Source organism: Orcinus orca, chromosome 19, assembly GCF_937001465.1.
Source record: "Orcinus orca chromosome 19, mOrcOrc1.1, whole genome shotgun sequence".
NCBI lineage: Eukaryota > Metazoa > Chordata > Mammalia > Artiodactyla > Delphinidae > Orcinus > Orcinus orca.
Genome location: NC_064577.1, coordinates 27,961,213 through 28,179,770, shown reverse-complemented (window position 1 = coordinate 28,179,770; position 218,558 = coordinate 27,961,213). Strand labels below are relative to the sequence as shown.

General features: G+C 53.9%; 7 protein-coding genes and 1 non-coding gene across 33 annotated transcripts; 4 read left to right on the top strand and 4 right to left on the bottom strand.

The window, feature by feature from the left end:
- The first annotated feature begins 5,260 nt into the window (after positions 1-5,260).
- Positions 5,261-15,689, top strand: FDXR (ferredoxin reductase). 5 transcript variants are annotated; one of them, XM_033438439.2, is made up of 13 exons: positions 5,302-5,417; positions 6,009-6,127; positions 6,600-6,671; positions 10,904-10,999; positions 11,198-11,320; positions 11,500-11,613; positions 11,950-12,051; positions 13,281-13,388; positions 13,636-13,720; positions 13,854-14,053; positions 14,136-14,307; positions 14,930-15,100; positions 15,233-15,689. In XM_033438439.2, the coding sequence occupies exons 1-13, from the start codon at positions 5,339-5,341 to the stop codon at positions 15,361-15,363; spliced, it is 1,572 nt and encodes a 523-aa protein (XP_033294330.1). In that variant the 5' UTR covers positions 5,302-5,338; the 3' UTR covers positions 15,364-15,689. The 5 variants fall into 5 exon arrangements, with proteins under 5 accessions (XP_049557665.1, XP_049557664.1, XP_004275496.1 ...); XM_049701708.1 differs by lacking the exon at positions 6,009-6,127 and having other exon boundaries at positions 5,261-5,417; positions 6,574-6,671; positions 14,930-15,113; XM_049701707.1 differs by lacking the exon at positions 6,009-6,127 and having other exon boundaries at positions 5,261-5,417; positions 6,574-6,671; positions 10,791-10,999.
- Positions 15,690-16,473: 784 nt separating this feature from the next.
- Positions 16,474-34,413, top strand: GRIN2C (glutamate ionotropic receptor NMDA type subunit 2C). 6 transcript variants are annotated; one of them, XM_049701705.1, is made up of 13 exons: positions 16,474-16,752; positions 21,995-22,408; positions 24,668-25,266; positions 25,570-25,684; positions 26,780-26,991; positions 27,148-27,313; positions 27,657-27,810; positions 29,353-29,478; positions 29,796-30,025; positions 30,410-30,570; positions 31,071-31,258; positions 32,205-32,437; positions 32,897-34,413. In XM_049701705.1, exons 1-13 carry the CDS (start codon positions 16,690-16,692, stop codon positions 33,995-33,997), a joined length of 3,762 nt encoding a protein of 1,253 aa, XP_049557662.1. In that variant the 5' UTR covers positions 16,474-16,689; the 3' UTR covers positions 33,998-34,413. The 6 variants fall into 6 exon arrangements, 5 of the variants coding, with proteins under 5 accessions (XP_049557662.1, XP_049557660.1, XP_049557661.1 ...); XM_049701703.1 differs by lacking the exon at positions 16,474-16,752 and adding an exon at positions 16,788-16,960; XM_049701704.1 differs by lacking the exon at positions 16,474-16,752 and adding an exon at positions 16,789-16,960 and having other exon boundaries at positions 27,151-27,313.
- A 3,705-nt stretch (positions 34,414-38,118) lies between these two features.
- TMEM104 (transmembrane protein 104) lies at positions 38,119-95,818 on the bottom strand. 2 transcript variants are annotated; one of them, XM_004275446.4, is made up of 10 exons: positions 95,676-95,818; positions 94,955-95,071; positions 87,520-87,641; positions 84,758-84,839; positions 84,191-84,287; positions 83,166-83,246; positions 78,925-79,024; positions 78,380-78,488; positions 55,240-55,333; positions 38,119-40,814 (listed from the first exon to the last, which is right to left on the bottom strand). In XM_004275446.4, exons 1-10 carry the CDS (start codon positions 95,769-95,771, stop codon positions 40,054-40,056), a joined length of 1,659 nt encoding a protein of 552 aa, XP_004275494.2. In that variant the 5' UTR covers positions 95,772-95,818; the 3' UTR covers positions 38,119-40,053. The 2 variants fall into 2 exon arrangements, with proteins under 2 accessions (XP_004275494.2, XP_033294320.1); XM_033438429.2 differs by having other exon boundaries at positions 78,380-78,485.
- An 83-nt stretch (positions 95,819-95,901) lies between these two features.
- NAT9 (N-acetyltransferase 9 (putative)) lies at positions 95,902-102,165 on the top strand. 8 transcript variants are annotated; one of them, XM_004275445.4, is made up of 7 exons: positions 95,902-95,958; positions 96,599-96,684; positions 97,595-97,704; positions 98,274-98,417; positions 99,025-99,084; positions 99,291-99,385; positions 99,493-102,165. In XM_004275445.4, the coding sequence occupies exons 1-7, from the start codon at positions 95,920-95,922 to the stop codon at positions 99,625-99,627; spliced, it is 669 nt and encodes a 222-aa protein (XP_004275493.2). In that variant the 5' UTR covers positions 95,902-95,919; the 3' UTR covers positions 99,628-102,165. The 8 variants fall into 8 exon arrangements, with proteins under 8 accessions (XP_004275493.2, XP_049557873.1, XP_033294323.1 ...); XM_049701916.1 differs by having other exon boundaries at positions 95,919-95,958; positions 96,599-97,068; XM_033438432.2 differs by lacking the exon at positions 95,902-95,958 and adding an exon at positions 95,963-96,011.
- NHERF1 (NHERF family PDZ scaffold protein 1) lies at positions 101,903-119,048 on the bottom strand. Its single transcript, XM_004275444.3, has 6 exons — positions 118,360-119,048; positions 107,728-107,889; positions 106,527-106,680; positions 104,253-104,293; positions 103,009-103,098; positions 101,903-102,797 (listed from the first exon to the last, which is right to left on the bottom strand). The coding sequence occupies exons 1-6, from the start codon at positions 118,819-118,821 to the stop codon at positions 102,606-102,608; spliced, it is 1,101 nt and encodes a 366-aa protein (XP_004275492.1). The 5' UTR covers positions 118,822-119,048; the 3' UTR covers positions 101,903-102,605.
- Positions 119,049-120,123: 1,075 nt separating this feature from the next.
- Positions 120,124-191,572, bottom strand: RAB37 (RAB37, member RAS oncogene family). Of its 4 annotated transcripts, none has more exons than XM_049701917.1 (9): positions 191,105-191,572; positions 135,033-135,143; positions 124,496-124,537; positions 123,920-123,986; positions 123,766-123,818; positions 122,766-122,831; positions 122,140-122,196; positions 121,990-122,066; positions 120,124-121,795 (listed from the first exon to the last, which is right to left on the bottom strand). In XM_049701917.1, exons 1-9 carry the CDS (start codon positions 191,174-191,176, stop codon positions 121,690-121,692), a joined length of 651 nt encoding a protein of 216 aa, XP_049557874.1. In that variant the 5' UTR covers positions 191,177-191,572; the 3' UTR covers positions 120,124-121,689. The 4 variants fall into 4 exon arrangements, with proteins under 4 accessions (XP_049557874.1, XP_004275489.1, XP_004275491.1 ...); XM_004275441.4 differs by lacking the exons at positions 135,033-135,143; positions 191,105-191,572 and adding exons at positions 125,528-125,638; positions 128,325-128,478; XM_004275443.4 differs by lacking the exons at positions 135,033-135,143; positions 191,105-191,572 and adding an exon at positions 128,325-128,450.
- On the top strand, positions 151,316-175,231 carry CD300LF (CD300 molecule like family member f). 6 transcript variants are annotated; one of them, XR_004486341.2, is made up of 9 exons: positions 151,316-151,471; positions 162,960-163,289; positions 164,609-164,729; positions 165,531-165,643; positions 167,226-167,248; positions 167,576-167,722; positions 168,213-168,412; positions 168,876-169,086; positions 175,028-175,231. XR_004486341.2 is itself a non-coding variant. In XM_033438427.2 (8 exons), the coding sequence occupies exons 1-7, from the start codon at positions 151,429-151,431 to the stop codon at positions 168,366-168,368; spliced, it is 873 nt and encodes a 290-aa protein (XP_033294318.2). In that variant the 5' UTR covers positions 151,316-151,428; the 3' UTR covers positions 168,369-168,412; positions 168,876-169,118. The 6 variants fall into 6 exon arrangements, 4 of the variants coding, with proteins under 4 accessions (XP_033294318.2, XP_033294317.2, XP_012390603.2 ...); XR_004486340.2 differs by lacking the exon at positions 175,028-175,231 and adding an exon at positions 169,529-169,960; XM_033438427.2 differs by lacking the exon at positions 175,028-175,231 and having other exon boundaries at positions 164,666-164,729; positions 165,534-165,643; positions 168,876-169,118.
- Positions 191,573-200,844: 9,272 nt separating the features above from the next.
- On the bottom strand, positions 200,845-200,963 carry LOC117203624 (U5 spliceosomal RNA). Its single transcript, XR_004486486.1, has one exon. It is a non-coding gene; the product is annotated as a U5 spliceosomal RNA (small nuclear RNA).
- Between the last annotated feature and the right edge of the window lie 17,595 nt (positions 200,964-218,558).

The following is a 218,558-nucleotide window of genomic DNA, read 5'->3' as shown; positions in this document are numbered from 1 at the left end:
GGCTGGATTAGGGGGTGGGAGGAAGGGCCCAGCTGGAGGCTGATGGAGGAACAGAGAGGGAGGCCCAGCCTGTGACAGGAGCCAGAGCAGTTAGTTTAAAATACGGTTTCTCACCTCAGCACCATGACGTTTTGGCCAGATAGTGCTGTCGCTGGGGGCCTGTCCTGTGCATTGTAGGTGTTTAGCAGCATTCCCAGCTTCTATCTACTAGGTTCCAGGAACCCAAGTTATGACCATCAAAAATGTCTGCAGACACTGCCAAATGTCCCCTGGGGGCAGAAATCATCTCTGGTCGAGGACACGCAAGTCTATTCTGAGCACACAATTGCCTTGTTTTTCAGTGAAGTCCTTGGACCAGGTGAAGGGTGTGGTGACCCTGAAGATGGGGAGGCTAAATGCCAGCAAATGGGATGGGCTGAGGGGTCAGAGGGCAGGTGAAGGCATTCTCTAAGCCGGGTCCTATTAGGGAACCTAGCTCTGGTGTGGCCTTAGGTGGCTCTGCTGGGCAGCTGCCACTTGCCCGTCCAGAGCCATTACCTTCTCCTCCACCCTGTGCTCCTGTCCCGAAGCCCACACCTCCTGTCCGGCGCCCTCTCCTACAGCTACAGCTCTCACTACTTCTAAAACAGTCCCTCCTTTTGCTCCTTCCGGGCCTGGGCTGGTAGTGGCTTCCAGCTATTGCTAGCCCTGGAGGGACTTCACCACACCCTGCATCCTGCTACACCTCTGCACAGAGTTCCTTCATTAAACTCTCTTCAGTCAGCCCCTCTGAGCACGCTGTCTGTTTCCTGCTGGGAGGCTGACTGATAGAGCAGAGGTTTGGATCCAAGCAGCCCTCTTGGAACGAGGCAGGCTTGGCAGGCCCCCCCCCGCCCCCCCCCCTTACTGCTTTGCTATATGTTATCGCTGCTCTTTTGAAATGCATTAGCGACTCAGACGAGGCCTTAAGGACTGGGAATGCGATTAATCAAACTGCTTATTCTCCACAAGAAAAATGCAACATCAGAAAAGGCCCCATTGCACAGTCCTGGCTAATGATTAAAACCATCCTAGCGCTTCCCTGGTGGCGTAGTGGTTAAGAATCCGCCTGCCAATGCAGGGGACACGGGTTCGAGCCCTGGTCTGGGAAGATCCCACATGCCACTGAGCAACTAAGCCCGTGCGCCACAACGACTAAGCCTGCGCTCTAGAGCCCGCGAGCCACAACTACTGAAGCCCGCGCGCCTAGAGCCCGTGCTCTGCAACAAGAGAAGCCACCGCAATGAGAAGCCTGTGCACTGCAACAAAGAGTAGCCTCAGCTCTCAGCAACTAGAGAAAACCTGTGTGCAGCAGCGAAGACCCAATGCAGCCAAAAACTAAATAAATAAATTTATTAAAAAAATAAAAATAAAACCATCCTAATACAATCAGTGACTCATTGTTATTGATCTGGGCCTGAGTGGGGAATGCGCTGCAGCTGGAGGCCCTGGTACCAGACTTGGCTGTACAAGAAGCACCCAAGAACACTCCATCACTTTGAAGCTTGATTTTCTGTTGCGCTGGGATTGTGGCTGGGTTTGCGTGGGGCTTGAGAAATGAGGGGAGATGACAGGAGTGAATGAAGCCCCTCTAGGGCTCTGCAGACACCTATGGTCTAATTAACAGAGGTGTATCGGAGGTGATAATGTTTACAATGATGATGATGATAGCTAACATCAATTCAGAACTTACAGCACATTTTCCTCTATGCTATCTAACTTTAATCTTTACAAGAAATTGGTACTATTTTCCCCTCACGTTACATATTGTGAAGATAAGCCTTAAAGAGATTAAACTTATCAATGTCATATAGCTAGCAGGTGGAGGAAGAAAGATTCAAACCTGGTGTGTCCAACTCCAGAATTCCTGCTCTTAACCACCAGACATACTACCTCTGGGTAGGGAGCCCTATAGGGCTTGCTGGGGTGTCAGATCCTGAATCTCCTTCTCTTCCTCCCGTCTTAATAAATGGATCATTAAGACAAACTCTTTACGAACATCCATTATGTGCCAGGCACTGTGCAAAGCTCTGGGGATAAAAGAGTGAATGAGATTGGGCCCCAATCTCCTGGAGCTTACCGTCTAGTGCAGGAATTGACAAACTTTTTCAGTAAAAGGCAAAATAGTAAATATTTTGGGCTTTGTGGATGATATGGTCTCTGTCACAACTACTCAACTGTGCCGTCAAAGTACAAAAACAGCCAGAGACAATATGTAAAGAAATAAGCATCACTGTGTTCTAATATAATATATATATTTTTGGCCATGCCGCGAGGCTTGCAGGATCTTAGCTCCCCAACCAAGGATCGAACCCGGGCCCCGGCAGTGGAAGCGCTGAGTCCTAACCACTGGCCCGCCAGGGAGGTCCTTAAGAGAATTTTTTTTTTATTTTATGTAGTTTTCACATGTCACAGAACATTATTCTTTACAGTTTTAGAAAAACTATTTAAGAATGTAACAGCCATGAACTTACAAAATACAAAACAAATACAAAACAAAAATACAAAAAAAATACAAAAAATACAAATACAAAAACAGGTGGTGGGCAGGATTTGGGCTGCAAACAGTAGTTTGCCTACTCCTGGTCTAGTGGGATGAGCACAAAACACAATGACTTATTAGAAATCAGAGCAGAATTTACCTCTGAGTACCAGGGAGGGGAAGTGACTAGAAGGGGCACAAGGAATTCCTGGGGGTGCTGGCCATGTTCTACTTGATCTGAGTGGTGGTTACATGGTTATATTTCGTGGTGACTCATCAAATAGTACACTTATGGTTTGTGCACTTTTCTGTTCATTGTACTTTGTAAAGAAAAAAATGTTGCCTGCCATTCCAGTTCTACAAGAATCAAGCCATTAGCTACTGCAGTCACCCACTGGCAATGATCCCAAAGGGGAATTCAGGATGGGGAAAACCAGGAAGCATTCTGTGCTTTGGATATACTGGTCCCTAGATAGTTCATTTATATATCTAAGGAAAAATTTCAGTGACCCCATATTCTTGCATCTTACATGGAAAAGCAGTAAAAGCATTAACTCGAGATGTCTGTTCTTTGTGATGAGCAATACTCTTTTTTTGCTTGACTACATGTTTTTCCCAGCAAAAAAAGTTCATATATATCCTGGCTCCTCCCCTACCTCTTTGGAGTAGTTTCTCAGAGTAATCTGAGAGGCTGTCTCCTAGGCTACAGTCTTCAGTAAGGTCCCGGAATAAAACTGAACTCACGATGTGTACATTGTGCATTTTTCTTTTAGTCGACAACTTCAATAAAAAAAATAATTCAAGAATGATAGGGACTTCCCTGGTGGTGCAGTGGTTAAGAATCCGCCTGCCAATGAAGGGGACACGGGTTCGAGCCCTGGTCTGGGAAGATCCCACATGCCGCGGAGCAACTAAGCCCGTGCGCCACAACTACTGAGTCTGAGCTCTAGAGCCCGCGAGCCACAACTTCTGAGCCCGCGAGCCACAACTACTGAAGCCCACGTGCCTAGAGCCCGTACACTGCAACAAGAGAAGCCACTGCAATGAGAAGCCCGTGCACCGCAACGAATAGTAGCCCCTGCTTGCCACAACTAGAGAAAGCCCGCGTGCAGCAATGAAGACCCAACGCAGCCAAAAATAAATAAATAATTAAAAATTTAAAAATTTATTAAAAAAAAAAGAATGATAAAGCAGTGTAATAGGTAATGATGGGCTGGAGTGCTGCAGGGACAAAAAGGGGCCCTAACCCAGCTTGGGAGAGGATGGGTCAGGAAAGGCTTCTCCAAGGATGTGCTTCACAAGAAGGCCCTTGGGGGAAGGGTGGGGGAGGCAGCATCAGAATCACTGGGTCAGATGTGACTACGGACCTGTCATTTAAAAATACATCTCGTTATGATCCAGCAATCCCACTACTGGGCATATACCCAGAGAAAACCATAATTCAAAAAGACACATGCACCCCAACGTTCACTGCAGCACTATTTACAATAGCCAGGTCTCGGAAGCAACCTAAATGCCCACTAACAGACGAATGGATAAAGAAGGTGTGATACATATATACAATGGAATATTACTCAGCCATAAAAAGGAACAAAATTGGGTCATTTGTAGAGTCGTGGATGGACCTAGACACTGTCATACAGAGTGAAGTAAGTCAGAAAGAGAAAAACAAATATCGTATATTAACGCATGTATGTGGAATCTAGAAAAATGGTATAGGTGAACCAGTTTGCGAGGCAGAAATAGAGACACAGATGTGGAGAACAAACACCAAGGGGGGAAAGTCGGGGAGGGGGGGGATAGTGGTGGTGGTGGGATGAATTGAGAGATTGGGATTGACATATATACACTGATAGGTATAAAATAGATAACTAATAAGAACCTGCCGTATAAAAAATAAATTAAAAAATACATCTTGTTTCTTGTGGATTTTTTTGCCTTAATTTTGATCTTCTGAAACACTGCATTACAAGATTATTACTTTGATTACTGAGGTTTTTGGCGCCCCCTTAAATTTTGTACTCCAGGCCATTGCCTCATTCGCCTCATCCTATTCCAGCCTGCTGGACAAGGGTGGGAGATCTGGCTCTGCCCTTGGTACAGAGGGCAAGACGCTCCTCTCTGTTCCCTCACCTTTGTAAAGGGGAGGACGATTAAGCAACAAGATCTCCAAGGTTTAAAATTCTCCCTGGCCCAACCTGGACAGCATCTTATCGGGGTCAAACCTGTGTAACGCCCGGCGCCGGTGAAAGGAATGCCCAAAGTCCTGCCTGGAGACCCTTTTTCCAGACTTCCGGACTCTGTGGTTATTACCCAATGAGCGGGGAGGCTCGCTTGAACTTGGCTTGTGATTGGCTGAGATGGAAATGAGCCGGGGTACGTTATCAAATGGGACAGGCGTCCCGTCATCAGCAAGCGACGACAGCTTCCGGGGGTGGGGTAAGTAAAGTAAGCTCCTTTCTAATTGGTTCCTTCTTTCAGGCGGGATTGAAACAGCAGTGGGGATTTGCTCTCCTCCAACTCTAGGCTCCAGATAATTGGAGGGAGGGTAAAGATTACGGAGCAATTTATTGAGTCACATACGGTCCGGAAGTCCTGGGGGGCGGGCCCTCAGCGGAAAGGGGTGGACCAGGGGGGCGGGCTTTTCATTAGGGCGGCGGGATTCTTTCGTGTGTGGGGGTGGAGCCGCCACGCTGTGCTTTCCTGGAGCGTGGGAGGCGGGATTTGGGGCGGGGCCGCAATTGTGGGCGGGGTCCCAAGAAGGACGAGGGCGGGGCCGGAGCCGGCGCGGGAGATCAGGGCGGGGTCGGGTCCGCTGTCTAGTTGCTTTTTCCAGGCATGGCTCCGCGCTGTTGGCGCTGGTGGCCCTGGACGGCATGGCCTCGGACCCGGCCGCCTCCTTCCGAAAGCACCCAGAGTAGGAGCAGGGCACCTGTAGGGCTGAATGGGAGCGCGGGGAGGCCTGCGAGCGCTAAGTATAGGAGTAAGAGCCGAGCTGGTTCAGGGCTGGAGAGGGGAGAGAGAGGGGACCAGGGGCTAGACTGGAGGGGTCCACTCATGCAGATGAGATGGGGGTGGTGTACAGGGGCAGGTGGCGGCCTGTGCGGTAATATGTGAGGCTCCTGGGGTGAGACAGGGGTCAACAAAAGTGAGAAGGGGAGACCATGATGTCCACAGAAGTGAGAAGGAGTGAATGGGGGGTGATAAGGAGGTCTGTGGGGCGAGAGGGAAGTCTGAGGCGAAACAGGGGCCTCTATGGGCAATAGAGGGCTCTATGGAGAGAGAGGTAAGAAGAGGTAAAATGGGGCCTTGTGGGGAGATCCACAGGGGCGATATGGGGTCTGTTGGAAGGATGTGGTATTCTAGCTGGGTGGGTTGGGAACCCGGTGAGAAAAATTAAGAAGTGCTGAGCAGGGAAGCTTCAGGGGTGATGGGGATTGTCGAGTAGGCCATCTTCAGCGGCATAGTAAGTTCATGGGTGAGATGAGGGCTCTGGATGGAGACACAGCCTTTGGGAATTCAGATGAAGTAAGGGACCCTGCAAACGCCAAAGCTTTGAGGAAAAAGAGAAGGAGTGCGCAGATGAGGGTGAAGCCTGGGAAACCCCGTTTTCTGTTGGACACTGAAGTTGGGGCTTGGGATGGGGAGGGAGTCTTTTTTTTTAATTTTTAAAATTTTATTTATTTTATTTTATTTATTATGGCTGTGTTGGGTCTTCGTTGCTGAGTGCAGGCTTTCTCTAAGTCGCGGCTGGTGGGGGCTACTCTTCACTGCGGTGCGCGGGCTTCTTATTGCTGGGGCTTCTCTTGTTGCGGAGCACGGGCTCTAGGAGCACAGGCTTCAGTAGCTGTGGCCCGTGGGCATCAGTAGTTGTGGCTCGCGGGCTGTAGAGCGCAGGCTCAGTAGTTGTGGCGCACAGGCTTAGTTGCTCTGCAGCATGTGGGATCTTCCCAGACCAGGGCTCGAACCCGCGTCCCCTGCATTGGCAGGCGGATTCTTAACCACTGTACCACCAGGGAAGTCCCGGGAGGGAGTCTTGAACTGACCTTCCTCCCCGGTCCCCCCTGCCCTAGGCTTCCACCAGCAGTTCTCCACACAGGAGCAGACCCCCCAGATCTGTGTGGTGGGCAGTGGCCCAGCTGGCTTTTACACCGCCCAACACCTGCTAAAGGTAAGCCGCTTCCTCCTGGTTCCTTTTCCCATGATTCACCTGCTGCTCCAATCCTAAGGGCAAGCTCCACTCCTTCGGGTTTTAAAAGCACTCCTGGGTCCCTGAAGGGGAAGGGGCTCCCAGCCCATCTAGACGGGACATTTCCTGCATGCTTTGTCACCTGGGGCTCCCCACTCTAGGTCCTCAGTTAGAAGAGAAGTGTGTTTGCCTCATGGGTGATGGTCAGGGGTCTGTGGCAGACGGTCGGCTATGCCTTCTTGGCCAAGTACTCCAGGGAGCTTATGCAGACCTGCGTGATGACTTTGTTCTGCCCCTCGTCTTCCCTTCTTTCTCCTCTGTCTCCACTCTGTCCCAAACATCCTGCATCTTGAGGCCACCCCCTCTTCTCAGGGATTTCTGTAACTTTAGGCCCCTCACTGCACTCTCCTTGCCAATAGCTCCAGCCCTCCCCATGCCATGCTGGTCTTCCAGCATGCTCTCCACCCTCCATTCCACGCCTTCCCCCCACCCCATGGCCGGGGTCTCAAGGTTTATAGTATTAGCCTTGGTGGGCAGGGCCCCAAGGTTGCTGGTCACCCTTGAAACCTCAGCAGACCTTGGCGGGAGGGAGGAGGGAGGGAGAATCATGGGTTGGCGTGAGTTGGTGGCGGTGGGGTGGGGTGGGGGAGGGGTGCGGGAGACCTAGGCTGACTGAGACATAGGACGATGACCTTGCTGTGGAGAGAGAGGAGAAAGGATGAATATATTAATTACATGCACACACACACACACACACACACACACATATGCAGATATTAATACTTAAAAAGTAGGGCGATCAACCTGCTCAGCTTGCCCAGGATGTAAGGCTTTCAGTGTTAAACTGGGAGGGTCTTGGGGAGGCCAGGATGAGTCGGTCACCCTGCCAAAAAGTGACCTGAGCACGGCTTCCAAGCAAAACAGGGGAAAGAGCTAATTACGATGAAGTGACCAGCGTGAGCCCAGTTGGGTGGGGTCAGTCAGAAAGTGCTTCCTGGAGAAGTGAGTTGAAGAAGGTCTCAGGCTCTGGAGAGGGCCTCCCGCACGGGCGCTGGCAGGAAGACCAGGGATCTCCCAGGGGCTGGGGAGGTCCTGGAGGGCTCTGTGTAAGGGGCACTGTGCGAGCGGACCCTGAAGTTTGGAGAGGGAGGCAGGTAGGCCTCCCAGGCAGGATTCTCAATGTCCCCAGTGTGAACAAAGGCTCTGGCCTGCACATACTTTCCCTGGGGGAGGTGCTGGGGGATGGGCACCGAGGCCAGTTACAAGCTGGTCCTGGCCCACTGGGAGCTCCAAGCGACTGGCTGTGCTCCCGCGGCAGGGACACGCGCAGCACATTTGGGACAGTGGCACTTAGCCGAGTCAGGCACCGTGTGTACAGCATCTCATTGCATCCCCAAGACAAGTTGCGAAGCAGGTGGCATGACTGTTGCTTCACAGATGAGAACTGAGCGAGGCTGCCCAAGGCCCCACCTCTGAGCAGGGAAGGCCTGGGTTCTGAGCGTGGGCACTCCGATGGCAGAGGCCGCTCTTAAGCTCCACGCTGGGCCATTCAGTAACCAACCACTGGACACTGACATGATCCAGGCACAGCTTGGCACTGGGAACATGGGTGCGAGCAGGACAGACGTGGTCCCCATGCTCAAGGACCTGACAGTCTACTGTGGGAGGTTGTGGAGTGGTGGGAAGAGGGTTTATGCGGTATTCTAGGGCTCTGATGTGGGGGGGGGGGGCGCGTGTACAGGAGGGGTACCTAACCCAGCCTGGAGGAGGTGACGTCCAGATTACTGTCTCAAGGACAGAAGGACAAGCCCGGTGGGGCAGGGGAATGGGTAAGAGGCCAGAGGGCCCCAGGCACAGAGAACCGTGTGACAAAGACCCAGAGGAAAGAGAATGCGGGTTTGGGGACCGTTGAGTTCAGGAAGGTGGGCGTGTGCAGTGAGGGTGGAGGGGTGAGAGCAGAGGCTGGAGGAGGTAGGCGGGCCCAGATCCTTGTGGCTGGGCTGGGAAGCCACTGACCAGCTTGGACTCATGCAGTTTCTCTTGGTGCTGTCCCCCCGCTTCCCTCCATCAGAGACCTCTGGGGGACTTGTGAAAATACACATTTCTGGGCCTAGTTCCCACCTAATCAAACTGTGTCTGGGGCCCAGGAATCAACATTTGAAAACAACCCCCTGCCTGCTGCTATAGGTGGTTGGCTTCAGTGAAGGGTTTTAGGCAACGGACTGAAAGCACCCCGTTTTTGATCTGGAGCTCTCTCTCTGCCTGCAGAGCGAGAGGCAGGGCTAGTGGCCGAAAGAGCAGTGGGGAGGATGGGGGACTGATTGGACAGGGTAGAGGGGAGTCAGGGAGGAGCCCCAGCTTCCTACCCCGGAGCAGAGAGGGAGAGGTTTGGGGGAGGGGAGGACTGACTTTCATCCCAATGGGTGTGAGGTGTCTGGGGTGAGCTGTTCAGGGGTCTCAGGCTTGGTGGGGGGTCTGGGCAGAAGAGAGAGAGTAGAATGTCATCAGTAAGTCCACGGGAATTTGAGGTCACAGGAGGGAGCGGATGACAATTCCCCAGGGAATGTGTGCGGGGGCAAGGGAAGGGGGGTGTCTCAGATTGGAAGAACCTCAGAGAATATTCTTGTTAGAGGGGGGACAGAGAAAAAGGGGCCTGGAAAAGAACAGCCAGAGGGACAGCCAGGGACCTGTGAGAGCTAGGGAGGAGGGGCATCCTGGAAGATGAGGCCAGTCCTGTGAGAGAACCAGTAAATAGGTCCAGCGCGTTGAGCCTTATGGAGGTGGCCTTGGAGAGAGCGCTGTGAGCTGGAGGGCAGGCTCCACAGCTGGAAAGAAGGGAAGATAAGATGGAAAGGCGGATAGCATCCGGTATCGACCTCCAGGCTCAGCAGTTTGAACTTTGTCCCGCGGCAGGACAGCCAGGGAAGGTTTGTGAGCAAGGTGGTGTGACGGTAATGACAGCTTTTGATTGAACACCCACAGCAGGTCACTCCCTGGGCTAAGGGTGTAGGCTTTGCTCATTTCATCCAGAAGCCCACGCCGGAAGGAATGTTCTGTGGTCCAGTAAGGAACATTCCGGCGGCACAGAGTCAGATAGCGGTGGGGCTGGGTTGGCCCCGCGGCTGTTGACTCCAGAGCTGCAGCTCTTCAAGGGCACAGCGACGTCAGCGGGGCTTGAGGGAGGCACGATGGGCGCGTGGAGGGCCGGGACTTGGGTGCAGGCAGTGGGATGTGGACAGAGGCAAGGAGCTGAGCGGGAGGCTTTGTTGGGCTGAGGGCTGCTGGAGGGCAGGAGCTCATTTGCCTCGAGTCCCACTGAATCGGGAGTGTGGAATCGCGCCACAGCCTGATCGGGCACAAGGCAGGGTAGTGTCACCCACGGGAGCCCCAACTGCTTGACCCTGAACCTGCTTGTGGCCCAGAGTCTCACCGTCCTGGCCTCCGGGATGTTTCCCAACAACCCTGAGGGGCGTGTCATCTGTCCCGGTTTACAGAGGAAGAGACTGAGACCCAGGCGGACGCTGGGACTTGCCGGGGCCATGCGGCTGTTCGGTGGCAGAGCTACACCACACTTGTCTGCCCGACCCCCAAACCTGAGCCTTCCCCACGGCCCCTCTGGGTGCCCCGGGGTGGGGGGCAGGCAATGTGGAACCGACATACGAGTGAGATTGTTTTTTCTAAGACTAGGAGTAGGGCCACTTCCATCCCCTCTGCTCCCCTCATGCCGCAGCTGTGCCTCTAAGTCTCTGTCCTGCTGGTCCGCTTTCCAACAGGATGGTCTCGGACGCTAGAGCTAAAGCAGGTGTGAGTTTCCAAGGGTGGTTCTCAGGTCATCTGTGGGCTGGGCATTTCTAGAAGTGTCCGCGGGTTCTAGGGCAGGGCTGTGTGTCACGTCTGACCCAAGTAGACGAAGAAGCTCCCCTGATACGACTCCAGTGGAGGGAAAGCTGCCATCTTCCTTGGTTGGCCAGAGTTCTCGCCATCTCAGTGGGCTGGCAGTCCTTGAAGTCTGGCCTTGGCTGCCTGGCCCTGTGCTGCCCACTCCTCTAGCCCGGCTCTCTAGGCAGATGGGGAGTCGTGGGCCTTTCTCTCTCCTTGCAGAGGGTCAAGGCCACCTTGTTAGCCCACTGAGCTGGGCTCTCCTGCTTTGTCCTGGGAAGGGCAGGACCCACAGGGGCCCCCCTCGGCCCCACAGCCATTGCCTTCTCCCCCAGCACCACTCCCGGGCCCACGTGGACATCTACGAGAAGCAGCTGGTGCCCTTCGGCCTGGTGCGCTTTGGCGTGGCGCCCGACCACCCCGAGGTGAAGGTGGGTCTCTCTGGGCTCAGAGCAGGGCTTTGGAGACTTTGGTTGAGGTGAGGAGGGAAGGGAGGCTCCCTGACTGCATGGAATGACCCCAGGCCCTCTGGGGGGATGCCATCCCGGACATTGTGGGGTGAGGGTGGCATAGCCACGGGCCCTGGAGCTGCCCCACCCTCTAACCCCTCCCACTCCGGGCCCCGGCAGAATGTCATCAACACTTTTACCCGGACGGCCCACTCTGACCGCTGTGCCTTCCACGGCAACGTGGTGGTGGGCAGGGATGTGACCGTGCAGGAGCTGCGGGACGCCTACCACGCCGTGGTGCTGGTGAGCGCAGATGGGGAGGGGGCAGGGCCGCCGCAGTGGTTGGTGGCAGCGGGTGGAAGACCTAGGGGTGAGGGCCACGGCGGAGGCTGTGGAGGAGGAGCTGGAAGGAGGCCGCTGGGAGCCCGGCGGGGGCTGCCTGGCCCCTTAGCCGCTGCTGAGGCCTCTGGGTCTTTCCTCAGAGCTACGGGGCGGAGGACCATCGGGGTCTGGAGATCCCCGGAGAGGAGCTGCCGGGCGTGCTCTCAGCCCGGGCCTTTGTGGGCTGGTACAATGGGCTTCCTGAGAACCGGAAGGTGAGTTTGGGGAGCGCTCCCCCGGCCTCTTCCTCCCCACTCCTCCACCGGGGCCAGGGGCAGCTCTTGGCTGCCGCAGCTCGGGGAAGAGGGAGCCACAGGCCTGGGAAGCGCGCAGTGAGATGAGATGTGAAACATCAGGCTGGCCGAGGGGCGAGGCCCCTGGGAAGAGGGGGCGCCGGGTCGGGGTGGAGGGACCTGAGCTGAAGTTCTGGGCGGGTGAACTTTCCGAGAGTAGGGGAGCCTGAGGGTGCGGCCGGGGACTGGGCGTGAGGCTGAGATTAGCCTGACTGGGGCCGAAGTTAGGGGACCCCTATCCAGACCTCTGTCCTCCAGCTGGCGCCGGACCTGAGCTGTGACACGGCCGTGGTTCTGGGGCAGGGGAATGTGGCTCTGGATGTGGCCCGGATCCTGCTGACGCCACCTGAGTACCTGGAGGTGAGTGGGTAGGTCAAGGGCCGGAGGGGTGGAGTGGGGGTCACACCAAGGAGAGGGTGCCCCTGCCTGCAGGGTTTGGGCCTCGTGCCTCCACGCTGAGCCCCTGTTTCCCCTTGGTGCTGGGCAGAGGCCTTCTAGAAGGCAGCCCGTGAGCTTCGTCTCATACCATTTCCCCCTTCACATTCTGCAGCTACATAGGCTTTTTTTTTTTTTTCCGCTGTACGCGGGCCTCTCACTGCTGTGGCCTCTCCCGTTGCGGAGCACAGGCTCTGGACGCGCAGGCTCAGCGGCCATGGCTCACGGGCCCAGCCACTCCGCGGCATGTGGGATCTTCCCGGACCGGGGCACGAACCCGCGTCCCCTGCATCGGCAGGAGGACTCTCAACCACTGCGCCACCAGGGAAGCCCCCATAGGCTTTTTTTTTTTACTTTTTTTTTTTTTTTTTTTTTGCAGTATGTGGGCCTCTCACTGTTGTGGCCTCTCCCATTGCGGAGCACAGGCTCCGGACGCGCAGGCTCAGCGGCCATGGCTCACGGGCCCAGCCGCTCCGCAGCATGTGGGATCTTCCCGGACCGGGGCACGAACCCGCGTCCCCTGCATCGGCAGGCGGACTCTCAACCACTGCGCCACCAGGGAAGCCCCCCCATAGGCTTTTTTTAAAAAAAGTTTTCAGTATACACACACCATTCCTCTTGCTCAGAACCCTCTCAGCTCCCCTCCTGCCCGTTAACCTGTTTGCATCTTTTAGTTCTTGGTTCAGTTCTCCCTTCCTCCAGGAAGCCTCCATGGACCTGAATAGGTCCATTTCCCTGTAATACTCTCCTCCCATAGACTCGGCTACTTCTGTTTCAAAGCATGTTGTCACCACTGCGATTTTATACTTTTTATTGAATATTCGATAAGTCTCTCTCTCCACCAGATCAGAAGCTCTGTGAAGGCCAGTACCACGTCTCTTTTGCTCAACATTGACACCCCCCCATCCATGCCCTTTGCACAGTGCCTGGCACGTGGTAAACACTCAGTAAACACTTGTTGAATGAAGAGCGTGGGCCTGGTTTGCTACTAATTGGAGCCATTCGCAGAATTGGCAGCAGTGCTCCATCCGGCCACCGGGGGGATGGGCAGCGGTGCCACTTCAGGCTGCCAACCTTCTCACTGCCCAGCCGATGGAGAGGTCCCCCTTCTGCTGTCAGTGTCCAACGACTTTAAGGTCCTCCTTTTGTGCCAGAAAACGGATATCACGGAGGCTGCCCTGGGGGCACTGAGACAGAGTCAGGTGAAGATGGTGTGGATAGTGGGCCGACGTGGACCCCTGCAAGTGGCCTTCACCATTAAGGTGCTGGGGCCTGAGGGAGAGGGGCCAGGGTCCCAAGTAGATGGTCTGCTCCTTGGGGGGTGTGGCAGGGCAGAGCTGCCTGGGGTGGAAGAGGGAGAGCCAGGCAGGGCCCCCCCTGGGGCCCAGTGCCTTGTGTGCTGGTGGGAGCTGGTGGTGTCTCCCACCTGGGCTGGGCTCTGGGGTGGGCTCAGGAGTGGACGGTGCTCTGGGCCTGACTTCTCCCCCACTCCCCGCCCACACCGCCAAGGAACTTCGGGAGATGATTCAGTTACCAGGAACTCGGCCCATTTTGGATCCTGCGGATTTCTTGGGCCTTCAGGACAGAATCAAGGGTGAGGGGCCCTGGCCTGGCCCCCCGGCTCACTAGGGAGGGGATGGTCTAGGTCAGAGAGGGCTCGGGAGAGGGCATTAGGGGAGAGGGCTGTAACCCGGACGCCGCCCTGAGATGTTCTGTGTTGCTAACAGAGGTCCCTCGCCCGAGGAAGCGGCTGACGGAACTACTGCTTCAAGCAGCCACGGAGAAGCCAGGGGTGGCGGAGGCTGCCCGCCGGGCATCGGCCTCCCGCGCCTGGGGCCTCCGCTTCTTCCGAAGCCCTCAGCAGGTGCTGCCCTCGCCAGATGGGCGGCGAGCGGCAGGCATCCGCCTGGCAGTCACCAGACTGGAGGTGAGTCTCCTGTTACCCAAAGACACCCCCATTCTCAAATCTCCCCAGCCCCAGCCTGGCGCTTCCCACCCTCTCCCCACAGGGTGTTGGTGAGGCCACCCGGGCAGTGCCCACTGGAGCCGTGGAGGACCTCCCCTGTGGGCTGGTACTGAGCAGCATTGGTTATAAGAGCCGCCCCATCGACCCCAGTGTGCCCTTTGACCCCAAACTCGGGGTCATCCCCAATATGGAGGGCCGGGTTGTGGATGTGCCAGGTGAGAGGGTGCAGTGGGGGGCAGGGAGGCTGGTGTCTCCTGGGGCCATTCACATTCATTCATTCATCTGGTGACATGCATTGAGAACCTGCTCTGAGCCAGGCCCTGTCCCAAGACCCTGGCCCTGCCCCAGCCTCCTCTTGGCCCTAGAGGAAGCTCCCAGTCTAGCTGAGATGCCCACACATATGTCTGGTTATTAAGTCATTCAGTTTAGTGAGGCCTGCTCTGGGCTAGGCCTAGTGCTGGGACTGGAGACGAAGCAGCAGCCCCTTGGCCTCAGCGAGCTTCCAGCCTGATTTAATATCCACAGACCTGTCTAGTCATTCATTAATTCGTTCAGTGTTTACTGAGAGCCTGTTGAAACAAGGTGGGCAGGACCCAGCTCCTACAGGGAGCTCCTGGTCTACAGGGACACTGAGGTGTAAGGGGGATGGCATGGTAAATACAGGTTGGGAAGCATTGAGGGCAGTGGGCCAGCAGCCAGAGTGGGCCCAGCTGATGGATGCTGGGAGGCCGTGGGGTGTATGGAGGCGTGCGTACATGTGTGTGTGCTGAGGCCCAGGCTTGCCAGGGGTGTCCGGCCAACTCCCCATTCCTTACCCCTTTGTTACCCCTCTCCAAGGCCTCTACTGCAGCGGCTGGGTGAAGCGCGGGCCCACAGGTGTCATCACCACTACCATGACTGACAGCTTCGTCACCGGCCAGATTCTGCTGCAGGACCTGAAAGCGGGGCTGCTGCCGTCTGGCCCCAGGCCTGGCTATGCAGCCATCAAGGCCCTGCTCGGCAGCCGAGGTCTGGGCCCCGTGTGAGCTCCTGGGAGGTGGGGTGGGGGTTCCCTGGGCCCTTCACTGTCTGGAAGGGGGCTGCTCTGGGCTGGGGTAGGGGAGGAGGTGAAAGCAGTGACCCGTCTTCCCTCTGCCGCAGGGGTCTGGCCTGTTTCTTTCTCGGACTGGGAGAAGCTGGACGCTGAGGAGGTGTCCCGGGGCCAGGGTGCGGGGAAGCCCAGGGAGAAGCTGCTGGATCCTCAGGAGATGCTGCGGCTGCTGGGACGCTGAGACCAGATCCCAGGCAGGCACGGAGGGGAGGAGTGCTGTGCGGGGGAGAGGGATCGGGGTCAGTCTGAGCAGGACTCTGCACCACAGCTGCATCGCCTGGCCGTCCTGGCATGGGGCCTTGGCTGCCCCTTTTCCAGGGGCCTCTGAGCATTTCCTCGTGCCAGAAAGTCGCTCTTGCCACTGTGGGCAACTCTCAGCAAGGAGATAACCTTAGTTAGGGATGGGTGCAGGTGCAGGCTGACCTTCCTCCCTCCTGCCTATCTCCTGCTGGACTTTGGAGGGTCACCAGGTCGGAAATATGCTGGAAATAAAACACCTGCAACCGAGGGACAGTGGTTGATGTGCGACTTCTTCTGGGGCCCGGGGTCACCTTCCAGCTGCAGCTCCCCTCCAGTCACCAGGTGGCGCTGCAGAGCCAGCTCCCTGTTCAGGGGCCTCCTGGGGGCTTGAGGGGTTTTGGCAGCCAGTGCTGGCACCCACCGTCTTTTTCTCAGCTTGGTCCTGCTGCGGCAGCCGACCTGCCTTCTGCCCACACGGCAGGCACCTTGCCTGCTCTGCTGGCCCTACTGCTGGGTCCCCTCCCTGGTTAGTCCCCAGTACGACCCAAACAAGAACAGAGAGAGCTGGGCAGCAGCTTGCCCCATCTGCTCCCTGTGGCCCCTCTGTCTGGTGCGGGTCCCCCACTCTGTCCTTCCCGCCTTTGTTGGTTTCCAGCCAGACTGACAAGCCTTGAAAAAATAGTACCTCGATGTCCGTAGCCTGTTCTCCATCTTTTACACCAGGCCCCAAGATGCTGGCCTCACTTTATAGACAGGGGGCTTCTCGGAATTAACCGGCCCAAGGTCACACACTCAGTGAGCTTCGGACTCGAACCCAGGGTTCCGGGCAGCCTGTTTTCTCCGAGGTTGCACTTGGTCCCGAGTGTCCTGTCGGGTCTGGGGACACAGTCGTGGAGAGGGGAGAAGGGACGCGAGGGCGGGCAACAAGAGTCCTAGAACAGCACGGGAGCGGGCGGCGGGGTGGGCCGGCCGGGGCGGGCCGGGGCGGGGCGGAGGCTGCGGGCCCCGGTGGGGCGGGCCCGCGCGGGTGGCGGCGGCGGCAAGCGCTCCGCCACAGCCGGTCGGCGAGCCCTGGAAGCCTGGGCGCGGCGCGCTGCCCAGCCCGGGACGGAGCCGGGCGCCGAGCGGGCCACTAGAGGGGCCCGGGGGGCGGGCCCGGTCCAGCGCGCCAGGCCGCGCCACGGGCACCGGCCCCGCGGCGCCCTAGCTCAGGCGCCCGCCGGGCTAGGACAGCACGCGCCAGCGCGCTGAACCGAGGCGCGGGGACATGCAGCGCGCGGGAGGCGGCCGGCGCGGGCTCTGGGCGCGGGCGCAGCGCCCCTTCCCCCCGGTGAGTGGCGGGCGCCGAGCCGGGTGCGCCAACTTCGCCGCCAACTTGGGGCTGGGCTCAGGCGCCGCGCGGGCAAGGACAGCGGAGACAGATGGCGCGGCACCGGGGAGAGTCTGGTGGACGCAGGGAACCCCAGGAAGGGGGCGCCGGGGGACCGGGACCCTCGGGGACCGGGCCTGGGGTTTGGACCCGGACGGGCGGAGAGGAGGTGAGGAAGAGGCCGAGGTGACAGGCGCGCGGCGGGCGCGAGGGAAGGGCGCGGGCGAGGCGCCCAAGACGTTCGTCTCCTGGGTCGCCGAGCCCTCCAGCTCTTTCGCCCGGCACCACGGCACCGCAGGGGAGGGTGCGGTGTGGGGACGTGGGAGTCTAGGCTGCGGGCCCCACAACTGTTGCTGCTGGAAGCCGGGCGGGGGCTGGGGAGCGGGGCTGGGGAGCGGGGCTGGGAGCTGGGGCCGTGGCTGGGTTCGGCCAGAGCGGAGGGGGCTGGAGAGGGCATGGAGCAGAGAGGACGAAAGGGGGCTGTCGTTGGCTCCAGGAGCCCGGCCCCCTGCTCCCGGTGGTCTGCTGAGCACCTACCGCGCGCATCTGCCTTCACACTCCCGCCCCTTCACCGGCTGTAAGTCCCCCAGGTCCTCCCCTCCCAGCTCTTCCTTCGGTAGAGCGCTCCCTCCTCTGACCTCAGGAAATCAGCGTGGGCTTCACCGGGTGGTGGGTTCTTCCCAAATGCTGGACCCGCGCCCGGCGGACCCAGGCTCCGAGGAGGGGAAAGGAAGGGTGGGCGAAGAGGACCTGGGAGAGCCGAGAGCCTGGGTGCGCTGGGCCCTGGCTGCCCCACCAGCGTGTTGCTCTGGTCCCCCGGGGCTTCGACCAGGATCCCCGACGGCGGGGAAGGGGAGCCACTGAGCCTCCTGCGGCAGAAGGCGGTTCGTGCCAGGCCTAGGTGGGCAGGGCCAGGTCCAAACGAAGGCAAAAGCACCCAGTGGCCAGAAAATCGCCAAGGGTGCGTCCCACGACCCATCCCAAGGTCCTGCTGGGTGAGCGAAGGGGGAATTCCCGCGGGGCCCTGAGGCTCACCCCACTTGTCCTACTGCTCACCCGTCGGGACTTGGGGCCCAGTCCCCAGCCCTCTGACAGTGGCACCGCCCCGGCTCGATCCGATCCGGGCTATGGAGAAACTGAGGAAAGGAACTTGGGCGGCGGGAGCTCGTCTGCTCAGTCTCAGAGCCCGTCTAGTTTCTGGCTGCGCCAGTCCGTTTCCAACCTGCTCCTAAACCCCGTTAGGAATTCGAAGAGGAGCGTGAAGGGGACTGGGTAGGTCGGGAACCGGACTCCTGGGTTCGCCCTAGGGCAGGGCTGGGCTGGTACCCGCCTACAGCCCCGCCTGCCAGGCGAACTCGGCGCCCCCCACCCGCGGGGCTTGGGGTGGCGACCCAGCTTGGGGCAGTGGGGATGGGGACCTGGGAGCCGGGACCCCCTCAGAGGGTAGCAGCGAGGCGGGGGGCGCGGAGTGCGTGGTGCCCAGTTTGGCCGCCAGGAGGCGTGGCGCGGGTCCCCGCGCCCGGAGTTGCCGCCGCTGCTGCCGCCGCATCGCGAGTGTCCTTGAGCCGCGGGTGACGGTGGCCCTCGCCGCTCGCGCACCCTCCTCCCGCGGGGGGAGCCCGATGCCACGTTCCCTATGAATTATTTATCGCTGGCCTAAAAATACCCAGAACTTCACAGCCCGAGTGTAAGAGATTCCCCCGGGGGTTCCGGGAGGAATCAGCTGGGGGGGGGGGCGGGTTCGTCTTGGAGGTGGGAGACCTCGGTGACCGCGCCAGTGGGGGCAAGGTGGAGGGGTGGTCTTCTCCCCTGGCGCCTGGGTTCAGGTCTTAGCTCGGCAAAATGGAGGGAGGGAAACCCGACGGCAAAGCTGAGGCCGCTCACTCGGAGGGCAGTGGATCCAGAGGAGCCGCGCAGCCGGGGTCCCTGGGCGCCCGGGAAACAGCGCGGTTGGTGGGTTGGGCCGACTCCTGGGACCGAGGCTCCCGGCTTAGAAGAGGGGGCGGCCATCAGATGTCTGGGGTGTGAGTGCGCGTGCACGGCCGTGTGCGGGAGCCTGCCTGGGATTGGGGGAGCAGGGGGAAGAGAAGAGCCCTAAGCTCGTGGAGGTGCTCAGGCCGTTCAAGGTGATGCTGAGTGTCCCCGGAAGTGTCACCATTGCCACTCTCCGCCGGGCTTTTGGGGGGTCCGGGAGTTCATCAAATATTAACAGCACGTTTGTGAAAGGTGCGACGGCAAGTGGGTGGGCAGAGGTCCTTAAGACCGCAGTCCAGTATGGGGCAGGGGCATCATGGAGTGGGCAAATTCCTGCAACAGGGGGCAAAATGATGAGGGAGACATCGCAGAGGCATAGCCAGGAGCTCCCCAACCTGGGCGGGGGAGAAGGGCAACTGGCTTACAGCCAGACCCAGACCCTCTGTCTTCTCACCCGTGTTTCCAGAGCCGCCAGGCACTAAGGCAGGTGCTCTGTGGGAGAGGGATTTAGGTGGGGCTCTGAAAATTCTGGAATTTGTCCTGTAGACAAGAGAGAGGCAGTGGGAAGAGGACATTGTAACCTGAGGGAACAGCAGAGCAAAGGCCTGGAGATGATGACAGCAGGAGCTGTCTGGCCACCAGACCGGAGGGAGTGTGGGGTGCACGGAGGGGAGGACAGTTGGGGTGCGTGGGGCTCTGTCCATGGGACCCAGGTGTCTGGACTTCATTTGTGGGCACCAGGGAGCAGCTGTGCTCTTAGAGGAGGGGTGCAGTGGCCAGAGGACTGTTTCAGGCCAGTGGGACAGGCGGGGGTGGGTGGATGGGAGGCGGAGAGGTGGGAGACCAGGAGGAGGCGAGTGGGAAATTGGACGAGGCCAGGGCTCGGGGATGACCTCCTGCCTTGCGGGGGAGGCTGGATGCCTCGTGGTGCTGGGACTCTGGAGCCTGGATCTGCCCATTGCTGTTTGAAGCTCAGAGACTGGCCTGATTGGGGCCCCTCCCTCCAGGAGCATTCGGCAATCCCTCCTCATCTCCAGTCCTGGAGGACACCTTCCCAGCACAGAGAGTTTCTAGGGGCAGTCCCCCCTCAGAGCTGAGGGAGGACCTGGGTCCTTCATCTAGAGTCACGTGGTCCAAAAGAAACAAAATGAGAGCCACATGTAGGCACATTAGAAAAAGGAAAAAGAAAAGTGCAATGAATTCTAACACTATATTGTTTAACTCAATGTAGCTAAAATATTTCTTCAACGTGTAATCCATATAAAAATATTAGTGAGAGATTTTCTTTTTGTAATACAAAGGCTTCACTCTCCAGCGTGCATATTACACTTCACAGCATACCTCAGGTTGGACAAGCCACATTTAAGTGCCCAGTAGTCATACGTGACTGGTGGCTGCCGTATTTGACGGCGCGGTTCTGGAGCTCAGAGCTGGGAGGCATAAGTGGGGGAAGCTTCGGGCTTCCCAGAGGATGGGGAACCTACAGAGGTGGGAAGAGATGAGCACAGAGAGGAATTGCAAAGGAAGAAATGAGCCCGACAGTGCTCTTTGCAGGTGCGATTTGAAATCCCTCATGTGAGGTAGTGGTGGGCACGGCACGCTTAGGTTCCCACCCTAGGATCACACGCCTCCAGGCTGATGTTCTAAGTCAGTGTACTGGGAAACCATACACAGGGGGAGATTTCAAGGGCACAAAAATGAGCACAGTGTGCCCTCCCCTGCCCCAAATCCTGTCTTCTCATTTTGAAATGAAACCAAGCCCAGCCTGGTCACCATTTGGCTCTCCCCTGTTCAGAAGTTTCACTGGGGATGTCATGGAGATGGAGAGGGTGGCAAAGCTGTGGCCGATGGCCAGCTGGGAGGGAGAGCTGTATCCGTGGGCACCACTCACCGGTGTGGCTGTTTGTCCAAAAGCAATGATGTTTGTTTCACAGGGATACACGTCAGGCCCTTGGGGTAGGTTAAAAAATCCCTCACACCAGCGATGGCCTGGGGTGGCAGGTCATGTGTGAGATACCCCGAGCCCTGAACGAATCAGTGGTGACACACTCCTGCTGTGGAAGAGCTGCTACTAATTGAGGCCACAGAGGGTAGAGTAGGGGTATCCGGTGCCCAGGAGGAGGGGGCTTTGTGCCAAGTAGGATTATGAAGAGCAGGGCCCTTGAGGATGTTAGATTCAGTTTAGGATGGAGAAGGAGTGTGTGTGTGTGTGTGTGTGTGTGTGTGTGTGTGTGTGTGTCTGTGTGTGTTACAAGAGCTGCCTTCCTTTACCTGGCTGTGGGGCTGTCACCTATAGGATAAGGATACTGATAACAGTGGGTAGCCCTCCCACTGCTGTGAAGTAGGTCCTGTGATTACTGCAGGCAAGAAATCATGGCTCAGAGAGACTAAGCAACTTCCCCAAGATCACACAGTTAGTAAGTGGCAGAACTGGGACTTGAACTCAGGTCTCTCTGACTCATATCCATGCACTTGGTACCAGGTTAGCATTTTTTTAAAAAATAAATTTATTTATTTATTTTTGGCTGAGTTGGGTCTTCGTTGCTGCACCCGGGCTTTCTCTAGTTGCGGCGAGCGGGGGCTGCTCTTTGTTGCAGTGTGCGGGCTTCTCATTGCAGTGGCTTCTCTTGTTGCGGAGCACAGGCTCTAGGCGCATAGGCTTCAGTAGTTGTGGCACGTGGGCTCAGAAGTTGTGACTCACAGGCTCTAGAGCGCAGGCTCAGTAGTTGTGGTGCACAGGCTTAGTTGCTCCGCGGCATGTGGGATCTTCCCTGACCAGGGCTTGAACCTGTGTCCCCTGCATTGGCAGGCATACTCCCAAGCACTGCGCCACCAGGGAAGTCCCACCAGATTAGCATTTGCTGTGAACCTTCCTGGGCAGAACCCAGATGGATGAGTTTCCAAAGGTCTGGCCTTTCTAGCCAAGCCTGATGTTCAACAGTAGAATGGAAGTAGTGAGCACCTATTCTGGTCACGTTCTTCCCGGGTCCTGCCCTCTGGGCTGCACTTGGATGCTCAGCTAACTTCTCTGTCTCTTTCTCTTTGTCTCTCTGTGTCTGTCTGTCTCCCCCTCTCTCTGCCTCTCTTTGTGGAGGGAGGTTTCTCTCTCTTCTCTTTCATCCTCTGGGTGTGTGTCCCTCTGACTCTGGCCTTTGCCTCCTCTCTGTCATTCATCTTTTCTCTCCGTGCCTCTGTCCCCCTCCCTGTGCCTATCGTGGTCTCTCCGCAGGACCCTCCAGTGGACATGGGTGGGGCCCTGGGGCCGGTCCTGCTACTCACCTTACTCCTCGGTGCCTGGGCAGGGCTGGGCCCGGGGCAGGGCGAGCAGGCTGTGACGGTGGCCGTGGTGTTTGGAAGCTCGGGGACACCGGAGGCCCAGGCCCGTATCCGCCTCACCCCCCAGAGCTTCCTGGACCTGCCCCTGGAGATCCAGCCACTCACCGTGGGTGTCAACAACACCAACCCCAGCAGTCTTCTCACCCAGATCTGCGGGCTCCTGGGCACTGCCCGAGTCCACGGCATCGTCTTTGAGGACAACGTGGACACCGAGGCCGTGGCCCAGATCCTCGACTTCATCTCCTTCCAGACCCACGTGCCTATCCTCAGCATGAGTGGGGGCTCCGCTGTGGTCCTCACCCCCAAGGTGCCCATTCAAAGTCATGTCCCTACATCCCATGAGCCTGGAGCCAGGCTGGGGCTGGGGGAGAGGGGCTGAGTCTGGGCGAGGGAGACACTTAGGTCCTGGGAACCTGGGCTTGGGTGGGCCCAGCAAGGGGGTGAGGGCGGAGGGAGGCCTGGGTGAGGGAGGAGAAGCCTGTGGGAATGATGCTCCTGTGTTCTAGAAGATAAGCTTTCTGAGCTGCTTTCACACTTGTGTCTGGATGAGGGATGGGCAGGTACCTAACCCACCTCTGGTTCTGGGGCAGCCCTCACCCACCTTCTCCCTGGTTTTCTGGCCTTCCGTGGTCAGGCTCCAGACCCAGAGGTGCAGGGCCAGGCTGGGTGTGGGATCTGATGTAGCTGGCCTGCAGCAGAGAACATCCAAAGGCAGGTCATGCCCTTGCTGTCCTGTGGGGAGAAAGCGCTAAACACACATTCACCAGCAATCACAGCTGGGGTCCTAGTCCTGAAGGAAAAACACAGGATGCCCCGAGGGAGTCCAGTGGGACCCCTTCTGGGTCTGGGGTTGGTCAGAGAAGGTCTCCTAAGAAATGACACCTAAGCCGGGACCTGGAGGATGAGGGGGGGTGACAAGGTGTGTGTGTGGGGTGGACTGGGGGAGAGTGTTACAGGCGGAGGGAGCAGGTGGTGTGAACACCCAGAGGTGAGAAGAAGCACAGAGTTTCTGAGGAACAGAGAGGAGCCTGGAGAGGGAGGCGAGGTCCCAACCACACGGGAGGACACTTGGGTTTTACTCTAAGTAAGTGAGGAGCTGAAGAAGATGTTGAGGGAAGACTGATCTGATTTGCCTTTCTTTTATGATTATATTTTTATTATGGGGAATTTTTTTGTTTTGTTTTGTTTTTTGCTGTACGCGGGCCTCTCACTGTTGTGGCCTCTCCCGTTGCGGAGCGCAGGCTCCGGACGCGCAGGCTCAGCAGCCATGGCTCACAGGCCCAGCTGCTCTGCGGCGTGTGGGATCTTCCCGGACCGGGGCACGAACCCGCGTCCCCTGCATCGGCAGGCGGACTCTCAACCACTGCGCCACCAGGGAAGCCCTATGGGGAATTTTGAGCATACATAAAAGTAGAAGAGTATAATGACCCCATGTATCCCCTATCCATCCCAGGCCAACCCTGCCTCAGCCTTACCCCCACCCACTTCTCCTCTTCTGTTTTATTTTGAAGCAAGGCCCAGACACAATATTTATTCCATCCATAAATACTTCAATACACATCTCTAGATGATAGGACTTTACAAAATAATAAAACCACCATACATCATCACATCTAAAAAATAATAAAAATTCCTTAACATCATAAAGAATCCAGGCAGTGTTCAAATCTTCCGCGTTGTCTCATAAATGTTTATTTTTATGTCTGTTGACTTGAATCAGGAGCCAGATTAGGTTCCCACCCGGCGATTGGTTGGGATGACTTCGGAGTCTTCCTTCTCAAGGCTCCTCCTCCATCTCTCTCTTTTTTCCTTGCAAATTTGTTTGTTGAAGGAACTGGGTTACTTGTCCTGTAGAGTTTTCTCGGAGTTGCTTTTTTAAAAGATTGGGACAGTCGCAGTGTGGTGAAATCTGGAGGGGCTGCAGTGGCAGCAGGGAACCCACAGCTAGGAGAGGCTTGCGCCAGCCCAGGCTCGATCTTGCAGTGTCCTGGGCGTTTGTGGTGGCAGAGGCAGTAGAGAGGAAGAACATTCTCATCCCCAGGGCTGCATAGAGGATGGTGCTTTCCCAGTTACCTGTGGGCCTGACATTAGCTCTCAGCACGGTGGTTCTCCACCCACACAGTACTTTAGAAAATACAGACACCCAGTGTACCATGTCTAAGATTCCCATTCAGTTGGTCTGGACTAGCGGGCTCAAGAGTCACCTAAAGAGCTTGTTGAAATACAGATTCCCGGGCGCCATCCTCAGGGATTCTGATCCAGCAGGTGAGCACTGAGCCCGAGAATCTGCATTTCCTACAAGCTCCCAGCTGACGCTGCTGCTGGTTTGCGGTCCAGCACGAATATTTAAAAAATCTCTCCAGGGCATTCTAATGGGCGGCAGGGGCTGGGAACCACGTGCGGGGCGGGCGGGCGGGAAGGAGGTTATCGCGAGACTAGGGCTCCCGGGACACTCAGCACCTTCCAACGCAAGGGTGTGTGGGGGTTGACGGAGGGAGTGGAAGTTGGGGCGGGGCGGGACTCGGCTCGCCCCACCCCCCCGCTCAGGCCCCACCCCTCCCCCTAGGAGCCGGGCTCCGCCTTCCTGCAGCTGGGCGTGTCCCTGGAGCAGCAGCTGCAGGTGCTGTTCAAGGTGCTGGAGGAGTACGACTGGAGCGCGTTCGCCGTGATCACCAGCCTGCACCCGGGCCACACGCTCTTCCTCAAGAGCGTGCGCGCCGTCGCCGACGCCAACTACGTGGGCTGGCGGCTGCTGGACGTGCTCACGCTGGAGCTGGGCCCCGGAGGGACGCGCGCCCACACCCAGCGCCTGCTGCGCCAGATCGACGCCCCGGTGCTGGTGGCCTACTGCTCGCGCGAGGAGGCCGAGGTGCTCTTTGCCGAGGCGGCCCAGGCCGGCCTGGTGGGGCCCGGGCATGTGTGGCTGGTGCCCAACCTGGCGCTGGGCAGCACCGACGCGCCCCCCGCCTCCTTCCCCGTGGGCCTCATCAGCGTCGTCACCGAGAGCTGGCGCCTCAGTCTGCGCCAGAAAGTCCGCGACGGCGTGGCCATCCTGGCCCTCGGCGCCCACGGCTACCGGCGCCAGCACGGCACCCTGCCCGCCCCGGCTGGGGAGTGCCGCGGCCACCCTGGGCCTGTCAGCCCTGCCCGGAAGGCCTTCTACAGGTGGGCACCTGCCCAGGGTATAGGATGGCCACGAGTGGCCGTGAGTTTGGGCTCACTGGTCACACCTCCCACTAGGTGTGTGCCTGCGGCCAAGTGACCTCACCTCTCTGGGCCATTGTTTCTTCATCTGAGAAAAGAGCAGGGTGTGAGGGTGTGGTGAGGATCCCGAGGGTCAACACAGGGAAACAGAACAATAATTACACAAATGCTACCTGTTGGTGGCGGTGATGAGGCAGAAGGTGGGGGAGGGCACAGCTGGTCCTGGTCAGGGCTAAGAGGACCCTGGCTTCTCCCCCCTCACAGGCACCTACTGAATGTCACCTGGGAGGGCCGGGACTTCTCCTTCAGCCCTGGTGGGTACCTGGTCCAGCCCACCATGGTGGTGATCGCCCTCAACCGGCACCGCCTCTGGGAGATGGTGAGAAGGGGGTGAGCCCAGGGGCCCTCGGTATCCTTTCATTTTATCCCCCCCTCTTGTCCCACAGATGAGCAGAGTCCCTTCTGTCCCTCATCCAGCCCCTCATCCTTCAGGTCTCAGCTGAAACATTTCCACTGAGAAGCCTTCCAGGTCTCCCGGGGGTCTGAGGCAGCCCTGCTCGGGGCTCCCACAACACCCTTCACTATAGAACTTATCAAGCACTCTTATTACACAGTCCTGCCCCTGAAGGAGTAACCCACAGCTGTATTGGCTAGACGGACACGTAAACAAATAGAATTTGGGGTGGTCAGTGCTTAAGAAACAATGTTTGCAAAGCACTATGGGAATAGAGAGGAGGGGCAGAAATTAGTTCTGCCTTCAAAGGAGGAAACTGGGGGAGGCTTCACAGAAGTTGGGATATTTGGGCTGGGCTATGGATGGTTGAGTAGGAGCCCATCGGGAAGGGATAGTAGCCTGGTATAGACTGAGGGGAAGGAGGGTTTAGAGTTTTTTTGTTTTATTTTGGTTTTGGTTTTGGTTTTTGCCATGCCATGCAGCTTGTGGGATCTTAGTTCCCTGACCAGGGATTGAACCAGGGCCCATGGCAGTGAAGGTGCCGAGTCTTAACCACTGGACTGCCAGGGAATTCCCCTGGAGCATTTTTAAGTGATGCGTTTGGAGGTGTGGGGACTGGGAAAGAAGGGTAGGGTGATGGAGATAAATTGGACCCGTGAAGGGTCTTGAGTGCTGGGCTAAGGACTTTATGTGAAGCTTGGGGGAATGAGTGCGGTGTGACAGGCTCAGGTCTGGGCTTTAGGAAGAGGCCATGAGCCAGCAGCAGTGTGGAGGCTGGACTGGAAAGTGGGGGACCAGAAGCCGGGGAGGCTGCAGGGAGCCCTCTCCTTGGCCAGCCCCTTGCCCCGACTCTCCTGTTCTCCAGGTGCTCCCGCCCCAGGCCCTGCTTCGTCCTGCCCCGAGTGACCTTAGGTGTAGTGGGAGGATTCTTGGTCCTGCAGGCCTCGCCCAGAGGCCCCACCTATAGCGTGGGCTTAGTGGGGCTGAGGGTCCCGGGCTGAGGCCGGTCATCCTCTGCAGGTGGGGCGCTGGGACCATGGTGTCCTCCACATGAAGTACCCGGTGTGGCCTCGCTACAGTGCTTCCCTGCAGCCCGTGGTGGACAGCCGGCACCTGACGGTGGCCACGCTGGAAGAGCGACCCTTTGTCATCGTGGAGAGCCCCGACCCTGGCACAGGCGGCTGCGTGCCCAACACTGTGCCCTGCCGCCGGCATGGCAACCACACCTTCAGGTCCGCGAGAACACCCGGGAGGCCCGGTGTGAGCCGTGTGCCGCCGTGCGACGGCGGGCGTTGGGTGTGCCTTATGCTTGGGTATAGGGGTGGGCGTCCACCAGCCAGGCTGGGAGGAGCCGCTGGCTCTGACCCCTGCTGGTCTCTTGGTGGCAGCAGTGGTGACACGGCCCCCTACACCAAGCTTTGCTGTAAGGGCTTCTGCATCGACATCCTCAAGAAGCTGGCCAAGGTGGTCAAGTTCTCCTACGACCTGTACCTGGTGACCAACGGCAAGCATGGCAAGAGGGTGCGCGGCGTGTGGAACGGCATGATCGGCGAGGTAGGCCCGCCCCCAGGCCACCTGAGCCCGCCCACCTGCCCGCCTGCTGCCCTGGGCCCCATCCATCCGTCAGCCACCCCCGGATGTTCCTTAGGTGTTTCCTCCTGGTCTGGGGATCAGTCAGGGTGGGACCCAGGCCCAGCTCCTAAGGGTCTCCGAACTGGCAGGGGCACTGTGCTGGCACCAATGATGACCCCTCGGGTCAGTACTGAAAGTGGAGCTCTGAGGACCCAAGTGGGAGCAACTGACTCAGCTGGTGGGTGCTGGATGCGGGGCTGGGAGAGGAGTGGGGGAGTCCTCCAGCCTGCGGGAGCCCCTCCTCTGATCCGGGCCTGACCCCCAGGTGTACTACAAGCGGGCAGACATGGCCATTGGCTCCCTCACCATCAATGAGGAGCGCTCCGAGATCGTGGACTTCTCTGTGCCCTTCGTGGAGACGGGCATCAGTGTGATGGTGGCTCGCAGCAACGGCACCGTCTCCCCCTCGGCCTTCCTGGGTGCGGCTCGGGGTGGGCAGGGATAGTGCAGTGGACGTGTGGAGCGTGGGTGGAGATGGGGAGCTTGGGGTGCACCCTCAGAGAGCAGCACTGCAGCCTTGGGTCCTTGGAGGTTAGCCGGAGGCCTGAGCTATAATAGGTGGGTAGAACGGAGAGGGAAGAGGTGACGTCCAGGTTCAGTCCTGAGCCTGGGTGCTCGGTAAGGGCGGGGGATGGGGAGAGCGGGGTAAAAGGTGGCACCATTGTGAAGGACAGGAAAACCAGCGACGCAGGCTGCCTTCAGGAGGTGCCTCGTGGGCTGCGACATTGCTTTTTGTTTCATTTTTTGGCCTCGTGGCTTGCGGGATCTTAGTTCCCTGAGCAGGGATTGAACCCGCACCCTCAGCGGTGAAAGCGCAGAGTCCCAACCACTGGACCGCCAGGGAACTCCTGGGCTGGGCCGTTGGGACAAAGGGAGAAGATTCACGGGGGGTTGGAGGAGCCAACCCAGAGCACGGGAAGCCGGGCTAGTTTCTGACTTGATTAGAAATTCAGCATTTCCTGGGCAGCTCCCTTGTGCCGGGTCCCGTGCCAGGTGCTGGGATCCGGCCATAGTCCTGGCCTGCCCAGAGCGCCCAGTCAGAAGTTCAGGTGGGACTTGCAGTGTGGGATGGTTCAAAGAGCCCTGAGGACAGCTGAGCCTCTCGACCAGGAGGAGAAGAGAGAATCCCAGGACTGCCTCTTCCTGCTGTGTGACCTTGGGCAAGTCACTGAACCTCTCTGAGCAGGTTTCCTCAGCCACAGGGAAGGCAACAAACTCCACTTCGTAGGATGGGCATTGTATCGAAGGAGCAAATGATTTGGGCAGTAATGACTTCTCACTCAGGGAGACTGAAGTGATTTTGTCAGAAACCTCAGGTCGGTCTCCCCAGCCCCTCAGGCCTCGGTTTCTGTGTCAGTAGGATGAGGGGTAAGGCTTGGCTTCAGAGCTCTGATTCCAAGCAGCTCACCCATGCTGGGCCCGGGGTGTGTGTGTGGCGGGGGTGGAGTTCCAGACCCAGGAGCGTGGGCAGCGGTGCTGGCGGCGAGGAAGGAGAGGAGGAAAGCAGAGGGAATTCCCTGAGATTGCTCCTGTGGCTTTGAGGGGCCACCCTCAGGGGCTGAGGGGTGGAAGAGGTTGCAGGCAGGGGCGGGGGGATGGGAGGGGAAAGGGAAAGAGCATGGGGTGCTGGCCCTCTTTTGTGAAAGGAAGTGGGGGGAAGAGGGAGAATGAGAGCCAGGGGAGATGTGGAATCAAAGGGAGGTTTCCTAGGGTGGGTGATGGGTGATGGGACCCTGGCCCAGGGCAGATGGAGGGGAGAGACCAAGAATGCTGGGGAGCCTGACCTCCCTGGGGGATGGCGTCTCTCCTGGGGCTCCACTGCTCTGAGAGTCAGAGACCCCTGAGCTCAGTCCACGGGGCTGATATGACCACATGGACCCACCTGTCTGCACCCAGAACGCCTGAGCTGCTGGGGGGAGACACAGCGCCGCCTCCTCTGAACCTCCCGCCTCTGTCCCCAGAGCCCTACAGCCCTGCCGTGTGGGTAATGATGTTTGTCATGTGCCTCACCGTGGTGGCCATAACCGTCTTCATGTTCGAGTACTTCAGCCCCGTCAGCTACAACCAGAACCTCACCAGCGGCAAGAGTCAGCTCCCACCTGGGCCCGGGGGCAGGGGCAGGGCTGGCACTCCCAGGAGGGGTGGGCTCAGGGCCAGAGGGGCCCTTCAGAGAATGCCCCGTGGGGGAGGTCCCTGGCCTTCCGACAATATGCAGGGGGCCAATCAGATACATGAGAGAGAGAGAGAAGCAAGGTGAGTTGATGTGCCCTGGGGTGGGGACAGCCAGGGATGGGGTCTCCACCCAGGACAGAGCAGAGACGGGAGCCGTGGAGTTGGGTGGGCTGAACCTGACCCCCTCTGTGCCGGGCAAGAGGAGCACCAGTGTCCCCCCTTTCACCCCCAGAGTCTGGGGGCCCGTCCTTCACCATCGGCAAGTCTGTGTGGCTTCTCTGGGCACTGGTCTTCAACAACTCGGTGCCCATCGAGAACCCCCGGGGCACCACCAGCAAGATCATGGTCCTGGTCTGGGCTTTCTTCGCCGTCATCTTCCTCGCCAGCTACACCGCCAACCTGGCCGCCTTCATGATTCAGGAGCAGTACATCGACACTGTGTCTGGCCTCAGTGACAAGAAGGTTCTGGAGCCCCAGAGGGTGCTGTTGGAGGGTGGGGGGGATGCCGCAGCCAGGGGCAGGCCTTGGGTGGGACACAGGACAGTTGGAATCAGTGGAATTTGAACTGGAGGCGGGAGCAGGCAGAAGCGGGGGAGCCTGGGGAGGAGGGGGCTGGGGACGGGGACAGGGAGAGACGGCTCAGGTCCACTGACTAAGTGGCCTTGAGTAAGTCTCTCTCTGTCCCGGCCTCAGTTTCCCCGTTTGTAAAACACAGGCGTGGGCTGGACAGTCTCTAAGACCATGCTGCGCTCGCTATTCAAGTCCAGACTGGGGGGATGGGGTCGGGGCCGGGTTGGCTGGAGGGTTGGAGGAGGGGTTATGAATGGCGCTGCCCTCTGCGCGCAGTTCCAGCGGCCTCAGGATCAGTACCCGCCCTTCCGCTTCGGCACCGTGCCCAACGGCAGCACGGAGCGGAACATTCGCAGCAACTACCGTGACATGCACACCCACATGGTCAAGTTCAACCAGCGCTCAGTGGAGGACGCGCTTAGCAGCCTCAAGATGGGGTGGGTCCGCAGTCCTGCACCCACCCCCTGACTGTCTCTACCCACGTGTCTCCCCGAGAGACCCAAGGTGGGACGGTGAGACTGGGTTGCCATGTAGGACCCCCGGGGAGGGGGTGAGGAGGTTTTGGGGCAGAGTGCAGCTTGAGGACGCCCACCAGAGCCCAGAGACGCAGCTGTGGTATTGACCAAGGTTCAGCCGTGCCCTCAGGTGTTGGTTGTCACCTTCTTAGGATGTTTACGGGCCTGGAGGGCAGAGAGGGTGTGTCCTCTGGGAGCAGAGTGTCCCCTGGCCTCTCTGAGGAGGAGGGTAGGTGGGGTTCCGAAGCTGTGGGAGGGGGCTTCTCTGCACCAGGACCCCAGAGAACTAGAGAAGGCTCTGCCCATCCATCCCTCCTGGGTGGTGGTCAGTGGGCCCACGTGGCCCAGACCCCTGTCAGGCCCCAGGTTTGGTGCCCTGAACCCCACTTGATCCCTGGCCTGAGGGCTCAGCCTGTCCCCAGGAAGCTGGATGCCTTCATCTATGACGCTGCTGTCCTCAACTACATGGCGGGCAAGGACGAGGGCTGCAAGCTGGTCACCATTGGCTCTGGCAAGGTCTTTGCCACCACTGGCTATGGCATCGCCATGCAGAAGGACTCCCACTGGAAGCGGGCCATAGACCTGGCGCTCCTGCAGTTCCTGGGGGACGGTGGGTGCAGCCGCTGATGGGGGCTGGGGTGGGTCCCAGGTGGGCCACAGAGCCCGTGGTCGGGACAGCTGCCCGACGGCTGGTCAACATCTCCACCACTGTCCTCTGAGTGCCCAGGGCCCGCGGGCACGGAGAGAGGTCTCTGGGGGTGAGAGGTGGGTGCAGTGGCTGGGTGGCGGGTATTAGGAGCAGCGGGATGGAGACGTGGGGAGGGGTTGGTTTGCCGGGAGGGAGCAGGAACTAGCTGGGGAGCCCTTGCAGGATGGGAAGACAGGAAGGAGCTCAGGCCACACGGTGGAGGTTGGGGGCATCTGAACTCCTTTACTTTTCCCCAAGACCCCTCCCCTCCATTGCCATCTTGAGATGACCTGGGGTAGTGCCAACAGCCTGCCTAATCCCAGAGCCAGAACCCAGGTGTGCCTTTGTACCCCGGGGGCTCACATGTGCGAGCGGTCCGGCTGGGCTGCCCCAACACCCAGAGAGAACTTTGAATTTAGAGTCCCAACCCTGTGAGATAAAGAACTGTCTGGTTTTCCATCAGTGCCGTAGAATAATGCGAGTGATAACATGAAGGTGCCTGCAGCCTCCTTGGGGGCCCAGGCCTTTTGTCTCTGTGTGCCCAGCTCCATGCCCGGCGTGTAGGTGACCAATAAGTGTTTGATGAATAAATGAATGATAAAATTTATGCAGTCGACAAGCCTTTGCTGGGCATGTGGAGTGTGGGCTTGTGGGAGGTGGGCATGTCAGAGGCTGGCATCCTCCCCCCAGCTCCCACTCTGCTCTCCTTCCTTCCTGCTCATTGACACCCCCTCCCCCCATCCTCCCCTGCCGGGCTGGATCCCCGTGTGGTCCTACAGGGGGGTGGTACCCTGGTCCCAGACCACTCCAGGCTTGGGTGAGCACTGGAAGGGTCCTTCCTGAGCCAGGTGTGCCTCGCCCCCACCAGGGGAGACCCAGAAGCTGGAGACGGTGTGGCTCTCGGGGATCTGCCAGAACGAGAAGAACGAGGTGATGAGCAGCAAGCTAGACATCGATAACATGGCCGGCGTCTTCTACATGCTGCTCGTGGCCATGGGGCTGGCCCTGCTGGTCTTCGCCTGGGAGCATCTGGTCTACCGGAAGCTGCGCCACTCGGTGCCCAACGCGTCCCGGCTGGACTTCCTGCTGGCCTTCAGCAGGGTGGGTGCCCACTCCACCCTAGACAGGCCCCAGCTTCAGGGGCAGCAACCCAGCTAAGTCAGAGCTGGCCATGGCCCCATTTACAGATGTAAAAACTGAGGTCTGGAGAGGTGGCATGGCCTGCCAGCATCACACAGCAGGTGAGAAGCAGAGCCCTTTTCCAGCAGGCAGGGCAGGACTTTGGAGCCGGGCTGACCGGGGTTCGAGTCCTCACTGCCATTTACAAGCTGTGTGACTTTAGGAGAAGGAGTTACCCTCTTGGTGCCTCGGAGAGCTCCACTGTAAGCTCTCCCAGCAGCACACAGTAGGAGCTTAACAAATGTTAGTTACTTCCTGGGACTTAGAGACACCTGGGCTGATGCTTCCCACCTGGGTGTGGGGCGTGGGGCGTGGGGCGTGGGGCAGTCCCGGAAGGGTGGGCGCCGCTCACGCCGTGTCGGTCTCCTGCCTCCCGCCCAGGGCATCTACAGCTGCTTTAGCGGGGTGCAGAGCCTGGCCAGCCCCGCGCGGCCGCCCAGCCCGGACCTCACCGCCGGCTCGGCCCAGGTCAGCGTGCTCAAGATGCTGCAGGCGGCGCGCGACATCGTGACCACGGCGGGCGTGAGCAGCTCCCTGGACCGCGCCACGCGCACCATCGAGAGCTGGGGAGGCGGCCGCCGTGCGCCCCCGCCGCCCGCCTGCCCCAGTCCGCGGCCGCCCACCCCCGGCCCGACCCCCAAGCCGAGCCCCACGGGCTGCGGGCCGCCGGGCGGGGGCCGCACCGCGCTGGGGCGTAGGGCCCCGCAGCCCCCGGGCCGCCCCCCGACGCCCGGGTCCTCCCTACCCGACGTCTCCCAGGTGTCCGGCCGGCCGGCCTGGGAGGCGCGGTGGCCGTCGCTGACCGGGCGCGGCGGGCGGCACCTCTCCGCCTCCGAGCGGCGCGCGCTCCCGGAGCGCCCTCAGTCGCCCGAGCGCTGTCACTACAGCTCCTTCCCTCGAGCCGACCGGTCAGGGTGCCCCTTCCTTCCGCTCTTCCCGGAGACCCCCGAGCCCGAGAACCTGCCGCTGCTCGGGCCGGAGCAGCTGGCCGGGCGGGAGGCTCTCCTGCGCGCGGCCTGGGCCCGAGGTTCGCGCCCGCGCCACGCTTCCCTGCCCAGCTCGGTGACCGAGGCCTTCGCCCGGCCCAGCTCGGAGCCCTCCCGGTGTGCCCGCCCGGCCTGCGGGCGCTGGACGCAGGCGCAGTCGATGCGGCTGCCGTCCTACCGGGAGGCCTGCCAGGAGCGGGTGTGGGCAGGGCCCCCCCCCTGGCCGCATGGACAGCACGCCTACCTCCACGCCCATGCCCACCTGCCGCTTTGCTGGGGGGCTGTCTGCCCTCACCTCCCACCCTGTGTCAGCCACGGCCCCTGGCTTCCTGGGGCTTGGGGGCCTCCGGGGCACAGGGGCAGGACTCTGGGGCTGAGCACAGAATACAGGGACACTGGGGGGCTGGAAGAGGTCAGTAGGGTGGCCTGTGGGATGCACGGCTTCCCCCGACCGTGCACCTGGAGGCGGATCTCCAGCTTGGAATCGGAAGTGTGACGTGTCAGCTATTCTGCTCAGCTGGACTCTCTACCTGGCACTGCCAGCGTTGGGGGGTAGGTGGGCTCGGGCTTTTCTGGCTTCTGCCATGAAATCCTGGCCATGGGAACCCAGTGACAGATGATGTCTTCCATGGTCAGCTCAGCGACCTCAGCAGCCTCAGGTCCTGGTGTGGGCTGGGCTTTTGCTATCTTCTTATGCAAATCCCTTCCCACCTGGCCTGGAGTCACAGGGAGCAGTGGGGTCTCCTTGCCCTGCTGTGAGCCAGTCCCTGGTCGTGGCTTCTGGGGGCTTGGTGTGGGAGCATGGAGGCTGGAGCTCGGTGTTGGGGCAGGGTGGTCCTGCTCCTGGCTCCAGCTGGCTGGAGTTTCTTCTCCTCAGAGTGCTGGGACATTAAACAAACCTTTTACAACCCACTGGTCCTGGCTGCCTCATTCTGCATCCCTGGAGGGGGCACACCAGAGCTGGTAGGCAACAGGAGCATCATGGGAGTATCCCAGATGGGGTGTCTGCCTAGAGCAGGTGGGCAGCTCCCTTTGTGGAGTATCCGGGAGGCAAGGCTGAGAGAGGGCTCCAGGCAGCAGAAGCCACTTGGTATTCAGTGCCAGCTCCCGCCTGCCCTGGTGCCAAATGAGACAAATGTGCTCAGCACGGGGGCTCTGGTGGTGATGGATGGAGCTCATCCTTCAATCTCCTTGAAAAGAAGGGCTCGTGCTAGGGGCTCTGGGGGTTCTGCCCCGCCAGGGGCCCCCATGGGAGCCTGACAATGTTATGGTGGAAATGCAGGGAGGTCTGTTGTGGGGAACCTGCTGGGCTCTCCTGGGCCCTGGCCAGCTGTGTTCGCCCCGCGGTGGCTGTGCAGGGCTCGGACTGCCTGCTGGCTCTGGAAGCCTGGCATGGGTGGCTTCCGGGGTCAGGCACGGCTCAGCCTTGGGAGGGAAAGACCTCCAGGTCAGAGAATCTGTCCCACATCTCAGTTCTCTGTCCTCCCTCTGGGGCTCTCAGCCCCACCTCCTTCCTCTGTCACATGTCACTGGCTGTGAACCATCTAAAAAGATGGCTCTTGCGTACCATTTTCAATGCTTTCACCTCTGGGGTTACATTTAGCCCCACAATGACTAAAGCAAGCCAGCCCTCCTTCCATCCATTCCGCAAACACGGTGAGCATAATTGGTGCCGTTAGAGCCTTTTCTAACTGTGAGCCTGTGAAGTCCAAGGCCTTGTTGTCCCCAGCAATTTGGGTGAAGCAGGGCAGAAACTTAACTCCATGTAGTAGGGAGGGGGCTGGGGAGGGCAGTGCTGGATGCCAGTACCACGTGCGGCCACGGCCCAGTGCCCTTACCCACATGGCTCCTTGCTCCCAGCAGGCTGGGTCCCCTCTCCAGTCTCCAAATATTCTACTGCTGGGGCTGGAGCCATGAAAACTGGAAGTTTTTTTGTTTGGTTTTAGGGGTGAGAGCCGCTGAAATGGTAGAGTGGCGGAAATTGCCAATACCCCTCCGTTCCTGGCTGGAGGGCCTGACAACCGCAAGAATGTGTGCCCCCCCAGCCCATTATAGTCAATTTCACATTCTCTGCCCCATGGATTTTCACGGATCCAGGTCCAGGATCGGGGGGGGGGGCTCAAAAACAGGTTGTGAGTGTGGGTCTAAGGGGGGTGCTAGAGGCCAGTGCCGCGGAAGGGAGCTTGACCTTTGTTGCAGCCACTGGAGGTGAGAGGGTTAACCGCTGGCCACCAGCCCCTGGACCTGAGCTCCCTGGGTCAGGGTCTGAGCGCAGCGCTGGGTGGAAGGCTGCAGCAGGTGACGCCTGGAGGAGTTGCGAGGGCCAGGCTGCTCTCGGCTCACTCTCCAAGATCATTAATAACCAAGAACTGGAAAGATAATTAAGAACCACATGTGGAGCTGAGCCTGCTTCTGACTGGCTCTGACGAGGGGCCAATCCTGCTCCTGGGGCCGGGCTCCTGGCCGCCTTGCTCCTTCTCTAAGAATGTATTCTGAGGAGAAGTGAGTCCCATGGGGAGTGGGGGCAGGAAGGATGCTTCCTGCCCCTCTGCGGGAGGACGGAGGAAGGGTCCTGCATTATCAAGGGGAGGACAGAAAGCCTGGCAGGGGAGGAGGGAGCCAGCTGTGTGGGAGAGTGAAGCCACAGATGTTCAGTCATCACACACAAGGGTGTGACAGTGTAGCACAGCCAGCTGAACCCAGACACCAGACACCCAAATGCTGGGTTTTTTTTTTGTGGGACACAGGGAGAGGCCTTTGGTCACATCTCAGCAGTAGAAATTCCTACTGTCTTTCCCCGTTCCCTCCTGCTGCTGCCATCGCTGTGTTTCTTCCTCTGTCTTTACTGAGTTCATGGTCCACACCACCTCTTTCCTGGGGCCCGTGTGTGGGGAGGGGGCACGATGCCCTCACTTACGATACTTGAGCTTCAGTCTTGGCTCCAAAACTCCCCCGCCTGGCCTGAGTCTGGCTCTGTGACGGGGGAAGGCTGTCCTTCAGTTTCCTGGGGGTGTTGGGGAACCAGAGACCACCCCCTCCCCGAAGCCCTAAAGAATTCAAGTCCATTTCCCGCTTCTGAACTGTGGCAGGCAGTTGCTAAGAAGAAGCCACTTGACTCATCAGGAGGCTATGAAACCGGTTAGGTGTGTGAGGACCCAAACCAGGGGTCTTCAACCAGTCTAGAGGTATGTGGTACACGTGCAGTATGGCTGGCAAGGGACAAGGGAGCTGGGCATCAGTACCTGAGAGCTTTATTGACCACTTCTGTGTCAGGTACTCAGGACTTTAGCCCCATACAGGTCAGTGATGCAGGTACTATCCTCCCCATGTTACAAAGGACAGGAGGAGAGAGCACGGGGTTTGCTGCCTTGCAAGTGGCAAGTCCGACTTCTTGGTCTACGCTCTTAACCCGCGAGTTATGCCACCAAGGTCCACGTGGAAAGTGCCCAGCACTGTGCCCGCATACACCAGGCACTAGTAGATGTCACTTTCCCCTTTCTCCAATCGACACCGTGAGCCCCAGGCCCCGGGGAGAAGGGATCGTGAAGCTCCCTCCTGCAGTTCTGGATCCTGGTTGCACAAGAGCCGGGTGTCAGCCCTGATCAGGGATCCGGTCCCTAGACAGGCACGGCCTCAGCCTTCGCTGGCTCAGTGTCACACACAACCAGGCTCTTCCCCTGGGCTGGTTCCCCATGAGGTAGGGGCAGCCCCTGCCCTACCCCCACTCTGACTTTAGCCTCTTCCCATAGCTGAGGCCGCTCCTGGCCCCCATCTGGCGGGAACAGGTGTGTGTCTGAGGGCCTGGCGAGGTGCCCGCTGCCCACCTCCCACCACTCGGCAGTGCCTCCCGGCCTGTCACCCGCCATCTGTCCCATCCATAAGCCCACAGTCATCTCTCTGGCCTCAGGTGAGGGAACAGCCAGGAGCCGCTGGCACGATGGCACGAGGCTCCAGTGCCTCGGCAGGGAACGAGACAGAGAAGGCTGCCTCCCACCTTGAACTGGCCTGCCCTCGGGGCCAGTCTGGGTCAGTGCGGGTGAATGGCGTCGGGTGGAGCCTGCTGAGTTTATGTTCTCCTCCACAGCAACACTTGTAACTGGGCCAGGTTGGGCTGGCATCCTCTTCTGGCTTCCCCACCACAGACCACAGGGCCCATCGGTAGAACGGAAACCATGACGCAACTGGCCCACCTCCGCAAGCTGATGTAAAAACTCACAGGCGAATGTGCTGCATGGGCAAGGTGAACAAGCCTCACCTGGGAACGTCTAGCTGTCAGGGTCCCCGCGCCCCCTCCCTCAGGCCATCAGCAGTAGAGAGGAAGCTGACCCCATCTGACCTCTAGCACGACAGACAGCAGGCAAACACCAAGGAGCAAAGGAACCCAGTGACGTGGTCACCTCCGGCCAATTCCTTCCAGGACTGTGGTTGCCCAGCTCGGAGGCGGAGGGGAATGCAGCCATCCGGCTCCACTGCTGTGTGCCTCCAGACTGCCCCATAAATCAAACTGGCTTTACCACGCTAGTAAATTTGTGTCCAAAATTTGGATTGGAACCTGAGGCGGCGGGATGATTTAATTTGCTTTGTCCTTAAGCAAGAGGTAATGTAATTAGAGAAGGGTAAGTACAGATGTTTTAATTTTCAGCAAACATTCCGGCAGCTTCCGGCGGGGGTCCGTGCCACGGGGGGCGGGGCCTCGTGGAGGCCCCCCCGGCCCCGCCCACCCCGCAAGGCCTCCTGGGAAGCAGCCACGATGGCAAATGCGGAAGAGGCATCCTTCTCTCACGAGGGTGGAAAAATAACAATACGCCGGATGAGCTGTGAGAACTGAAGATGTGCGGCAAAAGAGAGACAGCAGATCGCGGCCGATTATGACACGGGACTCTCACAGGCCGGGGCTGCCAGGGGGCCATAGGGGAGGGCTGGGGCTGCCTGCGGACTCCCCGTGTTCTTGCAAATCCCATGTCCCCCTGCCCTGAGACCACCGTGGGCCCCAGGAGACCTGGCGTCCTCGCTCTGTCCAAAGTTCGATGACGGTGAGATGCAGGGGGGAGGCTGCAAGGGGTTCCCTGGAGAGCGGAGCAAGGCACTGAAATCAGCGGAGGGAGGGGGAAGGGCCGAGACCCCACCCCAGAGGCTGCTCCTGGCCCAGCTGCTGTGGGCTCCAGGACAAGTGGGCTTAGGCCCAGGGCCGGGGCCACACGAGGGAGGGTCAGGAGGAGCCCCCAGGCCCTGACGCAGGAGAAGGCACATTGAAAATGCAGAGTTCTTTAGGGTCGCATGTGTCTCCGAGGAAGGCTGGCCCAGCAGGTGCATGCACGATTGTTGGGGGTGAGGGGAGCACGTGGAGCTGGTGACGTGCCCGGGAACCTGGCTCTCCTTCCATGGGAATGGTGGCCGGGGCCCCGTCTCACCCCACAGCGCCCAAGGGACATGGAGAGCGTGGACGCTGAGCGCGCACAGCTCGGCTCCAAAGGGAGCCGCCGTTAGTGCTGGAGCGGGGGCAGGGCCGGGCGCTCCCGCAGCTGCGCTTTACTCAGACGGAAATGTAGATGGTTAGGGTTTTGCTAGAGTCTGTGTATGGGTTCTAAGGGTTTTTTCTGTAAGGTAAGCGCTTCTGCTCCATGTGCTGGGGGGCAGGCCCGACCTCTCTCACAGGGTGGGAACTACGGGCTCCATGCCCGGGGTGCTCCCAGGCCACTGTGGTGACAGCTGGGGGTAGCTCCCCTCTGGTGGCCCTTGTACGCTGCTCCCCCCCGCCCCCCCCGCAGGAAGCCCGAGGCTCCCTTTCAGGGGTCGAGAGCTCTGGGCTTTAAACCCCGTGCGTGGGCTGCTGTGCCCGTGCGGAAAGGCTGCTCCCACCCGCTGCTCCGGAGTCATCATGGGCTCCGAAGCCCAGGACAGGAGCTGGCGCCCACAGCAGGGCCCTCCCAGCTCTGGTCTGGGGACCCTGGTGCCAAGTAGCACTTATGGTCCTTGTTGTCAGCTGGCCAGGCACTCCCCTAGGAGAGGCCCTCGGCACCTCCAGGCCCGGTGGGAAGGTGAGCGCTGCCAGGCCCAGTGGAGAGGAGGGGTAGGGCCTGGGGTTGCCCTAATGGAGATTTCCCAGACAGGGATGCGGGAGGGACTGGGAGAGCGGGGTAAGGGGTGGGGGGGACACGTGTCTGGCATAAATAGTGGCAGTGCCAGCACTGCGTCTCCACCCTTCCGGGGGAAGAGCCCGCCCTGGTGGTGGAGTGTGTGAAAGCAGAGGGCTCGATCCCAGTAACCAGTCCTAGAATCTAGGAGCAGCCGTGTGCCCGGTTGTGGGACTCGGCTGGCTGGGGGCAGCCCCAGCAGGAGGACCTGGAGGAGGGTGACCCCGGCAAGTGAGGCGAGGTGCAGACTGTGCGGAATCCTGGGTGGGGGAGCCCCCCAGCTGGAGGCGTGGAGGGTACCCTCCAAGAGCCCGGGCCTTGCCTGCCCCACGGACACCTGGGAGGCAACTAGCCCTTGGCTCTGCCAGCGGGGAGGGCGGGGGGCCCCACCCCTCTCGTCACCAGACTTGTCCTGCCATCAGAGCTTAGTCTCGCTGAGGACGATGTTGGCGGTGACAAAGAAGAAGCAGGAGAAAGCCCAGAGCAGCACAAAGCCCACCCAGAAGGTGCGGCGGAAAGGGGACCCGTGCTTGTTGACGGTCCCGTAGCCGAAGGCCAGCTGGGTGTCCTTGCGGCAGAGGTACACCAAGAAGGCGGGGATGACGTACTGGATGCCCGTGCCCGCGTAGGCCCCCGTGATGCCCACCAGGGACTCCAGGTCGTGTGTGCAGAAGGCCACCAGCACAGGGGGCAGCAGGGTGATGGTGGGGAACACCACGTGGTCCACCACCCAGGGGTATGTGCCCCCCTCTCGGTGGAAAAGCGTCTTCCAGTTGTTGCGCAGGGTCACGGCGATGATGGGGAAGTTGGTGCTGATGGTGAAGACGGGGAAGAGGCCCAGGAAGAAGCGCACGGCGGCCAGGCTCACGACGTCGCAGCGCGCAAAGTTGAGGGTGTACATGTCCAGGAGGCTGTCACCGCGGAAGCAGAAGATGGCGGTGAAGGAGAGGAGGCCGTAGAAAGCCAGGATCAGCACGTAGTCCAGGAAGACCAGGCGTGTGAGGTGGCGCTTGGAGGAGATGGGGGTGATGAGGGACGGCAGGGAGTGCTGGCTCATGAAGGAGTAGATGCACACGCCGAACAGGTTCCGGACGCCGGAGAAGTCGGCCAGCGGCGGGCGCCCCTCCCCACGCCCATGCGCGATGCGCACCAGGGCCAGCACGATCATGATGGCGAAAGCTGGAAACAGGACGGGAGTGAGCCAGGGAAGGAGGGGCAGCCCTACCTGGGCCAGTCTCTGGTCTGGGGGCGCCTGCCGAGGGACCCGAGACCCATGAGAGAGAACCTGCGGGTTCTGCTAGCGTCTGTGGATGGGTTCTAAGGGTTAAATTCCTGTGGCCGTGAGGGTCACACTCTGGGGCAGGTCAGCAGTGGCCGCTGCTGCTGGGGACATGCCGTGCACACCCCACACCAGCAGGTGAGGGAAGGTGTCTGGGGGTGAGGGCCGGGCATGATGGGGGCTGCGCGGGGAGATCGGCAGCAGAGTCCCCTGCTGTCTTCTCAGAGGAGCGCAGGCTCCTGGCCAGGCGCTTCCCGGCTCCCTTCCCGGCCCCAGGGGTCTGGGGGTTGGGGGGCTTCCTGCCAGCTTCCTGACTCTCCTTTGGTTTCAAGAATGTGTGTCTGAGGAGCAGGGGTGGAGGCACGGAGCACTTGGGAGGAGGTGTCCTCCTGGGCCAGGGCATCTGCCAGGGACAGCTAAGGGGCGGCAGTGAAGAGTGCGGGCAGCCCTGAGCGGAGGCGGGCACCCAGGGGCCAACACCAGGAAGGAAGGTACCTGGGCTCACTCGAGGGAAGAAATGGCACCAAAGCTCAAGGATCGTGGGAGCTGAGTCCAAGGCTGGAGGCCAAGGGCATGTGGCTCTGTTCTCCTGGGCCTGGTGGCACAGGTAGGAGGCACAGAAGTACAGGGAGTAACTCTGACCTGGCTTCGCTGCAGAAGCGGTAGGGGACCCACGATCTATCTGTTCAGAGCAAAGAGAGCTCCAGGCCAGCTGCACCTCTTACAGCGGCCCTCCTGTGGGTCTCATGCCCAGAGCCGGGCTTCCCAGCCGCTGCTCCCAGCAGACAGACATACTTCCAGATCCAGCAGCCTCTCTCTGAGTCTCTGGCTTCTTGCATCTGTTATCCAGATCTCCCAGAACTGCCACCCTTAGCCACTCGGCACACGCAGGGACCACCAGTGTCCCTGTCTCCAGTGTTGGAGTCCATAAACCGCTGCTGTCTCTGTTCAGACCAGACCTGACAGCCCCTCCAGCCCGGGCCCCCATCGCTCAGGTAAAGCCCACGATGACACCTGACATTTCTCGGGGAGTGACGCAGGCGAGCGTGAAGGAACAGTGGCTGAAGAGACTGCATGCCAGCCCACGGGAAGCTCAGGGCTCCTCCCGAGTGGGAGGCTGGGGGTCTCCCCACTGTCCCCTCGGGCCACGTCATGCCCTCCCCGCTCCCTGGAAGGAAGAGGCCTTTCTTCCAGGATTCACGGGAAGCCAGACCAATGTTTTCCCATAATGACACTCGGAAGTGGGCTCAACGGAAATGTCATCTGTTACTTTTCATCAGAGCTGCTGACACTGCTGGGGACAGGATCGGGGGAGGGGAGCCAGGGAACAGGCCTGTGAAAATTGCCAATAAAGACGATGATTTGTTTCTGATGCTCTCATCCGACTCCGGCCCTGCCGCTGCTGATTCCGAGGGCCCCACGACTGAGGGGTGTCACAAATCCCGCCAGCTGTGGTCAGTCAAGGGGCAAGTGGTGACCCAGTCCCTCCCAGAGGAGCTGCCTCTGGCTGAACCCTCTCGGGCCTGGGACAGGACACCCCGTGAGGGCCTCCCTGTTTCCTCGGGGACACTCAGGACCCCGGCAGTCTGGCTTGTCACATTTCTCAGGGTGGGTGCAGGAGGGGTGTGCGGGCCAGAGATCTGTGTGGCAGAACCGCACCCAGGAAGTGCACTGGGGCAGGGTGTGAGGGCAGCACCTAGGGGAGACGGTGGACGGGGTGGAGGCGGAGTCCCCCGTGTGCCAGGCAGTCTGTCTTGGGCCGGAAAGGGTTACGAGGCAGAGCTGAGCGGGTGGGCCGCCTGCCGATTAGCTGTTCACGAGGCTGCAGCTGACACCTCCGCCAGCAGAGCTGGGCCACCAGGGTCGGGGCAAAGGGGGCAGCTGCCGTAAGACAAGAGCTCAATCCTGTCGTGCCACTAGCGGAGCGTCCCCCGGTGACCCGGCGCTACTCCTGGCCCAGGCCGAGGCCAGCGCGGACTGGCAAAGAGGCAAGTGGGGAAATCCTGTCTGTTGCTCAGCCGCGGGACCCTGGGTCTGGTGGGCGTGGAGGAGGCAGGGAGAAGTCGGCTGTTGGGACATGAGCTCATCACTGCTGCCTGCAGCTGGGATGCTGGCTGAGCTGATGCTTCTCTACTCGTCTCCTCAGCCCTACATCTCCAAGAGGCTGTAAGAAACGCAGGCAGAAACTGGCTCGCTGACTTCAAGGCGAGCTGTCTGGCCAGCCCTGACCGGCAGCTCTGACCTTGAGGGAGGGGTCCTGGCACGAGGGCCGCCCGGCCCTACCCTCTGGACCACAGTCCTCTGCTCCCGGCCCTTCCCTCCACGCATTGCCGGGGCAGCAGAGTTCAACAGCCATCTCCTAGATTGATCGTCCCGTCCCCGGGAGGGAGCTGCTCCAAAAACTCATTAGGTCTGATGATAAATGAAGGCGAAATGAGGACGACAGGTTGTGAGCGACAAACGCGGCCAGGAAGTTCGGCGGAGAGCAGGGCTCTCAGTGCACACAGGATGCCCAGGGCTCGGGCGCGGCCACTGGCAGCTCGCGCCACCTGGTCGCGGCCGTGTGGGAGGCGGGGGTGGCCGCTTGGGAGAGGGGGACAGGGCGCGAGCGGTCCTGACGTCTGGGTGAGCAGGCCTCACAGTTCCCCGAGGGCAGGGCGGGCTGAGCTTCTCGCTGAGCCTCACGGGCTGTGCTCAGGGAGCCCACGTGACGGACAGGGTAGCAGTCCGCATCCACCCGCATCCTGCACAGGAGTCATGCTCCAAGGGGTGAGGAGGTGCAGCGAGCTGCCGGGGAGGATGCTGTGGGGGGAGAGGGGAGGGCCCGACACATGTCACACGAGGAGTGGCTGACGGCCTCGGAAGATGCAGCTGCCAGGTGACGTGGGGGATCAGGAGACCTCTTTTTTAATATCTGCGGTAAGAGCCCACGTAAGAACAGCTGCGCTTGTTTTCTGTGGCTCAAGGGGCTCACCAGGACCACTCATTCATTCGTTCATTCGTTCATTCAGCAAGGATGTACTGAGCCCACCGTGCAGACACTATTCTGGGCATCTGGGGATGGCGCTCTGAGCCAGCAGTTACGGTCCTGCAGGCAGTAAAACCCAGTCCAGGGGGCCACCGGGTGGAACTTACAGGACACAAATTACTACCACAGAAAGAACTGCCTAACAGCCACATGAGCTGCGGAGGGGCAGGGGGGCAGATGGGGAGATCCCTGTCTCGGGACGTCCAAGCCCAGGGAAGAAGACCTGGGGGTCACAGGGGAACCGGGCGCCAGAGCCAACTTGGAAGAACCTGTCTGCAGTCCCCCTCGCAGCGCAGGAGGGAAGGAGCAGCCCGATGAGGGTGGCGACAGGGGGTCGGGGCCCCGGGACTTCACCGCTTCCGCCCAGCATATCGACCCACCTGGAGCTGCTCTCCGCTCTCCCCACATGCGCTGCCTTGGGAGGGAGGGAGAGAGACAGGAGGGGAGGCAAGTCCTAATCTCGGTACAAATCCTGAGCCCTGAGGGCACTGCTTAGAGGAGACATCTTTCCCCCTCCTTTTCTGAGGAGGTCAGGTTAAAAGGAAAATCTACACCAGGAACGGCCCTCCAGCACAGGCACGTCCGGGGTGACAGTATCAGGATGGTGGCAGGTCAGTGGGGTCATGTCACTACTAGTTTTCTGTCCTGGGGGCGTCAGCAGCCTCAAGGATGGAGGTCAAGGTCATATTTTATGTCAAGATGCATTCTCACGACATTTAACGAGTCATGCATGAGTTCCCTTGCGCAGTCAGAGGAGAAGCACCGCTGTCCACGGAGGCCCCCTGCTCCTCCCCCCTTCTTTGTGAGCTGGAGTCAGATGAGGAGCCCCAGCTGGGAGCTGTCTTGCCTCACGGCTGTCTGTCTATCTGACCTCAGAGCCTCTCTCCTCTGCAGAGAGTTGGGCCGCTGAGCCGACACCCTCTGAACTCCTGCCAAAGGGTAAAGGTGGTCCAGACTTATAAGGGGATGAGAGTGAAAAGGCAGACGACCGCGAATCTGAACTGCTTCGGCCTCTCCTGTTCCTCCCTTTGCTCTCCCGGACCCCCTCCACCCTGGGGCCTCGGCTGCATAAAGAGGTGAACTGGCCCAGACCTCACAGGAGTCGGAGCTGACTCGTTCTTGGGGCCAAGTGGAGATGGGCAGGGGTCTGGGGTCTGGGTCCGGGGCTCTGGGAGTCCAACCAGTGACCCCAGTATGCCTGTCTTGGGGCTGTGGGTTAAGGCAGAGATCGGAGTGGTCAGAAGCGAGTTCCAGCCTTCGTGCACTGGAACCCAGCCCTGGGTGGGTTGCGCTGGCGCTGGAGAGGGGAGAGTTCCTTCCGGGCCTCTGCCTTGGCCTCTGGGCTGTGGTGGGGCTCTCCCAAGCACTTGGAGTGGCGGTGAGGCTATGCAGAGCTCCGCCTTCCTTACAGAATTCTGGGGTCGGTGTGGGGCTGGCATGAGCCGGGCCACCTGCCTGAGCATCACGGGAGTTGGGGAGCTCGGGCCAAGACTCTCCCTGCCTGGAGGAGGGCAGGGCAGAGCTCTCCCGGGAGCCCCCCGCCCCCGCGCCCCCCATTAGGCTGTCACGCTGACACTGTGATGATGGGACACGGGATCCCTCATGCTGGTTTTACCATTCCGCTCCTTCTCCAAGACTGATTTTGCAATTATGCATGGGCTACCTCTGGGCATGCTGAGTGCCTCTGAGGGCCCTCCTAGCAGGGGGCAGTAAAACCCTCGAGCTCTGAAAGAGAAGCACGTGCAGCTGTGCTGTCCACCAGGGCAGCCATGAGCCACGTGAGGCTCCAGAGTGCCTGAATGCGGCCGGCCCCAAGCGAGCCTTGCTGAAGTCTAAAACGCACACTGGATTTCAGAGACTCAGCGTGAAAAAGGAAGGTAACCTAGCTCATTCATCATTTTCTCATATTGGTTCCATGTTGAAAAGGTATTTTTGATATCTTAGGTTGGATAAGCATATTATTAAAATTAATTAAATGATCAGATGTGACTGCCACAAAATTGAAAAGTCCCCAGTTGGCTCGCATTATATTTTGATGGGGCAACGTGGGTTTACTGTGACCGTGTGCTCCGTGGCGGTGTGTGAGGGAAGCACCTGACCTGTTGGGAATCAGAAAGCTCTCTGCCTCCTGCCCCCAACCTCGGCCCAGGTCTCCTCACTGTAACCCTCGGTCACCTGCCCTGATCTGCACGAGACACTTGAAACCTAGGCCCGAGGTGTGATACTGGACCAGTCTTTAAAGAGCTAAAGGGAAAATAGGCTATCAGTTCCCCGGGCTGTGCCCACCAGGGCGACCTGCCCTACAGAGGGAAGGCACTGCTGGGTGGGGCTGGGCAAGTGGCCTGTGGTCCTGGGTCATCGAGTCAGAGGGACATTCTGGTGGGAGTTCGAGCTGGAACAGAGCTTCTCTGGAACACAGGAGGGCTCTGCCCGGTGGCCCGTGCCCGGCCCTGACCCCTGCTGTGTCCTCTGCAGGCACTGGAAGGAACACAGCTGTCACGGAGGAGGGGGACACATGTCCACTAAGGCCAGGTCCCTCATCCTTAATCCCTGAGGGCCCCGGAGCACACATATATGTGAAGCTGTGATTAACAGCCAACGGCGAAGCTGACGGACTCCTCCCAGTGGAGCCCCGGGGCCCGTGCCAGCAGCCCCGGGCCCTCCCCACAAGCCAGCACCGCGGCATGCCTCGCCCGGGTGGGCCTGCCTCCTGGGGAGCCGCCTGACCCCCTGAGCTCTGGACCGGCCCTGATGCTGACCCCAGACACCTTACTGTTTTCGGAGCCCTGTAGGTGGCTCTGCTCTGACACGTGTGAGGTGGAGGCCACCTGTCAAGGCGGCTGTCAGGAGGACGGCGCTCTCTTCTCCAAAAAGGGGATCAACATGCCAGGGGTGATGCTAATGAATGGCCGTGGGTGCCCATCCCGGCTCAGGCACTGGCGCTCCAGGCTGGGAGCTGGATCCGGGGGAGGATCCGGCACCAGCTTCCTTCTTCACCACCGCACTGTCCTCAGAGGCGCTGGGGCATGCATGTGTCTCTCCTTAGGCTGGGTCATCAGAGCTGGGCCAGGGCCTCCCGAGATTCAGGAGAGCTGGGAGGAACTGACAGGGTAACGTCAGCCTGAGCTGAGAACCACTGAAGACCAAGCAGTTGCTCGGCCCTAGAAGTGGGCGCAGGCGGCTGTGTAACCATTCCTTAAAGAACAGGACCGACTGTGAACAGAGAGCCATTGGGCAGGCCCACAAGACCCATAGGCCAGGGGTGTGAGTGGCAGCTCACCTCGTGAAGCTCTAACGCCTTGGAAAGAGCAGGAGAGAGGGAGAGAGGTGGCCGCTGCCCTTCTTCTAAACAAGCTTAAGTTCTCAAGTTACTCTGGGCTCAACTCCTGATTCTGCCACCGAACTGTGTGATCCTGGGGCAGTCACTCAACTTCTCAGTGCCCCTGTTCCGTCACCTTTAAAAAGGGGGATGCTCGCGGGTGCTGGGAGGATGGAATAAGCTGGTACAATAAAGAACAGGGGCAGGGCCTGGCCCACAGCAGTCGCTCAGAAACGCGTCAGTCCCTTTTATTGTCGCAAAAACCTGACTTCCCACCCGGAAAGCCCAGGCAAGCAGGAAAACTTGTCAATACCGAGTTCTCCCCTAATTCTCCTTTTGCTCCAAGGAGGGTACTGGGGTCATCCTCGTGACCCCAGCCGGTTGGACCCGCTGCCATGACCCTTCCCTGCTGAGCGTCTCTGGCCCAGGGGTCAGCTAGTCTTTGGGGCTCTGGGGGTCAGGAGGACCCCGGGCAGGCTGCTCATATCTGCTCTGTGAATCAGAGACACCTCCTCTCCCTCCACTGAAGGCCACACAGGGCTAAGCCGTCCCCTCCACCTGTCATCTGGGGGGAGTCGGCACGCGCTCTCTGTAGGGGGCTGGGCGAGACCGGAAAGGAATTCTGTTCGGGTTCTTTGGTGCTCACGTTCACCCATCCTTCCTCTGTCACCACCCTCCCACCTGAGCACAGGCTGTGGTCGGGGTGGGGCCTCCTTTCATGCTCTGAGAAGACAGGACACACTCCATCTCTGGCTGGGAGGGGCTCCCTCTGGGGAGACGGGGAAGCTCCCCGTGCAGATGCACTCGGCTCCAGAAGCATCTTGGCCCTGGGTCGCATTTCACGTCAGGCCGATGAGACATTCTGTGATTGCTGCCCTTGCAGAAAAAGTCACCTGGGTTTCCACCGAAGGGAGGGAATTTAAAGCCAATCGGACTACCTTCCCAGGCAGGGTCACCCCCGTGGTTTCTGGAGGATTCTAGCTCTGTAGCTGCTATCGTCGTCATCATCATCATCATGGAGGCAGAAGAGAAGGATGTTTACATAATCAACTTACGGGACTGAGATTCTACTCCAGAAGGACTCAGGGCAAAGCCTCCCCGCCTCCAAGTGTGTCAGGAGGCGCAGGTCGTTGATAAAGGGCAGGTATTTGAGTCTCTGAAGCAATCAAGTCTCAAGTACGAGATCAAGAGTTCTGGCCTTTTCATCCTTCAACCTTCCACACTCTCAAGGCACGGCAAGCGGCGCCTGGGGCAGCAGGCTCTCGGTTCCTCATTCTTAAGCTGTCAGAGCCACAGCTCCATTTGTCATCGCTGGGAAAGCGCACCCGATGGCCCTCTGGCTGCTGGTGGACTAATCTCCTTCCCAGAGACTGGAAATATAAAACTTCCACACTGTCACCTTTCCTGAAGCTCAGTCCTTTCTTAACCCTTTCTTCTTGCCACTGTCCCCGTCTTCTGATTCGTATGTCGAAGCCCGAATCCTCAATGTGACTGTATTTGGGGACAGGGCCTCTAGAGAGGCATTACAGGTTAGATGAAGTCGTAAGGGCGGACCCTAATCTGATGGGATATGTGAGCTTTTAAGAAGAGAAAGAGACACCAGAGTACGTGCTCTCTCTCTGCACACACGGAGGAAAAGCCATGTGAGGACATGGTGAGAAGGCGGCCGTCTACAAGCCAGGGAGGGAGGCCTCACCGGAAACCAACCCTGACAGCACCTTGATCTTGGGCTTCTAGCCCCCAGCGCTGAAAAATTACATTTCTGCTGTTTAAGCCACCCAGCCCATGGTATTTTACAGTAGCCTGAGCTAAGACAGCTGTTATGCAGTGGCTGGATGCCGAGAGAAAACAGGAAGGCGAGGAAGAGGAGAGGCAGTATCGTGACAGGGGCGTTGGGTTGCCCTGGTCTGAATGTAAACCCCGGAGCTCCAGGGTTGCCCTGGGCCACACTAGCTCTGTAGACCGATATGGCCACCTGACCTGGCTGCCTGCCTGGGGTTCACCCTGGCTCGTGTGCAGCCTGATTCCGAGCAGAGGCGAAACTGTAACCATCAGTGTCCGTCAGACACCTCGCCCTGCGTGGGCCTCACCCTCCCTTCCTTTGCCAGAGTCCAGGCAGCTGGACTGCTAACCTCCTGGCGGAACAGGAGTCCCTGCCTGATGGCCGGGCCAGCACATATGTCAGCCACACGCAGAGCAGAGCTGCTGACAACAGAGGCCACTCAGAGGGGAGGTGCGGCCGGGAGAGCCACGGCCTCTGCTTGGGGCCCAGCGGAGCTCTCAGGTCAGTCCTGCCGCTAATGAAAGGGGTCACTTGGCGACATGTGGCTGGCCCTTCAGCAGACTTTGATTAGGTGTCCGCTCGACCCTGAAAGCCTTAAGACAGAACCCTCCAGTCCCTCTTCTTTCAACTGACCTTTGAGTCTGCAGAGAGGACTTTCAGAAAACCAAGAATAAAATAAGACTAAAATGAAACGTACATAAAAAGGTTTTCCTGGATTCCCTCCACTGGCTGTGTAACGAGGGAAAGCCGGACCCTTAGTGGCCCAGGAGAGCCCTGGACAGTGGCCCAGAGAGAGGGTAGGTAGGGCAGCAGCAAAGGCTCAGGACAAAGGCTGGCTGGAAGGTCAGAGGGGGGCCCATGTGCTACCGTCCTTAGGGAGCGGGGGTCCTTCCTGGCCCCCCGAGGAGCACCAGTTGAGAGTGAGGGGACAGCAGTGAGTGACCCTGAAGGAATTCAAACGCTGAGCTGGCTTGCTGAGCCAACAGGATGTGGGGAACAGATGGCTCAGACGTAGAAGACCCCTGGCTGCTGGTGGTGACAGATCAGGGCAGTCCCACCAGGAGACACTCAGCTGAGATCAGTCATAGATCTGCGGGGGAGGAGGCCACACGGCCACAGATCATTCTGGGGACAGGTAAAGCCTGAGCCCTTATGTTCCCAGGTGATGGTCTCCTCCTGGGGACCTTCTGCCACTCGGGCTACCACCACCGGGTCCCACCCCTCCCTGCTGGCTCGGTCTGGAAGACAAATCTGGGGCACCAGCCAGGGAAGGTGGGGCACGCGGGGCCAAGACAATTCACGAGGCAGGCTCAAGTTTCTCCACCAACAGTCGGGGAGGACGGCGCCTGACCCACTTTGAAGGGAGCACAGAGATGGGAATAACGTGCGTGGTGCTCTGAATACACGATCGGAGGGAAGGCAGCCCTGCGGGTCCCTGACAACCCAGACCGAAGAGGGCTGCCCTGAGCCAGAGCTGCCTTTATTAGAAAGAATCGTTTTTTTTAACACCACCAAATGGGGAGCCCCGAGCCGAGCCAGCTGTTCACGTCCCCGAGTGGGAGGCGTCTGCGGGGGCGGGGGTGGGGGGCTGGCAACGGGAGTGAAGTGATGGTGCTGCCGCAGCCCCTTCCAGCCCGAGAGCTCCCTGCTGGGCGGCCCAGGTAGAACAGTCCACAGCGGCCCATTTCGTGGTTTAGGGCTCCAGGCTCTGGTGCCACCGCTGCTGGGCCTGTGGACATGAAGGACAGCACGGTTGTCAGCGTCTCCTAAGTGTCCCTGGTCGACCTACAGCTGACAGTGAGAGCTGGGAGTCAGGAGGAAGCCCAGCCTCTCTGTGAGGTGGGCCTGCGTCTCATTTGTCTTGGGCTCAGGCTTCCTTGAAGACGATGGGGGTGGAGGCTGGTGGGGGCAGGGAGGCTCCCCGCCCGGTGTTCCCCAGGTACACACAGTGCTGAGGCAGGTACACACATACGGAGGCAGCCGGCGATGCTTCAAGGTCTCTCCGGGGACCATCCAGCGACACAGCTCTTTCTGCGGGTGGCTTGGGCCCCGTCTCTGATCTCCGGGCCAGCCCCAAGGGAGGCTCGCTCTGAGGCCGCTCCCAGGACGCAGTGGCCGGAGACGCCAATGGCAGGGACGCGCACGGGGCTGGCGTCTGGCTGCTGACCCGCTGCTGAGTGCTCTGCCAATAGTGCTTTTCACACAGTCCCAATTCATCTTCCGGCCTTCGCCACCGCCCGACAGGGAGCCTGGCCCGTCAGCGCACACCGGCGACGGATACCGGCCGACCTGTGCACCCGGGCCGGAGCCGAGTCTTCAGGAACCAGTGGACGGCACGGGGGGCAGGTCAGGGAGTCTGCTGAGGCCTGAACAAGCTTCACCTGCCGGGACGGCGACCGATCACTCTCGTCCACACAAATTCAGGGGCATTTGCAAACCGGGTCTCCCAGACTCGGCAGCCTGGTCTCCCCAGAACTTATCTGAGCAGCAAAAGACACGAATCGATGCTGGCGCGCGTCAGACATGTTCTGACGTTTTCCCGACAAGCGGCTCTTTGCAACGGCCATCCAACTTTTAGGTGCCGTCCTGGCAGCACCAGGGGCTTCTGGCGGAGGGCATGGTGAACACCCTGGAGGAACCAGCTTAAAGGCGTCCCCGTTTGTCTGGAGCTCCAGGGACCCCTGCTCGGGGTGGGATCCCTGCAAGTCTGCCCCAGCCTCATTTCAACAGATGGCAGAACAAATTCCTAATTACGCACAAGAACATTTCCGGCTGGCTCAGCACGTTTATTCATGATTTTCCGGTCCCTTTGGTGCTCATTCTTCCCTTTTGTCATCCTAGAACCCAAGCCAGCTTATTGCCACCCTGAGCTCCCCGCTCGGCTCTCTTGGACAGTCTGGGCCCTAATCTGGGCGGCGGGAAGAGGCAGGGTGCGTGGGAAGGAGGGAGGTCGAGGGGGGGGCACGGCCGCACAGCTGCCGTTCAGAAGCAAAATGAAGAGGGAGCTCATTGCAAACTGACAACTTGGCGCAAACTTGAGAGGGCTAACGGGGCCTTGGTGCTCACTGCCTTTGGAGGAGTTCTAGAAAAATCACCTGGGGTCAGCTGGGGCCAGAGGAAACACCCCCCTGGGACGTCCCGTGGGCGGGGCGCGCTCCCTCCCACAGCGGGGCTGCCTGGGGGCTCCCCGGATTCCACAATCTCCACTCCCTGCCCCCCCTCCTGCTGCCGCTTGCTGCCTGGGGTCAGGACCAGGGAAACTCCTTCCACCAGGTCTACAGAGGAAAACGCCCAGGTGTCTCCACCGCCCCAGGCTGGGAACTGAACCCCGGGTTCAACTACATGTTAGAGAGTTGACGTCACTGGCCGATTTGTCTTCCACTTGAGAGGACTTTGTGTCAGAGACGGGTCTACTTCCCAAGCCCAGAGGCCTGAGTCCCTCACGGAGACAAACGACTGGCCTGTGCCGTCACCCACTGCAGCTGTCACCCACGGGAGCGCCTCGGGGAGAAGGTTCGCAGAGAGGCTACTGCCGCTTCATTATCTCAAGGATCAGAGGAAGAAAAGAGGCGAGTGACTTGCAGAGACAGCCATGTCACCACCAAGACACGAGCGCGGATGACCTTCACGGGCTGGTCTCCACCTGGCACCCTCTCTCAAGGCCACGGCCGCCTGGCTCTGTCGCACTGCAAGGGCTGCCACCGAGGGCCCATGAAGTTGCAGGTGGGAGACCAGAGGAGTCCCCCTGCAGTCCCCTTGCTGCCCTGTGGGAGGGGGGCTCTGGCTGGGAGGAGAGGCAGGATGGGGTCACCGGGGGCCAGGGTGGACTGTGCCATGGGAAAGAGCAGCTGAATTTCTAAAGCAACTGAGCCGCAGGTGACACTCCGCGAGCCCGGTTCTGGAGGACGAGGAAGAGAACTCCAACCGCAGAAGCAGGAGGGGCCGCTCGAGGGGCCTGAGGACGCTGTGGCCAGCGAGCAACGGGAGCTCGGGGCCACCTCTGCGGGCAGGAGCTGGGTCTGACCTGAGCCTGGGGGCACCTGGCATCCTGTGCCCAGACAGTCGCTCTCTATTTACCGTCAGCCTCCTCCACTCCCTCTTACAACCTTCTCCCTTTTAACAAATGCATCGCTCACCAGATGCCTCGTGCTAAACGGGCCCCAGGTGCTATAGAAGCCATTAACTGTCATTATCCAGGCGGCTCCCGGCGTGGGCTGACCGGGAATCCGTCATGTCAGCTACAGAATGTCGTCCCCTCCACCCCCCGCGCCCTGCTCTGTCCCCCCGACGACGGAACCAGCGCTTAACGAGCCCCTTCCACTGCTGATGTGGCAGGTCAAGGACAGCCAAGCCCGAGCCGGGCAGGGGCCAGACCTCCAGGACTTGGGGACCCGACTTAGGGACCGGAGGAGTTGGGGCAACAGAGTTGGGCCAGGGAGCGAGGAGGGAGACGGTTTTCTCCAAATACAGCTTACCGAGAGAAAACTTTTCCTTCTGGAGGTCACCGGGACTTTCAAATACTTCCTATAAGCGGACTTACAAGGAGAAGATTGGACGGCCAGTAATTGTGATCCCAATTTTTGGGCACAACCCCTCCTGGTACCCACGGAGGCTCCCTTCCAGCTTCCTACCCCGGAGCTAGCGTGATCCTTACGTTCTAAGGAAGGAGTTTGCGTTTTTTCCCCAGGTGGTCATGTTAGTTTAACCCAGGGCTTTGGAGCTTGTGAATGAAATCTGGGAAGAGCAGCCTATAGGGTCAGACCAACTGGGTGGGGCCGACAAGGACGCCTGCTGCATCCAGGTGTTCCCTCGTCTCAGCTGGACGGTGAAGGGCAGCTCATCGAGCTACAGAGGCCCCAGAGCTCACACACCAGATGGCTCAGTCCTGCTCTCATTTCCTTGCAGGAAGGACCAAGAGTGGGAAGAAGCTACAGGCTGTCGAGTCTGGCTCAAGACAAGGCACTGGCAGACGTCCCCTCAGGGTGGAGCAGGGGCCTTCCCCCTTTGGGAGCTCCTGGGCTGGAGGCTGCCTGCCCCGTCCTCGAGGTGCAGCGCCTGCCTCTGCAGGGGAGGGGCTGGGCTGGACGGCCTGGCACCTTCCAAATGGAGGTGCACCGGGACTCCTGGGATGCAGCGGCTCCTTACGCTGGGATCCTGGAACCCTGGAGTGAGGGGGAGCCGGGGGCCTGAAGGTGCCAGACTTGCTGGAGACCGTCTGGATCAGAAACTGTCCTGAGCTCGTCACGATCCAGTGCCGGGTGCCAGCACGGAATACCGAGCGACGTGCACCCCGAGTCCTGATCAGGGCGGGTGCAGCAGCGACGGCAGCCGGGCCAGAGGGTCAGGAGCGACGCCTCCCAACCTCGGGTTCCTTGGGAACCTCTGTGCTGATGGGCAGGGGGGATCCTGGGGAGCACCCCGCGGGGGTCCTGGGGGCCGGGCAGACCCCCTCTGCCAGGCCCGTCAGCCACAACAGCATCAGCATCTTTGTTTTTAGACCAAAGCAGGCGCGCAACTGATCCCAGAGCGCCTGCCGGTGGGGGGGGAGCAGCGACCGCACACCCTCCGGTCACGGGTCCAGGTGGGTCAGCAGCCTGGCCCTTCCGGGTGGCTGGCAGGACAGTGTCGGGGGTGACCAAGCTCCTGGCCGCAGACCTGGTATGGGGGAGAAGCCCCCAAGCTCCCCTGAGGATGGTGGCGCTCTCGCTCAGCAGGGCGTCAGACAGTTGGAAGGTACTACAGATGGGGTGTCTCTTCCCGCCCTGGTGGCCGGGGACGCAGAGGTGGCCGCCATGGCCCACGGGGTTCTATGGCTGTGCCACACGGTGCGCCCAAGAGAGCAAAGAGCAGGCTTCTCCCCCGCCCTGAAGGGGGCTGAGCCTGACCCAGGCCCCCAGGAGCCCCGGAGCCCACCTGTGGGTTGCAGGCGGACCCAGCACCCTCGGAATCAGCAGTCCAGGGCTGAGCCCCGCCTCTGCTCGCATTACGGGACCTTGAAGTGGCTTCTCTTTTTTGGTACTAGATTTCCCTACCAGTAAAAAGGCACAGAGCACCTGCCGCCTCCTGGCCCGCGGGAGTCCACGGAGGCCCATGCCACGTTGCGGCCCTGGCTGTGAGCTCATGTGGCCGTGGCCCACGTGGCTGAGGACAGGAGGGGAGAAAGGGCGTCAGACCCGAGGTGTTTCTCAGACTCACCGATCCACCTCATCAGCGATGTCAGGATCTGCAGGTACTTGGTCTTCTGGACGTCAAAGAAGGTGAAGGGTCCGAGGAGGAGCGTGAAGACAGCCTGGTGACGAAAACAAGAGTGAGAGGGCACAGAGACTGGGCGCACACGGCACATCGTGTGTGTGGGGAGGGCACACCGTGCACGCAGCCCCCGGCCACCCCAGGGCCGGTCCTAACCCAGGTGTGCACCTGGAACGGCAGAGGCTCCCTGGGGTCAGACAGCATCACCTGGCGAGTTCCCAGGGCCAGGGGTGCAAGGGAAACTCAGAGCTGTGCTTCTCTGCTGTTCCTCACTTACTGCCCTGAGGCTACTTTCTAGGCAAATCCAGGTGACATCCTAGGGACATGGCCCCGTTTGCTTCTCTTCGGCAAGCACTGACTGAAGGGTCGAGGGCCCGGCACTGAGCTGGTGCGAGCGCGAGTTAGGAAGATGAGGCTCCAACACAAACACCAAGCACACCCTGGACCCTCTCGGTTTACTGGGAAGAAAGGACCGGGGGTGGGGGGGACACGCACGGGCCCTGATGACATGGCACAGTGGGAAGGACACCATCCTGGAGGGTTCAGAGGAAAGGATGAATCAGGATGTCGTTCATCAGCAACGTCCTGGACTTCGAGAGACGGGAAAGCCTGGAGAACCACAGCCGGTGGCTCCCAGGGCAAACCCGTCAGAGAAACATCCCGGACCAGGAAAAGCAGGGGCTACCCCAGGGAGCTGGGAGTGGACAGGGGTAGGGGTGGGAGCCCAGCCAGAGGAATGGGAGCTGCTGGCACTGGGCCCCTCGCTACTCTTCCTCTCTGGAGAACAGGGGAAAGCGAGCGTTTACTTAGGAGGAAAAAAGAGAATCCAAACCCTGCCTTAGAGAATTGGTCTGTGGGAAATCTGAACCCGCTTTGCAAAGGAAAACGGGGGTAGACGTGGCACTGTAGACACTGGGGCTGGGAACCGAGGGAAGGCGAGGACCTCCACGCCAAATCGTCTGCTCAGAGAGCAGAGGAATTAGAAGCTGCTGGTTGGAGTTACGATGATGGTACCATTTCCGATCTGCCACTCGGAAGCAGCGGAGGCATCAGACCTTATTAACATTTACACTGTGCCATTTTATCACGTTACTGCTAATGACATTCACCAGAGATGCGGCTGACTGCGCGAGGCCCGAAAGTGGGGAGCGGGGCCCGCTTTGGGGGAGTTGGGTCTGGCCCTGTGATGCGGGTGAATACCTCCTGGCTGCTCCGCCTGGCGGCCAGTCCCTGGCTCCCCCGAGGTGGGCTGAGCCCGTCTCTCCCCTCCCTGCCTGCAAGGAAGGCAGGATGTGGGAGAGGCTGTGACCTCTCATCTAAGTCCATTATCACCGTGAGAATGAATGACAGGAGAGACGAAAGCGCTGCTTAAGGAGAGGTTCTAATTAGCTGGGGTGGGCAGAGCCTCCTGGCAGGCGCCCGGGCTGGGAGACTTCGGGAAGGAGCTTGCTCCTGGGGGCTGACAGCCCTGCTTCTGCTCTGGAAGGAGCAGCGTCTCCATCGGGCGGGGGTGATGGGGGAGGCAGAGGCAAGGGGCTCTCCGGGCAGCCCTCGCCAGTGCCCCTCTGGCCCGAGGACACAGTGAGGTACTGGATCAGAAGCCCTTGGCCGAGCTAGTCTGTATACAGCACCATCAGCAAGTCATTTAGGAAAATTACCACTTAAGGGAAACTTTCCACTGATGAATTTCTCTTTTGAAGGATGGGAGAGGGACACGTCATGTGGAAGAACACGTACAAAGCCGCTTGTCACAAACATTCCCAAACGGCCCTGGCCTGCTAGAAACTGGACTCTGGGGCAGCCGGGCCAGAGGTTGGGGACTTTCACCTCTGACCTGCGACGCCCCCTGCTGAAAACACGGTGCTCCAGCTGTGGGTGCTGGACATTTTCTTGGTGGGTGGCTTATGCGGGAGGTCAGATCTGACCTTGGAAGCCTCAAGACTGGGTTTTCGAAGGTTCCGTTGCTTAAAACCAGGGAGATCACAGAACCAGCCGCAGAGGCAGGTGGGGAATTCTGCTGCTGCGGGCTGCGTGGGGCCTCCTCGCCAAGAGGGAATCCATCTTCATCCACCTCTTCGGCAGACGTTTATCAACATCCTACTATGCACGGGGCCCCGTTTTATATGACCCTGTAGGATGGGACCCCGCTGAGAGCACCCCTCGTCTAAAGGGACTGAGCACACAGACACACTGCCCAGGGTAGAGTCGGAAGCGTACGCAAGGTGCCCACCGAGGGCCGGGGAGCGTGAGTTGAGCTGAGAACGAGGGTCTGCTGCCCTCTTTCAGATCCAGCTCCGGGACAGCAGGTCTGTCCTCAGGGTGGGGACTGGCGGTGAAGGACTCTTTTGGAAGATTCGGACAACAGGCTGTGATATCTGTGGCTGGACGGCGGCTGGGAAGTGCTTTCTTTTTTTCCACTCAGGAGCCCAGACTGAACACAGGGCTCGGGAAGGCGCAGGGCCGACAGCCAAACGGCAGCCTCGCGCGGGTCAGAGCTCACGCAGCGCAGGGAGCCCAGACTGAGACACGGCTCAAGCTGGGGCTAGTTAAGGAACAGGTGTCCTCTGCAAATTAGTTCCTGCCAGACTCAGCCTCCGGGGTGGCGAAGGACAGAGGATCCGGCGGCGGCATGTCTGGCCTCACCGTGGTGTGGACGCGGGGTCTGGGGGACGAAATGGCCCTGGTGGCCCGACGGTCCAGCTGACCAGCCAAGCTTGGCACCTTCTGTTCTCCCTTTTCTTTTACAAAAAGAAGAAATTAAAAGCCGAGAGACGGCCTGTCCTCCTGGGTCTTCTTGTCCAGCCTGTATGACGTTATAAATCACCTGGCTCCCGAGCCATTTCCCAACACCCCAATGCCATTGATCAGTTCAAGTTCGGTCTCGTTCAAGGACTCTGCGAGCCCGACGCATGACAGGAGGTAGGGACACCGACTGCTGTAGCCGAGTGTGCTTCTTTTTTTTCTATAAATTTATTTATTTTATTTATTCATTTTTCGCTGCGTTGGGTCTTCCTTGCTGCGCGTGGGCTTTCTCGAGTTGCGGTGAGTGGGGGCTACTCTTCGTTGCGGTGTGTGGGCTTCTCACTGCAGTGGCTTCTCTTGTTGCGGAGCACGGGCTCTAGGCGCGTGGGCTTCAGTAGTTGTGGCTCGCGGGCTCCAGAGCGCAGGCTCAGTAGTTGCGGCGCACGGGCTTAGTTGCTCCGCGGCATGTGGGGTCTTCCTGGACCAGGGCTCAAACCCATGTCCCCTGCATTGGTGGGTGGATTCTTATCCACTGCACCACCAGGGAAGTCCTGAATGTGTTTCTTTAAAAAAAAAAAAAAAGAACAATTCTTTGGTTTCTAATGAAACCTTCAAACTGGTCACTGGGACTCTGAGACAGACCCGGGAGGGTGCAAACAGGGCCACCCATGTGCCTCTCTCTTCTGGCTGCTGAGTTTAGATGTGCCCTGTGGCAACCCTGCCGGTCCTGACGCACAGGACGCAGCTCACGTCCTCAGGCACGGCCGGCAACGCTTGGCCACGGCTCTTACAGTGTCCCGGTGGCACCATGAACTTGACACGGAGTCTAGAACTCAGTGCTGCCTCTCCGCCCACATCCCCAGGCGGGTTAAGGGCACCACCCACGTCCACCTGCTCCCACTCCGAACTTCCAACTACCCCTGACCCCTTCCTCACTCTGTGCTGATGTCCCATGACCGCTGTAACTTGCTGGCTTAAAACCGCAGGGACGTGTTCTTTGTAGTCCTGGAGGGGACACGGGGAACACGGAGCAAGGGCTCCTAACCCAGCCCGGGAGGGGCCGGGGAGCGGGGGGACACAGGGGTAACAATACATAAAGTAAGAGGAATCAGGTGGGCAGAGGGCTGCGGGCAGTTCAGGACTGGGGAGCTGTCGGGCCCCTTTGTCCCTGTCCTCTCCCTCCTGGGCCCAAGCCAGCTGGTGTCAGGGCCGCCTCCCCACTGTCAGCCCCAACCATACTTCACTTGTGATGAGCGAAGGGCTCATCGCTTCAGACGACAAAGTCCAGTGGCCCCATGATCTGGTGCCGGCTGCCTTTCTCAACCTCGTCTCTGGAGACATCACCCCCGAGAGCCTACGGGCGTGAGTCCCCGACTTGCCCGCCCCCTCCGGCTGCTGGGCCTTTGCTCGGCAAGCTCGTCACACCAGTTCTGCGGGTCAGGGTCCCGCTCAAAAGTCTGCTCCTTCACCCTTGTCTCCTGAGTCCCCTCACTGGAGTGGGCAGAGTTTCCCTGCACATCTGTGTCCCCCATGGGACTGAGCTGACCGGGCACATGCCTAGAGGGTGGGGTGGGCAGGGATGAGCCCGTTTCTCCAGCCTCTGCCAGAAATAAGACCCGGCGACAGGGGAATAAAGACAGTCCTAACCTAACTCCCAGCTCCCGGTCCACCAGAGGCAGGAGTCAGTGTCTGGGAGACGCGAGGAAGGCCAGGGGGGCTGCGCTCCGAGATGCCTGGGACAGGAGGTTCCCTGGACAGGACGGCGGCTTTGCTGAGACTCCGAAGTACAGACGCTCAGGCCCGCACGAGCCGGCTGGCCTCGGGGAACCCAAGGCTCGTCTCCAACTGGAGCCACCGCCTTCCTCTTGGGAAACAGCCGCAGCTACGGGACGGGAGAGAGGAACACACGCTGTGCTGCTTCGGAGAGCACCTTTCAATCAGGGTCCCTTGCTCAGAAGTGCGGAGGCTAAGCTGCGCCCACTGCCCTCGGAGAGGAGAGACCCCCAGTGCAACTCAATCTTGCTTCACACACAGAATGAGCCCGGGATCGGCCATGTGCTACGTCCTTTGCTCAATGGTGCAAAATGAGAAAGCGGGAGCGAGTCAGAATCGGGGCAAAGTAGTAAAGCAGTTTGCTGCCTGTCTCCCCACCCCCAAACTTCTCTGTAAGTTTAGCTGCCCAGAGAATGAAAATGTTAATTTGGTGGGAATCCCAAATTAGACGCCAGGGGACCTGGGTGCCAAGTCTCTGGGCTCCGCCTTCTGCCCGTGCATCTGTCACGTCAGCCTCAGCCCCGTCCTCCCAGCTGCCGCTCCTGTTAACCACCCATCACATCAAAGGGGTCCCGTGATGAGGTCGCTGCCCAGGGCTGCAGACCCCCCGAGCTTCACAAAGTGCTCACACAGGCACGGTCTCACGTCACGCTCACTGCCATCTGTGAGGTCACCAGGTAGCTGACGATGTCTCATTTTACTGACAAGGGGGCGGAGGGACTGGAGAGGTTGGGTGACAGGGTAAGGAAGTGGCAGAGGGGACTGGGGGGTCTCCTGGCCCTCTGCCCCGACCGCTGTGATCCACACACCGCATCCTGTGTGAGGCCGCCTTCCCCTCTGACACCTGCTTTCCCCACATCAAGCTAATTCTCACCCTCATGCCTTAACCCTCGTGATTCCTCCTGCTGGCAAAGAATTTCCTCTCTACCTTCCTTATTCCTATCACCTTTCAAGCCCTGCTCAAGTGCCGGTCTCCCCTGCAAGTTTCTCCAAATGTTTTATTCCTCCCTGGGGGCTCCTGACTGAATCACCGAACGCGCGGTCGGTACCACATCACGTAATCCTTGTAGGTTCTGTGTCGCTCCTTGTTCGTGGGCTGCTTGTGCCACCAGCAGAGGGTAAGCGCCATGATGGCGAGCTCTGCATCTCTCGGCACACGTGAGATGCTCAGTGAGTAAACATTTACAGCATGCACTGAACTTGGTGGAGGAGGTGCCTGACAGAGGCAGGTTTACTCCTGCAGGGCGGGAAGAGACCACCCCAGTCTTGCTGACTCGCCTTGTACCCTCTGTCACGGGCAGCATCCGGGCTGGCAGACCAAGCGGCATGTGGGTATGCAGAAGTCACCCGCTCGCCGGAAAGCAGTTCACTTTGTCAGGGAAGAAGCTCCCTTCCCAGAACAGTTGTGAAATCAACGTGCTCTGATTTAGGAAGAGTGCATGGAAATGGCATCGCTCCGAGCACGCAGCTGGCTCCAGGGGAGGGTGAGACGCAGCCCCGATGAGGAGGAAAAGGCCCGTCTGAGATGAGTTCGTGTACTCGGCTGCCCGCCGTCAGCAGTATCTCCCAGGACGCCCACTGAGGAAGAGGTGATGTCTTACAAGAAACCTAAAGTCAAGAACCTATACGTCTTCAGAGGAGCGGCTCTTCCCTCTCCTACTTCTGGGAGACAGTGGATTCATGGTTCCCCAAGAGCCGTACACCGGCCACCCACCAGTTCTTTTTTTTTTTGTGGTACGCGGGCCTCTCACTGTTGTGGCCTCTCCCGTTGCGGAGCACAGGCTCCGGATGCGCAGGCTCAGCGGCCATGGCTCACGGGCCCAGCCGCTCCGCGGCATGTGGGATCTTCCCGGACCGGGGCACGAACCCGCGTCCCCTGCATCAGCAGGCAGACTCTCAACCACTGCGCCACCAGGGAAGCCCGGGACCATAGTTTTTAATTAGAACTTAAACTTGGATGAAATTCAACAACACCCATAAGTCCATCTCATTCCCCTCGAAAAAGGGGTGCGGGCAGGAGATACAGGGCATGCTCTTCTTCGAGGAAAGGGAAGCAGGAGAGAATGATGTGCTAAAGTGATGGCCACCGTACAGGACAAACGTCCTAAGAGCCTCTGGGCAACTCCATGGGACAAAGGGCGATACACCAATCACCTCCCCTAACAAGTGACAGTGAGAAAACATCCTAGAAGAGCAGCGGAACAGTCAGCCGACTGCTGACCCAACAGGGGAGGGTCCCTCCCAGCCCTGCCCCCGACATTGGCGTGAGCAAAGGGATAGGATTCGGGGGGACAAAGGCCAGATGGTCAGGGAAGCCAGCAGTGGCCCTCAAAGCACCAAGGCAACGCTTCTGCGCTGTCCCATCGTTCCCGGGCCGAGAGAGGGCTTGCAGCTGAAGGAGGTGACGCCCTGCCTGGCTGGGTAACTGGCTGGACGGCCAGTCCTTGGACTGCCTGCTTACCTACTTATTTCCCTCTAAAAATAAGCATCTTTTTGGTTTGTCTGTGGCTCCCATGGTATAGTGAGATGGAGCTTCCCAGAGACAGGAACTCAGGCATCAGCACCTTTCTCTCACTTCAGCTGTCAGTTCCTGACTTTCAACATAAAAGAGCGGCAGATCCACTTGCAGCCTTCTTGTACTGGGGCGCTGCGGGGACTCCGACTTCTCTTGTTAATCTAGCAGGGGTGACGAAGCAAAAAGTCTTGGAAGGGGGAATGGCGCTATGCTGCCTGATCTACCTAAACACACAGGGACCCGTGGGGCTGACGACCCAGTACACGGGGCCCCAGGGAGCCAGTTCACTCAGAGGTGGCCACACACCGAGGGCACGGCTGAGCTCTGTGGACTGGTCCTGGAGGTTCCTTCAAATGACAAAGGAAACGGACGCCCTGCTGCTGACAGGGCTGTCCTTGTTGGGCGCTAAGGGTTAAGGGTTAATTGGGGTTAATGGAAACTCAGCACGAACCCGTCCCTAGACGGGAGCTGAACTTTCAACGCGTCCTTGAGGTGCAGCGAAGAAATGCTCAAGATTCTATTTTTATCCCTCAAGTGGCTGTGAACGTTTTGGTTTGGGAGTTTGTATTTTCCCAACTTGAATGACAATGTCTGGTGATCCAGCCACGAGAAGAAGGTGCGTTCTGAGGCAGTGAAGGACAGCGGAGGGACCAGAGGCTTCGGGGTCACATGCTCAGGGCGGGGGTCTGAATCCTAATGTTGTCCCAGCTAACAGCGAGACCCTAGAGCACTTGTGAACTTCCCAGAGCACGTTACGTGTGCAGAGAAGGTACTCGATACACAGCAGCCCTGGCCGGGTGACCCCAACAAGGATCAGCACACCCTTGCGGTATCACAGCCCACCTGTCCTCCCAACATCCCGGGAGGGGGAATTGGAACAAGTGAAGCCGAGTGACGACCTCCGGCCACAGAATGTTAGGTCGATACTATTCCCATTGGACTTCCAGCACCTCCATCCCAAGCGCTCTTCAGGGGGAGTTCAAGTTCTCAAGTACCAAGCATGAAGGATCAGTCATGATGCAGATGCAATGCATGATGTGAGGGAATGAGAACAGGGGGTAGGGCTGGAGCGGCGTCAGCAGCTCGTGCACTGGACCCAGCGAACCGTCCACCAGCACAGCCTCTCTGCCCAAACCCTGAGACGAGAGGCATCGCGCCACCTAGAGGAGGTCACCTGATCCTGCAGGAGGACCGGCAAACTCACAGGAAGCTCTGAGAATGAGGTTTCAGAAATGACAACCTTCCCCGACAGGGCAGGGAGGGGCTGACCCCGAGAGCGTGAAGAGCCCTGCTGTGGGAGGGGGGTCCTGCCAGGATAGACTGCTGGGCTTCAGACGACCAAGCCAGCAACGATGGGGGCGCTGCCAACCTCTTACTCACCGGTCCCTCCAATACGCTTACCTGGTGGAGAAGGAGTGATGGAGACGGATGGAGGCTGGACGCCTCTCCAGCCTTGCAGGCATGGCCTGTCAGACAGGCACCCTCCCCAGATGCGCTGCTTAGGGCGAGTAACCCTGTCTTAGTGTCCCTGGGTCCCTCCCCAGCTTCCCCAACCCTCACCTAGAAGGTACTTCAGAGATGCTTGCTGAATGGGTTGAAAGACTGAAAGATTCAGGTGATGCCTGAAGGTGAAAGTGGAGGAGGGCTAGGACTTCCCTGGTGGCGCAGTGGTTGGGAATCTGCCTGCTGGTGCGGGGGACACGGGTTCGATCCCTGGTCCGGGAATATTCCACATGCCGCAGAGCAGCTAGGTCCGTGAGCCACAACTACTGAGCCTGCGCTCTAGAGCCCAGAAGCCACAACTACTGAGCCCACGCGCCTAGACCCTGTGCTCCACAAAAACAGAAGCCATGGCAATAAGAAGCCCGTGCACGGCAACGAAGAGCAGCCCCCGCTCATTGCAACTAGAGAAAGCCAGCGTGCAGCAACGAAGATTCAATGCAGCCAAAAATAAATAAATTTAAAATAAATTTAAAAGAAAGTGGAGGGTTGACGCCCAGATATTCTAAAGCAGCGTGTGATTCTGGAGCATAGATGTCAACTCTATAAACCCAGCTGTTATCTCATGACGCCCTTCAGCAGAAAACAAAGTCCACTCCTGTCAAACAATTCAGCCCCATTCGGACTGAGTGAGCTCCGAGACTCCGTAACATCTGTAGCGCTCATCAAAAGGTGGGCGCGTGCTGCCGGCAGACACTAAGCCCAGGAGAGCAAGGCGCCGAGCCCCAGGCCGAGGCCAGAAGTTAAGATTCCCCAGGGAGTTCTTAAGTAGCCACTGAGCTACAGAACAGAGGCAAGAAACCAAACCCACACGGCAGGAACTCGCCCGTCTGTCAGACCCGGGGATCAGGGGGCTGGCCGGGAGAAAAGACCTCTCCCCACGCACAATTCACCGAGAAGAGGATGAAATGCTGGGGCACCTTCCCGGCAGCAACACAGACTGGCCAGGGCGGGGGTGCCTGAACAACCTCTGCCAAGGTACTGGTGAACACGCTCTTTGTCTCTGATACCGGGGAGCCTGGGAGTGATTTCGGGGAGGGACCACAGAAGGGGTGGCTGCTCCCAACCCCGTGCACACGGGCAGCTCTGGCTGTCGAAGCCCAGAGTGCTGCCTCCTACAGGCTGTGAGTTCAGCCGCTTTGTGGCTGGGGAGGGGGCGGCCTGGAAGACAACGGCAGAGAGGCCCCCCGGACCGAGCCGACGCGGCAACTGCACAGGACGCGGGCTCCAGCTCTGAGAGGGGAGGGCTGGGCACAGGACGGCCCAGGCCCCCGGCGCATCGCTCCCCAGCTCTCAAGGAGCCTGGGTGATGCGATCTCAGCCCTGTCAGCCCGGAGACAACCATGCACGCAGAGGGCAGGTCTCAGGCTCGCTCTGTGACTCCCCAGACACACTGACTGAAAGGCTGCCCGGACTGTTTGACAGTTGAAAACATTCCCAGATCCCTCCCTCAAAGCTGCCTGCTTCCCTTTCTTTCAAGGCAGCTGGAAACAGAACAGACCTAGGAAAGAACCCAAATAACTATAACTTCCTTTTCCGAGCCCCCTTCTCTAAACAACCCCCCACCTTACTCAGATGAGATAGAAAATCCCTACTTAGGGACCTGAGGTTTGTACCCAGCTTTATGGTTTTTGCTCTGGGAGGCAAAAAAAAAAAAAAAAAAAGAGCATATCTCCTCCCGAGCCCATAGATGGTGAAAAAGATAGGTTGGGAAATTCATCCCAAACTTCTAAGATCAAGCACCGCGATGTCCTACCAAGGAGCCTGGCTGCTTCACGCAGTTTTAGAGATGGTGGGAGGAGCGACCTGGGAAGGGGTGAAATGTCAGCCCACGGGAGGCTCCTCCAGTGCAGGGTGGCCTGGCGTGTGCTGTGACCACTGCTGGAGGGAGCCCGGGTCTTTCCAGAACATACACTGTGGCTCCCAGCCAGTGGTCTCCACCATCACATCACAATCCCCTCACGGCCTCTGGAGTCAGGCGGCGTCCCATGCACCCGGTCCAGGTGTCATGCCCACATCACCTCCAAGCCCCCAGTTCTGAGGGGATGCTGCTGGCAGCGAGGGAGGGCTCTGCCCCCGACCAGGCCACTCTTCCGCCCAGAGCCTACTCCTGCTTCCTGACACTCCCCAGGGACTAAGCCACCTCTCAGAGAAGGAAGGCTCTGTGCGGGGGTGGGGAAGAAGGAGGCTCAGAGAACCAATGGGCAAGTGAACCAACATTACCGCGCGCCTACTGAGTGCCCAGACACAACAGTATTTTCCATCTAAGATCGCTTTTGAATCCTGACACCCTACAAGTCGGTTACTGTCTCCATCTTAAAAAAACTGACGTTGAGGGGGGTTAATTAACTTGTCTAAGATCTCATAATAACCAAGACAGCTGAGATCAGAGGTCAGGTTGTCTGTATCCAAGGCCCAGTCCTCCTTTGGAGCACTTGACTGCCTCCCTCGATTATGTCCTAGAGAAAGAGTCTCTCCAACACCCCCTCCATGTCCCTTCCAGGCTGGCTCCCAGGGCCGGGCCAGGAGGGCTGGGCTGGTCTGATGGCATCAGCCTGGCACGGCTGCTGCCGTCCTTGTGGTCTTATTGGAGGACAAGCCTGGGTGCCTGTGTCGTCTCTTTCTCAGCTGAAAAGCCAGATGGTAACCAGTGGTGGGCAGAGTTCCAAGGATTTGATGCCAGAGCTGCAACCCTTGTGATTTGGGGAGAAAAGATAAATATTGTGGAAAACCCACGCAGTCACTCACTCGATGATAAGCCATCAGGGTTTAAAAAGGACGGGCTGCCTTCTCACAGGTGTGAAAGAGACCGGGGCGGGGAGGGGAGGGTCCACTCCCCCCACCCTGCCACATCCAGGCGAAAGACCAAGGGGCTTGACCTTGAACTAGGTGGGCTTTAAGGACATTATGACAAGGAGCTGGGGAGGGACAGGGGGTGTGTGAGGATGTGGGAAGCGGGGTGAAACAGGTGGAAGGCTGGGGGCTCTGCCTGGGGAAAAAGACTGGACTTTGGAGATGGTACCTGTTCTAATACTTCACTTCTCACACTCCAGGTGCCAAGAGGTGGCAGAGAAGGAGATGGGTGGTGAGCCATCCTCGACCTCCTGGCACCTGGATGGCTTTGGACTGCTCTCCGCTACCTTCAGCCGCCAAAGATAGGGGGCCCCTAAGCCCTCGCTGAGGGGCAGCTTCTGTCCCAGCACCAAGGAGCAGAGGACGGCCATGCCTCTGGGGAAGGAGGGGTCGGCTGGACGGGGAGGTTTTCTGGCCAGAGCAGCGGCCGCCAGCTGTGGTGAGCCCTGGGCGTCAGCAGGCCCAAGGGCTGATGGAGGGCCTCGCACCCGTGCCCGGCCGCAGACCCCGTGGCGGCCCGCCTGAAGGGTCTCGTCCACTCAGATGCTCGTGGAGCAACCCCCCTGCGGGCAGCCCCGTGCTGGCTCTGGACTGAAAGGTGGATAAGGCACGGCCCTAACCTCGAGGAGCTCACGGTGAGGCCAAGGGAGCCGTGAAAGTACCCGGCGTCTGTGGAGGACAGTGGCCAGTGAGGGTGGGGCGGTGGTGAGAGAGAAAGTTCCAGAAGGAGATTAGAGCAGACCACGTCCCGTGAAGGAGTTCAGAGCTGCCTTGCAGAGAGGAGTTTCTAGAGGATTTTAAGTACGGAGATGGCAGTCAGATTTACCTAAAACCAGGCTGAAAGAATGAAATGTCAGAAACAGAAACGCCTCAGGACCCTGGGGCAATCCTCACGCTGGGAGGAGGTACCTCTCCTTGGACAAGCAGCCCCGGCGCCCGGGCTCCAAGGCCCCCCTCGGAATCCCCCGCGTGGGAGTCCTCTCTGTTCTCACGGGAGGAGATCTGAAAGGGACTTGGAACGTTAGAACTGTAAGTTCTGGGGGCCAGAGGAGAGGGGGCACGGCCGGGACTCCCCGTCCAGCTGGGTGCAGTGACAGATGCATGGAAACGTTGACCCAGGGCTTCGCGGTGAGCCCGAGCAAGGAGGTGCACAAGCCCAGGGCAGGCTCTGAAGCAGCCCTCTACGGCAGGAAGAGAACAGGTCTCACGGGGGAGGCAGGGCTCTGCTAACGGGCAGCAGAGTTTGAAAGCCCCAGAAGAGCGCGGCAACCTCTCCTCGGGCTCAGTGAACAGCTGCACAGATGACAACTTCCTGGGCACCGCAGGCTGGGTTGACCCCTTCCCACTTTTTAGTCACTGAAATCTGTCTGCAGAGAAGCAAACCCAGCTCTGTGGCCCGGTCTATTTCTGCTGGCTGTCAAATAAGGGGAGAGGATGGGTACCTGGCGTCCCTCCCCCAGAGCCGGCTGAACTTACACGCTGCCTCACAGACACGAGGAAGCTGGAGCTACTGGCCCCATGATCCAGGGGCTGGGGAACAGCTGCCGCGGCCAGACTAGAGGTCAACTGGGCCTTACAGGTCCTCAGAACAGGAGGACTTGAGGGGAACGGGGGGCAGGTAACACCCCATATCATGGACTGTGTTATGAGTAACAGGGGCTGGGGAGCCTCTGGGCTCTCAGCTCCCTCGGAAAAAAGCACCCACACCCCCAACCACCGGATTCTGTCAAGAACGAAGCTGCTCAGATACCCTGGGTGCTGGGCGGGACGTGAGCCCCGTGGACCCTTAGGACCCGCAGGGCTGTTAGCGCCTCCAGTAACCTGCTGGAATCTGACTGCTTCCGCTGGCCCCGCCCCGGGGACACGAGGAGGCGGAGCCATTGCCCTCTGTCACCTCAACTGCCTGATGCCTGCGTGATGCTCCAGGAGAGGTGCCGGATAATCACTGCGGATGCGCAGGCACCCCTCCCACACACAACTCTTCCCGCTCATCTCTGCGCAGGAAGAGCGGGGCCAGGGCTGGAGCGGAGGGAGGGAAGGAAGTCAGGCCCCGGGACGCGGAAGCCCTGCAGAGAGCACGGGGCGGACTGGCTCCACCTCTCCCCTGCTGACCCCCGACCTCGAAATAAACGGAAAGCAGCAGGATTCTTTGCGGGGTACCGAGTAACCTTGGAGGTGGGGAGGGAGGGGAGCCGGCAAGGCAAGGGGGCTGATTAACGAGCTCCGTGGAGTCGGGTGTGAGAAATCACGCTAAGGACCCCCGGCTCCCTCCCTAGTGGATGGTCAGAGACCAGGGCCTCTCTGTGGGGCTGGCACGCTGTGGGCTCCAGGAGGAAGGGACCGGGCAGGACCTGTTGGCCACAGGTAACAAAGCAGCCGCTGGCAAAGGGGTACTGCTGGAGGCCCTCTTCTCCTGGGGACACTCAAAGTCTGAAACCAGTCTGGTCAGAGCTGGAGTGCAGCTGCTTCCTGTCTGCAGTGACGCGCCGGAAGCCAGGCTGGAGACCTGCGACGCCTGCCCTGTCTCTCCCTGGAGGAGGCTCGGCGGGGCCCTGACCGCTGCCTCTTCAGCTGCAGCTTGGGGAGCAGATCCAAGGGAGACCAGAGCAGGCCTCTCCCCGGGAGGCTGGGTGTCAGCAAGACCACTTATCGCTGCGAGAGGGCCTCGGCCAGCAGACTTTCTCAAAGGGCAGAGGACACAGAATCACCCTCAGAACAGGTGGAAAATGCAGATTCCTGGGCCTTGCGGTCCTAGGTGCTGCTACATTAGGCCTGGGGTGCAACCCAGGGATCTGTATTTTTAATAAGTACCAGCGGTCCTGGAACCAAGCTCTGAGACTCAGTTGAGGTTATTGTTCCTGACCGGGGGTGGGGAGAGGGCTGGGCAGTGTCCCTGGAGGCTGGTGACCCACCCCTCAGGTACAGCACAGCCTCCTGAAACAGCAGCGAGAAGTTCTGCTGCCAGAACTGCTTGGGTGTCACAAACTGTGGGGGGGCCTTCCAGCCCTGGTCAGCATCTAACCTGGCCCGGCAGCCTCTTCCCTCCTCCTGTCCAGGTTTCCAGAGAGCGTCTCAATCTGCGGCTAAAGGAAGTTCTTCCTGTAGCTCAACTCAACGTGCCCTGCTGTGCTCTGTGACCCTTCCTTCTGGCTTCACACAGCATCTGCTCAGCAGTGCCCTCTGCGGTACCTCCCTTTGCACACGAAGGCTTATTAAAACGTACCTTGGCCTACTCTTGGCTAATTCACGAGACATCCCAAGTTTGTGCTACTTAATCGGATGTCATCATTGATATGCACCCTAGTTGTTCAGCTCTGCCTAATCACGTCCGTGTGCCAGGCACCCTTCTGCTGGCTGAGAACGCTTCGGGGTTCCTTAGCTGCCGCTTTCTCCTCGGGGCCAGCCTGCAGGCTGGGGAACGTGCCCATGGATACTTTTAGTCTCCGCACGGTTTGCTGGGCCTCCGGTTGGGACACCAGCCACATGGCGGAGCACGCTTATTACTTTAGAATGAGCGCTTTATTTAATTAAACAATTACTGCCAGGGCCCTGGGACACTATTTAGAAAGACGGCAGATTCTGTTTATAACAGACACCCTGTAACAGAGAGCAAGCATCATTCAGGGGGTAGCACAGCCTCACAGAAGTCAGCAGGGCCGTCGCGAGGACCACGGATTCAGCTATGGAATGAAAGCATCAGAGAGACATGGAGCTGAAGGAGGAACATGGTTTAGCGTAAACAGTTTTGACCCTCCTTAGCACAAGATGTTTAAGAACATTCCATATTACTCTTAAAACAACTGGAAGGCTGCTGTATTTCCTATAGTTCTTTCTTATACTTTTTGGGAAATGAAGCCAAAAAAAGGAGCAGCGGAGAGTAAGGATCTGAACTTGACAACTGGGACATTTCCTTAAAGAATACAAAGTCATTTTTTTTAGCTCTTTGCCCAGAAATGGGAGGTCTGCAAGCAGAGGGGATGCAGAGTCTGGAGATGGCCTCAGCTGTGGCGTTTTGGGAGTTTGCCTAGAGCAGCTTCCGAGGGGACTGACTAAAAGCACACAGACGTGGACACACACACCTGGGTCAGTGGCCAGGACCAGCCCGGGGAGATCATGAAGCAGGGACAGCAGCTCTGCATCACGATCACGCTGCGCACGAATAAAGAAGCCTCCAGCTTAGGGCGTGCCCGGGATCAGCGTGAAGTGTGGGTAAAAACGGTCCTGCAAGAGCACAGTGCAGAAGGTCCCCAGCAGGGATGAACACTCCCCAGGGAGACTTATCTGGAAGTTTCCCAACCAAACTGGCCTGTGCATGAGTGTGGGTCGTGGGTACATTCTTAAGCTCCGTGACGCTTCCCTGGCCTGGGGCCCCGTGTGTGTGCACGGGCGTGTGTGTGTGTGTATCCGTCTGTCTGTGATGTCCACGCCAACCCCACGTCGGCCTATTTCTCCGTGAAATGGGCTCTGGACTCCTGCACTTTACATACAAACATGTGGATACGCTTTACCCAAGAGATGGGTCTCTAAAAGTTCTATTTATAGACACTTAATTTCCACAGAATAACGTTTTACGCGCACTAGGGAAAGTAAGTGCTCGAGAGAGACGCGGCGAGCCCTTCTGCAAAGTATCGAATTGTTCTGTAACAAATGATTACCCGCTGAGTTCGTTTTATACGTTGGGATTTTCATATCCTGGGGCTTCTTACAAGCCGAGTCTGCTGGCAGGGGCCGTCCGGTTGTGGCGCACAGATGACTTTCCCCATCGCAGTGCCCGTCCCTGAGTGAACTGGGGAAGGGGGCGGGGAGAAAGGACGAGACACCAGACGAGCCAAACCGACAGTTTCCCACGTGCCCGGGGTAAAAGTGGCCTGTGCCCTGGGCAAGTCCTATTGTAAGGATGTACTCGTTACTTTCCAGACGACGGAGACGGGGGCAGAGGTCGGGGACATTCTAACAGGGTCAGAGAGACACTCGAGCTGCCGCTGTGAGAAGGGGGTCTGGGCAGTTCACCTGGCTCAGGAGCTACCACCGAGTTCCCTTCATCCACTAGGACGGAAGAAAGGCCAGAGGACTCGAGCTCAGCCGGTGAGCCGCTTCCAGGGCTCGTGGAGGGGGTGGTGTGGACTGTCTTGTGATCCTGACGCCCGTCACCTGCTATCTTTACCGGGAGCTCGGAGCGGATGGCACAGGGGAGTCAGCGCCGTCCTCTAAGCTGGTGTGTCAGGCATCAGCCATCGCAGAGGCAGGACGTGGGGGGTGATGGATGGCGAGCTTAACGCTGGCGGACAGAACCCATGTCCCCGAGAGCCGCGTTAAAAATAAAAACAGTCCTCTCACTGAGCCGGAGGGAGCTCGGGCCAAACACCCCAAGGCACTGGGGGTCAGGGAGGAGGGGGTCACCGTGGTCCAGCGAGGCGCTACCCAGGTCTCCTCGGAAAGGTGAGGGCTGGTCCTGAGCAATGCTGGGCAGCAGCTGGGTTGGCACTGGGGACGGACCGGACGCTGTGCCCAGACACCAGTAGCAGTGGGGGGGGCGGTGACGGGGGTGCCCCTGGGGTCCCTTGGCAGGAGCTGGAGAGACAAGCCATAGTGTCAGAGTGAGTGACAGCATGATCTGAACTTCATTTAGAAAGGGCTGGGGGGGGGGATGGAAAGCACAATGAAACACAAGCAGCCATTCCCTGGATGAGCCATAGAGACAGCTTCCTAGGAAAGGAAGGGAGGGAGGGAGGGAGGGAGGAAGGAGGAAAACTGCAGGCCTGCCCCTGTATTGTTGATATCCTTGAGAAAGAAGAGACAAGCCGATCCTTTAAAGTCAGTCCTTTCAACCTGAGCGCCAGCCACTGTTTGAAGTTAGAATTTGCTCAGCAGGAGCGCCTGCCTGTCTGCAGACTGGGTACATGCAGTTTTAGGGTGTTGGGCAGAAATGCTTTCTTCCTTGAGACCCAGGACCGTGGGCTGAAAGCAGAGGCTCGGCACTTGGGGGGCTAGCACCCTGAGACACAAGGCCTCCCGGGGGGCCAGATGAGCTGGCAGACGACCGACGACCCCCCACCAAGTCGGGGTGGGACCGGCCTGGGTCGGGAGAGCTACTCTGCTCGCCGCACCTGCAGGGGGTTGCCCAGCATGACCGGCATCTTCCCACCGGCGAGCGGCGAGGAAAGGGTGAAGCACAACAAAACTGACCTTCCAGGAGCCTCCAGAACCAAACGAGGAGCTGATATCAGGGTTAGGAAGGGAGGAAAGGAAGGGAAAGAAGACGGGCTTCCCTGGTAGCCCAGGTAGGTCCCCAAACAGTCCCCATCCTATGAGGGAGGTGCCTTGACGTCCCAGACCCTGTAAGCAACCCACTTCTTGCCCAGGTGGCCGGGAACCTCCTCTTGTCTTGTTCCGCTTTGGTGCTGGGCTAGGTCCCAACCCACAGGAGGCAGACAGGAAGGCGATGTCCCCAAAGAAGGGAAACTGCCACTGGTCCGTTTACTGCACTTAGGGCCCTGCTCTCCATCTGCGGACGGAGCCAACCCATCAGACTCCTGCATGAAGACGGCCCATCCTGGGAGCACTGCGCTTGCCCTCCAGGACCACCCTGCCTGTCTCGCCATGGTCTCTGCTTCCTTCCGGGTTCCCCACGTTGTGCAAATCCAGGGGCGGCGCTCACACTGTCTCCTACTGGGGCTGTGCTCTAGGGGCACAGGCTGGTGCCCCTGGAGGTGTCCCCGAGAGTCCCCAGGTCTCGTGAAGTCACTGCTGCCGCTGAGCCTTGTTGCTTCACACTAACTTTCCCTCCTCACTGATCCTGAAGGCGTCTAGACCACCTCCTGCCCCAGCGTCGCTAAGAATAAACATTCAAGCAATGGCAGTGGTGACCCACTTATTAGCAGATGCCACAGTTCCAGGGTACCGTGGTTGCTATTGAAAGAACAGAGAGAGAGACGGTGGCAGGGAAGGGAGACGTCCTTGGGCAGACGCTCTGAGTTCCAGCGCTACTCGAGTGAACGGAAGAAGCCCATCTCGCTACCCAGGAGTGAGGGACGGCAGGAAGACAGCAGGTCAGTCAGGCAGATGGGCAGGATGCGCAGACACAGGTCACTGAGCAGATGCCATCCTGGGGCAGCGTCGCCCCAACCTCTGCAAACGTCAGGCTCCCAGGGCTGATGAGCACGCGTGACCTGCCCCCTCGTTTCTGGGCTCTCATCTCTGCCTCAGCTCAGAGACCCTGGGGAAGTCACGGTCTCCAAGTCTCAGTTTTCTCTGCTGTGAAATGGGATGAGGCCACAGACCTTACTGTTTGGAAACGAGAAGGTAACGGGTAACTCGCTACACTGACGCAAACCACACAGCAGGAAGGACCTGGCAGTGCTTGGCCTGGCGCCTCCGCGCGGGTACGTCACTCCGTTCTCCACCCCCCAACACAAGGGGTGTTTCTCCCCCGAATGGTACCGTTCTAGAAAGAGACTGTTGGGTTTTAAAAAGGGGATCGTGTGGCACCACTGGTGGCCCAGTGGTTAGGACTCTGTGCTCCCAATGCAGGGGGCCCGGGTTCGATCCCTGGTCCGGGAACTAGATCCCACATGCCCGCATCCCGCAACTAAGACCCGGAGCGGCCAAATAAATAAATAAAAATAAAAAGGGAAGCGCGCGCTGTTTAAACGTCGCCAGTGGCAGGGAATCGCGCGCTGTTTAAACGTCGCCAGTGGCAGGGAAGCGTTGCCGTGTGAGGCTGAGACAAGACGGATTCAGAAAACAGCCTCCTGCCAGAGGAGGAGAGACCACGACCCTTCACCGCTAACCTGAGCCCGAATCAGACTGACCTGCTCCTTTAGGAAGAGAGTTCAGCAGGCAGAACCCCCCCTGCAGCCCCCAACACATACCCTGTTTCTTCAAGGGGTGTCTGCAGGGAGAGGCCTCTCTGTCCGGCAGTGGGTGGCAGGTCACCTGCCAGGCTGCACCTCTCTCCCAGCTCAGCCCCAGACCCCGGAGGTGGACCTCACAGCTCCTGCGTTCAAGGCAGCACGGCAAGCCAGGGTGACCTTGTCCTGTCTCAAAGCAGCCCACGAGGGGCCCCCTGCCCCACGCTGCCAGTTTGCGGCTGGGTCTCCAGCCAGGATGAGCTCCGCTCTGCCATCTGCGGGCCCGGGTCTGCCCAGCCGGGGCCTGCTGGGCCGCCGGTGCCGCAGCGGCACCTGTCCACCTGTAAGCTGTGGAGGCCGCTCCTGCCGGCAGTGAGGAGGCTTCAGCACTCGGGGAGTCCCGCTGTCCCCCCAGGACTTCCCTCTGACACTCTCCAGGAGACGGTACCGACGGGGCCTGGGGCGCAAATGAGGCCGGACGGCCCTGCAGGAATGAGGAAGGAGAAAAAGAGCGCCGGGCAGTGCCCTTGACTCAAGGGGACAGCGACACACATCCTGCCTCCCAGACACTCAGGACAGTACGATTCCTGGATGGAACTCATTTGCATATGACCCTGCCATTCACCAGCAGCTCCTGACTCTTCCTCAGCACATAGGAAAATGAAATGCTAAATTCTGACTTTGTTTCCTACTCAAGCCAGAGATGTTCTGCAGAGAGATCCCATGACGTTCCCCAGCCTGGAGGCAAGGTTGCGGGTCTGAAAGCGCTGGGGCATCAACACTGTCCCATTTGATACTTCAAAGGAGCATGAGGGGTGGGCGGTGGGGCCCGGAAGATCAGATCCTGATGCTAATTCTCACGGGCCCTCATGACGGGGGCCCAGGTCCCTGCTGGCTCCAGCTGTGGCATCTTGCTGGGACGCCCTGGGGGCACATGTGACTCACGGGACCACCCCCACCTCACGGTGCCCTGCTCTGCGGCTACTTCAAGGAGGGAGAGGGAGAAACTGACTCATATCAGCTGCATGGGAATCACAGGATGTGGACAGAGGTCACAGGCTACGGGAGGGGGGGAGGAATTTTCCACTCATTGAGGTCAAGGGCTTCGGGAGGCGACTGGTAGCTGGTGGTAGAGAAAGCTCCCTTCTGACAAGTAATCATGATGCTACACAGGCTGGCCTCTGGAGATAGTTAATATCTCAAATATTCTCATTCTGTGTGTGCATCTCAGCAGCACTCCCGGGAAGACACAGAAGAGACTGCTTCCAGAGGACTTTCTAAAAATTAAGCCGTAAAGTTAAAGCCAGAAAAATACTGTCCTGGAATAGAAAAGAGGCTATTAGAGGTCCTTATGAACATGCAGGCCGGACAGGTGTATCGTGTACCTGAGACAGAGAAGTGGCGGTGCCTGGGGTGGGAAGGGGGCTTAAAACCCGCCCGCCTCCGTGGCCAATGCTGCAGCAACAAAACAGCTGGTAGAAAGAGGCGCGACGGGATTCTCTAGGTGGGATGGACCATCTTCCAAACACGAATGACGGGGGGGTGAGGGGAAAGGATGCCCCTCTTCTCCCATGATCTGAAGGGGCCACTTGGTGGAACAAGGATGCAGGGATGAGCCCCGCGGGCCGGACTTGGGAGGGGAAGATGCTGTTAGCACCTGTCACAGAGCGCCCAGGACGGAGGAAGGAAACCCACGTCTGCCAACCCCCTCCTTCAGTCGCTAGGCCGCTTCCGACTCACTAAGAGGGGGTGGCCTGCAGAGGGACAGAGGCCCCCCTCCCCCGGTATTTAGGGTCAGGAGGCACAGCTCTGTGGAAGCCGCGGACCCCGGGAGCCACATGCAAAGTTGTAAAGTAACTTCTGAGACAACGCGAAGGTCCACCTGCCCTGAATTTCTCCAAACCAGGCAGAAGAGCACGTCTGAACCGGAAACCTTCTGAGCCAACCGAAGTCCCCGGCAGTGGGAGGGTGTCAACCACCCAGAGAGAAGGGGCTCTGTTTCTGCTCAGCCCCGCCCCCTGCTATTTCGTGCAGCTTCTGTGGGCCCGGTGGCAATTAGCTTTATGAGCTGTAAGTGCAGCATCTGGGAGACAAAGGCTGTAATTAATGCCTGTCTGCTTTCCTGAAGGGCTCCTTCCATTCGGTCAGACAGTTATTGAAACTCGGGCAGGGAGGCTTCCATCATGTGGAAGGTTTATAGGAATGAGAGGAAGAACAGTTTAATAAGGCAGTAACGGTGCTGCTAAATAATTCATCGGGCCGATGGCGGCAGCAATATTCCCAGCACTCCGTGTCTGTTCTGCCGACGCGCGGGGGAATGAGCCAGGCAGACCCTGCACAGCCTCCAGCAGCGCCCCCGGTACAGACCTGCCTGAGGGGCTCCGCCGCTGACCCTCCATCCTGGACCTGCTCCCGGGTCTGTGCTGAGCCCCTGGGACCCTTTCTTCAACCTCCTCCTTCTGCCTGACTGTGCCGGTTAGAGATCCAGATGGGTCCTTACAATTACCAACACTTCTGCTAATTGTATCAATCACGGTTTGTTGAAAGCTGAGAGGCTAACAGGCCTCCGCTCTCCTGGGTTCTCCTGGTGGCCCTGCTGAGTTCTCTGCCTGCCCCCAAGGCTGGGGAAGTGGGGAAGGGGCCGGGAAATTAACCTGCCACCGAAGTCCCATCGGACCTCGGCTGAGATACGGTCCTCCTAGAAGACACCCTCCTAGCCGTAGCTGACCACCCGACTGCTCCAGAAACGCACAGAGGAAAACGAATCTCTCCCGGGGCTGGGGCCACAGGACTCCTGGGGTAGGTCGATAGGATAGGACTGGGAAGGTGAAACCACCATTCCGCTGTCCTTGGGGTTAACAAATTCAGAGCCACATAACACAGGTGGCGGGCCGCGGGAAGCTCTGCCAGGATAGGGATAATCAAGTCAAGAGGCCGACACCCTGAGCCTCCCTGTGAGGCCGGCTCTCCCGTGTCCCGCGTCCCGCTTCACAGCAGCTAAGTGGCTGCGTGTCAAGCTGTGTGTCGCCTAATGTACCTAAATCTGTGTCAGGGCTGAGGAGGGCCAGGAGGAAGCAGAGAGTATTAACAGACACCGCACAGGCGAAAGGGAACCATTTCTGAGTCGCGTCTGCAAAGCAGGCAGACAGACACCTGCCTCTGGTTTTGCGTCTTATTCCCCGAGACCCGTGGGACGCGCGTTATTCAGCTCCAATTCCCCCCTCCGCCCACCCCCGGCCCGCCCCCGGCACAAAGCACTCAAGACGGAGCCTGGACATTCATCTTCTTCCCTTGTCTGCGAGGAGCAGGGGAGACTGGGAGCGAGCTGGGCTGATCCCTCCTGATCTGGAGAGCTGTCTGTACCTGGGGTCAGCCGTGAGATGGCTCAGTCCCGCCTGCCTAGCCAGCAACCCCGGCGAGAGCTGTCTGTACCTGGGGTCAGCCGTGAGATGGCTCAGTCCCGCCTGCCTAGCCAGCAACCCCGGCATCCACTCACGTGCTCCTGGGCTGGCCGGGAGCAAGGTCAAAACAGGGAAAGTTTCCGGAAAGCCAGCCCTGGCCCTCTTACAGGGCTTTGATAAGCATGCCCTTCAAATCCCTAGATGAGTTTAGAAGAGTTCACGGCCCTGGAGCTGGCGCCAACGCCAATGCCAACTCGAAACCACACACGATGGAAGCCCGCTGGCCGGGACGCGCTGGGGCTGGCACTGTAGCCACGTGATCCACTTTCTGCCCGGGACCAAAGCCCCAGTCATTAGCCAGACTCTCCTCTCTGGGGAAAGTTCTAGCCGAGAGTGCAGGCGGGCGGCTCCCAGGCCCCTGGTCCCCCGGGCCAGCCTGCGAAACCACTCACCAGGTAGATGCGGTAGGCGTCCACGCGATGCAGGGGCCCCCAGCACGGGTCCGTGTCGTTGTACTTGGCCTCGGCCTCCACTCCGCAGGAGTCATTGCCCACGGCGCTGCTGAGAGAGAGAACAATGGCTCAGTGTGGGCCTCCCTGCCTGGCCGGGAGCAGAGAGAACCTGCCCTTACTGATCAGGGGCAACTGCCGCCCCCCCCGCCCCCAGCTGCAGCTTCAGGTTCCACGCTCTGACTCTCCACAAGCCACGTTTTTCTGTCTCTGGGGGCAGGCACCTTATTCCTTATTCCTGCTGCACTGTTTCCCGGCGACTGGTGGGAATCCCAGTCACCTTCCCAGCGGGGCAGGGATGGGGTCAGTGGTGAGCTGTGTGTCTCCGAAGGCCAGGACGCACAGCTGGCTGTGATGCGTGCAGAAAAGGGCCTCAGACATGATGGACTCGCTTGGTGTTGGGCTTCTACCCTGAGAAAACACTGCCCCGACTGCCCAAGGAAGCCCCTCTGGCTGCAGCTGGTGTGGGGGGCAGGGGGGACACTCACCAGGTCACCTGCATGAGAGAGAAGGGCACGGCGGCAGCATAGATGGCCAGGTCCCCATACAGGTAGATGATGATGCAGAAATAGAACAGGTTGACCCCCACTGAAAGCAACAAAACCATCGGTCAGGGAGCCACAGGGAGAAGCCGGCCTGCTTTTTTGATGACTACAGCTCTACCTCATCCACGGCTTTCGTTCTCCAAGCAGAGTGGGAAAACAACCCCCAAGTCCTGTTTCTCATTCTGGCTACCGACACTGAGATGCTGGCGGGAGACACATCTGCTCGAGACTGTCGCCCGGTGGTGAGCGGGACAGGATCAGAGAGGTTCTACATCCAGGGTGAGTGTGGGGCGTGGACTGGCCAGGGAGGACCTGGAGGCGTCTTCGCGCTCGGGACAAGCTGCCCGGAGGGGAGAAGGAGGGATGGCCTGAGTCAGGGCCTGAACCCCCGGGCTTGCCTGGACCAGGGCCTCCTTCGCAGCCGCACACAGGGCTCTAAGACGAAAGACTGAGAGATTGAAAAGAAGAGAACAGGAAGTGGCCCAGCTCTGGAAGCTGAAATCAGGAGGGTGAAAAGCTCTTGATTTCCAAAGACCAAGTGCCTCATTCTGAATGTGGCCCATCACCAAGCACCCTAGAGGAAGAAGGGTGGCCTGGGGCGCTGGGGAGGGAGACAGTGGCAGGAGTGGGACGGCTCACTTCCCTCCTCACGGGAAGCGTCTGCAGGGGAGGATGCTGACTTTGGAAGGCATGGGACGAGGAAGCTCCCTCTGCAGAGGCAAACCTTGGTCCCCTCTCCCTCCCGGAGGGGCCTGGACTGGCAGGCGGGAACTCAGGCTCTGCTCTTCATCCCATCGGCCTCTTCTCCTGACCCTGGCAAGTTCCTGACCGTCTCTCATCCTGTGCAGTGAGAAGAATTCAGCCAGTGCTAAATTCCGTACGTGATTCCAGCTACAGAGATCAGGGGTAGAAGTGCTGAAAAAAGCATCTGGGTCCTACAACCTCGGGGTCGTGGCCCCAGACGGCCAGTCTCAAACTCCCATTCAGACTGATTGCTTGGTTTTGGTTTCATTGATCTTAAGCTGCTGGAGTCTCCGAGAACAGAAAGAAAAATGAAGTGACAGTTCCCTTCTAATCCAGGTGGCTCAGATGAGCCTCTAGGTCCCGGGGGAAAGCCAGGGCCATGTTCCTCCTGGGCTATTTGAGGTCAGCTCTGCTCCTAGGAGCCTAGGCGGAAAAGACTCGGAAGATACAGTTCTTGAAAGAACCCTGGATGTCCAAGCTCAGTGGCCCCTGGCGTAGCTGCCACTCACCCCCAGGCTCCGAGCCCAGCCCCCGCTCATCTTTTCGCTCTGAGCCGTCGCTCCTGCAGGGAGGCACTGCCCCTCCCCACTCCCATCCTTTTCTCCATCTGCCATGGACTCATGTCCGCTGTTTATAAAACTGGCCCTCCCTGATCAATAAATTTCATTACGAGACACAAAGTGGGAGGATCAATGAACTTCCTTGAGGACGGCAATGACCAGGACTGGCATTTCTCATTACAAGGACTGAGTCTGGACCCCAAGGGAGACTTGTGTGGAGTGTGGCAGCCCTCCCAAAGGTGAAGGTGACGGTCTATGAATTAGGATAGAGCCGAGCAGTGGTTTCAACTGGGGGTGATTTTGTCCCCCACCCCCTACTGGGGACACTTGGCAAAGTCTGAGGACCTTTTTGATTGTCGCGACTGGGTGGTGCTACCGACGACTAGTGGGTAGAAGCCAGGGATGCTACTCAACATCCTACAACACACAGGGCAGGCCCTGCAATGAAGAAGGACCCAGTCACACAGCTCTAGTGGTGAGCTTGAGAAACCCAGGAGCAGGTGGGAAGAGAGCATCCTTTAAGTCTGAGCTGCTCTTGTACGAACGTGTTTATTTTCTATCAGATTTGGGTAAACTAGGAGTCTAGTCTGTGGGGCACACACACACACACACACACACACACACACACACACACACACACACACAAAGACAAAAAAAAACCAGGGCTTCCCTGGTGGCGCAGGGGTTAAGAATCCGCCTGCCACTGCAGGGGACACGGGTTCGAGCCCTGGTCCGGGAAGACCCCATGTGCCGCGGAGCAACTAAGCCCGTGCGCCACGACTACTGAGCCTGTGCTCTAGAGCCCGCGAGCCACACTACTGAGCCCGCGCGCCTAGAGCCCGTGCTCCACAACAAGAGAAGCCACTGCAATGAGAAGCCCGCGCACTGCAACTAAGAGTAGCCCCCGCTCGCCACAACTAGACAAAGCCTGCACGTAGCAATGAAAACCCAATACAGCCAAAAATAAATAAATAAATTAAAAAACAAAACAAAACCACAAGTTCCTAGAATTCTTAAAGAAATCAGGGCGGACTGTGAAACATGAAAATTAGGAAGGACGTTTAAGAGGTATGTGTCCCCCCTCCAACGTGCATTTTATTTCAGAAGCTTGCATTTGGGAGGAGGCTGTGCAGCAGCCAGAAGGGAATGTTTGCTTCTCTGATCTGAGTCTAACGAGACGGGGAGAGATAGAAACGGAACAAAGGAAAAGCACAGAAGTGCGCCAGACACAACCAATCTGGTTTTTTTTAATAAGTATATTTATTTTTACTTATTTATCTTTGGCTGTGTTGGGTTTTTGTTGCTGTGCGTGGGCCTTCTCTAATTGCGGCAAGTGGGGGCCACTCTTCATTGTGGTGCGTGGGCCTCTCACTGTGGTGGCTTCTCTTGTTGCGGAGCACGGGCCCTAGGCACACGGGCTTCAGTGGTTGTGGCACAGGCTCAGTAGTTGTGGCGCACGGGCTTAGTTGCTCCGCGGCATGTGGGATCTTCCCGGACCAGGGCTCAAACCCGTGTCCCCTGCATTGGCAGGTGGGTTCTTAACCACTGCGCCACCAGGAAAGCCCCCAATCTGGTTTTGATAAATTCTGAGAACCCTCAGTGAGGCCGGTCTGGTGGGGAGGACGGAGGGAGGCAGACCCCGAGGCAACCTCAATCAGGATCTTCTGTCACATCACACCATGGTGATAAACGGACCGCCGGATGTCCTAAGAAGCCATTGAGAAGATTCTAGATTCTAGTTTCCACAATCCCCCTCGGCTCTAACTTAGTGCGGCCACATTCAAGACAGGAAAGAACCAAGGCAGACGCTCCCCTCTGCAAACAGGGGCTTTGACGAAGGGGCACAAAATCTCCCAAGGTAACTGCAAGGTCAAGGATTTTTTGAGATGTGTCTGACTTTCTGTGAAGGATCGAACATTTTAAAAAACTAAACCCTAAATAGCTCATCTTCCAAAAGAACAAGATTTGGAACGGAGGTCTAAGCTATTGTTGCCGGAACCAACAAGGCAGCACCCGAGCTGGGTGCTATCCTTCGATCCCACCAAGCCGCAGGTGGAGCACGGGGAGAGGTCACGATTAGATGCGCAGAGTCCAGACAGCAGTCCTGAGCGTGGGCTCCTAGCACCCTCTGCTGGCCACCAGGAAGAGACACAGACACACACACACACAGACACACACAGACACACACACACACACACACACACACACACACACACACACACAACCCTACTGTCAGGATTAGATGCGCAGAGTCCAGATAGCAGTCCTGAGTGTGGGCTCCTAGCGCCCTCTGCTGGCCACCAGGAAGACACACACACACAGACACACACATACACCCCTACTGTCACAAGGTGGTTGCTGTGTCCTGGCCACCAGGAAGACACGCAGACACACACACAGACACGCAGGCAGGCAGACAGACAGACAGACAGACAGACACACACACACACACACACACACACACACACACACACACACACCCTGTCACAAGGTGGTTGCTCTGTCCTGTCCTAAACAGAACAGTACAGAAGAAAAGAGAAGACAAGTCAGAAGTAATCGAGCAGGAGGCACAGAACCACCAGCCGCCTCCACTGGCTTCCTTCCTTGGAAAGCTGCTTGGGACTCTCAACCTGTGTGAGCTGTAGTCGCTAAGCAGCTGCTTCTTTATTCCTGATGCGCTGACGAGCGGGCAGGAATCCAGGAAAAACCATGAAGTGGTTCATGTCTCTCAGCAAGGCGGTCTCCGGGTTGAGGATCTGCTCCCCCACCTCGCCTGCCCCGTCCCTAGTTGAGGTGGAACCCCCGCTCCGGCTGCCCCGGCCCCCAAGAAGGCATCAGCTCTGCCCCTGCCCATGCCCCACCTGGAGAAAGCACTCCCACCTTTATTGAAGAACATGGAGGCCATCTGCCCCATCTCCACCCGGTCTGTGATCTCAAAAAGGTTCGGAGATCCATGCCTCTCTGTGGAACCAAGAAGAAAGAGGAAGTGGTTTTTTTTTTTTTTTTCTCTCACAAGGAAAAGCTCTTAGAAGGGGTGCTGAGTTCACTGAATTCTCCAGAATAATGACATCCCAACGGGTTCAAACTCCTGAGAAAAGTTTTCCTAATGCTTCCTGCTTGAAACATTTTGAAATATCTAGAGGGACTTCCCTGGCGGTCCAGTGGTTCGGACTCCACACTTGCACTGCAGGGGGTGTGGGTTTGATCCCTGGTTGGGGAACTAAGATCCTGCCTGCCATGCGGCACGGCCATAAATAAATAGACTAAATTAAATAAGTAAATAAATACATAAATAAGTAAATAAATAAATCGTCTATAGAAAGGGATCCCAGGGGTGCTCACTGTGGGGTGAGAGGGAAGGCTGGGATGCTTCGCCCTGGCGCAACTGGAGTGTGTGCGTGTGTGGGTGTGTGGCTGAGTGTGTGTGTGTGTGTGCATGTGTGAGCGTGTGTGTGCGTGGGCGTGCAAGCGTGTGAGTGTGTGCACGTGTGTGCGCGTGAGGGCACGTGTGCGCGTGTGGGAGTGTGTGTTAGTGAGTGTGTGAGCGTGTGTGCGCGCACGTGTGAGGGCATGTGTTCGTGTGTGTGCGTGTGCGTGAGGGCGCGTGTGCACGTGTGTGTGTGTGTGTTGGGATAGGAGGAAGGACAGAGTCAGAGAACTGACATTTACTTGAGCTTCCAGGGGCCGAGGTGAAGGGACCTCCCCAAGCTGCACGCGCCAGTTGGCAGCGGAGACAGCAGGGCCGGTGCTCTGCTCTACTGTCCCATGGTGCCGTCCTCGGCTCAACCCTCAGGCGGTAAATGCCACAGCGTCTCTGTAGGGAGTCCCTGGGGCCCTCTCCACGAGTAAGGGAAAGCCCGCGAACCAGAGGGAAGCACGGGCCAGCCCAGAACCCCAGGACTTACGCACAGACAGGATGGGCCGCTTCTCTGCCCGCGCGTCGTTGTCCTGGGTGAGAACATCACTGTCGGAGGCCGTGGAGGAGCCATCGTCTTCCTCCTCCTGGGGAGGGGGGGGCACAGGGCGGATGAGAACAAACAAGGAAACAGAGGGCACACAGCTCTACAGCAACCCCCGGGGCGGCCAATGGACAGCCTGCTTCCTTTGTGATTTCCTTCTAGAAGGTACCTGATTAGGAAGCTTTCAACACTTCCCGGCTGTCACATTAGAGGGTCAGACACACGGGGAGGGAGAAGCTGCGGCACAGTTCCTGGGTACAAAGGTTCAGCATGACTGAGCCAGCTCAAGGCCGGGGTAGGAGGGACCAACAAGGGGATGTTAAAAGAGCAGAGACTGCATTTGTTCCGTAAGTTGACATGGCCGTGAACTTCAGCTCTGGGCTGGGGTCCTGGAGCCGTGCTGTGGTCAGGAGCCCTCCAGGCGTCGGGAGGGAGAGGACTGGCTGCTGAGGGCCACCTCTTTGCACACGACTGCCTGGGGGCACTGCCTGGGGCCAGGAGCAGCACACACACCTGATGGGTTTCCATCCTCTTCCAGCGGAGCTGAGCGTTGGCTGCCGCCATGGCCTCCACCACAAAGGTAGTTGTCACAAAACTGCAAGGGAAGGCCACGCGTTAACTGCGAAAGGCAGGGAGGAGTTTGGAGAAGGTACAAAATAAAAGGAAAAGCCATTTAAGACCTGACCCGACCAGTAAGCCCACAGCATTCTCTCTCCTGAGGAAGGGATGGCAACTTCTGAGATGGGTCTGACCTGATAAAAAAGCATGTGTGAATACGCGGTGCCTCTTGTGCTCTTCCTGACGTCTGTCTATACTTAGAATGTATTTCCAGTGCACTGGAGAGAAGGGTGTGAAGTAAGCTGATGGGAAGGAGGGAGAATGAGCCTGGGGGAGAGGTGCTCCCTTGCCCGGGGGGCAAGGTGGTACTGCTCCCCAGAAGGGGCCTGTCGGGGGGCAGAGGTGGGAGAGATGGGAGGACGGACACCAGGTAATGCTCTAAGCTGGGAAGAGGAGACTGGTCCACAAGGGGGCCCTTCCAGAGCTTCTGGGAGGGGCAGCAGGCAGCTCTCACCTCTCCTCGCTAGCCAAGCGGTCAACCCCCAGTTACACACACTAATGGACGGAGCACAGGTGTGGATATAATTGAAAAGGGGGACTTCCCTGGTGGCGCAGTGGTTAAGAATCCGCCTGCCAATGCAGGGGACACGGGTTCGAGCCCTGGTCTGGGAAGATCCCACATGCCGCGAAGCAGCTAAACCAGTGAGCCACAACTACTGAGCCCGTGTGCCACAACTACTGAAGCCTGTGCACCTAGAGTCCATGCTCCACAAAAAGAGAAGCCACCGCTATGAGAAGCCCGCGCACCGCAACGAAGAGTAGCCCCCGCTTGCTGCAACCAGAGAAAGCCTGCACGCAGCAGCGAAGACCCAATGCAGCCAAAAATAAAATAAATTAATTAAAAAAATAATAATAATAATTGAAAAGGACACTTGGCTCTGGAATCATCCCCTCCTTCTTTTTTGGGGGGTACCTTTACTTTCCTAATAATCTGTTTAGTATTAAAGTAACTGTTGCTTCAATATTAGTTATTAAAATAAACTACAATATATTAATGCATAATGTATTTTTAAAAATATTAATTAATTAATTTGGTTGCGCTGGGTCTTCGTTGCAACAGGTGGGCTCCTTAGTTGCAGCTCGTGGGCTCCTTAGTTGTGGCAGGCGAACTCTTAGTTGCGGCATGCATGTGGGATCTAGTCCCCTGACCAGGGATCAAACCCGGGTCCCCTGCACTGTGAGTGTGGAGTCTTAACCACTGCGCCGCCAGGGAAGTCCCAATAAACAACGTATTACTAAGTTAAAATATACCAATAAATTAATATATTTAATAAATTAAAACGTATTAATAAATTAAAATATGTTCACATTTTAATTTCCTAATAATCTGGTCCGAAAAGGGAAATTGGGAGGTGGCACCAGACGTTTGCTGAGAAGTCAGACTAGAGTGAAAATCGTCTTTACTTAAGGAAATGGGAGAGACACGGATGAGAGCGGGAGGGCTCTCCCTAGCAGCCGGTAGTACAGGGGAGGGCCGCTTTCCTGCTGATAAAGCCTGAGGAATGACTCTGTCCTTGCTGAAACGACCCGGGGTGGAACATGCATCTGTTTCTTGAAGCCACCCGGCAGGCTCTGCCACCAGACTCGACCCCAAGCCCCTGCCTCGGGCGCTGTCACCTGCTGCAGGCTGGCTGCCTGGCCCAGGAGTCAGGTGGCTGGGGGGTGGGGGGGAACCCACTCCATCTCGGTACGGGTGGGGCAGCCGTCTCTGAAACTCCCACTCCGGCCGCTGCAGCGCCTCCTGGGAAGGCTTCTCGCTACCTTGCCTAAGGGACCGTTTTAAGGGCTTCAGATTGCCCCTTCTTTCGGGAAGTAAAACTCAAATCAATCTTAAGGCGTAAAGAGGCTTCTCCAGGCTGCACAAAGCCATGTCTGAACGCAGATGGGTTGAGCGAGGTTGGGGCGTGGCGGCCCCTAGCTGGGGGCCCCCAGTAATCACTTCCCGTTCAGGTGGCTGCCTGCGCTGAAGGGGACTGCAGGGTTACAGAAGGACAAGGACTTCTGGGGCTGTCGATCACCAGGGCTCGCAGTACGTAAGGAGCCAACTGTCCCGCGAGGCTGGCCACAAAACCCCCCCGAAGAAAACGTGGGAAGAAACTGAAAAACACGGGTGTTTCCCATCCTGTGCAGCCTCCTCTAGGTCTTAACTCACTTCAGCTACTAAACTGCTTCATTCCTCCACTAGTGCCCCCTCCTTCGTCCTTCCAGTCTGCTGCCCTCCACGGCCATGGACCACTTACTTCAAACCGCGGTCACCCCCCAGGCTCCTGAGCCCCTCACCTCGCTGTACGTTTCCCCTTATCACTCATCACCTAACTGTACTCTACACTTGTTATCTCCACTACTCATTGTCCGTCTAATTGTCCATTGAGAAAGGGTACAACAGCGGAGGCAAAGCAGCTGGGTAAGAAACACACGAGCCCCACGGTGAGACGCCCCACGGCCTAACTGGAGGTCTTCACTTCGCAGTGACTGGGGGTGGACAACCGCTCCATCAGAGCGAGCCCCTGAGACCTCTGGGCCTCCTTTCCTGGCTCCGGGCACCTGTTAGGATTCCCTCACCACAGACTTCTTCCCCCACACTGACGGAGAGAGCTCGGGCTCCCTGGGCAGCCTCCCCCAGCTCTGCCCCCAGCTCCCCGGGGGTGGCCTCTTACCTCATGAAGCCCAGGAACACCAACAGAACCAGGCTGACGAGCCACCCGGCTGCGGCAAAGGCCTTGGGCATGGTGAGCGCGCCGGTGCCCACGATGAGGTTAAACATATACACCAGTCCGACCTGGAAGCGAGAGAGGTGACATTCGAGCCCAGAAATTAACGAACCTCACCCCCGAACGGCTCCCAAGGGTGACCCTGGGCAACGGCAGAACCGTGGAGGCAGGGAGGCCAGGCCTTAGGCAGGCGATCAGGTAAGCAGGGAGGGTTTCACCCAGGTTCCAGGGAGGCGGAACTGTGGGATCTGCAGCTGGCCGCTGGGAGCCAAAGGTGAACACCTGGAAGACTGAAGGCCCGGCTTCCATCAGTCTTTTCAAAATGTCTCTGGCGTTGGGTTTGATTCTCCACTTTGGCTGTCATCAGCCCCATCCCCTCATCAGTGCGTATTATTCAGAGCCGTGTCTCAGATGATAGCTCTGGGCTCAACCGGACTGCAGGTTTCCTGAGGACGGGCCGTCACGTCTGGGGTACCCGGCACACGGATCAACCCATAGCGCTGACCCCCCAAAAAACTCCCACTTTTCCAAGGCCACTGAGCACGTGGCCTGATCCTCCTCTCCGCCCATTCTTGCCAATGCCCTTGGGGACGTCGCCGTACATGCTGCTTCCCTTTCCCTGTCCTCTGCCCCGTACTAACTTCAGGGGTGAAAAGAAAAAAAAATCATTCACGTGCCATAAAATTCCCCCTTTTCAAGTACACAGCCTTGCAGTATTTCCACAAGTTCTGCCACCAGCATCACCATCTAATTCCATTTCATTACCCCACGGAGAAACCCCCTACTCAGCGGCAGCCCCTCCCCCTCTCCCCTGGCAACCAACCTCCCAGCGGAATTGCTGGGTCACTGACTTCAGGTTTTAAACTTAACTCACACCAACTTGACTCTAGCTCAGCTAATTACAATCATTCCCTTCTCGGGCCCTCCTCGATCATGAAATCCCTTTCGCTGACCTGAAGCCCCTGCCGCCTACAACCCTGTGCACTCCCACTGACCCGCCCTTGTCCTCATCATGATGTCCAGTCCCCCCAAACCCTCCCTACCCAGGCCACCACCTCCACGGTGGCCTCACTGACAATCGGCTGGTTGCTCAAAGCCCACACTGTCCCCGAGCTCCCCACACCTTCCCCGTTCTAACCTCTCCGGCCCCCAGCCTCAGAGACGACCCGGCACCCGCCTCCTCGACTCCCTAATAGAAAGCCGCTAAAGGCTCCTGGGATTTTTTAAAAATTTTAACTGTGAGTCCCCCTAACAGATGGTCTCTTCAGCTGCAGTCCGGCAGCAACAGATTCTCTTTACTCCTCCCTGTGGACTTGCGAGTATTTCCCACGCACGTAAAGGCTCCAAACCTCAGTCTCCAAGTCCCAGACCCACGGCTCCCATCTCTCCCACGTGAAGGCTGCACCTCCAACGCTACGGAGGGGACGGAGACCGTCTGACACGCGCTCCCCAAGCCTCGCTCCTTCTGAGCTCAGAAGTCAGTGTCGGCCTCCCCTCTGCCCCCCTCCCCATGTCTGGGGGAGCGCGGCTGCTTCCTCTTCCCTGACAGGCTCAGCCCTGCACCTGAGCTGGGCTCCGCTCTCTCTGGAATCCTCTCCTCCTCCTAGCTCTCTCCCCCTCTGACCGCGAACGTGCTCTCACTTTCCCTCAGCCCAACTCCTTGAAGGAGCAATCTATATCCTCCGCCTTCATTTCCGACTTCCTCTAGTTTGTGGTTTCCATCCCCAGAACTCTTTTGAAACTGCATTCTTAAAAATCACCAATGACCTCCTATTTGCCAAATCCAACGGCTTTCTTAGACTTAATCCTTCTTGCACTTCTGACGTCAGCGGTCTCTCTTTCTCTCTGCGTTTCTTTTCCTCAGCAACATCATTCAATCCCAAGGCTTTAACCATCATGGCAGACGGTATTTCTCCTAGTGCAAGGCTTTCTGCAGACCTCAAATCCAACTGCCTGCTGGTCACCTCCACCTGGGCACCCCAGCGTGGCCTCAGCTCCCCGCTTCCCCTCCATATCCCAGGGCTAGTGATTTTATTTCTGAAGAGTCTTTTGTGGGTGCCTCTGACTCCTATTCCATTTACAATTCAAGTGAACCATTTCTGGCCTGGCCTATGCCAGTAGGTTCCTAACGGGTCTCCCTGTACTCCACTAAACTGGCTAACTTACAGTTTGCTTTACCACTTGTTTCTGGTCATGAGAAGACAAACACCAGAAATACCTATCCATCGCTCGTTTTCACTTCCCCTTTCTGAGAAATACGCACTTTTCTGTATTTACATTTTTTTCAAGATAACCACGTGCTGCATTCTTAATCAGAAACACACAAATTAGGGCCCATTCTCAGACCAGCCTCAGTCAGATCTAAAAAACAAGACGAAACAGAGACAGGGAGCAACAGCTACCATTCTGGGGCCCTTGACAGGGAGGGACAGGATTCCGGGCAGGTGCCGACTGGCCATGTGAGTGCTGGACAAACGGGAGGGCATCCTGTAGAGAGGAAACAGCTCTGCCCAGAGCCCACGTACACTTGACACAGGGCACCAAGCCCTTGTGCCTCCCACCCAGCCCCTCAACTCCCACCCACCACGAGGGGCCCATTCAAACGCTTGTCCCACCATAAAGCCCTTCCCAGTCTCCCGAACCCATCTTGCTCCCCCCTCAAAGCCCTGGAACTTCTTATGCCATAGTTTGGGTTTTTTTTTTTTTTTTCCTAGTTTGGGTTTTTGATGTTGATGTGTTTATCTTTTCCCCACTATTAAATCTGACGCTCGCTGCGATCACAGCCTGCAACTCACTTCTCTCTGCATTTCTCGGGGCGCCTGGCACACGGCCTCAAGATGGGGGTCCTCAACGGCTCTGGCTCAGGCCCTCTCTGCCGTGAACCTGACAGTCTTCGGCCCCTTTTAAACGTCACGGTCTCACTCTGATCCCCCAGGCAGATCCCAGAAGGATTAAGACAAGTTTGAATCGTCTTCCTCTAGCTCCTGACTGGATCACAAAACCATGATGTGGTTGCCCTGCCGGGCGTCTTGGCCCAGGGTGATGTTATGAGAATAAATGTGAGGGTGACAGCGGGCCTTCTGAATTGACTTTTCACAAATGGGAACGTCTGCAAACTAACTTTGCCTTTTGTGGGGTTTAACTTCGATCACCGGCACTGAGGCGAGTACGTCAGGCGTGGGCTCGTTTGCTTACTCACTGCACAGCTACCGAGAGCCTTCCACGGTCCTGGCCCTGTGCGCAGAGCCCAGGGAAGGACAGTGAGCAAGACGGACAGGAGGACACAGACAAGAAGACAAGCGATGATTACCGCCTCGGAGAAGCGCTCTGAAGGAAAGAAGGGGCGCCGTGACCAAGAACAGTGGGTCAGCACTTCAAGCAGAGGACGGCCTCGTGGTGACATTCAAGCCGGGACCTGAGGGCCGAGCAGGAGCCACCCAGGCAAAGGGCCAGGGAAGACACTGGCAGGTGGGAGAGGGGGAGGCATTTTCCAGGAACTCTGAGGCCAGCGTGGCTGCAGGCGGACTCCCGGGCCCTGGCGCACGGGACAGGGAGTTCGACGTCACAGGCAGGGTCGTAAGCAGGACGCTAAGAGGCCAGGCCCTGGTCGATGACCTAACGTCTGATCTCCCGGCAGCTCTGTTCTCTGCGTATTGCTTTTAGAAGCTGTAACACTTTGAAGGGCAGAACCTTACTTCTTTATGGAAAACAGCCCTGGTGATGGGCTCGTGACAGAAGTTAAGAGAAAGCAAAGAGGCCTAAGAAAGTGATGGTTCTCAGCCAAAAGTTTTATGGGGATGGGACTTCCCTGGCGGTCCAGTGGTTAGGACTCTGCGCTTTCACTGCAGGGGCATGGGTTCGATCCCCGGTCGGGGAACTAAGTTCCTGCAAGCCGCGGGGCGCGGCCAAAAAAAAAAAGTTTTATGGGGAAATTTAGTGCAAGAAGCATTTGTGAATTCAGGGATGCCTGAAGGTCTTGGGATGTGAAAGTCAAGGGTCTGCTGTCAAGCAGTGTTTCTCAGCCTGAGCGCTGCTGACATCTGGGGCCAGCTCACTCCGTGCTGTGGGCCTGTTCTGTGGACTGTAGGATGTTTAGCAGTATCCCTGGCCTGTACCCACTAGATTCCAGTACCCCCCACCTTGCCCTTGTGTTGTGATGGTCACAACGTCTCCAGACATTGCCAAATGTCCCCTGGGAGGCAAGACTGCCACCAGCTGAGAACCACCGCTGATAAAGATGCAGTGAAACAAACACACTCCTGATGGAAACTTCCAATAAACCTCAGTGAAAAAGACCCTCTACGAACGTGACAAGGAGGTTAATTAGGGATCAACTACTGGCAGTTACGAGCAGAAATGAGTCATCACATCTGTCTTGGGTTGTTGCTATGTTTTAGTTCTGAGGCAAGCACTCCGGGCCTGGTGGTGCTGCAGGGAATCCCATAGGGAAACATACGGCTTCTCCACCTTCCCGGCCGGAGTTAAACCCTCCTTACTTCCAGTAACGGGGATCAGTAGGGACCAATACCAAGGAGAAGAGCACGACGCAGGAAGCAGACCTGAGCTGAGCCACAGGCCGGGTGGAAGGCAGTTGTGACGCAGAAGGAAACGGGGGAGTGAACTGCTCTTCTGTTTGTTAGGGGACAGTTCTGTGGGGACAGCCTGCAGGGAGGCATGACCAAAAGTGGTGAAATAGAACCCTGCTGTGGTCTCAATAAAGAAGGCTATGCAAACCGAGCTTCCTCCTGTTCTAGACTCTTCCCCTGTGGCTGAAGTGCAGAAGACACAGTCCCTGTCCCTTGGGGTGGCTGACCCGCTCCCCTGTGCTCGAGGGGGTTCAGTGCAGCGTTCCCACGGCCTCACCCACAGGTGTGCATGAGGCAGGGGTCACGGGCACCTTTCAACGGCTTCCCCAACGACAGCTGTCAAAGGAAACAGAAGGTGGCAGAGATGTGGAAGCAACAACTAGGGTTTCAGGCCGGGAGACAAGCCCTCTTTCCTTCGAAAGCACCCGCATCAATCTTCCGCGAGACCGGCCGGCGGAAGGCAGCCTCAGCAGTTATCCTTATGTAGGCAGTGACCCCCTTCTTCCTCTATTTTGATCCCACGACCCCTTCAGTCCCGAGCCACTCGTGGTCCCCGTAAATGGGGAAACAGACACGCCTGTTCTGAGATCACTTATGGGGGGGATGCGTGGGCCTAAACCATGCTCCTGCATCCGGCACTATCCTTGAGAGAGTTTGTCACCCGAGTCCCCTGCGAGGCTCGTCTGCCCATCACACACACACACAGTTTATGCAGAAGAATGCGGGCTAAGGCAAACACCCCCGACACCCAGGAGGGGCGGGAACTCCCAACAGGGCACCGCAGAGGTAGGGAGAGGCTTGGTGCTGGGAATGCCCGGGTTACGGGCTGATGCACCGCTCAGGGTCATGGTCTCCCAAGGCAGGCAGAGCAGGTGCCGCCCACATCGTGCTGAGCAGCACGTGCGGTAAAGTCCATTCTGCAGCCTCTCTGGGCTCCGTGGGTGGTGCACCTCACACCCTTCTCCTGGTCCCACAGGGGATCAAGAACCATTCTTGCAGGGCGGCAGAGTTAAGGAAACCTCAGGCCAAAGGCGTGTTCTCGGCTCAAACCGAGACCACGAATCCTGGTTAATGCCACCTCATCCTCAGCGCCACCCACCTTCCCCCTGCCTCTCCCTTCACCGGCAGGATAAGAGAATACGAGCAGCTGTTTACGGCCAGTGCCCAGAGTCGGCCCTTGAACACATGCCTCAGACAAAACCAAACACATAGGAGATGGAGGAAAAAATTTTAAAAAAGCAGAACCCACTGAGACCTTTAGGTCTCGCCGCCCCATTTCCTGTGAGCATATGCTGATATGTGAAATTACTGAACAGCTGGAAGCACGAGAAAAGTGGGCACATCAAAGGTTTTCCTTCCCAACACTCAGCTACAGAAATAGCTCATTTCCTCGCCTCTCAGCTTACAGATGTTGTAAGATGACGCAGGAACCGTGGTGACTTTCATGGACAGTGTGGACATGTCATTGCTGATACCAAGAGGAGGCTGTGAGCTGTTACGCAATTCCACTAATGAGAGGGGCATGACCTGATTCATTCCAAGGTTCAAGAAAGACTTCCCGGACTTCCCTGGTGGTGCAGTGGTTAAGAATCCACCAGGGGACACGGGTTCGAGCCCTGGTCCGGGAGGATCCCACATGCCGCGGAGCAACGAAGCCCGTGCGCCACAACTACTGAGCCTGCGCTCTAGAGCCCTCAAGCCACAACTACTCAAGCCCACGCACCTCGAGCCCGTGCTCTGCAACAAGAGAAGCCACCGCAATGAGAAGCCCGTGCACCGCAACGAAGAGTAGCCCCCGCCCGCCGCAACTAGAGAAAGCCTGTGCACAGCAACGAAGACCCAACACAGCCAAAAATAAATACATTTATTTTAAAAAAAAAGAAAGACTTCCCTGATAAATTATTCAGGTGAAGGAGGCTCCCTTGGAGCCACACACAAATGGCACAGACCCAGCAGGAGGACCCTAGTGGGAGGGTTTTTGCCAGATGTTCTCAGAGGTGCTTCCTTACGCATCACACCACAGCTCTAGAGTCTATGAAGCTGGCAGAAACACAGCATGGATCCCCAGGCAGGTGCAGAGCAGGGCAGCTGTTGAAGGTTAGGTACTTTCTAGAAAGAGGCCTCTTGCTACTTAAGGCAGTGCTGCCTTTCTCTGGGATACTTGGCAGCAACATGAATCCATCATTTGATTATTCCAGTCCTCCAGCTACTCATCCCAGCAAGGATTCCATGATGGAACCACGACCAATCGTATATTACACAAAGAAGATAAACTGAGTGTACGTGAGAGGGGTGGGGGTACAGCAGACCCAAGACAGCGAGAAATCAAATCATTCTAGTTGTCCTAGTTACAGACTCCACCCAACGGCAACTGAAGGTCTCTGTATGCTTTCTCCGCCTCTTACGCCATCCAAGACTATAAAAGTTGTGCAACTGAAAATTCAGCTGAGAACCGAAGTGGTTTCAAACTGCTGAGGGGAGCAGAACCCAGAGTCAACAGCCGACAGCCTTCATCCATCTGAACTGGCCTCAGTGTGCAAGTGCTAGCAGCCCTGAGACAAAAATAACGAGCGAGCAAGTCCGGTCTCCTTTCTTGACCACTCTCTGATCAACACGTGAAGAGTGAACAAACCTGACTCTCACCATACATTCACCGTGGCTGCTGCTGAATGGGGTTCCCAGACCGCAGCTATGAAAGCCGCTGGACTCTCAAGTACAGTCCACAGGAAGCAGTGTGCTTCTCCAGAAGCCAAGGGCACTGATGTGGGCACAACATCTCCAAAAGTAAAACTCACATAGGGAGAATAGAGCTCCCCGGGCTCTGTGATTTCACCCGCCATTTCCAAAAGCGAGGAAGGGTCCGTTGGCTGCCAAGGTTCCTTCCGTGCACGGGCGGCGGCGGCCGCGGCTCCCTAGGAAAAAAACAGACTTCAGCTTTCTGACGGACCTAGACGCGGGCGGAGGGATGTCTACAGAGCCACCCCCTCCCTGTCCTTTAATCACAGCCACTTATGGCCTTATCTGTCAAAAGAGAGCCCGGAGGGAAGGACCTCCCTGTATGATGACACCTGGGTGGTTTCTTCTAACTTTTTCCTGTCTGTGCAGGGCATGTATTCATTACCGCTCAGACTCCAAGTGATTTAAGGGGCCTCAGACGCCACTAAGAGTCACCCACCACAAGGGTCCCCTTTACCCACTCTGGTTACCCCCCATTTAATGCCAGGAACAGCGAGCTCACTACCACACAGGGAAGCCAAGCAACTGTCTGCCTCCTCCGCCTAGAGCAAGGGGCTGGGGGCTTTCCTAGGTCGCCCCCCAACCCAACTCCTTGCCCCAGAGCCTCTCCTTTTTAACGGGGCCTCCACGTCTCCCAATCTGCCTTAGGGCTCTCCACCCTCCAGCCTCCTCCTCTTCCCAAGAGGCCCTCTCCGAGCCTCTCCTCCATTTCTTCCTCCCTCCTGGAGGAGCCCCGAGTCTGGCACGACCCCATTCCATCCCACCCTCCCGCTCCGACACCTGCAGCGAAGCTTGCTCCCGCTGCCGCGGCCGCTGTCTCCGACCCGGGGCTGCTGCCGGCAACAGCTGTCCCGCACCAGCGCCGGCAGCACGCATGCGCCCGCGCCGGGAGCCCACCTTTTTTGTGCGCGCCTCGGGCGGGGCGCACGGCGCTGATTGGGCGCCTCGCGGAGGCGGGACCGGGATTAGGTCCCGGCGGCTGCCGTCTGCGTGGCGGAAGTGGGCGGGGTGCGCTCCCACGCGCATGCGGGAGGGGCGGCCGCTTGCCAGGTGGGAAAGCGGGGTAGGTTGGAAGGGGTGGATCACACCTGCTGGGGACACGTTCGTCGGCGAGGAGTGGGTGTGAACTTGGCCGTCGCGGGACCCCAGTGGTTGTGGGGGTTCGAGAAGAGTAGCCTGTAACTCCTCACAAAGAGGAGGGGATTGAGGCCTTAAGCCTGCCTCACCCAAGAGTGGCCAGGGAGGCCCCGATGGCTTGGGGGGCAGGAAGAGGGAGGACCCGAGCCCAGTGGGGTGGTCGCTGGGAAAAGGGGTTGGAAATAGGTTCAAGACAGGGCTGAGAAGTAACCGTGTGGCGGAGTCTCAGAACTGGGGCGAGTGATGGGAGTTTTGGTGATGAGTCTTGGTGAGTGTGTGGCATCGAGGTTCCGGGTGATGGGGCTGAAGGGACTGGCAGAAAAGGCAGCCCATATTTGGCCCCTTGAGATGCGAGCCCAGGATTGTTTAATCATCTTTCACCAGCCGTGTTCCCCTTCTTGCAAAGGGTTTAAAGTCCGTGTTCTCTGAAGTGTTTGGAAAGGAAGAAGGACAGAGGCTCTTCTGACAGCTTAGCCCCAGGAGGCATTTAGTGAACTGAGAGCCGGGGCTCCCACCCTAAGTGGGAGGAAACTCAGGTGCTGAAATCTTTGCCCTCCCACCCGCAGGCTGCTACCATGAGGTTAAATCAGAACATCTTGCTGCTGGGAAAGAAGGTGGTGCTGGTACCCTACACCCCAGAGCATGTGCCTAGGTAACCATTCCCCTGACATGGGGTGCAAGCCAGCTCTCCAAGGTGCAGCGAGGAGGGTGAGCCTGACTTAACCCAAATCTCAGAGGCTGTTTCTCTGAGAAGGAGAGACACTGGTGTGAGAAGTAATTGCATACGGGAAAAAGTGAAAACTGAAACAGAGGGCTATGACCTCCCTGGAAGAAGTCATCCATCCCCCTGTTTCTCCCTCCCATCCCCTCAGCTTTCTTTCTGGCCTTTCAGCCAGGAATTCTTTTATGTAAACTACACGTGTGCAAGAAAAAAAAGATACTGTCTTCTAATTATAAATGCGTGTCATTCCTCTGGGGCCAGTGAATAGGCTCAGTTCTTGGAAACTAAATGTTAGCTTGTCAGAAAACTGAGCAGGTGGGTCGTCGTGATGTCTACTGCTTGGAAAGGGCAGGACCGAGTCGCAGGGTGGGACTGTCGTGGGCCAGGTGACGAATGTCTGGTAGACAGGGATACTGGTGCAGTAGGCGTGTGTTCTCTACTTGTGGTCTTCCGTTTGGGGGCTGCTGGTGCCTGGCCTTTGTGGAGATCTGTCCAGCCTTCTTTGCTGAGTTTGGCTTGCCAGGACCTCCCCTGGGGAATTTGAGGAATGTTCGGCTCCAGGCTGCTCCACCGCACTGACCCCTGAGATAGGAGAGGAGGCTGGATGGATAGAACTGCCTCCTGCGGTTCTCTTTAGGACTAGCCTGCCTCTAGTTCTTGGGCCTGTGGCCTTCTACCATAGGATCCATTATAACTCTTTCTTGGGGTTCTTCTCTAGCCCTCTGTTAGCCCTGGGGGGGGGGTTCTCCCCTCAGCCATCCATTTCTTCATCTCATAAAGCGTCAGACTTAGGCTTCTCAATTTGTCCTGCCTGCCAAAGGCCGACCCTCCGTCCCCGCAGGTACCACGAGTGGATGAAATCAGAGGAGCTGCGGCGTTTGACAGCCTCCGAGCCGCTGACCCTGGAGCAGGAGTATGTGATGCAGCACAGCTGGCAGGAAGATGCAGACAGTGAGAAGTGGAGGCCCCGGGCTGTGCCGGTCACGGGAGGGCTGATTCCAGGGCCTTACCGGGTTCCCACCCTTTACTGTTCCCAGCTGTAGCCCCGCTGGAGCCACAGAAAGTTTGCAAAAAATACTTCTTGAAAAGCTTGGGAGGTGCCTGAAGCCCTCAGACTGTGACGTCCCCTGAAGCTCTCAGGCTGTGATGCCCCCTGAAGCAAGTCCCTGTGGCTGACGCTTCCGTCCCCACTCCCTGCACCAGGCGTGAAGGGATTTAGAGAAAGGAAAGCATTTGGGGCTCTGGCTGTAAATCCAGGCCCTGCCCCTTGTGCCCCTTGCCACAAACCCCTTGTGGTTCGTGCTCTCTGAGAATACAGTTGCTGTTTGCAGAAGGCCATCGTCTCCTGCATGAGGCCGATGTAGGCTTTGTAATCAGCTGAAGGAAGTGCTGGCTCCCTTTTCCTGCCCGACTCAGAGACAGTGGTAGTTCTCTGCAGTTCTCTGGCTCGGGTAGGAAGACTGGCCTCCCTGCAGTCCTTTGGGGAGTGTAGGTGATAATCCTGTCGCCTCCTTCCTCAGAGTGTACCTTCATCGTGCTGGATGCAGAGAAGTGGCAGGCCCAGCTAGGCACCAGCGAGGAAAGCTGCATGGCGGGAGATGTGAACCTCTTCCTCACGGATCTAGGGGACCCCACCTTGGGGGAGATTGAGGTCATGATTGCAGGTTTGTTCCACCGGGCCCTGCCCTCCATCCCTCTGGTCCTCAGATCCGCTGAACCTGAAGCCACCGAGGCTGTGTAGGGCACTCAGAGAGCTCCATGGGCAGCTCCGGCCTTGGTGAGCCTAGCACCTGGCTGGGCAGACTGTCACCTGGCACCCTGTTAGCCTTGCGGCTCACCCCTGGTAGTTCATTTTATTCCCATCTTATGCTTAGGTGTGAACTTAATCTTTGGTTTTAGGGTCTTCAAACTGCAGTCTGCCCCATCCTTGGGGTGGACTGGGGACCCTCCCAAAATAAACGATCTTCCCTGGAGCATCTCCCCATGCCGTGGGAGGAGCCCCTCCAGTTTCTGTGTCCATCAGCGTCCTCAGCCTCTTTCTAAGGGGCCGTGTGACTGTCCTCGTGGGGCAGCACGCTGAGCCGAAGGGGTCAGTTTGGGGGTCAGGTTGCTGGGTGCCTTTAAGCTGTGCGACCGGGCGAGTCACTTAACTTCTCTGGGCCTCTGTCTCCTCATCTGCAGAATGGTACCCATATCTGCGAACTTCCTAGGGGTTGTGAGGATGACGTGAGCCGGGCACGCACTGTCAGTGACTGTTGTCATTCCTCCTAGAGCCCAGCTGCAGGGGCCAGGGCTTGGGCACCGAGGCCGTCCTCATGATGATGTCTTATGGTAAGGAAGGCCAAGCAGGCTATGTTGGGGAGAAGTGGCCAGGCCCCAGGAGAAGGCGAGGGCGTGTTGGGAGGGAGCCTTCGGGCCTGAGGGTGGAAGCCGGTGACAGGCGTTTCCATCGCGGGCTGGGAAAGGGGGGGCCGAGGGTGCTGGGGAGGTGGGGGAGGGCTTCATCCTGCTGCTCATCCCTCTCTAACCTCTTGGAGGAGTGACCAAGCTAGGTCTGACCAAGTTTGAGGCTAAAATTGGGCAAGGAAATGAACCGAGCATCCGGATGTTCCGAAAGCTTCACTTTGAGCAGGTGAGGATGGTGCCAGTGCGAGGGTGAGGCCTGGGTCTGGGCGGGCCCAGTGGCGCTAGGACTTGGGCCTGTAACTTAGTCGGCCCTGCTCTGTCTGGATCACGTAGGTGGCTGTGAGCCGTGTCTTCCAGGAGGTGACGCTCAGACTGATGATGAGTGAGCCGGAGCGGCAGTGGCTTCTCGAGCAGACCAGCCACGTGGAAGAGAAGCCCTACAGAGCTGGGGCGTCGGAGCCCCGCTGACAGCCGGCCTTGCGGACCAGCCACCCTGTGTGGATGGGGGTGTGAGACCAGAGCCCTGCAGCAGGCACACAGGGGGGCCTATGGGGCAGGCTGCGCTGGCCTTGCTGCGGCCTGGGACTCTCCTCTTGGGGCCCTTCGGACTCCGGGCTGGACTTGCCTCGGCCTCCCTCTGGCCGGCCTTGTGGCTGAGCCACTCCAGGGCCAGCCCCTCCTCCTGGCCAAAGCTGGACTCAGACTCTTGGAATATGGAGTGGACGGCATGAATCCACGGGAAGAGGCAGGGTGGAGGTGGAGACGAGGGGGCGCCTGGTGAATGGGCAGGACCTCCCTTTCCCCCGGAGGGCCAGAGGGGCCACCGAGGCTCTGCGGGAGTCAAGCGCACTGCACGCAGCTTGCCCTGTCCTCTCATTGGGCCCGTGTGGAGGTGAGCTGCCGGGAGGGCCGGCCTGCGGCATCTGGTCCGGCGTCGTAGGGACAGGGGAGGGGTAGCTCGGTCCTGTGTCATCCAGCAGAAGCGGGTGGGTGTGACCCCGGGAGGTCTGGAAATAAATGAGCTCGGCCTTGAAGGACAGACAGGTGGCTTGGAAAGTGGGCGAGTGTCCTTGCTCCTTCCTCTTTGGAGCCAGTTTTGAGGGTGGCGTAGGTTAGTTTCGGATGCAGCTGCCTGTGGCTGGAGTACCCCCGCTGCCGAGGAAGCTCCGGGCCTCCTCAGTTGCAGGGTGGCCTCCTGAGGGCACCTGCGTCCTCGCTCTCCAGGCCTCTGCCTCTGGGAGCAGCTGCACCTGCGGAGGCCACTAGGGGGTGCCAGAGGCACAGGTTCGGATGATTCGGCTGCTTGGCAACCGGGGCTTAACGGGCAGAGCCAGGCCGGGGCTCCCCACCTCACAGCGAGGGGGACACCCTTTGACTTCTAACCCCGTCTCATGCCCTGTCGTAATCCGGGGTGGTCGTCAAAAAAGTCAGGCGTGTTTCAAAACACAATTGGACAAGAGACTCTCGAGGACACCTAGGACATTTTCAAGGGGGGGAAACGGTCCCAGGCAAGTTGAGGCACTCGCCCAAGGCCCCAGAGCTTCTGATGGCAGAGCCAGGACTGTGGCTGACGACTCCCAGTGCCCAGGCCTCTCGATCCTGGCCTCTCCCAGCAGACTACGAATCTGAAACATGCCTGAAGTGAACACACAAACTTTGCTTGCTGGGGCCCCCAGCCCCTCAGCGACAGTTCCCTCTGAGCCACGTGTTCCTTCCACCTGTCCCCAGCTTAATCAGAGTCAAAAGTCCTGAGGACTTCCCCACCCAGCAGGTGAGGTAGGGAGGGGCCCCTTCTCAGGCCTGCTAACCTGCGGGGGCCCTCCATCAGGGGTCAAAGGGCAGGCTGGGGGCCCGGCCAGGCTCAGCCTAACTGCTGCCTGTGGTGCTGTGATAAGGGTTTTGAAAGGTTTCTCTTAACGATGGTGGGATTCAAACCTTAACAGGTCAGATAGTGATGGCCAGATAGTGACCTGCCCTTCTCTCCACCCCAGGGGCTCCACGGGTCCCCTCCCTGGTCCACTGTCTCCCTACTTGTTCTCCTCAGTCCCAGGAACCTGGCTTTTCTGAGTGGTCTCCTGGTTGGGTAGAGAACAGCCCAGGGCCAGCTTCCCTTGCTTCTGAGCACCTGCCCAGGAACCTGGCCCTGGCAGGCCACCCTGGCAGATCTCCAGGATGTGGCCTCAGGGGCAGAGGTATAAGGGACCTGGGTGAGTCCTTGGAGAGTCCCCTCCATGCCACCTGCCACAGGCACGTCCCAGGGCTCGGTGGGCCAGGTTTGTTTTCCCCCAGTCCCTCCAGTCAGGTCCACGGCCAGATAAGATGAGAGTATCTGGGACCAGCTCAGGTCACTCCTGGGACTCCTGTACCTCGCTGGCTGTGGGTGGAAAGATGAAAGCCAAAAGCCTTCTCTTTCCAAGTCTGGCTCCATCGTGAATTCACAGTTTGAACGCTCCTGGAATCCGAGGTGCCTTCCCGGCGCCCTCGGAGCACGTGGGTTTAGCTCCCACTTTCCCTGATGAATGTCCCTCTAGGGCAGCCCCAGTGAGCCAAGCACATGGGGGGGTGGTGGCGGGGGGACGGGGGGGACCTCAGCAGGGCCACCTAGCAGCTATAGGCTCAAGGCCCTCGGGATAAAGCCACCCCACCTCCCCTCCCTCCAGCTGTTCCCTACCCTCTCTGCCAGAGGCCACGCCGGGAACACCCATGGACAGAGCTCCAAAGGAAAACACACAGGCCAAGGCGGTTTGGAGAAACCGGTTCCATTTCGATAGCATTTCCTTACAACTGTGCCTGGCTCAGGGCTGGGCAGCGGGTGGCGAAACCCTCCCCGTGTTGCCCAGGTCTCTGGGGGGTGGGAGCAGAAACAAAAAAGTTCTAGGCTAAGGCCGCTGCTATGTCCTGGGTGCAGCAACCTGTAAATCACATTAATCAAGGAAACGGACGTCCCGCTAAAGTCTGTGGTACTGCACTCTTTAAAAAAAAAAAAAAAAAAAAAATCAAACAAAAGTAAGATGCCCAAGCCACGGCTTAGGATGACGGCCCCCGTCCACTCTGAGATGTTGCTGTGACCTGAGTCCTCGATCAATCCTGGACCCAGTCATCACTTGGGGTCATGTGGGAAGGTGACCTCTCGCCCAGTCCCACGATCCTTGCTCGGTGGAGGTCCCAGTGATGTCCCAGGAGGGTGGCATCGGGACACCTGGTAGGCTGAAGCACCCAGTGGGGGACAGTTTGCTTTCTGATCGGGGCCAGGACGGAAAAACAGTCACCTTCCCTGAAGTAAGGGAAGAACACAGTTCTCTAGAAAAAAGTCAGATTTGCCAAGAGAGGAGATGCTGGTGCTGATTTGTATGTCGATTTGGGGGTAAGTGGGGAAGAGGGAAAAGGAGCCGGGTCGGGGTGTGGGGCTGGCCCGGCCCTGCCAGCCTTCCTGGTGGCTGGGGCACTCAGAGGTTGCTGAAGAGTTCGTTTTTCTTGCTCCAGTCCATCTGCGGGGCCCGTTTGCTGCTGCGCTTCTGGTGGGCCCTCTCTTTGGCCACGGCCAGGGAGATGTTGAAGTCCAGGATGGGGTCGGAGGAGGAGGAGGTAGATGAGGGTGCCGTGCAGTCCTGCTTCTTGAGGCTGTCTTGGGAATTCAGCTGTAAAGAGGAGGGGGCGGCAGAGCGCGGGAGTTAGTGCCTTGGAGAGGTGGCTCCCTTGGGGCGGTGCCCAGGGAAGCCAGGTCACAAGAACTGAACGTGGCTCAGCATGTGACCTCCACACAGGCTGGTGTGCCAGGATCAAATGTGGCCTGGGAATGGACTTCCTGTCACCCAGTGCCACCCCGCTCCGCCCAGCCGGCCAGCCTACCTCCTCACTGGTGTCACTGGAGGTGGATCTCGCCAGGGTTGGCCTGGGGCTCTCGGAGGCCGTCTCGGCCAGGGCTTCACGACTGTTCTCCTGGCACAGAGAGGAGGCGTGTGGGTGGGCAGGGCATGGGGTGGGCAGTCCTGGGCGAGGAAGGGCATTCCCAGGGAAGACAGGTGCCTCGGTCTGAGAAGTTCCACTTAAGCCCTCGCTATCCACCCCAGAGCCCCACCGCCTGAGCCTGCCAGGGCCCCTCGAGGATTTACATTTTCACATTCTTCCAGGGATCAGAGGGTAGCCCGGTTCCACCACCCAGGCAGGAGGAACCATCCATCGTGGGATTAGCCAAGTTACCCGCCCCAGTCCTCCCAATGCAGCCTTTGGGGCTGACTCGCCTTTTGGGACGGCGACCCAGGAGGGGCCTCCTGGAGTGTGGGGACACTGGGAGCATCTTTGCTTGGCGTGGGGAACACCCGTGATGCTCCCTGAATCTCCTGCAGCCCATCTGACTGTTTACTTGGACTTGACCCCGGGATTCTTGAAGTCTTAACCCCAAAGCTGCCAAGAAGGGCTCTGAAGGAAGGAGGTGAGTGAGCGCTAGACCCACAGGCAGAGTGACAGAAGGCTCAGGTGGTCCAGGGCCAGCCCCTTGCTGTGTCTGTCCCCCAGCAGGAGCCCCCGGGGAAGGGAAGCCTTTGAGCAGACCCTGCAGAGAGCTCCCGTTCTGTGGTCCGACAGCGAGTCGGCCCATCCTAGAGCCAAGGCCTTGACCAGGGCTGTGGCTTGGTGCTCAGCTCCTGCCTGGGTCCCTCTGTGGCCCCAGCTGCCACCGGGCCCCGCCATCTCCCCCCAGCCTCCGCTGCCTCCTCTTCCCTCTGTCAGGGGAGGACAGGCTTTGTTCTTCCAGCTCAGACTGGAAGTAGCAGGGGCCGGGGAGCGCGCGGCCAGACACTGCAGCTCTGTTCTTGGGGGGAAGAATGGCCGCCTCTGTGCGGTGGGGAGCTAGAGGCGGAGCTTGGCACCCAGGATGGCGGGCTGCGGACGGGCCGGCCAGGCCCCTCTCCCTCCCCGCTGCCTTGGGCCCAGGCGGGGGCTGAGGGATACACGGGCAGTTACATAGCTTGGGGCCCAGGAGGGAGCAGCCTGGAAACCCGCAGTTTCCACCTGAGCCAGATGCTGTCCACCTCCCCCCTCCCCCTGCACACCAGGACTCAGCGCCAGAGAAGCAATTAGGGGTCTGCCTTTACCTTCCGGATCTCTCCATTGGTGAAGGGCTCAGGCAAGGGACCTAGGCGAAGGAGAGAAGAGCCGAGGTGAGGCAGGGGCTCTGGGGAATGCCGATGGAGTGGGGCATGGAAGGCAGTGAAGTTGCGGGGTTTGGGCAGATAAGCAGATCACGTTCCCCAAGGTCAGTGTTTAAAAGTCTCCTGACTGCCACCCACCGTGAGTACCTTTGACATTTTGACAACCCAGCACCCACATACGTTATGCGTGTGTGTGACCAAAGTTTAACGAAACAACTTGCCCTTACTACATCGCAATGCTTTTTGATATTTTCTATTCAGTTTCATTAAAGAAAAAAAAGATGCTGGCCTCTGCCTACTCGATTAATCCCAAGAACCACCGATGAGTAAGGAGCTGTTTGAAAAAAAGCGCCGTCCTAGAGGGGGCTGAAATTCCAGGCTGGCTGCCTACCAGCCACCCGGGGAGCTTGTTAGAAATACAAATTCCTGGGCTTTGGTATCAGTTTCTGTTTCAGTGGGTCTGGGACAGGCCTAGGAATCAATATCTTTCAAATGCTTCCTAAGTGACAGCGGCATCACCAGAACTGGGACCACACCCTGGTTATGATTAGTACCTGCATCAGCTGAAAGAAAAGAAGCCCAACTCCTACTGGCCAGTGTGGGGATCGGGGTGGGGCGGGGGACCAGAGGGCTCAGGGCAGAGTCCTGGGTGTGCCCTCCCCCAGCCAATGGGAAACCTGGTGGTGGCAGAAGGGGTCAGAGGGAGAGACACCGGGCCCTGGGGTCACCCTCCCTGGGCTCACTCAGGGTAGACACCCCACCTGGCTGCAAGGGGAGCTGTTCCGTCTCTGGGGACTGGTCAGCCTGGGTGGGTTTCTTCTGAACTCTTAGCTCAAGATCAGTGTGTGTCTTTCTCCTCCCCTGGACCGTGGCCCCGGCACAGGCAGGCATACCTGACGCTCACCCAGCCTCCCCACGGTGGCTGGGCAGGGGACTGCTGGGACACGGGGACACTCACTCCCATCCCCCTGCAAGCAGCCCCTCACCCATGAGCTGTAGGCTGTCTCACTGTGGTAGGGAGGCAGCCGCTGGGAGGGGCATTCCTCTCCACGGGGAGAGTTACATCCAGCTGGGAGGAGGGTCACCTGGGGAGAGTACCCACCCCCAGGTCTCCCTGTGCAGGTCCTCTGGCCAGAGGCTGCAGGCACTGAGGTTCCCAGGGCGTTCCCACCCAGCCAGAGGGAGACAGAGGAGGGAGGAATGTCTGAGGGTTGATGACTTGGGGGTGGGGGGCAGAGAAGGATGCTGGGGGAGGCCGGGGGAGGCATTTGAGCAGCTGAGGGAATCCAGATTTCAGCTGTGTCTTCCCACACCATGTTGCCAAGAACAAGGCTGGGGGCTTCTCTTGGCTTGTTTCCCCCTCAAGGAGAAAGGGGATTATCTGAGTGACCTGGTTTCCATGAACTTGGGAGCCAAGGGTAAAGGGGTACCCACCTCCCATGCCCAGGGTCTACTAGCGACTTCTAACTCACCCATTCCCGCCTCCAGGAACCCCCAGGACCCACTGGGCCCCTCCAGCTGGGGATCTAAGTTTGTGGCAGGACCTTTGCGTGGACCCATCTGCTACAAATATGACCCTCAGGGAGGCCCCACCCATTGCAAAGTCCAAAGATTTACCACCCAGCCCCCCACCCCTCCAGGAGCCATCTTCCCAGGGAGAAAAGTCCAGACCAGGGAGCAGAGCACCACTCAACTCCTCCCTGTCCTGGTGCAGCAGCCCTGCCCCATTTGGCTTGGGCTAGGGCGGGGGAGGTGCCAGGCTTGGCAGGGTGATGCGGGGGATGGGAAGGGCAGGGGCCCAGGGACCCACTGCTCTCTAGAGCCAGCTAGCCTGGGTTTCCAAGACAACCTGAGAGAAGGGAAGGGGAGGTACTGGGCCCTGTCATTGGACTCTGATCTGACCAAGCTAAGGCTGGAAGCCTCTCGAGACTTAACCCTTTCCTTGCATCAGCACTGCCCTGAGAGACTGCTGGGGGGAGAGGGGTGGGGGCCCAGGCCTCCCTCCAGTGCTGCAGCTTTGGCCTGGGAATCGGCAGCTCGCTTCCATCTCGCCAGCCCTCGTGCCAGCTTCCCCCCTGTCATATGCCACCCTCAGAGACCCGATGTCAGCGCCGGCGTCCTCTCCCTGACCCTCTCTCCCAACCTGGGACACAGTAGAGGCTAGAGCACCGGCCCACACCCCTGACTGGGGGCCTCGGGCCGCCCTGCCCAGCTCACCATGCAGGTGCTCCTGAGACGGGATCACTTTGCATTTCTTGAAGAACTCATCGGTCTCCTTGTCCACCACCAGCAGCTTGGCCTCGTCCCCGCCAGCCTTGATGGCGGACACCACGTCCCCGTGCTGCCTGCCCTCCACGCAGACCCCGTTCACCTGTGGGTGGGGGCAGGGGTTACTGGCACAGGTCTCAGTTCCGGGGTGGGCGGGGGCAGCTGGAAGCAGTACAAGGGGTCCTCTCTGTCCTCGGCCAGTTGGCAACTGGGGGACACTCAGCCCCCCCTTGCCTGTGGAGTCCTGAACCAGGCCAAGTGATCCTCCCACCTGATGGTCAGATGGGGAGGCAGGACACGTGGGAAAAGCCAAAGAAAATAGCCGGCCAAGACTGAACAAACACAGCTGTGACATGGGACGGGAAAGATCTGGGAGGCCTGGGTTGGGCCCCAGCTTTTCTAGGCGCTTCCCTCCCTGGGCCTTGGTTTGCTCACGTGTAAAATGAGAAGTCTTGGGAGAGCTGAGCTTCCAGCTCTAAGGTTCGAAGACTGAGATTCTGGGACCGGCCCCAAGACACTTGGTTCACGTTTCCTCTCCCAACGAGCATAGCACAAGAGTGTAAGAGTGTGCCTGAGAGCCCCACTTGGGAGAAGGATTTCATCCTCCTGCCCGCATCCTCGTGCCTGGCATGAAGGCCTCGGGCAGAGGGAAGCTCTGGCGGTGGCCCCAGACGTCTAGCTGGATGGACGGGTGCATCGTGGACAGCTGAGTGTGTCTGCTCGGTGACGAAGAGCCCAGGGGAGATCCAGGCAGGAGAGAAGTCAGTCCATCTCTCCATCCGTCCACCACCCATCTTTCCTTCCTTCCTTTTTTTTTAAAATTTTTTTTTTTTTTTTTTTGCCACGCCGCATGGCTTGTGGATCTCAGTTCCCCGACCAGGGATTGAACCCAGGCCCCAGGAGTGGAAGTGCACAGTCCTAACCACTGGACCGCCAGGGGAAGTCCCCCATGTTTCCTTCCTTTTGTTCTTCCTTCCTTCCCACTCCCCCACCATCCTCCCCCATCTCCCATCCATCCATCTGTCTGGTATCTCTGGGCTGCCCGAGCCTCACAGGCTAATAATGAAGGAGCAATGATGTGACGCCTGCCGCAGGGGAGGCCTCCTGCAGTCAGGAAGGAAGAGCCTGGGAGGAAAGCAAGAAGCGTTACCTCCACGATGCGGTCCTGGGCCCGGAGCCCCGAGGCCTCAGCGGGCGAGTCTGGGTCCACTGCCCGGATGAACTGGCCTGGCTTGGACTTGTCACTGTGCAGGTTGAAGCCGTAGCCGTTGGGGCCCTTCTTCATGGCGCAGAGCCGAGGCCGAAGCTCGTGCTGCGGGAAGAAAGGAGGGGCGACGGTCATCCCACAGCACCCCGGGTTCTGCCCTCCCTGCTCCGTGCCTGACCCCACCTCCCCACCGAGGAGAACTGGGGGAGGACGCAACATGCTGGCCTGGGACTCAGAAGACCCGAGACCCCGCAATGCAGCAACCCGGCCGGGTGACCCTGGGCAGGCCACCGTTCCCTCTTCTGGCAGATGCGGGGTGGGAGCAGGTTAGCTCAAGTCTCTCCCCTTCTGACATTCTAAGGGTAATCACGTTATTTTGATCACTACCTCAATCTCTCAGGGGGTAGCATCCCTGCCAGCCTGGCTTGGTACCTGGGACAGTGACTGGGGACCCCCAGCCCTTTTGTTCGCTATTGTCTGCAGCGGGGGAAGCAAGGGCAGCTGGTTACGCAAAGCTGGTCAGCATGTTTACAGTAAAGCGTCTCCTCGCCCACACGGACTCCTGTCTCGTCCCCACCAAGCAAAATGGCCCAGCCAGAAGGGAGCTGGGGGCCAGATGACCACAGACCAGAGGGAGGCACAGCCAGGGGTCCCGGACGGGACAGGCACATCCCACCGGCAGAACCAAGGCTGAGGGGAAAGGCAGCAACAGAACCCCAAAGACCGTTTGGGTCCCCAAGGAGCCTGAATGGGGAGGGGAGCGGTGGGGAGCAGGGCTGGGCTGAAGGGAGCCCCGTGTGGCTGTGGCCATGGCCTGGAGAGGGGGACCCACGGAAAAGGCACAGGAAGATTGCTCTTAAACACTCAGACCCTCCGCTGAAAACAGTTTTCACCAGCCTAAGCAGCTTAGCTTAGAAGCTGCAGCCCTGGGGTACGTTTACAAGACGGAGGGAATACAGTGTGAGGGGGCCAGAGGCCTGAGCCCATGACCGACTTGGGGTGCCTCTCCCCCTTCTCCAAGGCCTGCGAGCTCTGGGTTATCACCCGGCTGCCAGGTATCTCCCGCTGAGGAGCTATGTGACCTGGGGCAAGTAATTTCCTTCTCAGAGCCTAGGGTTCATTGTTTGTAGACCATTCTTAGTGCCAGGGTTGCTAGGAGGTCCAGGGGGTAATTAACATATGTGGGAACACCTGACCACGCTAAAATCTCTGTGCCCGGTTTGCCATCGTTGCTAATATCAATACAAGCTGAGAAGTGAGATTCTGAGGGTGGGGTGGGGTGCCGGGTAGCTCTGAGACCTCACTCCCCAGCTGGGAGAGGAGAAGGCAAGGGAGGGGTGGGGAGGGAGAGGAGGGCTTACAGGCCTCCTGCCCCAACTCGCTGGCCCCAGGAGGCGGCTGCCGTCTGCAGTGAAGCCTCAGTCCCCACCCCTCTGCTCCGGGAGGGGTAGGGAGGTGGCCGGAGGAGGGTGACTCTGCTTTCCTTTAGGTGCCTGGGTGGGCCTTTGTGTGTTTCAGGATGTTGGTAGGGGGTGTGGAGAGGCCAAGACAGGAAGGAGGAGTGAGGCGACGTTTAGGCCTGGGTTTACCCTAATCTGGGATAGAGGCCCCGTGCGCTCTCACTTCACCCCAGACCACAGCTGAGACAGTTAAGTGAGCATAAAAAAGTGGGGGGCGCCCACGGAGGCACCCTCTTTTCTCCAGTTCTCCTCATCCCTTCTGGTCCTCACTGCAGGCCCCCCCCCCTCGCTGATGCCCCCCTCCCGCTGCTTCCCCTGGGGTGGGGGGGGAGGCCCTCCCGCAGCCTGCAGCCCCCGCCCCCCACCGGGATCTAGTTCCCGGCAGTGAGGCTCTTTTCCCCTCAAACTAATCCCTCCGCGGAGCTGCCAGCCCAGCCCTCCCCCAGGCCCAGGGGAACAGGAACAGGTCCGACCAGTTGCTACCACGGGGCAGGCAGCTTTCTGCCCCAGCCGGGCAGTGCTCTGCAGTCACCCTGAGAAAGCGGGGAGGGTGAATCACGGGGAAGGGAGAGGGCAGCTCTGGTGTCTCTGCTCCCCCCGCCGCCCCTCACTCCAGAGAGCCTTCCCTCCATCCTCGAGATAGGGTTAGGGGTAGGGTGAGGGTTAAGCCTGACCCCTATCCTCGAGATGGGGAAACTGAGACAGGAAGCCCATTGCCTGATGTCAGAACTTCACGGTGGAGAAGCCAGGACGCCACCCCGGGCTCTGACTTGGGACCTGTGCTCCCGCCACCATCCCTGGAAGGACCCAAGCCCAGGCTGGGAGGAGGCCCACTGGAGGTGGGGAGTTGCAAACACCGCTTGCAGCCTCTGCTGGGAGGGGCAAGGAGATGATGAAACCGCAGGCTTCCTTCCGAGGCTCAGGCTCGCGGCCTCTCGCGGGGCGACACGGCGGCGAGCAGGCCCGGCGGCTTCGGGCGTCCTCCTGGCTGGCGGGGCGGCCCTGGCTGCCCCCGTGATGGGTCTCTGTGCCGCGGGCTTCCCTCACTGATCCTCAGCACCTTTCCCCCCGGGGACCCTTGCCTGGTGACTTGTCGTGTGCACCTCACTTCCTTCTGCTGGCGCCAAACCATGAGGATCTCAGGGCAGATTCACCTGCAGAGCCCAGGCCCCCGCTGCTCCCTTCCCCCTGCACTGGGACCTGTTCCGTTGCTTTCTGGGGTGGCTGGGGCGGGGGACAAGGAAACCCCAGGCGTTTTCCGAAGCGCTCAGACAGGTATAGAGCCCCACCCAGCTCCCATCTTCCCCAGTCCCCAGAGGCTCCCTCCCTTCCCATGGGGCTGGGGGGGGGCTTCCCATTCTTCCCGCGTTGCTCTCCACCCTTCCCCCAGCTGCCCCCAGGAGGCGTCATTGCCAGCTGCTGAGTCAGCCCATCAAAGGCGCCCATCCCAGCCTGGTGGAAGCTGGTGCTGTCAGGAGTCCTGGGGGCAGCTCCCTCAGGGTGTGTGGTCAGCACCGAGAAGAGAAGATGGGGACGGGAGGTGTCAGGTGCTGGCCGGAGCTTGGCCACCATTGCTCTGGGCCCACACCCCCAGAGCTGGGGCAAGGGGAAGAAATGGAACATCTGGGACATCCTGGGGGTGGCATGCGGCTCCCAGGAGCTCAGGAGGGGACCTGTGCCATGGTGGCAGCTCCGGAGGGGAACACGGCCCCAGCGTGTTCAGAGATTCAGGCGGGTCTTCCAGTGTGGATGACAGCTCGGAAGGAAAGATCAGGATCTGCTCAGTGGGGAGACTGGCAGAGAAGTGAGAGGAAAGCCCAGGAGGCGGTGGTGGCCGACGGGCTGTGCAAATGGGCCGGGGCGGCTGGGGGCTGGATGAGTCTCTCACTTCCAGACAATGCCAGACCTGCCTTCCAGAACAGACCCTGTCAGGAGAGCTGCTTCTAGACTCTTCCCATGGGGGCTTCTCCCACCCTGCGGGTCTCGGGCTGCCCCGAGCCTTGCACAGGCCTGCCCCGGCTGCTGGCTCCATTCCGTCCTCTTCACCCAGGGAGCCCAGTCACCTCCACCCACTCAGCCCAGGGAGCGGATGTTGGGCACGGAATTCAATAGGCACCACCAGCAGCCACCTGGAAAGCTGGGGAAAGTCGATACCCTAATCCTGGTGACCGTCTCTGGGGAGCAGGCCCAGGGCCGCTCCCTGCTCCTCCTTGGGGAGGGCGGCTGGGGGCCAACGCCCCACTGGGCCCAGCCCCGCCCTGGCCGGTGCCATGGTGATGGGCCCTATAGAAAACAAGCCAGGCTGCTTCTCCCAGGCCAGCCAGCTCCGGGCCCCAGAAGGGGCGGCTGGAGGAGCAGCAAGACCACCGGGGTGGCTAGGGGAACAACAGAGGTGACTCGTCACCTCCCAAGGCTGCCCTTCCCCCCAGCCCGGCCAGCCGAGGGCTCTTCTTTATGCAAATAAGATAAGAATGATACCCTGCCCCCACGCAGGGGAATCAGCCCCAACAAGGGGGGGGGGGGTGGAGAGATGGAGCCCTGGCTGTTCTGGTGGGGGAGGGGTGGGGTATACTGGGTGTAAGGAGCCCGGGCTGCAGCTCAGGCTGCTTCACGGGGCTCTTGGAGACACAGGCCTGGGTCTGGTGCCAACTCTTCAAGGAAACCAGGATGGAGCGAGCTGCCTCTGCCTGGGGGTGACGTGTGACTGGGCAGCACGGGGGCACTGTCCTCAGGGCAGGCTGGGAAGTGACCAGGAGCTCAGACTGCTGGCCAGTGTCCAGGCTCTAGGCTGAAGGCATCCTCTCCTCACCCAAAGGGAGGTGACCAAGGGCTCGGCTGTCACTGACCCATGATCTCTGGCCCTGATGTGGCTTCATTTATTTCTCCCTAGAAGACACCCCAGCCCAAGGTCTGTGCACACTGAGGAATGCTGGCCGCCTCCCTCTGCAAAAAAGGAGCGACTCTAGGCCTTGATCTCGTGCTTTGCCGTTCCTCAGCGGGAAGGCCCTTCTCCGGAGACCCGCAGGGTGGGATCCAGATGATAAAGTGGGGGCTGCTTCTCTGACACCCCCACGCAGGGACCCTGAGCCAGGTTCTCCCTCTGGCTCTTTTCTCCCGGTGCTGGCCAGAGACCCACCCGATGGGGAGTTTGGCTCAGTTCTCCCCAGGCCTGGGCAAGCCTGGGATAGAGCAGGCTGGTACCTGGGCTGCGGCCTGGCTGGACACCACCCAGGCTGGCAGGCTCTCTACCGTCATCCCTCCTCACCCTCCTTCCAGAAGTTGCTGGATTTAACTCCTGTGGGCTGTCCCGAGAGGCTCTGTAAGGACCTTCTCGGAGCTTGTGAAATCGGGGCTCTACGTTTAGTGAGCACTTACTAAGTGCCAAGCACCCCACCAGGGCTTTATAAGTGTATATTCTTGTCAGGACCCAACTGTAACCCTTTGGGAGGAGGGTATTATTGCCCTCACTGCACAGATGAGGAAACTCAGGTTCAAACAGGTGGCATAAACTGCTCAAGTACACACAGCTGATGGGAGAAGAGGGTCGGCTTTGACCTCAGCTCCAGAGCAGCAGTGCCCATAGAAACAGAATGCGTCACGTAGGTAACTTAAACGTTTCTAGTAGCCAAATTAAAACGTAAAAAGAAACAAGAGAAATCAATTTTAATATCTTACTTAACACAACATATCTAAAATATTATCATTCTAACACGTAATCTAGTTAAAAGTTATTAATGGCATACTTTACATCCTTTTTTCTGTACTAAGTTTTCCAAATCTGGTGTGCATTTTATTTTCACTTACGGCACATCTCAATTTCAACCAGCACATTTCAAGCGCTAAGAGCCACACGTGGCCAGTGGCTGCCCAAAAGGCCCGTACAGACCCTAGAGGTCTCACTCTCAACTCTTAGGCTGTCCCCTACGTCCCCATGGCCTTTGCTGTTTCAACTGGGCATCACGACCTTATAAACAAGCACAGGGAGAGGCCGGAGCCTTTGTCCCTGGAAAGTCAGAGCTCCGGCCTCAGTCCCCCAGCCTTGGGCGGCACTAGAACCCAGGCCTCGGGGCATCCGTACCACTTGTCCTTTTCAGGGCACAGGAAGCCAAACAGGGTCTGGGGTCGGGGGACGTGGTGAACTGTCCTACCCTGAGGGGTGGGGGAGGAAGGCCAAGGCCGACAGCCAAGGTCAGCCTCTCAGGGGGAGTCCTTTGTGCTACGGGGAGCCCCAGAGCCAGCAAGGACAGTTCTCAGGCCCTGGGGATGAGGGTAGAGACTTGGTCACCAGACTCCCGGCTGGGCCCGTAGTGTGAGAAGGGATGGGGCCTGGAGCCTGCCCCTTCTGGGCCAAGGCCTTCCATCGGGGCTGACACTTTTCCTGATGGTGTCCCCTGGGGACAGAAGCACCTGGGAGCCCTGGATCCTTGCAGGGAGCTGGTTCCAGCAGCCTGAATTTACGCTGCTGTGATGGCCCTGGTATGGCCCAGAATGTGACGGGCAGAGACACCCAGCTGGAGGGTCAGGCCCTTAAGCACAACCCAAGCCGGATGGACGTGCAGACACAGGAGTCAGAGAGAGCGGAGTTCTCAGACACAGCCCTGCTACAGGGTACGGGCTCCCTACTGAGAACTGTGGGGCCACCGCCCGCACTGATGGAGCCTCAGTCTCCGCATATGGACAATGGGGCTAGTAGCTACCCCGTAGGGTGGTCATGTGGATTAACTGAGGTAAGGCATGTTTAGTACACAGCACATTGCCAGGCACATATAATAACTACCATTTACTTATTATTTATCAACTTACAAAATGGAGAAAATAATACCTGATTTGCAGGGTTGTGGTGAGGGAAGAAAAAGAAAAAAATCAGTGAAGTGTGTATCACTATCTTTAGGGCCGGGCAACTAGTAGGCTTAGAGTAGCTCCCATTATTGGGGTCTAGAGCTCTGGTTTCTCTCTGTAAGAGGCTCACAGCACCCTCAAGACCTTGGCCAGGCCCCTTCTTCCCCTAATTCCTAAGTGCTCCCTGACTTCCTCAGGGACCCATGGGATGGGAAGCCTGGGGAGGAAGAGAAGGGCCCCCCCATGGAGACAGGACGGGGTTCCTTGAGAAAAAAGCCCCTTTCTCTTTCCAAGAGAATCATCTCCAGGACTGAACAGGAACCAGAAGGTCAGAACCAGGGGCTATCCCAGGGGAGAAAGAAATCCCAAGTATGTGACTTAAGAGGAGGAACCAGCACACAAGCCGTCACACCCTGTCCATTTCCAATCCAAACATCCTGCAGCTCAAGCCCTGCTCTGCCCTCGCAGACTCCAGCTTGGTCCGTGTGAAACGGGAACACGGGAAAGAGGTTGGAGGCTGCCAGCTAATGGTGCCCACCCCCGACTTTGCCACCTGGGGTACCTCTGGGATCAAGGTCAGGCGTGGCGGGAACCCACCCCACGCTGGGCACTTAACACACACCTTCCGCATCCTCTCATCAAATCTCTCCCGCAACCCTGCAGGGTGGGGTCGGGGTCCCCATTTCACAGAGGGAGAAGCTGAGGCTCGTGGGGAACGCTGAACAATCAGGGTCCCAGAGCCAGAGGGCAGCAGGGCTGGGATTCACAGACTTCTGGCTCTCTAGTTTTAAAACGGAAGCTGCTAGTAGGCAAGAAAAAGGAGCGAGTGAAGCTCTATCTGGAATTCCAATCTCCGGGTGTGCTCTCGAGGCACGAACAGGCCCAGGTGGGTTGGGCCGAGATGAATTAGGACAAAGTCCCCCACGGCTGTTTCGCATTCATCCATTCATGCAAAAATGATTTATTGAGCCCCTCCCTGCTCGGTGCCGGGGACAGTGATGGGGATATGAACATAAATAAGCCACAGCTGTTGCCCTTGGGACCCAGCACGGGCTGGTGGAGCAGATATGAACAGATGATTGAGATATTGCGTGTTCCGTGTGAGAAAAGGTGGAAGGACAGGGGGCAGAAGGAGGTGAGGAAAGAGTTCACGATGCCTGCGGGGTCGAGGAAAGGTTTCCTGGTAGGTGAGTGGTCTTGGGGAGCGTGCTTGGTGCGGAAGAGGACTGAGGGTTCCCACGTGCAGATATCAGGGGCGAAGGCTCAAAGCACACAGCATGCTGGGAGGGAATTCGGACCCTTGGTGTGGTTTGGTGGGCTGGTGGGGACAAGAGGGGCGGTGGCGAGAGAAGGCTGCCAGATGGTGAAGGGCTGATTCTTCAATGACAGCGACTCCAGATGGAGCGCTTTCGGATGCCAGGCCTGGCCACGGCAGCACGTGCCCTACAGGAGAGGCAGATCCAGGGCTAGCTGCCCCCTGGGTGGGCGTGTAATCGTCACTGTGAAATACGTATTAATTCAGATCTCAGCAACCAACGTTCACTGAGCATTGACTTAGTGGAGGCTCTGAGCTACTGGCTCGACAGGCATCCTCATGTAACCCCGCCAACGCCACGAGGCCCCTGCTGTCACCCCCAATTTACACAAGAGGAAATGGAAGCTTAGAGAAACTTGGCTCGCTCGCGGTGGCCCAGCCAGTGCAGCTGAGCTGGCTCAGGCCTGCCCAGCCCCCGCTGTGGGCCCCGTGCCGGCTGCCCAGCTCAAGGATTTAGGCCTCATCCTGTGACTGCGGGGGGCCGTGAGCAGGGGTGCTGTTGCTCCTCCCTCCCCGTGGGTGGAGGTGTGCCGAGCTGGAAGCACCCCGCCACCTCCTCCGAGATCAGGACTACGGGCACCCCTCGCCCTCTGCCCTGCATCGTTCTCGACCCAGGCCGCTCTTCCCAGTGAGATGTCACCTGCCACCCACTCTGCATGACACGTTCCCACCAACACCTTTTTCACTTCTGAGAACTAACGATGATGTCATTAACAGCCCCCCACTTTGTAAACGAATTCAGACTCAAACTAGTCAGTTAACATTCAAACGCTGGGTATATCCCTTACACAGACATCCCTTGTCTCTTCAGGGAACGATGAACTCTTATGATGTCTGTTAACTTTTTTTTTCTCTTCTTTTTTTGCAACGACAGGGCGGGTCATCTGCAGGCCCACCGTACCAGATTTCGTGGGAACCTCCTACCAGGACTTAAGGCTGCTCGGCGGCCATGCAGAGGCTAAGAGACACCCCGCTCACAGCTGGGATTCAAATGCCTGGGCGTACGAAATGCTCAGTCCAGCACACTAGGGGCTCAAGGACTTTCCATTAGTTGTAAAATTCTAGAGAAGGCAGGTGTCACTGGAATCCAACGCCCTCATTTTATGGATGGGAGAACCAAGGCTCAGGGAAGTTCTGATTTGCTCGTTGACCTGAAACCCCAAGAGGCCTGGTGATGGTGTCCCCGGGACTGGCTGGAGGGTTCTGTTCCCTTCCACGGGCCCAACAGAGCATACACACAAATGCAGGTGTCACGCCACTGCCTGGGGCAACCCCATCCTGCGCTCACCCAGAGAGCAGAAGCCAACCTCTGCTGCTTCTCAGGTGGCCTGGTGGGGAGCACATGTGCTAGGTCAAGCCTCCGTCCTGGCCTCTGCGCCCCCCAGCTCCCCGCAGGCCCTCCTGCACCCAGCAGCAAAACCAAAAGGGCACCAGGAGGAGCTAAACATGACTGCAACCTAGGGGGGCGGGTCGGGGAGGCCGGTGACTTGTGCCAGTGCCGAAGTCCAAAAAAAACAAAAACAGAACAGGAATGGTCAATCGATGCCCTCGGCACAAAGTTCAAACTGGATTTCTGCCTGGGACCAGAGGTCATGGGTTCCAACTCCCCAGTGTCAAACCCCTGCCAGGGGTGCTCCGACCCCACCCCCACCCTTGCCAATGCCAGCTTGTTAGCAGCAGGAAGCAGGAGGCTGGTGGCCCTGGCGTTCTCGGCACCCAGCTCTGGCTGGACAGGGCTCCTGGTGACTTCACCTCCACCAAACCAACCGGCCCTCTCCGGCTCCACCTACTACCCTTAAAGGCTGAACTGTGCCCTTTCTCTGTCAAGGGAGGCTCCTACTGGCACCACGGACACCCCTGCCAGCAGGTGGAGAGCTGGTGAAGCCAAACGGGCCCAGGGGATGCCCTGGTCCTGCTCCCCACAACCCCACCCTGAGGCCCCCCCTTCACTCTCCGGGGAACGGCAGGCTCAGTACAACTTCCCTTTTGCCTCCGCCCCTCCTACGGCCGATCCAAACTGGGGTCATGAGAGGAAACACCAAACGTGGTTAGAAAGCAACCAGTCTGCTTGCTGTCCAGGGACTGGAGTGAGACAGCTGATGCCCGGGCAAGACCACCTGCTGTCCGCTGTCCAGCCCAGGAACGCTGGACCACTCCCGCCGCCGTTTCTCCTCCTCCAAGGTCTTCCCTCCCGCTCCCAGATACTAGCCAGCGCTTACTCCTCACATTCCTGAGAATCATAAATCCCCCTGGGTGGCAGAGCTGCCACTATCCCCCAGACCAGACGCCTCTGCGCCTCCTCCCTGAGCCCCACCCCCATACATCGCCTTGGGACGGTGGAGCTTCTTTCTTAGAAGTCACACCGGACTTCAGGAGGATGAAGTCCAGCCAGGCTGAAGTTCATGATACACACGCCAGCCAGCGGGCTGTGGGGAAGGGGGGGAAGTGCCTGAGAACCCAGCGTGTGACCCCCTCCCCTCCCCTCCCAGCGCTGCAGCTCCACACAGAAAGAGCGTAGTTATTCCTCTAGCTTTTTGAAGTCGGGGCCGCTCTAGCCTCACCCCAGCTCCATTTACCACCCCCAGGGGCCATGGAGAAAGCTGGTCACTTCAGCAGGAGGGGCGGGATTGGGAGTCTCAAGGGACAGGAGCAGACACCACCGACAGAGTCGAGGAAAAGGGGACTGGGCTCCCTGGAGCCGCTCGCCCTCACCCTCACTCCCAAAGGCGCTCAGGGTCCCAGCCCAGTCTGGGGAGAGGGAGTAGGGGTCGCGGGACGCAGCCTCAAGGCTGTAACTGCCAGTTCGCCCGGTTGGCGGGCGGAAGCAGTCTCCCCCGTGAGGATCCAGTTTCAGAAAGACAAGGCGGCAGCAGGGCTGGGCGTCCGGGGCGCCTGGGTCTCTGGACTACTCTCCCTCCCACCCGGTTCCAGCCTCGCCGTCCGGCCCGGGCCCGCACTTACCCGCTCCTGATGGCTCTTCTCGGCCTCGTGCGGCTCCGGCGCGGCGGCGGGCGGCTCATTTTCGCCGCCAGCCCCCTGCTCCTCGGCGGCGGCCGGCGGCTCGGCCTGCCCGGATCTTTCCTGGGGGCGCAGCATCTCCTCCCGGACCTGGACGCCCAACTTCTGCAGCCGCTCGTCGGTCTCGGGGTCGACCACCAGCAGGCGCACGGAGTTGAGTGCGGCACGGATGCGGCTCACCACCTGCTGGTGGGTCTCTTTCTCCACGTTCTCGCCATTCACCTCCACTAGCCGGTCTCCTGCCAGCAGTCCCGACTTCTCGGCCGGCGAGCCGGGCTCCACCAGCCGGATGAACTGGCCTACCTTGCCCTTTTCCCCGTGCAGGTGGAAGCCGTAGCCGTTCGGACCCTTCTCCAGGCAGCAGAGCCGGGGTAGAGGCGCCCCGGCCGCCGCGTCCGTGCTCATCTCGCCCTGCAACGGCTCAGCGGCGTCCGGTCGGGGTCCGGAGACGGGACGGTCCACCCCTTCTTCTCACCCTGCGGGCCGGGAGACGAGAGCGAGGGCGGCAGGGAAAGCCCGCGCCGCCGGAGTGGCAGAGCGAGCAGGTGTCCTGGGAGCGGCGGAGGCGAACTGCGAGGACCCGAGGCCGAAGCTCACGGACCAATCCCCGCCGTGCGCGGAGTCTGAGCGTTCCAGAGCCCGCCCAGGCTGCTTATTCCGGGGGGCGGGGTCGCGTGGAGGGTGTGGACCACCGAGGGCCAATCAGACACCACGGAGAGGGGGCGCTCTGGCAGGGTGAACGACACCGGCCAATGGGAGCGCGCAGGGGTGAGTTTCTGCTCTCAGCGCGGCGCCCCGCGGCGGGAGAAGAAAGAGGGCTCAGGAAGTGGAAGTGTCTGTTACCAAGTGGCTGGTTGAGGCCCGGGGGTGGGGGGGAGAGGGGAGGGGGAGGGGGAGGGGGAGAGGGGGAGGGGGAGGGCCGGGCGGGGGCGAGTTCCTGGTACTGGGCAGAGCGGCCCGCAGGATCTTTTCTGATTTCCCTCCACCTGCCTCGGGGATTGAGAGCCAACCCTCGGGTAAAGGACCCTAACATTTCAACAGCCTTCAGCCAAAGTGTGCAACTCCAGTTGGGGGTGGGGGTGGGGGCGACTGTTGCCAGGAAAATCAATGCCGCTCCAGTGCTGGGAGCGGTCTTACGAATAAGAACGAGGTCCACCTCAGACCCAACAGAGTAGTTTGAATAACGAGATTTTTCCATTTGTGGGGCCACTTTGCTTTGTCCCAGGAACTGCTAATAGGGGTGCGGGCTCTGATCCTCGCTGGGACAGTGTGAGGGTCCAGCAGAGAGCCCAAGGCTTCACGGGGCTGCCCATCCAAGACAGGCCACCTAGGGACAATGGCGTGGGAATTGGCGTCAGCCTTTGGCTAGGGAGGTGGGGTTGGGGAGAGGCAGATCAGAGTCAGGTAACCAATCTCTGGGTACATTCCATAGGAAAAGGAGCCCTGGCTTTTTTCAATAGAGAAGGAAAAATGATTAGGACCGTAAGATAAACCTTTCAGCTCCTACTTTCAGATGAGAGGCTGGTCACAGAGGCTGGGGGCAGTCTGTTAGGGATGAGGTGACTAGTTGGGGACATTGAAGGATGAGAAGCAAATGATTTTGGCAATCAGTGACAAGCAACGACAATCCTTTCAACATGATCCGCCCCCGCAACCCCCCCCCGACCCCCGCATCATGTGCACCTCAAAGAAGCAATGGACAGGGTGTACTTTCCAAAATACTGCCATTTACTTCTGAAAAACACAAATGCCAAAGGCCCAGAGCAGCCCATGTGATTGGATTGCCTGCGACCTGCCTTGGGCCCCAGAAGAACCCGGCAAGGTCAGGCTCCTCCCTGCTCTGCCTGGGAGAGGCCTGGAGAGCGTCCTTATCGTGCTGACTCTGCTCTGGGAGCAAGATTTCTGCCTTGAAAGCAAATGCAGCAGCTGCAGATACGTACAGTGCATACCTTTCTCACCCCTCTCCCCACCCCTGGTGAACAGAGCTGGAGTAAAGGTGCCTCTAGGTCATAAGCTGCACGTCTCCTGCCCTCTTCCCATTGTTGGGGTCAGGGCTTTGGGAGACATGTGACCTTGGCCCCATGTAAACTCCTTTAGCATGTAAACTCCTTGCTGCCTGTCTCCCCACCCCAAGCCTCACCCACATGACCTTGTTTTGCACACAATGCGTTGATTTTCCCAGAAATGGATGACCTCTCACTCCCTAACCTGGCTCAGTACGAAGGGAGATAAAGAAGTTTGGGCCCGAATGTCCATCTGAGAAGAAAAGGATGTGGCTGATGGGGGAGGAGATGGCCCTTGGGTTTAGGGGTTACACAAGGGGTGAGGTTTGCTCACTTCTACCTCCCACCTACTCCAGGAGTCAGGGCTTTCTTTTTATCTGCCTCTTTACCCAGTGGAAGCACTACAGCTGCTTGAAGAAGTAGCCTGTGGGCTGCATACCGGCCAAAGGATTGGAACAGAAGAATAACCTTTCCCTATCAGTAACTGTAGGTGTCTGGGGACACAGGCAGAAAGGTAGGAAGATAAGGCCAGGGATTCAGGGAGGAGGGGCTCCCCTGGGATCTGAGGTCCAGTGAATAGGAGCCAGATGTTTCCAGGTGCCCTAATGTGCTTGTGGGCTGGGGGAAATGGGGTGCACCTCCCAGAGAGGGGCTAGTAAGGCCAGAGGTAGCCTAACAGACCTAATCTCTGTTACTCCTCTCCCCCCCTCCCCCCAGGGAGCTGGGTCCCTGCCCAATCTCCACATCTCTTATCTTCCTGAGGCTTTGGTCTCGCTCCTGGCACAAGGGCCCTGTCTTATTGGGGAAGATTGTTCTCTGGGGAGCCGGAGGAAATGAAGGCCTGGGTCTGCTCAGCCTCTTGCCAGCTGAAGGGTGGGAATGGGGTCACTACCTGCCTCATACCCCAGAAGTGCATCAGTGCCCCCTGGTGCTGAGCTGGTGCAATATCACCCTCATGGTGGGTAGGTGGGAGGCCCAGGCCCCTGAGTCCTAGCACTAGAAGGCAAAAGGGGCACCAGCTCCCTTCCTCCGTTTTCTGGTGCCCTTTTGATTAGATTATGTATCATTAAAATGAAATAAAAATATTTGACCCTCCTCCGGGGATGCAGGGAAGCTACAGGAGCTAGAATAGGGGCAGGAGTACGGAGGGGCTGTGCACTGGGTCCCCCAACTCTCTCCTCATTGGCTCAGCCGCTTAGAATAAACCAGGTCTGAGGGAGAAGGCTGCATCCTTGTGCGTCTCTGGAGCTTCCTCTCAGCCCCTTGGGATTCACAAGAAAGAGCAGCAGCTGGGCCGCTTCTTCTGGGATTCCACATAGTCTCGGATCTGGAAGCTGGGTTCATTAGCCTGCCGCCCGGCTCTGTACTTCAGCTCCCTTGAAGAGGAAGAAGAAATGGGCTGGGCAGGCAGTGAGGAACTGAGCCTCTCCCACTCCCACGGCCCGGGGCCAGGGGGCTTCCGAATGCAGAATATGGTTGGGCCCGGGGACTGGGCCAAGGGCCAGGCCCTACCGAATTCCCAGATGGTGTCACCCTGCCCTGCACGTTCCCTTCCCGGCTCAGCGCTCACTTGGCAATGGCCAGAAAGGCTAACTCCACGTTCATGCCCGTCTTGGCGCTGGTCTCCATGAAGGGAACTCCATACTCCTGCCAGGGTGAGATTAGCCTCAGTGGCCAGTCTCCGGCTGCCCACCCCCACTCCCCCCAGGCAGTCACTTACCCTGGCCAGCATCTCTCCATCCTCTGAACGGATCATCCTTTCACTGCTCACATCCGCCTGTCAAGCCCAGGTGGGTCACTCTGGGGAAGGAAGCCTTGACCCCGGATGGCCCCTCTCCCGCCCCGCGGGCCCAGGTTTCTGCCCTGGGAGCAGGTACTTCCCGCCCTCTGCTGGTGGCCTGCGGGACTGCGGGTGGTATGATCCACCTGGGGCCAGGGCTTCTGCCTTCTTCAAGTTCTTACCCAGCTCCCAGCAGGGGGATCTCACCCCAACTCAGGGAGGTGGGTAACTCTGCTTGGCAAGGGGGTGGTGGCCAGCCTCGAAGGGCTGACAGTATTTGAGGTTAACCCTTTCCACACACAGCTCTTAATCCGTGTATCTAGTCCCTAGGATCTAATAGGGGCTGAGCAGCTGGTCATCCCTGGATCTCTCAGGAAGCAGCTTGACCTTTCCCCGCAGGGGGCCATTTCCAAAGCTTTAAGAGGGCAGATATGATGGACTGAAGCCTCCAGATAGGTCTGACTCCTGAACTGGAGGCTGTAAAGAGTGCTTTGCTGGAAGGATGTCCAGCTAATACTTGTGGCAGTGGGAGAAGGATGGGCTGACCCTGCCCTGGAGCCACTCACCTTGTTGCCTAGGAGCATAATCACCACATCCCTCTGGGCGTACTCGTGAATCTCAGTGAGCCAGGCCTGTGGGAGAGGGTGCGCTGAGCCCCAGCCATTCCCCTCCTCCCTCCTGCCTTTCCTTCTTCTGCCCTGTGGATTATCCTGGACTACTCACTGCCCCTGAATACCGATCATAATGCCCTGTGCATTCTCTCATCGACATCTTTGTTTGGGCCTCTCCAGTCCTGAGTAGCTCTAAACCCCTTGCAGTGTAGCTCTCAGTTCTATGAAAGACAGAGGCGACAGAGGCTATATCTTATAAATCAGCTGGTAGTCACCAGCAGTCTTCTCGAGTGCCCTGTTGAGGATTCTAAGGCCCCATAAGGGCTCAGTGATCAAAAATACTGTGATTGATTAGTGATGTCTGCCATGAGCATGGGGTTGGAGGTGGCAGTAGGAGTGCCATGGATTCCATCCAGTTTATAAGCAGTTTTATATCTGTATGTCTTGTTCCCCCAGTTTGCTTGTCAACCCCTTGAGGTCAGGGAGCATGTGAAATCGTCACGATGCTGTGCACAGAGTCAGTGTTTGTATCTGTTGAATTACTGTCTCGACTATTTAATAGTTTGCTTGTGAGGAGGGAGCCACTCGCTTTGTCTGCCTGAGTCACCTTCTTGAAAGTTGGGGTGGATGTATGGGTAGACTTTTCTGCTTGGGCTCTCCTCTTGGTCTCTGTGGGTAATTGTCCAGGGTGGAGCTGGGCACTTTCTGAACATTTTGTCATGAAATGCTCCATGAATCATAGGGATGAGCAGGTGGCACACAGCCTGCTTGGCCTTTATGCCCACATGCCCATCAACTACCCAGGAGTAGTTTATTACTTCTGAGTCACAGCTCCGGTGTTTTTAACGAGGCAGCAGTATTCCATGCTCCACCCATTCCCACAAAGCAGGAAGCAGCCCTGGCCTGCACAGGCCCTGCCCTGCCTGCTCATGAGTGGTGGGTGGGGAGGACCTACCCGGATGTTGTCGAAGGAAGATTTGTTGGTGATGTCATACAGCAGGAGCAAGGCTGGAGGGGGAGAGAGAGGTCACATGGGGAACTTGGGGCAGAACGGTGGATGTTACAAGTGGGCTGGGAGGGGGTGGAGGTGGAGCACGTGAGGGACCTACCCTGGGCATCTCGGTAATAAGCGTGGGTGACACTGCGGAACCGCTCCTGCCCTGCGGTGTCCCAGATCTAGGAAGGGATGGACAAATGGTCAGAAGGGGGCAGGGACTGTGCTGGGCAGAGGAAAGCCATGTTGTGGTACGAGAGATGGGCGGGGAGGTGAGATGTTTCCTTCTTTAGTTTCTCATGGGCTTGTGAACATCTGGTGATGTCCCGGATGGCGGTAGTTAATGAGTTCTCAAGCTGGTTCGGTGCTGTTGCCTCTTGCCCAGCCCAGGGATTAGAGGTGTCCAACCTCCTAGAGCAGATGAGGCCTGGGAACCTGGGGATGATTTGAAGCGAGCCTAAGCTTGTCTGAAGGCACTTAGAGCTGCTGCCTTTGACAGAAGGGAGGGTGCCTGGGAACGGCTTTTTCTGCAGACATCAAACAAACAAAGGCCGTTTCCTCTCCTGACCCCCACAGGAAGTTAGCCCAGGCGGAGCGCAGGGCCGCAGGCCTCCTGTGGTTGGGTGCGGAGGCTGGGCAGGCTCCCCCATCCTCTCGCCCACACCCCAGCCCTCCCAGCCGCTGGTCTCACCTGCAGCTTCACCCTCATACCATCCACGGTCACCACCTTGTTCTGAAAGAGAAAAGGGCAGAGGGAGAGGTGGGCGTGGAGGGCAGGGGAGTCTCGGTTTCTGCCTTCTGCTGAATCCTACAGTACAGCAAACATCCTGTCTGGTTGCTCCCCAGGGCCACGGGGGTCCGGTGAGCCCCAGAGACGTCTCCGGCCAGATAGCCCCATCAGGGCAGTGGGACTCTGTCCCCAGGTACCCCTACTTTGGAGTCCTATCTTCTGGGGACTCCGTCTGCCCTTCTCACAACACGCCAAGGCAGGGAGAGCCTGAGAACCTGCCTGACCGCACCCCTCCTCTCACCCCGGCCCGGGCTCAGCAAGGTGCACAGGCGGAGCCCAGCCTCCAAGCTCTTAGAGATGAGACGCCCACCAGCATCTCGGGGACCGCAGAGGCTGGATCTGCAGGGCCGTCTTTCCCCTGGCTGTCCACTAGTTCTCCTCAGTGAAGCTTCCCCTCGCACTGGGAGGGAGGCACCTGGCCTTTGAGAGCACCCCTGCCAGGGTTAGACCCTCACTCTCCTGGCCCGTGTGCATGTGCAGTGCTCAGAGCCCTCGGCATCTGGGATGCCGATTTGTAAAGATGTGTTCATCGAGGTGAGAGGGAGGGATGCTGGCAAGCTGCTCTGTCCCCACAGGGCCAGCCCAGTTCCTCCACCTAGTGCCGTGCTGGGCTTCCCGGGACTCCAGAAAGACTGGCTGACCTCAGGTCTTGCCGGGGGGGCCCAGCTAGCACTGTGGGATATGTCTGCCCGGCTGGGGGCAGGATGTTAAGACTCAGTCTCTCATTTCTCATCCTGTAGGGGAGCCAAGAGCCTCCCCAAGCCCAGACTCCTCTAAGCTGGCCACCTCTGGGGTCCCTAGGGGAGCATCCTGTGCCCTAGGGTGAGCCACAGCGGTCCTGAGAAGCCAGCGCAGGTGAGGAGAGGACCGTCCCCCGTGCCTGAGCCGTAGCCCCTGGCTCGCTGCTGGAGGAGGAGCCTGCAGCCACCTCACCCTGAAGTCTATGCCGACAGTGGCTATGAAGGTCCCGGACAGGAAGGCCCCATCTTTGAATTGGATCAGGAAACAGGTTTTGCCGACGCCTGAGTCTCCCAGAAGCATCACCTAGGAGATGGGGGCAGAGGCAGTTAGCTGGGCTTCCAGGGAGAGCCAGGGAAGGATGCCGACTGCCCCAAGGGCACCTGCTTCTGGAAAAGCCTGCTGCTGCCTTCACCCTGCCTCTCCTCTCCACACTCCCCGGCTCCGGCTGCCTCTCAGGCTCTCCCTCTGACCCTCCTGTCCTCATCTGGTTTCCTGGAAGCCTGAGTTGCCAACTTAGCACTAACAGGACCTCAAACGTGCTCGGTGGCCCCAGAGAACAACCACATTCTTGTGGTCTTGACTCTGCACCGTGCTAGGATCCCTTCCCTCTCTGTGTGTGTTCCACGCATGTGTGCACACGTGGGTGGGGCTATGGTGCCAGAAAGAGAAGTGTTAATACCTCGGACAGGGATTCCCACCCAAGGGAGTGTATCAGAATCTGCTGGGGGCACGGCTCTGTCATTTGCAAAGTCATATTCTAAACTTACTTTTGTTCAGGTGTTTTACTTTTGGTTACATTTATTTGGAAGTTCCTGATGACATTTTATGTTTATAAAAGCGTTGCGTGAATTAGGGAAGGTTGAAATTTATACTGAAGCGGAGAGACATTTAGTCTGAAGTTCGTTCCGCAGAAACCTCCCACGTGGGACAAATGGCTGACAGTTGGCATCCCTGGTCACTGTAGGTGGCAGAGCAGGAGGGAGTGTGTGGGGGGGTATGTTTGTCCCTTTCCTGTCTGTCCAGTCTCTGCTCATCTTCTCTGGGGACCATGGGCAGGGGAGGGGACCCCTCTGTCCAGTCACTCCTCAATCTTGGAGAACAGAGGTCCAGACCTAATGCTGGAACTTTCCCAACAGGCCGAGTCGATACTTAATGGGCTGAGCAGGGACTAGGTTTGAGTTATTTTTGAGGCTGTGACCTTGACAATGGAGCCCAAGGGCTTTCCTGCTGTGGGCATGGGGTATGGGATTAGCTAACTTTGGTGGAGAGGTGGGGGGCTGAACCAAAGGTATATGAAGGCTGGGGTCCTGGCTTGTACGTGGGTTACTGGGGGACTTCGGGAAGATTTCTTAACCCTTCTGTGGCAGTTTCCATAGTGGTTAGAAGGAAAGAGGGATAATTTCTTTGAGGCCTTTCTAGACTCCGTTAACGTCTAGGGTCAACAATGTTGGCATGAACCACCTGACTCCAGAAGAGTGGCCCGGGGTGGGTGCTGCCTGCCTGTGGCCCCATCCCCTCTAATCCTCCCCAAGGAGCTCCCACCAGGCTCTTCCCAGACCATCCCGGACTCAGTCTCCTAGGCAGGCCTGGGGCACGAAGGCTGGTGGGGGCCAGAGGCCAACTCTCCACAGATGCCGCTTGGCCCAGGGGACAGATGGCAGGCTGGGGGCTAAGGAGCCTTCGGGAGCCTGCATTGCTCCCTGGCTCCTGGGTCCCAGTACCCGATGGGGAAGGAGGGAGAGAGGGAGGTAGGGCAAGCACCTGTGTACTTTACAGTTGACGGTTGCCTTGAGCAAATGATGCCACCCACCCAGCCAGGCAAGTCCACCAAACAGCTGCTCAGCCTTGCCACCTCCTAGGCAAACACCCAGCTGGCGTGTCAGGCAAGGAGGTCAGGCAGTTCCCAGCGGCCTGGGGCTGGCCCTCAGCAGCTCCCCTCCCCTGAACACAGTGGGGGCCGACTTCCTGCCTGGAGCCCACAGAGGACGCTTATCGCAACGGCTCTGGGTGGGTGACTTGCAGAGTAGCTTCCTCTGAAACGAGGGGGGTTGCAGGAGGAACCCAAGGCGCAGAAAGAGGCAGGTCTCCTTCAAGGCCATGTAGCATGAGATGGGCGGCCCCTTCGCTAATCTATCCCCCACCGTACAGAGGAAGAGTGGAGGCTCTGGGCTCTCTCAGCACCTCTTTCAGAGTTCCTGGTACCTGCCTGCTCCAAGGGCATGGAGGGAGGGCAGACAGACCAGTGTCCACCACCAGCCCCACCTGCTTCCGTTCAGGGCCACCCGCAGAGGGAACCAGCCCCAGACAGCTGACTTAAGCTCTCCCAGGTGGGAGACTTGTGCCTAACGCCCCAGGTCTTTCTCAGGTTCTAAAAATTCCCATGTGGGTCTGCATTCTGGCTAGCAACATCCTCCCAGAAGAAGGTGTGGGCAGTGACTGCAGGGGTGGAAAGGGAAGGGGTAGCGCCTGGGGGCAGCTGGAGTCCTAAAGATCTTCAGTCCTAAGGCCTGGAAACTGGGAGAAGGGCATTAACTGCAAGTTTCCCCGCCGCCAGGGGGCGTCCTTTCCGAGTCGCCAGGCAGCCCTATTTCCCAGCGCTTCGGGTGCCTGTACCCTGGAGGGCTGTGCGCTCAAACCCTACCTAGAAGCATGGGATTCCTGGGGCTCGTATTGGCCGGAGTGTGGCAGAAGAAAATGGGGTTGCGGTCCTCTGGGTGGGGAATCACTCGCTCCTTCCGACCTTCCTCTCCCTTCTCCCACGGAGCCAGCCCAGATCCCTGGACGCTGGCATGGGCCCAGGGCTCTGTCTCGACCCTCCTTCCTTACTCTGGGAGACTCGGCTGCCTGGGGGGAAGGGATGAGTCCAACGCAGACGCAGCCAGAAAGGGTCTTGGGCGGGGAGGCCGGGGTCTCAGGGCGAAGAGCGCGGGGAGGGGTGACCCCCAGAGCCGGCACCGAGTCCCCAGCGCTGGGTGCAGTGCCCACCCACCTTGCCCATAAGATCGTAGCTCGGACTGCAGGGTGGGGAGCGCTCGGGGGCCTCGCCGTTCCGGGTGGCAGCGGCGCCAGGAGTGCCCGTCATGTCCCTGGACCAGAGGTGAGCTGGGGCAGGCGGCGGGCGAGGGACGGCGCAGGAACCGCCTCGCCTTAGGCTCCACCCACTCCTTCTCCCCTCCACCGCCCCGGCCCGGACCCCGACAGGCTCCTCCCTCCGTCCGCCACGTGAAAGACACTGGCGGGGAGCGGGCTGTCCCGCTGGGGCGCGCAGGACCTCAGGGTCAGCTCCCGAGGGGCAGGAGGGCCCCCGTGCGCCACACTGGCCTGAGGGCGTGGGCCAAATCCAGCCCTAGGACCGACCGGTCCCCAGGGTTGCCAGCTGCCGGGGTTAGGTTCCCACCGGGAGCTGTCCCTGGAGACCCCGCCTTCAGGGGAAGGTCTGGCCTCGCTGGGACCCGCGGACCCGCGCCCGGGTTGCCACTGCGCAGCGTGGCCAGGAGGCGGCGCCCGGGCTCCATCCGGCTGGCGGGCAACAGGTGGCTCCGGGAGCGGGGACGGGGGAGGCTGGAGACGCCCCTGGGCAGCGCGGCGCGGGGTTCACGAGGAGGCGTGCGTTCCGAGCGCAGCTCTCAGGCAGTTTCGCTTTTGCTAATGCACCCCAGCTCGACGTCATCTGAATGTAATTGTGTTTACCGACCGATGGATATTCACCTTGCAGCACATTTGCACTTCGGGGCCCCTGGCCGGTGCTTGGACTTTGACAGCTCCCATTTCTGCCTGCCCTGTTGGGCTGCGCCCAGAATGTACCCACCCCGGAGAGCCTTCCGAGGTGGGCTTCCCTGCACACCTCCCAATCCAGGGGCTCCCGAAGGCAGAGCTGACCCCTGGCACCGAGTAGGCCTTAAACGTTTGGTATCAAAAGAATTCATGAAGTCCTGAATCTTTTTTTTTTTTTGGCTCCACCGCACTGGCACCTGGGTTCTTACTTCCCTCACCAGGGATCGAACTCACGCCCCCAGCAATGGAAGCGCAGAGTCTTAACCACTGGACCGCCAGGGAAGTCCCTGTGGTGAATCATTTTGAGCAGAGTCTCCAGGACATCTAAGGAACCCTGCAGCTCCTGGTGACAGAGGGTGAGAGTATGTCTGGGGTTGTCCATAGCGGAGTTCAGGGGCCCTGGCCTGGGCTAACCATTCAATTACGCTGTCCCAACGTCTTATATAAGTGAGGTCAGGTTCCCGCGGAACGGGGTGGGTGCAATGCAAAGGAACTGCGTGAAGGGTGTGAGGAGAGGCAGGGGCCCTGCACCTCTTTACCTACATGTTGGGGTGAGGGGCAAGGGGCAGGCATGGCTTATGTGTGACCACAGGCCCCGAGGAGACTGTGTGCACCCGCCTCCTACCACGTGACTTTTGGCGTCAGCTGGAGCTGTTTGCCGGAAGTGGTGTGCCGTAACCTCATCTGCACACAGGGAGGGACTCATACGGGGTGCCATACCTGGGCAAGGAGCAGCTCTACACAGCCCTGCAGGTGTGCGTCCTTGCCTGCTGTTCGGGTGCCAGAGGCTCTGGCTGCACATAACGCCCCAGCCCATTCAATGTCCTGGGCTCCGGGCTCCTGAGGGTTCATCCGGGAACCCTGCAGGGGAGCGGGTTTCAGCGCCAGTGGGTAATGACCAAGGAGGAAGGAGAGAGGGGACCTGGCCTGGTCCTCCCGGGCCTTCCACTGCCAACCAGGCTGATACGGGTTGCACTATGCTCCCCCCACTCCCCAAAGAGATGCTGAAGTCCTAAACCCCAGTAACTCAGAACGTGACCTTATTTGGAAGGAGGGTCATTGCGGATGTAATTATTTAAGATGATGTCATAGAGAGTAGGGTGGGCCCTTAATCCAGTACGACTGGGGTCCTTATAAGAAGAGGACACGCGGGGAGAAAATGGCCATGTGGAGACAGAGGCAGAGATGGGAGTGTTGCGGCTACAAGCCAGGGAATGCCAAGGCTTTCCGGGAGCCACCAGAAGCTGGAAGAGGCAAGGAAGGACCCTCCCTCTGAGCTTTCAGAGGGAGCGTGGCCCTGCCGAAGCCTTGGTTTCTGGCCTCCGGCTGTGGTTTATATTGGCTCCACCGAGACCCCTTCTGTCCTGTGGCACACAGGTTTGGGATGGAGACGGTTGCCCATCAGTGTGAATGCTCCAGAAGTGGGGGAGAAATACAGGCACTGCCTTGCTGTACGCTGCAGCGGAGTCCGAGTGGGCTGGTGGCACCGGGGGAGGCCCGGCCGCCCTCTTCCGGGTCATGCCTGTGTGGCCCGCTGGGTCTGGGGCCTGTGGGCTGTGTTGTATGCAGAGTGTTACACACTGTCCTCTGGGACACTGCAGCGTCAGGCGGGGTGTTCAAGGGCAGCGGCCAGTGAGGCAGAAGCGAGAGGGGGTCGGGGTGCTCAGAATTGGGGGTGCAGGAGAGGCAGGTTTTGCCCCAAAGGGAGGGAGCACAACCCACTCAAGGATGGGGGCTCTAGATGGGTGACCTGGGGAGCACAACCGCTGGGAGGTCCAGGCCTCCCGACAGCCTCTTTAGTGCTGTGTACACGCTGGGCCAGCCTGCATCTCCCCAAGTACTCACACCAGGAACACGTCACCCCACCCACACCTCACACCCCACACAGACACACACAGCTCACACCACACCACAAATAGACACCTTACATCATGCACACAACACACACACACACCTCAAATCTCACATACACGCAACGTCACAGAAACACATACCCCTCACACCATGCACGTCGCAGATCAAGCCACATACACCGTCTTGTATCAGCTACAATCACACACACACGCCTCATGACACACCGCAACCACACATACCCTCCATCACCCCACAAACACACATGTCACATCATGAACACAGGCACACCTCATATCATACCACAAACACACAATGCCTTACACGGCCCCCCCAAACACGCATCTTAAATGACCACCCCTCCCAAACACACACCTCACGTCCCCCTAAACACCTCTCACCACATCACAGTTCCAGACACAGCTCATCCCACACCACCAACATACACCCCTAACTGGCCCCCATGTCTCACGCCGTCCCCAGATGTACAAGTCACCCTCCAAATAAAGTCCCTCTTTTTTTTTTTTCCGGTCGTGCCATGGGGCTTGCAGGATCTTAGTTCCCCTACCAGGGCTCGAACCCGCGCCCTCGGCAGTGAAAGCGAGGAGTCCTAACCACCGGACCGCCGAGGAATTCCCAGAAAGCGCTTCTTAAATGACCCCAGCCCCTCCCATCACCTCCAAATCCAGAAGGCACATACACCCCACATTACCCCTAACAGACCTCCCTGCCCTCCTGTGCATGTCACCCCACACAGCCACACCCCTTCCTGGTACAGCAGGTGATGATGCCTCATGAAACCTCATGGTGGTTCAGAGGGGGGGCCCTTGTGTGCAGCCGAGGAGATCGGGGAACGAGCAGAGGGGGCTGGAAGAAACCCCCAGAGCTGGGGGGAAAGGTGCACAGCCCTGTGAGTGCAGGGTCAGGATGTGGAGGGGAGACCAAGACAGAGGCTGGGGGACTGAGGCACGTGGAGCATCTGCGTGAGAGTCCGTGGCGGCTGACACCATGCAAATCCTGGTCCCCACGTGGGCGTGGGTGAGCTTGGGATCTGCACCGCAGACAAAATGGAGGTTTTCATGTGCATTGCATGAGTGCTTGAAAAACCACCAGGCTACATTGTGCAAGACTTCGGCTGGCAGATGAGGGGTTCTGACTTTATTGGAAGGCGGTAGCGAGACTGATGGTGCTTGGTGGTGGGGCGCGGGGGCAAGACTTTCGGAAGATGAACTTTACAGCAGTGTTCAGGCAAGACTGCAGAGTTTGGGGCACAGCGAGGCAAGAGGTAGCCAGGAGGACCTGAACTGGCATGGGGGAGGGGCCAGCTGGAGCAACTACGGTGTGAGCCCGGTCGGTGTCAGCACCCCAGGAAACCCATCCGCAGGACTCAGCAGCCAGTTTGATGGAGGTGATGAGGGAGCAGTTGGGGAAGATATTGGTTTGAGAGGCATCTACCCAGGACCTGGGCCAGTCCCGCTTCCGGAAGCAGTGGGCTCCAGAGGCTCTGAGAAGTGGCCTGAGGACAGACACCAGGTGGTTCCCCCCACTTACCTCTGTCTCCTTTATTTTTTAGTAGTAGTATTATTTCTTGGGCCGCGTGGCATGCGGGATCGAACCCGTGACCCCTGCTGTCCTGCAGTGGAAGTGCAGAGTCCTAACCCCTGGACCACCAGGGAATTCCCCACCTCTGTCTCCTTTAAAGTAAAGATCAAGGACTCCTCCCCTCTCCTGCTGCCCAGGCCACACTCAGCCTTATGAGCTAGGCCAGCAGGACCTCAGTTACCGGGAATTCAGCCACAACCAGGGCTGGCCACAGGGCACTTGCACATGGCCAGCTGTCGGCAGTGATTCAAACCTCTGTGCAAATGACAGACAAATGAGTGTCCTGCAGCCCCGCTCTCTGGGGCTCCCCAGACCACTGATATTGGAAGGAGACCCCAATGCCCTCCAGCCCCTTTGTCAGACAACACAGGAGACTTCAGCTGCTCCACAAAGATCGAGCTGCTCTGAGCAGAGGGTTGGAAAGAGACCTGTCTCTGGAAAGGAAAGGAATTGAGGGTCCTTAGTGCTATACGAGGGGTGGGAAGGGGGCTTGCGGAGGAGACAGACATTTTCTCAGCGAGAGCTGCAGACCTCTTTGTATATAACTGGGCAGTGTGTCTAGGCCCAGGGTCAGTCACTTGTCCTTGGTGTGGTTCCCATCATGGGCTGTTGTCCCTGCCCTCTACCACCAGTATGGGGGTTCCCCTAGGTTTGTGTCCTAGCTGAGGGTAGACTATGTACCCGTTTTGCTCCCAGGTCATGTACTTGACACAGGAGAGCCCAGGTTCAGGCCTGAGTTGGGCCCTCAGGCCCTCACCCAGCATAAGCTGCCCACGGGTTTGTCCTGAGGTGCTGACCGGTGCCAGGCGAGCAGCTGAGCCTCTGGAAGGCCCTGGCCCAGGAGAGGGGAAGAGCCCGGCCTGCCCTGTGGACCACACACTTTCTTCCTTCTCACGGGTGAGTTGCCTCACTTTTCTTACCAGGCTGGTGGCATAATTTGGAGGTCCCACCTCTGTGCCTCTGTGGAGTGTGACGCAGACTCCCCACCCCACTCTCTGCCTCCTGTCCTCTGACAGGCGGAAGGACGGGGTTGGAGTGAGTGAGGAGTGTGACTATGGGGACACCGTGTGCCCTGGGTGCTGAGGGGCAGGTGACGTGGGCCCGCGGTGGAGGACACCTGACACCGCCATCCTGGTTCATTTCATGGCAGCCTGGTCCAAGGCTTGGGGGTTGCCAGGATGGGCCACACTCTCCTGGAACTCAGCCCCGCCCCCCTGGACTCAGCCCCGCCCTCCGGGGGCTCGGTCCCCCCCCTCACTCCAGGCCCTGGTGCACACCCTGGCCAGCCTCTCATTTCTGCTTCGTCGTGGGCCCTTGCCTTCTGCACTGTGACCCAGTGGGCAGGCCCAGATTCTGGGGGTCCCCTCTCTCTTCCCACCAGCGTGGCTCTGCTGTGTCCCAGCACCTCGCAGGCCTGGTGCTCTGTTCGGTCCCTGGGGCTGGCCTTTCAAATACCCATGCTGCCCAAGAAATGACATTTGCTCTTCTGCATCTCTGGGGACGTGGATTCTGGAGACCCCAAAAGAGGGTCCTGCTGCTCCTGCCACTGTCCAAGAGAGGGCTGAGACCCTTCCAAAGGCCTCCCCAGGGTTCAAGGTCTTCTGACAGCAGCCGGCAGCCATGGTGAAAGTGGGGATGTGAGCTAGAGCGAGGGCTTTGTGGCCCACTGGAGGGCTGGGAATAGAGGAAACTTGAGGCTGTGTCCAGGGAGAGACAGTGCTAAAACCTGAACTTTAACCCTTGACCTGCCAGCGCCCTAGGACCCACATGACAATGCCAAGTTTGGATTGTGCTTAAACTTTTTTTTTTTTTTTTTGCGGTACGCGGGTCTCTCACTGTTGTGGCCTCTCCCGTTGTGGAGCACAGGCTCCGGAAGCGCAGGCTCAGCGGCCCTGGCTCACGGGCCCATCCGCTCCGCGGCATGTGGGATCTTCCCGGACCGGGGCACGAACCCTTGTCCCCTGCATCGGCAGGCGGACTCTCAACCACTGCGCCACCAGCGAAGCCCTGTGCTTAAACTTTTAAGGCATCCCTTTGCCTCTCCAGGCTCTTCTTGCCCTGTGTCTGTATCAAGATATTCCCTTGCTTACTAGCTGGAGCGGAGCCCAGGAAGAAGATGGAGGGGAAGCAGGAGGAGAGCAACGCGGGGGGGCGGCCGACTTACTGCACTGGTTGCTCCGTTCCACCACCGAGGGTGGCAGCTCCTCCCAGCCCTGCCCACGCAGCCCCCTTTGTCCCTGGTTCTGGTGACGGTGCCCTCCTCACTGATTTTCAGGCTCGGGGTGGGATGGACGCCTTGAAACTGCCCAAGGGCCCTGGGCCATCCCTCCTGGTTTCCCCACCCATGGACTGCATCTTGGTAAATAGCCTTTCTATTAAACCTCCTGAATGATCCAATGTGAGCATCCACCTGTTTCCTGCCGGGACCCTGTCAGAGGCCCAGCAGGGCCCCGAGCCCAGAGGTACTTACTGTGAATCCGATGCCCAAGGTGGCTGAGAAGGATCCCGGGATGAACTTGCCCTGGTCGAACTGAACAAGCAGAGATGTCTTCCCCACGCCGCTGTCGCCCACCAGGATGGTCTGAAAGGGAGCAGCAGAGGGGTTTGAGGGCCTGCGGTGTAGATTAGGCTGCTGAGAGGTCCTGGTGGCTACGGGAGTGGGTTCTCTAAATACACATATACGTGTGTGCACACACATCCACCCCCGCGCACACACACATACACAGACACAGGCCAAACTCTGGATTTCCTATTGAAACCACTGAGGACAGAGTGAAAGCACAGAGGAAACCTCGTTTCAGCCCAAGTTAATTAGCATCTGAGGTGACCTTGAGAATGTGCCTCTCAGACTTCCGAACACAGCGGCATTCCTGACTGAGGCCCCCGTGGCTGCACTCTGCGATCCAATCCATCACTGATGTGTTTGTGCTGAGGCCATGCTTCCCACAGGAACTTCCTGGCCAAAGGTGGAGCGTGGCGGGAACACTGAGGCAGATCTGTTCCTGGGAGACACAAGACTCCCCTAAAAGCCGAATTAGGCTCAAGGACTCTCTCTACGTTTTACAGAACCTTCCAGAGACTTCACAGCAGCCTCAGATGCTTCTACCCAACCTTGCTGCTCTCCCTCCTTCACCTGGGGTCAGACCTGCCCTCCCCCATGGCCTCACCGCTCTCCCTACCTCTCCTGGCTCCCACCCCATTTATCTTGTAGGTGTTTCCACTAACAAAATCCTTGCGCATTTAATTCCCTTTTGGCATCTGCTTCTTGGAAGACCTGGATTAACACAATGGGTTTCCTGTATGGGAAAATCTATAGAATAAAAAAAAATCAGGATGTCTGGATATAGATCTTGGGAAGAGTTTGCACTTGGCCTTGGAGAGGACAGCATTTCAAAGGGAAGCAGAGTCTGGGAAAGAAGGGTCTGGCTACTTTTGAACTTGGAAGAAGTAAGTGGGGAGAATTAGCTGGAAGTTCAGGTGCTGTATTTGAAAGAAAATCATAAGCAGCAGGGAAGAAATATACATGCACCCAGAGGCTGATACCCAGTGGGTGCTCAATGAATGAATGAATGGGTAAATGCCTTAGTTTCAAAGAGGACAGTAGCCACTTTCCAAAGGCAAGCATTCAGAGTCATTGGAAAGGCTTAGGAGATGCCAACCTTAGCTCAACTTGGAAAAACATAAAGACATAAAAAACCAAAAATTTAAAAGCATAAAGATTGACAAGGCCTCCTTAGGTCAGAGCCGTGGGCGCCAGCACTGTTTGCTCTGACCGTGGCGTTGACTCGATAGCAGGGCAAACATGGGGTTATCCATGATGCTGCCTTTGGACCTCCTCTGACTACCGTCCCCCACCCACACTTCGCGAACCAAATTCCATTCAGCTTTTATTTTCCTCCCGGGTTAAAAGGCTCCATTTGTTTGTTGTGTGTAGCGGCTTTAATAATTCACGTCTCAAATCAAACTTCCTCAAGCTGGAGGAAGTGCTTCCTAGAGAGAATATTCCAGAATGTGAGGGGTCAATCTGTCCATCCGTGCCCACCTCATTCATTTACTAAAGGATATATCCTTTTCCTTTCCAGGGTGAAGAGTTCTCATCACTTTCTTCTCTCATATGAAAACAGTTCCATCTTCTTAGGACGCCTTCTGATTCAGTGAGCTCACAGTCCGGGGTGACGGGGTTCAGCATTTCAGATCCAGGTGAATCCTGCCTGGAGGCAGGGCCAGGACGATGCTCTCGTATAGGCCGTTTTAGAAACATCAGCCCCGTGAAGATGATCACATCAGGAAATCAATTGATGACCCAGACTTTTTTCCTGGGTCACCATGGAGAGCTCAGAGTGGATCAATTTACACATTGAATGATTTTCCCCTAAATCCAGGACCACCCTTAGCCCTGGTCATCCTCTGCCTGTGCCCCTCCCCATGAAATGAGTGGTCCAAAGACCCGTGTCCCTCCTATAGACTATACTTAGCTCCCAGCTCACTGCTAGAGTTGCCTGAGGAGTGGCCAAGGGGTGGCTCTTTGCAGGGATGTGAACAGAGCTTGGATGTGAAGGCTGGGGTGTCTACATGCATCCTCCTTAGGACCTTTGGTGTGTGGAATGTGCAGGAGGGAGAAGGGCAGGGGAGTGTCTGTGGATGGCGGGCTAAGGACCGGGAGATGGCTGTCACTAGGCTGCCACATTTCGGTGCAGAACTTCTGAGAATCCTACATTCAAATCCTTCTGGGTCAGTAGGCTGGTATTTTTGTCAAGGTAGGAAGATCAGGTGCACTTGATTGGATAGTTTTTTTAGCTTGATTTAGAACATGAAAATATTGAGACGTAAGGTTTATGGGCCACCATTTGTATTCTAGCCCTGGTCTCCCAAATGTTACAGGTGGGTCTGCCTAATCTATTACCTTAGAGACACAATGGAGTTTCTCTCTCCACTCAGACGCTGCCAGGATTTTCCTCAAGTTTCTCCAGGGGGGCTCCAAATGTTACTGCTTGGAGAAGCCAGATGTCAACCTCAGATCTAGATTTTCTACTCCACCTTCCCTCTTTTGGAGCATTTATGAAACTGTTAATTAATTGTGGTTGTGACAGAAATCTGTGTCAGCTTTGCCACCATTCAGACAAGTGTCTTTGTTCTCCCTTCTTTTTTTTTTTTTTTTTAATTTTATGGAAGTAGAGTTGATTTACAATGTTGTGTTAATTTCTGCTGTAGAGCAAAGTGATTCAGTTACATATATATATATTCTTTTTCATATTCTTTTCCATTATTGTTTATCATAGGACTTTTTTTTGAATTTTATTTAATTTATTTTTTTATACAGCAGGTTCTTATTAGCTATCATTTTACACATATGAGTGTATACATGTCAATCCCAATCACCCAATTCATCCCACCACCCCCACCCCCACCGCCACTCTCCCCCCTTGTGTCCATACGTTTGTTCTCTACATCTGTGTCTCTATTTCTGCCCTGCAAACCGGTTCATCTGTACCATTTTTCTAGGTTCCACATATATGCGTTAATATACGATATTTGTTTTTCTCTTTCTGACTTACTTCACTTTGTATGACAGTCTCTAGATCCATCCATGTCTCTACGAAAGGAATTTTTGTTCCTTTTTATGGCTGAGTGATATTCCATTGCATATATGTACCACATATTCTTTATCCATTTGTCTGTCAATGGGCATTTGTTTCCATGACCTGGCTGTTGTAAATAGTGCTGCAATGAACATTGGGGTGCATGTGTCTTTTTGAATTAAGGTTTTCTCTGGGTATATGCCCAGAAGTGGGATTGCTGGGTCATAAGGTAATCCTATTTTTAGTTTTTTAAGGAACCTCCATACTGTTCTCCATAGTGGCTGTATCAATTTACATTCCCACCAACAGTGCAAGAGGGTTCCCTTTTCTCCACACCCTCTCCAGCATTTGTTGTTTGTAGATTTTCTGATGATGCCCATTCTAACTGGTGTGAGGTGATACCTCATTGTAGTTTTGACTTACATTTCTCTAATAATTAGTGATGTCGAGCAGCTTTTCATGTGCTTCTTGGCCATCTGTATGTCTTCTTAAGAGAAATGTCTATTTAGATCCTCGGCCCATTTTTTGATTGGGTTGTTTGTTTTTTTTAATATTGAGCTGCATGAGCTGTTTATATATTTTGGAGATTAATCCTTTGTCCGTTGATTCGTTTGCAAATATTTTCTCCCATTCTGAGGGTTGTCTTTTCATCTTGTTTGTAGTTTCCTTTGCTTTGCAAAAGCTTTTAAGTTTCATTAGGTCCCATTTGTTTATTTTTGTTTTTATCTCCATTACTCGAGAAAGTGGATCAAAAAAGATCTTGCTGTGATTTATGTCAAACAGTGTTCTTCCTATGTTTTCCTCTAAGAGTTTTATATTGTCCGGTCTTACATTTAGGTCTCTAATTCATTTTGAGTTTATTTTTGTGTATGGTGTTAGGGAGTGTTTTAATTTCATTCTTTTACATGTAGCTGTCCAGTTTTCCCAGCACCACTTATTGAAGAGACTGTCTTTTCTCCATTGTGTATCCTTGCCTCCTTTGTCATAGATTAGTGGACCATAGGTGCGTGGGTTTATCTCTGGGCTTTCTATCCTGTTCCATTGATCCATATTTCTGTTTTTGTGCCAGTACCATATTGTCTTTCTATTTCTTCCTGGTTCAGTCTCGGAAGGTTGTGCTTTTCTAAGAATTTGTCCATTTCTTCCAGGTTGTCCATTTTATTGGCATAGAGTTGCTTGTAGTAGTCTCTTATGATACTTTGTATTTCTGCGGTGTCTGTTGTAACTTCTCCCTTTTCATTTCTAATTTTATTGATTTGAGTCCTCTCCCTCTTTTTCTTGATAAGTCTGGTTAAAGGTTTATCAATTTTGTTTATCTTCTCAAAGAAGCAGCTTTTAGTTTTATTGATCTTTGCTATTGTTTTCTTTGTTGTTATCTCATTTATTTCTGCTCTGATCTTTATGATTTCTTTCCTTCTACTAACTTCGGGTTTTGTTTTTTCTTCTTTCTCTAGTTCCTTTAGGTGTAAGGTTAGATTATTTGAGATTTTTCTTGTTTCTTGAGGTAGGCTTGTATAGCTATAAACTTCCCTCTTAGAACTGCTTTTGCTGCATCCCATAGATTTTGGATCATCGTGTTTTCATTGTCATTTGTCTCTAGGTATTTTTTGATTTCCTCTTTGATTTCTTCAGTGATCTCTTGGTTATTTAGTAATGTATTGTTTAGCCTCCATGTGTTTGTGTTTGTGTTTTTTACGGTTTTTTCCCTGTAATTAATTTCTAATCTCATAGCGTTGTGGTCAGAAAAGATTCTTGATATGATTTCAATTTTCTTAAATTTACCAAGGCTTGATTTGTGACCCAAGATGTGATCTATCCTGGAGAATGTTCCATGTGCACTTGAGAAGAAAGTGTAATCTGCTGTTTTTGCATGGAATGTCCTATAAATATCAGTTAAATCTATCTGTCCTATTGTGTCATTTAAAGCTTGTGTTTCCTTATTAATTTTCTGTCTGGATGATCTGTCCATTGGTGTAAGTGAGGTGTTAAAGTCCCCCACTATTATTGTGTTACTGTCGATTTCCTCTTTTATAGCTGTTAGCAGTTGCCTTATGTATTGAGGTGCTCCTATGTTGGGTGCATATGTATTTATAATTGTTATATCTTCTTCTTGGATTGATCCCTTGATCATTACGTAGTGTCCTTCTTTATCTCTTGTAACATTCTTTATTTTAAAGTCTATTTTATCTGATATGAGTATTGCTACTCCAGCTTTCTTTTGATTTCCATTTGCATGGAATATCATTTTCCATCCCCTCACTTTCAGTCTGTATGCGTCCCTAGGTCTGAAGTGGTCTCTTGTAGACAGCATATATATGGGTCTTGTTTTTGTATCCATTCAGCGAGCCTGTGTCTTTTGGTTGGAGCCTTTAATCCATTCACGTTTAAGGTAATTATCAATATGTATGTTCCTATTACCATTTTCTTAATTGTTATGGGTTTGTTTTTGTAGGTCCTTTTCTTCTCTTGTGTTTCCCACTTAGAGAAATTCCTTTAGCATTTGTTGTAGAGCTGGTTTGGTGGTGCTGAATTCTCTTACGTTTTGCTTGTCTGTAAAGCTTTTGATTTCTCCATCAAATCTGAATGAGATCTTTGCTGGGTAGAGTAATCTTGGTTGTAGGTTCTTCCTTTTCATCACTTTAAGTATATCATGCCACTCCCTTCTGGCTTGTAGAGTTTCTGCTGAGAAATCAGCTGTTAACCTTATGGGAGTTCCCTTGTATTTTATTTGTCATTTTTCCCTTGTTGCTTTCAATAACTTTTCTTTGTCTTTAATTTTTGTCAATTTGATTATTATGTGTCTCAGCGTGTTTCTCCTTGGGTTTATCCTATCTGGAACTCTTTGCGCTTCCTGGATTTGGGTGGCTATTTCCTTTCCCACGTTAGGGAAGTTTTCGAGTATAATCTCTTCAAATATTTTCTCGGGTCTTTTTCTCTCTCTTCTTCTGGGACCCCTATAATATGAATGTTGTTGTTAATATTGTCCCAGAGGTCTCTAAGGCTGTCTTCATTTCTTTTTTCTTTATTCTGTTCTGCAGCAGTTAATTCCACCATTCTGTCTTCCCAGTCACTTATCTGTTCTTCTGCCTCAGTTATTCTGCTATTGATTCCTTCTAGTGTACTTTTCATTTCAGTTATTGTTCATCTCTGTTTGTTCTTTAATTCTTCTAGGTGTTTGTTCTTTAATTCTTCTAGGTCTTTGTTAAACATTTCTTGCATCTTCTCGATCTTTGTCTCCATTCTTTTTCTGAGGTCCTGGATCATCTTCACTTTCATTATTCTAAATTCTTTTTCTGGAAGCTTGCCTCTCTCCACTTCACTTAGTTGTTTTTCTGGGGTTTTATCTTGTTCCTTCATCTGGTACAAAGTCTTCTGCCTTTTCATTTTGTCTATCTTTCTGTGAATGTGGTTTTTCTTCCACAGGCTACAGAATTGTAGTTCTTCTTGCTTCTGCTGTCTGCCCTTTGGTGGATGAGGTTATCTAAGAGGCTTGTGCAAGCTTCCTGATGGGAGGGACTGGTGGTGGTAGAGCTGGCTGTTGCTCTGGTGGGCAGAGCTCAGTAAAACTTTAATCCGCTTGTCTGCTAATGGGTGGGGCTGGGTTCCCTCCCTGTTGGTTTTTTGGCCTGAGCTGACCCAGCACTGGAGCTTACCCGGCTCTTTGGTGGGGTTAATGGCGGACTCTGGGAGGGCTCACACCAAGGAGTACTTCCCAGAACTTCTGCTGCCAGTGTCCTTGTCCCCACATGAGCCACAGCCACCCCCTGCTTCTTCAGAAGACCCTCCAACACTAGCAGGTAGGTATGGTTCAGTCTCCTATGGGGTCACTACTCCTTCCCCTGAGTCCCCATGTGCACACTACTTTGTGTGTGCCCTCCAAGAGTGGAGTCTCTGTTTTCCCCAGTCCTGTCAAAGTCCTGCAATCAAATCCTGCTAGCCTTCAAAGTCTGATTCTCTAGGAATTCCTCCTCCCATTGCCAGACCCCCAGGTTGGGAAACCTGACGTGGGGCTCAGAACCTTCACTCCAGTGGGTGGACTTCTGTGGTATAAGTGTTCTCCAGTTTGTGAGTCACCCACCCAGCAGTTATGGGATTTGATTTTATTGTGATTGCGCCCCTCCTACTGTCTCAGTGCAGCTTCTCCTTTGTCTTTGGATGTGGGTATCTTTTGTGGTGAGTTCCAATGTCTTCCTGTCAATGATTGTTCAGCAGTTAGTTGTGATTCCGGTGCTCTCGAGGAGGGAGTGAGCGCACGTCCTTCTACTCCGCCATCTTGAACCCTGTTCTCTCTTCTTAAGTCATTTTGTTTATGTCCGTATTTGTGCCTCATCCACATCCAAAAGGGATTTGAGGTGATTTACAACAAAACCCACCATAAAAGAGGGCAGTTAATGATGCTGCCCGAGGAATTTCTGCCCCAGAGTGAGGCTGGGTTTTTCCTGCATTTGAGAATTACATTTGATTCTGGGTTTCTTGGCAGTCAAGACAAAATGGGAAACCAGAAGGGGTGTGTGGTACTTGAGTCCTGTCAATCAATGAGTATTTTCTCTTGGCATGAGCTGCTGAGAGGAATCTCTTATGTAGATTCTTATACAAGAGGTCCTGAATGACAAAATGGGCATTTGTAGGGCTTCCTTGTTGGCACAGTGGTTGAGAATCCCCCTGCCAATGCAGGGGACACGGGTTCGATCCCTGGTCCAGGAAGATCCCACATGCCGCGGAGCAGCTAAGCCTGTGCGCCACAACTACTGAGTCACAAAGCACCGAGCTGATCTCCCTGTGCTATGCGGCTGCTTCCCACTAGCTATCTATTCTACATTTGGTAGTGTATATATGTCCCCCTCTGTCTTTTGATTTTGTTGCTGGTATCTTCTGTAGACCGGAGTATTTTTTTCTATACAATCAGATCTATTGATCTTTTTCTTTATGGCATCTAAATTTCCTGTCTTATTTAAAAGGTCGCTGGGGTGGGATAGGGAGGGTGGGAGGGAGACGCAAGAGGGAGGAGATATGGGGATATATGTATATGTATAGCTGATTCACTTGGTTATAAAGCAGAAACGAACACACCAATGTTAAAAAAGAAAAAAAAAAAAAGGTCGCTCAGAGGCACTGTAAGAGCCATGGTAACCACCGCATTCATCTTGCTTTCTAAATGTTCCCCTGAATCACGAAGTCACAGGAAAGCAATGTATTTAGACAGCATTAGCCCAGCTCCCGTTGAGAGGCCTCTATGGAAATGTGATTTAATGTTAGTCCCTGGCTTTTAGCAAGGGTCGATACAAAAACTATAGGAAAAACTCTGCATCTTCTGCAAAATTACAAACGCCCATTTTAAAAAATTAATTAATTTATTTCTGACTATGTTGGGTCTTCATTGCTACGTGAGAGCTTTCTCTAGTTGCGGCAAGCTGGGGCTACTCTTCATTGCGGTGCGTGGGCTTCTCATTGCGGTGGCTTCTCTTGTTGCGGAGCATGGGCTCTAGGCACATGGTCTTCAGTAGTTGTGGCTCGAGGGCTCAGTAGTTGTGGCTCGCCGGCTCTAGAGCTGATTCACTTTGTTATAAAGCAGAAACTAACACACCATTGTAAAGCAATTAAGTCCAATAAAGATGTTAAAAAAAAGATGTTAAAGAAAAAAATGCAGTTACAAACTGAAAAAAAAAAAAAGAAAAGACAGAGGGAAAATATTGGCAAGACGTATACAGACAAAGGGTTAAAACACCAAGTAATATAAAGAGCTCTCAAAAGAAAGTCTCAATAGAAAAATGCACAAAGGTTATGAATAGATATATTTTATGTGTGTGTATATATGGTTAGTTTTATGTGTCAACGTGGCCAGGCTATAATCCCAGTTATTCAATTAAACACTAATCTAGAGATTGCTGTGAAGGCATATTTTCGATGTGATTAACATCTACAATGAGTTGACTTGTAAGTCTTCAATAATCTGCATTTGCCTTATCCAGTTAATTGAAAGACCTTAAGAGCAAAGCTGAGATTTCCCTGAGAAAGAAAAAATTATGCCTCAAGATTGTAGTATTGGCTCCTGCCTGAGAATTTCCAATCTGCTGGCCATCCCTACAGATTCTGGACTTGCCAACTCCCACGGTTGTGTAAGCCAACTCCTTGAATGAAATCTATCTTTATAGATATATTCCCTACTGGTTCTGTTTTTCTGGAGAACTCTGACTGATACAAAATAATATACAAAGGTTTGATAAAACTTTGATAATGGTCAATATTGGCTGAGACTTGGGGAAGCAGGTACTCACACATACATCCTTGGTGGGAGTCTACATTGGGGCATTTTGGAGAGCAGTTGACAATAGCAGAGTTACAAAAGCAAATTCCTTTGATTCAGCAATTCTATGGCTTTGCTTGCAAAAGTACACCAAGATATGTGTACAGGGCTGCTCATTGTAGCATTTGTAGGAGCAAATAATTAAGCAGTTGGTATAGGTGAAATAAACTCTAGAATGTACATGCAATGCAATATTGGAAATGATAAAAGAATGCGGAAGATCTATATGTGCTGTTTGGGAAAAACTATATTATTAAGCAAAAGAAGAAGGGGCAGAGAGGTCTGCTTGTATGATGACCTATGTGTACCTCACTTAGGTGTATATGCTGGTTTTGCATAAGCTTTTTTAAAAAATTAATTAATTAATTAATTAATTTTGCCCACGCCTCACACAGCATGCGGGATCTTAGTTCCCTGACCAAGGATCTAACCCATGCCCCCTGTAGTGGAAACATGGAATCTTAACCACTGGACCACCAGGGAAGTCCCACACATTACTTTTGTAATCTGAAAAAGTCTGTGTCTGTGTTGGGGAAGCATGGTGAGCTAGGACAACTCTGGTAAAAGCCAAGAAGAATGCCAATGTTTAGCCTAACTTTTGCTTAAAAATACTTGATTTTATTTTTGCAAACAAATCTAGCACACTAAAATGGATCAGGCTCTTTGGGCAAAGGGAACCTGAATAGCAGCTATTCCGTTTCATCCATTTCAGCAGGTGTTGCACACCTTGGATACCCGAGGAGCAGGCAGCAGAGATGACAGACACTCTGTTCTGAAAATCAAAGAACCCTTTCATCTTCTGATCCTAGTAGGGGGTAAACTCACTCTCTGGAGACCTATGTTTTTCTCAAAAAGAAGTTTTGCCTCTGCCTGAATTCCTGGACAAGAGGTTGGTTGAGACTCAATTTCTCATTCCATAGACTGCAGACTAGAGGGGCGTTAGACCTGGAAAATGTTCAACGCCGGTGTTATCAGTCACTTGCTTTGTTAAATCAGTTTCCAGTTCATGATAACACATTCTTTCACTTTTGGAGAAGGTTTTTTTGTCTTTACTCAGACAAAACTATAATTCGAAAAGATCCATGCACCCCTATGTTCATAGCAGCACTATTTACAATAGCCAAGACATGGTAACAACCTAAATGTCCATTGACACATGAATGGATAAAGAAGATGTGGTACATATACAGAATGGAATATTACTCAGCCATTAAAAAGAATGAAATAATGCCATTTGAAGCAACGTGGATGGACTTAGAGATTATCACGCTAAGTGAAGTAAGTCAGAAAAAGAAAAATACCATATGATAACACTTATAGGTGGAATCTAAAACATGACACAAAAGAACATATCTACAAAACAGAAACAGACTCACAGACATAGAGAACAGACTTGTGGTTCCCAAGTGTGGGGGGCAGGGAAAGACTGAGAGTTTGGGATTAGTAGATGCAAACTATTATATATAGGATGGACAAACAACAAGGTCCTACTGAATAGCAGAGGGAACTAAATTCAGTCCTGTGATAAACCATAATGGAAAAGAATATGTATATGAATAACTGAATCACTTTGCTGTACAGCAGAAATTAACACAACACTGTAAATCAACTGTACTTCAATAAAATTAAAAAAAAAAAACAGCGTTGGAGTGGATACCCTGAAGACAAGCAGCTCAAGGACGCTCTGTCTTATTCACTCTTTCATGCTGACCTTCCTCTTCATTGTCGGCACTGAACAGGATCAAAGGGCAGCTGGCTTCTTTCTCAACCTCTCCAGCAGGAAGCAGGATGGCATGCTTATACGAGCCAGACCTGGGGCTGAATCCTGGGTTTGCCAGTTATTAGCCGTGTGACCTTGGACAAGGTACTTGCTCTCTGAGCCTTAATTTCTTTACCTGAAAAATAGGAATCACATCACCTTTCCCCTAGATTTGTAGTGAGGGTTCAATACGGTCAATACGGTAACGATATGAAACACGGAGCGTAGCACAGAGTGGGTAGAAAAGATGGAGTGAGGTTGGGTCCAAGGTGAACCGAAAGGGGTTGGGGACAGTTGCTGAGAACAGTTATGGTTTATGACTGGTTCCTAGGTGCTAGACAGAGTTTGTTAGCAGAGGTTACATGGCTAGGGGAAGAATGACAATGCAGTAAAAATGGTTCATTCGTTCATTCATTTTCCACCAATTACTTTATTGAGAATCTACTAAGGGTCAAATGTGGTTTTAGCCACTGGGGATACAGCCCTCACAGATCTTCTAATCCAGAGTGGGAGACACCCAACGAGCCCGGTGCTTTCAATACAGGAGCTCCTTCACCTGTGGACAAGTTATGTTCTGAAAAGACTGTAGTTTGCAAGTCCAACGGGACGAAGAGGAATTTGTGGTCATATAGTCGCTGGAGGCATTTCCACCAAAAAGAAACGTGAACTGGTTCTACTCTCCAAAGCTTTAAAACCATTCTTTTTTTTTTTTTTTTTTTTGGCCGTGCCACGCTTCTTGCGGGATCTTAGTTCCCTGACCAGGGATTGAACCCCGGCCCACAGCAGTGAAAGCACCGAGTCCTAACCACTGGACCACCAGGGAATTCCCTAAAACCATCCTCCTTGAGGATATTTGTTTTATAGGACATCTTTCCCCAAAGGAGATAGTGTTGTTTGCGGTGGAAATCTGTTGAGCAGTGAGTGACATGAACTCATACATTAGTCACTCTACATAATTTCTGGAATAACGTTGCATTTCTGCAGGAAGAGATAAAAAAGATGGGTGAAGTATAAACCTTAATGTTACGAGTGATTAGCTCTTAAAAGTGAAGCAATTAAATCCTTTTTTTTGACCTTATCTCTATTTCACAATTTACTTTCCTGAAATGAACATGTATTGCTTTTGTAATTTAGACCAATTTATTGAATCACAAGCCACGGGTGACTCTAGTGGTCCAAAGGCTGTTCTGATCTGAACCACATTGGGGAAGAGGTGAGGGTGAGAGTCTTGAGACAGAAGGGCCAGGACAGGCCATCCTTGAGGAGCTGCGAGGAAAAGTCAGAAGGGCAGAGAGGATTGGAGTGAACAGAAACCATGGGGCAGATAAAACCATGGAGTGGAGGATGAGCTGCTGTCAGGGCGGGTCTGGATTTTGTGGGGTCTTCTTTTAGTTTTTGATTGCTACAATAATGCCGCGATGGACTGTCCCAAACTCAGTGGCATGCAATAAGTTTGTGAATTGGCAGTTTAATCTGGGTGGTCCTTCTGGCCTCAGGTGGGCTCCCTTGCGCGTCTGGGGGTCAGCTGGCTGTTGGCTAGGGCCGCCTCGCTCCGTTCCACCTGTCTCTCAATCCAGCCACTGGTTAGCCTGGCGTGTTCTCGTGGCAGAAGCAGAAGAGCATGAGAATAAGAGAAAGTGCAGGAGGCCTCCGCAGGCTGGGGTTTGGAAACGGTGCAGCATCACTTCTTTCTTCCTTCCTTCCTTCCTTCCTTCCCTCCCTCCCTCCCTCCCTCCCTCCTTCCTTCCTTCCTTCCTTCCTTCCTTCCTTCCTTCCTTCCTTCCTTCCTTCCTTCCTTTCTTTCTTTCTTTCTTTCTTTCTTTCTTTCTTATTTTTGGCTGCATTGGGTCTTCATTGCTGCACACGGGCTTTCTCTAGTTGCAGCCAGCGGGGGCTACTCTTCATTGTGCTGTGCGGGCTTCTCATCTCAGTGGCTTCTCTTGTTGCAGAGCAAGGGCTCTAGGTGTGTGGGCTTCAGTAGTTGTGGCTCGTGGGCTCCAGTAGTTGTGGCTCATGGGCTCTGGAGTGTGGCTCAGTAGTTGTGGCGCACAGGCTCAGTTGCTCTGCGGCATGTGGGATCTTCACGGACCAGGGATCGAACCCGTGTCCCCTGCATTGGCAGGTGGATTCTTAACTCTGCACCACCAGGGGAGTCCCAGCATCACTTTTGCTGCATTTTCTTGGGCAAAGGAGATCCTAAGTCTGGTCCAGACTCGAGTGGAGGGGGGAGAGACTCTGCCTCTTTGGGAGAAGGGCTAGGGAGTCAAAGGGTAGATATCCAGGGTGGGATCATCTATCACAGGCCTGAAGCTTATACAATGTTGGGGGCCCTTTTGAAGAAAAAAAGGATCCCCAAATTATGAACACAAAATTTGATATAGGGGTCTGGTCAAGTGAGGGGTGCTGACACCATCGATTCGTGGCAAATGGACCTCTTCCTCACTGTCACAAAGAAGCGAGAATCTAGCCACCCCAGTGAGAAGAGCTGAGAAGGGGAGCACAGCAGAGCCACTGCCGTGCTGGTGGCAGAGCCCAGAGTGAGGCTCCTTCAGCCCAGGGGTGCCTGGATTCTGGACACCCATCTGCTCTTGTCCCGGTGAAGTCTGGCTGTTTCTTGTTGTTCCTCCATAGAGAGGCTTAGTTCCTTGGTTTTCTTCAGTTCCTCCTGGTTTAGACTTTGGTTTTGTAATTCTCCAGTGGGTCTTGGAACAGACATCTCGTGGGCCTTCTATTCCAGAGTGGGAGAGACTCAACAAAACCGGCCCTTTCGATACAGGAGCTCCTCCCACTGAGAACAGATTGGGTTCTGAAACGGTTGTAGTTTGTAAGTCCAACATGACCTAGAGAAGTAGCTTGAGCAAGCTGCTTGCTCCTTGTCACCAGGAGAACCTGATGGTTGCATCAACACACACACAAAACACACACACTACATAGGTGCACACACAGCACTAGCATGCACAATGCATTGCACACTTGTAACACAGCTCCCACACATGGGCCCACATACAAACAGGAACACACCACATATGCTCATACATGCACGCGCATGTGTGCATACGTGCACATATTCACGCACACACCCACAGGTGCCTCGGGGCAGGGGAATCTCAGACGATCCATCCAATTCCTTCCTTTGCAGATGGGGACATTGGAGGCCATTGAAGGTTACTGCTCATGTAGACGTCAATTGCCAAGCCGGGATGAGGGCCTCAAATGGGTCTTTGAGGACACAGGGCCCCCAGAAAAGCCTGACGCTCCCCTAGTGCCCGGAGGCATTTGTTTAGAGGAACAGACCTGCTATCACTTAGAGATGCTCAGAGAATTCTCTTTTCTTTTTTTTTTTTTTTTTGGTACACAGGCCTCTCACCGCTGTGGCCTCTCCCGTTGCGGAGCACAGTCTCCGGACGCGCAGGCTCAGCGGCCATGGCTCACAGGCCCAGCCGCTCCACGGCATGTGGGATCTTCCCAGACCGGGGCACAAACCCGTGTCCTCTGAATCGGCGGGCAGACTCTCAACCACTGCGCCACCAGGGAAGCCCAAGAATTCTCTTTTCTTGATTCAAAGGAGAATTTCTCTTCTTGATCCAGAAGGGCCCAGGAGCAGAGGGTCAGGCCACAGGCAGAGTCTTGGGGTAGTTCAGAGGCTGTTTACTCCTACTGCCTGCACTCAAGAAAGGAAAGACTACCCCACATCCCTCAAAGCCCCTGTCCCTTATTTTTCAGGGTGCTCCAAATTGCTTAATGCCTTGGTCATTTCCCCTGGAAGCCAAATGGTGTTCCTGTTTGCTGGGGCCCCATGTCTCTTGGCATAGCTGTTCAGTGCCACAGGCCAAGGATGGCTTTGCTGAGCAGCGGGGACCAAGGGCTGACCGAGCTCTCACCCTGTACTGTTGACCTTATTTTACGGTCTGGAGGTATGTAAAGTGCGAGACCAATTCTGGCCACATCCTGGCTTATTAGCTGCTGTGTTTTTCAGTGCAGGTAACCCTCCTGATGCCTACTCACTCCTGATGAGCCCGTGAGGGCTTCTATCTCTCCTTGGGATTCACTCGCTCCTCGAGATGTCACAAGGTATGTGTGACACACGGCAAAAGTGGCTCTAGGAACAAAGTATGAGAAACGTCCAATTCTTTCCTAATTTCTGTGCTTAACCCCAGGTCCTGCTGGGGGATTCTGATGGGGAAGAGGGGTGGGAGATGGGCGCAAAATTGTCAAAAAAGAAAGGGAGTCAGACAGGCGAAGCTGGTGCATCCTTTCTTCCCACTGCAACAGATAGTTATTACAAGGTGTGTGTCAGGGGGTGAGAGGAGCTAGGGGGTAATAGCCATGAACAATGAGCTGGTTTCTTCAGGAAGGTATAACTGACAAGTTTCTGGAGGATTCAGGCTGGAATCAATATCCACGGATTCTCACGTTGTAAACTGGGGCACAGCAACAAGAGTTCCTGGTATGTTCTCAGGACAGAGGCCCCTCTTGCCCATTGGACCAGTAGTTCCCTGCTCACTTGTCCCTACTCTGTTTTTTAGTTCTCCGACCAGGGATCGAACCCGTGCCCACTGCAGTGGAAGAAGTGCGGAGCCGTAACCACTGGACCCCCGGGGAATACCCGTGTCCCTACTCTTTGAGCCCCTTTCTTTTAGTAGGTAGTCTGGGTTTTGTTACCCCCTCACCCCCTCATTCCAATCTCTGGTCTAGATTGGAATCTACAATCTCTTCTCTGACTTTGGCTCAAGCTCCCCGTGATATAGTGGAACTCCTGACCTTCCAGGCTCCCGAGAATTTGGCTACGCTTGAAATTACACATTTAGGACATTGTGTTCATCAGCCTTAGCTCCCCGCGACTTCTCCAGTGGGGCTGGTTTTCCCCCATCCCAGTCTTCCCACCAACAGAGAAGGACTGAGTAAGAGCTGCTCAGAACTGGTGGGTCTGCAAACTTCAAGGCCAAGAAGGAGCAAAGTTCTCCTTTTAGAGAACCCATCATGGCTCCGGACAGGGAGGTACTTCTCAAAAGCTTATTTGTGATCACTTCTTGAACTGCCAACTGCCTTGAAATTTCACCCATTCCACCTCCTTCCTCTTTGAGTCTCATTCGTCAGTGGGAAGGGCCTGAAGGAGGAAGTACAAGAGTGAGAATAAGTGAACGCAGAAGGGCTGGAAGATGAAGCAGACTGCAGTTGGTTCTCGCTGACACGCTCCACCAAGGAGGACCCGTGTGAGGAGAAAATGCACCTGCTGCTGCTGTTCTATCTCCTCCGCCGGCTCGCAGGTGAGCTGGGCCTGGGTCTGTTCTCTCGGGAAAAGCCTATGGGGCAGGAGGAAGTGGCTGGCAGAGGGAGGAGGGAGCCCAGCAAGGTGTCCTGCTGAGAAACCAACCCCCTTTCTAAGTAGTTCCTCCCAGTCGTCAGCCTGTGTGTTTCATCCACTCAATCCCTCACCCTTGTGTTGCGGTGCCCACAACGGCCGATGCAGAAATATGGGGCGTGGTCTTCGTGATGAACCTAGAACCAGGCATAACTCCTGACCACCCAGGGGCTGGTCATTCAAAATGGACAGACGGATGGCCCCCACTGGTCACAGAAAAGCAGAGGCACCCTAGTTGCTCAGGAGAACTGGCGAATAATTGCTCCTGCACTGTCACCTTCCAGAAAGTTTTATGAGCAAGGGAGGGCTCTCGGGAAGGGGTGAGGCTGAAGGGGGCCTGGAAGGAAGGGAAGCGGGAGTTTGCCAGATGGAGAGGGAGAGGCAGTTCTAGGCTTTGGGGGAAGGAAATAGTAGAATGGAAAGGTCGAGAGGAGGTCAGCTTTGTAGAATGAAGAGGAAAAGGGGACAGGGACGTGAGCAGAGACACAGGGTTGAAGCCAACTTGAGGTTGATGGATACCATTTTTTTTTTGGCCACGCCGTGTGGCATGTGGGATCTTAGTTCCCCAACCAGGGATCGAACCCGCACCCCCTGCATTGGAAGCTTGGAGTCTTAACCACTGGACCGCCAGGGAAGTCCCATGGATACCATTTTGATTAAAAGTCAAGGGTGGGGGGCTTCCCTGGTGGCGCAGTGGTTGAGAGTCCGCCTGCCGATGCAGGGGACGCGGGTTCGTGCCCCGGTCTGGGAAGATCCCACATGCCGCGGAGCGGCTGGGCCCGTGAGCCATGGCCGCAGAGCCTGCGCGTCCGGAGCCTGTGCTCCACAACGGGAGAGGCCACAGCAGTGAGAGGCCCGCGTACCGCAAAAAAAAAAAAGAACACAAAAAACTGGTATGCAAATGTTCAGGGCAACATAGTCCATGCTAAAAAGTGGAAACAATCTAAATGCACATCAACTGATGGATGGATAAATAAAACGTGGTATACTCATACCAGGGTATACTACTCGTCATGAAAAGGAATGAGGTACTGACACCTGCTACAACCTGGATTAAGCTCAGTGAAAGAATGCAGACACAGAAGGCTGGACTTTGTATGAGTCCATTCATATGAAAAGTCTAGAATATGTAAATTCATAGAGACCGAAAGTAGATTAGTGGTTGCCAGGGACTGGGGGAGGGAGGAAGGGGAAGGGACGCCTAATGAGTATGGGGTTTCTCTTTTGAGATGATGACAGTGTTCTGGAATTAGTGACGATGTTTGCACAGCTTTGTGAGTATCTTACAAAAGCACTGAGCTGTCCACTTTAAAAGGGTGAATTGCATGGTATGTGAATTATATCTCCATAAGAAAATAATTGCGGAGCAGAGAGAAGAGTTAGGAGCCGTCGTGTTCTCCTGAGAAAAGTTTCTGTGGTTGCGTTTGGATCTGAGTCTCCAGGGGGCGTGACAACCGGACATCCCTTTGTGACCCATGACTCTTTTACGTGGTCTGATTGGATCGTTCATTCCATCAGGCATAGAAATGAAAATGATGCTTCCAAGCAGTGGCACGTGCTGTGAACAGAGCTGAGCTAGATGCCCTGACTCAGGGGGTGGTGGCTGTGCTTTCGATAGGGTGGGCTTAGAAGGAGCCCTCTGAGGAGGCGCTTTCTGAGCTGAGACCTGGGAGACGAGAAGGAACGGGCACTTCAGATCAGGGACGCCTTTTCAGGCACCGGGCACAGCAAGGCTCTGATGTGGAAATGAGCTTGGCCGTGGTACGTTTGAGGAACAGAAAGGCCTTGTGGCTTCCTTACACACTTCACAACAGCCTGCTGGGGCCGATTGGGAGGATACTATTATCTCTTTGGGGAAAAGGTCTCTGGGGAGGAGAGAGATGTGTGGCTCTCCTCCTGCCGGTGGCTGCGGGTGGCTTGTGGGTGCTCCGCCTTGAGTTTCGGTGTAGAAACAGAGAAGATAGATTTGGGGTGAGAAGTCAGGGGACAAATTGACAAGCAAAGCAGGGAATGCACGTAAAGGATTGCTTTTCTTCCCTGACGTCTGGGAACAGGGGAACTTGACGGTGAGCAGATGTGAGAGTAGTGTGTGTGTGTGTGTGTGTGTGTGTGTGTGTGTGCGCGCGTGCGCACGCGTGTGTATATGGTTTAGGAGTGATTGAGGCAGAGCGGGAATATCTGTCTGAAGTGGGACAGGCTCAGCTGTGCACTAACAGGAAGCCAGTCTCAAGTGGGAACCTCTGTGCCACCTGTCACCAGCCTTTCCCATAGAACTTCCGATTGCAAGTAACACATTTAACCAGCACTACTTCCCTCTTTGCAAGGGTTCACTGTTTTAAAAGTACACGAGAAGATACCCCAGAAAGTTCCCACCGGGCTTTATAGCATTCATTTTCTATGAGACAAGAGTCTTAATGATGCTATTTTTTTCAGAGAAAAATGAGCTGTCTTGTCCAACTTAAGCCTCACCGTAAGTGGTGGCAGAGGTGGACAAGACCCCAGACGTGCTGACCCAGAGTGGAAATTAGCTGATGTCCCCTGCTGAGCCGGAGATGGGGTCCAGTCCCAACTGTCATTCACTGACCGTGAGCCGCTCACCTCCCCCTGGGGCTTAGCTTCCACCTGATCTAGGATTATTCCTGATCATCTAGGCTGCGAGTAACCATGCCCAGGGAGGATGCTGCTTCTTGGAGCTCCAGGCTGCCTCTGTGCCAGGAGGGTTCCCACAGCACAGGTTGCTGGGGAGTGGGGACCTGGAAGAGGGGTCCGAGAATTGAGTGGAGCAGATGGTCCAAGGGTCAGAGCTGATAGTAAATGCTCAGTCGAGTTCAAGGGTCAGATCCGCTACTAAATGACAACTAAAGATGGAATGGCCATCCGCGTTAGAATCCTAGGGTTGCTGGGACAAATGACCACAAACTTGGCTTAGAACAGCACAAATTTATAATGTTACAGTCTAGAGATAAGAAGTCTAAAATGAGTCAACAGGGCAGCGCTCCTTCTGGTGGCTCTAGGAGGAAACTTTGATTCCTCGACTTCCAGAGGCTTTCCAGAGGCTGCCTGCCACGCCCTGGGGCGTGCGGAACTTCCCCGACCACCAGGGGTCAAACCTGCGGCCCCTGAAGTGGAAGTGCGGAGTCTTAACCACTGGACCGCCAGGGAAGTCCAGAGGCTGCCTGCTTTCCTTGGCGTGTGGTCCCACATCACTTCAGCCCCCGCTCCATTGTCATCACTCCTTCCCTGACTCAGACCCTCCCGCCTCCCTCGGTTAAGGACCTTTCTGATTATATTGGGCCACCGGGATAATCCAGGATAATCTGTCCATCTCAACATCCCTAATTTAATGACATCTGCAAAGTCCCTTTTTGCCATGTAAGGGTGAACATATTCACAGATTCTGGGGGTTAGGACACAGACATCCTTGGGGGCCATTGCTCTGCCTACCACACTATTAAACAGCCCTGTCCAGGCATTTGTTTTTCCTATGATTTTGAAAGTAGTAAATGCTCATTGTTGACACTTGGGAAAGTACAGGAAAAAATGAAGAATTAGGAAAAATCAAAAAACCTTATGTCTGGGGCTTCCCTGGTGGCGCAGTGGCTGAGAACCCGCCTGCCAATGCAGGGGACACGGGTTCGAGCCCTGGTCTGGGAGGATCCCACATGCCGCGGAGCGGCTGGGCCCGTGAACCACAGCTACTGAGCCTGCGCGTCTGGAGCCTGTGCTCCGCAACGGGAGAGGCCGCGACAGTGAGAGGCCCGCGCACCGCGATGAAGAGCGGCCCCCACTCGCCGCAACTAGAGAAGGCCCTCGCACAGAAACGAAGACCCAACGCAGCCAAAAATAAATAAATAAAAATCAAAACAAAAACAAAAACAAAAAAAACCCTTATGTCTGTCTTAATGCCCGAGGTGACCAGTTGTTAAGATTTTGGTTTACTTATGTTTAAGCTTTGTTTTCTATGCATATTTTAAAAGTTCATTGGTGTTATACTGCATACGATTTTTTAACACCCTTATTTTCACTTCATATGAGAATTTTCCACATAATTAAAAATATTTCTAAGCATAAGCAGCAGTGTTTGCATTATATTTCATTATATACTTATTTCCCTAATTGGTGGAAGTTAACTTTGTTTCCTTTATTTTTGCTAATTATGTGATGAACCTTTGTGCACACCCTTTTTGTTAGCCTCTTTGATTATTTCCTGAGAACCAAATCCTAGAGGTAGCATTACTGGAGCAAAGGGCATGACTGTGTTTTTTACATATGACTGCCATATGGCTTTCTGTATGGCTGAACCAGCTACATTCCTTCCAGCATATTCTCACAGTGCCTGGACCACCTGGCCCCCGTCAGCAAAAAAGTGAGTCATCAAAACTTGATTGGTTTGTTATGTGAAAAAAGGTGTTGTCTTCCACATTTCTTATTTGCTAGATTATTTAAATGAAACATTTGAATTTTATTAGCTGCTGAATTTCCTCTTTGTGACTTGCCTCTTACCTCTCATCAGTTTTCCAAATGGGGTATTAATGTTTTTCTTCTATACACTCTTAATCGAGAGAAACTCTATTAATCCTTTTCTATGTTGTTTGTTCTAAATATTTCTCTCAGTCTGTTCTTTGCCTTTTCAGTCTTTTTTTATTGGTATGTCCAAGTGCTATATTTGCATGCAGTCAAATTCACTACTAACTCTTTCTAGTTTCCTGTCGTCCATTGATTTCAAGTTTCGAAAGATCTCCCTGTCATCCAGGAATTTTATAGATTCACTTCTGTTTTCTTTCAGTTTAAAAAATGCTTTGCTATTTTATGCTGACCTCCTTAATCTCTCTATATTTACCTAAATGGAGCACACTGAGAGGTGACAGGATAGGGTTATGCCTTAACCCTTCCCTTCTCTATTTATCGTTTTAGTCTTCTATGGTATATGTGAAATTCTTAAATAGACTAGGTCTGTTTTTAGGCTATTGACTGTGTCCTATTGATATGTGTATACAGTCTTGTTATATTCACAAACTGGTTTCTTTATTATGGCTTGGTACTATTTTATTTTTTTAAATTTATTTTAAAAATATTTATTTATTTTTGGCTGCGTTGGGTCTTTGTTGCTGCACATGGGCTTTTCTCTAGTTGTGGAGAGCAGGGGCTACTCTTCGCTGTGGCGTGCAGGCTTCTTATTGTGGTGGCTTCTCTTGCTGTGGAGCACGGGCTCTAGGCTCGAGAGCTTCAGTAGTTGTGGCACGCGGGCTCAGTAGTTGTGGGTTGTGGGCTCTAGAGCACAGGCTCTGTAGTTGTGGCACATGGGCTTAGCTGCTCCACGGCATGTGGGATCTTCCTGGACCAGGGATCGAACACTTGTCCCCTGCATTGACAGGCGGATTCTTAACCACTGCACCACCAAAGAAGCCCCTGGCCTGGTACTATTTTGATACCTGGCAGGCAAGTCCCTCCTTACTGCTCATCTTTAATATGTTAAAAATTCTTGTCTCTTCATTTATTCAAATAATCTCTAGCACATATTAAATATAATATTTATTACATAGCCATACATATTCATATATATACACACATGTGTATAGATGGAGATTATCTGAAAAAAAATGTACATGCTCTCAAAATGTTCTGGGGGTTTTGAGTTAAATCTATAAATGTATTTGGGAAGGAGGAAAATCTTTACAGTATACAGCATTTTCATTCAGGATCATAACAGAGCTCTTCTCTTATATTTAAACCTTATGTCTGTCAAGAAAACTTCATTGTGTTTGTGTATGGTTTTTTTTCTATAAGTCCTGATTGTTTCTGTTAAAGTTATTTCTTGGTATGTAATACACCTTTATTACTACTGTAAATGAGCACTTTTCTATTTTATTTTCCAACTACTTGTTGCTGGTTTATAGGAAAGCCATTGATTTTAATATATTTATTGTGGCTTTAGCCACTCTATTGAATTCCATTATAAATGAAAGTCCTTTTAAACTTAAGATTTAAAACTTTTCTATAACTGTTATTATTTCCCCCCAATAATTATATATTTTATATTTTTCCATGTCTCACTACGTTGGTCAGAATTTCAGAAAACAGCACATGTACAGAAAAGTGGACACAGAATCAATGTCCAGGTTAACACATTATTATAAAGTATATGCCAATGTCTCACATTAATTGCGGTATTTGCTGAGGCTTTTTTTTTTTTTTCCTTTTTTTTTTGCGGTACGCGGGCCTCTCACCGTTGTGGCCTCTCCCATTGCGGAGCACAGGCTCCGGACGCGCAGGCTCAGCTGCCATGGCTCACGGGCCCAGCCGCTCCGCGGCATGTGGGATCCTCCCGGACCGGGGCACGAACCCGTGTCCCGTGCATCGGCAGGTGGACTCTCAACCACTGCGCCACCAGGGAAGCCCTGAGGCTTTAAATAGATAATCTTTATCAGATAAAGCATGTTCTACTCTTCATTTGCTAAGAATGTTTAGAAAATCATGAATGGGTGTTGACCTCGCGGCATGTGGGATCTTAGTGTAAAGTGGGAAAAACAAATGTTGTGAACTGATGAATGGATATACAAAATGTGGCAGATCCATGGAATAGTGATCAGCCATAAAAAGGAATGAAATACTGACACACGTTATAACACATGCATGAATCTTAAAAAGATGCCCTGGATTCAGCTTGCTGAGTTTTCATTTCAGACCTTTGCACTTATATTCATGAGTGATATTTGCTTATAATATTTCTTTCTTGCACTGCCCTTGTCAGGGTTTGGCATCAAGATTATGCCAGTCTCATTAAATGGATTTGGGATTGCATCCTCCTTTCCTTTGTTTCAGAATTCTTTTGTGTAAGGTAGACATGACTTCTTCCTTCAATGTTTAGTAAATAGATATCTCCATTGAAGCTATAGACGTCTCGAGTTTTCTTTTGGAGAGGTTTTTAATAATGGATTTAATTTATTTAAATAGTTGTAAGATTATTCAGATGTCTATTTCTTTTTGTGTTGTTTTAGCACATTGTATTATTTTTGCTAGGCATCTGTTTATTCCAAAAAATTTCAAATTTATTGCCATAATCTTATCTAGATATCCTTTTATTATCCTATCCTATTATTGCCTTATCCTCTTGTTAGCTTTTTTGTTTTTTGGCTGCATTGGGTCTTCGTTGCTGCGCGCGGGTTTTCTCTCGTTGTGGCGAGCGGGGGCTACTCTTCGTTGCGGTGCGCGGGCTTCTCATTGCGGTGGCTTCTCTTGTTGCAGAGCACAGGCTCGAGGCGCGCGGGCTCAGTAGTTGTGGCGCACGCTCTGCGGCACGTGGGATTTTCCCGGACCAGGGATCGATACCGTGTCCCCTGCATTGGCAGGCGGATTCTTAACCACTGTGCCACCAGGGAAGTCCTTATTACCCTTTTAATGTGTGCAGGATATGTACTGATGTCCCCATTTTCATTCCTGATATTCATTATTTAGACCTCCCTCTTTCTGTAATGAATATCTAATTAGGGTTATTTATTTATTTATTTTTAACCAACTCTAGGCTTTTTTGATTTCCTTATTATATGATTTTTTCCACTTCATTAATTTTTATTAACTTCATTATTTCCTTTCTTCTACTTTCTTCTTTCCTCCTACTCCTCCTTCTGTTTTTCCTTTAACTTCTGAAATATATGTTTATTAAATTTAAGTCCTTTTTACTTTTCTAATAGATGCATTTAACGTTATAAAATGTCCTTAAGCATAACTCCAGATGCATCCCATAAGTCTTTTAAATTAAGGTATAATTTACATATAGTGAAATGTATAGATCTTAAGTGTATAATTCTGAGTTTTGACAAATTCATGTAACTTGTATCACCTATCAAGATACAGAACATTTCCATCACCTGGAGTTCTTTAGTGTCCCTCCCAATCTTTCCCCCACCCATGAATCACTGTTGTAATTTCTATCACCGAAGGTTATTTTGCCTAATGTAGAACTTTGCATAAACGGGATCATGAAGTTTATTCTCTTTTGATCTTTCACACAGTGTGTTTTTGAGATTCATCCATGTTGTTTTTTGTATCACTAATTCACTCCTTCTTATTATTCTGTACTATGCTGTTACTACGAATATGCTACTAATTGTTTACCTGTTCCCCTGTTGGTGAACATTTGAGTTTCTTTCTCTTTCTTTCTTTCTTTCTCTCTCTCTCTCTTTCTTCCTTCCTTCCTTCCTTCCTTCTTTCTTTCTTTCTTTCTTTCTTCCTTCCTTCCTTCCTTCCTTCCTTCCTTCCTTCTTCCTTCCTTCCTTTCTTTCTTTCTTTCTTTCTTTCTTTCTTTCTTTCTTTCTTTCTTCCTTCCTTCCTTCCTTCCCTCCTTCCTTCCTTCCTTCCTTCTTTCTTCCTTCCTTCCTTCCTTCCTTCCTTTCTTTCTTTCTTTCTTTCTTTCTTTCTTTCTTTCTTTCTTTCTTTCTTTCTTTCTCTCTTTCTCTCTTTCTTTCTTTCTCTCTTTCTTTCAAGTATAGTTGATTTACAGTGTTGTGTTAATTACTGCTATACAGCAAAGTGACTCAGTTATACATATATATACATTCCTTTAAAATGTATTCTTTTCCATTAGGGTTTATCATGGGATATTGACTATAGCTCCCTGTGCTGCACAGTAGGACCATGCTGTCTCTCCATCCTCTATATAAAAGCTCACATCTGCTCACCCCAACCTCCCACTCCATTGAGTTACTTCTAATATGTTGATATTATAAATAAAGCTGTGATAAAAATTCTTTTTTGTGGACATTTGTTTTTAACTTCTCTTAGATAAATACCTAGAAGTGAAATTGCTAGGCCAGAGGATAGATTCATGCTTTGTTTTATAAGAAAAGCACTTTTCCAGTGTTCCAAAATTATGCATAAAGTGGAAACAACCCAAATGTCATGAAGTGATGAATGGATATACAAAATGCGGCAGATCCACACCATGGAATAATGTTCAGCCAGAAAAAGGAATGAAATATTGATACATGTTATGACATGAATGAATCTTAAAAACATTATGCTAAGTAAAAGAAGTCAGACAAAAAAGATCATATATTGTATGCTTCCATTTACATGAAATGTCCAGAAAGGCAAGTCCATAGAGACAGAAAGATTCGTGGTCTCCAGAGGTTTCAGGGAAGGGGTAGGTGAGGAGTCACTGCTAATGGGTACAGGGCTTCTTTCTGGGGTGATGAAAACATTCTGGAATTGGATAGAGTTCATGGTTGTACAACTTTGTGAATATCCTAAAACCCACGGGAGTATACATTTTCAAAGTCTAAAATTTATGATATGCGAATTATATCTTAACTTTAAAAGTGGACAGAAGTAAATTCTTAGTTTTCAACATGCTTTATTTAACTTTAGAAAGGAAGAAAATTATCCCAGCTTTAAACTTAGCAGATTAGAAAAAGATACGTGGTAATCTCAAGGAAATAAAATTATATCTATGAGAAATTAATAACTTAAAACTAAAAACAGTAACATTTACCAACTAAATCTCAAAATGGTTTAGCACAGGAAAAAAGAAAGAGGAAGAGGGGGAGGAAAAACATGAAGGAGGAAATCTTGTGACACATGTAATCAATAAAATAAAACAGCACATGTCATCAAAATGTGTCATTATAATAGGTATGAAAAATTTAATTATTAAAGGATACTTTATATTTGCAGAACTTTATGCTAATACACTGTAAAATAGACATCTTTTGGGGAAAAACAAAACAAAAGAACAGAATTTATTAAAGAACAATAAAAAAGCTTAAATAGGTCAATATTCATGGAGAAAAAAATTTAAGTAATCAAAGAATTTGTCCCAATGAAGAATTTGCCAGATCGTTTTCTAGCCAATTTTTTAAGATCCGAAAGAAACCAAAATTCCTTTGCTCTATTTATGTTCTGATCTCAGAGCGCAAAATAATGGAAATCTGCCAGATCAATTGTGTGAAAGTAGCATATCTCTACTACCAACGCTGACAAAGACACACAAGGAAAATGACAGAGGGAACCTCCCTTACGCGTGTGGATCTGAGTTGAGCCCGGACAGCAGGCTCTGCCGGCAGACGGGTTTGGGCGGCCCGGGCTGGATAGCTGTTGTTTCTAAATAAGCCAGAGTTTTAAAACTGAGAGGTTCCACCCCAAACCCAGAATTTGGAGTCCTCCAGAAAAATGAGAAGATCTTAAATTACACTGCTTGCTTCTTGCAAGAGGACAGTGGGCTGAGTGGGAGGGGCCTCTCCTCTGCGGAGGGCGTTTGCTCTCCAGATTGCCCTGGTCCTCACTACCTCCCAGGGTCTGACACTGATGCCATTCTTCATCATGCTTGAAGTGTTGTTTTTCTTATAATAAAGATACATTTCTCTGTATCTTGAATCTTTCAAAGGCGAGAAAATGAAAGAAAGAGTAAGAACATATATATCGGGAAATGCTGCTTTACTCTATGATACCTGCCTTACTGCAAAGCTATAGTATTCAAGACAGTGTGGATTGGCAAAAGGACAGACAAATGGATCAACGGAACAGAATGGAAAATCCATAAAGAACTCACATATTTGCTTTTTTTTTTTTTGCAGTACACAGGCCTCTCACTGTTGTGGCCTCTCCAGCTGCGGAGCACAGGCTCCGGACACACAGGCTCAGCGGCCATGGCTCACGGGCCCAGCCACTCCGCGGCATGTGGGATCTTCCCGGACCGGGGCGCAAACCCTTGTCCCCTGCATCGGCAGGCGGACTCTCAACCACTGCGCCACCAGGGAAGCCCACAGATTTGCTTTTTGACAAAGGAACCAAAGCAATTCAATGGGGAGAAATGGGATCTGGGTGTTACAGATTCCACAGCATGGGGAGACTGATTTGCATACTGTTTTGGTCGATTTCAAAGGCGTTCCTTCCAGGGTGGTTTACAGTAGAACCGCTCGAAACAATTAGAACCGTTAGGAAGTTTCTCCAGGGCTAGGTGATGGGGGTGTTTCAGCTAAACCTCCTGAGGTCCTCAGTACAAAGTCATCTTCTGTGGAGATGGGTCCTCTGGTCGTTCTTCCCCATCAGACCAGCATAACACAGAGATGGTTGCAAAAGGACATTGCTGGAAATAGAAAAACTTACTGGCCACAGAGAAGGGGAGAGGGGGTGAACTACAGGAAGTTATTATTGCTCTGTGTCAACGTTTTTGTTTCTTTAAGGTCTGTAGTTGTGCTTTTATGGGATTTTCCTGGTGGCTTTGATCTGGTAGGATTTTGAAGAACAAAAGGTCTTTATGTGTAAGGTGTATTCCTTTCTTGACTGCTACTTAACTCATGAGGACCTTGGGTTTATTGGAACTACTCACAATGCAGGAGGCTGTGGCCCTGCCCTCAGGATGGGAGGTGACAGGTACATGGATTCGTGTTTTCCAGGCTCATCTGCCATCACTGGCCCAAAAGCAGTGAGCGGCCTAGAGGGAGACTCGTTGACTGTGAAGTGTCAATACAGCCCTGGGTGGGAGACGCATGAGAAGTGGTGGTGCCGAGGAGCTGCTTGGAGCAGCTGCGAATTCGTCGTTAAAACCACTGAACCAGAGAAGGAGGTGAAGAAGGGCCGCGTGTCCATCAGGGACAATAGGAAAAGCCGCACCATCGCCGTGACCATGGAGAAGCTCAGGCTAAACGATGCAGACACTTACTGGTGTGGGATTGAGAGATTTGGAACTGACCTTGGGGTCCGAGTTAAAGTGACCATTAACCCAGGTAGGCGTATGTGTATGTGTAGATGTGTCTCTTCAGGGCCTGCTCTGTCCTGGTCCCTGGGGTCCCTCTTTAGTGACTTGTCACTCAGAGTGAACCGTCACAGGGGTGGGGGAGTCCTGAGGTCTCATGGAACCCACACTGACCACCTGGGATTGGGAGGGGCAAGGCTTCCCTTAGAGGCTCTCATGGCCCCCAGGGCCTCCTCCAGGATGGGACAAGCCTTTCTCGACACATTATTTTTCCCGGTGCCCGAGTCTATTGCCCATGGAGATCAAGGTGATGGGCTCACCCGGAGACCCTAATTTCTGCTAATGTTTTCCTGGGACTCCCGTTGCCCAGGTGTTCCTATTCTTTCTGGAATTTGGGGCTGGGTCTTCAGAGCTGCAGCTCCCACCCCCTGGTCCATATCCCATCTCAGGGGGAAAGACCCAGCACAGTTGGGCTGCTGCCATTAATTCCTGGGGTCTGGAAAGGCCTCCACAATCAAAGGACTGCATTCCCAGGTGCCTGAAATCCCATCATTTGCCATTTACACATTTGGGATTAAGGATGTTCTCTTCTTAAATCCTTTCAGAATGCAAACACGCTGAGCGTGTCGGCTCAGTGGTCTCAGTGCCTTGGTCTGATCGAGTTTATCTGTTGGGCTCTGCTTCTGCAGAGAGCTGGTGACACCAGCTCATTGGGCACCTGTGGCAACGGGGGTGGGCGCACAGTCAACGGAGCCTCCACCACCCCAGGAACGTGTGAGGCCTGTTATACTTGCAGAGCACAGCCTCATTTCGTTCAGTCCTGACAGCGTTCCTGAGATGTAACCATCCCCATTGTGAAAGCTTTATAACTTGCCCCAAGTAAAGGCTCTTCCTGAACCTCAGGGTTTTGCTCAGGGCTGGTCCTTATGTTTGAAGTCACAGATTTGGGTTATGTCAGCCACCTGAGAGCCCCCATTCTGTTCATGTCCTTGTGGATAAATAAGGTGAGAGGCACTGGCCCCTGGCCGAGGCCCCGTCATAAGCAGCCGGAGTGTTTGAATTCCAGCTGAACTCCAGCTGCCCTTGTCCTGAGGCAAGCCTGGCCCCCCCTAACCTTCCAAGTTCTGCTTGATGTCCTCCCCGGACCTGTGCCAGCTCCACCTGCCTCTGAGGTTCTGAGTCTCCTAGCGGCCAGGGAGATATGAGCAGTCCAGGCTATAGGCTCTCTCCCTTGGCCCTGCTCCAGACTCCTCAGGTAGCCCATGATCCCCACCCCCGGCTCAGAGCCATGTGTAAGGCTGCGGGTGGGTGAACAGGCAGAGCAATGTGTAACCTGGTCTGTACGCCAAGCACCCAGCGCAGTGCCGGCCACCACTCCTGCCACCTCTGCTATCAACGTGTTCACAGTGTCGGTCAACCTGGAAGAGACCAGTGACTCCCTGGCTGTAACCAGCCCCGACTCCAACAGCGGGTAAGCCAGCTCTGATGCTGCTGTTACATGTGGCCCACTTGGCCCAAACTCTTCCAAAGGGGAGACTTTTGTAGTCCCAGGTCCCAGCCAGAGCTTGTCTCCGGACCCTCAAGCTCAAGGATGCTGGGGCCTCCTCTCACTTACTCTCACAGCTCAGGAGGCCAGAAATGAAATCAAGGTGTCGGCAGGGTTGGCTCCTTCTTTGGGCTCAAAAGTAGACTCTGTCCCAGGCCTCTCTCCTAGCTTCTTGTGGTCGCCAGTGAGCCAAGCACTCCTTGGCTTATGGCGGCATCACTCCAATCTCAGCCTCTGTCATCCCATGGCCTTTTCCCTCTGTGTCTGTGTGCCCCCATTTCCCTTTTATAAGGACAGCAGTCATTGGATTCAGGCCCATCCTAATCCAGTATGACCTCCTCTTAACTCGACGACCTCTGCAAAGATCTTATTTCCCAAGGGGTCACCTTCTCCAGTCCCTAATGAACATGAATTACTGGGTGAGGGACACTGTTCAGCCTGTACAGGGGGCAAGCTTAGAAGCAGGGAGGCCTTTTCAGAGCCTTTGCCATACAATTTCTGTTTGGCTTCTAGACCCACTGAGACCCCTTGTGGAACCCCCCTCTCTCTTTTTTTAAAACACCATCTTTGAGGGCATCTGGGAGTAGGGGTTCCCCGACTGGAAACCTCAGGCCTGTAGGTTGAAAGGTTTCAAGGCCTGTGGCTGTCCCTGCTCCCAGGTGGGTGGGATAAGGCCAAAGACAGGAGGTGAGCCTGGGTGCCTGGGGCATCCTCTGTCGTTCCCAGCAGTGTGTTCCTGAAGGCCAACACCCTCCTTCCCTTCATCTTTGTTGTGCTGCTTCTTCTCTTGATGGTGACCTCACTTGTGGTTTGGAGAATGATGAAACAACAGAAGAAAGGTGAGGGGACCTGGCTGACACCGGGCTGGGGCTGGGCTGGGTGGAAGTGTGTGGGCCAGCATGGTCATCCGGGAACCATCAGCCCAAGGGAATACCTGCACAGTCTGGAAGGGGTGCCGTCCCAAAGGCCACGGCAACTGGCAGTTTGAGGGGCTGGAGCTTGGAGGTGAACCCAGGAGGTTTTGGACTCATTTCTACCTTGCTCATCCCTCTTTGCTCCTCTTGCCTCTCTGCTCTGCCTCCCTGTCTGTTTCTTGGCTTGGTTCCTGGTGGCAGAGATGGCAATGGCCTTAGGCAGGCAGCCTTCCTAGGGTCCCCAGACACTTTAGTAGAATTCCTGTGGTGGTCAAGGAGGTTCTGAATAGACATGGGGGCATGGAGAAACACACACACACGCACACGCACGGATGTATACACACATGCACGAGCGCATGTTCACGCACGCACACACAACATGTGCGTGCGCACACTCATACACGGTTCTCTGTGTTTTCTCAGGAATGCTGGTGGCCACTCCTATGTTTGCCCTTCCTCCCTTCAGCCCTTTCTCAGGCTACCCTACTTGTTCTGTGTATATTTGCCCTTTAAGGAAGGACCTCTGCTCACGAGTCTGCACTTGTCTATCACGAGGTCTGGCCTCGGCCAAACACTTTTCCTGTCTGGCTCCACTTCCACGTTCTCACATTAACTGCGCCTCCTCCCTTTCTCAGAACCCACTGGGATCTGGGAACTCATGGGACCCTCTTTAACACTGCTCTGTCCCCACAGCCTGGGGAATCTTGTAGTTTGGAGACACGGGAGCCTGACTCCTGTTCATCATACTTTCCCCCCAATGTATTGTCCGTGACCTAAGTTAAAAATACTTTCTGTCCCCCTCAGTATCTAAAAATCATAGGGAAAATCTTTCTTGTTTCTTTGTTGTCTCCGAAGCTGGGGGCGTGACGGTGGCAGGGGGAGGGCAGCGAGAGAAAGAAACAGGAACCAGAGGGCACCTGAGAGCTGGTCCAGACAGTGATGACCCAGCTCGGGTACGCCACTCAGAGGGCAGCTTAGAGCCATCCCGTCGCATGGACAGCTTGTACTGATGGAGCCCCTCTTGTGCCTGGTACAGTCCGCACCCGGAAGGCATGGGAGGGACAATCTCGGCCATCCAGCAGCCCGCATCCCTCCTGAAGACCAACCAGAATTCAGTGGGACAAGGGTGATGAGACAGACATAGATCAGATGCCCTGGGAGCCAGGGAGGGAGGGATCCGACAGCCTGGATAGCTGGAGAAAGTAGGTGTGACTTTGAGTTGAGCCCTGCAGGTGGAGAAATGGTGGCGTCACAGGCAGAATCCCAGCAGAAGTTTTAGGTTGAGCCTAATCCCGGGGGGGTTGATAACTGGCAGGGCCACCTGAGCAGCTGATTGCACAGTTCTGTGATGTGGGGAATGGATGGGCTGAGGTCTCCTTAGTTCTCCTCTGAGGGATCAGAATTAGAAGCAGGTCTCTTCTCTCTGAGCTCGAAGCCTAATTCACCTCTTTTCTCTCCCAGACCTGAGGGGATGGGCTTTCTAACTCTGATTGTTTTTGTCTTTTAGCTGCTGAGATATCCCCAGAGCAGGTAAGAGAGTCCCCGAGGTCAGAGCAGAGACACCAGACATGTTTCCCTCACTTCCTTATTTTCCATCTCCCAGGAGCACCAAGGTCCAAATGTATCAGACAAACTCTGTGCCCAAATGTCCATATACTCATGGCCCAGCTGCAAGGGCCGGGGAAGGGGCCCGGTCGTATGCTGGCATCAGCCAGAAGGGAGGAGGGCTTGGGAGGGGGAGGTGTGGGAGGCTAAGAGGAGATGGGGGTTGCAGAGGGAGCTGGGAGAGGGGGGTCCCAGGGGAGCAGAGAGCCACGCGTCCCTCTGTGGAAGAGAAACCTGTGTTTCCTCTCCTAGGCGCTTCAGCCCAAGGAGGGCGACATCTGCTACGCAAACCTGAGCCTGCCGCAGACTGAAAACTCTGTGTCGTCCCAGAAGAAGGCTTCCACGAGGTCCTCTTCCCCCGCCCAGGCCAACACGGAGGAAGTGGAGTATGTCACCATGGTATGCACTTGGTGGGGCTGCTACGGGGCTCAGACCGGACCCGCTGTTGCCCTTCCTTTGAGGACCGGCTTTCTCCTGCCCACGTGGGAGGGTGGGTGCTGGGACAAGATGCAGCTATTGAAAGCCTTGCTGGCAGAGCTCCTGCATGCTTTTGGCATTTGAAGTACCTCCACACCAGGTCTTAGCATTGGGAGACTCAGAGCCCGGTCAGACACGGTCCTCATGCTGGGCAGGGGAGACCCAGACAGGCTGAGGGACCTGGATTCCATGCCAAATGTGCTGCCCTGGCATGGAATTGAGGGAGAGCATCTTCTGCCGTGGCCGGAGCTAAAGGTGCCTGGCAGAGTGGAGGGGGGAGCAGCTGGAGGGCCTGGGAGAAGACTCCAGAAGCCCTGGAGGGTCTGTCTCCCCAGGCTCCTCCAAGGTCTCCTCCGTCCGTGGGCACAGCCTCCTGCCAGCCTCTCTAACCCCGAGGACGTCTTCATTGCAGACTCCCTTTCTCAGGGAGGACATTGCCCGTGCAGCTCTGTCTTTGGAAACCTCAGATCAAGAGCCAACCTATAGCAACATGGAGCACCTCATCACCTGCATTCCCAGCAGGAGCCATGAGGAACCCACAGAATACAGCGCCATCAGGAAGCCTTAGCCTGCGCTCCAGGGGCCCCTCTCAGACCCACTCGAGGCCTCTGAGTACGTTCCTGCTTCATCTGCTCTCTGCCTGCCCCCCAGTCCCCTCATGGGACCAGCCAGGTCCTGAGGCCTCTGTCTGATACAGTCAGCATCGTGGCCAGCTATGGTTTGGGCTCAGGGCCTAGTCTCAGGGACTTCTGGGAGTTAGACAGGGGTCTTTCCACATCCCTTTCTCTCCCACACAGCTTGGGAGGGGGCTGGGGATACACTCCGGAGCTGCTGAGGGAGCAGTCACAATGGTAACGATAATAATAGTAATTCACTTTTATTTATTGCTTATCACGAGTGCTGGACTGAACAACGGTCCTAAGACTTAGCGGCACCTGGACCCTCGGAACCTGTGAATGTTACCTTCTGTGGCATAAGGGACTGTGCAGGTGTAACAGAGTTGAGGATTGTGGATGGGGAGATGATTCTGGATTATCCAACTGGGCCCTGAATATAAGCTCAAGGTTTCTTATAGGAGGGAGGCAAGAAGGTCACAGAGGAGAAGACAGTGTGATGGTGGGAGCAAAGGTCGGAGTGATGCAGCCAGGGCCCGCAGAACGCCGCAGCCTCCAGGAGCTGAAAAGGCAGGAACGGATCCTCCCCAGAGCCCCCGGAAGGAGCCAGCCCGGCTGACGTCTTGACTTTAGCCCAGTGAAACTGATTTCATACTTCTGGTCTCCAGAATTGTAAGAGAATAAATTTGTATTGTGTTAGTGAAGCCATTACATCTGTGGTAATTTGTTACAGCAGAAATAGGAAAAAATATACTGTGTAACAGGTACTCTTCCCTAAATGCTTTACCTATAGTAACTAATTTAATCCTCACCACAACCCTAAGAGGACGCCTTTATTATTGTCCCCATTTTACAGAGGAGGAATCTGGGTACAGAGAGGTTCAGTGACTTACCAAATTTTACTGCTAGCAAGTGGATAAGTTAGAATTTGAACTTGGGCATCTTGGCTCCAGAATCTGGAGTCTGGGCCACCACCCTGGACTGTGTGTATAAGGAGGATAATGTGTGTTGTGTGTGTGTGTGTGTGTGTGAGCGTGTGTGTCTATACACAGCTACTCACACAGGGACAGTCATCGAGTATATACAGACGCTGGACTTGCTGTCTTTATTCTAGGGTCCTGGCAGCTCTCCCTCTGGAATCCTGAATCTCATCCCAGCTTGCCATCTCCATGGTTACCAAACTAGTCCAGTTCCCGGCCTGGAGTCCCTCTTGTTCTCTGCTCCTGAGTCCAGTCTCCTCCTAGCAGCCAGAGGGATCTTTTTAAAGCACAGACCTGATCACTCCCTGCTTGTAACCTTCCAGTGGCTTCTTCCACAGCCCGAGGCCCCCAGGGTCCATGGGTCCCTGCCTGCCCCTAAGACCCTCTCTCTGGCTACTCTGCCTCTCACTTGCCCTGCTCTGCCCACACTGGACTTTCTTCCATCCTTCTAACAAGATAATACGTGGTCCCTTCTCAGGGCGTTGACACTTGCTATTCCTTCTTTCTGGAATGCTCTTCCAACGGATATGTGAATAGTTAGGTTTGCCAAAGAGAGAGAAAGGCAGGGAGAGAGGGAGGGAGGGAGAGAGGGAGAAAAGGAGAAAAGGGAATTCCCTGGTGGTCCAGTGGTTAGGACTCCGTGCTTTCACTGCAGGGACCTGTGTTCAATCCCTGGTCGGGGAGCTAAGATCCCACAGGCCATGTGGTGTGGCAAAAAAAAAAAAAGCTTATTTTTATTATCACAACTCAGCTCAAATGTTCCCTCCCAGGGTGGCCTTCCCAGACCCCCCTAACAGCAGTGGCCCCTGCTACACCTCTGATTCCTCTCTGTCACATTGCCCTAAGTAAAAGTAGTACTTGGGCTTCCCTGGTGGCGCAGTGGTTGAGAGTCCGCCTGCTGATGCAGGGGACACGGGTTCGTGCCCCGGTCCGGGAAGATCCCACATGCCGCGGAGCGGCTGGGCCCGTGAGCCATGGCCGCTGAGCCTGTGCGCCCGGAGCCTGTGCTCCGCAACAGGAGAGGCCACAGCAGTGAGAGGCCCGCGTACCGCAAAAAAAAAAAGTAGTACTTACTACTTTATGAGCTAACTTGTTTATTGGCACATAGGTTTACTGATTGTCCCCTCTCCACCTGGCTGTAGGCTGCCCAGACGTGGGGAATTTGTCTTACTCACTGCTGTATCCCCCGTGCCTAGTTTAATGTCAGGTACAGGGTGGGTTATTGAATATTTATGTGTTGACCGAATGAATAAGTAACGTGATGGTTCAGACTTGGGAACTCAGGGTGAGCTTTCAGGAGCAGGGACACCCGTGTCCATCACGTGAGGAAGGGACCCCTGGGTCACCTGGGCAACCAGAGGGATTTCAGGATCCCCTTCCCAGCAGCATGCAGTGGAGACACTTTTTTCCCCTCCCGAAATGAGAGCGGTGAGGCACCATGATTCCCCTTGACTGGAGGACAAAGGTCTCTTCCTTTGCTTGGGTTTCTTTTGTTTGGGGCTGGAGGGAAGTGTCAGGGAAGGGAGTCATGACTTGGGAAGAAAGGACCAGCTCTGCCTGGGGGTCACAGACAAGTGCCCCAGCAGGTATTGGGACCGTAGGGATGTTTAGTTGGGCCATTATCAGTGTGTCCTGGGGTTTCCCCAACTTCTCACAGCTCTGGACATCCCAAGTAGTCTGCGGAGGTGGCCTAGTGGATGGCCATCTCATCTCAGCATGGGCTGCTCTTTCTTCTTGCCCCCCACTCCCTGAAAGATGATTCCCTAGAATCTCAAGGGCTTTGTCATCCTGGGAGAGCTTACAGAACCCAAGCAAGCTTAAATATTCTTGGGCTGGTCACCTGAGCTGAGTGGGTCAGAGCAAGAGTATTTCTGACCCAGGTGGTTTTAGGACTTACAGAGCGCGAAGTGCCTGTAGGGAGACCTTTAAATGAAACAGTGAATTGAGCTCCATGAATAAGTCACAACAGACAGCCACGTTCTGAATGGCGTCACTGCGCCATTTTAACCGTTGTGCGGGAAGTACCTTTACTGCTGAGTGTTTAAGCAGCCCGCACAAAACAGACTCTCTCAGTACAAGCTTCTGTCGGATTGTAGGGGACTCATCTTCTCTGGAATCTACCACAGATACTAGTAAAGATTTACTGTCGTGAAACTTGTGTCATGTCTAGGAACACAGACTAGTATTCAGCTCCGTCTGATTTGGCTGGAGGAGTCTGGTGGCCTCTTCTTCCTCTTTTTTTTAATTTTTATTTTTACTGGAGTATAATTGCTCCACGACGTTGTGTTAGCTTCTGCTGTACAATGAAGTGAATCAGCTATATGTATACCTATATCCCCTCCCTCTTGGACTTCCCTCCCACCCTGACTTTGTCTGCATGGTGGATATGGGCTGGATGTGGAAGGTCCTGGTCGCCCGGCTGAGCCGAGGGAAGGTAAATCAGCCTAGAAGACAGATTCACTCTGATTCACGCTTTTAATTGCCTCATGCAAGCTTTAAAAAAGTGTCTACCAGATATATCGCGGGATATAATGTTTTTATCCCAGCTCCCAGCCATCTGGATGGGTGGCTGTCTGAAAAGAGACCTTCTCATGTCCTCAGAGATGTAGCTGAGCAGCCCATGATATTTGTGAAATTTGTCCAGTCCGTTCTATAGCTGGATGGGGCGGATTTCTGACTGGTGGTCCTCACGGGAGGCATTTAGGTTCTTTAGGTTTTGGGTCATGACTACAGGACTCTGCCCTGAAACCAGCCCGATTTGTTCAGTCCTGAGAGCGCTGGGGAAGTAGTCAGGGTGGGAGAAGGGAGGCAAACATGTGCAAGAGGTTTGAAGGGAAATTGTTTCATAATGACTGGCATCTAGGTGTTGTCTCAACCGTTTCCGGAGACCCTGCTAAGGCAGACTTTGGGCTGTGGACTGGCACCTTTATTGCAAGAGAGAGAAAGTTCAGATAAGGTTCTGCTGATCTGAGTGAGGGTGGCATTTACCACCTTCCAGGAAAGCACATTCTGTTAAGACAAACTCTGAGAGATTTAACCATTCAGTTCTGGTTGAGTGCACGATTATTTATAACCTGACTAAAGTTTCCGGGGTTTCCCTCCTTTGCTTTTTGAATGATTAATATTTAAAGATTCCACTTTATAAAAATTGGAGGGCTTGGATAGTCTCCTGTTGAGAACTATGTGTATATTGCTGGCTCTCAGAAGACAGAGCCCTTTCTCTCTCTCTTATTTATTTATTTATTTATTTTTGCGGTACATGGGCCTCTCACTGTTGTGGCCTCTCCCGTTGCAGAGCACAGTCTCCGGACGCGCAGGCTCAGCGGCCGTGGCTCACGGGCCCAGCCGCTCTGCGGCATGTGGGATCTTCCCGGACCGGGGCACGAACCCGTGTCCCCTGCATCGTCAGGTGGACCCTGAACCACTGCGCCACCAGGGAAGCCCCTGAGCCCTTTTAAAAAAATTGAAGTGTAGTTGATTTCTGCTGTACAACAAAGTGATTCAGTTATACATATTATATATACACACATATATATATATCTTCTTTTTTAATATTCTTTTCCATTATGGTTTATCACAGGATACTGAATATAGTTCCCTGTGCTAGACAGTAGGACCTTGTGGTTTACCCTTTCTATATATAATAGTTTGCATCTGCTAACCCCAAACTCCCAATCATTCCCTCTCCCACCCTCCCTCCCCCTTGGCAGACAAGTCCTTTCTCTATGGACAGAGCCCTTTTGAGAGTCAGTTGAGGGAGAAAAATATACTGCACTGGCGATCTTCAAAATACATGGCCTTTAGCAGGAATGGCCAGGAAGGGCCAGCTAACATCTGTTGATTTCATGTAACAACAATTTTTTAGATCAGGAGGGACTGATATAGTAGTCAGCCTTTTATTTTATCAGGTAGGTGCGTTCTTACCCAATGTAGTTGAAATTGTTATTGGTCCGTTCATTGGAAAAGTTGGTTAAATCAAGGAATCACACAAAAGATATATTCTTCCTCTAAATGCTTTCTTTGGCTCAAAATATCTAAATGTGTCGTCATTTGCTGGTATTTGGATGTAGCTCTAAGCCTCTTTTTCACTGATGGGTCTGCTGAAAGAGGGACTCATTGCCTTTTCTGCACAAATCACACACACTGTCTCGTCCTGGAGTTTCTAGTTCCAGTTTCCCTAACGTGAAGCAAGACATTCTGGATACTTACGACGCGATCTGATTGCGAAACCTCTTTTCATTTTTATGTTTTCACTGTGACTATTTTACAGTCCTCTCCCTCATTCCTAATTTGATGTTTTTTTTTTAAAAAAATGGCATGCTCTAAAAAAAAAAAAAAAAAATGGCGTGCTCTAAAGCATTCAATTTAGTTTTTGTAGAAATAACCAGTTCTCTTTGTTTACATTTCCTGTCATTGGTCAATATCCTTTCTGTTTACACTCTTAATTGGTTAGTTTATGGATGAATTCATTAAATTGCATAATTATAATTAACATGTTTGACCGGCCTAAACAAGTTTGGGCCTGAATGCCGTTGACTCTTGTTCAACACATACCTCAACGGGTGAGAGCAGAAGCGAGGGGATCTTCAAGAGAATCTGCCCATTGCCACAAGCATAAAGATAGTATGTTTCACCAAGAGATTGGAGGGTGCTTGTTGATCTAATAAGTTGGTTAAGAAAGGGGTTGGTTAAGACAGTTTCTACTAAACCATCTGTTACGACCATAGTTTCATAAAAGAAAGGACATTCCCCAAGTCAGAATAATAGGCAGTGTTTCCCAAGAAGGACAGTTGGCGACTTTATGCCAATATGGATTTCTGTTGTGTGTGTATATAATCTCCTACAAATTTAGTGATACTTTGTCAAGGGTTGGTGCTCACATATGGGCTAAGGATTGGCAGCTACAGAGCTTGTCTACACTGTTCTCTAGACGTGGATTCTCTCCTCTAGGTCCAGCTCGTGTGGTCTAGTGTCCCCCTAAAGCCTTCTAGTAATCTTATTCATCGAAACTCTAAGGTTTTCACACATGAGGGCCCCGTGATCCTATATCAGTTGGGAGAAAGGCCCCTTTAATCACTTAGATTCCCCCGCCCAGCATAAGCTCTCCCCCAAATAATCCACTGTGATCGCAAACTCACGCGGTCTTGTCCTGAAGGGGTGCGGTTCTAGCATCAAGGAAGGGTGACCCACCCACTGAACCTCTGAGGAGCGGTTCAGAATTAAGGAAGGGGTGAGACTCTGTTTCTAAGGGTCAGAAATAGAGAAGAGACATTCTGAATGCTTGTGTGGTAGGAAAGCCACTCGTAGCAGAAAGGAGGGATGCCTACTCTACGTTCCAGAATAAAAATGCCCTCCTGGGGAGTTTCTGAAGCCTCCCACATCCTCCCTACCACCCTTTCCATCTGCAGTGCCACAAACCCAGATATCCCCAATCCTGTGTTTTATTAGCTTATTAATTATTTCATCTGAAGTTATAAAATATTTGGTGTATACTATATGTTTATATAGGATGCAGATACGTTATAAAGGATAGGGAAGCAGACACCTCATGTTCACAACCTTAATGAAGAAATGGAACATTATCAAATCCACTGAAGCCACCCACTCATTGTTTGTCTTTGTTTTCTTCCAAGGAAGAATGTGCTGCTTGCCTAAGGTGGCTCTAAGGGCCCATCTCGACACTTGGCCTATTCTCCTTGCCTTCATGTCAATTACCAAAGCCATCAGATAGCTGGTCTACATTATGCAGCGTTCATCCTAAGTTAACAAATCTATGCAACTCTTCCTGTATTAATACGACTTTTCTCCCCCGGTAAACCTGCAAGCCAATTGCTTAATTGCGCCTGTGCGCTCTTTAAAGATCTGGTGATGGGTTTGTCACTAGGGGAGCAAACACATTGAGTTTCTTTCTGGCATCCCCATGCAGAATGCTCCCCTCTCTCAAGGATGGTGAGGGTTTCTGTGACAAGGAAGCACCAGGTCACAACCCTCGGTCTTAGCCACACTTCCCAGTACCAGCCCTCTGGTTATTGGGAGGAGCTGCAAAGTTCAGACAATGTACTCATTTCAAAAGTTCACAGGCCTTTGCAAGATTTGTAATAAGCCACAAAAGCAGAAGGACTAGATGCCAGAGACCCTTGTCCTCCCACTGAAACACCCTGATGTCTATCGGATGGCAAAGGCAAGCAGAACTAACAGAGAAGTACTTTACCAGAAAATATCTGAGACGTGAGAACAGATGTGAAAGTCGAGGTAAAATGAAGGAGACTCTTCCCTGGAGCTGTCTTGGTGTCAGGAAATCTTGGCTTTCTTTCCTGGGGTTGTTATCTTGCAGTTGGTTTTTAAATTTTTTTTTAATTTTTAAATTTTTATTGAAGTATAGTTGATTTACAGTGTTGTGTTAATTTCAGGTGTGATTCAGTTTATATATATATATATATATATACACATATATTGTTTTTCAGACTCTTTTCCATTATAGGTTATTACAAGATATTGAATACAGTTCACTGTGCTATACAGTAGGTCCTTGTTGTTTATCTATCGCATATTGTTTTTTTTTTAATATATATATTTTTTGGCCATGCTGTGTAGCATGTGGGATCTTAACTTCTTGACCAGGGATCGAACCTGTGCCCCCACAGTGGAACCTTGGAGTCTTAACCACTGGACCGGCCAGGGAAGTCCCAGCAGTGGGTTTGTTTTTTTTACTTTAATTTAATTTATTTTTTATACAGCATGTTCATATTAGTCATCTATTTTACACATATTAGTGTACACATGTCAATCCCAATCTCCCAAGTCATCCCACCCACCCCCCGACCCACCCCGCTACCACTTTCCCCCCTTGGTGCCCACATGTTTGTTCTCTACATCTGTGTCTCTATTTCTGCCCTGCAAACCGGTTCATCTGTACCGTTTTTTTAGGTTCCACATACATGCATTAATATATGATATTTGTTTTTCTCTTTCTGACTTACTTCACTCTGTATGACAGTCACAGTGAGGTTTTTTTTTTTTTCTTTTTGCGGTACGCGGGCCTCTCACTGTTCCTCTCCTGTTGTGGAGCACAGGCTCCGGACGCGCAGGCTCAGCGGCCATGGCTCACGGGCGCAGCCGCTCCGCGGAATGTGGGATCTTCCCAGACCGGGGCACGAACCCGCGTCCCCTGCATCGGCAGGCGGACTCTCAACCACTGCGCCACCGGGGAAGCCCCACAGTGAGGTTTTGATGGAGGCAAACTCCCAGGGGATAATATCGCTCCTGAGCCCCAATTAACAGGGGCTCACCGCACCAGGCCTGCTTTCCAATGATGTCTGGGCAGCTCTGGAGGCAGAGTCTTGAATCTGCTTCGTGTCCCCCATTGGCATCGACTGTGCTTCAGTGTATGTCCGGGGCTAGGCTGAGATAGTTGCCAGGGCTGCACTAGAATTTTGGGAGGTCAGCAACAGAAGGGGCTTGAGGCAGCTTCCAGTGCAAGCTTTTGTTTCCTGTGGACCCAGGTGGTCCAAGGTGAGACATGCCAGCATGATAATGGGGAGGAGCTCAGGGCCTGAGTTCAGATGCCCCAGGTTGGGGTTCTGTCTTTTTCTTTCTTTCGTTTGTTTGTTCGTTCTTTCTTCCTTCCTTCCTCCTTCCTTCCTTCCTTCCTTTCCTTCCTTTCTTCTTCCTTCCTTTTCTTTCTTTCTTTCTTTCTTTCTTTCTTTCTTTCTTTCTTTCTTTCTTTCTTTCTTTCTTTCTTTCTTTCTTTCTTTCTCTGTCTCTCCCTCCCTTCCTTCCTTCCTCCTTCCTTCCTCCTTCCTTCTTCCTTCCTTCCTTCCTTCCTTCCTTCCTTCCTCCTTCCTTCCTTCCTTTTTCTTTCTTTCTTTTATTGTGGCCCCACCACATGGCATGTGAGATCTTAGTTCCCCAACCAGGGATTGAACCTGTGCTCCCCACAGTGGAAGCATGGAGTCTTAACCACTGGACCACCAGGGAAGTTCCGGGGTTCTGTCTTTTTCTTATTTATTTGCTGGGTGGCCTTGGACAATCATAGATGTGTCTCAAGGTCTTTTCAGTCCTCTGCAAAGTGCCACAGACCCTCTAGTTTGTGATCTCAAGGTAACCTTCTGGTTCCCAGTGTGTAATAGCGTAGGCCCCACTGATGTCTTTCCAGCTGACCCCAGCTCTCTCTGAAAGGTCCCTCAGGTGCTACTGCCACACACCCAGTAGAAAGCTCCTTTAAGGCTTTTTTAAAGGCAAAATGTTAGCATTTAGTTAATATGTATGGAGGGCACATGGGCATTTCTTTTTTGTTATGTTAGTCTCTGTATCTTTTGTTAAGCTTTAAAATTTCAGAATTAACAATGAATTTTCACGTATCCATACAATGGAATATCATGTAGTCATTAAAAAAAGGTGGATGACAAAATGCCTGTTCTATATATACATATATATATATATACACACACACACACAGATACATACACACATATATATCACATATGTGTATACACACATATACACACATACATATACACACACATATCACATATGTATATACACATATCACATATGTATATATACCTATATACACACACACATATATACACACAGATACGCACACATATATATCACACATGTATATGCACACATACACATATATACACACATCACATATGTATACACACATCTACACACATGCATATACACATATATATCACATATGTATATATACCTATATACACACATACATATACACACACATATATCACATATGTATATACACACATCACATGTATACACACATACACCCACATGCATATACACACATATATCACATATGTATACACACATATCACATATGTGTATACACATATATACACACATATATCACATATATACACACACATACATACATATACACACACATCACATATATATACACACACATATACATATACATGGATATATTCAGAGTGCGATTCCATTTTTATTTAAGGAAGGTGTTTTGAAGCAGTGGCACCACAGGTAGCTTTTTGCTTTGCTTTGCTTTTCTCAAATTTGTAATTAAACATGTATTAGTAATAATGGCTCCCATTACTGACTAACAGCCACCAATAAAAGCTGACTGTTCGCCCAGCACCGTGCTCAAGCCTCATTTACTTCTCCCCCGGCCTATGTGGCAGCCACTCACCCCCAGGGGCCTGCCCGAGGCTGGGGCCTGGCTTACCCGCCCCTGGATGCTCTGATCTGCCTTCCATGCCAGGTTTCCTGCTCGCGGCCCTTGCAGACTCCTCTGCGGCTGGGCCATTCTTTGCCAGTGGCCACCGCTGCTGACACAGTGATGGCCCTGGGGAGGAGTGCAACTCATTCCTCAGCCGCTCTGCCCAGAGCGTAAGGTAGCCCTTCTCTAGGTCCTCCCAGCTCATCTGAAACCAGGCGTGGGGTGAGGCCAAAAGAAAGGAGATACGCCCCAAAGGATAGCTCAGAACTACTGCAGAGACCTGTGCTCAGACCCTCCAGGGCTTCCTATTTGACAGTAGGAATGGTTATATATTTTGTGGGTCTCAGCACAAAATAAAAATATGGGGCTCCTTGTACAAAAATGAATACTCTCAAGATGGCGACAGCAGAGTATTAAAACAATCACGGAGCCCTCCAAATGTAGGGCCCAGGTTGCACACTCATGACACTTGCCTTGCTGGGCAGGCTTCTGTCTCACTTCTCATCTGCCTTCCTGAGTCCAATCCAGGCATCTTCACACCACCTGATTCTGATCCCAAAATGAAGAGGAAGAACTTTCCTTCATTCCAGCCTGAGCTTCACCTCCTGCATCCTCATCCCTGTCCCCCTTCCCCCACCCCAATCTGCCTCCTCCCTGGATGATTGAAAGTGGAAAGGTGGGTCATCTTCCTCCATAGGAAAATCTACTCCCAGCCTCAGGGTGAGGTCTGGCTCCACAGCCCCAGTAAACCAATCCCTTTATAGGGTGACGTCAGTTCCTTTCCTGGGTCTGGTTACTAAGAAACTAAGTTGGATTAGTCAGTCTTAAGTGACACCGTGAGCGGGACACAACTAGCCCAATTTAGATGGGAGAGTGGCAAGTTCAGTTCATTTCTTTGTCAATCACTTCTCACTGAAACATTTAAAAGACACTGTTACCCAACCTCCTCTGAGAGTGCCATAGGGACATCCGTCATTGCATGGCGAGCCCACAGCTTACATCACCCCCATTTTCCTTGGAAATGGCTCTCTTCCACTCTCCATTGACAGGGAATGGTCAGGACAGACTCCACCTTCGGGGTGGACACGTGACCTATCTCAGCCCAATGAGCATTAGATCCAGGACTTTAGTTGAAACAGGGAGCTGGGAGGATGTGACCCTGGAGCTGCTGGCAACCATGTGACCCCAGGAGGAAGTTGTAATTAAAGCTGAACCAGAGGGAAGAATGTTGAGGGACAGAGAGAGCGAGGCTGCTGGTGCCATTGTCTGAGTCCCCAGATCCAACGGAGCCGGATGTCAGTAGCATCCCCAGGCTCGCCAGTGAATTCTCTTTTTGGCTTAAGATGGTTTGAGTTGGTTCTGTCACTGGCAATCAAAAGGGTCCTGACCACAGAGCTCCCCTTTCACAGGCAGTAATAATGTCAGTGCTGCTCATGCTTCGTGCTGTGGAAATCAAATGTGACAACTTATGTGCAACTGCTCTGCAGACTGCAAAGGGCTTTTGAATGGAATGACCAGGGAAGGTCAGTCAGCTGATGCAGAGCCAGGACAACACCCTGAGCCCAGTTCTCTTTTATTGCTAATGAGCTGTCTCCTGCTCTAAGAAAATCAGTGAAAACAGCAAGTGTTGGATGGAGCAGGTGGCAGACAGGGCAGGGAGTGGGCAGGATAGTTGGTGGACAGGACAGGGGTGAACAGAGCAGGGTGTAGATGAGAAGAAAGTGGACAGGACAAGAGGTGGTCCGGGACTACTCTGTGTGGCCTTCTCACGCGTTTGTGGTGTCTGTGATGACTGGGGGAGACCTGGCTTTTCAGGCATAGACAGGGCAGAGTGAAGGTCTTGGAGGGCATGACCCCAGAGCTCACCTGGCCCCTCACTTCTGTCTTTCTAAAGCCTCTCTTCATGCATCAACTTGTCATCCTAAGGGGTCAGGGCCCTGGCCTTTTTTTTTTTTGCCACTTGTGTCACTTTCATCCAACACAGTACTGTAAGTTGCAAACTAGAACAATCAGACAATTATTACAGAACAATCAGACAAGAAAAATAAATAAAATAATCCAAATCAAAAAAGGGCCCTGGGGCTTCCCTGGTGGCGCAGTGGTTGAGAGTTCGCCTGCCGATGCAGGGGACGCGGGTTCATGTCCCGGTCCGGGAAGATCCCACATGCCGTGGAGCGGTGGGGCCCGTGAGCCACGGCCGCTGAGCCTGCGCGTCCGGAGCCTGCGCTCCGCAACGGGAGAGGCCACAACAGTGAGAGGCCCGCGTACCGCAAAAAAAAAAATAATAAAAAAAAATAAACAAAAAAGGGCCCTGGCATTGTTGGGTTTGGATGGTTTTTTGGGTCAGATCTTTAGAGACGCTGAGGGAGGGGTACCAGCTTTGTTTCTCTGAATCTGACTCTGCCATGCTTGGGCCACGGATCTTTGCTCTGGGCACTTCACAGAACAAACACCTTCCTTTTTTGGATGTGGATTTGAAGGGATCCCTGTCTTGGGTGCCCAGAGCCATTCTGGTCTTCAGAGGTGGGGCCCTTTCCTGGGGCTGTGGAGTTTACAGCCTTTCGGATCAGTGGCTGAGTCAGGATCCAGAACTTGGCAGCCTGAGAGAGCTGCAGGTATCTGACCTGGTCCCCTGCTTCCCACCATGTGAGACGAGAGGTCTCTGACTTTTGAGAAGTCTTCATGGGCACTGATGTCCATGTGTCAACATGGGCTACAGTCAGATATGGCCTGAGTCCTCTGTGCCAGCCGGCTAAGCCACCCAGCCTGCCAGACTCAGCTCCTTGGGGTGGGGAATGGGTCTTGTGCCTGGACCCTCAGGGACACATGGCATCCGGCAGACGTTTGCTGATTCTCAAGATTCTCAACCAGAAATATCCAGTTTCAAGGGGGGCATGTGGAATGGGGCAGTGGTGGGATATAAGGAAATGACTGCAATCACCTTTTTTCTCTTTCGTGGTCTCTCCCCTAAAACCCATATCCCTAAGGCCCTGACATGGGCCCTGAGCGAGATGGAGGCAGAGTGGTGGGACGACAGCTGGGGGAAGCATCCCTCCCCCACCTTCTTCTCTCCCCATCACCGGGTCAAGTCCAGGGCATTCTCAAACTCAAAGGCAAGTGGTCCCTATAGGAGTGTTGGAAACTGGGTATCTGGGGAGAATAGAATGCCTACCTGCCCGAAGTCACAGTTAAACACAGTCAAGGGAGGCAGAGGTCAGTGTGGAGAGGACCCGAGGGTCGGAGGGGCAGAGGGGGTTGTAGATTGAGGCTGTCCTTGTAGTGTAGCCAGCCGTCAAACCATATCAGCCTGATATCTTTAAACATCTGAGTTCTCCAAATCTCTCTCTCTCTCTTTTTTTTTTTTTTTCTGAATTTCATGCTTAGCAAACCATCCCCTGATTATAATGTGGCTTGGCATCTAGGACAATACCTCAGTTTTGTGAGTTTGATTAACACAAGCCTGCCTGGAGATATGGTTCCACTCTTTTTTGTTTTATTTTGCATTTTTTATCTTTTATTTTTAATGCTTTTTTGAGATGGATCCACCCTTGACTGAGTGAACAAAACTCATCTTTGATCCTGCAGAGTTGGGGACACCATAAAGTGATGACAATCTGTGAGCCCCTTGGAGAAACCCTTTGCCCTCTCCTGACTCTACCTCTTTGCATTTCCAGCTTGCTGGGGTTTGAATCTGGGCTCTGCCACTTATTAGCTGGGTGACATTAGGTAAGTTTCTTAATGTCTATGTGCCTCAGTCTACTCATCTGTAAAATGAGATTAAAATAGGGTTGTTGGGACTTCCCTGGTGGCTCCGTGGTTAAGAACCCACCTGCCAATGCAGGGGACACAGTTTCGATCCCTGGTCCGGGAAGATCCCACATGCCGCGGAGCAACTAAGCTCATGCGCCACAACTACTGAGCCCGCGCGCCACAACTACTGAAGCCCGTGTGCCTAGAGCCCGTGCTCTGCAACAAGAGAAGCCACCGTGATGAGAAGCCCATGCACTGCAACAAAGAGTAGCCCCTGCTCGCCGCAACTAGAGAAAGCCACGCACAGCAACGAAGACCCAACGCAGACAAAAATAAATAAATAAATACATACATTCATTAAAAAAAAAAATAGGGTTGTTGTAGGACTGAAGGATATAAAGTGCTTAGCACGGTGCCTGGCACATACGTGCTGTGTAAGGCTCTGCTGTTATTGTTTGAATTCCCATAATGCCTATGTGCTGTGAACCTCGAGCAAGTAACTATTTTTTTTCCATCTGGCTTTCATTTCCTTATTTATAACATGGAATTAATAATAACAGCTACTGGAAAAAGCATGGGGTAAGAGTAAAGTGTCATAGCATTTGCATTGTAGTTTTTTGTAAACTATACTGCTCCACAAATGAACCATTTGTCTTTATTTTTATCATTTATTATTAACAATTGTTAGTCTTCCTGGGCCCCTCTAGACTATAGTGTAGATGATTTAATACTTAGTTCATAGCCTAATGAAACCTGGGAAGGGGACCAGAGAAGAGGGAAGAATCTGGGCACAGAGAAGGTTCGGCACTGCTCCCACAGAGGGAGGGGGATCCTGAGGAGCTGGACGGGGTCTCTGCCTCTTCTGTGCTGAGCCCGTACCAGCAGCTTCATTCCCTCGCAGAGGTTAAGTGGCTTCTCCACGTGAAGTTGGGAGGGGCTGGAAGAAGTAGTTGCCAATTCCTGACTGTCCCCTGGGGGTATCGCTCTGCTAGAGGGCAGAGCCGCTTTTTAAAAAGCAGAGCTGCCGGCAGAGATGTGGATGCAAAACTCAAATGGCAGAGGGAGGAAGAAAAGGGAACGTTCTTGCTTGGCCTTTAAAAGGCTCGTGACAACCAAAGAAGAGAAAGAATAAGAAGTCTCATCACTGACCCTGCCTATAGCTTGTGAGAGGAGTGTGTGTGTGCGTGTGTGTGTGCGTGTGTGTGTGTGCTGTTGGCAGCAGTGGGCAGAGGACTAGAAAACAAAAGGAAATATGAGATTAAACACAACTTGGTTCAAGACACCTGAAAGCATACCACCTATGGCATTTACATAAGCACAAATTATTCAAAATACACCCTTATGTTGATGGGTAAAAACTGTCCGCTAATAAGCAGAAATGCAAACAAGAAGGGAGGGAGCAGACTTTGGCGTCAAGGTCAGGGAAGTAAGAATCATTTGCTGGGGGAATTTTGAGTTCTGCTTGTTTCAACAGTTCTATTATTTTCACTGCACTGCTTAGGACCTTGCTAACTTCGCGAGCAGCGTGGGGTCGGGGAGGCTTTGATGGGTGCAATCAGAGGTTAAGATTTACAGATCTGTTGTCTGCTGCTGTCTTGGAGTTCTCTCATTTGTCCCCAGAAAACCTCCTCTGCTTGGCAGATGGGAGGATGGTCCAGGGCTCTTCCGTCTGGGGAGGTACATTGCCTGAGCTCTGCTAGGTAGCAAAGGAGCTGTGATCTCCATTCTCACTTGGAATCTCCAAGGATTGTTTCTCTTGCCTGAGAGAGGAGGATAGAAACAAGGAGCATGCTGGGATAAACTTAGAGCCACTTCAAATGTCCATTTCCACAATTCCCTAGCCTGATGCTCACCTCTGGCTGTTTACTTCCAGCAAAGCTGGATTTCCTGTCTTGAAGATGAAGGAAGGCATAGCCCTTTCCCAGAACACCTCACAAGGGAAACGTTAGCATAGCAACACTAGTGAGTTTCAGAAGTTTCTTCACAAAGGGTCCCAGGAACTCTAAATTAGAGGGAAGAGTGCTTGGAGAGGGAAGCCTGAGAGTTTGGAAAATGCCTTTGAGACATTGGACAGAGTCACGGTCATTTCCTGCTAAGGTTATGCAGCAGAACCAGCTGGCATCACTCCCCCTGCTAGCTGGCTGGCTGGGATCTGGGCGGGACTGATGAATTAGCCAAAGAAGTCCCAGATGGTCAGAGATTGTTAATGATATAACATAGACATTTGTTTATCCGAAAGTCTCCAGAGCAGACAAGGGAGGAAAACAAGCAAATGGAAATATTCTACAGGGAGGGGAGCAGCTAACCTTTCTTGGCTTTCTTGTTTGTTCCTGAGCTGAAGATAGAAATCTGGCAAGAATTGGATCTAGTCTTCTCACACTTTCCTTTTATATATCTCTTTCTTTTTTTTTTAAATTAAAAACCTTTTTTTTTTTAAAAATAAATTTTCTTATTTATTTATTTTTGGCTGCGTTGGGTCTTCGTTGCTGCGCGTGGGCTTTCTCTAGTTGCGGCGAGCGGGGGCTACTCTTTGTTGCGGTGCGCGGCCTTCTTTTTGTGGTGGCTTCTCTTGTTGCGGAGCACGGGCTCTAGGTCCGCAGGCTTCAGTAGTTGTGGCTCATGGGCTCTAGAGCACAGGCTCAGCAGCTGTGGCTCACTGGCCCAGCTGCTCCGCGGCATGTGGGATCTTTCCGGACCGGGGCACGAACCCGCGTCCCCTGCCTCGGCAGGTGGATTCTTAACCACTGCGCCACCAGGGAAGCCCTGTATATTTTTTTCTTTTGCTTCTTCCTCCTGCATCTCCTCCTCCTCGCCTCCTCTTCTTCTTTTCTCTCTCTTTTTCCTTTTTTAGAAAATAAACCACTTTATTGAGGTATTATGGTATTGACGTATTGATGAACTCACTTTGAGACTAAAATCTCTTCACATACAGGGCATGGATTTTCTGTGGAATCAGATTCTTTGACCACAAATTTGTGTTTCATTAACATTGTTTTTTAAAAAATATTTATTTAATTATTTGGCTGTGCTGGGTCTTAGTTGTGGCATGTAGGATCTTCCATCTTCCTTGCAGCATGAGGGATCTTTTAGTTGCGGCATGCGAACTCTTAGTTGCAGCATGTGGGATCTAGTTCCTTGACCAGGGATCGAACCCAGGCTCCCTGCATTGGGAGCACAGAGTCTTAGCACCTGGACCACCAGGGAAGTCCCTCATTAACATTGTTTAATGGAAGAAAAGTGCTCTTGAGGGATAAAGAATGGTAGAGGGAGATAGAATAGCTGGTATGGCCTCTTGCTGGTTGATTTGTCTTTCTCTGGTAAAATCTTCTGGCAAGGAATAACAATACCACTGAACCCAGACCCTTCTCTAGGATCAGTGGGTGACAGCCTTGTGGGAGGGAGGCTGGCTGGTGTACGGAACTTTGCCTGTTTTAGATATTAAGTCTCAAGCAGAGGCCATGAGAGAGAGGCCTCAAATTGAGGTCAGAAGTGACCATTTCTTTCTGAGTTATCTCACTGTATCTTCCTGTACCTTTATCAGGGCCCATCTGAGACTCTATACAGTATGATAGCAATTTGTGTGCATGTTTTTTTTTGTTTGTTTGTTTGTTTTTTGCGGTACACGGGCCCTCTCCCATCGCGGAACACAGGCTCTGGACGCGCAGGCTCAGCGGCCATGGCTCACGGGCCCAGCCGCTCCGCGGCATGTGGGATCTTCCCGGACCGGGGCACGAACCCGTGTCCCCTGCATCGGCAGGCGGACTCTCAACCACTGTGCCACCAGGGAAGCTGTGTGTGCATGTTTTACAGGCCATGAGCTTACTGAAGGTGGGAACTACTTTTTTGGGGTGTGCGTGTGCGTGTGTGTTCTTTATAACGCTCAGCATAGTTTCTTACCCTTTGAAAATGCTCAGTATATGTTTGCTGAATGACTAGATGAGGCACGTGGACTATTGAAAGAGGTAGACATACAAGATGAGCCGTAGGAGAGGGACATGAAACACAAGCACAAGAGAGGTGGGAGAGGAGTGGAGGTGACCAGAGTTAGAGGACATGGGAATCCTTGTAGGACAGAGAACTTTCATCCTTATCTCTCTAATGATTCCATTTTTTTTCCAGTGAGGCCCAAGCCCTGGATGGATGGATGGACTGTCCACGCCTTTACGCCCCCTGGTTGCTGGTTTTTCTGAGTTTCGATAGAAGAGACTGACTTTAACTTAGTAATTATTTGCTCCTCTTGAAACAAGAGTAGCATGAGGGTGTTCATCACAGCACTGGGGAGGATGAGTTAGGAAGTGAGCTCCTTTTTTTTTTTTTTTTGCGGGGGTGGGGGCCTGCACCACGTGGCCTGCAGGATCTTAGTTCCCTGACCAGGGATTGCACCTGTGTCTCCTGCAGTGAAAGCGCCAAGTCTTAACCACTGGACCGCCAGGGAAGTCCAGGAAGTGAGCTATTGAACTCACTTTGTCCTGATTCACTAGCATCTGGGGCAAAAGCTGCCCCCATTCTGTACTTCATTTGCTCAGAATTCACAGTCAGGACCTGACACAGCAAGAACCCACCACGAAGTGTTTCTGAGCCCCTAACTCCCATCATTGCCTCTGATGGCTCATGAGATCGTACTGGCAGTGAAAGAGGGCTGGGAGCACTCTAAGGGAAAGAGCAGCAAGGTTGTTCACATGTTTTAAATTATTTAGTTGCATCAAATATTCAGATTGGTGAGAACATCAGCGACTCTATTTAAAAACTCCAAGCATGTCATGGATGGACTCAGTGTTTCCAGACAGTTCCCAGCTTCCAGCCCACACTCAGAGGATATTCTAAGAGTTACTCAGGCTCATTTGGGTCAGCCTCCACCTCTCGGGATGAGCTAAAGTGCAAGTGCTATCCAAGGTTGATGATACTTGGTGTATGTTTTCCAGATAAGTGAATTTTTTCATTGCACCCCATGTCTCACCTCCCAGAGAAAAGAGCTATTCAACTTAGGAACTCAGGGTGGCAAGGTTCACACAGTCATGATTTTTGTGTAGGTGGGTGTGTGAGCTTAATCCCATGGGATTGTGCCTGTGAAATATGTGTGTGTTTCTGCATATGAAGTTGCTGCTCTTCTCACAAAGCTTCATTATTTTAGGTGAGACCCAATGTGACACCTATTGAAGTTGTGCTGGAGCTCAAGATGTGTGTCCTAATAACAACCATTTATTGAATGTTTCCTATACACCCAAGAAAGAAAGAAAGAAAGAAAGAAATTACATTATGTTATCTAACATTTTCACTCAAAAAACCCCAATAAGCCAGGTATTACTATTCCTATTTTATAGATAAGAAAAGAAAGGTTCACAGATGCCATTCAAAGTCACATCAAGGTCTGAATACAAGCCTGGGGTTTCTCTCCATCATACAGCAATACCTCTTTTCTGGCAGGTTTCTAAGACGATCCTACATAAAATCTGATTGCCCTGTCAAAACATTAAATAACACTTCCCCGTCTATAAAGGTGACCTCTGGGGAGGAGAATAGGAAGTGTATGTGGAAGGGGGTATGTGGGGTGTGGTTTCTGGGAAGCTGGTAAGGGTCTACCTTTATTTTGATAGTGGTTGCACAGAGCGGCTCTCTTTGTGATAACCCATCAGGTTATACCCCATCAGGGTATACACATGATTTGGGTTTTTCTTGTGTTTGTTATACTTCAACAAAATGTTTAATTAAAAAATCCTTCCTAGCAACTAATGTTGGAGGGGAGCCCTGCCTCCCATGGTCAATGTGTTCTAATTAATCATCAGGATTCCCTGGACTCTATTACACAGCACATTTAAAAATAATACAAATATGTCCAGAACTTCTGCTGCCAGTGTCCTTGTCCTCAGGGTGAGCCACGGCCACCCCCCGCCTCTGCAGAAGACCCTCCAACGCTAGCAGGTTTACTCGATATATATGGAAGGAAGGAGAAGGACATGCCTGCCATTTTATGGATTAAGAAGAATGCCTGGAGTTATGCCGGGAAAATCATCATTTCTTACTCTGTCAACTGGAGATCTTTTATAGTTTTGGGAAAATTAGTAAGATTATTGATCTATCATTAATTCAAATCTGAGTTTCAATTAATTTAATCAGACTATCAGATGGAAATCTAGGTAACTTGAGGCTTTGATTCAGTGGGAAGATAAAAGAAAGAAGGAAAACAAGGAATAAGGCATCAGACTCTGTGTGGATCAATATTATATGCTGGTTGTATCACACTGCCATTTTAATTTTAAGACTTTTTAAAATTTGGATATTCACAAATAATGTGATGTAATTAGCTTTATCAAGTGAAATGTATACAGTAAGCATTATAATGTATACATGACCCATGAGGAATGTTTGATCTTAAGACTAATGTCCCCTCCAGGGGCTTCCCTGGTGGCACAGTGGTTGAGAATCTGCTTGCCAATTCAGGGGACACGGGTTCGAGCTCTTGTCTGGGAAGATCCCACGTGCCGCGGAGCATCTGGGGCCGTGTGCCACAACTACTGAGCCTGTGCTCTAGAGCCCGCGAGCCACAGCTACTGAAGCCCGTGCGCCACAACTACTGAAGCCCGCGCGCCTAGAGCCCATGCTCCACAACAAGAGAAGCCACCACAATGAGAAGCCCGTGCACCGCAACAAAGAGTAGCCCCCGCTCACCACAACTAGAGAAATCCTGCACGCAGCAACGAAGACCCAACACAGCCAAAAATAAATAAACAAAATAAATTAATTAAAAAAATACAAATATGTTGATACCTTGCCCCTTTACAAAAGGTTTCTAAGTGTATCATAATAAAAAGTCGTGTACAAAAATAAAATAATATTAGAACGAGGTGACCAGTATTATAGGAAAAGGAAAATTGCTACACATATATGTTACTCTGTTGAGCATCACAGAAGGTTTAAGGCCAGCTTCTGCTCTCAAGATGCTTACAACCAAGCTGAAGATATTGAGTATTTACTAGTGGTGAGTAGACACCTGTCTTCAAATATACTGGAACTCGTAGGAAAAGGCTCTCTTCCAATTTGGTAATCAATAAACCCAAAGGAAGTGAAAGTTTTCATGGGCTACAACCTGCATTTCATGCGTGGGTAATTGAGGTGGGAAAGACCACACTTGATCAATAATTTTAAATCTTTGACCACCAAATCTTAAAGCTTTTAAAATGAATATTTATATCTTTATAAGATGGTTTAAACTTGGAGAGACCCATGTATCTAGTCAGCAGGATGCTTTTGTAATTGATTTATAATTATGTTCCCTTCTGTTTGCATGCATTTTCTACTGAGGCTAGATTCACCACCTCAAAGAACACAGATCTTATTCTAGTTTACTTCAAACTGTAGTGGTTTTTAAACTTCCTGACTGGGGAAGTTACACACTTTTCTCCTTCTCTATACCCTAGGGGCTTAGGGACCTGGAGGGAGAAGTCACTGGGCTCTTCAAATCTATAGCCCACTTCCCTTAGTGTGCGGTTTTCTGCAATTTGTGTCAGAAATAGCCAGTGTGGCACACAGCTGTGTTTCTGAAACTTTAATGTGCATATTTATTTTCCAGGGATCGTGTTAAAACACAGATTCAGATTCAGCAGGTCTGGGGTGGAGCTTGAGATGTCATTTCTAACAAGCTCTGAGGTAATACCAACGCTGCTGGTCTATGGACCAAACTTGTAGAGGGAAAGGAATATTAGGCTTTGAATCATAATCCCTGGTCTTGTTTTCTTGAACAAGTCACTTTGCCTCTCCGGATTTGAGTTTCCTCAGATGTCAACTGTATAATAGGGGACCAAAGTGGATGCAATGACTTCGAAGCTTACGTTCATGGAATTTTCAGAGGGATACTTTGATTTTAAAACATCTCCACTTATAGGACCATGTACAGCCTTTCAGGGGACTAATAGATAAACTGGTATTAGCAAAGTGGGAAATATAAGGGCTGAATGAGGAGGGCAGAGAAAGGGATGAGGTACAATAACGACTTCTTATGGCAAATATAAGGTTCTGATGCTTCAGAGTGATGGGTGTTGGATCCGTAAGTGCTGCCTAGAGAGAAGCTGCTACTTTTCCCCAACAATCACTTCAAGAGGACGTTTTTGATAATTTACATTATTGATAATTTAGTTATAATCTAGTTATGTTACTGATAACTTAGTTGTCTAAAAAAACTTGAATGAGGGAAGCAAGGGATGAGCGCGAGCGATGAAATACGCAAACAGTTTCAGGAGGTTATGAGTGAGTCATGGCTGGAGGGCAGCTTTCTGGAGGCACAAGGGAATCTGGATTGAAAACAACAGTTTATTTCTGCTGCAGATCATTTCTATGTTTAATCTCAGCCAAGTTGGCCAGGAATTCAGATATTTGACCGCAGCTACCAGACTTACCGGGTCCAGAGCTTGTGAGGTAAGGGTGGGAGGACAAATGTAGCCTCCCACAAGGGTTAACGGAGGGCAAAGGTGCTCGAGGTTCACAGGGCTGAGAGGCAGGAAGAGTGAGTGAGAAAGGGACACAGGTGATTTAAATGCATGAGCCAAGCTCCTGATCTTCTGAACCACTGGGGGCGGCCCCTCCCCGCCTTCAAGCATCTGTTTTGAACAGCAAACAGGATCACGCAGAAAGCGTTCTCTAGGCTTACAGATACAGGCTAGTTTCTCTTTAAGTTCCAAAGCAAAGCGAGGGGAACGGAGAGAACTGGTGACGGCACCCTCTCCCAGGATTGAGATGGGGGCGGGGGACTAGAGATCCTTACCTTATACAGGACGTGCTCATGGAAGTCAGGGCCAGCTCCCCCCTGGTAGGAGTCGAGTCTCTGCAGATCCATGCCTGCCTTGGAGCCCGCTGCTCCCCACTCTCCCAGCGCTCTGCAGTCAGTGCTCCCAGAAGCTCTGTCCGGGCTCTGCGGGGTGCAGCCGGCTCGAGTCTAAGCCCCGCGGACCGGGCCGCATCCGGTTCAGCACTGGACAGCTCCCGCAGCCGCTGCGGCGCGGTACCCTGAGAGCAGGCGGCTGCTGCCCTCGGCAACCGCGGCGTTTCAGCACCAGGAACAGCGATACAGTCCCTGCGCGCCTGGGACCAGAGTTCTGTCCTAGTCCCCTGTCTCGTGACTCCAGGATGCTGGGAGGGACGCAAGATTTCAATCTAGCCGGTGGCCCGTGCGTATCTCATTCAGCTACCGGATTCCGGAGGCTCAGCGACCCAGCTGCGTTCTCAGGGTATTGCGGTCCCGGGAGCTCACCGTCCCTGATTCTTAGTGACCGAGCATGCCCGTCACACCACGCCGCTCAACTCTCCTCCCACGGTTGCAGAGGCAAAGCCCTGCGGCGCTGGAGCCACCTCTCTTTTGGTCTCTGGACAGTTTCCTCCAGTATGTATGAGGTCGACAGATGATGACCCAGAGGGGCCCCTGACGTTTCTGAAATATTTTTCAAAATCTTGCTTAACTGCATTTTCCTAGAGGGAGGGTCCAGAGCTTAAATTACACTCTCTAGGATGCATATGCCCCCCTGTAAAACAACTTTCACTTACCAGGTGGTAGTATTACTAGAATCTCTATACTATAGATACTCAATAAGTATTAGTTAAATGAACAAAGCCAGGGAAACTGTGTTTGTATGTATGACATTCTCAGTAGTCCTGTGGTTGGGGTTCTTAACCTGAGGTGAACAGATGGACTTTAGGTAACTGTGAAACATTGTTTGCTGGAACAATGTTATGAAAAGTTTTGCTTATGTGGATTTTTATGGAGAGAAGTCTCATAGATTTCGTTACGTTTTCAAAGTTGTCTATTCAAAAAAAATTTAAGGGTCAACAGCTTAAAAGAAACTCTCATCATAACTTTTCCCTGAGCTTCCTCACCATCCATGACTACTGTAGTTAAGAAGGTTCCAGAAGCCAACAGCTGCTTAGCCCTGAACTTTACATTCCTGGGAAGGGTCACCACTTCTTGGGGTCTGGTTCTGAGTGCTGAAGGTTCATAAACATGATTTCATCTGTTTGCTCAAGGCTTATGAAGAGCACATAATGGAGGATCTGAACTGATCTGGAGTTGATGATGGAAGACTTCCCTGAGAAATGATGTTTAAGCTGAGATCTAGAGGAAGAGTGGGCATCTGTCAGGTGAAGGAAGTGGTGGTGTGTCTCTAGGCACATTGATCAGCATGTGAAAAAACTTCACGGTGGTCAGGAGCTGAAAAAAAAAGCCAGTCTGTCTGGAGTCCAGAAAAGGAGGGGAGAAAAATGATGGGAGACAAGCCTAGAGAGGTAAGGACCATATCTGTGGGCTAGGTTTTGGACTTTATTCTAAGCAATTCAAACCATGGAAGGACTTTAAATAGGGAAGTGACGTGGCCAGATTTGAGTTTTAAAGTTACTACTCTGGCTATTGTGTAGAGAATGTATTAAGAGTCAAGAATAAATGTGCTCATCTTTTTATATTGATTTTAAAATCTCTTTATATATTAAGGACATTAATCTTTTATGTCATAAATATTTCATTATTTTCTGTGGATTGTTTTCTAATAATGAACTTTGTTTATGCTTTTATTGTACCATATTAAAGTTTTTAATCTTTAAGTTTGGATTAAGCATAAGTAGGTGTTAGCCAGGCAGAGGATATCAGAAAGTGTATTGTTGAGCAAACAATATAAGTAAAGAAAAATAGATATTCTTTAGGGACTGTGTCCATTAAAATGTGATAGGATGATAAATTGATTTTCTTTATTCTAGGGCTATTTATGTTCAAATAACTAATACTATTAATTTAGAATTCAAACTTTATGATTTCTTTTAAAGTTGTTAAGGTGTGTTTTATGATCTATCTTGCTGAACATTCCAGGTGATCTTGAGAAGAATATGTATTTTGTTGTTGGATGGAGTATTCTATAAATATCAATCCGATCGGACTTGAGGACACGGGGAGGGGGAAGGGTAAGCTGGGATGAAGTGAGAGAGTGGCATGGACATATATACACTACCAAATGTAAAATAGATAGCTAGTGGGAAGCAGCCGCATAGCACAGGGAGATCAGCTCGGTGCTTTGTGACCACATAGAGGGGTGGGATAGGGAGGGTGGGAGGGAGAAGCAAGAGGGAGGAGATATGGGGATATATGTATATGTATAGCTGGTTCACTTTGTTATACAGCAGAAACTAACACACCATTGTAAAGCAATTATACTCCTATAAAGATGTTTAAAAAATATATCAATCAGATCAAGTTGATTGATGGTGCTTTTCAAGTCAACTCTATCCTTATTGATTTTCTGCATGCTAGATCTATCAGATCTATCAGTTACTGACAGAAGGTTTTGAAACCTCCTACTATAATTGTGGGTTCGTCTTTTTCTCCTTTCAGTTCTATCAGTTTTGGCCTCAAGTATTTTGACACTCTGTTCTTAGGTGCATACACATTTCTTGGAGAACAGACTCCTTTATCATTTTGAAGTGTCTTCCTTTATTACTGACAGTTTTCTTTGTTCTGAAATCTTCTTTGTTTGAAATTAATATAGCTACTCCAGCTTTTTTTTTTTTTTTGCGGTACGCGGGCCTCTCACTGTTGTGGCCTCTCCCGTTGCGGAGCACAGGCTCCAGACGCGCAGGCCCAGTGGCCATGGCTCACGGGCCCAGCCGCTCCGCGGCATGTGGGATCCTCCCAGACCGGGGCACGAACCCATGTCCCCTGCATCGGCAGGCGGACTCTCAACCACTGCGCCACCAGGGAAGCCCCCTCCAGCTTTCTTTTGATCAGGGCTAACGTGGTATAACTTTCTCCATCCCTTTATTTTTTTCCTTTAATTAATTAATTAATTTAATTAATTTATTTTTGGCTGCAGTGGGTCTTCATTGCTGCGCGCAGGCTCTCTCCAGTTGTGGTGAGCAGGGGCCACTCTTTGCTGTGGTGCGCGGGCCTCTCACTGCGGTGGCTTCTCTCGTTGCAGAGCATGGGCTCTAGGCACGCGGGCTTCCGTAGTTGTGGCTCGCGGGTTCTAGAGCGCAGCAGGCCCAGTAGCTGTGGCTCATGGGCCTCGCTGCTCCACGGCTTGTGGGAACTTCCCGGACCAGGGCTCGAACCCGTGCCCCCTGCATTGGCAGGCGGATTCCCAAGCACTGCGCCACCAGGGAAGCCCTCCATCCCTTTACTTTTTTTTTTTTTTTTTTTGCGGTACGCGGGCCTCTCACTGTTGTGGCCTCTCCCGTTGCGGAGCACAGGCTCCGGACGCACAGGCTCAGCGGCCATGGCTCACGGGCCCAGCCACTCCGCGGCATGTGGGATCTTCCCGGACCGGGGCACGAACCCGTGGCCCCTGCATCGGCAGGCAGACTCTCGACCACTGCGCCACCAGGGAAGCCTAATGGTGATGGGGTTAGTTTCCGGGTTGTCTCTGGCCAATCACTCTGACTCAGGGTCCTTCCTGGTGGTGCGTGCATCACTCAGCTGAGATGGATTCCAGCGAGAAGGATTCTGGGAGGTTGGTAGGACTGGTATGTCCTCTCTCCTTTTGACCTTTCCTGAATTCTTTCCGGTTGGATGTGGCTTGTTAGTTCTGCGTTCCTTACCAGGACCTCCTGTTGCAAGATAACGCATGCAGATGGTTACTGTGGTGCCTGACCAGGGTGGGCGGTTTCAGTCAGTGGTTCCCCTAACATTACCATTTAAGAGTTCCTATCAGTTCATGGCTCCAGTGTCTTCTCCTCCAGGGAAGCAGATCTCGGCCGTGACTTTCTGGATTCATCTGTCTCTCCAGATTTCAGGGTAGCAGTTTTCCCTGCAGACTCAGTTCTCTGATGGGTCCCAGAAAAGCAGTTAATTTTTAGTTTGTCCTGCTTTTTCCTGTAAGGATGGGAGTGATGACTTCCAACTCTTACCTATCAGAGTTAAAACCACGAGTCCTTCATTTAGAATTAGAGTATCATCTTTCCTGGGAAAAATACCAAAAAAACAAAACAAAATAAATACAAAAATCAACCAGCCAAACAAACAGAAGTTTGATTTCCAATCTCTTTTTCTGGGCTTCATGTCTTCTGGACCTTTTTGTAACATTTTAAATCAACATGATAATTTTCAAAGACACCTTATTCTCACAGTAATTACATTTTGGATTAGTATGTTTTTAATATCTGGAGCTGCTCAAGTGTCATTGGAAAGTACATTTGTTACTTGAAAACTGGGTTTGCCTCTTGAGGGGGTGTCTAAAAAAAGACACAACCAAGCCAAAGTGTGGGAGAAGGAAGGATTTATTACTTTCAGCAACTAAGGAGAACACTGGGGATCTGTCCCAAAGCAGTGTCTCTCCGAACAGCAAAATTGGGAAAATTTTAAGCTAAGAGTGCATGCGTGTTCATGAAGGGGCTTGAGCAGAGGAGAATTCAGCATAGAATTGGGTCGACAGAGCCCAGGCTCTAGTTGATTGAAGTCACGATGGTCGGCAAAGGTTAGCATCATCATTCCTTAGGTTCCGGTTCGTCTGGTGGTTGACTGTTTAAGGGGTTTGGATCTTGCAAAACAGCTCAAGAACGTGCTTTAGGCTAAAAGCACAGCTCAAGAACGTGCTTTAAGCTAAAAGTTTTTTCTTTACCTTCAAAACAGAACTGGGAGTGTTTGTAACTGATATATTGCCTCCGATATGGTTAAGTTATCTCTCTGGGCTGGTAATAGCTGTTTGTTCTTACATTCTTTATTCCTCTTAAAATCATTAACTACTGAGACCTGCAAGGGTGAGCGTTGTGGTCAGGCTTAGGTCACAAAATGGTTTAGGCCTAAGATGCCTTTTTTATGTCAAGAAAGCTATGTCTGGTTCTCTTCCTCTGGGGACCCCCAACCCTATCTGCCTACACGTTAGCAGACCTATCTCAGGATAGTGATTCGTTTTATGGACATTTTTAAAGTGACATTTTCTTACACTGCAATGAAATAAAATTCATATTTTATGGCAAGATAAGAAAAATTCAAATCTAACATATTTCTCTGCCTGTTTGGGTCTCCTCCCTCCCTTTTAGTGTGTATCATGCATCTGCATTACCCAGACCTCCTTAGACGATAACATTCCTTCTTCATCTTGTAAGTGGTCACAATGACCCATTACTCGCTTTGTACGTGCAGATCTGGATTGGATAAACTATCAATCCTTCATTTGATGTATAACCCTTTGTCTCAGAAACATATATAATAGTCCTCAGAGCTTTCTGAAAGACTGTCTCCCAGGTTATAACCCTTAGGTTGTCTTGAATAAAATGATCTGTTCCTTTCTTAGATCAACTAAGTCTGTGTGCAGCAACGAAGTCCCAACGCGGCCAAAAAAAAAATTTAAAAAAATTTTTTTGGATTCAGTTTTTTGTCGACAATTGTCTCCATGTGCTGAGGAGGTAATTTATTTGTGCATGGACTCTCTGACGCCATGTTTCCTTGAAGAGGCAGAGAGGCAACTACACTGCAAATCCAGCTTTGTTGCCAACTGCTTATTCCCTGTTCTGGGGTCTGCCTCTTGGTACAGCTCCCTCTGTTGGGAAATGGAGTTAGAATTCTACTAGGGCATGTGGTTCTCAGAGTCTCTTCTTTCAGCCCTTGATTTCAGGGTCAGTGAGTATTTGAATTTTCTGTGCTCAGTTTCCCTTCCTTATCTCTGCACAACTCCAGTGATCAGCGCTGTTGGGTTATGTGGGTTCAGTTGCCTTTGCTTTTGTGGTTTGCAATCCACATTTTTATATTAATGGCAGGTTATGTCCACCCTGAGAAATTTATCTCTCTCAGCAACTCCCTGTTAGATGGGATTCTTACGAGCACTCATTTACATTTTAATAGGAAGTTTTCAGTCCTTTGTCTGGGAAAGACAATCACTTTTGGTGGATTCCCTTTCCATATCTGTCATGACTGAACTAACGACATTAAAGAATTTTATTTTTTTCACTTCATTTTGAAAGTTTTAAACAAAGCAATAGGGACTTCCAGTGGTTAAGACGCCACGCTTCCAATGCAGGGAGGGCGGGTTCGAACCCTGGTCAGGGAACTAAGGTCCCACATGCCACGTGGCATGGCCAAAAAACCCAAAAAGTACAAAACAAACAATAAATGCCTATAGTCAAAACCAGAATGCTATATTACAGAAAAAAAATAAAAAGGAAAATAAAACGGTGAGAAAAGGCTCTTCTCTCCACTACCAATCTCTCTCCTTTAAGGCAAACCCTTTCTAGCTCTTTCTCGTTTTTAGTTCCTACAATGTCAATTTTATGTTTATCAACTACAGACACTTGCTGTTGTACCTCTATATCTCCCCACTCATCCTTCTTGATATAGTTATGCCACTGTCTTCCGTTCTTTCACTAGTTAACTGCCATTTCGTGTAACAGACTGAAACCTCCGTTTCTTGCTTCGTTAATTGTAGATTGTATCTTTTTAGTCCCCAAGGTGTAAGATGAATAATTAGCACCCCCATCCTTCCTTTCACTTCTCTTCCCTTTACATTTCCCAACCTCTCTCAGATATATTTTAAAAAATAGCCTTTTAGAATTATTTTATGCTTATAGAAGAGTTACACAAATAGTATAGAAAGTTCCAATATTGATGTATTATCATTAACTAAAGTCCATACTTTGTTTGTATGTCCTTATTATTATTTTTTTTTTTGGCGGTACGCGGGCCTCTCACTGCTGTGGCCTTTCCCGTTGCGGAGCACAGGCTCCGGACGCGCAGGCTCAGCGGCCATGGCTCACGGGCCCAGCCACTCCGCGGCATGTGGGATCTTCCCAGACCAGGGCACGAACCCACGTCCCCTGCTTCGGCAGGTGGACTCTCAACCACTGCGCCACCAGGGAAGCCCTATCTCCTCTTTAACATCCTTCTTTTTTTTGGAATACTTCATTCTTTATGGAACTAAGATTCCTAGGATTCCAGGGTCCTAGCTCTAGGGTTATCTTGTATATTTCTTTTTCCCTCTTTTTTTATTGAAGTATAGTTGGTTTACAATGTTGTATTAGTTCCAGGTGTACAGCAAAGTGATTATATATATAAAAGCAGGTTCTTTTCCATACACGTTATTGCAAGATATTGAATATAGTCCCGTGCTCTACAGTTGGACCTTGTTGTTTCTCTATTTTATATACAGTAGTGTGTATCTGTTAATTAGGGTTATCTTATACATTTCTATCCCAGACTTAGAATCAGTCATTTCTCTAAGAACCCCTGGTTCCTTTTGTTGGAGAAAATATTAGGAACAAGATCTGGGTGCTTGATATGTTCGTTGCTACTGAGATATTGTCAGGTGTACTTAAAAATATATAATTAATTTATTTATGGCTGCATTGGGTCTTCATTGCTGCGTGCAAGCTTTCTCTTACTGTGGCCAGCAGGGAATGCTCTTTGTTGCGGTGCGTGGGCTTCTCATTGCGGTGGCTTCTCTTGTTGCAGAGCACGGGCTCTAGGCCCGTGGGCTTCCGTAGCTGTGGCATGCGGGCTCAGTAGTTGTGGCGCATGGGCTTAGTTGCTCTGCGGCATGTGGGATCTTCCCGGACCAGGGCTCGAACCTGTGTCCCCTGCACTGGCAGGCGGGTTCTTAACCCCTGCGCCACCAGGGAAGTCCCTGTCAGGTGTACTTTTGCTTTTAAAGTTTCTCAACGGATAGAATGTATTTTATGTAATCATAGTAATATAATATGTAACTATACTCTAATCTTTTGTGATTCTTTATAGAGTTATTCTAAAATTTGAATCCTTTTCCAAACGCTGGTATTTAAACTGCTATAGGTAGGCAAATACAGTTTACTCGGAGAAGCAGATAGTACATTACGATTATGTTTTCATTTCATTTTCAAGGGCTTATATCATCAAGCTCAAAAAAGATTATTCATATAATACCCCCATTGCTCAAAATCATGCATTGTTTTAATATGTACTTGGGTTTTTTTGGTATATTTGTTGTTTTTCCTCTGATATTTATGATTGCCTTTCTTTATGCTTGTTGGAAGAAGAGATACATTCCTTTTTCTTATTACAACTCCCAGATTTTCCGTCTTTTTTGCTTTTCTTTTTGTGCGGTATTCATTCCATTCCTTTTTTGAATCTCAGTGACTTCCGGGTCTGATATGGACTGGTTTCTTTGTATTTAGATAATGACTTTCTTATATTTATTTCCTTTTCCTTGAGTGTTTAATTGCTTTTAAAAATTGAATTCTGGGGCTTCCCGGGTGGCGCAGTGGTTGAGAGTCCGCCTGCCGATGCAGGGGACACGGGTTCGTGCCCCGGTCCGGGAAGATCCCACATGCCTCGGAGCGGCTGGGCCCGTGAGCCATGGCCGCTGGGCCTACGCGTCCGGAGCCTGTGCTCTGCAACGGGAGAGGCCACAACAGTGAGAGGCCCGCGTACCGCAAAAAAAAAAAAAAAAAAAAAAAAAGTTGAATTCTGGGCCTTCATCACATGCTCAAGCCTCGTTTTCCAAGTTCACTTCTATGCTCTCTCATAACCTCTCCACTCTAGGACTTTATTTTCCTGCTCCGGTCTGAGCTGGCTGTTTTCTGGGCCTGCTGCATAGGTGTCACTCGGGTGTTTTCTTTCAGTTTTATTCCCATGTGGATTCCGTATTCCCCGTGATTCACACCTTCCTCCTCTTTCTTTGTTTACCCCCTCATGAACTTGGCTTACTTTTCTTGATTTACTTCTCGTGAATAAGTATTTGAGGAAGTTACTTGAGAATGTACTCAAATAACTTCTTAAGAAAGGGAGTATGGGAAGTGAACTTCCTGAGTCTTGACACATCTGAAAATGTGTTTGTTCTCCTCTTACTCAATTTCAGCTGAACTTGGAATTCCAGTTGAAGACTATCTCCCCCAAGTTTGAAGACATTACTGCAGTGTCCTCAGGTGCACTAACCGAAGTGAGCATTGCTAATTGGAAGTGTTGCCAACAGAAAGTCTGTTGCCAGACTAATTACTCAGCTTTGGAAATGAGCTGTTTTATTATTTGTTTTTCTTTGGCAGCTTTTAGGATCTTGTCTTGATCCAAGGTTTTCTGAAATTTCACATTAATTTACCTAATTGTATACCTTTTTAAAAAAAATTTATTTATTTGGTTACACCGGGTCTTGATGGCGGCACGTGGGCTCCTGAGTTGCGGCAGGAGAGCTCCTTAGTTGTAACATGTGAACTCCCAGTTGCTGGATACGCATGGGATCATACTCCTAGGCAAGGGATCAAACCCGGAACCCCTGCATCAGGAGCATCGAGTTTCACAAACTGGACTAGCAGGAAGGTCCATCGCTAGATCTATTATTATTTTTTTTTTTGTGGTACGCGGGCCTCTCACTGCTGTGGCCTCTCCAGCCGTGGAGCACAGGCTCCGGACGCGCAGGCTCAGCGGCCATGGCTCACGGGCCCAGCCGCTCCTCGGCGTGTGGGATCTTCCCAGACCGGGGCACGAACCCGTGTCCCCTGCATCGGCAGGCGGACTCTCAACCACTGCGCCACCAGGGAAGCCCCTAGATCTATTTTTATCACAGAAATATCAGCCTTGTTTATTCCCACAAGGCCTCAAAAAATTGAGGCAACAGTCATGCTTTTCCATCCCTACATGAATCTTTAGTAAAAAGCAAACGATTCATTCAATTATGAAGAGAAGCACGAGTATAGATTGTATACCTTTTTATATCTACCGTCCTAGGTACTCTGTAGACCCTTTCAGTTTGAAGACGAGTGTCTCCTTTTTCTTTGGGTACTTCTCTTGATTGAACCTTTTTCTCCCTTTAACTATTGATATCCAGAATCAACTCCATGATGATTTAATGCTGCAAAAAGTTGTGAGAGGAGGAGACGGGATGGCCTTTGTAGCATTAAAGATGCAGCAACATCTCTCCCCTAGTGAAGGGCTTGGCTCAGTTCCCGTGATGAAGCTCTGGGCTCTTGGCGTGAGTGAGAAACGCACTATAGGAAGGAGCAGCCTGTATGTGCAGCCACCTGTCCTTTCCCCCAAATCCACCCCCTCCCCCAACAAGCTTGGATGAGGATGGAAGTTATGAGTCATATTGACCTAGGAGGAGAAATGGTGCGGTCTCCTTCCTTGGGGCTTTGGAGAAGAGCATTCATTCCTTCTTAGCCAGGCACTGTGCTAAGTGCTGGGGACAAATACATAAAAGAGCCTCTTGGTTTCTGCCTCTGAAGAGCTGACAGTCTACTAGGTGTGACTAACAGATACAGAAAGAGCATAGCATGTGATACAGGCCATGATGGGATGTCGGGGAGACAGCGTAACACTGAAGTCAGCAGTCTGAATCCCAGCTCTGCCGTTTGTTGTCTGGACGACTCTATTATTTCACTTTGCTAATCTTCACTTTCCTCTCTCATGGGGTTGTTGTGAGGATTAAATGAAATAAGGCACGGGAAATGCTCATCTCAGTACCTGGTAAATACTGAGAATAATAATATTGAGAATAACGTGTGCTGCTAGTCTGGAGAAGATGGTGATCAGCTCTCTGCCTGGAGATGAGGAAGAGGGTGGGAGTCAGGGAGGGTTTCATGCAGGAAGGGATCTCCAAGCACTGACACTTCCTTCCTGAGAAAGACCCCCAGGGGCTTCCCTGGCAGTCCGGTGGTTAAGACTTCGCCTTCCAATGCAGGGAGTGCGGGTTTGATCCCTGGTCGGGGAACTAGATCCCACATGCCTCGCGGCCAAAAAACCAAAACACATAAATCAGAAGCAATATTGTAACGAATTCAATAAAGACTAAAAATGGTCCATATCAAAAAAAAAATCTTAAAAAAAAAAAAGGTCCCCAGATAGTATCTTCCCTTGTCCCAGAACTCCAAGGAGTCACTTTTTTTTTTTTTTTTTTTTGCGGTACGTGGGCCTCTCACTGCTGTGGCCTCTCCCGTTGCGGAGCACAGGCTCCGGATGCGCAGGCTCAGCGGCCATGGCTCACGGGCCCAGCCACTCCGCGGCATGTGGGATCTTCCCGGACCGGGGCACAAACCTGTGTCCCCTGAATCGGCAGGCGGACTCTCAACCACTGTGCCACCAGGGAAGCCCAGGAGTCACATTTTTGACCATTGACAAGAGCCTCCAATGAGGGAAATTCACTCTAAGGCCACTGGGGTAACTTAACCATGGTACCAGATTTCTGCTGCCATGGCTTCTTTATTGGCTGCTTTCTGGGAGAGGCAAGGGTGAATAATGAATGAACCTGTATTATGATCACCATCTGCCCGATTCTTTTTCAGGTATTTTTCAGGTATCTAGTTTAATCTAACCCAATAATCCTCTGGAGGAGGCTACTCTTCTTCCGGTTTTATGGATGGTGGAAGTGAGCTCAGTTCAGGGACGCTAATCACCGAGATCATGCAGATAGCAGACAGAACTGAGATTTGGTCCCTGCAGTGTGGCCGCAGGCTGATATGCATTTCACATCCTGCAACTGCCTCATTTGCATAGAATCATCAGTCAAGAATTGTGGGGACTTCCCTGGTGGCACAGTGGTTAAGAATCCGCCTGCCAATGCAGGGGACACGGGTTCGAGCCCTGGTCCGGGAAGATCCCACATGCCGCGGAGCAAATAAGCCCGTGCACCACAAGTACTGAGCCTGCACTCTAGGGCCCACGAGCCACAACTACTGAGCCCGTGAGCCATAACTACTGAAGCCCATGTGCCACAACTACTGAAGCCCGTGCACCTGGAGCCCGTGCTCCACAACAAGAGAAGCCACTGCAATGAGAAGCCCGCGCACCGCGATGAAGAGTAGCCCCCGTTTTCCACAACTAGAGAAAGCCCACGCGTAGCAACGAAGACCCAGCACAGCCATAAATAAATAAATAAATAAACAAAATTTATAAAAAGAAAAAAAAAGAATTGTGGTTTTCTTTTTCTACAGAAGGGACTGTAGAGATTTACTCAGTGCTTTAAGCTCCATCACTGGGAACACTCTGTGACATACACTACTTTTTCTAAGTTCCAACATTTTCTGCCACTCAGGGTCGGGGGAGGAAAAGCTAAGGGGGTCTGCCTCTCTAGAGGCACAGAAGTGCTAGTGCATCTGCTCCGGCACCCCCATACCTGGCACATACAGGGGATTGCCACAAAGTTGTGAGCAGTGTCCCAGTGCCTCTCTTACCTGGAATCTGCGCAAGTGTGATAACCCCCATGGGCTGGGACCTACAAACCGGTGGTCCTTCTACGGGTCATCAGTACTGGGGTGCTGTCCTGTCTCATGCACAGGCCAGCTGCACAGACCTCCGGACCCACGGAGCAACCAGGCAGGCTCCCTACTGAGCTCAAAGTCCTTTGTAACTTACTGTCTCCTCCTTGTGGACATTTGTCCCCAGCGGGCTCACAGAAGCTGGCAGCTGTGCTGTTGGAGGACTGTAAGGTCAGAAGCCCCGGGGGAGATCGGGGGAGATGGGCTGCGTTTGCCCAATAGTCAGGCAAGCCCAGACTAGACGACCAAGTGGGCGAAGTTTACCTGCGCTTCACTTGGCTACCCTTTCTGCTCCAGCCCTTCCTGCTTGTGGAACTTGGGCCCCTTTGCACATAAGAAATATACTTTTAGGAAGTGAAGGTACCTGTCATTTACATCTTAATATGCTCTTCAGTGCACATATCACCTTTTGGGAAGGGATTTGTTCTTTAGGCTTCAGCCTTGGCTGTGAGAATTAACAGAAGATTTTATCCATAGTTCGCAGCAGGTGTGTGTTGTACATCTCCGTGTAGGAGGCATCGTATTTTTTTGAGGGTCTTTCTTTGCTGAAATCACACACCACCTGGCCGTGATCCTATGCCAGCAGGTCCTCTCGTGCAGCTTGCCACCTGCTTGCAGGGTTCGGCAGATTCAGTTTCAGGTATTTTTCAGAAGAGGCAGAAGGTACTCTGGGCTCCTGCGTGCTCCCTCTCCTTTGTGATGTCCTCCTCAAGGCACACAACTGAACGTCAAAACTGGGAAGAGGAGAATTCAAGCCCTCCTTCCAAGAGCTGATAATGCAAGGACCTCAAGCTAGTTATTCATCTATTAGCCTATTTTTTCTTTCAATTGAACTTCAGGGTGTACAGAATTGGGATAATCAAAATAATCGAATTCTAGCACGTTCATCATTCATCCACGAATGATTCCCTCCCTCCCTCCCTCCCTTTCTTCCTTTCTTCCTCCCTCCCTCCCTCCCTCCCTTCCCTCCTTCCTTCCTTCCTTCCTTCCTTCCTTCCTTCCTTCCTTCCTTCCTTCCTCCCTCCCTCCCTTCCCTTCCTTCCTTCCCTCCTTCCTTCCTTCCCTCCTTCCTTCCCTCCTTCCTTCCTTCCTTCCTTCCTTCCTTCCTTCCTTCCTTCCTTCCTTCCTTCTTTCATTATAATGCAATAAGAACCTGTAAACCCAAACCAAAAGCTAGGACCTTGACAATCACCTATGTTTAGTCATATTCCCTCTACCCATCCCACCCATGCCTTTGTCTCCTGCATCTGAGGTTATGATCATCCTGACTCCTGTGTCCATCACTTCCTTCTTTCCTTTATAAAGATAGTTTTGTTGCATCTATATGCATTTCTCAAAATACATTTTTTATTTTAGTTTTTTTGACTTAAGATTGTATTGCTAAGGTTTTTCTATATTTTTGCTTTTTGCTGTCGTTTGACTGCTGTGTGTGTTTGGTTGAATGAATAGACCACATTTTTTTTAATCTGTTCTCGTACTGAAGGACACGTGGGCTGTTCCTGGTTTTTATCTGATGTGCAACGCTGCTGTAAACTGTCTCATAAATGTCTCGTTGTACATGTGCAAGCGTTTCTCTTTATTTCTCCATCTGAGAAGTATTTATTCAAACCCACCGCATGTACTGCCCTGGTCATCGTGGAGAGTGTGGCATTCCTCACATCAAACCTTGTTGGGGGGACGGAGCGGCAGGGCGCTCTGCTGGAAAGGGCTGTGACATATTGAGACAAACCTGGGATTCTGGTTCAGACAGACTTGATCCAAGGTCCATCTGGGTCACTTACTAGGTATGTGACATGGAGCATTTTTGACCTCTTTGGCTTTCAGTGTTCCCGTTTTTAAAATGAGGAGCAATAATATTGCCTCACAGGGCTGTGAGGAATAAATGGGATAAGCACTGCCTACCACATAGTAGGTACTCTCTATATGCTTATTCTTTCATTCTTCATTTATATCACCCCCCAGGTGCTATCATTATTCCTATACAATATCATATATACTGTACATCTACTATAATACTATGTTGTTATACCTAGTATCAGAATAACAGAAATAAAGCATGTAATTCTCAATTTAGAGGAAGTTATGATATATCTGAGGATTAAAAATAACATGCAAGAAACAGCGAGACATCAAAGCATAGCTGGAGACGCAGAGCTGCCTGAGAGTAAGTACGCCCCCTTGAGGTAACATGTCAGAGTTCACACTGTGCTAGCCCACGCCGCTTACCTGCTTATGACCTCAGGAACCTTACTTTGCCTTTGGAGTCTCTGCTTCCCTGTGGGGGTTAGGAATTATTCTGAGCTCTGAGGCTTTTGTGTGATTAAATGAGATAATCCATAAATCCCTGGGCCGGTGCCTGGCTCACAGTAGGTGCTGCTGTTAACCTGGGGTGTAGTGTGAGCTCCTTGCATAGACCGAGTGTCCACTGGGTGGGGACTCTGCAGAAGAGATTCAAATCCTGGATTTGGAGGGAGGGAGTCTAATAATAGTTCTCAATACAGACTTCAGATGAGTTCCCTTGGAACCGGGGGGACGGTTGGATGCCATTATCAAAAATACAGATTTCCCCAGACTGTGTGAATCAGGATCTCTTGGTGGGGGGTGGGGGGTAAGGCTTGGGAATTTGCATTATTATAAAGTTCTATGATGACTCTAATGTGAAGACAAGTTTAGGAACTACTGGATGGGGTTGGGTGGAGAGGAATTAAAGGAGAAGAAAGGAAGAGAGGAAAGGGAAAAGGAGAGTCAGGGGTAACCTTCAAGTTAACGGTTCAACGTGGATTATTTTTGATTCAGAGAGAATATTTCTTTACACCCGATATTTTAGAAGTGGGAACAGACAGGAGGTCTTATTTCATCTAACTGCTCTAAAAACCAGGCACAGGGGCTTCCCTGGTGGTGCAGTGGTCGAGAGTCCGCCTGCCAATGCAGGGGACGCGGGTTCGTGCCCCGGTCTGGGAAGATCCCACATGCCGCAGAGCGGCTGGGCCCGTGACCCATGGCCGCTGAGCCTGCGCGTCCAGAGCCTGTGCTCCGCAACGGGAGAGGCCACAACAGTGAGAGGCCCGCGTACCAGAAAAAAAAAAAAAAAAACACCAGGCATAGACGGGGACAAAAATACTGCACTCAACAGGGAGCTTGTGACAAAGGACAGGGACTTCTGACAGTCAGGTGCGTACTAGCAACATGACACCTCCCAGCCATATTTGAAGTGAGGTCACCAGGCAATGGCTGTGGCCGAACTAGAGGGGGAACCTATTTCCAAGACAAGCTCTGAGGATGGGACTTTGGTCTCCTGTTCTTCCCACCTCTGGGAGGCCAATGCAGGTGTCAGAGCTATTTTGTCTTGTCCTATCAGCTACGGCATCATAGTCTGCCAGGTGATCATTGGCTGTGAGACACACTAAATAAAGTCAGCCTGGAGTAATCTCCCAGAGTCTGGTACTGTCTATGTCTGTTATATATCAAGTCATTACATGACCTCATTGGCAGCCCTGCAGTTTTCCCATAGCACAGGCATGGAAAAGGCGAGATCCAGACTCCAGGGATGGGTCACGGGCACAAGGGGCAGCCAACTGGATGTTGCCGTTGTCTGGAATTGCTGCTTGATCCAAGCAATGATTGTGCCTAAAAACAATTCAACTAGAGCTTTGTTTCCTTCGGTGAGCTGGGAGAGAGTCTTGGTGGGAATGGAGGTAGATGGTGGTAGACATAGAAGCAGAGAGCTTTTCTTTGTGGAAGGCCCTAAGGAAGGGGCTGGCTGAGGGGGGCTGGCTTCTGTGACTCTGTCATCTCCTTCTGGATAACTTACATCTTTATATTGCATCCACCAGTGGGGAGGTAGCAGAAAGAATGGGTGAGAGTATGAGTTTTGGGTCAGATCTGTGCAATTTATGATAATAAATATTAGCTATTATTACTAGAAATAGTTTATTATATTGCACAGCATAAGCATTTAATGTGGTGGCTGATTTCATAATGGGAAGTTGCCCGCAAAGGGTTTAGTGTCAAGGGGTATCGATTCCATCAGCCCACGTGGTTCAGGTGGAGGGGACTGTCCCCTCACCTCTGCCACTTCATCTCCCACTGCTTTTCCACCCTTCCTTTCTAAGTTCCTCAAGAACTACACTCATGGTCTGCATTGCCTCATCGACAACTGGCTTCCACTCCTACACCTCCACTCAGTGGCATTTGGGTAAATCACAAATGACCCTTAGGCCGCTAGATCCCAAGGCCATTCTTTGCATATTTTATTGGACTCCATGCTGTTGGTTTCTCTGTCCTCCTTCAAACCCTAGTCTGCATGGCTCTTGTGACCCTGGGCTGGCCTGGTCCCCCACCTACATGCTTTGTCACTCACTTCCTTCCCTTCCTTTTGTCACTCATTCCCTCTTTCCCTCTTCCTTTCCTTCCTCTTTCCCTTCCTTCTTTCTACTCTTTGTGTTTCATTTTCCTGCTGGGTTCTGTCCTCCCTTTCTTCTGTTCTTTGTGTACACTCACTGGGTGATCTCAGCCACTGTTGTGATTCAAGTCCCACTGCTCTTGGCCCCAGATATCCCCCATGGCTAGAATGGAGGAAGCATGACATCACTTATTTCTTTTTTTGTGGCATCACTTTTTTTTTTTTGCGGTACGCGGGCCACTCATTGTTGTGGCCTCTCCCATTGCGGAGCACAGGCTCCGGACGCGCAGGCTCCGCGGCCATGGCTCACGGGCCCAGCCGCTCCGCGGCATGTGGGATCTTCCCGGACCGGGGCACGAACCCGTGTGCCCTGCATCGGCAGGCGGACTCTCAACCACTGCGCCACCAGGGAAGCCCTGTGGCATCACTTTTAAAGGACCCTGCCCACCTGGCCCCAGTAGAACAGTCCAGGATGTGCACCTGACGAAAGCCAGGCCAATCTCAGTTCTTCCCAGGATTTCTTATTTTCTTTTAACTGAGACTCAGTAAGGGAGTAAGACTCTCTCTGGGAGTAAAACCCATAAGAAGGTAAACTTGGGAGAGGTCAGTGGCTGTATTTTCCTTCTCTTGGAGGAAGCCAACTGTGCGCAGGGAGCTGGGCTACAAAGGGTATAGAGTCTTTTGTCTGCGTGTCCTACTTTCCCCATTAAATTGTTAACTCCTTCAAAGCACTACCCATGCCCGCTTCTTCATTGCCTGCCTCGAAGCCCCCAACACTGTGTCTTATTCTCTGGACCAATTATGATTAAACAAAGATGCAATGACAAGGCACAGGCAACGAGAACTCATGGTCTGTGTTGAGAATCCACCCTGGACCCAGAACTTGGCTTGGGCTGAAGACAAGGCTTCTCAGGCCTTTTTGCTTATCATGCAAGCACTGGCTTTTGTTTTCCCTCTCATCTCCAGAGGTGCTTTCGGCCTCGTTAGAGGCAATCATCCAACAACATGTATTCACCAGATACTGCCCTGTGCCAGACATGACAGGATGCATTTTATCAACCTCTTAATTTAGTTTATGTTTCAGGTGGAAGCCAGACAAGAAAGATTTCCCCCATCCACCAATTCCTGCATCTGCTTCTTTGTGGAAAAACAACTCTCAGTTCAAAAGTAAGAGCATATGAGGGTCATTTTCTTGGCATCCCAGAGGTGGAAGGATGCTGAGAGATTAGCTGGTCCAAGGAAAGTGGTCATGATGACAACAGGGGACATTTTGTATAATAGGATTTCAGTTTCAGAAAAATCGTATATCCAGAATAAACGGGGAAGTGTTATTACCAGAGCATTAGCAGTGAGGTAATGGGATTGCGATGATTTTTATTTTCCCAGTATTCTGGATCTTGCGGAATTTCTATAGTGAACATATATTACATTTAAACAAGGAAACAAAAATTAAAAATTTTAAAAATTAATAAAAACTAAAGAAATTTTCTTAAGCTGGATGGGGGGCATACAGGTGTGCGTTTTACTACTATTCTTTATCATGTACTTCTAGGTTATATATACTCTTTGTATGAAATAGTTAATACTCTATTTTCGTAGGTTGCAGAACATTTCACCTGGAAGCTGCCTTAATTGAAGCAGGGGGGCTCCGTGGAGGCTGGCTCTATCAGCCCTTCCCTCTAAGGCCGAGAGATGACCTCTGAGGGGGGCCAGGACCTCAGGTGGGAGCTGTGAGGTCTGCCTCCCTCACTGGGTCTTGCTTCCTCCTTCTGCAGGTGGGAACCCTGAGACCCGGGGGAATGGCAGAAACGGGACTGGACTCCACCCTTCTAACTTCTTGCTGGCTTTCCCCTCAGACACTGCCTCTCTTCATGCAAGTTTCCTTCTAGACTTTTCCCCTCTTAACGCTCTAAGCCTAAGTGATACCTTCCTCTTAACCTGATTTTCCAGATTCACTCATTTTTCAGGATTTGTTCTTGAAGACTGACTTTTTATTTTGGCAGATGGTGGGAAAGGAGGTGAGAAGGAGGTGATGGAGAGGGTGTGGGGAGAGGGTTTGGGGGCCGCCCCTCGGTCCGGCCTGCTTGCTTGGTGGCCTGGCAGCCATGTGGGTGGTTCTTAGGTGGCGTGCGGTTAAGAGAGGTTTCCTGGTGTTGCTGGGTCAGATGGGAGCTGAGGGCTCCAGGAGGTGCTAAAACTGCAACCAGATTCCATCCAGGCTCCGTGTCCCTAAGGGGCCTGGAACCCTGACAGGTTCAGTGAGGACGACTCTTCACCTGGCTGAACAGCAAGGGTGAAATCGTTTCCGATCCTCAGGGGTCAGAGTCACGGAGACAGAGTGATCACAGGATCTGGCTCTGGAACAGCTCAGACCGGGAACGGTGAACACTTGGCACACATGCCCGCCCTCTGGCTTCCCTTCACTGATCACTAACCAGTGCCCTCAGAGCCTGGGCGCAGAACACCAGCAGATGCACAGAGCGGGCTCCGTGCTGCTGCACCCACTCCTGCCAACTCCCAAGCCTGAGTCTGGAGATCTTCAGGCTGGGCATTTTGCGCGCCCCCCCAGCAAGGTTCCTGAACCTCAGCACTGCTGACGTTGGGGCTTCATCACTCTGTCCGGTGGGAGCTGTCCTGTGCACTGTAGGGTGTTTAGCAGCGTCCCTGACCTCTACCCACTCAAGGGTAGCAACTTCCCCCCTCCTCCCTGCCCCCCCAGCAATTGTGATAATCAAAAATGTCTTCAAACACTGCCGTATCTCAGCTATTGACTATCACTGCTGCTTGGGGACCACTGCTTTAGGGAATATTGGTGGGAGAGGTAGACAGCGTTCTGATGTAGGATATAGGTCAGTGGGCCACTTGAACTTGCTGGGAAATAAAGTGAAAAAATTCAAGATATTTAAAATGAAGAAGTGGGGGGGCTTCCCTGGGGGCGCAGTGGTTGAGAGTCCGCCTGCCAATGCAGGGGACACGGGTTCGAGCCCTGGTCCGGGAAGATCCCACATGCCACGGAGCATCTAAGCCCGTGTGCCACAGGTACTGAGCCTGCACCCTAGAGCCCACGAGCCACAACTACTGAGCCTGCGAGCCATAACTACTGAAGCCCATGTGCCACAACTACTGAAGCCCACGCACCTAGAACCCGTGCTCCACAACAAGAGAAGCCACCGCGATGAGAAGCCTGCGCACCGCAATGAAGAGTAGCCCCAGTTCACCACAATTAGAGAAAGCCTGCGTGCAGCAACGAAGACCAAAAGCAGCCAAAAATAGATAAATTAATTAATTAATTAATTAAAAAAAATACGTTAAAATAAAATTCAGTGTTGGGGGCTGGGGAGGGAGGAAATTTAGAAAGACACGTGGAATGTTTGCCAGGCCCAAAGGACCAATGCCATGACCTGACTTCACCTTATTTTATTTATTTATTTTTTTCTGGCTGTGCTGAGCAGCTTGTGGGGATATTAGTTCCCTGACCAGGGATCGAAACTGGGCCTCCTGCAGTGGAAGCATGGAATCTTAACCACTGGACCACCAGGGAATTCCCGACTTCACTTTAATAAGCCAAAGAAACCCTCTAAACCAGAGGTTCTCAACGAGGGAAAGACAACAAGGGGCCATCTGTCAGTGTCTGAGACGATTTTGGTTGTCACGACAGGTGTGTGTTTGGGCTGGGGGCTGCTGCTGGCATCTACCAGGTAGCGGCCAGGGATTCTGCTACACATCCTACAATGTACAGTAAGTCCCCTACATACGAACAAGTTCTGTTCCGAGAGCACGTTCTTAAGTCCACTTTGTTCGTAAGTCCATCAAAGTTAGCCTAGGTACCCAACTAACACAATCGGCTATATAGTACTGTACTGTAATAGGTTTATAATACTTTTCACACAAATAATGCAAACACAAAAAATAAAGCATTTTTCATCTTACAGTACAGTACCTTGAAAAGTACAGTAGTACAGGACAACAGCTGGCATACAGGGGCTGGCACGGAGCGAACAGGCAAGAAGAGTTACTGACTGGAGGAGGGAGAGGAGGTGGGAGACGGGAGAGCTGAAGGATCGTCAGCAAGAGGAGACGGAGGGCAAGCTGCCATTTCACTCACGCCTGACGTTGACGGCGCAGGTTCTGGTTCCTTGCTGGATTCAATTCTGCATACCCTCTTGATCTCATTTCAGCATCACCCCTGCATGTCCTCACTAAATCGCTGTCCTGAGCCTGAGGTTCAGCAGCAAGGAGAAGGGCCCGCTGAGGGAGGTCAGAAAGAGTCAACCACGCTGTGAGCAGATGGTCAGGGGAGGGCAGGAAACTCACAGCACAGGTCGGTGATAACGTTTTGTAACACGTACGCACCACGTGCTGACAGCTCAAACCACACTTTTACCCATCCATCCCACCTGTCCTTTCCAACACTTCACAGGTGAAGGAGTTCAGCTCAAAGAATAGACTCAGGGAATGTTAGCCATAAATAAAGAATGAAATCATGCCATTTGCAGCAACATGGATGGACCTAGACGTTATCATACTAAGTGATGTAAGTCAGACAGATTAAGACAGATATATCACTTACATGTGGAATCTTTAAAAATAATACAAATGAACTTATTTACAAAACAGAAACAGACTCACAGACATAGAAAACAAACTCATGGTTACCAAAGGGGAAAGGTGGGGGAGGGATATAAATGAGGCGTTTGGGATTAACAGATATACACTACTATATATAAAATAGCTAAGTAACAAGATCCTACTGTATAGCATAGGGAAGTATATTCAGTATCCTGTAATAACGTATAAGGAAAAAAAATCTGAAAAAGAATATGTATGTGTGTATAAAAAAACTGAATCACTTTGCTGTACACCAGAAACTAACACAACATTGTAAATCAACTATATTTCAATTTAAAAAAAAAAAGGATAGACTCAGGTCTACTTAGAGGTCTATTTAGAGCCTGGTCCAGAATCCAGGCTCTGTGCAAACAGTGCAGACTCGGGGGCATCCCTTCACCTCCTTGGGCCTCAGTTTTTACATCTGTGAAATGGATGATGCGTGACCTGTTTCACCCCTGCCAGCCCCTACTTCCCATGATTCTGAGCCAGGACAGGATGCCCGTTTCCTGGTACCTGATTCCAGGCCTCTCTGATCACTGACCAGGCTGTACTGCTCTGTCGGCAGAGAATTTGAAATTGGAGGACTTGCTACCTCAGATATCTGTGGGTAGAGAGTGGCTCCTTCTGAAGTCAACCCCCTAAAGCTGTGTCCCCAGGAAGAAAGATGCTTCAGTGACAAGGGTGAGGACAGGTGTTTGCCCCTAAGCCAGAGTCCCAGGAAGGCAGGAAGTCCTGCTGCTTGCACACCTTCCTGGCCAGTTTCCACCAGGAGCTCCTGATATAGACTTTGGACAGCTCCCTCGGGCACGTGGACTTGGGTTGTGTTCCCTGCATGCGTGGGTCTGAGGCTGGCATTCTCTAGGCTGTTCCAGAGCACCGAGCATCTCTGCTTGTGTGGGCAGAGTCCACACAGTGGATGGATGGGATCCCGTGGGCTGAGCAGTGAGGGTCACTCGAACCAGGTGGAAGGCTTCTGGGCAACGGGGGTGTCAGGGCAGCCTGGGACTCCAGCTGAAATGTGCCTCAGGCTGGAAGTGATGAGAGGCTGTGTGTCCCTCAGGGGATGCCCATTCACAGTGACCGTGACGCTTACCCACACTTACTAACATGGCTTAGCGCTTGGTAGCACCTGACCTGGGGTCCAGGTGAAAGTGGCGGTTTCCCGGGTTCTGGGGTTAGAAAACTCTCGCTCCTTCCTTCTCGAGGATTTTGGACCGCGGTCTGGATCCCTGGCCTCTCCCTCCAGAGTCTTTTCCCTCCACTCCCACTGCTGGCTGCATCACTGCAGGTGAGAGAGGCTTCCTATTAGAAGCCTTACACCTTTTCAAGAGGAAAGTCACAAAGTCCAGGGGCATCCCCTCTGCTACCCCAGCTGATCTTGAGCCTCGTCTAGGACTTTGTCCAAACCCCTCCTGCCCCAGAGGCTCCCGAGTCTCCCCAGAGGAACAAAGTCTTCAAAATTTGCAGATCCAAATAAATAGCTCCCACCTGCACAGGTGGGACGTAGGTGATTTGACAGGTGGTCACTCAATGGCCAAGTGGTCCAATGGGTAGTCCACAGGGAAAGAACTTAAAATGGTAAATAAACGTGAAAATGGGTTCAACCTCACTCACGAGGGGATGCAAATGGATACTATGTTCTCCAATCACACTGAAAATAAAATAAGAGTTCTGAAAATATCCAAGATTGGCAAGAGTGAAGGGAAATGGGCTCTCGGGTATTCTTGACGAGAAAGTAAGAGAGCAAGGCCTTTTTGAAGGGATACTTGTCAATATCTATCAATCCCTTCCACCGAGGGGATTCTTTCTGACAGCTACAGTCACAGATATACACCCTGACACGTGTACAAAAAACATGGTTCGTGATGGCCAAGGATGGATGTATGGATTTTTGATCCTCTGTCTCTCACACACACACACAAACACACACCTTCCATGGTGACCCTAAGATGCTGAGTGGCCGGCTCTGGTCTTAGTGAAGATGACGCCGTGTCAACTTCATTTGTGACATGAATGGAAAGAGCCCCCAAAGCCCCAGAGCTCTTTCTCTGATGTTTGTAGACAATTTTATGCAGACCTTTCTCCTGACCCCATACCCTTTTGATCAGCAGACAGCCCATGAGTTTGATAATCTGACAAGTTTAGGACATGTCTGACCCTCTCACTGACCGATCCCACACTGTGAGGACAGCTCTGCCTCTACAGAAGTGAAGAGCAGCTTAGCCAATCGATATTCTGCAGGTGACTTTTTTATTGAAGTATAGTTGATGTACAATATTATATAAGTTACAAGTGCACAATATAGTGATTCACAAGTTTTAAAGGTTATACTCCATTTACAGTTATTATAAAATAGTGGCTATATTCCCTGCACTGTACTATATATCCTTGTAGCTTATTTATTTTACACGTAGTAGTTTGGACTTCTTAATCCCCTGCCCCTTTCTTGCCCCTCCCCGCTTCCCCATTCCCCACTGGTAACCGCTACCTTGTTCTCTGTATCTGTGAGTCTCACTGGTGACTTTCACCTTGAATTCAGTGCATTGAGTGTTAGGTGATCAGAGAGCTTGTCAATCCAAGCTCCCTGCTCGTTCTTTATAACCTGTCATCCCTCCTCTTCACTTGCCTTCCAGATTCATCCACCTGCGCACACTAACTCATCGATGCCAACATGGTGCTTTACTTATTGAACTGTTACATGTCTGGCTGGTACAGCCACCATCCTTACAGTTTGTTTTTGTTATGTGGCTATTAAATACATGTTATTACAGCTTGCATTAGGCAGCTGAGGTCGACTGGGTCATTTCATCACTGAAATCAACCAACACGTGCTGTTGAGTTTTACCTGTAGAGGGCAACTAGTTATGCTCCCTCTTATAACTATTAAATTAAAGGTCGTGGTGCCTTATAGACTTCTTAACAATTACGATAAAGAGAGAGGGAGGGAGGGAGGAAAGAAGGAAGGAGAGAAGAAGGGAGGAAGGGAGGGAGGGAGGAAGGTAATTTACATATATGGAGAATTTTTTTTTTTTTTTGCGGTACGCGGGCCTCTCACTGCTGTGGCCTCTCCCCTTGCGGAGCACAGGCTCCGGACGTGCAGGCTCAGCGGCCATGGCTCACGGGCCCTGCCGCTCCGCGGCATGTGGGATCCTCCCGGACCGGGGCACGAACCCGTGTCCCCTGCATCGGCAGGCTGACTCTCAACCACTGCGCCAGCAGGGAAGCCCCACATATACGGAGAATATTTTTTGATTCAAGGCCTCTATTCGGTGCATCCCCATGACTGTCAACAATCCTGAAAGCACTGTCATGCCCTTTTTACGCTTTTCCCCCAGACACATGGGAACCCAGGGTTTGCCCTTGGCCTGGGTTTTAGGAAGTGTTGTGGGTTCATTTGCCCCAGGTGGCCCAGATTTGCAGCCCATAAGGAAAGGGGAAGAGTCCTGAGGGTCAGATTCAAAAGATCTGGGAAGAGTGTTACATCAGAGAATTGGCAACAGATAACTTGCGGACACCGAGAATTCAGGTCAAGGGCCCCTGGAAGGAATCTCAGAGGCAACAAACAGCGTGGACGGCAGGGGGCGCAGTGTGGAAAGGGCCTTTTAAGAAGGGCTTGGTTCTGAGTCTGGCGAGGTAGAAAACACGGAGGGGCCACTAGTGGTCGCTGGATGAGAAAACAGAGGCTCAATGGCCTCAGATGACAGCCCCAGACCCTGGAGCTGGTAAGGGCAGAGGTGAGATTTAGGACCTGCTCTGTCTGACCCCAAATCCATTACATCAGTCACAGGTGGTATGACTGCCCTTCCCATTGACCTGCTGAAGTCGGGCTGGGAAAATCCAGGAATTGGAAAAAGGTAGTTGGGCACCAAACAAGTGAAGTCAAGGTTGAGGAGGAATTTTTTCTTTCAGCACAATGACATCCAAGGGGTGGGAATTGCAACGGGGGAATTGAAAAGCTGAGCAGAGCTTTCCCGTCCTTTCCCCTGTTTCAGGCCCTTCCCCTTCGCAGCTGCATGGACCCGGAAAATACAGAATTCCTTCTGCATGAGCAGACCAGCTGGAGCAACTGAGATGGGCTTGGGATCCAGGGTGTGTGATTACAGACATGGCCACAAGGTGGAGACACATGGTTGTCAATCCCTATGTCTTGTTCCAAGACTGAGCCTTATTGAGGGTTTACCCAACAGTGCATTTGCTGGGTAGTAAGGTTTAAAAACAAACATAGTTTTGTAGTCATTTTCTTAACCCTGAGTAAGGCAGCCCGGGGTTATTTTTCTAAAGGACTCGGGCTAATTTAGAAATACCTTCCAATTCCTTAGATCAGTTGTGAATACATTATTAACCTAACATTATTTAATACTGTAAATATTTATCATGCTGGCGCCCTGTGCAAACACAGTGCTGTATTTTGAGAGGGAATCTGGACTGTAAAACAAAGGCAAGACACACCTGGGGGAGGGACTTCCCTGGTGGGTGGTCGCACTCCCAATGCAGGGGGCCTGGGTTCCACCCCTGGTTGGGAAACTAGATCCCACATGCCGCAACGAAGAGCCCGTGTACTGCAACTAAGACCCGGCACAGCCGAAAAAAAAAAAAAAGACACAACTCAGGGAGGACTTTATCAGACACCACTGGAAGACACACCAGGAGGGCATCTAAGTGTAGCAGGCTTAGTCCAATAGAGATAGTATAAGCAATCTATTCATAGATGACTCAGAAAAAAATTCTGTTTAGATATAAACAGAATAACAAAACAAATGTGGCAAAATGTTTTTTTTAAAAAGGTGAATCTGGGTAAAGGATATATGGGAGTGCTTTTTACTGTTTTCAGAATTTTTCTGTAAATTTGAAATTGTTTTAAAATAATAAAAGGCTTTGGGTTTTTTTTTTTTTTTTCCCAATACGCGGGCCTCTCACTGTTGTGACGTCTTCCGTTGCGGAGCACAGGCTCCAGACACGCAGGCTCAGCGGCCATGGCTCACAGGCCCAGCCGCTCTGCGGTGTGCGGGATCTTCCCGGACCGGGGCACGAACCTGTGTCCCCTGCATCAGCCGGCGGACTCCCAACCACTGCGCCACCAGGGAAGCCCATGGTTTTGGTTTTTAAACACTAAGATCCCAGGAGTCCTGGACACAAGATTCAGATTTTCTGTTACCCATCTGAGTGGCTTTGGTTGTTTCAGGTAACCTCTCTGGCCTGTGTCTCTTCTTCTGTAAAACAAAGAATCCAATTTGTTTTCACTGCTGTAGAGTGTTCCACTGTATGAATAAACCTCAGCTCACCCCTTCCCCTAGAAAGAAAGAAAGAAAGAAAGAAAGAGAAAGAAGGAAGGAAGGAAGGAAGGAAGGAAGAAAGAAAGAAAGAAAGAAAGAAAGAAAGAAAGAAAGAAGGAAGGAAGGAAGAAAGAAAGAAGGAAGTGAAATTGATTTTAGTAATATATTTTATTTACAATATATCCAAAATATTATCATTTCAATATGTAATCATTGTGTTCAATTATTGATGAGATATTCTAAATCCTATTATTTTCATTGTCTTCTTGGACTCAGCCCATCTTATTTGAGAACTAGCACATTTCAAGAGCTACTACCCACCTGTGTCTCATGGCTGCCTCAGTGTGAACAGCAGAAGCGCTGGTTCTCTGGGCAGCTCCAAGCTGGGGTCCAGCCCCAGCCCCCATCCAGGCTACTCTTTTCTGGTCTGAGGCTGGAAAGCTTTCTCTCGCTCCTCACTTGTCCCTCAAATCTATGGTCAGTGCACATTTCTTCCTCTTCCAACAAAGCCTTGACAGTTTTGGAACTACAAAGACAAGCAACCTTTATCCTCTGCTTTCTGCGGTACCCTGGCTTCCCTGAACGGTGAGGGCAGTAAACCCAGTGGACTGAATGGATTAGAAGGAACTACCAGGACCTACAAAACTGAATCAAAACTATTTTCGTACAGCAAAGTATTTTTTTCCTTTAATTTTGTTTTCTGTGTTGTGGGGTGCAGGGGGTGGGGAGAGCAGTGGGCAGCTCCCTAG

Coding starts and splice junctions, on each gene's coding strand:
- RAB37 (XM_004275441.4), bottom strand. CDS start 128,417: ATGACGGGCACTCCTGGCGCCGCTGCCACCCGGAACGGCGAGGCCCCC. Junction 124,538..125,527: donor CTGTCGGCATAGACTTCAGG/GTGAGGTGGCTG, acceptor TTTCTCTTTCAG/AACAAGGTGGTGACCGTGGA. Junction 122,197..122,765: donor TTATGCTCCTAGGCAACAAG/GTGAGTGGCTCC, acceptor TGGGCTTGACAG/GCGGATGTGAGCAGTGAAAG.
- FDXR (XM_033438439.2), top strand. CDS start 5,339: ATGGCTCCGCGCTGTTGGCGCTGGTGGCCCTGGACGGCATGGCCTCGG. Junction 5,418..6,008: donor TCCTTCCGAAAGCACCCAGA/GTAGGAGCAGGG, acceptor ATGGAGACACAG/CCTTTGGGAATTCAGATGAA. Junction 13,721..13,853: donor CCTTCAGGACAGAATCAAGG/GTGAGGGGCCCT, acceptor TGTTGCTAACAG/AGGTCCCTCGCCCGAGGAAG.
- TMEM104 (XM_004275446.4), bottom strand. CDS start 95,771: ATGCGTGCTGCCGGCGCTGGTGCGGGACAGCTGTTGCCGGCAGCAGCC. Junction 87,642..94,954: donor GGGAGCTCTATTCTCCCTAT/GTGAGTTTTACT, acceptor TCTCGCTTCCAG/GTCGGACTGGTGTATATGTT. Junction 55,334..78,379: donor ACGCCTACCGCATCTACCTG/GTGAGTGGTTTC, acceptor TTTCGTCACCAG/GCTGTCTTCACGCTCCTCCT.
- NHERF1 (XM_004275444.3), bottom strand. CDS start 118,821: ATGAGCACGGACGCGGCGGCCGGGGCGCCTCTACCCCGGCTCTGCTGC. Junction 106,681..107,727: donor CCCAGGACCGCATCGTGGAG/GTAACGCTTCTT, acceptor CCCCACCCACAG/GTGAACGGGGTCTGCGTGGA. Junction 102,798..103,008: donor CCAGTGACACCAGTGAGGAG/GTAGGCTGGCCG, acceptor TCCTCTTTACAG/CTGAATTCCCAAGACAGCCT.
- CD300LF (XM_012535148.3), top strand. CDS start 151,429: ATGCACCTGCTGCTGCTGTTCTATCTCCTCCGCCGGCTCGCAG. Junction 151,472..162,959: donor TCTCCTCCGCCGGCTCGCAG/GTGAGCTGGGCC, acceptor CGTGTTTTCCAG/GCTCATCTGCCATCACTGGC. Junction 165,644..167,225: donor GATGAAACAACAGAAGAAAG/GTGAGGGGACCT, acceptor TTTGTCTTTTAG/CTGCTGAGATATCCCCAGAG.
- NAT9 (XM_004275445.4), top strand. CDS start 95,920: ATGCGGGAGGGGCGGCCGCTTGCCAGGTGGGAAAGCGGG. Junction 96,685..97,594: donor ACCCCAGAGCATGTGCCTAG/GTAACCATTCCC, acceptor CCGTCCCCGCAG/GTACCACGAGTGGATGAAAT. Junction 99,085..99,290: donor CCTCATGATGATGTCTTATG/GTAAGGAAGGCC, acceptor AACCTCTTGGAG/GAGTGACCAAGCTAGGTCTG.
- GRIN2C (XM_049701703.1), top strand. CDS start 16,844: ATGGCGCGGCACCGGGGAGAGTCTGGTGGACGCAGGGAACCCCAGGAA. Junction 25,685..26,779: donor GGCACCGCCTCTGGGAGATG/GTGAGAAGGGGG, acceptor CATCCTCTGCAG/GTGGGGCGCTGGGACCATGG. Junction 26,992..27,147: donor CATGGCAACCACACCTTCAG/GTCCGCGAGAAC, acceptor TCTTGGTGGCAG/CAGTGGTGACACGGCCCCCT.